The sequence below is a fragment of the Melopsittacus undulatus genome, chromosome 2 (genome assembly GCF_012275295.1).
Source record: "Melopsittacus undulatus isolate bMelUnd1 chromosome 2, bMelUnd1.mat.Z, whole genome shotgun sequence".
Taxonomy (NCBI): Eukaryota; Metazoa; Chordata; class Aves; order Psittaciformes; family Psittaculidae; genus Melopsittacus; species Melopsittacus undulatus.
The window spans coordinates 15,086,125-15,374,482 of NC_047528.1; the positions used below are offsets into that span (position 1 = coordinate 15,086,125).

General features: G+C 39.6%; 1 protein-coding gene across 1 annotated transcript; it reads right to left on the bottom strand.

Moving 5' to 3' along the window:
- Positions 1-61,918: 61,918 nt before the first annotated feature.
- On the bottom strand, positions 61,919-207,199 carry GUCY1A2 (guanylate cyclase 1 soluble subunit alpha 2). Its single transcript, XM_034074446.1, has 8 exons — positions 206,927-207,199; positions 193,166-193,227; positions 187,573-187,694; positions 172,506-173,224; positions 123,930-124,415; positions 106,444-106,587; positions 72,920-73,074; positions 61,919-63,412 (listed from the first exon to the last, which is right to left on the bottom strand). Exons 1-8 carry the CDS (start codon positions 207,197-207,199, stop codon positions 63,205-63,207), a joined length of 2,169 nt encoding a protein of 722 aa, XP_033930337.1. The 3' UTR covers positions 61,919-63,204.
- Between the last annotated feature and the right edge of the window lie 81,159 nt (positions 207,200-288,358).

Sequence of the window (288,358 nt, forward strand, 5' to 3'; positions counted from 1 at the left end):
GCAATAACTATCAGTGTCAGATCCCAGCCTGTTTGCATCTATGGAACTTCATAGATATGTACTACATATATGTACCATACCATGATTATAAGGTCAAACATTTCTTCCTCCAAACTTTTTCTAATCTATGTTGCAAGCATTTTTTTCCTTTCATGTTTGGGTTTTTTGTGATTTATGGATTTAAAAGTATGAAAAATCAGATATATATTTTTTTATCATAAATATTTTCCAGGAAATATATTTTAAGATATTAAAAAAATGCAGTGTACCATTAGTCTGTTTCTCTTTGTGCATTACAATTTTCTCATTCTAAGTGTACTTTCACACTGATTGAAGTTAATGATTGAATCTTCTGCTTTAATTACATGTGTCAGAAGTAATTTATCAACGGAGAAATAATTATTATGTGCATTAATAAGCAATACCTCCTGTGATCTGTAAAACAATTTTTAATCTGCTTTTCTGACCCTTGGAAATCCCAAGGATATTTTAAATGAAACTAAGTGAGAAATGCATTTTCTTAAGTTATCCATGATCAGCTGTTTTTAGCTGTAGCTTATTAAAAGAAATATGGTAGGAAAGCAAGGCATTTTGATAGAACTCATATATAGATTTCATTCATCCAAACACCAAAAAAGGGGTTTAAAACCTCTGAATACTCAGCTATTCCTCAGGTTTTCAGAAGAGCAATTTTATATATAAAACCACAAACAGCGCTGGTGTTATAGACATCTTTGTTCATAGAAGTGAAATAAGAAAGACAGCTGCTAAAATTTGAGAAGTCTGTTCCAAGCTATAGGTTGGTCCTATCTATTAAATAAGATTAATGATAATGTTGCATTGAAGATGTCAGTCACAAGGCTTTCAATGAAAGCCAGTAAAATTACAAAGTTTTGCATGATTACAACAAATAGGGCTTTGATATTGTAAAAGAGCAATAAATTAAGGATTGCTATAACACACGTATGCCTTTAAAATAGAATGGTATCCTGGTAGGAATTTCAATAGGGCTACCTAATAATTAACTGCAATGAATAAATAAGGAATAATGAGTAATATTCTGTTGCACAGCTCTGCAAAACAGAAAATGTATTTCTTAGAACAGCAGCCTACTTTTTTGCTTAAATATTTCAGTGTTATCTTAAAATAAAACCTTAGATCTGACTAAAGGGGTATTTTGACAAAGCATTTCTAACATTGAGAAAAACTATGTAATGTTGCTTTTGTCAAAATGTGATATTGAAATTTAAAGGGCACTCATTGACTGGACATCTGTAAAAGAAAGATGATGATGCTGGAAAGCAAGTTTGGAAATCATAGAATCATAGAATAGTGAGGTTTGGAAAGGACCTTAAGATTATCCAGTTCCACCCCCCCCCCCCCGCCATGGGCAGGGACACCACCCCACTAAACCTAGAATTATACCACCAGTTTGGTTCAGTTTTTCACACACTCTGAAAAGGAGAGAACATGTAACATGAAGAACAATATAAAGCTTCATGCATATTTAAGAAAAAGCAAGCAGTCCTTAGTTAAACTGTCCTCTCCCATTTACCGCCTATGGCTTTTGTACCGCAAGACTGCAAAATGCTGCTTTAGGGAAGATGACCACTCACCCTAGCCAGACTTAGATATAGTTAATTTGTGCCAGACTTTTACACATCCTTATATTATAAACTTGACTCAATTTTATGATACATTTTCCCTTTCAACAGAAATATAATTCAAAGTTGATTTAAAATACATGCAAACTGAACATCTTTTCAGCATACATATTCATGTATTTCCTTTATCTCTTCTTCTTTCCATGAGAATTTAATGGACTAAACATCTGAAGGCTTCTCACTGAGATTACGAGGAATACTACTTAAGGGAATGGTGTCTCTTTTTTTAAGCCAGAGGCTAACAGAAGAAAGAAAAACAGGTTGTGATGATAAAGACAGAATTACCACATGAAGACTAGAGAGAATAGAAAGAGAAACAGAGGACAAGAGGGACTGGGATCATGAACTGAGAGAGACCTTAGTAAGAAACAGAAGTAAAAAATGAGTTGGAAGGGGGACTTTAATTATCAGCTCAGATCCAAAGCTGCTGTGGAGCACAGGCAAATCAGGTTAACGAGTGAGATGGGAAGGGGGTAAAAGTAAGGTTTTCAGGTGTGGGAAGAAGGGAAGGAAAAGGACTAGGGGGAAGATTTAACATGTTGGAGGTGGAGAGGCATTCAGAGATGGCTGTGGGATGGCAGAAGAGGTAAGATTGGAATAAGAATCCTGAGATAGTGGAGGGACCAGGAAACACCTGGAGCAAGGGCAGAGGGGCAGGATGCATTGGTGGAGGGCTGCACAGCAAAAGTAATGAACTGGGAAGAGGTATGGGGCTGAAAAGAGCAATATTCAAACAGTGTAATGCAGGAGAGGGGTGATCAAATGTCATGGGTTCAGCAGTAGCAGTCATTTTTTCTCCTTCTTAGTAGCTGGTGCAGTGCTGTGTTTTTGACTTTCGGCCTGGGAACAGCACTGATAACAGCAATGCTTTTAGTTACAGCTCAAATATTTAGACTGACCAAGGACTTTGTGAGTCTCATGCTCTGCCAGGGAGGAGGTGGAGGCAGGAGGAAGCAGAGAGAGGACATCTGACCCAAACTAGCCAAAGAGATATTTCATACCACATCGTGTCATGTTCATGATGTAACTGAGAGTTACCCAGAAGGGCACGCTCTCTTCTGGGTCAGGCTCATTTTGGTGGGTGGTATTGTATTCTCTTCCCTTGTTATTTCTCTTATCATTATCATTATTGGTGTTAGCAGTAGTGGTTTGTGTTATACCTTAGTTACTGGACTGCTCTTATCTCAACCCGTGGGAGTTACATTTTTTCAATTCTCCTCCCCATCTCTCTGGGAGCAGTGAGGGGGGAGAAGGGAAGTAGAAACTGTGTGGGTGACAGGGTTCAAACCACGATATCAAGGCAGACATAAACATGTGTTTCATTAATACAAATTGCATTTGTACCCCTTCCAAAGAGTGTATGTTTGTATATTGTGGACGCTGCTTTTGTTCTTGTATTCTTTTTTATGCTCATTAAAATAAATTTTAAATTACACATAATTAATGAGAGAAAATAGCTCCACATTTTAGAAGATATGTTGTTTTATTAAAACAGAAAGAAATAAACAAGGACTATCTGTCTTGCAAAAACAGTATTTTGCAATCCAGAGCTGGTTGCTCTGGTAACTTTAAAAGATACTTTTTCCTCCGGGACTGAGAAACAAGCTGACTTCTAAAGCTGCTCAGCCAAGTAATTCAAGAAGATGGTGAGTGACCGCAGCAAACAGAGAAGTGAATGGATTATTGAAATTGCCTCAGTATTTGTGCTACAGCACCTATCTTCCAAGGGGTGTTTCTGAAGCACTTGTTTTATACCATTCAATTTTCCTCCTAAGTCTGCGAATTAGGTCAGAGAAAAAGGATCCTTCAACATCTTGAAACGGTCTTATCTCAAATATCTGACAGAATCACATGGAGACTTCTCTGCATGGTACAACCTCTTGTTTTCACATTTGTGAATACAGCAGAGAATTAGTTTTGCTCTGAGATTTGTAAAGCAGAACAGAATAGAATAGAATGAGTAGAATAGAGTGTTACATGTATTTTGAAGAAGATAGAAGGAGACAAGATGATTCCTTATGTAGCTCCAGTGTGTTCATATGAGTTGCATCAAGGAAGATGAATAGCGCCCAGTGCATTTTGTTTTCATGTTAATGAACATTAAAATCCTACAAAGGACAAAGCCAAATTGAAAAGAAAAAAAGTTTTGTATTTACAATTAAGGGAGGTGGAGATCTGTGAAAAAAAATGCTATTTCTACGATACTTATTTAATAAACATGCAGAAAAGATAGACCAATACATGTTCTTCTTTAGGTAATTCTCAGATTCCCCTTATGCCTTGGCATTCAGAGAGTTTTAATTTACACAGCTGCTGTAGTTTCCAGTGCATTTCTAAATGCTACATGAAGGGTGGTGAGAATGGTTAGTGCTTCATCTTCCCTTTCCATTGTGTTGTCTCTTCCTGGGCATTATACGGAAGATCATGTATCAGAGAAGTAAATCAGTATTTCAGTTTCATGTGCTTGCATGAAACACTGATCTTTCTCTCAAACCTTATTCTATTGCTGTATTCGGTCTGGCTGAGATGGAGTTAGTTTTTCCCTCCCCACAGAAGCCCTCATAGCCCTGTGCTTTGTACAGGTAGTTGCAATGTGTTGGTACTGCACCAGTGCTTTGGCTACTGCTGAGCAGTGCTCACACAGCATCAAGGCTGTCCCTCCAACATTCCCCCTCACCAGTAAGCTGAGGGCAGATGAGATCTTGGGAGGGGATGCAGACAGGACAGCTGACCCAAACTGACCAAAGGGCTATTCCATACCGTATGATATCTGCTCAGCAATAAAAGCTAAGAGAAAGGAGGGGAGCATTTGTTATTGCAATGTTTGCCTTCCAAAGCAACCACTGTGCATCCTGAAGTCCTGCTTCCTTGGAAGTGGCTGAATATCAACCTGCTGATGGAAGTTATGAATAAATCTTTTGTTTTCCTTTGCTTTGATGCATGACTTTTGTTTTTACTTAACTAAATTGCCTTTATCTTGACCCACAACATTTTCTTCCATCTTATTTTCACCCCCTTCCTGTCCTGCTGAGGAGTGCAGTGATAGAGGGCTTCATGGGCACTTGATGTCAGCCCACGCCATCAGCAAAAAAGATCAGGAATGCAGAACGGGAAAATTCTTCATGTTATGCTTCCTCTGCTGGTACCTGTTTCTCTTTCTTCTTCATCACCAAACCACTACTTCTTCTGACTCAAGCATTCAAAAGCACAACAGTTATACCCGTATAAGTGGCAGTAGTTATGGCACCTCGGTAACCATAATAATAAATGAGACATTACTCTTAAGAATTTCTGATGGTCCCTGGATCAGAAGTGGTCTATCAACAGGCTGAAATGTACAATACTTTCTTTTACACATCAGATGCTTCCCTGTAGTGATTGACAGTTTTATTAACTGTTCCTCACTACAGGCAGTTGCAGGGGTTTTTCTGATGTTTATTTTATGCTCAGGCAGCTTCAGTTTTCTTGCATCTGACATTTACAGGTTTTGAGTTTATTCTTAAGATTCCTTTATGTCTGAAGTTTGCATTGGATTATCAAATTGAAAATGTACTCTTTGCTCTCTTGAAGAATATTACTCAGACTAAAAAGCTGCACAGACTACAGCTGGTGAGGAACATTTCCCTGGAAAAGAGGAATGACTTGCTTCTCACCTGTATCTACATTTCTCTTAGCTTGCAGTCATGGCTGTCATATGTGACTGATGATTTTAGTTCACATTTAACTTTTTCACCAGAAATGCTTTGAAGTGTTCTGATCATGCCAATGTGTTAGATAATTCACCTGCTGAAAATTCATCTCCTCTAGGTCACTCTAAGTAGGAGACTTCAAGGGAGCACTTCTGAAATACCATCTAACTTTGAGTATGTCTACAGTAGCACTGCAGTTGGGATCAGAAGTGTGGTCTGGAAGCAAGTAGACTTTTGTTCCCATTTTGGTTTGTGATCTTACAGCACACAGACTGATTCTTCCAGCTAAGGATAAACCAGAAGATGAGTCCACCTCTGTGCCATTGGTGAGCCCTGAACTCACATGGCCAGACCAGAGCAAGGTAGTCCAGGTGTAACTGCTTTGGAATCACAAAGATGGTATAGATTTTGGGTCCTCAAATATGTTTTTATTCCAAATGGTTCCCATTATGTTGCACGACTTCCTAGCCTTTACTTGGCTTTTGACAACTTCCAGAATCTTAAATAGCTTGAAGGAGTACTTCTTTTGGCAGGAAGGGTAAGAAAAGTTTAAAACCAAGAGCATAATCTTGCTGTTGAAGACTTATCCTAGTTTTGATTATTAGGTGCTTTCAGGCATGGTTCTCTGATGGCTAACTCGAATCTGAGAGAACCTGAATCATTTCTCAGCTCCAAGCTGTTTGCATGACTGGGAGCACCAGCACTGTAAGACACACACAACCTTTAGACACATTGTCTAAAAAGACGCAGCTTTGTGGACATGTATACATTTTCCACTGACACCAGCATATTAACATCACTACAGTCAACTTGATGGGCTAACCAAGTGTGAATGTGGAGTCAGTAGCTATTAGCTGTGTTTTGCACACCGGTATTTGGCATGTTGTTAAATACCAGCAGCAGTTCCATGTCAGTCTACTGAAGGAATTCAAACACTGTTAATGTCACTGGTGCTGCTCCAATGTCAGTGAGAACAGGGAACTTGACCTTAAATAAATGCTACCCCAAATACTCCTTGAGGATTTTCATAGTGCAATGCAATTTCTTAGCTAAGTGCAATCTGACTGTCACTATGGGATGTGTGACTCTTCCACGGACAGAACTGACCTGATGCAGACCTAGCTCAGGGAATTATCCTTTTTTCTGCAGAGGCCTGTGCTTTTCTGTGGACATCCCTCATTCCTGTTTCAGTCTTTGATGGAAATAAAAATAATGGTTGTTATCTTGTCAACTGTAAGGTCAACATTCAGAAGTGGTGTAAATTACACTGCTGTAAATCAGTCCAAGAGAGTGTCAGATGTGTTTTGATAAAAATTGCATGTTGGAGAAGCAAAAAGGTTGAAGTGAAGAAAAGGAATTGAGCATAGTAAGATAAGTGGGCTGTTATCCCAGAGAAGACCAGCGTATACATCCTTGAATAAAGACTACAACACGTAGCCATAAAATTGTCTCCTGAGCAATCACTGGATTATTAATGCAGAACTAGGTAGTCATTATTAAGTTGGACCTTTTGCCGTGCAACTTTTCTTCATATTCTCTTTTGAGGACAAAAGTCTAATTATGGAGTAAACATTTTATTAATCATTTCCTTCCATGCCACCACTGCTGACACCTCTATATTCAATTGTAACTCTCTAATCTTATTAAAAAAATAAATGCTGGCTTATCTCTGCTTTATCATATAACATTTTTCTATACAAAAGAGAACAATAAAATTCAGTTTTCTCAAAAATATATCAGAAGAGGAGTAGCTGGTATAGGTAGGTTAGCTCTGAAGAGTTTGTACTGGAGAAAAATTTTCATCCCAATTGCTCAGTAACATCAGGCTAAGCAGGACTGTGAGAGCTATTTGTACATCTTTCTCACTGTGTAGAATAATCAAAAAGTGCAGGCAAGAAAAGCAGAGGGAGTTGTAGATGTCACATTAGACTGAACAGTCAAATTCAAATCTGCACCACAGCTTTGTTTTTTGTTCTCTGAATCTTCCAAGTGGGAGCATTCTCTGGAGCAGGTTTAATTAAAATTTCAGAGCCACATGTGTGCACATTTGAATATGTCACTTAGATACCCAGATGTCGGCATATAGCACCCAGGGCTACCCGTGATGTTTGTGCTTTGAAAGGGAAAAAATCATCTTTACCATCTTACCACACATGTTTAGCTTAGCTCAGTACCCCAGACCTGCAGCATTGGATGTTTGTTTTCTCCAGTGGAATTCTGACAGATCCTGACAGAGTGAAATCCTGAGCAAAAGCATAAAAAAAATCTGAATGAAAATTTCACAGAATTTATAATTATTTTTTTCTGCACAGAGAGCTCACTGAAAGGTTAGTATATACACAGGGCAGAGCTGTATCACTGGGCTTCATTTCCTGTTCTAGGTCTTACAGTCGATTTGTCGAATGTAAATAGAAGAGATAGACACTATACAGGTTTACACTTTTTAATCACCTAAAAACAGAAGGAATAAATCTTGTCTGAATATTATTATATTTGTTGCATAAAATATATTATACATACTTAATTTTTGTTATTTAAAAAGTTTTGACTAAAATGGATGTCCATGATCATACTTAGCTGCAAATATTCAAGAAGGAAAATTGTTAGTACTTTACAAGTGGCTTTCCTAAAGATTTTTTGGTTTTGGAAGTAATTTTATTAATCAAAAAGCAGCATTGTGCAAGGAATTTCAATAGGAAAATTTCCTTGTTGGTCTCATTTATATTGCAAGCATACCTCATGCCTTTTACATATGCAGCATTTATTGACCTTATCAAACATCATGGCAAGCATCATTTTCTACTATTGTACTAATTCATGTCTGAGAAGTTTGCTACTGTTCCCACAGACACATTAATATAAAATTCATGTAGTGGCTATGCTTCCAATTTCCTCCAAACAATCAGAAAAAGACACAACATATTTTATACCCAGGCTGTATGGGCAATTTTGGAATCCCGGGTTTCATTATAAGCTTCTTGAGGTCCAAATGATTTTTATTTTACCTGTAAAGGTGCTGACAGGTTTGATTGTCTCACTTCACATCCTTACTGAAATGCTATTAGATAAGCTTCCTTTAATGCTTTAACTACGTATATGGACAGAAGGTGATAAAACTTCTACTGCGTTTAAACTCCTTTTGACTTGAGGGAAGTAGATGACCAAACAAATTTCTGGTCAGAATTTTTTTCCACTGTGGAGGGGTTTGTCATCCCTTCAGTCAGGGAACTGCTGCACTGGAGAACATCAGAGAACTGGAGATTAGAGGAGCTGTGAGGGAGCCTGGGGTCCTTTCATGGAAGAGTGTGTTGAGTGAAGAAGTCAGTTTGGCTCATCTTTGTTTTTATTTCTGAACATGCCTAGTAAGTTCAAGTGTCCACAATTAGAATTTTCCAGCCAGCAGGTGCTGGATGTTATACTGAAATGTACCAGAGTGGGGAGAAATTGCTCTAAAATTTGCTTTGAAGTTGCTAAAGAAACCATCTGCCTTCTATCATATTGGTTAAGTGTAGCTTTGTAATACAGCTTTAGTTGCCAGATGTCTGCACGATGGACTTCCAGTGTCAGGAGAACTGAGAAAAAAAAGAATAAAAGATTTACTTACCACCATCATATAAAGATGGTATTTTCTGGGTGAGTTCAAAGTCTGATTTGTGGTGTGAATCACCAGGCTCTACCAAGAGATTTGACACCTATCATTTGACCCATTCTTTTAGCTTCAGTTCACCCAGAAAGAGTTGTGAGCAGGAAGCTTGGAAGATCTAGTTTTGGCTTTGTGTTGGGTGTTTCTTTTCTCTCCTAGACAGCAAGGAGCTTTCTGTTTCAAAATACAGTAAATGTTCATTGTTTTAAAGTTCCACCTCTTGAAATTTCTGCCTGAAGTGTGGTAAGTGAAGATGATGGGTTAGCTTTCAGTCATTTGAATTTCTCTCCAAGAGAAAGGCAGGGAAAAGGAGACTTAAAGAATCATCTCATGCTCTGTTAATAAGCTACAAATGAGCTCATTCTGGCTGAAGACCTGGATCCTCCTTTGCAAGCATCTATACCAGACAGAAGAAAGCAGGCTTTTAGTTCACATGAAAAACTGAGGACTGGAAAAGTCAAATTTGTTTTCAGACTGGAGTAAAGGAGCATGCAAAGCCAAGAGCTTCTGGAAGTCTGACCTTACTACCAATGAATGTATTAAATAATGTAGTGATCTACAGATGACAAGAAGACATTTGTTCAGGAATGAGACAAGCACAGTCAGAGACGTGCCTCTGAGCAGAGCCTGGGGCTGCACCCTCACAGAAACAGGTCCTGCAATACCAGCTTCCTACATATCACAAACTACCTCCTACATATCCATGCTGATCCCTCAGATCTGGTCATATTAATCAGCATAAGGAAATAGTAATTTGTTTCCTATAGCAGACCTGCCTGGCATACTCATTACAGTGTGATCCAGGAGGGAAAAATGATTCACATGATGAATTTATTGTATGTAAAATATAACTCTATGTCTCAACTGGTGTTCAACAGCAGTGGGGGGAAAAAAAGCAAACATCCATAGCCTTTGTGGTTTATATACTGGTCTAACAGATGTTCACAACTTCTGTGCCTTTTTAATCCCACTTTAATTTCTGTACCACCACTTCATAATTTGTCATGGCATGTGTAGTCCAGTGGCTGGCCAAAATGAAATACTACCACTATTCAAGATTCCTAACTCCTATTATAAATAATACATGGTTATTTCTATTTTTAGTGATAGCTAGGACTCTTAAACAAGGACTACTGCACTACACAAACAAGATCTACTGCATTAAGACACCAGAGGAAAAAGCCACACTGGAAGTCCTGCTATCTATAGTGCTGGCAGGTGATAATGTCAGATAGATGAATAAATAGATAAATGTTAGTCAGAAGGTGGGAAGGTTTGCATAAATGAGTTGAAACAGTACAGATGTCACATTCTGCAGTAGTTCATTCCCTCTAGGAAATCATGCTTCTTCACATTGCCGAGTCCCATCTTTCAGTGGCACATATCTGCAGATTTACGGAAATGCTAAATGTAACTTCTGTATTATCTCACAACAGTTTTTCAGTTCTGAAGCACCTTCATTCATTAGAAATGTGCTGTATTTCATCCTTCTTTATATCCCACTCTCACACACAAAATCATTCTCATTTCTGCAGCTTTAGAGTACAAAGTTGACTCCATCCTAGCAAAGATGAGAATGTTTTCCCAAGACAATTTTTACTGCAAAACTGACAGAAGCAACAAAGAAATGTAAATGAGGAAGTGAGTACAGAAGTGCCCCCCAAGACCTCTGATCTTCTTTCCTGAAATCAAAGCAAAGAAACTAGAAGGTGAAGGCCATTCCTGACAACCCACAGCAGATACCATGATCTGAATTGTTACTGTCCAGCTACAGGAAAAATCAGTGACACAGGCACATGTGTGCTCTCAGTACAGCCTAGGATGAAGTCCAGAGGTGTTCAGCTGCAGTGGGGACAGAACATTTGCATTGTTACATGGCTGTCTGGCAAACATGACAATCCAGAGTCCTTTCTCATGTGGCCCTCGAGGTGTGTGCCGAAGGTTACCTGGGATTTGTAAATAGCTTGATCTTTATACACTTTGGTAAGGGAGTGATTAGTGATTTAAGTACCAAGGATTCATGGGTCTGTATGTGGGAGCATGCTAAGATATGGACCAAGTTCTGTCTGACCTGTGTTCCCAAGGGCAGTGCAGTGGTAGCATTGAAATTAGTTCCTCAATCAAATCAATTAGAGTTATATACTTTTCTTGAATGTGAATGGTTAAAACCAGCATTAAAGCAATAATTAAAAATTTGTAACTCAAATGCAGATATTAAGGCTGAGGGAGGCCACCTTTTATGTTTCCTGTGATTTGCCTCAGAGCCCACAATACCACCACACTGAGATTTTGTTAAATGAGTTTGACTAAAGCTCACTTTCTACACAAAAGACTTTGAGTGATATGAATCATCATCACTTAGCTTCTTTCATAACATTATGTTAAATTAAACAAAGAAGAACAATGAACTAGATTAGACTTCAGGGACCACTGAATCGAGTCTCCTACTTTTGCAGATGAGAGTTTAGATGAGCTGTTCTGTCTTAATATAAACTAGTGAGGAGGTAAGCTGCAAGTTCCAACAAAAAAGGAATATTATTGTACAAGAAAAAATCTCAGTGACTATAATAATGCAGTTGCAATTGTTATCTACATATTTCCATGTGTGTGTACAGCACCCCTTTTCCTGGTGCTATGGTCATGCTATGACAGCTCCTCTGACTCACATGTCAGCTTTGGTCTGGTGGGGAAGAAGAGTGGTGATGATTTCTCTTTATTTACTTGGGGTCATTTTCATATGATTTTTATCTCACCCACAAATTTTTTTTTTCTTCACTGGTCTACAATGCCATGTTACATGTAAATTTAATGTATATGTTGCATTTTACATATGGAAGGTTCTTGTTCTTTCTTACCCCTAAACTCAGTTTCATCCAGGTTTACATCTGAAATTCTATAACAATTGGTGACAGACTTCATTGCATGGTATCAACCATGGTGTCTCTAGTGCAATGCTTTTACTCCATCTCTTAGTCTCATGTTTACAGTCCTCTCTACTCCATTTGCAAACCTATTTTTCCAGGTGTGTGCTATCTGACAGACTGGAATTTCTACACACCACATTATTAAATTATAATCATAAAGATTTCATTCTACACATAATATCTATTTGGTACTACTATTTATGTAGAAATGAGAGTTGTACCATATACAGGTAAGCAACATAAAACCAAGTCAGACATGACTAGAAAAAATTGCTGTTGTGATTAAACGAAAACAAAGCTCTAGGCAAGAAAAGAAAAGTTCAGACAAAGCCTTGCCAACTCAGTACAAACTCTGTGGCCCCTAACTAGCAATGGCAGTATTGTATAACTAGGCTTCAGGTCTACAGATGAGAAAATCATAATGGAACTTCACGGTGGGTCTGGAGCTTTTATTCTTTTGCCATTTTGGATACTTGCACTGTTCTTCAGCTGTTAATTCTTTGGTTGCTTTTTTACATTGATCTAATTGTTGGTGTGGTATTGGGTTTTGTATTCTTTTCATAGCATTTCAGATATACATATGTAAAATGAATAGCTGAGTAATGGAAGGGTTTTTAAAGTGACCAAATGAATCCATTGCGAATGAAAGAGTTACACTAGTAAAGAATTTTGCTGCAGAGGTTTTAATTTCAGAATAAATTATTTTGTATTAAGTCCCACTAGAAATAATATTAAAATGAAAATGGAGTTATAGATCTTGTAGAAAGAACTAGGAGAGGAATAAAATTGAATTAAAAACGAATTAGTCAGTCCAGCTTCAATGAACACATGGATTTAATGTGATGAGTAAAGATCAGTGGGCTAATTCAGTGCTCTCATTTGAGAGTTAAAGAAAGGTTTCAAGCTACATTACATTCAAGTCAATCCAATCTGCATATGAAAAAAAGTATAAAAATGTTATCCCATTCTGTCTGTTTCCCTGAAGGAATAGATCTTGAAGCTGTTTAGTGTATATGTACACCTCAAGACTTAGAGAATGGAAAACGTGGATAAGCAATTTACCTGGGTATAGGTGGTTACGTATGTTATTTATATGAGGAGGAAGAAGAGAGAGGATGAGTAGAGATTTTTTGTCACTGCTTCTGAGACTTTGACCTGGAGGGGTGAAAGCCCACTCTTTGTGGGCATGTCAGGAGGAGATAGGCAGAGAAGCAGATCTGCTAGGTTGTTCCTAGCACCAACTGATAATCACCTCAGGGTTCAGTGTTTTCTATGACCTGCAATAAAAATGTTGGTATTCAAGCTATAGCAGCATACTTAGAAGTAAGCACAAAAGAACTCAGAAAGTTCCTATTTAAAAAAAAAAAAAAAAAGGACGTGGTATATCTTTATCAGATTGCCTCAGGTCATAGTGCAGATAGAGATTCTGTAATGAAAAACGGATGTGCTCCAAAACGTGACTCCTAATAGACAACAACCTCTTCAGCAGCCTCATCCTTATTCCGGTTGACATTTGTCCAAATAAATAATCAAAATCTCAGTTTTATTACTGCTGACAGAGTAGGCTGTGGTCTTGTATTATCATAGCCATCCACTGAACATGGAATCATTTTATTGTAGAAGGTACTCATACAGCCTTGGGTGGTATGGTTTAGTAGGAGGTGTCCCTGCCCATGGCAGGGTGGAACTAGATGATCTTAAGGTCCTTTCCAACTCTAACTGTTCTATGATTCTATATTAGTTAGGCATGGTTTAACCTTGGCAAATCCATGCTGACTGTTCCCAGTTATCTTCTTGTCCTCCATGTGCTCAGCAATGTCCCCCAGGGGGGCTTATTCTATGATTCTCTCATGGACTGAAGTGAGGCAGGCCAACCTGTAGTTCCTGAGATTGATCTGTTGGCCTGTTCTGCACATAAGTGCAACGTCTGCCTTCCTCTTGTCATTGAAAAACCTTTTCTTATCTCCGTGACCTTTCAGAGATGACAGAGAGCAGCCTTGCAAGGACTTTATCATCCATGTCAGCACCCTTGGATGCAGCCTATTGAATGCAATGGACCCATGTGAGTGAATTCCTTGCAAACATTCCCTGACTCAGTCTTCATCTGCTACTGATCATTCTCCTCTATGAAACCCTGCACAGTAAGCTTTGGAGAAACTGAGGCAGAGAAAACATTGAGTACTTCAGCTTTAATAAGATATTTAAAAGTCTACTGCAAGGTTGTTATGTGCTCCACTGCACACAATTCCTGTTAGTTGTGAGAACACTAAAGAGATCATCAGTAAACATCATCTTCTCAAGACAATCAACTTGTATGATGCTAGTTCATGCATAGAAATTGTATAGATTTTTCACTGCCTGGCAGAGGAATAGATAATGAGTTTGAAAGAAGCATTGCAAGGTAAAGTTACATCAGTCACTATTACCAATTTTCTTAGACACATATTTTACAACAAAAGAAATAAGAATCATAAAATCACAGAATGGCTGAAATTGAAAGGCCCCCCTAGCAATGATCTAGTCCAACAACTCTGCTCAAAATAAGGCCTCTTAACACAGGTTGCTCAGGGCTATGTCCAGTCACACTTTGAATGTGTGCTGTGATGGAGACTCCACAGCCTCTCTGGAAAGGCTGTTCCAGTATTTGTTCACCCTTGGGGTAAAAAAATTTTTTCTTATGTTCAGATGAAAAAATGAGGTTAAATTATCTTTAGTCTTATTTTATGGAATTCTTCATAGCTAATTTTACTCTGTGAGAGTTGAACATCAATGTAAGATATATTTGACCTACCATTGAATAAAATTAATCTTCTTTCAAATATCCTTATTTCCACTGATTATGGAGTATCACAGACTTTCAAAAATATAATTCAGATGACATGAATCCTATGAATGATAATTTTCCTCCATAGCACCGCACAAAGTCAAAAATGAAAAAAAATCTAATAACTATGACACCCAAATAAAAAAATACTCTGGATTGAAAAGGATGATTTCCAATAGTTAGGATTAAAAATATGTAGCTATTCTGCTTTGTTTCTTTGGTTTGTTATGCTATGGCCAGTCAGCGCACTGGTAATTCCAATTTAGCTATAGGACATGATAGTTTCTTGCCTTGAAAATGGAAAGCAGAGAGAGAGCACAGTGGTAAGGGAATGACATGGGTGTAAGGGGAATGAAAGAGATACTAGGCATGTGATAAACTAGATGGTATCACAGGTATTCAGGGAATACAGAGAACCTGGGGATACTGAAGAAGGAGAGGGTGGGCAAGAATGTAAGGCATAATATATGAGAAGTGAATTTCAGTAGCTCCACATTCATCCACACACTACCTACAGTTAGGAACTGAAATGCAATTGGCCAGGATTCAGCCTGACAGAAAATACCCTAATAGTCAGTTTCTGCTCTCAGTAATAGTGCTATAAAAGTGGAATAACTCTCCCATTTGTTATTTCGTTCCTAGTTATCACAAGGTGACCCATCTGTTTACAGTTTCTCATGCAAAGCATGGTTATGGCAAATTGAAATTCCCATCAAATCACAATACTTTGCATATACTTAGCAGCATCTAAGAAACCAGGAGTTTCACAATGTCATATTCCTACTTGTCAAATAGAAGACTACCATTTGATCAACATTTTAAGTGCCAGAGTTGCTTGGATGACGCATGCAGCAAGATGTGGAATAACTTCAGCCATATGCTTCAAAATACTATAAGAGAGAAAAGAGAATTAACCATAAGTAGGAACCTAATCTATGGCCAAAATAAACAGGGTAGGTATTTACATTTAGATTCTGAAATCTGTAACCAGCAACTTTCTCAAATTATTTTTGAGAAAACTGGCAAATACAGACTACACCAGGCCCTCACATCTGCAACTGTAATGCAACAAAAGCAACCTGATTTGGGATCAGAATTCTTTCTTGAATTAATTTGGCTGGGGCTGATACATGGAACCCCGGTGTAATCCCTATGCTTTTCATCAGACAAGAGAGAAAAGTGCTTCATCAATCTTTCCCTCTAACACGTCACCCATGCCACACAGCTTGGTGTCATCAGCAAACAAGTTGAGGGTGCATTCAATCCCTCAGCATGTTGCTGGCAAATAGGTTAAACAGTGACATCCCAATACTGAGCCCTGAGAAACATCCTGCCAATCTTTTTATCCACTGAGTTGTCTGTCCATCAAATCCATGCCTTTCCAGTTTAGAGTTAAGGATGTTGTACGGGACAGTGTCAAATGCTTTGCACAATTCCAGGTAGGCAACATCATTTGTTGTCCAGGTGGGCTTGGGCTTTCCTAAGCTTGTCCCTGCACTCTTGGGCTGTGTCTCTATGTCCCTTCTGTGTCACTTCTTCCCATTTCCATGTATTTCATGCTTTCATTTTTGCATTTGGGTTTTGTCAAGAGATATCTGTTCATTCACACAGTCCCAGGCCTAAGTGTTCTCTCCTTAAGGCCAGGGTTGTAATCCTGCTACTTAGTTTGTTTATTCATCTTGCAATCCTGAACTCCATCACTAATGCTAACTGAAGCCAAGGCTACCTCTGACCTTCATATTCCTGACCCACCCTGCCTTGTCTGTAAGCATGTGGTCCATCTCCTCTTATTAGATTCTCTACCACCTGTGTCAGGATGTTGTCATAAATGGTGTCCAGCAACTTCCCGGATTGTTTATTCCCTGCTGTGCTCTCCCTCCAGCAAATAACAGGGTGTTTAATGCCCCCCATGAGGACCAGGGTCTGCAAATATGAGGAACAGGGTCTGCAAATATGAGGCCCCAGCTACTTCTTGTTCAGGCAATCTGTAGTGGATTTCTACCACACCATAACCCATGTCACTCTACCCTTTAAACCTGACCTATGAGTTAGCGCATCATCTATCTCAGTCCATGTCTATTCTTCTAGTGCTGATGCATGGGAAGTACCTATAGGATAAAATGTGTTATTCCAATAAATTCAAATTTGTTTTCTGCTACAGAGTCAGTCAGAGATACTATGTGGATGAGAGATGGAAAGAAAAGCCATACAGGAGAGCAACCTCTACTTGAACAATATGATGAACGTACACGTATTTAAATTGCAATAAAAAGGGAGTAAGGTAGCAGATTAGGGTGCTGCTTTCAGTTCATATTCACTTAGGAGGGGACAAACCTGACCGCTACTTTATATCAAGTTCTTACTGTTATCTCAAATGACAGCACAGTATCATGTCCAAGGAACTATGTGGCCTCTCTCTGGGTTGATGGCTAAAATACTATCTCATAAATAACATCTGGCAGAATGACACAAGTTCCCTTCAGCCTCCTACACTTAGAGTGAGCAGACTACAAGTGCTCTCCAGACTTGCAAAGAGTTTAGCTAAAAAAACCTTCAAAAGACATCTTATAAAACATGGTCTATTGGTCATTTGCCTCATTTGCCTATGAAAAGGGCTACCGATTTTTCTATCAGTTTTGGGAAGAGATGGTTGTGACATAATCAGGAAAGGCTGAATCTGAAATATTTTGTAATAAAGAATTTAGCTAATTAAAGCTGAACCACTCACCAAGATAACTAAGGCTTTGTTAACTAAGGCTGTTTTAGCTAAGAATGTGGTAACATCCTTGGTCATAAGGACATAGTGAGGCAGGAAACTTGTCTCTGGAGTGTGTGTAAATATTAAGTTCATCACACTCTGAAGTCCAGTGACAGACTAAGGCCACAATAAAGTTTCCACCTTCTCTTTTCTTGACTGCCATCTCTGCTTGCATCTGTCAAATCTAAATCCAGCTCTGTTCACTGTTGATAAAAGGTGCACTGATTCAAGTGGGAAGACTCAAATGAAGAAGTCTGCTTGTATGAACAAAGGTTCAAAGAAGCAGATTTCCACTTATAAAACAGGGAGTATATAATTGTTTTCAGAAAAGTATTCTGTACATTTGTAATGCTTGACAAATTAGGCAATTTTGTTACCTGAACAGTGCTTCCCTCTTTGTTTCTTTAAATTTCAAATGTTTGTTTCATTTGAATCCAGCTTACTTTCACCTTGGAGACACTGCATCCAAGCTAGCTGAAGAGGAGCTAGATCTAGTTCAATGGCCAGCATAATGTCACACCCTTCAACATCTATTCCTCCTGCTAGAGAAATACACAGGGCTGCTGCCATTCTTCCTAGTAGTTACATGCAGCTAAGCAAGAAACTGAACTCAGGCATTCATTATTTCCTAGGGATTTAACAATCCAGTCATGTCTGATCAGGTTTGTTGAGCTCTTTGGAAAATAAATGCATAAATCTGATCACATACTCATGTAATACCTAGGAAAATGTTCCAGTGTTTCAGTGTTAGTCCAATAGCATATTTGACTGTTATTTCTGCAGATGTATAAGTGTGCTTTTTCAGGCATTTGAGCAATAATATCCATTACAGTGTTCTTCAGAGTTTTACAAGGTCACACATTTTCTTTCTGCTGTCATGTATTTAAGTGTCCTTAACAGTACTAGACATGTTGCACCATATTACCAATATTTCACATAATTATTTAATAAACTGCCAAAAAAGAAATGTCAGCAGGATGATTATACTTTCACATTTCACTGTGCCAGTGAGGAAGAATTACACTGCAATCCAATAAATAAAAAGTGCTGCAACAAGGAGCTGAAAATAAAAGGTGGCAGCCTAGGAAAAAAAATGTACTGCTTTTCTGCAGATAGTATAGAATCACAGAATCATTTGAGTTTGAAAATACTTTTAAGATCAAGTCCAACCTTTATCTTAGCATTTCTGTGTCCCTGATTGCCACATTTACACATTTTTTAAATACCTCAAAAGATGATGACTCCACCACTTCCATGGGCAGCCTCTTCCAGGGCTTCATAACCCTTTCAAAAAAAAAAAAAAGTCCTACTGTATAATCTAAATCTCTCCTGGTGAAACTTGAAGCCATTACCTCTTGTCCTATCACTCTTTACTTGGAAAAAGAGACCAATCAGCACCTCATTACAACCGCTTTTCAGGTAGTTGTAGAAAGTGACAAGGTATCCCCTCAGCATCCTTTTCTGCAGGGTGAACGATCCCAGTTCCCTCAAATGCTCCTCAGGTCTTATGCTCTAGGTCCTTCACCAGTTTTGTTGATCTTCTTTGGATGCTGTCAGGGTTGGAAATGACCTTAAGATCATCTAGTTCCAGCCCCCCTGCCATGGGCAGGGAAACCTCACACTAAATCATGTCACCCAAGGCTCTGTCCAACCCCGCTTTGCGCACTGCCAGGGATGGAGCATTCACAGCTTCCCTAGGCAACTCATTCCAGTGCCTCACTACCTTTACACTAAAGAACTTATTCCTTATATCCAATCTAAACTTCCCTTGTTTAATTTTGAAACAGTTACCCTTTGGCTATCAATACAGTCCCTAATGAAGAATCCCTTTCTGGGATCCTTATAAACCCCCTTCATATACTAGAAAGCTGCTATGAGCTCTCCACTCAGCCTTTCTTCTCTAGGCTGAACAGCCCGAACCCTTTCAGACAACAATGCAGATTTTGCTTATAAAAACACAGTGGAAATTTTTATTTTTCTAAAAAAATATAAAATTTTGTTGCATTACAGATCTGAAAGAGAGAGTCAAATCTGTAAGCGAAGTTCATCTTCAGGAAATAGCTGTTGACATTAAAACTGATATGCTTCTCTTCTTTGGGAGAACCAAAGTGAGCCCTGTGGGTAGATGGGAAAAAAAAAGAGCAAAGAACAGACCAGTAAGAATCAGGTTAAAAAAAAAACAAACAAAAAAAGTGTCTGAATGCCTTACAATTGGAAGGCAGAAAGAATGAAAATAGTAAAAGGGCAATTGAGGTCATAATTTATTCACCTGGGGAAGAACAGAGACAAAGCAAGACAATTTCACAAATGTTTGCATAAATGCAAGTGCAAAGAAACAATGGATTTTGCAATTATGAAAAAAACATCCAGGATTTGTTCCCCCTTTTTTTGTTGACTCTTCAGTTCTGTATATATACAGATCTACTTACAGCTCTGGTTCCTGTAGGTGATAACTCTCTGAAACTGGGACTCTCCTGTGTTACCAAAATCCTTTAGTCATGCTCAGGAAAAAATGGTGTATACTGCAGGGAAAAGTGCTTTTTATAATAATTTATGTCAGCATGTCTATTGCATAAATAAATGTCAAACACATTGCAGATGATTACCAAATTCAGGCAATTTATCTAAAGGTTTAGGTACCTAAATTTAGGTATCTGTACGAGCCAGAAATTTAACTTTTGATGGTAGCCAGTGGAGACCTGGCCAGTAAAGATACAGGGTCTGGAGAGCTATTTGTCTCCTTTAACAGCAAACACCTACATTTGGTCAGGTAAACAGCTCTCTATATTCTGTTGCCTGACTTGATTAAATCTCCCTTGATTATGATGGGAGCTTAGATACCTGGCTCAGAGGTTAATGTTGTTAATAGCAGTGTTCACATTATAATTAGAGAAGCCCTTGTATGCGGCGAACTGGAATATACTAAGTTGTTTTAACAGCTTTTCTAATATGGCCCCCAGCTGGACTGGCACATATCTGTAGATGTCTGAACCGTTATCTGAATACTACTCTTAACCACAGAAGTGAATGAGAACATTGCTCAATTCCTCATTTAAAAAAAAAAAGGGGGGGGGGGAATTTTTATCTTAGAATTTCAAAACCAAATAAAAAAATCACACCTCCAATCCATTATGATCATGACTAACAGTGAGGACTTCTGGCTAAAGGAGAAAGGGAAAGTGAAAGTAAACAGTGAAAAAGACTTTTGTAGAGCCAAGGCTATTATCAGACTTGGTAATGAAAAATCACCCTTCTGTGAGGATTTTGGTTATTTTTTTTTTTTTATTCACCGGTTGTATCCATTTTTTTATGTCTCCCCTAACCAGGACCTTATACGAAGCTTTCAGAACATAAGATGCTAATAACTGCCATAATTTCGTTAATTAGCTACAGGTATGCCTGACAGCATAGTCTGATTAGAGCTCAGCAAAGGCATACATGTAAACAAGACACAAAAAATACACACAATGCCAGCCCAGCTGCATATTACTTCAGAAAAGCTAGTAAAGCAACTCAGAACTGTTTGCCATGCTGTGAAGCATCTTCCTTAATTGTAATGCAAAGACTTCTGTTAATTTCTTTCCAGTTTCTCTGAGTCAACTGGAAATATTTTTAAAGTAATCTCTGCTTTAAAGTAACCTTTAATAAATTGCTATAATTATTTTCCTAGGTGAAACAATTAGTTAATAATTGAAAATTCCTTTTTGATGCCTTTCATCATTTCAATTATAAATTCATAAGTGCACTGTTAGTTCTGGCAGCTTATGGTTGGTTTTTTCCTCCTTTCTCCCTAAAATGGTTAGTGTTCCAATAGGCATTGCATGTTAGTCAGGTGTGAGCAACCAAGAATACCAATTTGTCAAAAAGTAGAATATTTGAGTATGGGGGGCTCTCAGTATTTACAAGTAGTGTGAAAAAACAAGGATCTAAGGATCTAAGGTAAGTCTTTTCCCTGGCTCATCACAAGCTAGGTGCTATTTGAGTCAGGCCCAGCTTCCTCAGAAGGCATTCTGGTCATCAGACTTTTGTCACTGCATGTCAAGCAGGCATATGAATAAAATCACAAGGTGGTGGTACCATCACAGCTGTGACATAACTTCTATCATGTCAAACTGAATACTAGCTATTATTTGAGGGAAAGGACCTTCTTGCATACGAAGCTAAATTTTCTCAAGTTGTTTTCACTACCCAGAATACTGTTTGCTTTCTTGTTCAAACAGATATATTAAGAAGTTTCAGAAAATTATTTCTAGCATGTTTTCAGAAAGAGAAGGTAGAGATAGGCAGGTAGGCAGATAGGCAGGTAGGTAGGTAGGTAGGTGGGTAGGTAGATGAGGCAGACATTCATCTGGGAAACAAGATTTCACTGACAGTTAAAATTAAGGAAAAAGTATGACACTTTTATACTTTGAATAAGCTTTCTAAATTCAGCCTTGTAACAACTCCGGTGTGGAACAATAATATAGGGGTTTTGATTTTAACAATGGGACTGTGAGATCTAGGTCCAGCTTGCATACCAGAATTCTCATAGTCAATATGACTGCAGAAATCCCTCTGCTCATAAATAAATCAGGGTATTGGAGCCTATGGTTTGCCACATCAGAGTTAAGAAAGTGCTCCCTGAACATACTTTCTTTCCTGGTTTCATGCAGCAAATCAGAGAGAATCAGAAACATTTGGACCTCCTGACCAATACTTCTGGATCTAAAGATACCTTACTTTGAAAGTCAGAGGAAATACTTTGAAAAAAAATCCATATCAAGCACAACTGCATTGAAGGCATAAATATTACAACAAGAATATCAATTCAAAGGGTATTTTATTGTGTCTCTTTATAAATGCCTGTCTTCTCTGTTCTCCCAATAGTGGAAGAACTCATAAAATTAAGAAAACTCTTTTCACACTCTTTATAAACAAGACACAACTAGAAAATACTAGGAATCAAAGGAAAAAGGTTCTCCTAGCTCAGCAGATGCATGTTTCAAATCACCAAGGATAAGCCCTCAGAAGACATCAAAATCTAAACCTAAATGGATATTGCCCAAGTTTCATGTTATTGAGCTATTGGTGCCTTTCTTTATCTTATCTTCAGAAAGACAAACCTTTTAGTGTTGTCATTTCCAGTTTTTTACTGAGTTCATAACCTTCTTGTCATAAAAAAAAACACATAGCCATAAAAAACTTACTCTTGTTACATATATATTTTAATATTTATTTCCCCACAGCTTTTCCAGTCTAGGTAAGGTCAATCTCAGCACTCAGCTTAAGCTAACGTAACCAACTCAGAGCAAATATTAAGTAAACAAATCAATGACAATTGTTAAAGAAAAGCTGGTGTAGCTGGTTCTATGACTTCCAATGTCCTTTCCACAACATGGAGCCTGACATTTTCAAAACAATCCATATATATTATTCTGGGGTAACCCTGTGGTCTGGTCAGCTGGCATTTCCCTCCCGAGTAACTCTCAGCCAGGCAGCCTCACAAGTGTGCAACTCATGTCTCCTGTGCAATGTAGGAGGCAGCTCCTTTACTGGTAGCCAATTCAAAAGATTCCTAAAGTGTGACTCATTAGTTCTTCTTTCCAAGTTTTATGGAATCAGATTGCCTTTCCATATGTACCAAATAGTACCTTCTTGTCCATGCTGCAAACATTCCTGTAGGCTGCTTGTTTGGTAGGGAGTCTTAGCAGGAGCTTAGAAGTAGCTGAAGAACAAAGAGCTACAAGAAAGGGGGCTGCAACTTTCTTTCTTCCATAAAAAGAGGGCTTCACCAATTTCCCTGCTGTTTTCAAGATACCCAAGAGAAAATAGGGCATAGTAGGACACCAAGGACAAGCTAGTTCAGAAGACATCATCAGAAGGCATTTGGAGGCGAATGCCTCCTTTCAGCCTCTTCCTCTGACCTATGGAAGACAGTTTTGGTTGATCAAAGAGATACTGTCTTGCAGAGGTGTATAGTGCTAATCAACACAGCTTGTTGTAAGGGCTGTCTTCTGATGTGAAGGCTATCCTTGTCAGCTCCACTTTGACTGGTACTTATTCCTCCTAGAAATTTTATTATGTGTCTGAGAATGGGCACAGTGCCACCCAACAGATGGTCATAAGTGTAGGCACGCTGGAAACCTAGTATGTACAGATCTAAAGCCAGATTTCTCCTCCAAATAGAAAAATTGTGTAGAGCTTCTACATTCTTCACTAGCTAAAGTCATCTCTACTTTAAATATCCCCAAATATTTTCCAGCTCAGTCAGAGTGACTTTTAGGCTCTAGTATAGAAGCATAAATTATTCCTGAGGGTGACGGATGTGTCTATGCAACAAAATGAACCCCTATATAATGTGCATTGTTAAGTGGAAAATAAAGATTTCTATAGTTTTAAAGTTCCTCTACAGGATAAGTATACATAGAGGGGACAAAGAGTCAAATTCAGTTATGTGAAAAATTTCACATTTATCTCAAGATTTCATCCTGTCATTATCATACATTCCACTACTCTCCTGCTTGCTATATGTCAGGAGGCTTTTTACTCTCAGAACAAGTTATGATATTAAACAGATTTTTGTTCTGCATAGCTCAGAAGCTGGTATCTAATTTATGCAACGCATACAAAAGAAAAAAATAGTTAGTTTTCAACCCAATAAAAACTATACACCATTTTTTTTCAATATGAACAGCCATTACAGGGCAGTTCATACATCTTCTCCACTGCTAACATTTTGATTAGAAAGAAACATTTTCTAGGAAACTAATCTAAACTCTTTCCTTCTTTCCCTGGACTTGGTTTCACTTTTTCCTCAGCAGCTTATAGCTCAGAAAGTGATTTTCCTGTTCACTGCTTACTGCCATCAGCCTTGGCTCTTTTATCGCTTTTTTTTATCTCCCTGCTTCAGTACCAGTATAACATAGCCGCTTCAGCAGCAATCACAGATTCTACATGCCTTACAGGTTTTGTTTTCAGTCAGAATGCCCTTTTTGTTCTGCTACCTGTCTACACTTCACAACACACACTGCCTTTTTCTCAGATGGAGCTCTGTGATTTTATTTCCTCTGCTTTGCCACTCATCTTTGTAGCTGGTCTAATCTAATGTCAGGCTCTCTTGGTGGAAAATTGATTTTGCCAAGCTGCTTTGTGGCTTTCAAGAGGCTCTGAAGAAATGAGCATGATCAAAAAGGGTAATAGAGGAAGTCAGCACTTCCAAACATTTGAATCCCAAATTGCTGGTTCATACCATTTTAAAGGAGAAGAGGTGGAGCTTCTGCCCTTACGGGAGGGTCAGATTTCCATGGTCAGGTTTTAATACTTGCTATTGAAAGTATGCTTTCAACTCTTGGCTGATCTACATAAATGAGAGCACAGCAAAGATACTTTCTTGTCTCATTCAAACATCATTCGCAGCTCCCTGACCTCTTCGGTGTCTGAAGCTTCTGAAGTGTGTGATTAAAAAGAAAGCAAAAGGTGTTCTTTAAAGGTACTTCTAGAAGGTGTTAAAAATCCTACCCTGAGTATCATCAGGTGAGGCTAGTAGCAGCCAATTTCAGCAGCAAGTCATCTGCCTGAGCAAACAGAGAAAGGTTTCTATCATTTAGCACAAAGAGAATCGTGTCCTGGAGCCTTGAAAATTAAGTTTCTTTCAGGCTGACTAATGGGCTCAGTCACCCAGTCCCTCTGAATCTGCAACTCTTGTGGGCTGGCAACTTCTTGGACAGACACAACTTCAAAATAGGAATGGTTGCACAGTTGCACGTGACATATAAAAAGATATAAAGTCATACAAAAAGGTAAAGCCCTCTTACCTCCTGCAGTGTATCCATGACTGGAAACTTTTTATAATGTCTCTACACAAAGGCCTGTGATACCTAGTACCAGGCATAGGGCACTCAGATGAAAAGTATAATATATGTAAGATTATGCCTTCTTTTTTTTTGTGGAAGAGGTTATGCATGGTGGTTTTGCATTTGAATATAATCACTGAGTGAACTGAAAATCGTGTAGATTGTGAAAACTATTCTATATTGGTAAGTATGTGACTGGTAGATGTCAAGTTTGTTGATGTTATGGAGAGGGACTCTGGTGGGCTTGACCATGGTTTTCTGACAGACCATCACCCAGCTGCTCTGTCACTCCTCAACAGGGCAGAAAGAGAAAATAGATGAAAAAAATCTTGTGAGTCAAAGACAAACAAGCAGAAATGGGGGAAATTAATTTAATTTCTTGTCAGTTACTGAAAGGTCCCAAGTCTTGCAGCAAACCTGCATCAGTGTGGGCTCCTCTCTCCATGGGGCCACAGGTCCTACCAGAAGCCTGCGCCAGCGTGGGCTTCCCATGTGGTCACAGCCTCCTTCAGGCATCCCCTGCTCCCACATGGGGTCCTTTGTGTGCTGCAGGTGGATATCTGCTTCACCGTGGACCTCCATGGGGTAATTTCAAAATCTTTCCACCATTTTTTCAAAAAAAAAACAACTGAATTTTTATGATCTTAAGATACTGCATAGTACTGCTTATAAAATTGTTATAACTGCAACAGCTGGTTCTAAATAAATGTCACTTTTCTTTCCTGTCTTCTCTTAATGCCACTCTGATGAGCTTCTGCTGTACCATGGATCAACAATTCAGAAAGTATAAACAGTTGAATATGGTGCTTGAAATATTTGCTGCACTGAGATCCTCAGACCTAACATTCGTTTGATATGGTTAGTAGGTCAAGAGAGGTTCTCCTCCCCCTCTACTCTACCTTGGTGGGGCCACATCTGGAATATTGTGTCCAGTTCTGGGCCCCTCAGTTCAAGAAGGACAGGGAATTGCTTGAAAGACTCCAGCGCAGAGCCACAAAGATGATTAAGGGAGTGGAACACCTCCCTTGTGAGGAGAGGCTGAGGGAGCCGGGTCTCTTTAGCTTGGAGAAGAGGAAACTGAGGGGTGACCTCATCAATGTTTACAAATATGTAAAGGGTGGGTGTCAGGATGATGGAGCTAGGCTTTTTTCAGTGATGTCCAGTGATAGGACAAGGGGCAATGGGTGTAAACTGGAGCATAGGAGGTTCCACGTTATCATCAGGAAGAACTTCTTTACTGTAAGAGTGACAGAGCACTGGAACAGGTTGCCCAGGGGGGTTGTGGAGTCTCCTATGTTGGAGATATTAAAGGCCCACCTGGACAAGTTCCTGTGTGATGTATTCTAGGTTACCCTGCTCTTGCAGGGGGTTGGACTAGATGATCTTTCGAGGTCCCTTCCAACCCTTGGGATTCTGTGACATTGCCTCGATTTTCAGGAAAGCATTGTAGCTCTACATCTACTTCAAACCTCCTTCTGTAGAGGGGACCATAGTGATGTTTTCTCCTGAAAGCTAGCTCTGCTATGCCTGCTAGAAGAGACACTATGGTACTTACTGGAGCAGGTCTGGGACATGCTGTATGTTTTCAAAGGGAACCCAGACTCCGCCAGTCTAGAGTTTCTGTTCTCAAGTTTTACAGTGATGTGCAGTGATGTCACCCAGTATCTTTTAGGTGTTATCCCTATACACACAAATTTAGATATGGGGAATGGTGGAGCCATGGTAGCATGATGTTTTTTTTATATGGTCCTGCTTCCCAGTCTGAGAGGAAGGCTGCACTGATGCCATTGTCCTGCTTTCAGCAATGAGCTAGTTCTATTATCAAAACAATACACTTCCACATCGCCATGTATTTCTTCTCCCATGAGTATTTTTACCTAAGAGCATGAGAGAAAGAAGAAATGTAAGTCTCTCACTAAGTCTTCTCCCATATTGCTAGGCATATAGAACAGGAGACCTCCACAACTAGCAGGTGAGTTCTTGTTTCTTTTTTTGTAAACTACAGATATCAATTAAAAATTTTTTTTTTCACTTTGTATGTTATACTTTAAAGTAATTAATGTCCCAGTGCGCTGGCAATGTCTTTGAATGGCTCCTCACTATTTTTCAGAATATTTATTTACACTAGAGGTAAAATTCTAGACTTTAAAAAGCTATATAAACTTCAATTTGGTCTTTGCTGGTTTTCTGTGGTAGGAGGGAAGCAGGAATGGAGAACAGATGCTTTTATAGACAAGTTCTGAATTGATGTATTCTGCATGATAAACTGAATATGCAAAGGACTGAGCTGGAAATCCATTTGATTCTTTTCTTTTATTCCTTTTCTTTCTCTGTCTGTGACTTGTATTATTTGTGAGTGAATCTGTGAAAAATAGGAATTTGGTAGGTCTGCTTGCTTTAGGAGGAATAAAACATTCCCAGCACAAGGAAACAAAATAGAAGTCTCACTAAGCATAAGAAAAATGCATAAGAGAGTGATTGTGTATCATCTCGTTCCATGTATTTGCATGGAACAAGAACAATACAAAAGAACTGGCAGAATTCTACCTAAAAAAACTGTTCACAAAATTTGAGATATGATAAAGTCATTTAGGCTATTCATAACATAAAAATAGAAAAACTTTAGACTGCAGAGCAGACAGTATTTGGACAGCTGAAATGTAAAGTTGGTATGCACAGAAAAACCCATAAAACTGCTTTTCCTTCAACAGTTGAATCAGAAGTCTGTTAGTTTTATCACCTAAGGAAAAGAACCTGCATATCGTTACAGATAGATTACTGGAACCTCTGCTTAATGCATCACAGTGATGGGAAAAAAAAAACAAATGATATGCCAGGCTACATAAAAAAATCAATGGGGAAGAACACAGTTGCGCAATTATGTTGCTAGTTCCACAATATCAGCCACCATTTTTTGAGAAAAATTGCACAGAATTATTGAAGGCTTGAGAGAAGGGCATAGTTACTAGGAACACAGAAGAACACAGATTGAAAAGAGTGGAATTGTTTCCTTTAGAAATGAGATGAATAAAAGGAGATGAGAAGTAACTATACTAAATAAAGAAATGTGGTAGGAAAGGTAAATGGGGAACTTGTGTTTCCTCTCTCTTGCAACGCAAGAACAAGAAGATATGCTAACAAAACTGAAAGCTACCAAAATAAAAACTGATAAAATCCATTCACCACAGCAGATAATTAGGCTGTGGAGCAAATACATTGATAGAGGTGTAGTTGGGGTCAAGGATTCTGCAAGGTTGAATGAAATTTGAATAGGTATATTAATTAATGCCAGTAGGAATATCTGAAAGAATATAAAGCCTCAGTTTTCAGGGCTAACCCCAGTTTGTAACTTCTAGCAACAGGTAGAGGGCTCTCAGTATCAGGCTTCATTTTTCATATGAACTGTATTTCTCACTGCTATTAGATTCCCATCGTACGGTCAGTAAAATTTCTCACATAAGCCTATTTTGCAGTGTTGCTTGGATTGCATTTTAGGTCTATTCACAGTAACATGACAGCATTGCAGATGGTGTAAAAGCCCATCTCCAAAAAACCAATCCAGTCATCACTTCCATTTCCAAAATCCAGAGATGAGTCATTCCCCTCCTACAGGTAAATGTATCTGTATGAACATCAAACTCTACAAACTTCTATGTATATCCTCAAACTGAAAAAAGCCCCAACAACCAAAGAGCAGAGTCCTTCTCTGTATTGATAAAACTCATATTTCAGCCCACTCTTAACCACTCTTCAGTTTAGCAAGTGCCCTGTCAAGTAGACATATCTGAGTATCAAAATGGGTACAACACTGCAACACTAGATCATGATAAAGGGAATATAAAAAGAAAAGGTTTGTAAGTAAATGAATTTAAAAAGGGTTCCTTGAAGGCAGATAGGAGCCATGCAGAGCGTAGCCACACTTCTTAGAGGACCACAGGATCACAAGGTGATTCAGGTAGCAAGGAAAATTATCAGTCTCTGGTCCAACCTGCTGCCCACATCAGGTCAGCTTTAAGGTCAGATGAGGCTGCTCAAGGCTTCATCCAGTTGGGACTTGGAGAAGATTCTCCTGGAAGGCATGCTAAGTCACATGAAAAACAAGGTGCTTGGTGACAGCCAACATGGCTTCACTAAGGAGAAATCCTGCCTGACCAATTTGGTGGCCTTCGATGATGGGGCTACGGAACTGATGGACAGGGGTAGAGCAGTTGATGTCACCTACCTGGACTTGTGCAAAGTGTTCGACACTGTCCAACATGACATCCTTGTCTCTAAATTGGAGAGACATCAATTTGATAGGTGGACCACTCGATGGATAAAGAACTGGCTGGATGGCCGCATGCAAAGAGTTGTGGTCAATGGCTCAATGTTCAGCTGGAGACCAGTAACAAGTGGTGCTTGACGTGCTTGTAAGGTCGGCTGATGCAAACCTTATGAAGTTTAACCATACCAAATTCAAGGTCCTACACCTGGGTCAGAGCAATTCCAGGCACAGCTACAGGCTGGACAGAGAAGAGATTCAGAGCAGCCCTGCAGAGAAGGACTTGGGGGTGTTGGTTGATGAGAAAATGAACATGAGCTGGCTTTAGTGTGTGCTCACAGCCCAGGAAGCCAACCGTGTGCTGGGCTGCATCAAGAGGAGCGTGACAAACAGGTCAAAGGAGGTGATCCTGCTCCTCTGCTCTGCTCTCGTCAGACCTCACTTGGAGCAGTGTGTGCAGTTCTGGTGCCCTCAACATAAAAAGGACATGGAACTGTTGGAACAAGTCCAGAGGAGGGCCATGAGGATGATCAGGGAACTGGCGCACCTCCCAGGTGAAGACAGGCTGAAAAAGTTGGGGCTGTTCATCCAAGAGAAGAGAAGGCTGCATGGAGACCTCGTAGCAGCTTTCTAGTACTTGAAGGGGGCCTACAGGGATGCCGGGGAGGGACTATTCATTAGGGACTGTAGTGATAGGACAAGGGATAATGGGCTAAAGCTTAAACAGGGGAAGTTTTGATTGGATATAAGAAAGAAATTCTTTACTGTTAGGGTGGTGAGGTACTGGAATGGGTTGCCCAGGGAAGTTGTGAATCCTCCATCTGTGGCTGTGTTCAAGGCCAGGTTGGATGAAGCCTTGGGTGCCATGGTTTAGTGTGAGTCGTTCCTCCCCATGGCAGGGGGATTGGAACTAGATGATCTTAAGGTCCTTTCCAACCCTAGCTATTCTATGATTCTATGACTTGAAAACCTCTGAGATCAGAGACTGCACAACCTCTCTGGGCAGCCCATGCAACTGACTAACTGTCATCACAGCGATGATGTCTTTTTATACTCAGTCTTCGACAGTGAACAGGAGATCTGTTTCACCTTAAGTCTGTTGTCCCTGCTATGTCTGTATGCTACTGTGAGGCTGGTGAGACACTGGCACAGGCTGCCCAGAGAAGCTGTGGCTACACCATTCCTGCAGTGTTCAAGGCCAGGTTGGACACAGACTTGGTGACATGGTTTAGTGTGAGGCAAACCTGCCCATGGTTAAAACTAGATGATCTTAAGGTCCTTTCCAATCCTAACTATTCAATGGTTCTATGATTAATAGTTAGACTTAGTAGGGAACTATGTCTGTGCTGTAAAACTCTACAGAATTATTTATTAGCCTGTGAGGAAGGAAAGTGACTACTATTGTTTACTAATACTTTTAAAATGAGCTATTTTAACATTATTATTGCATCTCTCAAAGGTATCGGCTATTTTTAGGGCTCTGCCATAAAGACTTTATTAATTTTTTATATGTGAAGATAAGGCTTTTGCCATAGTGGTTCAGACACTGACAGAGAATGTTTTTTACATAAACTGGTTTACTGAGATTTCTACATAGGATAAAACTCCCAAGGGAAATTGAATCTCTCACATGGGATGATGAGCTGCTGTCTGGTTGGTGATATGGGTCTGCAAGAGTCATTGCAGAAGCATCTTCAGCTAGGTTGAGTGAGACACTGCAAACTCTAGTCATGGGGATTTTTTATATTCAGCTGTGCTGCATGTTCACACCCACAAGCAAGATCCATTGCTACTAATTTTCTTCAACCATGTAAAGCTTTTCCTATCTTAAGTGTGTACAAAGGACTTTCCTATGTGACCATTCCAGATGTGACCATCTGCAGAACCAGTTCCTACTGACCATACAGGTGTCATTTGTGTACAGTTCGGTTGATTTTGTTGCAGGAACAACATCAGAGCATCTCTGGAAAGGACCGAGTCGCTACCTGAGATGTTACTCAGCATGCTGAGATGAAGCAGCTGTATCTATCAGTTGGTCTATGCACAACAGCAGCTGCCCAGGGGGAATCTGCAGATCTATTCAAAATCCCCCCTGGAGAGCAGCTGTCAAAATTTTTTGAATGCTTCATAGCAAAGCCAGTAGGAGCTCAGCTTAGCACTTTGTTGCACATCAGCTCATTGAACCAAGCCAGTCCCATGTCTCATATATGCAGAGACTGGCTGGGTTGTTCCTGGAACCCCCAGGGAATGAGTGACTGGGAAACGCACGCAAGCAAATCCATGCTATGACAGTTATAACTACAGGGCAAACTCCGATCTCATTTTTATATCAGACTAACAAGTTAAATTTCTTAACTTTTGCCACAGTGGATGTATTTGGTAACCAGAACTTCAAAGGAAGGACTGAGATCGATACTTGAGTCTTTTGTCAGATGCAATCTACTAAACTACTGATGCAAAGGAAAATCAAATAAATACCTTGCAGTTTTCATGACAATATAGGGTGCTGTTTATTTCCCTGCATAGTAAATCATTACTTCTTTTCTATTTTTATTTGCCTTGTTTCTTTTGTTCTACAGCTCTTGCATAATTTCACACCTGTGTAATTTCTGAAGAACTAGGATTTTGCTTATCAATTTAAACAATAAAGACAAACCACTCCAAGAAACACACAGACAGCCATTTCACAGGCTGAGCTAAAGGGGCCTGGTCTGTTTATGCCAGCAGAGATTTCCTTTTTGCAGCCTGCTGAGAAGCCTCGTACTCTTAATAATAATGTTGAAAGACTCACAAAGCTAAAATCAAGTGTATAAAACCCCAAAAGAGATAAGGGGAAAAATACAAAGAATTTAATTTGTTAGAGAAACACAAACTGTGAACAGATCCTGTGATGAATACCAGGCAGTTTGAAGCAAAGGGCTCTTCTAAGAAGTCCTTCAAGGGTATGTGTGATGCCTGTTTTCACGAGTCAAGTCTGCACACTGTATGGAGTTGGTGCCCAGTCAGACACAGCATGGGCTACATGCAGACCTTCATGATCAGATCCTACCAAGATATCCAGTAGCAGTCCTTTGGGAAAGCAGCCAATACACAGACATGGAAGACAAGCTTTCCCTGTGTCTCATGACACTGGCAAGCAAGTCCTGGTGCACATCCAGCAATGTTGATAGATGATAATAGATGGTTAGGAGATTCAAAGGAGAAGGATCGCTCACTCACAAAGAATGAACAATGGAGCCCTACAGTCTCTCCAAAGATTTAATATTACATAGAGTCAGACATGTGCTGTTACCTTCCCTTTATCAGAAATAGGGATTATGTTGCTAAAACAGGCGCTGTCCCAGACTGAATATAGGGTGCATCTGTCCACCTCAGCTCTGAAAACTTACATTTTGGGGAGGTACTAGGGAAAAGGGGTCTGAAGCAGGAAAGTGATACTAGGAAGCAGGGAAGAAAGGATGCTACAAAAAGCAGCTGTGCTCCCAGAGATCTGCTAACCTGACATTTGTCTAAACAGCTTGCTCATATTACATGCTGTGTGCAAGACCATGCTCTTCAGTTTCCAGCTGAGTATATTTGATGCCATGCTGTTTCTTCAAGGGCTCATGCCATCTCCAGGAACTGAGTTTACTCCCCCAGATTCAGGCTATTGCTAAAAGGTGTTAAACATCTAAGCATCTTTGGACAGAACAACATAGCCTTTCAGACACTCTCCTGTCTATCAATCTTGTAAAGCCGTCTAGACTGTCCCGGGAGAGGGGGTGGAAGTGTAAATCAGATATATGTATAAATCTAGAAGTGTAAATCAGATTCTATAAGCATGCCTATGCAATGTGACGTAGGGAAAAAAATCACACAACTTTACCAAGACAAAACCCCAACATCCCTCTTGGAGCTGCAATACAAAGTTATTCTTTCTTTCCTTGGAACTCAATAAATGACTGAAATCTAGGATCTGTGTTCAACAGTTCTGTGTCTTTGATACAGTGCAGCTTATACCATGCTGAAGTAGCAGCACAGCTCACCACATGAGGATAGGTCACGCTATTGCAAAGTAATTTATGTAAGGAGAAGCACTGGCTGGTACCATGGGGGTAATAATGTTTATTACGTGTGAGCCCATGGTGGCAGCAAATGTGCACTGCAATAGCTGTATCTCACCAACACAGGAGTCACCCACACTGCTGACACAGTCATGGTCATTTTAGGAATTACAGCAAAGTAATATCAGAGAAAGTCATAAAACATGTTCATGTAACAGTACCTGGTGCAGGTTTTAATATTCCATTATTTATTATTTTATTTTCTAGCAATAAAAAGCCTGAAACATCATTTCCCTACCAAGGTTCAGCTGTGCTTGGCTTTACTGTGGTCCTGCAAGGGAGGACAATTAAACCTTCCAGTTTCACACTTGACTGATTCAAGTGCTGTTCCCTGTGTTGAAACCACAGACTGGCTGCATTTTTTTTATTGTATTTTGGACTTTTTTCAGAGATCCAGTGTCATCTTGCAGTTCAGACAGTGCAGAAATTAGCCAGATGGACTACAGCTTTGGGATTATTGTGGTTAAGTCAGTGCTTTCTAGAAAAATGCAGTTGAACCTGCAGAGCTCCATGCCAATGACTTTAAACCAAGCCTAGTTTACTGTAAGGGGCTTTCTACTGAGAAGAGAAATATGATCCTGATGAAAAAATTATTAGATAAGTTTTTTTTTTTTACAGTTATGAAGGTCAGAATAAGTGATATGTATTCCCCTGGAGCAAGAATGAGGATGTAAAAGCATGTGCTGTTTTGGGGCTGCGTTCACATCTCCTGCTGCTGCAGCCACCCACCAGGCAGGGCTGCTTCTCAGCCTCCTGGCAAAGAGCAGGCAGTAAACAGGCAGGGTAAGGCATTACAAAGAGCCCAGATATGGTTCCAGAGAAGATAACTTCCCTGCTGGTCTAATGACAATGCCAGAGGTACAAATGAGTCTATTCCTAAGGCATCAAAACCTGTGATGCCTCTTGTTACACATTAGAAAGCGAATGTGTGTCCGGGACCTTATTTTGTTTAAGATATTTTCCCATTATGCAATTCAGATCTTCAGACAAGATTTCATGAAGCACTGCATCAAACTCCATATCATATGCAAGGCCTTTAAATCAATAGCCCGTTTGGCACCACCAGACTTGAAATACTATTTTGAAGGCAATCAGTTGTGATGGAATTCTGTTTTCCTTTTTTTTTTGTCTTCACATAGTGATGTGGTTTGCTCTTCATTGCTCAGTTATCTGTGGGGTTTTATGTTATATGGCTCTTATAATTTTCACTGGCAGAAGCCATATCTGTTTGGCTCTTATTCTCTACTTCTTTTTCACTTCATCCAAATACTTCCCCTGTATCTCTTTCTTTCAGACTCTGAGTATGCCAAGAAATTAACCTTTATGTTTTACCTCTGTGAAAACAAGTTATATATGGCAAACTTCCTTTGTAGCAGAAATGGCCACCAAATGTGTCAAACTAAAATATGGTACTCATAAGCCATTAAAAAAATATCAAGAATGCTCTTGGTCTGATTGTTCGGTAAATAATCAAGAACATCTAAATAATAATAATGAAAATAATGTATATATCTGGTGGAAGTTGCTTCAGAGAAATCTGAAGAAAATTCAGCTCAACCCAATCAGGATCATACAAAGAAAAGAATTTAAAAAAGGGAGCTAAATTACAAACTGTGTTTTTCTGTACGAAATGGCAAGTGAAGCTGCATTAAAAAAGAATGAATTTACACAGAAGATAGGAGCACATTTCCTTCCACTAAAAAGGCAGCCTTCCCTGTCTTTGTTTCATCCTCGCCATTACTTTTTTTCAGGCTGATGTGACAATGAGCTAGCGTCAACATGGAATAAGCTTTTCCTCACTGACTGCACTTCTCCCTGTCACTTGTTGCTTTCCTGACCCCTGTAGTAGATGCTATTAAAATAGTTCTAAACAGTTCTGTACACTTTAACCTTGGTTAACTGGATCCCTCTTTCTTCTTTTTTCCACAAATGTTTTGCTTTCTTAGCCTTTACAGAAATATTTACTTCTTATTGCATTTCTCCACCACATTTTTCCTTCAAAGAACATTTTCTTCTAGGTCTATTTCTCCATTTACACCATACCATCTACTGAAGGTGTGTGGGGAGGGTGGAGGCATTCACAAGCATGCCCGAAGTGCAATCAATGAATCATTTCACTCGTCTATTAATTTATGAGTGAGATCCCACATTTTTCAAAATTGAGTATGTTGGAGCCTAATTAAGGAATTAAGTTCTTAACTGTATGAAGTGACATTGAAAATTGTGGCACACAAATTAAAGAAGGAATGCATTTTCATGGCATTAATTATTTACATAAGGAAAGAAAAGAGCTAGGGTACTGCTATGATTAAGGCAGAGTTCTCACTGGGCGTGAGATGGGTAGTGAAATCCACCACTGTTATTTCACAGTGACCTCTGAGTAGTAGCTCCTTGAATCATCTTTAATCAAACAAATTCTGTAGCATTAATCATTTATTAGAGAGGAGGAAAGTGGAACAAAAAGTGGTTTTCAGGAAGAAAAGATCTGGTTTTGTCTCAGCGATTATTTTCAGCGACTGTTTGTACCCAGAAGGAGCAGCACAGCACAGTGCTGCCTGGGAGCAAGGAAGCAAGCCATCATATTGCCTCTGCTTCACCTCCATTACTCACCTGTCCTACTGGTTTGTGTTGCAATGTCTTCGAGGTCCTTCTAAAGCTCTAACAGGTCTCTGGGGCCTGTGGGGCTTGTGACTCTGCTGGTCACTCTGGACAGGCACATATAAACAGCTTTTCTGAGACAGCCTGAAGGTTTGTGTGGAAAGTACTCTGCCCAGAGACATGCCATGTACCCAGCTGTGGTGAGTTGACCTCGGCCAGACACGAGATAGCCACCAAAGCTGCTCTGTCACTGCCCTCCTCAGCTGGACAGGAGAAAGAAATAACTCATGGGTCAAGATAAAGTCAGTTAAATTAAACAAAATCAAAGATTGTGCTTCGAAGCAAAGGAAAACACAAGTTTTATTCTCTACTTCCACTCAGCAGGCAATGTCCAGCCACTTACCAGGAAGCACAGTTTCAGTACACATAGTGCTTGCTCTGGAAGGCAAACATTGTGATAGCAAATGCTCCTCTCCTTAGCTGTCATACAGTGTGCAATATCACTTTGATCAGTTTGGGTGAGCTGTCCTGGCTGTGTCCCCTCCCAAGATCTCACCCACCCCCAGCCTACTGGTAGGGGGAAAGTTGGAAGGACAGCCTTGATGCTGTGTGAGCACTGCTCAGCAGTAGCCAAAGCACTGGTGCGGTACCAACACATTGTAACTACCTGTACAAAGCACAGGGCTATGAGGGCTTCTGTGGGGAGGGAAAAATTAACTCCATCTCAGCCAGACCCAATACAGCAACAGAAGAAGGTTTGAGAGAAAGATCAGTGTTTCATGAAAGCACATGCCTATACCGATTTACTTCTGTGATACATGATCTTCCATGTAACGGCAGAGACATCAAAATGGAAAGGGAAGATGAAGCAGTAACCAGTCTCACTACCCTTCATGTACCATTTAGAAATGCACTTGAAATCACTGCAGCTGTGTTAATCAAAACTCTCTTAATGGAAGTATGAATCTTATTTTTTAAATGAATTGGTGTTAGTACTACTATCCCAGTTTGAACATCATAAATTCTCTCTTCTGTGGCTGCCCCACACCTCAAAAAACCTGTAAAGAGGCCTAAACCAGACAAATACAGAATAAACAGATAACTCCAGCTGACGTTTCTTCCTGATGGAGAAGCTAATACTAGTGATGGAGAAGCTAATGCTAGTCACAGCCCGCCACTGAAACAGAGGGATGAGAGCAGGAGTGGGCACCGCCACAGCCTGCTACCTAGCCCCTCTCTGGGGCAAAACTATAACCACTTTGTTGGCTTTGACATTCCACAGGACATTTAGCAGTGTTGACACTGATCATTCACCTTCTCAAAATAATGACCACCTTCCCCATGCTTCACAGCGAAGCCTGCCATTGCCATGTAAATGTATGGCAATGCACAATGAAGCCACACATCCATCACCAGGTGAACACCATGTGTGGCTGTTATCAAAGGCTGCAGCTGGTGATTAGCTGGTCATTTTAACATTCCAACAGGCATTTTCTCTTGCAGGCTTTGTTCTGCAAAGAAGTTGCAATGTCCTCAGGAATGAGGATATTGATCAGTATCACCAGGGTTTCTGCCATATTAACACTTAGAGCATGGTGGCTCGTGGGTCTGACAAAAAAATCCTTACAAAGTCTGCAGCACGGGAAAATCCCTAGTGGATTTTTCTAATGATTTGCAGACAATGAATTTATCAATGAACTAGTTAAGTTTTTATAAATTATGCTAAAGCTAAATATGCCATCCTTCCCTGACTACTATATATTTGCCTCAAGAAACTGTAATTAAGATGATATTGATTTACACTTCTAGCATCACAGATCAGTTACACCACTGACATTTACACAAGCTCCTTTTGAGCTGAAGCATTCAGTAAATACTCAGACAAGTGTCACAGATGATCTATATTACACTTCCTGCAGGTAGTGATCTGATATATGCAATTAAAATTTATTAGGTCTTGATTTTCCAGAGTATCTGAGAAATTCATAGCTTTTTCTGAGACTGTGAGAATTTTCCCTGATTACAATATAAAACAAATCTGAGCCTAAAGTGAAGAGTAATCCTTCCCTTTTAGGCCAATAATCTTCTATTTACTGGCAGAAAAAAAATTGTCTTCCTTCCTTGAATGCCAGCAAAGACATCAAGATATAATTATTTTCTCCTTCTAAACTATAGTCTCCAATATTCAATCTTATTTTAAACCCCCACTTATCCTGGGATTCAAGGTTATTATTACTGCTATTGATGGGTTTTCAGCAGCATATTTGTGTAATGGGCTGCAATATTATTCTTTCATGATTTAAACAGAATCCCAGCACCAACAAGTAGAATCATAGAATCATAGAATAGTTAGGGTTGGAAAGGACCTCAAGATCATCAAGTTCCAATCCCCCTGCCATGGGCAGGGACACCTCACACTAAACAGTATCACCCAAGGCTTCATCCAACCTGGCCTTGAACACTGCCATGGATGGAGCATTCACAACCTCCCTGGGCAACCCATTCCAGTGCCTCACCACCCTCACAGTAAAGAATTTCTTCCTTATATCCAGTCTAAACTTCTGCTGTTTAAGTTTCAACCCATTACCCCTTGCCCTATCACTACAGTCCCTAATGAATAGTCCCTCACCAGCAACCCTGTAGGCCCCCTTCAAATACTGGAAGGCTGCTATGAGGTCTCCATGCAGCCTTCTCTTCTCCAGGCTGATCAGCCCCAACTTTCTCAGCCTGTCTTCATATGGGAGGTGCTCCAGTCCCCTGATCATCCTCGTGGCCCTCCTCTGGACTTGTTCTAACAGTTCCATGTCCTTTTTATGTTGAGGACACCAGAACTGCACACAATACTCCAAGTGAGGTCTCACAAGAGCAGAGTAGAGGGGCAGGATCACCTCCTTTGACCTGCTGGTCACTCTCCTTTTGATGCAGCTCAGGATACGGTTGGCTTTGTGGGCTGTAAGCACACACTGCCAGCTCATGTTCATTTTCTCATCTTTGCGGCCTCCTCTGAACATGCTCCAACAGGCCCATGTTCTTCTTATGTTGAGGATCCCAGAGCTGGATGCAGAACTGGAGGTAGGATCACAAGAGCAGACTAGAGAGGGAGAATCACCTCCTCCCACTCGCTGGCTGTGCAGTTTTTGATGCAACCCAGCACATGGTTGGTTTCTGGGCTGCAAGCGCACACTGCTGGGTCACATTGAGCTTCTCATCAGTCAATATACCCATGTCCTTCTCCTCAGGACTGCTCTCAATCTGTTCTCTGCCCAGCCTGTATTTGTGCTTGGGATTGCCCCAACTCATGTGTGGCACCTTGCACTTAGCCCTTTTGAACTTCATGAGGTTTGCACTGGCCCGCATCTTGAGCCTACTGGGGTCCTTCTGGAAGTCAATCCTTCCTTCTAGCACGTCACCCGTGTTGCACAGCTTGGTGTCATGTCAAACATGCTGAGGGTGCACTCAATCCCACTGTCTGTGTCACTGACATATATGTTAAACAGCACTAGTCCAAGTACCCAGCCCTGAGGATCACCACTCACCACTGGTCTCCACTTAGATATCGACCCATTAACCACAACTCCTTGAGTGCCACCATCCAGCCAATTCATTATACACCAAGTGGTCTATCTGGCACATCCATGCCTCTCTCTTTTAGAGACAAGGATGTCATGCTTAGCAGTGTCAGTGCCTTGCACAAGTCCAAGTAGTCTTTGAAACATGATACATGATACATTTAATGCACCATTCTTGGAAGACACCATTACTCGGCCATGTACTGCTTTGTACATAGACATACTGAGCAATAAATCAAGCCTTGTATGTAATACAGCACACAGACATGCAAATTTAAATTTGACATATATGCATGTTTGCACTGCATAACAAAGATTTACTGTGTAGGCTTCTCAAAGACTTCATCCATCCCAGTGTTTTCTAAAGTCATTTGAAATTGAGATATTTGGTATTTGTACTGCCTATGGCTTCAGTATACTTAAGTTTTATAAATGAAGACATAAAACTCTTCTATGGGGAACTTACTCTATATGTACTACTTGTAAGAATATCTCATTTGGAAAAAATGATGTTGAAACAATACAGAATAAGAGCAAAATACAGCTCAGTTAGGCAATATGCTTATAAAAACAAAGGCTTATCACAACACATAAAAATACAAGTGTTCATGTCATCCAAAACAGGACAGTTGCTGTTTTGAACACATAAGCAAGGATTTTAATGGGAAGTCTTGTCCATCATAATAGCCAGGTGCAATATATGAAGCTCTTATGAAACATCCTTTACAAACCCTGACAGCTGACCACATGTTTGCAATGAAGGAGGCAAATCATAGTATGGAAGGGGGGATCAGCCTGCAATCTGAAAAGGTATTAATGTGAGACAAAGACGTGGCTCTGACTCCAATCTGGGTTCTCTCACATCACATGGTGATGTTTCTACTGTCGGAGAAGAAGCAGTGTTAAATTTCAGAGCTTTTTCCCAAGGTATTGAGCATTTTTGACTGTTTATGTGTGTTAGTGAGACAGCTGGAGAAGCCCTGAATCCATCTGGGGGAAGAATTATTAGAGTTTGGGATATCTAGCACAAGATGTTTTGTTGGTATCCTGATAACAGAGTGCTTAGTAATGTAAACAGAAAATCAGCTTCTCTAACACTGCTGTCTTCAGACCTGAAATAACTGGACAGGTCAGACACTGTACATGCATCTGGCACTCAGGAAAGAGAGGTGAGAAATGAAGCTAAGCACTTAGCATTTCCCAAGGCAAATACTTGAGAGGAAACAAAAATAAAAGAAAGAAAGATATATGTAGTATTCTGTCCCAAAACTGGGAAGAAGTATTTATAGGTGTATTGGAACAAATAATATCAGTAACAACCTGTATGGCCAGTCCTGTAATAACTCTGGTGTGTGACAACAGGTCTACTTCTTACCTGACACATTGACAGGCTGCTGTCACTACTGAGGGACTATCTAAGGTTTAAGAAACTCAAAGCTGAGCAGACACACACTGCCAAACACAGGGCTTTGTGAGAGGGAATTGAAGATTGCCAATAATGTAACCAAAAGTCTTTTTGTCTGAAGAGCCTTGCCTTCATCTTCTCACATTGCTGCAAGGGTGTCTGAATACCACCATTGTCATGCACAGTATAATAGACTCTGACAGCTCCAGACAGACAACTCAAAGGCAGTATCTGTTCTTTCACCGTCACCATGGGGCAAGTGGTCTATCGAGATCTGTGTACTGTAGGATTACATTGATTTTCTGAAAGCAATTACAATTAAGCATGTTATACAATAAATAACAGCTAGAGCAATATTAGCAGAAATGAGATAGGAGGAAGAGATGAAAATTATATAATCTTAATGGACTTAAAGAAACATTTTCAGGGTCAAATGAAATAAATCACAGTTCTGTTTTACTTGCTCATACAAGTCCTCAATTCATTATATTACCATGTTCAGTATATTATTAAAACTCCTTTTAATATTTCTCTGGACCATATTCAAAGCTTTATTTCATCATTTGTGGCTGAACTTTAGTAAAAGTCATCTTGTATGCTGATTGAATGAAGAACTCTGATATTGGTCTAGTTAGTTAGTTTTCCCTTCAAACAATGGGATGGGTGGGTTGTTTTTTTTCTTGGAAATCAATGATAACCTCAGCATGACGTAATTAATGCAGTTGCCTGAATTCAATGTCACTTTAAAGCATCTAAGAGATTGATGTGGCATCAGTGAATATAGTCCAGGACTCACAGAAGTGCTTCAGCATTGAGGACCTAGAGGCCAAACAGTGTGATCTAGGCATCTCAAATTCCTGTATTTGGGAAACTGAATCAACACCCCTTGCACAAATATCAATATGTAACTTTCATTCCTATTGCTCATTATAACTACCTGAAAGGAGGATGGAACGAGGTGCAGGCTGGTCCCTTTTCTCAAGTAACATGTGATAGAATAAGAGGGAATGGTCTCAAGTTGTACCAAGGGAGATTTAGATTAGAGATTAGGGAAAAATTATTCATCAAAACAGTCGTTGAGCATTGGAACAGGCTGCCCAGGGAAGTGGTGGAGTCACCATCCCTGGAGGTATTTAAAAGATGTGTAGATGTGGCACTTAGGGACATGGTTTAGTGGCAGACTTGGCGGTACTGAGTTAACCGTTGGACCCAATGTTCTTAAGTCTTTTACAACATAAATGATTGCATGATTCTCATATTTTAAGTAAAGTACTGGAGACAGCTGAAGGTCCTTCACTTGGTGACTCTATCATCACATAAAACAGGAAAAGTACAGAGAATCACAACCTGAATCTGTCAAAAGATACACTAGATGGCAACTCAGCCTTTTGCATCTCCTGGCTGTATTCTTAAGCCGCATCACATTCTATCTCCTTAGTCTAACAAAGCAGCAAGAAATATGAGCACTTTGAAAATTTGATTATGCTATATTCATCACTCAAAGAAATATTATTGCATCCGACACACTTCAAAGGTTTTTTATATGCTTTTTAAAATATGCATGGTCTGCTGTAAAAGAAACAGGTTAATTAAATAATTATATTTTCCTTAGACTTTACTTTGCTGTCAGTCAAGGAATACACTAATTTCCTGAATACAAATAATCAGAATTATATACAGTATTCCAGATTTGATCCCATGAGTACCTTATACAATGACATTGATATCTCCACGTGCCTATCACAAGCATCTCTCTTGTGGTTATATTTGATTTTTTCATATGATATTAGTAGCTATAATCATAGACTTCTCAGACAGTACTCTTCCATTTCTCTTTCTTCTTCTGTCATTTCTAAACTATGAGCTTCCAGTTATTACCAGCATACCTGCAATTAATCCTGGCACACATTACTTATCTTTTCATCCTACTTCTGTTTTATGTGGTCTGAAGATCACTCCATTCTTCTCTTATTTCATTTGGCTCTTGCTGCAGTTCTGTGCCATTAGCAGATACCACTTCTTCACCTCTGCCCTAAGGTCTCTATTGAAAACATGCAATCAAAATGGTCCTCAACTGCAGTTTCTGTTCCACTTTGTCTGCATCTCACACATGCTTACATCTTAGGAAGTTAGTAAAGTAGAATTGAAGTATGTGAAATGTTCATATACAGAGTTGGAAAAATAACTGGGCTGTGTAGACCTACAGAACTAGCTCCTTTATTCAGTACTATTATCTAATTTTCTCTTCTCTGCACTGAAAGGAGAAATATTGCATGTTAGAAAACTTAATACTTTTTGCTTAAAGCTGTCACTGACAACATCACAGACTTAATCCTGCAATAGCTATGTTCCAAGTACTCAGGTAGAGTCAACACAACATACAAGGGACTGTTTTCCCCATCAAGGTAATGAAAGACACACAAGTCTTTCTTGTAATACCAATTTTGGCCCATTGCTGGGTCTTCATTTATTTCCTTGGTCCACATGTTTGTTTTTTTTCCCTAGGAATGGGGAAAATTCTGCGAAAGATTAAACTTGTTTGTGCTGAGACATTTCAGCAGAAATCTACTTTTTTTATTTGTCCCCTGGTGAAGAATCACTAGACGGCCTTTCCTGCTCTGGCCAGTATCCTTTTCAGTCTAAAATCCTTACCATGTGTGCTTGCACCTGGAAGGCAGCCAACCTCTTTCACGCCTGAGCAACTGATGTCCAGCCTATTTCCAGTGCATTACACTATCTCCTGATTCTTCCCTCACCCGTCAGATTGTCCTGGAATCTCTTCTTCCTGTGTCTCCCATACAAGCCTATAGACCCAGACCTTTTCTGGAAAGATCCATGTATCCCAACACCTCGTCTGCAACAATATCCATAGTGAATACTATGCAGAGGAGAACACAAAAAGAGTGCTAAGAGACCTCTGGCTAGTACATTCTCTCAGACTCCGGCAGCAAAGGGTCGGTGATTTTCTCAGCTGACAACAGCATGCAGTTCAACATGTTTAAAATCAGCTGATAAATCTCCCCTCCATCAGCTTTTCTAATTGCTTCTATTTTAGTCTCTGAAATGTTCTGTTGGCACTGAGAACCACAATTTGACTACACACTCTATAAAAAAAAGAACATACTTTCTCTTGCATTACTTGTTTTTAATCTGCTGCCTGTAACTTCATTACATACCCTTAATTCTGCCATTGTAAGAAGCACAAAATAATAATTTTCTATCCCCTTTCACTGTGGTATTCAGAGATCATTATCATAGCAATGTAATTTCAAATCTGGCAGTTCTTGTCTATTTATTTTCTGGAAGATATGCAATGGTTTTCATAATTGTTTCCTATTTCATAATTGTTTCATAATTGTTATCCTTCTATGTACCTTCTTTTATTCCTACTGTATCTTTCTGTGCTTGAATTATCTGAACTGCATATGGGTGTTAAGCTGAAGGCATTCCTTCAGTCACATAAATAATCTTTATTGGGCAAAGTGAGATCTCAGAATGCAATGTTGAAGAAGTACTCTCCCAGCTCAGGAGACTCCAAGAAGACAGGAATAGACAAAATATCAATCTCTTGCTTGGAAAGTGTTCACCAGGCTGAAAGCCAGTTTGGGAAGGGCAAAAATCCCCCAAATTTTAGGATAGGCTAGACTTTGCTTGGATTTAGCTTTAACCACTTAAAAGGCAAGCACATTCTGTACTGAAATGCCAGAATCAACCTACCAGCATTCTGAATTAATTGAAATTCCATTTTCTCCCAGTAACACATTCCACAGAAAAATACTGCAACCAATTCTAGTTAATGGGCTTCTGCAAAAAATAGCAGAGCAGAATGAGTCATGTTCTCAGTTGGGGATATAGAAAAGATGAGGAAGGCAAGAAAAAATGGGCAACACAAGCAGCATTTGTAAGGCTGACAACGTTACAGCATGCCAGCTGCTTTTGTTCTTGCGTTGGTAGCAATGAGCTAGTATTGAAATTTTATTGTAATGTCATCCGTTTTGTAACTCTGTTCTCCAGGACCGAAATCTGGTTCTGCTCTGTTGTTCTACAGAACCAAGAACTGAACAATCACTAGAAGGAACTGGCCATTATAGTATCATTGAAAGCAGACATTTTCTTTCCAACAATATGTTCAATTTAAGAAGCTTTGCCTCAAAACTCCAAAAGTTGAATCAAGAACAAAGGCTTTAGTAAGGCTTTTTTACATGGCAACAGCTATGAAAACCAAAGCTTACAGATTAAGGGATATATACACAATGCGTATTTAAGCATGTAGCATTTTGTTGTAACATATCTTACTAGTTTATTTTTAACAATACTTTTGGATTTGTGGTATAAGTTGACATTTGAGAGCTAGGAGTGAAAAAAAAGCTCTTCTCCACAAAGAACTTCACTGACTTTCTGGAATGTTTCACTAAATGGGGTTTTAGTATATTTTGATTCAGTTATCCGTAGGTAAATTGTCCACAGAAAAATAAGAAATTTAAATTATTTATCATGAGTTTTAATAGATTTTTGCATGATTTATTGATCCAAATATACTGGAAATAACTGGTTGGACATTAAAAGGCAAATGAATTGTTTTTTCTTTAACAGACAATTTGGAAATGAACGGTATAAATAGAAGATAATCATCACCACTTCTTTGTATGTCACTCCAATATACTGTCAATTTCTTTTCATATATTATTTCAACTTTTTTTGTAATCTTGAATACCTAGAAATCTTGTAGAATGAAATATGTTATTTACACTGTATGGCTCACAAATAATTACAAAGTATACAAAAGGATTAAAATGTATCATTACATGAAAAACAAGGAAGATATAGTAGATGTTCTGATTAACTATAAATGCTTACATATTTGTACATATATTTCTAATCTGAAATTGATAGATGATATATCCAGTGATTTTGATCAGGAATACTAGTTCTTATGCCTGTACTACTGGAGAGGAAGCAATATTTTCAGACATAATGAGTCACTTATTGAAGAAACATTTATGAAACTGCATAGGGTGAAATGTAGTCCTTTCAGAAAACAAAAATAAAATATTTAACATTGTAAAATATAAGCAATTTAGTTCATGCCATACAGGTACATCGTATATTAAACCAATACTGTAAGATGGCATTGCAAATAAACCATATCAGAGCGATAACTTTTAAAAAATAAGCAATTCACATGGCATTTGTTTCATAAAATAGCAGATGTACAGTATTATTTACATTGCAAACTGAAGAGATAATAACCCCATAAAACTGCAGCAAACAAATTGTTCAAAACATTGATCACAGACCTGATTCATAAAATATGTAGGAATGAGTGTAGAATGTGTGGAAAAATAAGTCCTTAGAAATCTGCAATGCTGCATTAGATACTGGGTGTGCAACTCCCATCTAAAACCACCTGATGAGGTATGGCCACAGTCCCACCACCTTTGCTCACATTTGCAGAAGGCCTGCCCAATGCACACTTTGTGTGATGCCCCTGTACCTTTTAAATTACCTGTTCGCCAGACCACACGGAGGACTGCAGCCTAATGGCCCATGTTACTAAGCTTTAAATCCAAATACAGGTCAGGGGAAAGTGCTGTCTCTTTCCTACTTGTTATACATCAATGTGCCAGACTATGGTTCTGTTTACAGACTGAGCATTACCCAGCAAATAGAACTCTTGCAGAATCATATCACAGATGGTTTTGTATAGCAGGGAGTGTAGGATATGGTTTTGATGCTCTCTGAAGACTTCTGGCCCAAACAAGGACTCTTATTAGGTATAATAGGAGTCACACTGTTTCACTTTGCAAGGATTATCAAGAGATAGGAAGCTTGTAACTGTTCAGAACAGTGTTTCTGTCATAGCAGTACCAAGGTTTTGGCTGCGCTGCAAAAGTCTACTTTATTTGTGAAGGCTTAGGACTGCCACTGATCATTCGTGATTCACAAGAACATTCAAAGTTCCTACCACAGAACCTTGCTGGAAAGTGAAATTTACTTGCCAAGTCCCAACAGAGTATTTGGATATTGACCATTTCAGCAACAAATCTTTAAACAATGGTTATTAAAAAGGACAGTCATCTCCTGCCCATGGCAGTATTATGGCTACTCAGAATTAAATTTACCTATGAACCCCTATGAGACAGATGATAAGTGTTGACCACTGTAACTGAATGGTGCTAGTTCCATACATGACTACGGCAAAGAAGGATTAAGAGAACATTAAATTTGATAAATGAATTCTATCTCACAATCCCCCTCATTAATCTTTATTTTTCTTGTTTCTTCTTTTCTTACACTTCAGGTAGTTTTCATGACATGAGAGAGTAGGTGGTACAAATCATGTACTCCTGCTAACATCTGAAATTCCAAATGCTGCAACTTCCATGTTTTCCTCAGAATTTGCCAGACTGAAATGCATGACCATGTGTCTGCATCGCTGAGCAATGTGTCAACATATGTTGTGCCCACACACATCAACTCTTCAGCACTTAGATGAGTCCAGTGCACTTGTAAAGCTGGTCTGCACCTACCAGTAAACCAAACATACCCATAGGAAACTTCTCACCTGAAATACAGAATTATTCTGTACATGTTCAGTGTGGCTTTTTATCCAGGTTTTTCAGACATTGTGCAGCCCACTTGAAGCTACCGACATGGCTGAAGACATGTTAAAATATTCCAGACAGACAAATAAAGGTATCATGAAAGGATAAAACAGCTATTCCTTTATGGGAAAACAAGTCTGCAACACGCTACCAGATGCAGTCTTCGCATAGGAGAACTCAAATAATGCAAAGATGCAGACTTAACCTATTTTTTTTTTATATTTTTAAATGAGGAAGAAGAGTAATAAATACAGTCTGAATGGTATCTTCAGCACCCAGGAGTGTAATTGAACTGGTACATTTCATGTCATGCAGTGCTTAGAAACACAAGACCTACCAGTGACTCTCAGTGACTTAGTTAAATTAGTGAAAGTCTGGACAGATTTGGCAGCTGGAATGTATTTACTAAGTAATCCATTGAAATAAAGCAGGGAACATTTTTTCTTTGAAGCTGTATTGGTTTCAAGTGAGAGAATGTGAGGGAAGAAATAAGTATTTTTTGAGAAACTGTTACATATATAAGCACAGTTTAATGAGAGAAAACCCCCAAAACTTAATTAATTCCTTGTTGTATATTTTTTTAACCAAATAAATATATTTATCATGTGTAAAATTTCTGAATTTGTCTTCATATTCAGTCTTTTTTTATCACTTCTTCAGTGAATTAGCTCTGAAGTAGAGTTATCCTGGACACAATCAGGGACAAAATGTTCTTCAGTGAAATTTTTTCTGAGGAAATATTTTTTCTGAGTATTGTGTTAATAATATGACAAAATTTAATTGATGTGAGTTACCTACCAGACGACTTCATTGAATAAAGAACTGTTTTGAAGGGAATCTGTAAGACTATTATAATTTTTAATCCAGATAATTTCTTCATTACAAGTAGACTTCCAGATAAAATGGGAAGCAAAAATTAGAACAATTTTTTGATGAAGGCTCATGCCAGTGTCTATGCAAAAGCTTCATTAAATAAGTCTATTACAATGACTCCAGAAACTTTGTGAAACTGAATAAGCAATGCAAGATCTTCAGAACTAACTCAGCTGAACCTCAAAGAGGTTTTGTTGTTTTGCTGATCACTAATAACTCATAAGTGATATTTTGGATATATTTATCTTTATGAATCAGGTACTGCACAAAGGTCATGAACTGAAATAGCTCATTACTTTTCCCTTTCAAATGCATTAATGGGGAATCAGAGTATGATGGATCCCACCACACAGTAACTAGAAGCATGAGCAAAGATTGTTTGTTGAATATAAATGTTACTGTTAGTATTTAGACAACTGTTAGTATTTAGACAAGGCAAAACTTCTTTGCTTGGTCTTGTGAAGAACAATAAAACCAGTATTTTGATTATAAACATTTATATGAATACTAGCCTAAAACTAGAGGCATTGACATAGAAGATGCTGAGTATATTGTATATTGCTTTTCTTATAGAGTGTACCTTATGTTTCTAATATGGTGACAAACAAAATCTTTAAGGACAAACTAAAAGGACATCATTGTAACAAACACCACTAGAGCAGGTTGCACTATGAAAGCAAGATGTTAAGTCACAATGCAATTCAGGCATACCATTAAAAGATAATTTGGAGTACTCTTAAGAAGGTGGGTTTATCCTTCTGCTATCTGTTAACAGCATGCCTGTATGGGTTTTGTAAAGTTTTTTCTTCTTGTTTGAGGCTTCCAGTGGCTTTAAAATAGACAAACTATTTGACTGCAGTTACACTTTGCAAGAGTCATATCACCAAAATCTACTCAAAAGGAGGCAGAAATGGAGAATTAACAAATATTAATAAAAGCTGGACAGAACAAGGATATTTAACAAATGATTTCTTTCTTCTAAAGGTGGCCCAGGCTATTGGTGTTGTTTGCATTTGCTAAAAAGAGGAAGCAGCTTAGCAGGAGGAGATTCAGTAAAGGGTTTCACTGATCTCTCCAGCCTGCAAGATTTACAGATGGCATCTGCTTTTGCATTTCCCAGCAACGCATGGAGAAAGACCCCTTGCTGTATGGAGGCCTTTGTAAACAGTAATTCACAAAACAGTGACTTTAAAACAAGAAGAATAAACTTTAGATTTTTTTTTCCCAGAAGCTCATAGGGTCACAGCTATCAAGATACACATTCTGTTATAAGAAGAGCAGTACAAATGTTAAAAGCTTTTAAAACTGCACGTTTTTCACTGCACACACAATTTTCCCATGGCCTACACATATGGCACATCAATTTATTACATAGACTCATGTTCCCATATAGGGATTAATACTGAATTTTGCTGTGTTATACTGGTGCTGCAGCCTTGAATAACTTGCTCAATGACAAAACACAGGCCTGGTTAGTACACATATTATGCATTTCAACTGCTTGCAGTCAGAGACATAAATAACAGAACCAAACTTTACTGTTTTGTTTTCAAGTAAGTAAATCTTTGGTTAATAATAAGCTCAGTTGGCTTAGGGAAGCAATCATAACTAAAATAGTACTTTTCAATCAGAGGTACTTACTGCAACTTCCAGACCACTAAGACTGCCAAATGAATCCCCAATTAAAAAAATCAAAATGCACCATGTGATAGTTTGTACGGACTTTGCTTCTGTTGCCAGGTGGATTCCTCTGCTGAATAGCTAGGACAAGTAACCAGACTTTATTTTGCAATTACTCCCTTGGTTTAGGTATGGGAAGACGTTAGTTTATATACTTTGCTGAGCTTTTTTGTTCATGATCGCTCACGATAAAACTGTAACATGCAACTACCCTTCTCAGTAGGTTGCAAGCTGATGTTTAAAATAATGTTCAGATTTACATAGCACTAAAATTAATCTCTTAACCATTATGCTCACAGAAATACCTAGGCACACCACCTTCCCTCTTCAGTGAATTACTAAAATGAAGATTAATTATCCTTGTATCTGCAAGAAATTTTATATTAACTGCTTCAGTTCACCAATATGATAGCGCTCCAAACCCTGATAGAGCTCTAGTATTATTTAATGGCAACCAATATTATTTTAATACTAAGCATTCTTTGTTGATAATACAAGGCTCTAATCTTATTACTTAGTGCAGAATGTTTGTACAAGTCTCTTCAGAGAAGATTTACAGGACACATTATAAGAGTACTACAGAATTACACAAACAGCATTTTCACCCAGGAGTGATAGATTGGTCCACTTCCACAGGAGTGCAGGCTTTAAGGTGGTCAATATTCATATTTTAGAAATAGCAAAGATTTTTATCCAACTTGCAAACAGAGAAGTTTGGAACAAGACACTCAGGAATTCTCAGCATTCATAAGGCTGAATTTAAAACTGTACTGCACTGAACTGCTCCTACTCTTTGTTCTGCTCTCAATAAATGACAGACCACCGGTATGGGCTCGTAATTCCTACTAAAAATTACCACTACTAAAACCAAGCAGCATGAACTCAGGTGAACATCCATCTTCCTACAATAATGTATGTTTTTCACTCATACCTGACATTTACCCTCACGTATGTCTGACCCCATTATTGCAGCTCCTTTGTCACCATCTTAGACAGGAATTAGACCTCAGATTTTACATTGGCAACACTGAAATCAGAGGGAAAACTCCAAATATACAACATGTAGGCATCGAAGATTAATCATTGTCTACACTTCTTTGCAGAGGAAATTAAGATGATCTGAATAAATTGCCAGTTAGATTACCAATTTCAGAATTGCAACAGGCTCTTGGAAGAAAGTGTTAAACAAGCATCAGCACTATGAGATTTTCCATTCATAGTTTCATGAATTTCATGGGGTTTCCACTGGATGGGAGGGTCAGGATCACAGTGACAGACAGCTGGATAATTGTTACCAGTTCTAGGCGAGATACTGCATGCAAAGATCAGTTTGTTCAAGAAGGCTTTGGGAAGAGACTGAACTATGACTTGATAAGCTCAGGCTGTGAAGTTCATGCCAATAAAACTAGCTTGGTTTGCAAAAGTTTCTCCTAATAATGAATTTATCCCACTGAAACAAATATAAATGACCAGAATATTTTTAGTAACATTTGGTTCCTTTTTAAAGTTGGACATAGGCAGAGCAAAGCGGCATAGAGAATAAGGGCATTATTTGTGGCTGTGAAATGTGCTGGACTTTCTGGGACTGTGGTCTGAAACAGCTTAACATATGTGTGTTGTAGCAGTGGATTGCGAAGACTACACATAGCCTCTTCAAAATACTGTGGAAACCTGCAAAGATGAATTGCAGAATTCTAGTAAACTGGGAAAGGTTAAAATCAAATCAAGAAGAATATGAAGTAAATCCTAGCAGTGGAGCCCTGGGTTCTAATATAATTGAGTTGTAGTGACTAAAGAGATAATGATGATCATGCCTCTCACTGAAGCAAGGATGGATGCCAAAGATGCATGATTTGGTTCAGTGCAATCCCAAGAATAGGTGACAATATATCCGTAATACCTCATGACAGCTATCAAACACAGCAGTGTCCACAGATTTGGAATTTTTTATTCCTAACTATTTTTCTACATATTGTACCAGTCATATTATGTTCTATAGATGTATGCCATGAAACGTACATAATGTGTAGGATGTGCAAAGCAGATAAATGCTAGTGCTGCTTATCCTGACATTCCTATTTCACAAATGAACCTTAACACTGTAGTAATAATAGCACATGGTGAATGACAGACAAATGGTATTGCTGCAAATTAAATCCCAAAATCAAGATTACTGCTGACCTTTCTTGCAATGATAACCAAAAGCTTCTGCAAGAACTGAATATGTAAAAAAGGACTCTAAAAGACATCTGAAAGACAACGAGCATAAATAGTTTACAAATGTTTTTCACAGTGATTAGATTTGTTGACAGTTATTATTTACACTCTACACTTGTCAATGCCTCAGATCTGAAATGCAGAGACTTTATGAAAGATGCACAGAAAAGTCACACACTTTAGAAAGAAATTCTAAAGAAAATGGTGAAGTTTATTCCTGAGTGACACATAGGTCTGTTTCTGAATATAAAAGTAAAAAGATTACTTAAGTCATAGTACAAACTGCATCCAACAACTGTCTTCAGCTTGCAAAACTATTCACCACACAGGCTGAGGCTCCCTGTCTGCAGCAGAGTGCTGCTCCTTCAGGGTCATACACAGTACAGTGGAATTGCTCTGCTATGGAAAATAAGTAGCTGAAGAATAAGAATAAAGAAGTGTTCTGTGTTTTTCTTTTTTTTTTAAGTCTAAGCAAGTACTAATACAAATCCATAAAAGGATGGCATAAGAGGGAATTCTTTAAAATGTAGATGCTTGGTGTAATGAAAACTAATTACCCACTTCTTAGTAAACATATTCTGAGTCTGGAAACTTGTTTTTTGCTGTAACTCTGTTACTAGATTTGGTCTTTGGGAATTTAGTTTTTATTTTTCAGTTGAATAAGTTTAGCAATTATCCCTCTCCCTCCACTCCCCCGCTTGCAAAGAAGATTAAAACGTTAAGCCAAAGACTCTAATTTTTCAGTATTAAGATAATGGCTTTAAAACAATGGCTTTCACTGCCTAACTAGAGGTACATGACTTTGAAAAGAACTGTGGCCAAACTGATTCAGTAAATAAAGCAACAACTTCAAGGTGGATCTGAAAGGCAAATAGAACCAAGACTAAACCCTGTCATTCTTCCAGTTGGTGATTCAGATTATTTTTTAATGTAATTTTACGGGTAGCTTGCTTTGAGTTGAGCATTTTTTGTTGCTTTTTCACCAGATATTATGTTATTTTGATATACCTCCACCTCTGTTACTGAATTAATCCTTCCTGACAAGTGCGTAATGGCTATTTTTATCTCTATGAGCTACTAATCCATTTTCTCTAACAACTGCAATTTGTTGGAAGAAATGACTAGTGTTACATTGTCTCAGAGCCATGAGCCTGTTTAAGAAATTAACTTTTTAGCTGACCTTTAAAGCAAGGGACAATAATGTGCCTGTGATTCCTCAGGGGTTGGATTTCTTTATCACAGCAGTGTGTGTGAGATGGGATGCCCCTGCTGCACAACTTTGTCTCTCTGTTTTGTTTTCCTGGTAATTATAGAAACTGTTTACTCTACATGGAAAATCTGCAAGTTTTCTCAGCTCTTGAGGACAATACTGTTTATAATTCCTTTTCTCTGGAGAGAGTGACAGTTCACAGTGTGGAAGGACTGCATACTATTGCTTCTTCCCAAGAAGAACTTTCCCACGGCCTTCCTAACCATGACTGTGGGGAAAAACACCACAGATGTCTAAGGATCAGAATGGCAATTGCAAACACAACAGAGAAGAATGGGAGCAGTGTAGCAGAGTGGCTGCCCTCATCCTTTTTGGTTCAGAGCCCAACACAAGATTCTGTAGGAGAATCTGGGTACTCTGAGTAACAACACAAGTATGATTTAGGACAGGTCAGACAGAAGCTGCAGTTACTATGATTAGAGTGAGAGAATATTTAGCCAGCATCTCCCCTTCTGTTCCCCTGTTCTTTCCCAAGTAATTGCAGAGACCAACCTACACACTATTACAGACAAAAAAAAAAGAAAGAGGTGAGAGAAAGCAATCATGTCACTGTTAAGAAAACCAGATATCCATTCTTGAGAGGTATGGACTCCTCATGTAGCTTGCTAACTGCCACTATTCTGAGAAGAAATGAAATGTGAGTTAGATATGCTCAGATATGGTGAGATGGCTTTTGGTAGATCCTATAGGAGTAGCACACGAGTATTACCTTAGATCAGAAGTGGGGAGCTTGAAACAATCACAGATTGTTAGCTTTTAGTTGAAAGGAATATTCTTTTAATTAGGAAGACACATTAGGAAGAGCATTTAAGGCCTTGCTTTGAGATGCAGTTTATCTCTTCATACAATCTAAAACAGCTGAGTTAAATCCATGGCTTACCTAACACAATCTGTTTGGCATTTTTACAGAAGGTGCTTGGTGCAATACTGCTCTCCCTGAAATTAACTGTAAACAACTGCTGGTTGAATATGCTTTGAAAACTCCATATATAGGACTGTATGAACTGTAGGTTGTATCATAGACTTAGTATCTTTTTGTTGTTATACAACAGTCTTCTAAGATTTCTTTCAGTTTAGGCATTTCTCAACAATATTTACTCACAAAACAGAAGATTTTTTTTTAAAGTGCTAACATTTAAGTGCTGCATCCCTAAATACTTTTTAAAAGGCATTCTTACTATCTATCCTCCAAAATTCAACCAGCTGGCAGTGCCTCACTTGCACTGTTTCACATCTAATTTTGTATTGAGTATCAAAATTCCAGAAAAGTAAAATGATAAAAAAGTGTGACATTCTTCTTTGCATTTTGCATTTAGAATTTTTAGACTTTCTCCCCCTTTACCGAATTTTTCTCCATAACTAGACATTCAACTTTAATTTAATATATAAAGCTTTCCCTCCTCTGAAAATAATGCATTCTCACACAGTTCCACTAAAACTCTAAGGGTTATGGCTTCTAAAGTTCATCCTAATGCCTTGAGAGTTCATGACAATACCTACAGTGCTTTCTCGCATTTTGTGTCATACTCAGAATACTCTCTGGGTCATCCAACTTTTAAATACATGAAAGCTGAGAATCAGCAGCATATCTGTGTACAGCAGCTCTCTCCTTCACACATACTTCACTTTCTTCAGATGCTTTCTCTCTGTTGGGTTCTTAGATGTAATGTAAAGAAAGTAAAACTTAGATTCAGTTTGAGGCTCCCTCAGTAGGTGACCTAATATGGATGGAGGTATCTGGACAGTGCTTTCTCACTTAGGATACCCCAGAACATTATAAAGGCGGCCAACGAGTCTCATTCCTATTGAAGACCAGAACATTTATATGTTCACAGCAATGCATCCGGGACAATCACCTTGGAAAAAGGTGTAAAAACCTGCATGAATTAGATACAATTCCACATTTCATCATCCATCACAGGTTAGCACTGTGAAAACGCACCTTTGTTGCTGGCTGGATATTTAGAATTCACTTTCATACAGCTTTTCAAGGAAATATAAGTAATACACACTATAACCCACACTTCCAAAAATTATTTAGGCATGCAGAACCTCAGGATCATCCTGCAGTTAGGTTCAAATCTCAGAAAGAAGTTGTGTTTAAGCAGAGAAAATGGGATTAAGATGTCCCTTATTTTGAAAATTCTACCTCCTCCTTCATAGCAAACACAAATAACTGAACCAGGCAGCTGTGAGCTTTAAATGTACAGTTTCAGAATGATTTCAAACAATCAGAAATGCCATATAAACTTCTAAATTAAATATATTTGTCCATACCTCTTTCCTTTTTTTGCTATATGGTGTTGTTTCAAGCAATGACTCATTTTTAAAAGAACTCTCCATAATTATTTATCCATAACCATATTCTTCTGCAATAACTTCAGAAACTCTGATATTTATTTAGTAGAATGTTCCAGTCCCATTAGGGAAGAAAAACCAAGTCTCTTAGAGGTATACTGGTAATAAACAAATGCCAGAATGGATTAAACAGTATTCCTCATTACTGAGTATCAGTTACTTTTACCCTATATTTACTATTGTGTATAAAGCAGAAGTTAACCTTATGTATATCTGCCTGTTTTATGCCTCCTATTTATCTTACATACATTACTGGTACTGCTGTTTCTAGCATGCTACTTTTACCGCTGCTTCCAGCTTTACTCAGTGGGCAGCCTTTGAAATACCCTGCTTATAACTAAAACTCTTTACTAATTCTGATCTACAGTTCTGATTTTGCTCTTCATTATTTAAGTCAGTAGCAACATATATTTTTAGAAAACTAACAGAAACACAACACCTCACAAAATCAAATTATTGCACTACATACTCTTCTCCCTACAGGGAACAGGATGGAAGGACTAACAATACATGACAGGGTCTTATTCTGCCATTTAATTTTCTGCTAAAAGGTGGTTTGTTAAGGTGACAGGTGTTTTACAACAATCTACACAGAACAGATTAGCATGATTTGTAGCTTCAAGAGTCGTCAATTAATGAGTATTGCTATGGAATAATTATCTAGAAAACAAGCAGCTCAATGTGAGATTTCCTGCTAGTTGAAAGTTAATTTTGGGCTTGCAAATTCACAAAAGTACAAAAATGTATTTTAATGATAACCTGGCAACTATCTCTTTGCTCTTTAGAATTTATGTATTTTATTATCATCTTTGCTACAGGATAGCAAGGTTTATGTAGGCATTTCAGCATATAGTTCAGGTGAAGGCAGCACACAGGTTTTGCATAACTGGGCTAGGAGCTCTAAGCTCAAAAGCTTTTATAAATCCTAATGTCCTAATGGCATCCAGGAGTTATGAGGAAGAGGTTTCCAGAAGGAAGAGATTTCCAGAACTGCATCTGCCCCTGTTCCCAACAGTCCCCACAGCAACTCTATAAAACCTTTATTTATTTTGGAATACACTTGTCTATCCCTGTGCCACTTAGTTTGACTCAACTTATTTTGACCAATGCAAAACTGAAAAGCAGCAAGACTAGAAGATCTGAAACACAGCACTTGGGCTGTTAGGAACTTAATTCAGTGGGATCAATCTCATTTATCTTGGTCAGCTTGAAAAAAAATATCTAATCTAATCCTTCCATCCTGTTCCCCTATCTAATCTAAGTTTGCCATCTGTGGTCACAGAGGAAGTTAAACAGTCAGAGATTTAGGCAGCCTCTTGCTATGTCTAGAGCAGAAGAGACAAGTGCCTGAAGCACTTACCTGTCCCTGTTTTCAAATGAAACTTGGTTCTTGAAATGCTTAAGCCAAAGTGAGCCAGAGAGCAGAAGGCAGAAGCAAGAACTGCTGCAGCCAAGGCAACCAGTGTGTCCCTCTTGATGCCCTTTCACTCCACTGCCTCCCTGATGGTCATATAGCAGGGAAAACACTTGTTTCTCTGAAATCCATAAGAAGGACATGGAGCTGTTGGAACAACGACGAGGGCCACAAGGATGATCAGGGGGCTGAAGCACCTCCCATATGAAGATAGGCTGAGAAAGTTGGAGCTGTTCAGCCTGGAGAAGAAAAGGCTGCGTGGAAACCTCACAGCAGCCTTCCAGTATCTGAAGGGGGCCTAAAAGGATGCTGGAGGTGGACTCGTCATTAGGGACTGTAGCGATAGGACAAGGGGGAATGGGTTTAAACTTAAACAGGGGAAGTTCAGGTTAGATATGAGGAAGAAGTTCTTTACTGTAAGGGTGGTGAGGCACTGGAACAGATTTCCCAAAGAAGTGATAAATGCTCCATCCCTGGCAGTGTTCAAGGACAGGTGGGACAGAGCCTTGGGTGACATGGTCTAGTGTGAGGGGTCCCTGCCCATAGCAGGGGGATTGGAACTGGATGATCTTAAGGTCCTTTCCAACCCTAACTGTTCTATGATTCTATGATTTCTTTTTTTGTCTAAAATAAAAAACATTCAGCTTCACCCTTGAAGACTAAAATCCTAGGAGCAAACAGCTGGTTTAACATCTGCCTCCTTTGATCCTTTTGTTAAGGCTGCCAGCACAGATGCCACTTCTCATCACTAACTGTATTGGCCTCTCTAATGTGAACCCCATCCCAGAAGGAAGCAGACTGAGACACCTCATGCAGTTTTTCAGAGGCCATTTTGTTGCTATAGTAACACAGTGATACTAACCTAGACCACAGATAACTGGAGGTGAACCCTTCCAAGCCACAGGAACAAGTGTCTGCAGAGGTGAGCGATCTGTTGCTTGTGACTGAGATGTTGTATTCCCTAGTTTCACTGTTCTGCTTGCTTTCTTGCATGATTAACAGCAAAGCCACAAAAGATCAATCCTGTAGAGGAGGTTAAAGAGTTTACAGATTTTTGTTATAAGGCTGCTCATGCATTGCAAATTAGTAATATGGTTAAGGAGTAACTCCTAGCTGTACAGATGAATCTAGTGCTTGGGAAAGTTAAAAAAACATGCCACGGACTATTATTTTACTGACTTCTCCACACAAACCCACCCGTGAAAACTTGCATTATGGTCTTCTTCTCTAAGGATGTGTGTGCCTGCCATGTCATTGAAACAGTTTTGTCTGTGCTGCAAAGAGAAAGATCAGCCCTTTAATCCCTGTTATTCTTTAGATATAAGCAGCCATGTCAACCACAAATGCTAGTAAGAACAATAACTGGAATTACTGTCTATGTCAATACAGGATGCTAAGGGTAGGAAAGTGGACGTCTTTTGAAGAGCAGCAGCTTGACCTAGAGCAGGAAATAGAAGGCAACACTAGCAGGGGACAACCAGCTCCTGCCTGACAAGTCTTCTGCACACTCAGAATCCTCAGTCTTTCCACAGCCTCCACTGTCACTGGCACCCTCAATCCAACTAAGGTACTATGGATAATGTATTATCCATTGAAGGAAGGGAACCAAATGTTTTTGAGATTGACAACCTATTTTATGCTTCTTTTATTGTTAGCATGTAACTACTTCTAACACTACACATGGGTAATTTTGCAAAAGCTAACCAGAACTTCAAACAGAATCCAGAAGCTCCAACATTGCATTAGGATACAGAATTAGCTCTCCTCAGTGAGCTCTGAGCACTCAGCTGAGGTGAGGTAGTGGCCAGGGACTGGAACAAGAAAATCCAGAAAATGACAAAAATTCATGATGCTGCTTTTGAATTACAGACTTTGTGACAGGACAGTTTTCATGCAGTCAGTGCCAGCTGAAGAATCTGAAAGCCATTCATCAGCTAAACATGCCCCAACAAATGGTGCAGGTTTCATACTAATTTGTAATTCAACCCACCAGTTCTGGGTGTTTGGGTTTTTTTCATTTATTTTAAATCATCTGGAAGAAGGATCTATTCAGTGGAAAAAATATACAATGTGAAATTGATTAGCACCAGTTGAGTCTGAGCCTCAGCGCAGTGCTGATATTTTCAAATGCACGCAACATGTCATAGTTCTGCACTGCTTGCTTTATACAGAAAAAAAATAAAGAGGGACGTTAATGGAAAACAGATAAAAGGTAGTTATGCATCTCATACTGCTGTTGGGCTTCTTAGGTAACACCGTATGCACAGGAGGAGACAGCATTGTGAAACGGCATATGCACACACATGAACTGCAGTAGGACTGGCTAATGACTCAAGTACAAAGATTTCTTTTTTGGAATATGCAATTTCCATGCAAGATTTCCAAGGGTTTAAAAGCTTTAGCTTGCTATTTGCAGAGGCATGTTTCCAGGCTCCAAAATGCCTTTACAAAGAGACTCAGTTCTGAAACTGGATGTGGGAATGAATAGTGAAGCCAAAACCACAACCACAGTTAATGACTATTATCTCTTTGGAATTAAGAAATAAATATCCTGTGGGATCCTGCAAGAAAACCACACTTCGACAGTCCTGCTAGCAGCAATTCTCCCATGCATATGCTTTTGTCTTTGAATGGTAGATATTACCAGAGTGATGCAGAACAAGATTTATCTACCACTCTACCACTTCCATCACTATTTCCTTCTTGCTCTGGGTTCCCATCCTCTAGGCACTGCATCACAGAAGGGCCTGCGTGATGGGGAATTCAAGCAGATGGAAAAATGTGCTGGGGTGGGGAGGAGGTGGGGGAAGACAGGGGAAATGACTGGTGCCTCTGCTTACTTAGGCATTATGACTTCTGTATGAGAAGTTGGCCACTGGGTCTACATCTGTGATCAGTCCATGGTGTCTAGACCCTGCGAGCCTGTAGCAGAGGGAAGCTGCACAGAAAAAGTTTGCAGCAAAGAGACTGATGACCCCAGGTAGGATCCTCACATCGTACTTCCTTTGCCTTGTACAGGTAATATGCAGATCTCCTTCCTCTATCTTCAGAGAGGGTAGATTTGTTTTGTACAGAAACTCAAGACAGCAGATGCTGCTACTTGCAGATATGTGAAGAAACAGAGGAGTGTAAATTCTACATCAGAGGAACAAATGTGTTACTCCCCTTGCAGTGGTGAAACATGAACTTTGCTCCATTTATGATTCTTGCATTGTCTCACTGATGTTCCCAGGAAAAAAATACATGCTACATCCTGTGTAAATACAAACTAGTGGCTATAGGCTAAGATGTGTCATCCTACACAGAAAATTCTCAGATCAGTAGTTTGGATGGAAATTCTGCAAACACAAGCTCAAGCAGTTTTTGTGAAGTCATTTCTCAGATAGGCAGTAGAGTTGCAGATGTTGTTTATCAAGGCAGATAAAAGATTAATTCCTCCAAACCCAAGGAAGCACTAATATCAGTGGAAGAAATCTTTAACATCAGTGTTCCTTTAGAAAGTAAGGGAATCTCCATTCAAGTACATTCCTAGGCTAATTCCCATGCACCTACCCTCTTCAAGCAAGAAAAACACCACCCCTGCATAATACGTTAAGACGTCCTCTACATGCTGAGCTCTGTATAGGTTCAAGACAATGCTTTCTCGTCCAGAAAGTCTTCAAGGAAAGGAAGCCTGAAACATGTTCAGCACAGGCTAGTGGTGTCATTCTGACTTGTTTCCACTCTGAAACGGGCTACTGCTCAAAGGGAAGAAATACAGCACTGTCATTCCTTCCACAGAAAGGTATAATTGGATAATCTGGACATGTGGTACAACTAATTTACTTATTTTCAAAAGATGCCTCAAGTTATGACTACTATAACTTCTGTTCTGGATTACAGAAATGTAGATCTCATGCCTCCTAGTGCTGTTCAAAGTCTTACCTTAGATTTCAGTGAGCTTTGATCAGGTCCATGTAAAACTAAGACAATTTGGAATCACTGCACAAGTATCAGCTAACAGTCTGCAACAACAAAACTACATTGGCCCACATTAGAATGACTGTAAGGAAGGACGCCTGCAGAAGAAAGCTGGCTGCTATTAGTTTTGAAAAGGAACACCTGAGAAATAAAAAATGCCTGAAAATGTGCCTATTAGGGGACAGAGCCACAGCTTGTTTCAACTGAATTAATTGAAGAAAATAAAGTTATATTAATTTTAAGCAGCAACGAACTGGACTCTTTTTTTTTTTTTTTTTTTGATAATGGACTCATCTAAATCTTGAACTGCCATTTGGATGAAACCTTAGGAAGTACTGCCTTCCCCTTTTCATTATTTTTTTGGTCTACATTAGATAAAGTAGGGGACCTTTCAATCAATCCAGTAATAGAGGAAATTTCCAGATGAGCATTATTAATAAGAGATGGGATTTTCAATTCTTATTTTAATAGGAACACAAGTCCTATTAAAAAAAACATATATGGAAAAGCAGGATCCAGTGAGCTCCCAGTGTTTTCTGGAATTCCTCAGAATAATTTTTCAAAAGATCAGTTTTTTAAAAAGTCCAGGACTTTTACTAAAATTCAATTTGGCAGATAATTTCGTGGGAAACAAGCTCCACTGAGTAGAACTTCTCTGTTTGTCAACACATTGACCTTCTATATTTTGTTTGTGTTGTCCTAGAATGTCTGGACAGGCAGCACTGTAGGACAAATAAATACTGAACATTATTTTATATAAGCATGCCAATGCCCACCTAAAGCTTTTGCACAAGCATCAGGTGAAGAGACTTACCAAAGTGCTGTGGGGTTTTCTTTGTAAAATATTGGTATTTTTGTTGCTAAAATGTCAAAAAATTACTTCCCACTTGTATAACAATAAGGTTTGATAGGTAGAATGTATGAAATATACAGTAGCTTCTTCTGAAAGCTATCTAAGCTCACTAAGCCTACAATATGCAGAATGTAATTATCCAGAAAGTGAAATATGTATAAAAATAGGTAAAATTACTACAATATTTGTATTGAATTATAATTCCTCCTGACAGGAAGGTTACAACAGGTCTACAGTATATGTATGAAATGTTTGCTCAATAAAGTTAAAAAACATCATTACCTTACTGAAGAACACATTAAATGTAGGAATGCATAATCAGAACTGACTCTCAATTCTGCTTAGCTGGTGCAAATCTACAGAGAACCGACATCCTTTCTGCACAGAACAAAACCAACCTCTAATTTGAGAGTTGGGATTTTTCTCTGTTTTATTTGTTGTTTGCCATAGAGGGGCCAGACTGAAGTTTATGAAAGAAATTCCTCTGGAAGTGGAAGCATGTTGTTTAATTTCTTTTTCCCTATCTCCACTTTGTTACTGACAACAATCACCCACCTTTTTAAATGATTATTGCCTGACATTACATGGAGCTTTCACTGCTTGTTCAGAACATGGCAGTGAAACAGAAAGAACCTCCAACTCCCCTGTCATGACCCAGTTCTGGGCTTGTGCTTTTTTGACAAGTCTTTGATCTGCAGCAGGCCTCATAGGCTAGTCTCCCGGAGGAACATGGTGCCAATGTTGTAAGAAACTTTTCTCATTCTGGCAGATGAGATGGAGGGTTTTGGCGGCTTCTGACCACTTCTGACCTCGAGGAAGTAACAGATCCCAGGAATTTCCTTTGGAAAGTTTTCTGGAAGCTCTTCACGGGAACGAGGGATGAAAATAAAATTTTCTTCCTTTTTCAAAAGCCTGGAAAAAAAACAACCAGACAAAAGGACATAAAACCTGTAAACCACAGTAAAGAAACATCTCTCTGGAAGACTGATCCTATGCATTCCTAAATAAAAAATTACTTGAAAGTATTATGTTACACCTAAAAAAGCCTCAAGATCCTTGGCTGATACAGATTAACTTAGCATCATCAACTTCAAGGAGCTTTGTTGACTGAGATAAGCTAAGGATATGGTCCAAATAACCACACTCTCTGAAAATCAGTGTCAGGATTCAGAAAGTCGTATATCAGAAAAGGAATCAAATTCATAATTATTTTTATCCATAATGTGTCATTTGGCTCAGTTAAAACATGCCAGTCTTGGCTAGATGTGCAGAAATCAACATTTCAGGATGATGACTACCACCAGGACTCCTGTTGGAAAGAAGGTATGAAGGTGAGGGTCCTTGAAAGCTCTCACAGGGTGGTCACTTTGTGCCCTTCTTGTACTCAGTAGTATTGTATTTTATAAATTAGTTTCAAACACAGCAAATACAGTTTCAGTAAAACCGAGAATCAAATCTGACACTGTCCATCAGAGGTACTCAGGGGTTTAATCTGGGACTCCTGATTGGGGTCAAAAAGGGATACAGGTTCACAGGAGCCATGAAGCAATGAAGTATCTAGGTAGAGCTGAAAGTTTAGGGACTCTATCAAGTATATTCCCTGAAACTTGTTGAACTTGTAAAATAAAGAAAATAACTCTATACATTTTCTTTTTGTTTCCAGTAAATTGAGTAGGCATATTCAATCCCTTGCAGCATTGAAAAGAGCAGTTTTGAGGTAATGGTAAATTCTGAGCACAGTTGGATATACGAAAGTATTCTTCATACTTTCCATTCCCAAGACATTTATTCTTTCTCTCAAACAATTTGAAGATCAAAAACATCAGTGGGAAGATCTTTATTGGCTTCAGTGGATTTTGCAATAGGTTGCTTACTTAACGTCTCAAAAGATTACTTCTGGAAAATAAATGAATGAATAAATCCTGTTGCCAGGCAAATTTTCCAGGATTCTCAGTGCATCTAAAGGCACTTCTTTACTAAATGTTTTTCATGGGTTTTGGCTGAGATAATCTGTGTGAGCTCATTGAAATATAAAGTCATTTTCTTCCCAGCCTTTAAATAATCAGCTAGTTACAAATCCAACAATGTTTCCGCCTTTGAACCTCTGTGGCAGTCTTTGTTTAGCATGCAGTTTGAATGTCATAATCTATTTATGATGAAAATATTGTAATCTTTTCTAAATTGCATGAGAGTTTTGTACAGGCCTCTACAGAAAAGCTTCTCTGATTTCTTCTTTGCAATACTTGCAGTAAATATTTTGAGTTTTAAAACTACAGGCTTAATAAACTGAAATAACTCTTTGATGTTTCCCAAATTAATTTTCTGCAAGCAACAGTTGAGCTTTTACAACTTTCTGAGTTAAATCTGTAAGCTTTTGCTGTAGTCATTCTTCTTCAAACTGATTCTTTGCTCTGGAGCATCTGGCCTTGCTAAAAATCAATGGTTTCCTTTTCAGAGCCTAATATTACCTAATTGTAATGATAGTTACACAAGTCTGAAACCGTAAAATATAGATATATTCTTTGATTCAGTTCAGGGCTGGCACTGAGTTTAGTTGATATTTCACACTATTTTCCTCATGGAACAAAAGTGCAAGATATTAACTAAAGGTCTTATATTCACTTGTTTTGTGAATTGTAAGTTGGTTGCAATTAAATGCTCCAGGAGGGATGGGTGAGTAAGCAATTACTCCTTTGGAAATCCCTCCACTACTGTGACTTGCAATAGAATCCGCATTCCTATATTAGGTATATTGTTTGAATCAGCCTCATACTGTAAGAAATTGGCTAGTCAACCTTAACTGGGATAACAAGCTACCAAGCAAGCATGACAGGAAACGTTCTTTACCAAATGCTAATGGAGATACTTATGATCATACTCTGTCCTACTGACTTTAGTGTATAGTTTTAAGAAAAAAAAAAAAATAAAATTTGCCATCTCTTGTAATATTGCCATTAGAAAGACTTTAATCAGGACAAAAATGGCCTCTTGTTAACACTCTCCTAAAGAACAAGTTCTTCAGATTCCTTAAATATACTGATCCTGACATTTGGTTTCCTAGGTTGAGAAAGAGGTAATGATTCAGATTTCTTAGAGCTTTGTGTACAATAGAGCAATAAATCATCTGCTAATCCTCAGTGCATAGCAGTGAGGACATTTTTCTGCAGGAACCTTCCCTCCTAAATTTAGACCAATTGTTAGGTTAAAAAACAGAGTAGCAGTGAATGGACATGGCCCAGGTCAACAGCCCTTGTTAAGTTTCTTGTTGTCCTTTTCATGGGTACAAAGAACCACATAGACTTTTGCCAAGAAGTTGAATGAATAATGCACACTCTCAGTGAAGGCAAGGCTGAGTCACACAATCAATTTTATTATTACCCCTCTGGCTCAGGGGAAGAGCCAGTACAAAACCTTCTGATTTGGAAGGTTTTCTGGGTGGTGGCACCCTGTTCTGGCTGTTTGCCTCACCCTGTGGTCCATTATCAGAATATTCAGTTGTGATGAAGTTGGATTGCCTGTTTTGAAAGTCTGAGACCATAATCTATCCTTTACCTTGAGGAAATTTTATGGCAGCTTAAACTCTACATAATGTCCGCAGATTGTCCTATAGTTGTACAGCTTAAATCGTAGTTACACAACCTCCACAGTTCAACAATATGCATATAAAAACTATTTGGAAAATATTGCAATTTATATCAGCTGTATTTCCTGCATCAGTTCTGTGGATTTCCGTCATAGCACTATTGTAAAGGATATCCTTATAGTAGGTTATTCAAAGGCTTAAAATTCTGTGTTCCACTCAAGTGGCTGGATATACAATTTACAATTCAGAGCTTAAATTGTGAGGATCAGGATACCTAAGCATTCCTATAAATTGCCTGGAACTACATCTGCCCTCAGCTTGTCTTCTCTGTTGAAGTTTCAGGAGAAGAATTTCTTAAAGCCAATTTGTTGTTAACACCTTCCCTCCTAAGCCAAAATCTTCCAGAACCGTTTAAATTCTTGTTCTGTCCCTTCCCTGGTGGAAATACTGGAGCTTTTAGACAAAAAAAAAATGGTATCTAAGAATTATCTCACTTCTTTTATTATTTTCAGTTTGTTCATTAAAAAAAAGTGTTAGTACAGAAACAGAAAATGTGGTTATTTTCTAGTGGAAAAAAGAAGCATTTCAAAGTCAAGAGGTTTGTGTGTGAATGGAAATTGTGGGAATCTTGAAGAAGCTTTTAAAAGCTGTAGCTCATTTTTCATGGGTGGTATGATAGGTAATTTTATTTCAAACTATTTTGACAAGAAACAGTCACATCTACAACACTGAGTTCCTATATTCAGAAAATGAACTAAAAAAGACTTGTTACTGAAGAATAATTTATTCCAAGGACCTCTATGCTGAATACACGCTTTCCACATGATTCTTGCGCTGTCCATGCCCATTGGAAAGCAGTAGACCTCTTTATCTCTCCATCTCTCAGAGATGTCAGAACTTTGTACTTATCACTGGATGCTGTGAAGATTAACAAAAACTCAGACATAAAAAGTATCCTTAGAGTCAGAATTTATGAATTCCTTTGTGAAAGTGGGATAACTTGCTCCATCTTTTCCCAAAAAAGATGCAATTGCAAATTCAATCTGTTGAAAGGGAGAAATAAGACAACAAAAGAAGCAGCTACTTAGCCACCTGGAGAAGCAACTCCATTGGAAATACAAAAAAGACAATATAGTTTGAGAACCGTATTTTCATTGCTGAAGAATAAATGATTACCACATGTGTTAACTCAGTTCTAGCACCGGTGCTGAGGAAGTGTTCACCAAGCTTCAGCATGCTGCAATACCCTGAGTTACACCATGAGGGCTTCAAAGAACACGTTGCCTGAACAGTGCCTGGAAACCTTTGAAACCTCCTCCCCACTGCTGTGACTAGTGCTTGCTGGACATGGCTACCACAGGTTGCCACATGCCAGCAAACTCTAAATCCCAGCAAATGCCATCAGGTTTCTCTGGCTGCAGAAGCCCACCACAGTGCATAGTTTGCAGTGCTTAGGGGCCTGCCTTTTCTCTTGCCCTTAACACCAGGTTTGCTTTAAAGGCCACCTTCGGGTCACGCAGTAGGGCAAAATCTTTCCAGAATCAACAAATAGTAAGGAGGAAGCAACTGATTCCCGTGGTGATGCAGCCTGTCCTCAGTCAGGGTCCTCCTCTTGCTTGCCAACCTTGCCACTTGCTGTCACCTGACTGTAGGAGTAGTTCCGGAGCATCAGCTTCCCCAGAACAAAGTGAGGTATCTCCACCTGCACAGGTTGTTCCCTTCTGTCTTACTCAAGCCCTCTACAATGTGTACCTTCTACCACAGTTCCTAAGTGCCATAAACTGATACATATATATGTATTTAAAATATGTATTATATAATAAACTTTGAAACCATGTTCATATCTAATTAAATACGAGACATGACAATTACAGCATTTGCTGCTTCAATAAACTGTGTAAGGTGAATATTATATTCAAGTAAGGTTTTAACAACATCTAAATACTTACTCAGCTTTGTGTTTGCATATATATATTTTAACCTCTGTATAATGAAGTTCCACATACCTTAAATAATAGTCATGTTATGATGGGATTTGGCAATTTGCTGAATCTGAGTTAAAAAAGCACCCACTCAGAATTGAATTTCAATGCAAACTTCTTTCAGGAAAATTGTTTTTTATAGACAATTTGAAAAGTATTTCTGAAAGAAATACAATGCACTTCAATAAATGAGAGCGTGCACTGCCTTCCTTGTTATAGTGTACACCAAGAAAAGCAAACTGGCCAGGTCAATCTACTATAAGTATTACCTTTTACAGGGATAGTTATCAACAGAGAAAAGTTTCTTTCCACCCTAACTCTTAATGAACTGTGACAACTGTAGCTAACCATGTTCACATACACCTATTAACTGATAAAATTAGGAAAATTTAATGAATAGCTTCCCAGATGGGTTATACAAATTCTGTCTCCTGATGGACTGCTGAGCCCTTCCTCTGCGGCAACAAGCACTGGTCACTTCACCAGCTGGGCATCTGGTTTGATAGCAGACAGCAGCTCATTTCTTTCCATATGAATTCAGGTTATAATTATTATGGCATTCATTAGAAAAATTGATAGGCTGCTCACAAAATACACTGTATGAAGGTACAAATGTGCTACTGTAATGCCAAAAATCAGTGCACTTCTTTCTAAATCTACTAGCTTTGAATTTTTCCCTCAGTTTCAATACAAACTAGAAAGATTGGGAGACTGATAAAACCCTGACTATATCTCAATCTAATAAATATCAGATTGCACTTTACATTTTTTAAAGTATGGAAGGTCATATATTGGTGTTTTTCTTCATACACATCAACTGTAATAAGATTATGAAAGGACTAGGTATGATACTTTTATTGCAATGCATTGTATATCAAATGCAGCTCAGCACGGTGGATGTCAATCAGTGACTTTTAATACCTTTCTTAAAACTTCTTCCATACAACATTCTGTGAGATAACAGTTTAAAAACCTATTCAAAAATCTGCAGGTTTTAATCAATTTTAAAAGCTGAGGGGCAATTTTGGCAGATAAACCAGCAGTGACTTCACCCAGCTCAATAAGAAGGTACGCTTGGTTGCTTTCTCTCCCAAGTCACATAAGGATGTAGGAAATAGGCTGTTCATTGTTGCCTAAGCTCAGGACACAGGTTTATTGCCCAGAATGTAATAATGGAAAATATCTGCACCCAACACTTGCTGCCAGAAGCACCTTCTCCACAAGGGAAATACATGCTGGAAAAGACCGGAGATGGAAGGAAGAAGAAAAAGATAATTAATTTTAAATACAGTTACTTGACAAACAGCAACAATCGTGTTTACCTGCTTTTGATAACTGCTTAGAGATCCCAAGGCATTACATTGTAATGCTACTAGGGAAACAGGATGAATGTAGGTACATTAAATTAATATCTGATAAAAATCATAATTTAGGCTGAAACAAATATTTTCAAAATATTTAATCTCTCTTCTGTGCTAAAGAAGAGTCTCATGAATCTCACTGTCCTTACTTCCTCAGTATGGAAAATAGTGCAATTTTATTAAATTCAGATTAATTAAATAAACCTTGAGCTGGATTTGCCAGTTTGCCAAAGGAACAGAGAATGTTTTATTCTTGTATTATTTCTTCCCAGCCACATGTTTAAACTGGGACCACTCTGAGATCCTCCACTCCCTCTCCAGTTTCCACATGTTTCAGGGAAAGTTTTACCAGTGCTGTTCCAGTGCTTTCATTTTACAATGCTCAGTGATTCAAAGCAATTGGAGCTCTGTAATCCTTCAATCAAAGGACCTGTCTGAGTCAGGAGAACAAGATATTTTGAACCAAAGTCAGCTCCTATCCCCAACAGCTTCAAAGGCTACCTCTGTAAAAGGTACTGTTTCACATCACAGAGCTCTGCCCAGGCAGGTGTAACTAGAGCAAGGCTGCCCCAGGTTCACTGCTGCTGCTAGGCAACACCAAATCTTATATTTATAATTTTAGACTCTGATTCTTACATAGGCTGATTATGGGCTCAAGGGAAGTGTCTGAAACCAATAACAGGCATTCTGAAGCACCATTATAATTTGAATGCTGATGACGTTTTATAATGCATAATCTGTACTGTAAAATGAAAGCTGATAAGTATTAGATGTGTTCTCAGTATCTGCACGCTTTGTAAGCCTGAAACTTTATATCACAATTTGCACTGGGGGCATGGTAGACACAAACACATACTGATAAATGCCAATAAGTAATTGAAAATTCTGTCATTTCCATACTGATTGCAGAATTGTCTACTTTGGAAAACACTGCTTCTTAGATAATAAAAATGTTAACTGAGTACACAGCAGAACAGTATGATCAAATAGAAGCATTTGATTAAATATAAGGTCAACTATAAACACATCTAAGTTTGGAAGGAATCACTTTATTTATACACAGCAAATTATAGCCTCCTACAAATCATATTTAAGCAAAGTTATATATAGAAGCATGAGATCCTTGTTTATTTAGGTAGTACATGATGCTCAAACCCCCCAGATCACCTTCAGAAGCCCTGAATAATACCGCACAATAAAGCATTTTGTCATGCAGTCTCTCCTGACCACTATGTCAGCATGTCAGCAATGTCATTTCCTGACTTCTCTGTCTATTCCTATTCTTACAACTATGCCACGAGGTGCAGCTTGAAATAGCCTAAGTCTCCCTGTGCACATTTATTTTATTTTCTTATATAAATTTTGAAGCATGCAAAATAAACTTGTTCCTTGCATTTTCATCACTGCTTTTAGACATTCACAGAATCATAGAATGGTTTGGGTTTAAAGGGACCTTAAAGATCATCCAGTTCCAACCTCCCTGCCATAGGCAGGGTCACCTTCCTTGAGACCAGGTTGCTCAAAGTGCCGTCCAACCTGGCCCTGAAGGCTGCCAGGGTTGGAGCAGCCACAGCTTCTCTGGGCAACCTGTGCAGTGCCTCACCACCCTCATAGTGGAGGATTTCTTCTTTATATCTATATCTAAACTACTCTCTTTCAGTTTAAATCCATTCCCCCTAGTCCTGTCCTTACATGCTCTCATAAAAAGTCCCTCCCAGGATTTCTTGTCAGCCCCTTCAGGCACTGGAAGCTGCTCTAAGGTGTCCCTGGAGCTTTCTCTTCTCCACACCGAACAAGCCCAACTCTCTCAGCCTACCTCCAGAAGAGAGTGCTCCAGCCCTTAGATCACCTTCATGGACTCTTTGGACTCACTCCAACCAGCCCACATCCTTCTTAGGGCCTTCTTAGGCCCCGTAGGGGGCTACAGGGGTGCTGGGGAGGGACTCTTCATTTGGGACTGTAGTGATAGGACAAGGGGTAACGGGTTGAAACTTAAACAGCACAGGTTTAGATTGGATATAAGGAAGAAATTCTTTACTGTGAGGGTGGTGAGGTACTGGAATGGGTTGCCCAGGGAGGCTGTGAATGCTCCATCCCTGGCAGTGTTCAAGGCCAGGCTGGACAGAGCCTTGGGTGACATGGTTTAGTGTGAGGTGTCCCTGCCCATGGCAGGGGGATTGGAACTAGATGATCTTAAGGTCCTTTCCAACCCTAACTATTCTATGATTCTTGCTCCGGGGCCCCCATAGCTGGATGCAGAACTGCAGGTGGGGTCACAAAATCAGAGTAGAGGGGAAATCACCTCCCTTGACCTGCCCAATGCTGTGCTGGGTCTGTGTTTCTCTCACACGCTAACAGACAATTGTATCAATCTGCTTCTGCCCACTTCATGATTCAGTTTTCCTGCCTCTTGTTTAATTAGCTAGACTTGCTCCTTTCTGTAAACCTGACCTCAAGTGAATGGCCCTTTCAGAAGAATGTAATTTTATTCCCTAATTTGAATTACTTTTAACTTCTGTTTCATTTATATTTTAACATATCAGACATATCAGATACTTCAATTCTTGGATGAAGAAATTCCATTTTAAACTTTTATTTACATAGATAGGCATGGGGATAAAATAAATACCGAGATTCACAGTTCTGTATAAGAAAAAAAACATAAGGAAAAGAGGTATTGTCTGAGCAATTGCATGCAGATTAAGAGAAACAGTCCCGACACCTGAACAAAACCACAGATCAGAAAATTACTTCAGATACAGAACACTGGGAAAAAGAGTAAGATTGAGATCTCCTGCCAAAAAAGTGAGTAAATCAGTAACAATGCAAGCAGCAGAAATTCTAATAGTCAAGCTGTCAAATTTGAACAATAAGGAACACCTCTCTTTTATTTAGGAGGTATTCCTCATAACCAGATTTAATCAAGCCTTCTCTCTATTTGCATAATTTCTTCCAAGTTCTAGGGCTGGTGCTTTGCCATTTTCAGTCTTTTTTCCTACATTAAAAACATGCTTCTATCAAGTGTCTCTTTACAGTGCTACATCAGATATTTTGTTTTCAAGAATGCATAAAAACTCTGAAAGCTTGGCTTCACTGGCAAAATTAAAGACTTCTTCTGAGCCAATGGGAATATGCTTCCTTCCGTGAACTGTGCCTAGCAAGTGGAACTCAAATCATTAGGCTAAAGCTGTAATAGTGCATAAAATTACAGTGCCTTGAGAGACATCTCTCATTTCTTCCATTATATGTTATTTTAGGCAGAAATGATTTGCCTTCCTGTTATGTTTTCTTGCCTTCACTGCCTGACACCTTTGAGCATTCTGATGCAAACCTGCAAACTAAAGACTGACAGCCCCATGCGACACCTCTTTCCAGTTGTCCTGGTGCCATGATAACCTTCTATTGAATTTCATATGAAGAGGACAGGGCAAGTTACTAGATCTAACTCAAAGCAAGTTGAAATAAAGAGAATGTAAAGGCTAAGAGGACTTACTGGTATGTGGTTGGACTGACATTGATGCGGCGAGGGTGACTTCCTGACTCGAACTTGCTTGCAAGGGTGACATTGTTCCCAAAGAGACAGTAACGTGGCATTCTTACACCAACGACACCAGCCAGCACTGATCCTGAGTGAATGCCTATCCTCATCTGGAAAAACATGAGAAGCATGTCAGTCTGTTTCTCTTGTGCTGCTCAGGGTAATGTCATTAGCACTTATTGACAAGCCAGTTACAGCAATCCTTTCAAAGAAATAATAAACCAAAGAAGAAAGAGTGAAGGGGAAGAAAACATGCTCTCCCATTCCTCTAGCTTAAATCATATGCAGTTAAAAGAAGAACAAAAGATGGTTATCTTTTCACTAAAACTATTTCTTATTCTGTGCATGTTTGCTGAAAACAAACAAAACAGGAATCATAAACAGAATAGGATAGGGTCACCAAGAGTTACTGCAATATCAGCCATCAAATTACAGAAATAGATACATTATAGGAGGGCATTTTTGCCACCTCTTCTAACACAGGCTTTAAAGACCCAAATTTTCTCAAAATGGCAGAAAGAATAGCAAAGTAGAGTTAATGAATATGGTATTTATCTTCTTCATATTTTTTTCTTCCAAATTACTCAAGGTCTAGTGTCTTTCTCATTTTGTCAGACTGAGATAATGCAATGGGGTAAAGATGCTGAAGATTAGGTCACTAATTAATAAAATAATAGTATTGCCCTCAAAACAAGGAGGAATAGATCCCAGCAAATTTAAAAAAAAAAATAAAACACCCAAACAAACGAACAAAAAAACAACAAAATTCCAAATGTGACCATTTAGCAATTATCCACTGTAACTATCTGAGATGTGGTGATTACATAGATGTGTAAAGCTTGGAGTCAGCAACCAATTTTCTTCCCGAGTGAATAAACAGAATTATTCTGCATACATTTTAGTAACCAATTGTATTTGCCAAGAAAATAATTTTTACAAATAAGAAAGTCTGGGTTTTTTTATTAACTTTCTAACATTAAAAAAATGAAAGGAAAATATCTATACCTTCTGAGGATATTCTTACTCATAGAAACTGGACTGCTGCAAAATATGAAATAATGTAAGGAAAATAAATAGCAGCTACTAAAACAGAGGGTCTGAAGGGGTCTGAATGAGTGACTTAACTAATACTATACTCAATACTGTCATTTGACTTAATTCACAGTTATTGCACTGTGCTTTTGTCTTTCAACCCACATTTGTTAATAACACAATACATACTTACTCTAATACTATTTTTTCTTTTAAATGTTAAGACAAATGCGAGCATTTGATAACCTTGGTGTCCATAAAGTCCTATAAGCATGTGGGACTGCACATCATGCCACTGAATAGATTTCTTCCCATGTGTTCAAGGCTTTTACCATGCAGCTAAGCACCCTTTTCATTTTGTTCCTCTGTGTCACGAGTATAGCTCTGTATCTGCTATACACTAAGCCCATGTGTAACCTAAGAACATGTTCTGCATTCAGTGTGATACTACTTACAACATTCTCACAGGCAACATAAAATCTTTACAAAAATTCTGTTAATTACAGACTAGGATTTTCTTCCTTTTTTTTAATTTGTGAATAAATAACACTTGAATTTAATTGAACTTTCAAACCTTTACTACAATTTGGAAGGCAGCTACTGAAATCCTTCAAATACTCTATCCTATCAGACTGAGAAGCACTCAGAAACTTCCTTTGGCTGTGAACATCTGTGCACACGCATCACATCTACATTCTTTTGGTCATGTTTTGGGGCATGAAGATTTCCTGCTTTTGCTACAATGTACATTTACACTCCATTGTTCATTTCCAGTGAAAAAGGTGTTCCTGCAGTCAAGAAGTGATCAAGCAGCCCTTCTGGGTATTAGTGAGGTCAGTACTTGCCCTCAGCAAAAGATTACAAACAGAAGGCCTTGCTCACAGAAAAGCAAGTATGCTGTCAGCTTCTGATAAATAATAAAGAACTTATTTCCAATGCCTTGGCTTTGCAAGACTGGAGAACGATCAGTTATTTTGTACACAATTTTAAGAACAGAGTTAATGCTACCTATCTGTTCCACTAATACTGCACATTTATTTAGGAATCATTAAAAAATCACTTGTGATCTCTTCTAAGGCACATTCAACCACATGTGAAGGCCAGACTGAAACTATAAGAAAAAGCACTAGCTATGTTTTGCTGTTGGAACGGGGAAATGACACCATACATTAGAGTGGAAGGAAAATCTGCTATCAAAAACTGTACTATGAAATAAAATCTATTTTTGCCATATATGTGGTGAAAAGTAAAGTAGTTGCTTGTTTTTCTGCTTTCCTCCTGAAGTGCTTCTTTGTAAGTGTTTACATAGATTTTTATCATTCATTGTTTCAGTGACAGAGGACTTCCCAAGGATTTCCAAATCCATGAGTTTTTCCAAATTCTCTGTAGCAAAAGTTTAGGATCTCTTGAAGAACCCAAACCGCACTCACACAGTAAATACTTTCAAGACCTGTTCTCATGATTTTCTTAAAAAGACACTGGGGAAATGGCCTTTGTGGTTAAGACTTTTCAGGATGTGCCAAAGAAACCAAGGAATTACACTGTCAAACTTGCTAAAAAAATACAATTTGATTTACTACCCTAACGGAAAGTATTTTCCTTTGCAAGTTTAGGTGAATGAAGCTAAAGCCATGCCAACTGCCATGGAAAAACTGAGGCTAGGAGTAAAAATAAATGGATATTTAAAATTTCATTCAGGAGTACACAGAATCATAGGATGAACTAGGTTGGAAAAGACCTTTAAGTCCAACCATCTACATACATTAGGTCTTTTGTGAACTGAGTGACTTTCAGTAGGAACGAGAGAGCTTTTCTATTTAATATAGTGTGTATCTAAAGAGATATAAAAAATGGCTGAGTACAGAACATTTTGTGTTCTGTAGTTTTTGACTATTTTAAAAACAATTCTCCTACAATAAAAAATGCAGCTGTTCTCACAAACATAGGTTGAACTACGTGCTACATAGAGCTGTCAAAGAGCGTGTCAAAACCTGAAGTTTTCATTGAGTGCAAGAAAACTAATGTGGGTTTTCTCATTAAACCATAGTGATAAATGCCTTATACAAGACAAAATTACACCACAAATCGTCTGCAATAAAGCCTCACTTCTTCATTATATGGTTTGCTAAAAGAAAAAAGCCTGCAACAGTGGTGTTATTGTCATGAAGTATTCTGTAGTGCGTTTTCTTATATTGAGACTAACTATGATATTGGTCGTGTATTACTTTGTAGGGAAATATGCTTTTCATAAAAATGTCTTTTCAAGATTTCACTTCATCTGCAAATAAATTATTCTGGCTCCTTCCTCACTGAGTTGAAAAGTGTTGTGATAACAATTTAAGGCCTTTTTTTTATGAAGTGAGAAAATGTATGATCAAATTATTAACAAGACACTTACTGGGATACAACAATCTCTTATATTTACTTTGCAGCAAAAGAAATCTGCCTAGACAATTTGACTTAGAACAATAATAACTGTTATACATGTACGCTTACAGTTCCCAAGCTCTGTTGTATATGCAGCCTTATCAATGCTTTCACAGAAAAGTTTATTAGTTTAGATTATTAATTAAAGATTATTAAAATTACTAATAGCATATGAAATGCAAATTAGGTGGAACACTAGGGTGCATTCTTTGTCCATAATAACTATATTTATTCATTTATGTCCTTAAAATATGTGTAACACATTATGCATGTATTAACTATCTTAAATTGAGCAGTTTTAATAAAATTTATGCTCTTAACCTGTGACAATGGCTCCTTAATCTGCCCTTCATTATTTGGCAAAATATAAAAGGGCAGCATGTAACTGAGATGTGAAGTTCAGAGACATTATGCATGCAAATGAAAAGACAGCTCTTTGGAAACTATCACAAAGACAAGACTGCCATGACAAAAATAACAACCAACCAACCAACCAAACCTAAACCAAAAAAACCCAGAAAATATGAGCCCCCCATATTTACAGAAAAGTGAAGAGATGGACAAAGGCAAATGACATTTCTAGAGCAGAATATCAGAAGTCACAATGGGAAATAAATCATGAAGCCACATGAATGAAAGGCTTTATAGATAAAGAGGAACAACTTGACTTGGCTGCAATAGAAAGATTTAGAGTGGAAAATGACAGGGAGAATAGAGATTAATTAATTTTGTCTTTGCAGCAGCTGCAGTAATAGTAAGGTGGAGAAAAGTTGATGTGAGTGTCAGAGGCATAAAAGAAAAACAGCCTGCAATGATGAATGGAGGCTGAGAGGAAAGACATAGCTATGTGGAATGGAAAAGAAGCTTCCAAAAATTTTAAAGAAAATGTAGCACTATTTGGATGCTGCCTATAGATTAAGGCAGAGGGAGCAGAAATGGCTAAAACCTGGGTGACAGGAAGAATAGTGGTTTTGTATAATAGTAATACATAAAGAATGTTCATAGGGAAATATAAGGAACACTGGAGCTATGGTCATTCTCTGATGAAAACATGCCAGAAGCGGTATCAGTGAGAACTATAGTCCAGGCTGGGCTAAGAGAAAAGTCAGAATGCTCTGTTCTGTTTTTCTGATGTACTGAATCTTAGAAGAGTTGTGTGTAACCCCTTTACACCTTCTTATTGCCAAAGCATGATTTTTATGTTTTCTTAGTAGAAGTGTTGGGTTTGTTTTTGCTGTGCCCTTTCCATCACTTCCAATAGCCTCAATGGCTTCTTAGGCACGATACTGAAAACAGCACTCTTCCATCAAAATAAAGCCTAATCCAAGTGAGATGAAAGAAAATGCAATGTTGAAAACTCACAATCCATCTACACTCACTGTACAGTGAAGGTGCAAAAATATTATAAAAAGTAAAGGAGCAAAGTAGCGTGCCTGAAGTAAATTTCATCTTTGCTAATTTATTCCTCAACAGCTTTTTCTGTTAACCAGTATGCTCACAATAAGCAGATCCAGTAATTTGCTTTATCTTCAAAGCTCTTCAGCTTTTTTCTTTCGAAACCCTGTTGAAAAATGCATTCTCCTTTCCCTCTCCCCACATAATTTTCAAGGAAAAAAACTTTGACATTAAAATGCAAGTGGCAAGACACCATTCTGCAGTATGAGAAGTAGTACTTGTCTCTTCAAGAAAACTTCATAAAATCTCCTCAATTCTAAGATTTTGACCTAATGTCTGCATCCAACAGAACATATTGAACCTCTTATTTCTCTTCAGTCAAAACTGAGACATTGCATTACAAGACTTAAAAATCTTCCTCTATTAATTAGACCATAAAACAATGTTTCAAGCTGTTAAGAATTTCTGAAAGGAGAATTAACTGTTTTTTTAATTACTCTTCAAGATCCTTATGTACATTATGCTGTGCAAAAGTAACTGCAATCTTGTTCAAGGGCTTACAAACTGATTTTTAAAAGCATAACCTGTGTTTATTTCAGAGAAAGGACACATCAGAAACATCTTTCCTGGTAGGTGACAGCATGAAGAATTGGAAAAGTACATGATGATGAAGACTGATTTCTGAGCCAAAAAGGTTCTTTTTGGACAGTATTGAAAGGCAGAGTTGGAGAAAGGAGTCTGTGGGTACCTCTCTTTTTGTCTTCCACTAAAGAGTACCTGATGTTACAACATACAAGCAAACATTCCAATTCAAACCAAAGCTGTGTGCAACCTGTGGTCTGGTAAGCACAGGGCAAAAAATACATGCTCGTTTTCAAAATTATTTCTGTCTCTAGTAATTTTTAGTTCAGGGATTTCCTGAGCCAAAATAAATCCTTTTTGTAGAGGAAAGGTGTTTGTGATTCACAGCTCCTCCTGAAATATGAGCTATCGTACTATTTCATGGCAGTGGTAGCTGTACACACTCTTCACACTGCACACACAGAGAGAAGGACCTTAGTAAACAGCTCTCAGACTCTGAAAAAAATGCTCCCATGCGAGAAAGAGAAGTCTGATTGCTTCACAGGTTAACAGCATCCAGAAGGACTCAAAATTCATGATCACAGAAGTGCCTGCCTTACACAGATGTGAGCTGAAGAACTGAGGGCAGGCTGGGAATTAGGTGACACAGTTTGGAAAGCAATCATAGGCAGAAGTAATGCCCCACTCAGCCAGCCTGAATCTTTCCAAGCCTTAATAATGTGACTGACTGGCAGAAGGTCAAGTCTTTGTGCTGAGCTGATGGCAGAGCTCAGAGCTGACATGAAATAGCAGATGTATGAAACTACTTCAAGACACATGGATGTCCCAGCAAAACATTTAAATACAATAGGAAATGTTCTGCTGGATCAGGAATTTTGACATCAGTTTCAGTAATGTACATGAATATCTGTACACTACCATTTCTCAGATAAATGAAGCACTCCTCACTTTCTGCCATAACATACCCATGATGGTCTGTGTTTCAATAAGGACATTCTCTCTTCTGCCCTTGCAGTGTCCTTCAGAAAGGAAAAAGTCACCTCTCATGGCTGCCAGTCCATGACACACTGCCAGATCCTTTCAAAGAGAATGTGCCAAATTCTGCACGATGTTATCTGCTCTAATATTTTGTAGCCGCTTCTACAACAGTGCTATCTCTAAATCTCAGCATGCACAACACAGGGACATTTATTTGTAAAATTTATGAATGTAAAATAGACTCTGCAGAGCTTAGATGTCTGAAATCAGGGCCACACACTGGTGAGTCAATGTGCCTTTCTGCTCCTTCAAAGAACTGCAAGTAGACAGGACTGACAGCTTTGCCCTAACATATGCTTTAGTGTGTGGGTTATCTGTATTCTTAGATAGATTTATAAATATCACAGTGTCTTTCTGGAAGGGGACATATGACAGTACAGCTCACTACAGAATTGTTGCCAAGGAACAGACCTGCTCAGGGGAAAATATAGATCACTTTGAATTTCACAAGGTGTTCTATAGAACCAAACTACAGGATATATTTCTCCCATATTTTAACAACATCCAGAGAAATTAATATTTAACTTTTTTTAATGAGAATTTCCTAGATCTCTTACCTATAAACTTAGAATTATTCACCTTGCCTAAAGGAAAAGACTCTGCAAACTATAACAAGGTCAATGAGAAATACAGTAATAAACTAACAAACATTGAATTCCTTGTGACAGAGAAATAAATAAATAGTTATTGGGTAAAGCAATCATGTGGTTTGTGTAAAAGACATACAATTAAATCACACACAATGTGATGAACATTGCATATGTACATCCCTGGACTATAGCCTTGGCATGCAGTCATCTCTCCTGAATGTGGAACAAGGTGCTATGAAGCATTTCTACATAAAGAAGCCTCAAACTTGAAGGCGGAAATTCCTTTTCTCTTTCCATTTAAGGTCTTCCACTGTGATCTAAGTTAGCTTTGATTTGAATAGTCGTTGGATTAGATGACCTCCAAAGGTGTCTTGCAAATTCTTTTATTCTATGATTCTGTGATTTTATACTTCTGCGAGTCTTCATCAGCAAAAGGAGATAGAATTAGATGAAGAAAAAGTGAAAACCAAAGATTCAAACTAGTTTTCAATGTAATTTATATTGGGGCAAGGTTTTGTGAGCCAAATTCTGCCCTGAGGCATCACATGAATTCACTTTGGCACTGCTCAGGGTCTAGGTTAGAAGAGAACATATGTCATTTGTGAGAAAACATCTAACTTGAAGTGTTTTACTGGGGGGGGGTTTATAAACCATGTAAATAGGAATTTCTAGAGTTACTGAATAGAAGAATAAACCCTGCACCATTCCCCTAAGATTCCAGAGAACAGATATTAAAGTTAATGTTAATGTACTTCTTCATAAGGTTCTGCTCCTTCACCAATAAAATGTTGCATTTCGTTGCTGATGCAGCATTTAATCAAAACCATTTTTTATGGTTTTCTTTGAATTGTCATTTCCAAAGCAGGAACTGAATTACTGTGTGAGTCTGTGTGTTCAGGCACCTTAAAAAGAGCTAACCATTCAAGCAAACCCACATAGCAGTGGAGGATTTTTCCCAGCCTCCTCTCCACTGACACACAAAAAAGAAAAAAAAAATCAGAAAGTTCTGTTTGATCCTTAGTGTAGGAGGACATCTTTGTCTCACAGTGCCATCATATGACATATACTGAATGGATTGGGTGATACTTTAACAAGGATAAATGACACGTGCTCAAAATATTTAAGAGAACAGAAAAGCCGGATGCTAAAAAATAAGTTGGTCACAAGGGTTTTAACGCTAAGAAACAGTTTGCTATTTCAATCACTTAAGGTAGATTTCACCTAATTTCAACCACCCATAAGTTAAGCAGCTCATCAGAGCTGTTAGATTTCTAGACTCTTTTAGACCAAGAAGGTAAATAACATCAAGGCTGCAATTATTCACATTTCAAAATTTGCACCTAGGAAGGGCTGGATCAATCACTACCAAAGGTGTCTAGCCCTGCTGGTGGAACAGAGAGGGACATTTAATGGTAAGTTTAGCCTGGACACGTCATGCACAGACAGCTAAAGATAGGTGAGATTAATCCAACCATCAGACTGGCAAAGTTTACACACTTTTAACTTCCTGGCCTGAAAAGAGTGCGTAAATTATCAAAGAAACAGGTGTTGATGGATAGGACCTTGTCAGAGGATCATTCTATTTGTAGAACAGCAGAAATTTCTTCAGGTATTTTAATATAATGGTCTTTGAATCTAGCCTGCAAGCCTTGAAACTGTAAAATGAAATTACATTCTGATTGAAAAGTCATACTTCATCTTTTGATAATAGTACATGCTTTTGTATATAGATGAAATTCCTGTTGCTTTGCTTTGAGAAAAGCTTGGCACTAATCAACAAGGATCTTCTGCCTAACAGCTTTAATACCTACAGAAACTATTGACATACAAGAATCTTACAGTTTTACTATTAGAAGCAACCTCATCTAGCTTATATACAATAATGATATATCTGTACATATCTGTATACATACTATATCTGTATATATAATATATATAAGGAGACCTAAATTGTTGACTACGTCATTTAAATCTTTACCACTGCAAGATGCTTAATGCTTTTTTTGCACAGAGGAGATACATTTTAAGTGTGTAGTTTCTACTGGATGCCCCAACTTCCTGCAATCAACACCAAGGCAAACATAATCAAGATGAAAAATGGTTTAATCCCCCTTGTTCATATAGGCACAGTAGACATGACAAAACAATGGGCCAGATTTTGTAAATAGGCCTGTTCATAAGTTTGAAGAAGTGGAGAGACTAGTTCCTATCACATTTCTCATTCTAACCATCACTACCACAGAATCACAAAATCCCAAGGGTTGGAAGGGACCTCGAAAGATCATCTAGTCCAACCCCCCCTGCAAGACCAGGGTAACCTAGAGTACATCACACAGGAACTTGTCCAGGCAGGCCTTGAATATCTCCAACGTAGGAGACTCCACAACCCCCCTGGGCAACCTGTTCCAGTGCTCTGTCACTCTTACAGTAAAGAAGTTCTTCCTGATGTTAACGTGGAACCTCCTATGCTCCAGTTTACACCCATTGCCCCTTGTCCTGTCACTGGACATCACTGAAAAAAGCCTAGGTCCATCATCCTGACACCCACCCTTTACATACTGGTAAACACTAATGAGGTCACCCCTCAGTCTCCTCTTCTCCAAGCTAAAGAGACCCAGCTCCCTCAGTCTCTCCTCATATATCCAATTAAATATAGACAAATGCCAAAAACAAGTCAACATAGATCCCCTTTTGAAATATAGTAAATAAGGAATGACCACATGGAAAGATAAAAGGCTAAAAATATCACAATCTGTGCATAAGGAATGATTACTGTTGCAGTTTATGATAGGTAAAGAATAGTTTGCTTTCTTGTGAAGAAAGCTAGAGCACTACTCTCATCATAAAGATTTGAATACTAAATGTTCAACATAACCACTACTATTCTTTCTAATGTTTAGCTTAACTAAAGGACAAATTGCTTGTAAATTACAGAAAGTTTCCATATGACAGATGGGTGTGCAGATAATTTACACTATGAATGTTGCAATGTTTGAACAGCTCACAGTATTAGACTATCCTTATACATCTTACTCATCTCTAAAATAATGATGCCATGTTCCTTTGCTTGTTCATCACTTCATTTTTAAGAATTTCTATTTCTATAGACTGAACGTAAGGCTATATAAGAGCTAGATGATGACAATGATTTTAATAGAATTTACCCTCCTCTAGAGTACATCTCCCCAAATCTAGAGCAAGATAGTAGGCAATGGCAATTTCATACAAAGAGAAAAGCCTCTCTGTGATTGTATGGATCCTATAAGCAAGAGTGTAAGAAGACTTCAGCTCAGCTACAATAGGAAACAGGTTTATTGCCACTTCTAACTGGTTTTTGTACTTCACTGTCACAGAGCTCCAGATATATACAGGGAAAGTGAATTTCCTCCTCGGTGAAATTGGAAGTCTTTCAGACAATCAAATCTGACGAGTAGAGATAACCTACTTCATACAACAAAGTAAATGAGCATGAAGAGAAAGGGTGCTGTTTTGCGCCCTTTTTGAATTGTTAGAACTGATGATTTTAGCAAAGCATTAACAGACTTTCATGATTCATGTATAGCCAGCACTTCAGCAAGTCAATCAAACTTTCTTGACACCACAAAACAAGTATATCAAAAGCTAGCATCAGAACTCAAGAGTATTCTGTACAGTTCTGTTGCCTTCACCAAAAATCCAGGTTAAAAAAGGGATTTGTAAATAAAAGGATTAATGAAAAAGTCACTCCATAACTCACATAAAATGTAACATTTTCTTTCCCTGCAAAACTGCAAGGAGTATCTAATCATTATTGCATGTCAGATGTGCCATGAATGCAAATGAGATAGTATTTTACTGTTTGTTTGAACTGTTTCAGACAAAATTAACTGCATTGCAACTTTAAGAAGAATATTTAAGATGAACTTCAATGTTTCAGTGTTTTCATGACTAGAAAGATTTCAACCTTGTTTTCAAAGCAATTAGCAAATGAAGACCTGGTGATGTCAAGAATATGACAAAATCCAAAGAGATGGAGACAAATTGCTCTCAGATGAAGACGAATCACTTGTGGGAAGGGAAGAATACAATGTTGAGTCTGTCTACTTTCTTTCACTTCATTCAGTGACCTCTGCCTCTGTGTTTCCCAGTCATCCCCCTGTCAGAGACACATTGGTAAAGAGTAAAGCATGGGAAGAGATACATCTGTTTTTAGCTTGCGCATTTTGTAAAAAAAAAAAAAGCAAATATAATGTATATATTAATTATTTTTATATATATTACGCATTTTACAACCACAAAAATTCTAACATGTTAATAGGCTTACCTGAGATTCCTTTGCCCATCTTCACAAGCTTTTACCAGCTGATTTATTTTTCTATAATCCACAAGCATATACACATACAAATGAAAGCATACTTCTGCTTTTATTTGTGTGAGCAAGAAAGACCAAAAAAGAAAGACTTTAAGCCTCCATTACCCTTGCATGTTCTTTTGAAAATCACTAGACAAATTAAACACTAATTTAGCTTTGGATGAACTAGCCGATGACAGCATGGCATATCTGTAACTCGATTGTTTGTCACTGCTGCCCAGCCAACCTTTAATACTGCTAATTGGTTGGATTTGGCAGCTGAAAGACACAGATGTCTAGCCCTGGATTTTGCTTATCCAGCATTATCATTACTTGCTTCTTTCCTGCTGTTGTTCTTGTCCAATTGTGCTTTACTGAGAACTTGTCCAGTCAACTTCTTCACCTAAAGCCATCTCTCTTGGTTCAACCTTTGTTTACAGGAGCTCACAACTCCTTTACTTTTTAGTCTGATTCTTTACTCCTTTCCTCAGAAATGCACTTTCATGGGGAGAGTCCCTCTATTCTCTGGTGCACTGTATTTTTCATATCCTAGATACATGTCATATATGTAACTGATGTAACTTAAAACCAGGAGTAAAACACACAAATTCTTCTCCCCACAAATACAAAGAGCAACAAACTCAACAATCTTTTTCCCTTAAATTGCTAACAAAACCACCCACATATTTACCTTTAAAAATTAATTCAAATTTTATCAGATGATATATGATAAAGTCCATGTGACAAAAGCAGAAAGAAGCAGCAACCATTTGAAGCACCTGAAATAGTGTTTTCCCCACTGCAGAGAAACTGAGGGAAAAAGGTAAGGGGAAAGGGATCTTTACATTAATGGGCTTTTTAAAATGAACATTAAAATTTATGATACTAATATGGACTTTTTCTAAGATGGCTTTTATTTAGTAGGTCATCTGTGGAGAGTGTGAACCCAAGAAAAAAAACAAACAAATTAGCTACAAACCTTACTAATAAAACTATAGTTCATTTAAAATCAATAAATAAGAGAAATTACAAAGCTACATATATCTATGATTATCTACAGAGGGAAAACAATAATATTTTTGCTATAATTGTTTCAATGTCTATCTTGCAGCCTTGATAAATCAAGGGAAAACAGTTGGAGAGCAAGAAATCATTAGACACCATCAGAAACTCTGGCCATGGTTTTGTGAAGATTTAAATCATGTCAATTTAATAATTTTTATTTGCATTTAACTTGAAATAAAATTAAAGGATAAATGGAATAAAGTAGATTAAATATTCCTGAACTTCATTTCACCTGTACTTGTACTTAGTAAATAAAAATAAATTATACTGAATTTTATTTACTGTGCTTGTTAATGAGCTGCAATAAACAACAGACTAAAATAAACAGCAGCTGCAATAAAAAATAGACATTTCAAGTTAACTCATCACACAAACTGAATATATCTAGAAATACACTCCAAACTAAAAATACATGGTTCAAGAGAAAAAAATGGAAAATCCAACGTAAAGTAAGAATAAAGACCAAAATGAACTTGAGTTAACATGCAATCTGGTCACATGAAAAAAAAAAAAGCAATTTGGGGCTATGAACATCATATAACAGTCTAAGTCATTCCTTCTTACAGAATTCTACTTCAACTGCACCAAGAATATGAAGTTAAAATCTAGGTACTATCAACAGGAATGATTTCTGAAAAGGTAAATGATACATTCAGATCCTTGAGAAGATCTGTTTAAGGGGGAAAATAAAAAATCCAGTGCAAATATTCACAGCTTGGCTAAATATTACTCAGTAGGGAAAACATGATAATCTCCTACAAATATCTGCTAGTTGTCAAAGACGGAGATATGGCAGACGGAAACACAATTAGAAATAGTAAAATGGAAATAAAGACACAGGGGAACATCCAGCTTCCCTGGGCCTAAACAGACTATACTAATGTCAGCGACAGACTCCTGAGACAAGGTGCTAAGTTCTATCAGGAAAGTCTTTTCTTTAAGGCACTAGTAAAACACTTGAAAACATAAGGATGTTGACATAAAGATGGACAGGATGAATTAATACATGTATGTCTTTTTTAAGTCTAACATTTAAGGACAACTAATTAGAAAGTGGTAATACATTTGAGGGCTTCCAATGACTGCCAAAATGTCTGTATTCCTGTTATCCTTATTAACACATGGGACAGGTGAAACATTTTTTGAAGTTCTGAAACCACCTAAAGAAACAGAACTTTAAACTTCTGTATTTAATTTAGGAGGCCTATAAGGATGCTTGGGAGGGACTATTCACGGGCAACTGTAGTGACAGGACAAGGGGTAACGGGTTGAAACTTAAAGAGGAGAAGTTTAGATTGGATATAAGGAAGAAATTCTTTACTGTTAGGGTGGTGAGGCACTGCAATGGGTTGCCCAAGGAAGTTGTGAATGTTCCGTCCCTGATGGTGTTCAAGTTCGGGTTGGACAGAGCCTTGGGTGACATGGTTTGGTTTGAGGTGTCCCTGCCTATGGCAGGGGGTTGGAACTAGATGATCTTAAGGTCCTTTCCAACCCTAACTATTCTATGATTCTATGATGCTAAATTAAGTAAAACTTGGTTTTCATTTTCTTTAGAATTTTAGAAAATAAACTTGGGCTGAACTGGGTTTTAGCATTTTGAGAAGACATCCAAAAGAACTTTGGGAATCTGAATTATCTCCTTGAACAAATCTATACAACTGAAGTTGTACTCTGCACCTACTACAAGCAACACTCAAAAGTAATTCAAAACAGTCATTGAACTAACGATTTGTGTCCGATACTGGAATATATATTTTGCTGGCAATAGCAGGTGGGAGAAATAAATTTATAATTTTTTAGCAAAATACAGGTCAGAAGATATTAAGAAGTAATGGTTCAAGTATTTTGGAAAGCAGAGGAGACCAGGATCCCAAACTCAGAAGCTTCAGCAGAATGAGCCCTCACAAGCTTTATATCTTATTAGGTCCTCATTGGGCAAAAGGGACAGCATCTGAGCTGGGTCTAAGAACATGGGAGCACAGCAGGGAGACTGGAGGCCTAAAACTTTCTTGTATGAATGGGGATCTATAGGCGTCAGATCTAGTAGGTGAACTGAGGATGTTCAAAGGTTGTTAAATCCTAGAACTCATGTGGTACCCACTGGGCATCAAGCAAGCTGTCATTAGAGTTCTCGAAACCTGCATTTCTGGAAAACATCTTTGGTGTCATGGAGTCAGAGCCCTGTTTTGTCAAAAAGCTTCCAATCAGGGTATAAAATTAACCAACCTAGTTGCTACGTGTGAAAAATTAAGAGTAGAGCAATTATGTTGAATCAATTTTGCTTACAATATAAACTTGGACTTTTAACTTTTTTTTTACATAACATCACGATGATCTATGTCTAATGACATACTTTGCAGTATCAAGTACACCATGGATAGCAAATCAGTGCAATCTTCACAGGCAGAAAAATTATCTGATTTTTTTTAGATAGTCATCCCTTAGGACTGTGACTGTCAGTTCTGTTAATATACTGCAATCATAACTGAACTAGTCATTTTATTTTGGCATTGGTCTGTTCCTCACCACAGATGATCACAGCTAAGTTTCCTGTGGATAAGTATCAAAATAAACCCTTTCACAGGAAATACTTTGTCAGTTGTACATTCAACCTCCATGAGGATGAGCAAAAGGATCACTTCACTAAATGTGATCCAAAGTAAAAAGAGGTCATGCCCTACAGGGGGTTCAGAAACAGTGCAGTTTTGAAGCACATGCCCCAGTTGTCCCTACTTATTCTACATTGCTTCACTTTAAAAAGTGGGTTTGGTCTGCATGAACTAGACCCCTGTCAGAGGAAATTAAAGAAGTAGCTGTGCTCAAGATGTACACCAAAGTCAAGACAGATTCTTATCAGCATAACAAGATCCATATCAACGTTTGGTCTTTCAGGTCACATATGGTGGAAGCAATCAAGGTCAGTTCAAATGAAAGCCTCAGAATGCATTAGTGTAGATGCAAGGGGCTCAGAACAAACTCCATCAATCACAGAATCACAGAATCCCAAGGGTCGGAAGGGACCTCGAAAGATCATCTAGTCCAACCCCCCTGCAAGACCAGGGTAACCTAGAGTACATCACAAAGCAACTTGTCCAGGCGGGCCTTGAATATCTCCAATGTAGGAGACTCCACAACCCCCCTGGGCAACCTGTTCCAGTGCTCTGTCACTCTTACAGTAAAGAAGTTCTTCCTGATGATAACGTGGAACCTCCTATGCTCCAGTTTACACCCATTGCCCCTTGTCCTATCACTGGACATCACTGAAAAAAGCCTAGGTCCATCATCCTGACACCCAGCCTTTACATATTTGTAAACACTGATGAGGTCACCCCTCAGTCTCCTCTTCTCCAAGCTAAAGAGACCCAGCTCCCTCAGCCTCTCCTCATAAGGGAGGTGTTCCACTCCCTTCATCATCTTTGTGGCTCTGCGCTGGACTCTTTCAAGCAATTCTCTGTCCTGCTTGAACTGAGGGGCCCAGAACTGATCCTTTTCTGTTGCACTGATCTACTTCATGAGCAGGCACATCTATTGGATCATCAGTGACAGGCAGAAGAGAGCAAAACTGATTACCTAACATCAGTCAACCAAACCAACCAAAACTACTTTGTAAAATTCTAATCACAACTGATATTTTGTAACAATAAATTCATTACTAAGTAAAAATGTTATGGCTATACTAGGAATGTTCAGAACTGAAATGTAAAATAAAACAATGACATGTTTAATTAGAGTGGTAAGGCCCATAAAATTAAGAGATTCACTTACATAAAAATGCTGTAGATGAACCTTGAATGAAATTAGTCAAAACACATTTAAGATTTTTCATTGCAAAAATGTTTAATCCCAGAAGCTTCTCATATTAAGGTCTTGGCTTTCACACATTTCAAAGCTGTAGCACATTAAACTCCAACTACTTCATAAAAGGTAGGCAGTGCATGTACAAAAGGTACTTGCAACAATAGACTGCATTATGGTATGTCTCAAAGCTCATTATAAAGCAGCTACTACAGTGGACTGTGTCTGATAACTCACCACAATTTTTCTTTTTTTAGTCTTAGAAATTTATCTTGGTTTGTAAGCGAATTCCAAGACTCTTAATGTACTGCTAATAAACCCTATGGGAAAGATGAAAAATGCCCTGGCTACATGTTCTACAGATACAATTCCCCGTTTTAAAAATGTGGGCAGAATAATGAATACTCCTTTCCTCTTCTATGAAGTCAATTCATTATTTTCTATATAAATAAACAGAGGCTTTCTTCACATCAGCAAATTCACATAGCTGAACTTAAGCAAATTTGAGCAAAGGGAAGCAAATCTTTGTTAAAACATGCATTTAATTAATATTTGTCTATATAACAGAACAGTGTACCTCAAAAAACATGAAGATTATTTAAAAGTTATGCCTATATGTGAAGAACCTGTTAACAAAGTTCACTTTCATATTAATCATGTGGAAATGTTGCCGAGTGCAAGTTCTTTGTATCTCTAATACTTGCCAAATGAAGAAAGGCTATTGTTCTATTTTAAGTATCTTTAAAGCTATTACCTGCAGTGTCTCAGCGAGGCATATAGACTCCAAGATACATTAAGATGAGCTTGTCCAGATCTGACCCAATATAGCCACAGAAGTGCAGCACTGCTGTTGGGCCAGCCCAAGGGGCCATAAGAACTACTGTCCTGACTCAAACCATAGCAGTTGTCAACACCTATGAAAAATTATCAGAACATGACAAATATAGAGCGATACCTTTCCAGCTTTCCTTACTTCAGCCAGTTGTGACACTGGATTTTCTGAGGTGAAAGATGCTCAGCCCCATGCCCTGTTATGCCCCTACTAGACTGTTACGGCTGCTTGAACTAACTGGTGTGCACCTGATGCAGGTAACTCCCATATTTGCCTCTCCCTTAATTGTCAGCATATTTCTGGTCTCCTTTCTTTGCTAGATTTTTCAAAGCTATGCAGTGGGCAGATTCCTCAAAGATTCAATTGGACTGAAGAGCGGCTTTTGTTGTAACCCTCAGCACTAATTAATGACAGCTTACTTGACTGCAGCTCCTTTTCCCTCTGTCTGCCCTCCTAGCTATAAGATCAAGGTGATGATAAAACTGTCCTCTGTCTCAGCCACAAGAATCTCTGTTCTTCTCTACAAATCCTTGAGTTTATTTGAGCAAACAAATTCTTTAGAAAATTGGCATACAGTAGATTTTAAAATACTTTTCGTTGGAACAGAATGAGTTCTGCTTAGCCTGGAATGATACAAGATAAGCTACAGGCCTCTTTCAGGGCATTTTTGGGAAGGATGACAATGCTGTTTATCCATATTAGTCTGAGGGGATTTTAAATGCTGTCACTACAAAATCCTAAAGACTACAACCAATATGCCTGGGCATAATCACATGCAGTAAATGAGATTTTTACTTCTAGAAAATGCCTTAAAAGTGAAATTCCAATAAAAGACAAAACAAAGGAATGGGAAAGGAGGGACGTGGAGAGAGGGGACCAGTTTAAAATAAGTTTTGATAGTGAGATACACCAGCAACAAAGGTGCCTATCAGGTTTTCATGCACAATTAAGATTTCCAGATGTGTCGCAACAAACATGGGAGAACTGTAATTTCTGTAAGAGCAATGGGCTATAATGGTATCATCTTCTGTTACTCCAAAGTAATGACAGAACACATGAGTCATGTTCTCATTTTGGAACCCTATCCCACTAAATCGGCAATACGCTCAGGAAGTAGTTGCATCAGAATGTAAGGGCATTATTCCAAACATTGTCATTACTCTGCAAGACACATAAGGAGATGGACTTAGGAATGTTTGCAAGCAGAATTAATTAAAATGAATGCTTTATCTAGATAGCAAAATAAATTAGATTCACATCTGCATAACCCCTGCATCCTGCTGAGGAGACCACAAGTCCTGTTAAAGATTTGCTTTTTGCTGGTGTTCTTGGAAAGGAAGCAGAAGAAAAACTGGTATTTTCTCATGGAAATTTCCACAAATTTCAGTGCTTGTAAACCTGCTGTTTGGTTGTTAAGCACACAGATTTTCTGTTTATAGGTGCACTATCAGTTCTACCAATTTATCTCTATTGGCTTTTTTTTTCTTCTTTAATTTTTTTTGGGGAAGAAGAAAGGGATGATATGGAAAAGAACTTTTAGGAAGCTGTTAGTGTTCCATGTCATTTTCCTTTCTTCAGAAGACCAAACTAAAAGCAGTCATCTGTTGCAATTTGGTCATAGCTCCAGAAGCATTTATAAAGTAACTGGGGGGAGGGTCTACTAAATATAGACAAGGTCTAAAAAATGCATATATTTCTCAATTTCTAGCTTCTTTAAAAAAACTTTTTGCTTCTTCTTGCAAATGCTTGTGTAGAGCTTAGATTTCATTTTAATATTACTGTTATGTGGGCTGTGCATGGTGATGCTTATGGTAGCAAGAAAAGCATTCAGTTTTGTATAAACTGCAGGTTTTAAGCATCTTTTCTGTGAAACAAAACTGAGATCTTTCAAACTATGAAATGAGAAAATGATGAGAGGCTCAAGATAAGCCACTGAGCTATTCTGGGCTTAATGGTACTCACTCACCTGGAGCATGGGACATTCACCTTTGTCTAATGTAAACTACAGAGACTAACCAGGGTTTTCTACACTCCACTTAACTACTGGCTGCTCTTAATGCCTTTTTATCTTTCCAGAAATGCCATCCTAAACCATATAACATTTTTTCCTACTAAAAGGTCATTAAAACTAATGTATTTCACAAGAAGTCTTGGCTTAATATGTACAAAACATTTCACCAAAAGCAAAGAAAAAAGAAATCTCACATGGGTTTACTTACAAAACTGTCAAAACCAGCAAAAAGCAAGATATACCTGACACACATTTCTAAATCAGGTAAGTTGAGCAATATTCTTCCACTATCCAGGATGAAACAGTCAGCCTCATGGAAAACTACACTGGAAATTGCACTATCTTAGAGACTGCAATTTGTAGAATGTGGCTCCATAAGTTTGTGTAGACATAACTGGAGAGACAATTCTACTACAAGAATAACCTTTCTCTGTTTTGCGAAAGATACATTTGCAAACAACCATTTTGATTCTGAATGGTTGTTAATTTCTTTCTAGTCATGAACAATCAGACCAAAAAACTTACTGTGTTCAATGGGAAACAGATCATTGCAAAATTAACCTCATCTCCTGTAAACAATAACCTTCATGTATGAAAATGTGTAGGCTTTATTATTTAGCTATTTGCCATTCATTCTCATGCATTAAAAGCTTTTCTTCTGTCCAGGGAGCAAGAATGTCACATAAATTAGGTAACCAGTGCACACAACACAACATACGGCAATAATCAAGGAAGAGAAAAAGGGCTAAAAATCATTCAGCAAATGCTGAATTCAGAAATAAAGACAGCTCTGAGAACAGAAAAAGGATGTTCTGGTCTCCTCAATATGTTTGTAACTAACGAATTCACAAGCTTCCTCCAAGCTCATTGAGGAGGAAATGGCAGTGCATAAGCAAACCATGAGGACACAGCTTAATGGTGGATTTGGCAGTCCTGGGTTAATGGCTGGAGATCTTAAAGTTTTTTTCCCAACTTAACCAATCCTATGATTCTGTGATTCTCTTCTATAAAATGTTTTAGGGTAACCAGGCTGAAATAGATACTATGACCTCAGCCATAGCAGACACAATTTTTGCACTCTCTTAATTGTTCTTGTTATCTGAGCAATCCTAGCTATTAAATGTGCCATTCCCTAAGAAAAAGAAGTTTGACATTTAACTACAAAGGTCTGGGAATCAAACAGGCAAAAAATTAGACAGGAATGTAAGAACAACTGTCCCGTACCACACCAAAATGTGGGTACCACCCAGTACTGTGGCCCTGAAAGCAGACATACCCCTGGAACACAGAGGCGAATACACAAGGGATGGTACTCTATGTCATTGCTGCTGACGTAGATTAGTCAAAAATCAGAACAGACTACTTTAAGGTAAGGTTTAGTAACAGTCTGCTTCTTTTGAGTAAATCACATTGATGGTTCCAGCAGAAATGGTAACTCTAGTTCTGCAAAGTGTTGCTTGTGGCTTGTGGCTACAGAGTGGGACCACCCTGCAGGACCTCCCACCCTGCAGTAGTAGCAGTAGTAAAACAATAACGACAGCAGTTAGTTCCTTTCCCAAAGAACTTCAGAAGTTATTTGTAGCTAAAAATCTTCCTATTTTTTAGAATTCTTTTTCTTCTGGTAAAGGTTTTTATTACTCTTTTTCCATCCATTTACAAAATGTAGCACAAATAGACCTACTACAAAGTAAGCTGTCATAGAAAGAAAAACAAATATTCTACACAAAAATGACAGAAAAGAGACTTTTTTTAAAGGTACATAGGGATTTAATTACTCACTTTCCATTAAAATTAATGTAAGATGTGTTATGACTTTCACAGAAAACTGAAAATGTACTCTTTTGTAAAGAACATGTTGTGTCTCCCAGATGAACATCAAATATTAACAATACAAATATATCATCATATTACATGGGTCAGAATAACTAAAGAGCCTGGTGCAGTCTAGGATCTGTGTATCTGGGAAGCAGCCTTGCTGGCTGGAGTCCCAGTGGACAACAAGCTGTGCAGGGGTCAGCAGCATGCCACTGCAGCAACAAAGGCAAATCCAATGCTGAGCTGCATCTGCAGGGGCATCACTATCAGAGATAAGAGATGTTATCATCCCACTCAGTGCTTGTCAGGCCATGCCCACTTTTCAAGAAAGACATGAGCAAAATGGAGAGTGTCCGAAGGAGAGCCACGAAGATCATCAAGGGATTGGAGGACCTGCCCTGTGAGGAAAGGCTGAAGGAATTGTATTTCTTCTCCCTGGAGAAGAAAAAGTTGAGTGGGACCTCACCACAGTACTCCAGTACATAAAGGGTAGCGACAAAGAGGACAGAGGTTCCCTCTCTACAGGGAGACACATGGAGACAACAAGCAGCAACAGGTAAAATTTGCACTGAGAGAGGTTTCATGTTGATATAAGAAAGAATTTTTTTTTACACTGAGATCAATTAGTCACTGGAACAACCTCCCAGGGATGTGGTGGAGTCCCCACTGCTGAATGACTTTTACCCTGGTTTAAATTTAAAGGAGACATTTGAACACAAAAGGCTGTTGCAAATTCCTCTGAAGCACTGGCATTTTTTTTCCCCAGATACTCTATGTGTCATATGAAAGGAAGCTGAAATACCACTAAACATTTAGTTTATGGATTTATTTATGGCAGGAAATGCATTCTTCCTCAGGGAACTAAACTATTCTGAAACAGTTGAACAATGTTGCTGAACTTGTCAGCTTCAAACAGAAGGGCAAGTATAATCTTCCAGCATCCACCCCCTATCTGAACTGTTCACTCAAATATAGCACAGTGTAATGACTCACTGTTTAACACAGAATAATGACAACAGTTATGTGATAGAGTTTTTAAAGTGATACTTAAATCTGCAAACTTTGACTTTTCTTCTCAGAAGTGTGCATGTTGGAGGAAATGGGGAAGAAAAGTAGAGAACTGCCATTAAGAAGTATACTTTCTTCTTACTTTTGTGGAGGAGATGCTGGCAGCTGCTTCTAAAAATCCCATAACTGTGGATGCCAGAGTATGAAGCCAGATCTGCATAAAGGTTAATGTATCTACAAGATTACCCAGTAGGGCTGAGTAAGGCACTGTTGTCCATGAGACAACCCATAGGCAACTCTTCTCAAACTCTGTGCAAGACCCTGTTTGCATTCCAGCATCAGATAAAACAAGGCCTACTGAGGTGCACTTCCTTGGAAAATAAAACAGCTTTTGTGCCAAGGCACCTCTTTTCTCAAGTAAGAACAATCCACCCAGCAAAATTATATTAAAGGGACAATATAACTAACAGGTCACAGAGAGGAGAGCTATGCCCTTTAAATGTGTAACACAAGGCATGCAATAAAAAAAAAAGTGCATGCAGCTCAGGTCTGTGTTTTTTTATTTGTTTCTTGTTTTTTTTTTTTATTTCCAGTGTGCCTTACCTAAAACTATTCATGCAGAAAAAAACCAAGGAAGAGGGGAGAAGGAGGAGATGGCAATAAGCCCTTTCCTCAATCTTTCTCTCAAGCCTGCATCAGAGTGAAAGAAGAGGGAGCTCTGCTAGCACTGTCACCAAGCACATGAAAGTCCCAGCTGCATTATCTAGAAAGATCATAGAACCATAGAATAGTTAGGGTTGGAAAGAACCTTAAGATCATCTAGTTCCAACCCCCCTCCACACTGGAGGGCTCCTGAAGGCATACTGCTATTTCTTTCTTGTAGAGAAAAGTCAGATTAAAGGAGGAGGCAGATTTGCCCTATTTGCTGTCAAAAACTGCAATTTATGGAGTAATTATGCTCCCAGATAAAGTAAAATGTTTGGATTAGGAGACTTAACTGTTTGGACTCTTGGAAGTGAAAGAAAGAAAATGAAGGGACAGGACTGATGTAATGGTGGTTCTGAAATAAACATATTGCCCAATTTAGAAAAGAATGTCCATAACTGAGATTACAGTAATAAAATATCGCTAGCACTGGACAGAAGAGGCTTCATTTCAAAGCAAGCAGACTAAAAGGCAGGTGCAGACAGCTTGGTCCCTGAAGGGGAAGGCAGATGCTGTAGCAGTGAAGCACAGGGCAGCAGCTGCCTGACAGCATCTCAGCAGCTGGAAACAGATGCTCAGGTAGCAACCACATCTACAGCTGCAAAGGGCAAGGCATTTTTCCCTCTAAATCTCACTCAGAGGCTTCTGGGATCACCTGTGTTAATCAACTCAGTGAGGTGGCAATTCAAGCATAGCAGCATTTTCTGTTCATGCTTATGTGGTCAGACTGCATAAAAGTCAATAAAGCACTATTTTAATGCAAAATCTGTGCCTGTTTATCAGTGTATTACTGCTTAACTTCTGTGAGTTCTTGTTGGTTTGTGTATTACCTCATATCACTATTTTTATTGTTTTGTTCAATGTTTTCCATCTCTTCTGCATCGCAGGAGATATGAAAAAATAGTCTTGTAGTTGACAGAAGAAACCTGACTTTTAATTTTCATATGACAGGAAGACACACTGAGTGAAGAAGAAAACAGACATTTAAGACTTAGGAGAAATGTTCATCACTCAGCTACCTTGGTATCCCTAGCCTAATTCTTTAAATGTTCATGGATAACTTTAAAATATATGTCTTTATGTCCTTTTTATATAAATACATAACATCATTATACACATGGCAATTCTCACTTTCTAAAGATTTTACTCCATTGTTCCCTTTGCAAAGAGGTAACAATGTCAACCTCCTGGAGCGCCTGTGTACACCACATATTTAATTATTTATTCACCTGGTGAGCTGTGTTGCTGTTGCTCTTGTTATTATTGCTTTCTTTTTGTCTGAATGCAGAGTCAAGTTTAACAACAACAATAGAAAATTTCAGCTTCAGCATGGAAGCTCTCCGGTGACTGGAACAGTCAGAACCAGAATGTGAAGTTCTGGCAGCTGCACAAAGTGCCCCAACATAAGGAAGCCCTGAGGCAAAACAGGATCAGAGAATATCTTCTATCCCAGATAATTAAGAACACAGGGTTTGGCGGGTTTGTGTTTTGTTTTGTTGTTTTGTTGGGGTTTGGCGGGGGAGGGGGGGTCGTTTTGCTTTTGTTTCATTGTTTTGGTGTTTTTTTCATAAAGGACACAGCTTCAACACTTTTACTCTGTTTATTTTTTTTTCCTAGGTGGCTGCCCTAGCAACTAATATATTAACTATTCTGGAGCAGGCTTTTCTTTGATCAGAAATTTACCAAAATCTGGTAAAATTGCTTGATGACAATGTGGCAAGACATTTCTATGGAAGTTTTTGGGTTTGAACATTCAGTGTTCTCAGCCATAAAGCACTTTCCATGGAAAATTCCCAACCAGCTCTACTACTAGTCAGACATCTGGAGTATTACTTGGAGGCGACTGTGTCTGGAACAACTGCTGAATCGTGAGAATCAGACTAGGGAGACATATCACACCATGACCTTAAACCTAACCCCACAGTCCAGCTGCACATCCTGTGGCCAAAAATCCCATGCAGAAAATCGAGATCTTAAAACCCTTGCAACTTTTCCCTGTACATGTACATATATCACCTGAAGAAGCAAGTTAAAGTATCTGCTCACTGCAAGGAATTAGTACAAAGTTACATGCTAGGTGCTGCCATCATAGTAAGGTTATGTCTGCCTTAGGGAACAGCACATGACTGAATTACAGAGGTGTTTCTATACTCAGCTAAATCTAAACACTGTGAGTCATTAGGAGTTGTGATCGTGTAGTAGTCACTATGAACTATAAACAATAGAAGAGTCCACAGGGTGCCCTGGGTAACTACCCTGGTTTCTACAAACATGCTTTATCTTTGCCATAGAGACAAGTACAGATAGAAAGGTGCTTGTGCTTCTTACTTGCAGGACAGTGATTTCAGAGAAAGCACAGCAGGAGAGGAGAATGGCCAGGTCCAAATGGAAAACCTCTTCTCAGTAGTCCTCAGATTATTAATTAGTTCTCTCCTTGTCTTTCAGGTCTCTTGCTTCCAGGAGTCAGAAAAATAATATCTTCATAGTCTTCTAATTAATTCAAGTTGGGGCTTACAGTGGGTGGCCAATCTCAATATCAAGCCCCTGCCCTTCAATAGCATGCACAACAGGCTGACCCTTATGTTGTAACTGTTAACTTTGAAAATCTACCTTTATCATCTACTGCAGAATTTACCTGAACACCTGGCTAAAACAAGAAATGCGTGTTACCTGAAAGAACAACCAACCCTTTGGGAAACCTCCTTGTTTTCAGAATAAATATCAATCTAATTTTTCAGACCAGCCACTTACACAAAGCTGCAGTTGTGCACCCACTAGTCATATTAAACCCCAATTACCTTTGTTATTTTAGCATAAACACAGTAACACTGTCATACAGTGGGTGTAACATATAACTGGATAAGAAAAAGTCCTTTCAAAAGAACAGAAGTTGAGAATCATGGGTGTGGTTTTGTCTTTTTAAAGCAATTGCTAATTATTGAAATCACACAAAAGGAAGCACTTGAGTAAAATGACTGCAGTTCTGAAGAAAGTTAATTTTCGCTTAGGGTACTCAAAACCTGCAGTTTACCATATGCCTTGGAAGCTGGTCTTCAATACAGATCAGCTCCTCTCATTTTGCATTTTCAAAGGCACTGGGCTGAACTGAGGTATGAACTCTCCTCAAGTCCAGGGAGCCATCACCAAGGCTGACTTTATCTCACCACCTCCCAGGCATGCTCTCAAGAAAAAGTACCAAACTTCCTTCTGAGATGTGCAGCTCTGAATGCTCTCCAAAGACCTTGTGCTGTCCTAATATTGCCAATGAAACTAAGAACTCTTGCATTGGCTTGTTGGTAATTTTTAGTAAAAAGTCTATTAATGTTTTTCTTTTGTGGAACTGTTCCTGATCTTTTAACACCAGGAAATACGTAATTTGAAGTTATGCAGCCTGAAATACAATATTATATATATTCCAGAGTCTGATGTAGACATTAAGAACAAGGCAAAGTTGCTAGGAGACTACAAACGGAGCAAGGAGCATTGCAGTAACGTGACAGCTTTTCACACAGGACTGCATCCTTTCACAATTTAAAACAAAGCAGACAACCTTTTACTGCTTACATAAAGATGTACATTTGATGAGGACTACTAAATTGTTATAAAACCAACACACCACAGTCTGAATTAGAAGCAAGGCAAGAAACACTGATAAGGATTACAGAGACAACACTCGCTAAATCATTCTTCCTCACTGTATGTTCAGGAATGGCCCCTTCATTTCCAAACTAAAAAAGCCCACACATTCAAGCAAATTTGGGCACATTCATTCTACTTGTATTCTGGTCCCATGTGCCACATTACTGTAATACAAAGGGGAATACTTAATGAGTTGGCAGAAGATGCTACATGCACTAAAATTCATCAGCCATTTTCATGTTACTTAGAAAAGTGTGTCACTCTCATTGTGGACATGAGCCATCACAATCCACAGAGCCCTTTTGTCTCTTCTGTACCCTTACTCATGAGGCAGAGTCAATACTTATTAAAATTTACCACTTGGCAAGCAGAGTTTAGATGTTTATTAAACTCAGGCTTTCATTGTTGCAGTCATCATGACTGCAGTTATTTAAATAGACAAACTGAAACTAATTCAGCTGCACGGCTGTAAAGTCACACAGCTGAGACATGCTACAGAAAAGGTTCCATATGTAAAACATTATCATTTATATATGGGAAGTTGAAGCATAGAAAGTCTGGATAACATCTAAAATAAAAATGAAAAGGCTGTAACCGAGCAAAGATTTGAACCTGTATTTCAGTCCAGCTTCTTCCAGTAGGATCATCCATCTGAGAGTTTATGAGTCTGTTCACCCTTGAGGTAGGACTTATCTGGCAAATATTCATTCAAATATTTCATTATAAAGTAGACACTGAGAGCATGTCAGATGAATACAGACTAAAATAGCTTGACGCTCTAGATTTAAAGAGGGAGCTACAGTAACAGCTTTAGATGTAGCTGTTCACACTGTTAGTGTTTGAAATTAGATGAGGTTAATCCCTCACACGAAATGGTCCCTCTACCATGCTGTTCTTACTCTAGCTGATAGATGAAGACTGGCTCTTGTGTTGATAGCTCTAATATCAGATTACACTGTTTGAGTGTAGCTTATAAAGCCAATAATAAAATAAGTTTAGCAATGCACATTTGAAAGTTAGAAGCTGAAAGTGCATCAAGCACTCTATGTTGATAACAAAGAAACAACTGAGCTGAGGAGCAGACTATGTGCCTTGCAGACACATAGCCAAGGACTTCACAAGGTCCCATCTAACTCAGCTGAGAATAAATTAATTGAATGTATATCACCTAGGTACTCTGCACTACTGTTTAGATTATTTCATTACCTAGACATTAGCAGGTGAGCAAAAAGAAAGGTGAGGGTATGTATTTGCTTGAGTTTTTGATTACAGTATTTACAGGCCTAATTCTAATGTCATTGTAAAATAATAATTTAAAAGACGCAGGACATTTTTCTGCTGCAGATGAACATATTTTAAAGCATGCTTTGAATTACTGTGGTAGGGCTCAATCATTATGTTCTAGACAGGATCACATTTACACAACAAATCTACATAAGTGTTAATTTCAGCATCTTCATGTAAATTGTTTATTTTCCGCTGTGTATTCCCAACCCTGTATCATTTCACAACTATTAGGACACCTAAAAGTAAGCAGATAATCTTAAAGAACAACCTCTTGGGAAATCTCATTAGTCAAAATCAGGTATGTTCTGCCAGCAGAGCCCTTTTACTAATAAACTGAAAAAGAAGCCTTTCTGTTTCTTTGGAATATACACTGCACATTAATTAGACAAGATTTGAATCATGATAAAAAGTGATGCTGGCAATAATATCCTGTGGGTTTTAGCACATCAAATGAGATCTATATTTTGACCTTTATCTCTAAAGTTGAATGAGTTGTATGCTTTGGAGAATTCTTCTTACAGCATTATCTCTTGCTATTAAAATTAATGTACCTCCACTTTACCTAAAAAAAATTAGTAAAATTGGAAGCATATCCTAAATTCAAGTAACACTCACTTAAATGTAGGAGGTAATCTTAAATCAATATTTTCAAACTACAGGCATAGGGCAGAATGTATAATTATTTGTACGGAGCCTCGATCAAATGAGCGCCTCTGGACTAAAGAGTGTTTCACTGAAAATGTTGTCATAGAATCCTGGAATGCTTTGGGCTGGAAGGCACCTTAAAGCTCATCCAGTTCCAACCTCCTGCCACAGGCAGAGATACCTTCTACTAGACCAGGCTGCTCAAAACCCCATCCAACCTGGCCTTGAACAATGCCAGGGATGGAGTATTCACAGCTTCCTCAGGCAACCTGTGCCAATGTCTCACTACTCTCTCAGTAAAAAATTTCTTCCTTATATCTAACCTAAATCTCACCTGTTTAAGTTTGAACCCATTACCCCTTGTCCTATTGCTACAGTCCCTGATGAAGAGTCCTGTTCAGCATCCCTGTAGGTCTCTTCAGATAGTGAAAGGCTGCTATATATGTAAATGTATATAATATATATAAATGTACATCAAATTTTATTTGCACTGATGAGACACAAGCCCTCTTTTTGTACTGAGGCCTTAGCTCACGCCAAAGTAATGGGATTTTGCCTCAAATAGAACTGAGTTTTAAAACATTCCTACAGAAACCTGAAGATTTCTCCATCACTCACAGAGGAATGATCAGCTCATTATCTGTTACAAATATTTCTTTTGAAAAGAGCTGATTGATGAATTTGCGGAGGCTGCCATATACTATAGCTCGCTTTCTCTTTCTGCAAAACATTTTTTCAGCACCTTGCAAATCACAGGCTATTCACACAAGTATAATGAGTGTAGTCTCGGTCTCCATTGTGCTTATGCCTTTCTGCTGCCTTTAGCTCTGCTGGAAGTGTCAAATGACTGAGTACGTGTCAGATGCAGACCACGGTGCTCTCAACAGCACACCTTGATACTCAGGGGTATTACCTGGATATAAACCAAAACTGCTTCCTACACCTTGTTGCCATCCTGAGGTCCATCACTCTTCACTGGCCACACAAGCATGGCTCTAAGGAGCAGATTTTTCATTAGGTGCACATTGTTGTACAAACAAGGTACTTTCGTGATTTCTAATGAACACTTTCAAATGATAACTCTGTACCCAGATAAAAACCTTATTTTGATCCTCAGCATTTGCACTTGATAGGTGAAAACCTTATCCTAAATTCTTGGTTATGTGATATGGTACTTTTTAGTTCATTCATTTAAGTTTTCTTCCGAGCTTTCTGAGTCAGTCATTTAATAAGACGTACACTGCTATCACAGGGATGAACACATCAGTAACTACAAAAAGTAAATAACTGCATTGTGATGAATTTAGTCCTGAGATGAGAACAAAATATATCCTAAATCCTATCCTAAATCTGAAGTAATTTAGAAAACACATATATTCCATAAGCCGTAATCATAAAGCTAGATACATCTAATTGAACAATCGTCAAATACAAAACACTAAATTTCATATTTGCAGTTAGGTTTCCCTAGAGCTGAAGTCTGCAAGCAGGAAAACCCAGATTAATTATGACATTGTCTAAAAAAATGTTCCCCCTAAGTAATGATCCTCTTAAACATGCATTGTATCAGTCACACCTCAAAAACCTAGGGAATAGCACTGAACTCATGGTTTCCAGTGCTGACCTCAGAGAGCTTAAACAAGATATATGTCTCTGGAAAAGAAATCACCTGCATACACTAAGGAGAATTTAGCATGTTTGCTTCATGCTAGAAAACACAATCAGAAACAGAATAACTGTGCTGTAGCTATCAGCCTAATAACAGAAATCCAACTACAAATAATTGTGGTGTCATGTATTATATAAAATGGCTGATAATAATTTCTTCATATTTAATCAGGGCTTATCAGGGAGAGAATGAGTAGAAAACAGAGCCCACTTTTTCAGTCCTGAGATCAGAAAGTCCCTTATTTTCAGGAATCATGATTTGAAAAGTTGCCTCAGATTTACTGAAGTAAAAATAGCTACTAGACTATCCTGAAAAATAAAGTCAGAATTTAGTCACAGAAGCTCATGAATGCTGTCAAAGATATCAAAGCTTGGACATAAGGAAAATTGCCCTCTGATTTCAACTTCTTTTCAAATATTCAAATACTGATGTAGGGCTTTCAGTACAACAAAACAAAAGCTTTGTCAGCATTCTATATTCAACCCATTCAGCAAGGACTCAGGAAATATGACTTGTTTAACATGAATCACAGATAAGCATTAAGGTCAAAATACAGTCAAAATACTGTGCTTGTTTTGCCATCCATATCAACAGGACCAGCCCAAAGTAACCACATTATTGTACAATTTCATTGACTGTTTAGAAGTCAGGCCACTTATAAATGTCTTATAGTCTACACTGTGCATTTTGTGTCTAATGTTAATGAATATTTAAGTATTTTAATGGTAAGGTTTAATTATAAAATGTGTTGCACAGTAAGTTTCTCACTATTGGTTATGAGCTGAGTCCATAGTAACTGTTATACATATACAGGGGTTCCTTAAACTTCAGGTAATTTACAGAACCAAGTCCAACTCCTGACTTTATATAAGGCAACTCAAAAGTTAAATCATGTTTCTAAGAGCATTGCCCAAACACTTGAACACCAAGCTTAACTGACACAGCTTTGCAACATTCGTATACACACCAAATATTTGTTAATGTGAATCTATGGCACAAGGGGCATCTTCACATTTTTTTAAGGGAAAAACTGGCAGCTAACAAAAATAGGGATCACTGAAATCTGAGGTAAAGTCATGCCACCTCAATTTAGAAAAAATGCATATGTTTTGAACTGTGACGATCATTGACATAACCACTAAGAAAAGCTATGCATTCTTTGCCATTTGTAGGAGGACTCATCTGACAAAGTGTAGAAGCTTACACTGTAGACATCCACATTTAGGCTAATTCCATAAACTTGCCTTACAGACAACCGAGAAAACACATTTTTAGGGCGTGATTCATCTCATCCTAGGGTAGACACTTAAACTAGGACAAAATGAAGCAGATTTCTCCAAAAATTCCTTATTCCAATTGTTTTACTGGGCAGACATACATGTGAGAGGAATATTAGACTTAACAGATTTTAAATCTAATTCAAGATGCTGCTGTGAAAGACAAGCTTTTAAACACAATTCACTGGTCTAGGTACAAAAGCAACAACAGTCTACAATATCACTATCCCTTGTCCTGAAACCTATAGCACCTAAAACTGAAGACAGAACAACTAACACCCACTGAGGAGCTTCTCAGTACCTCTACTTTCAGCTTAAGTATGATGAACCGACTCTTTTTCTTCTAAATTCTAAAAGGAATTTATTAGTACTTTTGAAAATATTTGATTATTCCTAGCATTTTATTCTCTGCAAGCATTTTTCCTTTGCACTATCCTTATAGTCTTTTTTTATAGGGTTTCTTATGCAGCCACTGAAATCAGGAGAAAATTTCTGAAAAGTTTACAGTTGGTAATGAAAACAGTCACAAACTGTGACTCTCAGAGTAAACCATACACCTTCAAAATTTCCATATATTTGCAGCAATTACTCAAAAGAAAGTGAAAAGATGGAGAAGACCTGGAAGACAGCTCTCACAGAATGCGACAGTGTAGCTTGAATGTATTAATCAGCTAGACACTGAAAAAATAGAGAAATCATCAAGCAATCTAGAAGATCTATTTTAATAGGATTAAATTAATACAAGCTTGAAAAAATATGCCTTCTGTATCTTCAGACATTTGTCTTTTAATGCTTATTCTGTGTTTGATGAAAGTCCACATGAGGCTTTAAAAAAAGTTTCTTCAAGATCCATAGTCCCAGACATTTTTCAGTAAGTTATTCTTTTGAATATGTGGACATTTTTCAATAAGCAAGTAAGTATTTTATGTTGACAGTAAAAAAAAAAAAATCATTAGCAGCATTGATGTATAAAAAAAAAAATATATTTAATCCAGAAATCAATATATTTGCATTTGAATATGGAATTTCTAGCATGGTTGCCTTGCATCCACATTTTCCCTTCCTGGCAGAACAATTCATTTGGATTAAATATTTCTTAATTCACCATACATAAAGAGTTCAAGGAATATAGTTCAAGATATGACCTAACTAATAGAAAGAGTTGGAATGTAGAATCTGATTGTTCAAGGAGCATCATAGCAACATACCTGAATACATATTTAAAAATTTTACCTTCTTTCTGTCAAGTTTTAAACCTTCAAAATGGTCTTTCAGTATTTGGGAAAAAGAAAAAACAAAATCAGCAGCATCCTCATTTTTTAACAAACATGAGGAATAGTTTACAAAGTGCATTTCAACTATGGTGTAAATCATCCCATGGGAAATCTGTCCAGCCTTCTCATCCATGCTCATATGGCTTTTGTTACAGGCTTTAGACAGTGTTGAATAATTGTTCTACATAATACCCACATTTTCTTTTAAAACAAAAGGGAAAAACAATTTAACCACAAATAAGAGTGAGTACACTTAATTAAAACAATGTGTAAACTAACCCTTGAAAAAGAAAGGCATATATATTTCCCCATGGTTTTTCTTCCATGCTGAATCTCCATCTCCAACCTAAACATTACCAATTTTAAATACTAGAGGCTGCAAAGTTGATATAAGATTAATAAAAGCAGAACACCATTGGAACTTTAAAATGGTGGTACAAATGGACATGCTGTTTTCCACTTCCTGCTATCTCCTATACTAGACTAGGAGAAGGAATTGGAGTAGCATGGGAAGGAAGCACATTACAACTGAGAAAAAGCACCTCGTCTACACATTGTTCTTTTATACAAGTCAATAACTATTCAGAAAAGAGGCATGTTCTCCCTTAGAGCCACAAAACTCTGTGAGTGCCCCTACCTCAGTACTGAAGTTCAGATCAGGAGACTACTTCCAAACTGAATTTCCCTATTGTCATTGCATACTGTATTTTGGCTTGTAGCATGAGGCAGTCATGGATCATGTGAATTTTCTTCTCCCACTAAACTGAGTTGGAGGAAGAGCATCAGGAGTACATTTAATACCCTCCAGCCACAAACAGGCATTCAACACATTTGACAAAGTGACAGCTAGCCTGTGTGGTCTACTGTGCTTACTAAAGTAAGGCATATCTTATGTGGTTGCTGATGGGCACCAGTGAAATATATGTCCATAAAAAAAGACTGTGATATATTGATACAATTTAAATTCTCCCAGCAGTAAACAAATTTCAACTGACAGAACATGACAGAATTAATCAGGTCTATGTACCTCTGACTACCTAAGAATAAAGAGCAAAGCTGTTACCTTAATAGGGCTCCCATCTGGAGTAAGAACCTCTTCTGAAAGCTCCATCATCTTCAGTGCCATGAGGGCAATGGCTTTAGCGTGACTAAGGCTTTTCTTGTGGAGCCCTGCTGCAACACAGTACGCATCACCTATTGTTTCCACCTGCAGCAATCAGACAAATCAAATGTTCAAGTATGATAATGAGAAGAAAACCCTATCATTACTTACCTGCAATCAAATATCATTGCTTAAAATGTGTGAGCAAAACATCCATAAAATAAGCAATTAGACAACGGAGTATAATTACCTGAGTTTGCAAACAGGTGTAGTTAAAACCTGACATGTGATTGCATAGTGGTTCATCACCATTCATCACACATAACCAAAGATCATTACATCTAGAACAGGGTATGCCATCAGCTGAGAGATGACAACATTTTCCCATAGCAGTAATACAGAAAACTCTATTTTCCTAAATGAGAAACTACTTACAGCTTTGACACCATCCTGGCTGATTTTGCTGTTGAGTAAGAATAGCACCACATGATTATAATTTATAATTATTATTTGCTCTGCTTGAAAATTATATCAGGAAGAGAATTAGAAAAAGCAAAATATCACCATAAAAACCAGTGAAGAGTCTATAACTTCTCATTAGCAGGTAGCTTTTCCTGGTATAAGGATAATTTTCAAATAAATAGATGCTACTGCTACATACTTTTGACTGTACCTGTCTCTGTTATTTTCAAATAAGAATTGTGACCTCTCTCTACTACGCAGGCTACCTCACTGAATTTCCTACATTCAGGCATCAAGTTCAGCAGTATGATCCCTCTGGTCTTTTCAGACAGGCCTTATCTCTCTCTTATCCTTTATTTCCTTTGAAGAAAGCTGTCCCTCAGGACCAAGTGAAAGCAAAAGAAATTACAGAAGCCCACTGGATCTGGTTAAAGGCAGTCTGAGAAATACTGAAGCCCTCAAGTTCTGCAGCTTTATTATCAGCATTGTTTTGCACTCTGCTTGCCCACACAGTTGCAACATGCTCTGCACACAGTCCGTTAACACATGCCCAAGCAGACTCACAGATTCATTCGGGTTTAACGTGCAACTAATCTGGCTTTCACCCTGCCCACAACACTATAGGAATGACAGTAAAGGCTTCAGCAAAGACTTGAGTGAGAAGAAAGCTTGCACTGAGGAGGGAGCTGTTCAGGGAATAAATAGAGCTTCTTCTTCTTTCTGCAACAATTTTACTTATATTAGTAGAGAGAGTTTTTCTCAGATTAATTTCCAGAACTGCAAATAGTATCTCAAAAACTAAGCATTACAGGTAAATGTACCCAGAGCATGAATCTAGAGCAGCAGTATGAGCAAATATTTCACATCATCAAACCTACAGAACCTGCTACAAGTCCATTGCCAAGTTTGGCACCTTATCCTTTCCTGCTGACTGTGCAGGAGAATATATATAAGAAGCTGAGGGTTTCTCATGAGCTGAGAGCTGAGACAGCTGTTAGCACTCCCTCATCACTTTTGGAAGCTCCTCATAGTACTTGTATATAGAAAAAACATATAGGAGCAATCAATACTGCTGCCTGCCTCCTGTTTTATACATGCCATATCTCAGTATCTCTGTCCACAAGAAGTAGAGTTGCCAACTCCCTGCGGTTTAGGAGGTTGTCTTTCCAAAGACAAGTGGATGTGCAAGTATATTGCAATGGCTGGTGAAAAATGTAGAACTAGGGAAGAAAATACACAAACATAGTGAGAAAAGTATCAGAAGTTAAAAAGACACTCTGGATGACTAAGAAATAGGTGCTAAACATATCCCTAAATCAGAAGGAAGAGTACTAGAAATCCATTGTCATTCTTAAAAATTGCAGACAAATATAGCCAGTTTGAATAGAAATAAAGCAGTTAGTACAAAAAGAGCTGAATCTATGATGTGAAATACAAAAATTAAATACAAATGTTGAATAATTTAATTTCAGAATAACTTTTCCACTAGAGATAGCTGTATTACACCACTGTAAGCAAGTACAGATCTGAGAGCATATCATGTTCCTGAAATGCTCATGCGAAACAACTTATTTTCTTAGCTTATTCCCATTTGGAAATTTCCATAGCTGTGTAAACTAATTTAACGGCTAAATTGCATGCACTGAATAAGTAGCATGATTCAAGTTTCATTGTACGTATCTGTGTACTGCCAGAAAAATTGGACCTAAGCTGCCTCATGACCTTAAAGTGATTGTCCCTATGAAGTTCCTCTGACAGTAATATTGGAAACCAGGGGAATGGTTAGTATTGTTGAGACCAGCCTAGTAGCTGAAACTGGATGTGAAGACAACTGATACGGCTGTCTAATGATTTATTATTCTGTGGCCCTGTTTTCCGTCATTACTAAGATTTTTTCCAACTAAGCATTTAAGCTGAAATTTCCATGCTGAGTATCTACCAAACTTTAACTTTGCCTCAGTCCTCCTTTAAAATTAGATTTGACAAATTTTCCAATTTTTTCCACAACTACTTTTTGGGGTCTCTTTCTTCACTCTTCTTATAAACCCACTTTATGTATAGGAAGGCCACAATAAGTTCTTCCTGGAGCCTTCTCCATGTTTAACAATCCCAACCCTAAGCATTCCTTCATAAGAGAGGTGCTCCATCCTGCTGATCAATGCCGTGACTCTCCTCTGGACCTACTCTATCAGGTCCATGTCTTTCGTGTACTTCAGACCCAAGAGCTGGAAGCATCATTCCAAGTGGGGCTCCAGAGTACAGGGGGAGAATCACCTCCCTTAACCAGCTGGCCATATTTCTTTTTATGCAGTCCAAAATATGGTTGGCTTTCTGGGCTACAAGTGCACACTGCCAGCTCATGTCTATCAATATCCACAAGTCCTTCTTTGCAGGGCTACTCTTAACCCATTCATACCCAAATCTATATTAATTTGGGGATTACACTGACTGGGGTGCAGGACCTTGCACTTGGCCTTGTTGTACTTTATGAGGTTATATTAGGACATTAAAATAGAAACAGCAATGAGAGCAATACAGATTTTCATTGCACTTTAGAATTTCAGGATGGGCCTGTCAGTGAGTCAGATGTGCATGCAGAAGAAGGGTATTTCTCATCTCTTGGCTTAGGAGCAAGAATTGGACCAGAAAAACAGATCATTGCTGATAGCTCACACCCAGCTGCCTTCTGGGTAGATCTTGGAATCCCTCTGCACACCAGAGAGCAATTTACTCCATAAATATTCAAGTAAATGTCAACAGAATTAAGAGAAAAAGAACACACTAACCAAGGTGGTTAAAAACAGCAGCAGTCGGATTTGTTTGATGCTCTTCAAGATGATGATAGGCAGTAATGAAACTCCAGAGGAAATCTCTACCATGTGACAAACTAAATTTTGAGAGTTTGACATTGCAATGTGACTATTATAGTGCATTATTAGTAATATATTTGATTTTTATATCCTTCCTAGATACATATGCAGGAAAATGCATTTTGCACTGAGGCTGGAAAATATCCTGCTTCTTTTTAAAAATATATATTGCTTTGAATATTTCATCCATTTTTGTATATGATCAACAGTTTTAACTTTATTAAGATTTAGTACTTTTTTGTTCTAGTTAAATTATCATTTCTTACTGCTCTTAATTTTTCTAGCCACTCACTGATAGCCTGACATATTCTTACCTACTTTTCATCTCCTTTTGTTGATTTACCATGTCCAGGTTCACTGGAGCTTTCATTAACTGGGAATTAATACATGCACTGTTGAACAGAAGTGAGGATGAACATAGGTTTCAAAATTAGAATAATCTATTGAAAAACGTAGGCTGTAAGTTTCATTCTTCATTAACAAACAAGTCAGGAAACACTGCAGCTACTTACACTGCTATAGAAAGGCTTTCTCTAAAGCCTTCTATAAGCCCAGGTAAAGCCATTGGAAATGCCCAAAAGATTTTCAGTCAGGCCCTCAACAAATCAAATATTAAGATTCATAATCAATTGAAGTAGTTGTGTGTACTCTATAAATCAGAAAAAGCTTCTTGGTAGACATCCTGATGCTGCTGAGTACTGTAAAGTGGCAATGTTGAAGACTTGCAGCAGGAAGCAAACAAAAATATCTTCTACTTTTGGGAAGCCATTTTCTACATACCCAACTTCTGTTCATCCTCAGTAGATACTATAAATCTCTTTTAGACATGAACAGTACTTATTACAGAATTTTAAATCTAAAGTTATTGTATTATAGACACATTCTTATTTTATACCAATTTTAGGTGGAATATGATTTTCAGATTAATCTGGTAGTCAGAATGCAATTTCTCCATTTCCAATGTGTTTAGAAAACAGAGGTTAATAAACTTTCCCCTGGGCAGCTCCAACAGGTGTCTTCTAATTACCAGTAGCTAAACTTCGTGTTGTGCTATGTTACTTAACTGAGAAACTGGAAGTTGTAGCCCAATGATGCTCCCCGGGTACAAAGTCAGGGGGTTGACTCAGTGACAGTTTCAAAGAGAAAATGTGGTGTATCAAAATAGCATCACTGCTTCTTTACTCTTGCTTGTGAATGCATGAATATGCATCAGTCATTATGAATATGAACCTCTAGAAGTAATGAAGGAACTGAAGTATCACACTTCATTTCTCAGGGTTGCACACACATGGGGAAACACCATTTTGAAAGTGAAACCCGCAATGTCAAATGTAAAGATTTTTGTCGAAAATGTTCAGGAATCTTAGAAGTCTCAGGAATCTTCCTAGCAACTTTTTCAAAGCGCAACTTAGAAATAAACATAAAAAAATGTAACCATGGGGGTCACTCTTGTGGCAATTCTAATCTGAAATCCTACAGCAATAAGAAACATTACATCCACTGAAAGAAGTAGCTGGAGGGAGAACTGGCTCTAGTTTTAGCCCTGTCTCTGCCAGCAGGTTTCCTGTAAAAGCCTGATACGTAATTTGTGTTATAACTGTTACAGTAGAATACTCATTACTATTACTTTATTTTTCTTTTTTTTTCCACGTAAGAGCCATAAATGTGTTTATTTGATGAGTTGTTCCTTTTTTAATGGGTTAAATTATATTTATCTCAAGAAGGTTTCTTTGCTTATGATCAAAACTAAATACGTAAAAAAGGACTCCAAAGGGTTTAAAAGTTCAAAAAATTTATGTCTCCCTTCAGGGAGAAAATCCACCCTTAGCAGTATGTCCCTTGTAGATCTTTCCCCTTCCTCTGAAGATTACTTGTGTACTCTTGTTCCGATCTCCAGAATTCTCATGGCAGTGCATAGGTGTTTACTATCTTACTCCTAAAGATTATAATATTTAGTAACTATTCACCCTAAAATACTCCATGCCACTATCTCTATGGACTGTTAAATGCTTTTTCTGTAAAATAAATAAATCGGAAATAAAAAATTATGTTGTCTGCACTATAGAAATAAATACCATTAGAATATTGCCATGCATAAATAAGAGCCCTTAATGCAGGTTGCACTAGTGATTTTAGTTTGACTTGGCTGTCCCATTGAGATAAAATTAATGGCTAATGGAGCCCCTCTCAAGCCAAATCCATTCAAGGGTCATTCATCCTTCAGCACCTGCCTGATATATATATAAATATATATGTATTTGAAGGCCAGATTTTTCTTTGTTTTTTGACTCACAAAAGACAGGAAAAAAAATTACAGTGCAATTCTGAAGAACTACAGGACAGTCCTGTGTACCTTGATGTTATACAAGTGAATACAGGATTACTTTGGAAAGTAAATACATAAGTATTGCATAACCATCCTTTGCTCAAGGATGCTTTTCCTTTAGAAAAGAAAACCTTTCAGTGGTACATGTATGAGGAAAGACATTATGCTGTCCAAAGTTTATTTGGTTTATTCTATTAGCACTTATAGATTACCTATATCACACATACAGACTTCACATAACTAAACCCAGCTATTCTTCAGCCATATCTTGATTCCTTACCCTTCTTTTTATAGAGTAACAGATATTTCTTCAAATTCAGTTGATTTTCGACATGCATCAAATCCTGCTTGTGGTCTCAAATGCTTCTGTTATTCTAATCACCAGAAATATTTATTTCTGCTGAAGCAAGTACTGGTTAATAATCATTGTAATTTGAAGCTGGAAGGAAAACTTGGAGTATTAAACTGTTTCTTTATGCTCCACACCCTGTTCACAGCCCCAGTATACGAAGTGTATATGCTATATTTAGCTGAAGACAAGCTTATTACTTATTATTCTTATCAATTCTGAGGAATCTGCCAATAGCCTGAAACTCTGCTAGTTCTGGGAGATAGTCTATAAAATTTAATTTTATAGAACTGAAATAATAACAAACAGCAGTTGCAATGATACAAGTTTCCTCTTGAAACGCTTGAGACTGATAAAAAAATAGAAATAAGCAGTAGGGAAAAGAGCTTAGCTATCACGCTTCAGTGGTCTTCTTCCTTACTTAACTTTTCCCACTGAGAAAACTATTTTTCTGCTTTGGGTGTGGGTTTTTTCTCCACAAAGAGCATTATTCTCCATCTTTAAAATACCTGCCTCTCCTTTCACCTGTTGCCAATGCATGTTTCCCCTTTCCTCCTCAAATACAAACACTGTTCTAGGTGCATCCAATCTGTACTGATTGGTTAGCACCTTTCAAAATACAGTATGCAAGAAAACTATCTAGAATTCAACTGAGTAAGTATGTCTCCCTTTTCTAACAAAATCTATGTTTCTTTTCCTGATAATAACATTATTTGCATTCTGATCAAGCACTCAGTTGGTACCATACTGGGTGGGACAGTCTGTTTGCCATCCTAAGGGACATAAACAGACAGGATAAATTGGCCAGCTGGAAACCTAAGAAATTCAACAGGATATAACAGAGATTGATAAACTGGATCCAGCTCTATGGAGGACCATAAGGATGGTGGGAGCTGAAGCACCTGCTCTGTGATAAGAGGCTGGGGGAGCTGGGCTTGTTCAGCCTCTGGACAAGCAGAAACGGCTTCAGGGGAATCTAAGAGCAGTTCCAGTGACTGTAAGAGGTCTTTGAGACAACAAGGTGGGCTCTTAGTCCATAATCCTTATGGGTTAGGAAAGAGGGAAGCCTGTGAAACTTATTGACCATAAGGTCTCACTCAGATAAAAAGAACTTTCCCAGTTTTTAAAGAATAATCAAACATTTCTGCAGACAGCAAGGATTTTAATAGATGCTTCAGCAAATACAGTGATAAAGAACATAATCCTTGTATTTTAGGGCATAAATCTCAAAATGACAATGCTGGAACAAAGTCTGCCACATGTACCTGACATTTCATAAGTGGCTCATGGGGCTTTTTGTGCTTCTTCAAGTATCCATGCTCAATACAGTCAAACACAGACCCTTATAATGCACTAGCTATGGCAGTTTCTGCTGTAATCCAAACTTTAACTATTTGCTACACCCTGACTCCCAATATACCTATTAGCTTTACTGACATATTTTTTCTTTGTATTTTATTATAGACAACTTTACTGCTCAATTGAGTCACAGAGTTGCATTGTTTGGGGCTGCAACACTACAGTTTCCCTGGTGATCATCCAGCAGATTAGTATCTGCCAGAATGTCAGCCTTTCTTTATTGTTCTCCAGTGATCATCAGTAAAATTACCACCTCAGTTTCCTTGGTTGATGAAATGCTGTTAATATTTCTCTTCTTAGCTAAAAGTGAATAGAATCAGCAGTAATGTTAAGGACCCTTGAATACTCCATTGTGTCTTACAGTCAATCCTGCATGCTATTGATTGTTTCAATGGAAGGGAGTAATAAATAGTTTTTTGGACCACAATCATACCTATTTGCAGAAGTCATGGAAAGTCAAGCTTTGAATTAATCAGTAAAGTATTCTAAGGAACCCTACTGAGAAACAGCACAATATTCACGTTCTGTGATGATGGGAGTTATTCTAGTGCAAATATAACAAAAAGCAATGAAAATAGGAAAGAAATAACTTGGATTGATGCTGATTTTATGAGAGAAATTAAAATGCAGTGAAACTATTTTACTCAATCGAAATGCACTCTGCATTAAAAAACATAACATGGCATAAAACTATGTAATGTGATTAAATAACTAAAACTAAAGCATGCAAGAACTAGATGGCACAGGAAAGGAAAGAAGAAATATTTCAACCATATAGGCTGCAAGTTAATAAGATGTAGACTACATGGGTGAGATTCAGCTCACCTAACCAGAGACATCTCTAATATTGTAATCCGAATATGAATTATTCACTCTCAATTCTTTCCATAATCCATGAAATGAAATGAAATGAACTCTAGCAGTCATCTGACCTATGCCAAGCATCTCCTTCAGGAAAAGATGTATCTCAGACTAAAAATGATTCACACTTACCCTATAAAACCATACTTACCTCTGCTGACTGTGAGAACAGTCTAGATGACTACTTCTATGTTATAAATAGCATTGTTTCACCTCTGTCCCAGAACAGAAGGAGAGAAAGAATGAACAAGACCATGTGAAGAGACATAAGGCAGACTGAATATGGAAGTTCACTGAGGCAGGTAAATTTTAGAAGTAGGACAGTGCAAGTTCTGGGAAATCAAACAGTCCTTCTGGAAAATGGATTTTTAGATGGACAGATGAGCCTTTCCACACTCCATATGACAGTTTCCTTTCCACTCTTAGAGATTAATCCAGTCTCAGAACAGCATTTATTGGAGAACATGAAGTTTAAGTGATTCTTATGATTACATTATCAAGAAAATCAATGACTTCTAGCTTATTAATTTTGCTTTGAAGACCTGGAAATAGTTTCTTAAGCAACAAAGTCAGGGTATGTCCCTGGCTGTCTCTTGGAACAAGTGCCATCCATACTAGTCAACCTGGAAACCTGGACCTAGAAAGCATATTTTAGCTTCTTGTACACCTAGGTTGCATTTCCATGGAGCATATGAATATTTAAGGAGGTGGTTTCTTAAGTCTCATCCCAGAATGAAGCCAGGATTCAGGATGGGAATGCACTGGAACTGGAAGCCACAGACTGGGAAGGTTTAGTTTGTGAAACTCACAGAAGACTCCAAGTGAGCTGTTACCTTCTTATGCATGGCAGACCCTGTGATTTTGGAAGTTCAGTACAGAGTGCATGTGCATGGTCACATTAAGTAACCCTATATGAATAAAAAAGATTGAACGAGTGTGTTGACTGCTAGTGCTAAGATACTGCTTGTCAGCTCAACAGGAGGATTCTGTTTAGCTCAAAAAATCCTGTATCTTGGCATGCATATTTTGGCATGCAGGTCAGAGATGTTATTAATCACTAAGAGGAGGGAGGGCAGACGTGAACTATTTTGGGCAGCTTATGTTAGAAAGACTTGAACAAGTCACATAACCTAAAACACACATTCTAAGGAGAGAAATGTCAAAGAAACATGCTGGATAGAAACTAGGTAAGTTATTCCACTGAGAGATGAAGTGTGTGTGTCATTTCTCTGGAGGCAGTAGGTACAGTTCAGAAAAGCCTCCTCTGAGCACAGCCTAAGTATACTTGATCCTGAGGTAGCTTCAAGATCTACATTTATCTCTGTAACAAAGAGCAAATACTGAGTTTTTTCAAATTAATAAACATCTGGTTTTTGGTTTGTTTTTTTTTTTTGGGGGGGGGGGGTTACGTTGTATGAGTAGAAATTGAAGCTTAGTTCTGTTTGCATTTTGAAGTATTCTATATGTTTTTCCACTGCACAGATTTGGCAGAAAACCTTTGAAATAGTTGAATTGTGCAACACTTTAAAGCTTAACAACATCTGTCAGATTAAATTATTTACATTTTTCCCTGAAATTAATTCTACTTGGATATAATATTAATCACAGATTCCAAAAATCCCTGCAATACCTAAAAAAAACCTCATGGTTTTTAAAGGTTTTAAAAGTTTTACAGATATTATTTGAGAATAAGACTGTCTCCAAATGAATCAAAAAATCTCCTTCCATTTCTGCCTCACTATTTGATTATCTTAGCTTCTGCGTCTCAGTTTTTCAAAATTAACTCCTAAGCAGTGAAATAGTAAGCCTGAGTTTCAAGGCAACTCTGCAATACTTTTATGACACTACATTCTGCTTTTGGAAATAGTCCAATGTATGGAAAATCCCTCCCTTTTGAGCAGGAATGGATTCCAAGTGTCCACCTATGAAGTTCAGAAATCTGTTTATCTGGTAAAGCTTTTTTTTCAGAAGGAATGTCTTACTATAAACCTCAGCCCCTTTCCCAAGAGCCTAATTATGCAGCAATTGCTCTCACTAGGCCTCAGGGCATTTTATTTTTAGTGATTTTAATGATGTTATATGCTGGCAAATTCAGGAGAATTTTGCAGGAAGACCTGTGTTCAAACTCTTCCTGTAGCAACTACTTAGTCTGAAGCACAAACCTTTGAGTATCCAGTACACGGAGGACACATGTATGCTGTAATAATGTCAATGATTTTTCCTTTATGAAATGAAAAGAGACAAATGGTACTTGCTGCGTAAATTATTATCTAGTATTTTAAAAGGGCTTTTTACTAATTATAATAGAGGCATGTTATAAGACTTACAGTTCACATGATGTCAAATCAGGTTTGTTTCTAGTCAAAAGTCACAGTGCATAAACGATTTCTCTGTGCTGCAAGGAAATATGAAATTGGAAAAATCACACCAAATACAGCTGATGAACAGAAAATGTCCTGACTGGCATTCTTCCTTATGTGAGGTAGTTGCAAAACCAAGTAAAGAACTGTTTAACAAAATAGGTAAATCTTAAAACAAATATGCATAACTTAAAGACACGTTTGAGTTTAATGTGACTGCCCTTCTCCAGGTGTAAGATTGGTCTTAATTTGATGTAGGTATACCCACTATTAAAAGAACTACTGAAGAGCATCTTCCTCAAGGTTACATAAGTTTTAATATATCTGTCTTGAAATTCATACATTGTCTAATTTCTCTTAACTTTTCTAAGTATCCTCCATATTTATTTATCTCACATAAGAAATTAAAGTGCAGTCATGAATGCTATTTGAATGAATGAAAAAAAATGTTGCATCTTGGCATGCTCAGGTATATGAAGGACAGCCATATGCTGCCACAGTTGTGCTAGATCTGACACAGTACTGGACTGTTTAGATGGAAATAGATTAGGCGGATGGAAAGTAAGATCAATTTTCTCCAGTCCCTTAGAGATACTAAAATTTAGAACATACAAAACTTGACCCAAGAAAACAAAGGATTTAAGTATTAATGGTGGGTTTTACAAAACATAGCATGGGGGAGGTGTGTGTTCCCATTCAGCTGCTATGTCTGGGCTTGCTCCTCAATATGCAGCGGGAAGCCCCAGAGGAGGATCCCCTTCATGGTCCTGTTCAAATACAAAATCAAGATATAGCCAAGGTTCATTCACACATAACTGAGGACTTGGGAAGCACTCCCAGGACCTGCAAGTTGGAAATAGGCTCTAGGTCTCCCAGGCAGATTGAGGGAAATGGAGAGGTACTTTAAACAAATGCGTGCTCTTCAGGTAAGACAAAAGTCGAAGGAGAGAGACAAAAGAGAAAGAGGGAAAGAAATAGAGACAAGCATGGTATCCCTGAGGAAGAAATTATGTACAGAAGCAGAAGTCCTATACTCTTTAGAGGATTCTTAAGTGATGGATTGCCTAAAGCAGGGGAACACACACAGATATTTTAGTGCTTTCTGCAGGTCTGTATGCTTATGAAGAAAAGAACAACTCTTCTGGAGCCTGTGTGTCTGTTGACTTCATTTGCACATCTCACTAAAGATGAAAAATGTAAATCCTCCACAAGGCTGCAGAAAAATGAATGCTTAAAGTAATGGGAAGTCTTAAAATATCCTGGAGCTCTTGGGTGGTGATACAGCAGATCTGCAGGGAAAATCCAAGGAATCTTTTGCGGGTTTTGTTTGTTTGGCTGGGCTTTATTCTTTTAACTTAACTCAAAAATACTTCTGAGCTCCCCAAAAAAGATGGGTGCCCCGGCTGTCCCCTAACTTCATACTGCAGTGCAACACACTTACATGACAGCAAGTCCACACACAGCCAGAGAGGTTAAGGAGAAATCAGTATTATAGCCTGCTCAGAGCAAGAAAAGAGGAAGGTTCAGAAGCCCTCTATGGTGGGACTTCAAAAGAACAGCATGCTGAAGGCCAGTTCTATGAGGCTGGTGGCACCAGGGAGCAAGCAAGCTTCTATTACCCATTTTGTTCTATTACACATTCAAAACCCACTGACTTTAAATTAACAGGAAGAAACAACGCCTAGTACACTAGTAGTCTCTAAAACACCTGTTCATCTTAAATCAGGTATATTATGGTATTTTATGTACATGATATTGCTCATATAAGAGTACCAGAATGGTTTACATATTTTCATTGCATTTCATAATAAACTTCATAATAATGTTACAGATGCCTAAGCTGAAGCTAGAAGAATTTGAAAGCTTCTCAAAATGTTTATGTAGCTGCAGTGAACTTAAAAGGTTAAAACTGCAAAAGTGATGGAAAGAAGATAAAAATAGTGGCGATAGATTTTACATGAAAACTTGAAAACTGTGTTTTTTAACTGTTAAAACATACAGCCTGAAAACACTCAAAATAGCCTGAAGCTCATGACTCCTCTAACTGCAGTAATCTTTAGTCATTATAGCACTGATAGTAAGCTTAAGAGCATATATTTGAATATGTACAAATATCAGTTCTCAAGGAGGGATAGTCACAGCATTGAGAAAGTACTGGTATTTTCTGTAGAATGATACTGATTACTGAAACCTAAACTACCAGTGTAAAAATGTGAAGTAGTATTTTTAGAAAATGTGAATTTAATTAGGTTCCTAAAAGCATTATAGCACAAGCTCAGTATAAACAGTGTTTTTCAGAACTGGTGAGTATCAGTCTCCAGTGATTGCAGAGCAGTCCAGACTTCCCACTTTTTTTTAGTCTCAGGTTTCTAAAACAAGCAAATATAAGGCTGTAGCCAAAGTTAGGTGTATAAAATCAGAAAAAGAAGATCCGACAGGCTAGCTGTATCATTTAGGAAAAATAAAATATCATTCAGTGCAAAGTAAGTGAAATAATGTTGCCAGCAATAATAGCCAAAGAGAACTCCAAGGAAGGAATAAAGGGCTTCAAAGCATGTGGTGTGGCACCACTCAGGGAGTATCAATTTAGCCATATAATGAAACCAAAAGAAAGAAAGAAATTAATGTAACAAGTTTGTGAACTATAACCATAAAATTAACCTGTAGAATTATGTTGCCTTATTCAATAAATATTCAATAAACTTTCAATTAAAATTCTGACAACAAAGATGTATGGCAAAGACATTTTGGCAGTTCATTAACAAAAACATTTAGGCCTATCTGCTTAGACATGGAAAGTGGAACTCAGCAGAAAGTGAAGTTTACTGTTAAGAGAAAATGTGCAAATATCTTCAAAGACAAATGTTGCTCTGTCCAGAGAAAGGACAAAGAAACTAACATCTACACAAGCGAGCCCGGTTCTGCACTATTTGGCTTGACATTAACCATCCAGCACACACAGTCACCCAGCTAGTGCATTCATGGTCAAAAGAACAGCTGCCAAAAAAAGTACATGCTGCCTTTACTCTGTGCAATAGTGAACAGGTGATGGAGGGAAACTCGGCTGCTTCAGAAAGGAAAGTGAGGGGGAAAGAGCTAACAAAGCAGGCCTACACAGGCAAAAGGGTTCAACAAGAAAAAATACTTAAAATGATTCTATGTCAAAGACATATTACTTGGAAGGAGAAACAGAAGCTGCAGGAATCTTAAGTAAGGAAGATTTCAATCTGCATGGTTAAGTTTTAAGTGCCAGCAGCCATGGCTGAAGCATATCTAAATAGCTTATTTGATAAAAAGATGGTTTAGCTGAAGCATCGTTTTGCAGCACTTGGCTCACAAACAGGAACTCACATACACAGAAAAACAGGTCCAAACAAAGACATAAATAATCAGGCCAAACAGTATTTATTTGATGCAAAACAATTGCTTTCAAAATTTACTGACCTCTCTCTCCCATTACTTCTGCTCCTGGAATCCATGTTTCTATTTGCATGTCCGCAGACACTAGCTTACCAAGCATGTCCCCTGCATTACTCTGATTTGCACTCCCTGCTAAACAGAATCTTTTCTCCCATTCCCCAGTTCCAAGCCAAATATAATTAACTCAGATAGTCAGCAGCACCAGTTTCCAGATGCACTGCCAGGTCTCATTTCTCTCACATCCTCTCCCTGCTATGATTACCCCGAGATTTCTCTCTTGATCTTTCATCAAGGCTATATGTAAGCAATTTTTTTCCAAAGTTTCATTTTCCAAAACACAGATTCTTCCAAATCGCTCACACTGTCATCAGGCTGATATCATCATGCATATCATTTATGGCAATGTTCTACCTCAGCCTGGACAAATGTAACATGTCGTCTTTGATATCCATTCAAAATGTTGCCATGAAGTCAATTTTCTGAGCCCATTATCTCTATCTATCGTTCTTACCTATGCATTCTTCTGCTGGGCATGCTTTTCCTACCTCATCAGTTATAGCTACTTACTTTCCCTTCCAAAAATTTTCAAAATCTAATTCATTCCCCTTCAGCCCTCCAAGAATTTTTTATTCTGTATCCAACAGCTCATTATGTTTACCCTTTATGTTTGACTTGTTAAGTGCAAGGATCTTTGTTCTTCTTCCTGTGCCATACATCTCTGTAAACATCCCTGAATGAATAGTATGAGATAATTGAAAATACATCCATTGTCTGAGTCCAAGATTAGAAGCACTGAGGTTCTGAATTCAAAATGCTGTTAACAGCAAAGATGGGTGAATAATTTACAGCATGGAATTTATTTAATGAATTTTGCTTAATTTTCTGCTTACAAAATTGTGAATTTTGTCTTCAGAAGTACTTGTCAAATAATCTTTGCAAATTATTCTTGCTGTGTTGCTTAAAACCAAGAGAATTTGAAAATTAATCTGTTTTGATGTGTATATAGATCACATGATGAATTTCTGCAGCCTGGTTAAAGGAGTATATCTTAGAGGCAGGCTGGGGGTACAAATCCTGGTGATTATGTATCTAAAATTCACTGCCTGACAATAACTTCTATAATTATAGTTGTGGTGGTGGTGATCATTCCTAGCAATACACTTAACTTCGAGAATACCATATGAAACAAATGAAAAAGATATAAACACACAAGCTATTTTTGTTTTAAAAGTGCAAATGCTTTTCCAAAAGAATTGTCATTTTATTTTAAGTCTGATTCTCTAAGGAAAATGGTTCATTGCCTGAGTTTTGTCTTTCTGTAATGTTCAACTGAGTCATTTTCACGCAACCCCAGAGCAGCTTTTTTAGACTTCTGGCTAAAAAAAAGAATACAAAAAAAGATCTGGGGAGAGAAGAAAAGGTACATAAGCTCCAAATAGCCAGAGTGTACACTGCCTTCCTCAAGAGTGGGGGAGTGGAGGAAAGCAGAGGATATGTAGGGAGGCTGAGGTGACATGGGGGAGTAGGGAGATGGAGAAAAACCCAGGATAAAAGGATCTGGGAAATAACTGGCTATATTAAGGTAGTAACAGTGGAGAAAAGGTGTTAGAGGTGTAAGAAATTCTTCCATACAAGATTAGGTTTTGTTTATTCCTCTGCTCACAGAATTACTTGGGGGTCTTAAATTTCTGAAGTTCCTTTTCTGAATGCATAAATCTTACACTACCCATCTCAGCAGCCATTATCTAATTTCACAGGTCAGGACAGTACTTCAATACAGTTAACATCTTTCTATTATCTAAAGCAGCACAAAGCTAGGTGAAAAACAAAAGGCCACAGCCTGAATGATATAATATTCCTGACCTATGTATAAATATTCCTTCTTAGTGTTCTCACAGGACTCAACCAACCTTTCTTCCAAACAGGTCATAGAGTTTTACATACTTTATTTCCTATTCCCATGAAACCATGGTCTTCAACAAAGAATGTCCTGAATGCCTCAAAAAAGATGACTAAATTTATTCATCTGGGAAAGTACTAGCTACACCCATGTACTGGTTACAGCATGTGAAACAGGGTCACCAGATATCACTCTTGACTGTGGGTCAGAAGTTCCTCAAGTCCTGTTCTCACAGCTGGATTGAGATCAAGTGAAGCAACATCATATCAATACAAACTGAGATCAAACTTCCAATCATTTCTGACTATATCTCTGATAAAATTTTCAAACAAGGGTTAGTACCTTCCATTGCAGCCCTCTCCCAGCATGGCCTTTTGCTTCTGAACATTAGTAAAACAAACCCCTAGCCCAGGAGCATAAAACTTATATGCAGCTAGATCTTTTACTTTGCTCTACTGTCCTCCAACATATATCTACACCATGTTCAGTTCTATCTGTGGTATGCATTGAAACTTTACAGTTACAGTTGTTTTTAAGTGGGTAATCAATATTTTGGGGTGCTTTTTGAAGTGTAGTAGAGGCTAAAATTGGAAGATGAACCTTTTCTCTATAGCCTATCAACAAATACTATTTGAAACAGCTTGAAAACTGGTGATTTAGTCTGCAAGCATCAGACACAAAATGAAGTCAATATATAATTTTACAACTACATTTTTCCTTTGCCATATTCAGCTTTAAAAGGAAATTTGCTTTGCTTTTCTATACAAAAATAAAGGTATTCCATATACAAAATATATTCTCTGTAGATTTCACAGGATAATTACACAGATAATATCTTAACTGCATTTATTAAATTCTACCTGCCCACTCTTCTCTCAAACACATAATGGACTCCAAATCTATTGAAGAGAAGTGAAGGTGACAAGGTTGTTAACAGAACCAACCCTTGCAACATCTCCTTTTCTGAGGGTAGTAAAGGAGCATGACACTCCAGTGCCATGTCCCACTTGCTCCATTCACTATGAATGGACATCAGCTGCCCTCTTCAATTTTTCAGTGTAATTTAAATCTCATAACAATTTATTTTTAGCGAATGTTTTACTTTTTATAGAAAATTTGAATTCTTTCAGATAAAAGATACCTACCTAAACACTAAACCATTCAACTTTCAGCTGAAACAGAATGCCTTTCAGCATCACCCAGGAGCTGCAGCTTGGCTAGGATAATCACTGCACACTTCATCATCCTTAGGACATTGTGGCTGATGTGTCACCTAAAGGAAACTAGGCTATAATACAGAAGGAATGCCTATAGGAAAATAGGAATATGAGGTATATATGGAGGAACCATGATGACAGCTCAGCATCAAAGTATTTGATTTTCAATGTGTGACTTCAGATTTATTTTTTCCACACAAAACAAAAATATTGCCTTCGTGGTTTTATAGAGAAGGTCTGTGACTTAGAAAGATGGCTACTGGGATTTTTTTTCCCCCTTTAGTTTCAGTTAGATTTTGCTAACTTAGGACTTGAGCTATTACCTTGTAGATGTCCAGGAATCCACACTGATGGTCAAACCGTGTGTAGAGTTCATTCAGCATGCTGATGACCTGCATGGGCGTGCACTGCGCACAGATGGCAGTGAAGCCAACAATGTCCGAGAAGAGCATGGTAACATCATCAAACTTCCTGGCCTGAACCTGCTGCCCCTGCCACAGCTGCTGAGCCACTTCTTCAGGGAAAATAGAAATTAGGAGATCTACTGTTTTCTTCTTCTCCTCTTCCAGGGCTTGGTGTGTGCATTCTAGTGTTGCTTTCAGCTTATCCATTCGTTTTTTCAAGCCATCCTGGGCCTTTGCTTGCTCCCCAACCAATATGACATCGCGAGTAGCATCATGGATAGGTATGTCCGAAAGATGGAGGCCTCGGCCCATTAGTTCATCCAGCTTGTCCACACAGGGAGAACCCAGAAACAAAATTGAATTTGATTCTGGCACATGAATCATTTGTCCTTTAATTTCCATTACCTGAAAATCAAAAACAGAGATTAGAAAAGGAAAATTTAGCTGATAGAAGTGTATCTCCATTCCATTTTTCCCATCCTTCATCTTCAGCTAAAATTATAAATGTAAATTGTAGCCTTTTATACAGAAGCCTCTTACACTCACATGTTCAAGCAATGAGACTCACATAGTCTACTCACCAAGGTGTCAGAAAACAGCCTATACTGACACAAAAGTATTCTCAAATCAGATGCTAGATTCTATTTCAACCCAGTAAAATAAAGAAGCAATCACAGTAACATGTAATTCTCAGAATGGTGTCTAAATAATGCTTCTAAAATTTGCCCCTGGAATTTAACTAGTCTTAAAAGCAAATTCCAGAGTAGCTCATTCTCTTTAACTTAGCTATAAATTATGAAAAAGCACGAAATTAAAGGTAAATTATAACTATGACTGCAGGTTAGTGAAATGGTGAAATAGCTTCCATTCTTTTTCAACAAAACAACTACTAATTTAAATGTGGCCAAATAGGATAGGACAGAGTGTAGATTTAGATTAAAGATTAGGAAGAGGCTCTTTACTTCCTCTGTGAGACTGGTGAGACACTGGAACAGGTTGCCCAGAGAAGCTGTGCCTGCCCCATCCTGGGCAGTGCTCAGGTTGGACGGGGCTTGGAGGAACCTGGTCTAGTGGAAGGTGTCTCTGCCCATACCAATGGGGTTGGAACTAGATGATCTCTAAGGTAAGTGTGAATGGCATAGAAAAAGTTTATCAGTTCTCCTGTTTCCTATTTGCTTTCTCATACATGCAGCAGGGTTGAAGGCTGACATTCTGCTAGAGTCTGCAGACTTTGGTGATACAGATTCATGTAATTTGTATCTGCAGAATAGAAGAAAGAAGGTTAGGAAAGGAGTAGCAGGTGGTTCATTGTACTGGTTTATAGATCTTGCATTTGCCTGTTAAATGTCTTGAGAGCTATTCAGTGGTTGATACCACTGAGGCCCTGGCTTGTTATCTCTTGCTCCATGATGGTTATCAAGCACAAAATTATCAGACTGAAATAGACAGTCAAAACCCAATTGTAAAAATGTATCTGGTATTTGGGGCTACGTGCATTCTGATTTTTATTAATTTGAGTCACACAAAAATAACTCAAATACTGCAAAGGAATATTTCTCAGTTGAATATTGTACTAAAAAAACCTCAAACCAAACCAAAAACCAAACAAAAAAAAACCCAAGCCAACCAACCAAACAAGCAAAAAAACTAACCAAAAACCACACAAAACCCACAAAGAAACAGAAAACTAAGATGAACACATTTTGTTTAAGCAGAAGATAATTAAATCAGATAACCTTTGTAAATTCATCCTGCTGTAGCCTTTGCCATGAAAAACAATCATCTTTAATGCTTTTATTCCAGGACTGCACAAAGATCAGTGGTAGGTGATCTAAAAAACCACAGCCCTTACCCCAAGTTTCTCATAGTCAAACCAGGCACAACGCACAAACTCTGCACATGCAGGAGCAGTGTTAACCACTGTGGTGCCTTAAATCTGTATTTTTCCATTCCACACAATCCACTGAAATAAAAAGGCTCCTGCAGTCACCCTTTCTTTCACCATGTAGGCATTCACTCATTCTCACAAAGATTCACGTTATCATTTAATCCTTCTTCCATCTATAATCCTTCCAAGCAAAATAAGAAAACCTTAATCAGAGAATCCAGAGGTGTCTGTAATAATGATGTGATTTAAGCATTCAGAGGTCTGGAAGCCCTTACTGAGCTGACAACCACCCCTACATGGTTCCTTCCATGTCTCGGAGAGATGCTGGGAAGCTCCTGTTTCTATTAGGGTTTTTTTACATCAGATACTAAGCTATCATTACAGATCCTACTGTCAACGTGGGGACTTAGCTTATCCTGTCCCCATGCCCCTCTGCCTCTATACCCCACTCCACTAGCAACTCAACAGATGCAACTTCAGATGTCAGCCTGGGAACATAGCAAATGAAAGTCAATGAAAGCAACGAAAATTGTCAATCTTCCTAATGTATATTCCTGCACATATAATAATACATAAATTTCTAAGCCTTATTTCCTCAGCTTTGTTCTGGGAGAACCATCTCCATAAGAACGCTGGTCACCTACCTAAACGGGCAGATTTAATGCTCCAAGACTAATTGTTTTTTTTAATTTTCAGCACGTAAAGGCAATGCTTTCTTCATGCATGCAGCCTCACAGTTTCAAAGGCCACATAAGAAATTGTTTTAACTCTGAAGTACAAATTGCCAAATGTGGAATACATGGTATGGCATTTCTAAATTCTCTTCTTATTTTGTTCCTCTTTTCCAGACAGTTTGTTTTCTGTTCCTAGAACCTCACTGCTGTGCAAAGTAAATGTATCTCATAGGTGAAAATAGGGTGTCAGCTCAGGAGGGGAGTGTGACCACAGATCCTCCCTGAGTCAGCCTGACCTGGGGGGTACGCTGCTTGTAAGGCATGGCACCTGGCTCGGAGCCCTGTTTCTTCTGTTAACCTGCTGTGAGAATAGAAGGAAATTAATGCACCCCTCTGTGCTCCTGCTTTGCTTTTGGCAATTTGAGGTGTTAAACTCTTTGATATGATCTCTGCCCATGTGAATATATTGTGCCAACCCTCCCCCGGTGGATTCTTCTCAGGAAGCACTGATTGAGTGAATAACGCATTAAAGAGGCACTCTCAAGTCTTCCACTCTGCTTCAGGCAAATTATCAACTCTGTGTGCTTATCTGGCATTTCAGCACAGCAGGAACAACAATATTGACCACCCTACAACACACTTCGAGGCTGCTTTTTCTTTTTTTTTTTTTTTTAATTATATTCTTCCTAGGTAACTCCTTAATTTCCTAAAGTGTCAAAGGTTCAGTATCATTTTGGCTTTATCTGCTGAATATTATTATCATTTCCTCTGCTCAATGGGAACTGTTGATGTTCCCTATCAGTCCTTTCGCATTAGTGATTCTGATGTCCTGCTCAGTCTTGATGACTGAGGAGTGGCTTAGAAAATGGCCTAACATCCTCTTCAAGTTGTCACATCAGGAAAGTGGACAGCAGAAGCAAAGTTGCCTCAGGTTTCCTGGGGAAACAATAGAAGAGAAGAGCTAGGACTGCATAACTCTTCTCAGTCTTTGAAAAGCACTCTCCAAAGAAGTTTCTGAGAATATTTGGACTTTTTCTAGAGGACTTTGGTCTGCAGCTTGGATTAAGCATAACATCCATCCATTTCTTTGGACTCTTGCCTCTTAGATCCTTCTCTGTATCTTAAAGTATAACTAAATGGAACAGGACATCAAATTTGCATGAAGCTTGCCAAGCAAGTCACACTTCTGGGTACTTTCCCAGAGCTCAACTGCTTTTACACATGGAAAGTAAGCCTACATGCAATCCAGATAATGTAATCTATCTTTCTTATAAGCAGGGAAAGACCAAAATCACTTGTATTTTATTGCTGCTACATTCATTACTTTCTTCTTTCTTTAATTATATTTTCACCAAAGAAAATAATTCCACTGTTTTCAGAGGACTTTTTCCTGATCTACAGTGGTATAAGAGAACATTTTGAAACGAGCAATTACACCTCCTAATTTATGGGATTATGTTTCTGTGAAATGATGGTGCAGCCTAAATTGTTCTAGGGTAAAAAACAAAAAACCTACCACAGAATTTTACTTTCACTGCAAACCCACTGCAAAGAAAAGGGAGCAAACAGGAGGGGCCCTGCTTCTCAGGAGCTCTTTCAACCTCTCTCCCCAGAGACCCACCAAGAAATACTGACATTCTCTATTGCTGCTGTTTAAGAACATGAGAGAGTCTCCTACTGTGCTGTACACCAACAGCTACTTCATTAGGCACACAATATCCATCGCTCTGCATGCTCTGGATGCAAGCCATCCTAGGATTAAGTATGGATCAAAAGCTTATGAATCAAATACCAACTCCACTGTCTAGTCTAAGGAAAAGCATGGGCAAAAGCCTCATTTATTGAGCTGATGGAAAACAACACTTCTCTGTACAAATACAGGTTTATAAAAATCATAACAAAGCATCAGCTTCCATTACACTTATGCTTTACTAAAAAAAAAAAAAAAAACAAAACTGAGAAATATATATAATCTCCACAAAAATTAAAAAATGTATTTTTAATCAATACGTACTGGCACTAGTCATTGTTACTTCAACAAAACCCAGAATGCACTCAGGTTCTTGCAAAAGTATAACTCAGAGCATTTGCTTGTAAGTTTGGATTTCCAGCTCAATGCATTGTCAAAAGAACACTATTACACACAGTAGCAAAGTGACTGTTACAATTTTCTGGTTATTTATAGAAAACCCTGGGGTGTTACATAATATGCAACAGTCTCCAGACCAAAGAGACCAAATTTAACATTTTCTGTATGTCACATACTTCATGAGCATAGAATGTCAGCGTGAATATTTCAGGGAACCCACCAGGAATATTTTCATATTCTATAATGTGAAAGAGGGAAAATTATGACAGAATCATTAAAATACTTTGGTTTTAAACTTGGACTTCCAAAGTGATTTCTTGATGTCAAAAGTGTGTGATGCACTAAAAGCAAACAAAATAAGGTTAAATAGGACCTTCTTCACATGAAGCATAGGTATGCATGTCAAATCAAAGCATGCAGCCATCTGTAAGCAAATGTGCACAGAGAAGAAGCAAAGGACATGGCTCCATCCTTTGCACATTTGTTTGTCAAAGCAACTAGACAAAAGGAAATTATGGTTACACCTGAAAAGATGATGATGATTTATAATTTCTCTTTTGTTGCTTCAAGACACAGAAATTGCTTTTAGGATGGTACTCCAGACTGCTCCTTGTTAAGTCCAAGATAAGTCCTGAAGCATAAAAATCATGGGAAAAATGATTTCTTGGAAGGAATCTATCTTCACAAGGTAGCAAAGAGCCATAACTCTACCCTGTGTGTGCCTGAGTCATCTCCCTCATGGATGCTCCAAAGCAGAGGAGTGTATTAATTCAACATGACAGATGGGCAGAGGTGCTGGTGCCGGGCTGCATGGCATGGGGGTACAGAAGATAGTTGCTAAAACAAGAGGAAGAAACTCACTGGTTCCAAGATAATTTCAAAATCTCTTTTAACATCAATACATTGAGATTACATTGGATGTTTGGGGTTTTTTTTTCCCATTAATAATAACCTTTATACACTTAAAAATGATCTGTCAGGGTCCTGAAGGCACTATTGTCCTGACTGTCCTTGCCCAGCCCCACAGGACTCCCTGCACCCTGCCCATGGCCCAAGACCCCATGTCAGCCCCTGTCTCAGCAATACTGATGTGGGACTGATGTCCAGCTCTCACAACTGTCTGGATGATGCTCTTAATAACATGGTTTAGTTTTGGGTAGTGCTGTGAGGAGCAGGGAGTTGGACTCAGTGTTCCTTATGGATCCCTTTCAACTCAAGATATTCTACGGTTGTTTTTCCTTTCACTGCAAAATCTATTTAATCCCTTAAGACTGCTTTCAGGTTGCACACATTTATATTACTGTGGTAGATTTTTAGGTATTGATAATACTGTTCACTGCTGCTTTATTAAAAACCAGGATACCCTATGCAGATGTACAGCTACTCCAGAAGCACCGAGTTACAAATTTACAGCATCAGGGTTTAAAAAAACCTGTAGGGGCCTCATGGAACTTCTCTGTGAGATATGTATTCTTGACAAAAGTTTAAAATGGACAGCTCTGAGAAGCTGCAGATCCTGGTGACATTCCAGCTGACGGGATATTTCACCATTCTGTCACATAACTTTAATTCAGCCAAGAGCCTTTTTTTAAAAACTCTTGAAAACCAGAAGCCAGTTCCTGCTGTGTGACAGGAGCTGTCGGAATGGTGGTAGCAATAAACATGCTTCAAAAAGGAGGTCCCCAATCCACATATTTGTATCAATTTTCATTTCAATCAAAGCAAAATGCAAAATGTAATCATACCCACAGTTTGATTACAACAAATGAAAGTGTAAGGGAAACTTTCCATATTTAATACTCTGTGTTTATGAACAAATGGAAGAGAATTACCTTACATTTACAGAGAATGTATGTTTAACACTGCTTTTTTTAAGTCTTTCCTGGGAAAAAGAAATTGATTGTTTTAATTGCATTTTTATTTCTATTTTTTAAAAAGGAATGGGGAACGAGGAAACAAGAATGTAACATTTGAGAAAGTCAGTAAAGCTTTCTGAAAAGTTGGTTCTCCACTTCAAGCAAATCTCCATTAGGCTGACAAGGCAGCGAGGTGGAAGGTGACACAAATGCACATTCAGATTGCCAAATTCACAGAGGTAAAAATCATGCTTGCTGATTGTTAGCAATTAAGTTACCTGAAATAATTATGCCAAAATAATTATGCTAAACAGTAGGTATAGTCCCTAAAGAAAACATTTTTCATGTCTCTTTCTGCACCTGTTTATATTTTAGGAACATTTATATGCATTATCATTTATGATATCATTTATAACAGTTATTCCTTGGCTTCCAAAGGTTTCTTCTGTGCACAACTGTTACAATGTACTTAGTCAAAAGAAAATCCTGTAAAACCTTTAACAAAGTTATGAGCCTCAAAGCAACATGTCTTGCTTTTGGTTGGGTGGGAGCACAGGGAAGAAAGAATCTATGAAAAAATGAAACCATGGTTTCAGCTCTTGATTCCTGGAGAGAATGTGAAGAACCCACAGCTCCTGCCCAAAAGCAGATTCAAGGGTCTGTACCACAGCCCAGCCGCCAGCTAGATGAGTGTTTGTGGGGGTAAGCTCAACACAAGTAATGGTGAGTTTCTGGCTCACCACTGGTTTACTGATGCTCAGGTTGGTCCCTACACAGCCTGGGCATGGCCTTTACAGACAACTCGGAACATGCCAAACTACAAACTGAAAATTGCACTTCTGAATAGAAAATAAGGTACCGTCATTAAATACCTTTGTCTGCTCAGATGTTGCTTTGGAACCGTGTCCCTGTTTTGGGGAATTATCTTACAAAACAGAACAATGACCAGCACCCAGAGTAAGGTAATGTTCAGCTTGTTCCACCAGCCCAAATTTTACAAAAAGTCAAAGCATCTGCATGGAAATCTTTTCATTTAAATTAGTAAGAATAATTTAAGTTTGCTTTTAAGTTATGCCATTTTGTTGTTAAAAAAAAACATGTCATTTTATTTTTACTTTTTGTTTACATCACTCAAACCCAGTATCAGAGATTTCTGTTAATTTGAATAATTTAACAGCAAAAAAAAAAAATTGAGTTATGCAACAACAGTAGCAGCTGATTGAAGACACTGAAGGATGGGCTCAGTCCTCCTTATAGCTGAAAATCCATCCCGTTCCATTTTTTTGGGGGGCTGAGGTGTTTTGGTGCATCTGTGTGCAGTCATGCCAGGGCTAAAAAAAAAATACCCAGGCCTGAAACCTCCCCAGAGACAGTACCCTGAACTTGGTACCTTTTTCCTGCATGTTGTACAACCACACCAAATCACACTTTTGCTTTTCTACGGAGTTTGCACTGCAACATTTTCTACTTACTTAACACTCAGGACCATGACACAAGTGAAATCACCAAGACTATCTATCTGGTTAAAAACAGATGGATCAAATTTCTAGTTATCTCATGCCTGAAAAAAACTGTATCATTGACAAATATAATTCGTTCATTTGTTAAAGACATTGTTAAGGATATTTTTATTTATTTCCATCAATGTCAACCAAGCAAGATTACAGAGGAATGTGCCAGTACACAGAAGACTCCCATTTTCCACAGCAGTGTTACTTTTTGGATTAGTTCCTACTTTTTTCACCACAAGACTTGTGCAGATGCACGGATCCATCTTGCACCTAATCCTTCCACTAGCAGTATTCATCTCCTAGCAAAAGCTTGAACACAGTCTGTCCCAGCTGCTCAAGATGACCTGCTAGCAGAAAGTACTCTGTCATTCTGCGATACTTATTACTAAATATTTTTCTTTCTCAGCTCCAGGGTAGTTTGTTTCTTTGTGGAAACTGCTTTTATCAAAAGGTAACAGAATGGTTAACTGAGAGTACATTTATTCATGAGAACAGCAGGCAAAGAGCGGTAGCAGAAGCTTTCCCTTTTGATCTGTGCAGAACAGATATATACAGGAGTCATTAGGAAATGTGACATTTCATCACCAACCTAGGTATCTTAAAATTCCTGTGATTAAAAGCTCTCTTAGCCCATGCACTAACTAGCTTGAAGACATTTTTCTCCTTTAGGATTTACAGGCTTAAACTTTCATCTTAAGTATATAAATCTGCTCGAAATTCCTGCCAGCACCACAGCAAGGAAACTGATTAGATGTGGAGTCCTTTGTTGGTATTTTTCCTTTGTTTTTCTCTTTATTACCCCATATATCAAGTACTTTTGCAGCTTTGATAAAAGACTCTATCATTAGAATTTGATACTGAGATTAATCAATCCTGATCTCTTAGTGTAGTATAAATTTTCAAAGCACCGGGAGAAGAAATCTCTTTTCCCAGTCCAATCATTCTAAAGTTAGATATAATTAGAAAGAGCAATGCACCTCTCACCAAAGTAATTGTAAAGATATCCAGCCAGTATTAGTGGGAACTTTACCAGGTCTTTAAATTTAAATTTCCTGTATTTTTTAAAGGTTTAATTTCTTTCAGCATGCTCAACACAATACTTTATAGCACTAGGAGACATTTCATCCATAACTTTCTATTAGCTGCTATATTTGACATGTACAAGTAAAAGACAGTCTTTGGTTGGAGTCTCTTACAGGCCATGTTAAACATCAGAATTTTGGGAAGACTGCATTGACCTGGTTTAGTAGTTATCATTTTTAACAAATCCCACAATTATGTATTTTACAAGCTAGAAGAAATAAAAAGCAAAAAAAACCCCAAACATTAAAATGCCTTTAACTTAATTATAAACAGAACACATAGAACGTGAGAGGGAACAGTGATGTGTAGTAAATATTCACATTTCTATGTGCATAAAAATACCTGTTTAGCTTCCATTTTATTCACGGCAACTGATTACTTTCTTCTTGAAATTATAACAAAGGAAATTAGAAGAATAAGGTGGAACAAGGTATTTTGAAACCAAAATATGATCTCTGTTGTCTTGATCATTCTAGCACAGGTTGAAGACAACATTTAAAACAAGCAGCTTGAGTGATCCAGGTTGCAAGACAGAAATATGAAGTGGTCCCCAAAATCTTTGCTGCTGAGCATTGCTGCCTATTGCCTACCAAAGACTGGAGGGAGATGAGGAAAGTGTGATTGTGGATGCAAACAGGAGGTCCAGCTGTTATGGCAAAGAAGGACTCAGGAAGTAGTCAGTCTAAAACCGATTAGAACTGCTGCTTTAGGAAGCTGCCTACTCAGCTTGCAGATTTCTGTCCTCGGATACCTTAGTGGAGGTTTGCACTGCCCCTCTGTATTTGCTGGCGGTGGGCAGACCATGAGCCAGCCCTGCCCCAGAAATTACAGGACTGCTCTAGCACAGTGCTCTGCCTTCGCTGAAGCACCCTGCTGAGGAGCAGACAATATTTGCTCAGGCACAGCATGATGCTAACACAGCTACCTTGCTTTTGGATCAGGCCCAGATTACCCACAACAGGCTGAGAGACATAGCGGAGCTAATGAAATGCTGTCTGTACATACATGAGCAGGACCAGCTTCATCCAATTTATGCAAAGACTGACCTGCAGCTAATTTGGAGTTGTGAATTCCCACTTGATGGCTTCCCAATTTTCAGCAGTTTGACTCCTATGATTCTTTGAGTATTAAAGCTTTTAAACCTAAAATTCTGGTTTCAAAAATCAGTTTTAAGAAAAAGATCTGGATGCCTTTCAAAATTTCATGCTTTGTCTGCTCCCTTTGGAAAAGTCAGAAGCACTTCTCTTCCCATTCATGACTGCTGAGTTTCCTATACTATTAACTGGGAAGTTTTTCAACAGTTCCTAGGGTATTTTGTTGTAAATATACAAAAACAAGGAAAAACAAAACACAGAAAAAACCAAACCCAAAAACATTATAATATAATCCTGAGTCTAAGTTTGTGAAAAAATCAGAAAGGAATTCCTTCAGGAACTAAAGTCCTTCTGCTGCTGCCAAGAGCAAGGCACTGATTGCTGTTCCACATTCCCAGCCTCATTTCATATCCCATCTCAACAAAGGTGGCTAAACCCAAGTAACAGTCCTCTGTGCTTTCTGATCAAAATACAAAGCTGTGTGCTGTATTTGCAAAGGCAGTAGCTACACACCATGGATTAGACAAGAAGGGTCTTTGACAATAGTTTTCAAGACACACCTGGCTGCTGCTGAGCCTCCCACTCATTACATTGTTTGAAACTGACACCACATTTGTATTGGGTTTGTGTGGCAAGGTTTTGGTAGCAGGGGGCTACAGTAGTGGCTTCTGAGAGAAGCTGCTAGAAGCTCCCCTATGTACAACAAAGTCCATGCCACCTGGCTCCCAGATGGACCCACCACTGGCCAGGGATGAGCCCATAGGGATGGTGGTAGCGTCTCTGGATAACAGTCAGGAAGAGGGGGTAAAAAGTTGTGCAAAAGCAACTGCAGCCAAAGGAGTGAGAGTATGTGAGAGCAACAACTCTGCTGTAAAGAAGCAGGGGAGGAGTTGCTTCAGGCCCCACAGCAGAGATTCATCTCCTGATAGCCCATGGTGCAGACCATGGTGAGGCAGGCTGCTCACAGTGGTGCAGATTCCACCTGCAGCCCTTGGAGGACTCTGTGCTGGAGCCTAAAGGAGGCTGTGACCCTGTGGGAAGCTTGTGCTGGAGCAGGCTCATGGCAGGACCTGTGACTGCATGGAGAGGGGAACCCACACTGAAGCAGGTTTGTTGGCAGGACTTGTGATGCTGGCTTATGGGCCTAGCAATACACAGTGTTGTCTTCAGTTATTTTGCACCAATTCCAGACATTAATAAATTTTTGCCTAGAAATGGTGTCCTCTAGAATCTAATTTTTCATAATCTTTTAATAAAGTATTGAGTATATAGAGCTCTTTGAAGAATATTAAATGTTATTGCATTATCAGGGTGATGAATCTATGAAATAAAATTCTAACTCTCAAAACTGCACTGCTTGATTTGCTGGGAGTACAGAATATAGGACCTCAGCTTCTCATGTCTGCTCATATGATCTATTTGTAACATTTAAAATAAGTAAAAATAAGCCACTTCTCCCAAATAACCTGTTCTTGTACAGTATTCCATCAGAAGAATAATCACCCCCCCAAAAAGGACAGTAAAATTTAGCAGTTATTAATCACACTGCAGTATTCTTTAATTTAAATCAATGGGATTATTCGCACATCAGTTGATATCTTTAAAAGAATAAACTATTCTTGTATTCACTGAGGAAATGAAACAAAACTAAGATGATTACCCAGCTTCAGGTAAGAGGAAATGGAACAGAAAAGCAGACTGCTGACTGCCTATTTCTGTGTTAAGACACAAATTCTCTCACAATACAAGGTTATCTTTTGTTTAAAGAAGTTTTCCAACTGTATTAAAAATGCATGGCTCTCTGGGATGGATGCTGCTGAGCTGTAGAAATGGAAAGGCTTGATCTGAAATTGTATAAAGTTAATGGGGAGGCTGTTTCTGACAGCAGCACACCCCAGGACAGAGGGTCACAAAAATATACCTTCTTTTTCAAACGATCAGAATACATTAATCTTTTATTGGAGGAAACAAAAGATTCTAGGTTATACCTACCAACACATACTACAAGTATACCTTTTGTCAGTTTATTATAACAAATGGAAACAGTCTGGCATAAACAATTCTCTGATGACATTTGGTATCTCTCAGTCATAGCCAAACAGTGTAAGTAGCCATTTTCCCCCAATTTCTTCCCACACATTTGTGAAAGCAAATAACACCGTTTGCGCAACATTGTTTACTGAAACTCATTTTGATGTACCGTTGGCTTGTGAAAATATGGAAGAATTAAATTTCTTTCTTTCCTTTTTGCTTTGGTTTATGGCCCCTCGGTCAATCTAAAACACTTTTGTATTTCACACACAATGACCCAACTGAAATATCTTAAATGATGACAGATTACCAAGGCACTTCAGTTGTATTTAAATCCCTAGAATAAAAATCCTGACCTGGTGAAATAAATGGCTAAACAGCCAACTTTATATAGAGAACTCCACTGCAGCTTCTTTTCTATGTTATGAAATTATATATTATTTGAATATTGACAAGCGTATATAAAATACATTCACAACATTAAGAAATGCTTGTATTTCACAAAAGCAGCTAGCAACTGAAGTCAACAGAAAGGTTAAATCAAAGCTTATTCTGTGAAAGCTTTCCAGAGTGCAGCTTCTGTAAGCCCAGAGCTGTCTTGCTCACTTCTGATCATGAGAACTCTAAATTCTGCAGAGCTTGGTCAAGTTTCAGTTTCATGTGTGTAAATCATTGAAGTCAGGAGATTTGTCTCACATTCACACAATAAGAAATTTAAAAACAAAACCAACCAAAAACTGAAAAACCCATCCCTCAAACCCCCTGTATTTTCAGACATATCAATACTATCAGATTGAATTTAGGTTTATGTTTTAAAGCTCTCTCTTTGTAATACTTGAACCAATGAGAACAGAGCAGCATAAAGGAATTCCAGTCACTCTAGCCAGTAAGTTGGCTTCATCAGGGGTCTAACTGAAGTGCCTCTATGCAAATACACATAGCATGGGGAATAAACAAGCAGAGTTAAAACATGGGGACAACTACAGGGCTATGATATTGGCATTACAAAGATGTAGTGAACTAGCTCCTATGACTGGAATGTTGGTATGGAAGGATAAAGACTCTTCAGGAAGGACAGATGAGGAAATGGGGGGTTGTGGGGAGTGTCACCCTCTATGTGGTTTGGCAATCAGTATCACCTTTACACACTTTCTGATGAGCCATGCTGAATTCCTAACACAGAAATAATGATTTTCCTATGCTTGTTCATACATCAACCTTGGAATACAAAGAATCACAGAATCACAGAATGGTTTGGGTTGGAAGGGATCTGAAAGATCATGTAATATTCTTCTTAGAAAGCTGGCATTGTGATAGCACCACGATTACAGTATTAAATTTGCTGTATTAGACTAATCCATGGTCTTTCTACTCTCCCGTCCTCTGTCTGCTATTGACCAATACCAGACACCCCAGACGAAGTCACTAGGGCTGCTGATGTATTTTGTGGATGAGGAGAAGTGCTTGGTCTTAGGGGATGGGGAGGGGAGAGGGAATGAGGTGCAGAAGTGGTTGGGGTGAGGGGCATTTGGTTTTATTTTAATTTTGTTTTTGTCGGTTTTTTATTTTCAGTTTGGCATTTTTTTTCTGAAAGCTGTCTTGAGGAAGTCTAAAAAACGGCTGCTTGAGTTGAAGAGAACAAGATCAGGACTTTAAAATGACCTAGCTAGAAACCCAAAATTACAATGGGATGCTAACGACAAAGTCAAGCTGGGAACTCTGAGCCAGCAAAACCAGAATTTCTCTCCCAGTTAAGCAGATTTGCTGTAAAAGGTTTCCAGCCTTGCTTCAATGCAGCTAAATTTTGGTGGTTTGTAATCTGGTTCTGATTTAGACGCTACTTGCTTTCCTATTCTTATAAAACCAGTTAGAGAACTCTTAGTGGGATTACTGTTGTTAGCCTTTGTTCATCTGTGGGATTACAGGATTCCTAATGCCTTCAGGGAATCTAGTTTAGTCTCCTCGCTTACTGAATTCTCCAAATGATCTGAAGCCAATTTACAAATAACTCCTCTCTCATTATACTGGTAATCAACAGCAATCTGCTGTCTGTATCATCTGGCAAAAACATCTTTAATATGGAAAGGGAGCTTGCTTTTGTAACACTCTTCAGTCATCACCCTTGTCTCCAGCCTGCTATGATTCTGTTTTCCTTCTTTCATGTCATTCACAGTAATCATAAACACATCATCCTAATGAAATAAGACCAAGGACTAAATATGAGTAGCAATCCTAGTCTATTTACTGTAAGTTCCTGACATTTGATTTCAACATGATCTTCTTTTTTTTTTTGTCTTCTTCCTAAACTCTGTCTTTCCTCTTAATTCTGGCTAGTGACTTCAGAAAACATCATGTTCTCATTTTCAGTGGTACAAATTTAAAATAATGCCCACTGCAGTAAACTAACTTATTCCAAGTGTGCAGCAGTCTAATAAAGAAACACTTGATCTGTAGCTGCTTCCACAAATGGACTATGTTAACTACCACTAAACTTGATGCATTTTCATTTCTTCATGCAAAAGCCAAAAAGAAAAGCTTTTTTTTGACAAGTTTCAGTTTGATTTTCCTTAATCTTTCTTAATTTTAAGTGTTCCCATAAATGTACATGTATTTCAGAACTCTGACATTTTACAGGATTCTTCAACTTCTTTCTACTTCCAATCATGGAACATGGAAAGTCCTGTAATTTGATGGATCAGGAAATAAAATACACAAGATCTGTGCTTCTGTTTTTATTTACCCCACAAAAAAGTTTCATCTGCCTCCAGAAAAATAAAAACTTTCGAAAGAAAGGTGGTCACAAGAACGACAATGACCAAAAAAAAAAAAAAAAGAAGAAAAAAGTAAGAAAATTATCAAATTCTCAAATCAATTGCTTCTGGCCACAGAGAATTCAGGTTTTAAAGAGAAATAAAACATCATGGAATGAAAATTAGGACCTTTCAAATACTTCACATTGAGCATCTGCCATCACACCTGTATATGCTGGTTCTCATATCCACATTTTCTAACCTTATAAAAAATAACAGAGACCCACAATGTTGTGCCCCACTAGTAGACTGAAGCTTCCTCAAAGATACGAGTTTTTTAATGATGGATCGCATTTTGAAGTAATCACAGAATCCCAAGGGTTGGAAGGGACCTCGAAAGATCATCTAGTCCAACCCCCCTGCAAGAGCAGGGTAACCTAGAGTACATCACACAGGAACCATGTTACATTATCACAGTAAACTATTCTGGATGTGTATTTAACATTCATATTCTTTGTAGAATCTCATTTCATTAGCGAAATGTTCATAATAAGGTGTATGAAAACAAACATTAGAAATTAAGTTCACTTCATCCTTCCTTTTCAGGTGGAAAGACTGCCTTATTCATTTACAAAGAGAAGACAAAATTAATAAAATGAATTACTATTTCAAAAGAGTGAATAATGTAATGTTTTAACGTATATAACCTATAACATTATTTGAAGTCAGTCACACTTATTCATTTTCAGCAGCTCTGGGTGTTTTAATCTGTTTGCATGGAAGAAAAGCTGGTTCTACAAAGAGAAGAACATATATTACCTTTAAAAGAAATGGAAGTAAAAAAATTGATAAATAAAATAGAAGCTTCATCTTCGCATGGCTAGGAGTCCTTTCCTTTCAATACTGGATGATTTAAGACTATATTTAGTTTGTTTTCCTAATATTCTAGCGTAATTCCTCCTTTTCTGGAATTTGTGCAATATCAAGTGTAAACAGATACACTACTAAAATGCAGTTTCTGACGCACATGTACAACCACATAATCTAAACTTGGCTTGATCATCTTTTCTTGCCATATCTTTGCGTATCTTCCTAAAGCAGTCTCAGTAATTACTGACATCATGTGGCACAATTATGGACTTTGAATCAAAACAAAAAGCAGCAGATTGCAATAATTTTAGATGGTAATGAATCTAACATTAGATTACCAGAACCCTAATGAGAACGAAGGTGGTTTGAAATGGCATGCTCAAATCAGAATTAAATTTTATATTCCTTTTGTAAAGATGAATAATTTAAACTTCCTGAAAGTGCTATAAACGCTAAATAACAAGGTGCAATGACTCTTGCCTCACAAATAATTTATCTGACAGGAAATACACGCTTAATTTATGTTGCATGAATCCTTGGACCACGTGTATATAAATGTGAAACAGACAGCTAAATACATACATACAGAAATCTGCCAAAATATAAAAGAGGAGCCAAGTACAGAAATCAGTGCCACCTTTAGCTATTTTGCATATCAGAACTTACGAGAACAAAATTATCTTTTTCTATCTTTTATTATTTGAATATATTCCAGATTTCTACACACAGCACAACTGTGGTCCCTACTTGTTTGGAAGAACTGCAGCACAAATAAGTATGTCAAGGGTCATATAAAAAAATCCATGCCAAGTAAATTCTTGGCTCTAAAATGTAGTAACTCAGATTGCCTGAGAACTCCCAGATTGTCACAGCACCCACTCAAATTATTTTTCCACAAAGTTAAACAATATAAAGGGTCCTTTCAAGATCTCATATTAAGACAACCCCTCAGTTTAGAAAAGACCCTCTCCTTTCCTCTTCTTATGACTATCTAAGCTACAACGTTTTCAAGCTAAAATCCCAGCCTCAATGCAACTATAAGTATGTGAATTTTGCCAGAATTTTCCTTTCTTTCATCTGTTATCTTCATATTCTTCATTTTAATTATCCACAAGTTTTCTTAGATTCAAATTACATGTTTCTAGATTGTCTATCTATATCACTTTTTGAGTGCTACAAATCACAGAATCACAGAATGGTTGGGGTTGGAAGGGACCTCTGGAGATAATCTAGTCCAGACCCCTGCTAAAGTTGGCTTACCTAGAGCAGGTTGCACATGATCACATCCAAATGGCTCTTGAATATCTCCAAGGAAGGAGATTCCACAATCTCTTTGGGCATCCTGTTCTAGTGCCCAGTCACTCTCAAAGAAAATAAGTTCTTCCTCATATTCAGGTTGAACTCCCAGTTTTTCAGATTGTGTCCATTGCTCTTTATCCTGTTGCCGCACTCCACTGAAAAGAGTCTGCCCACATCCTCTTGACACCTGCCCTTACCATATTTGTACACATTGATAAATTTCCCTCTCAGCTGTCTCTTCTCCAGGCTAAACAAGCCCAACTGTCTCAGCCTTTCCTCTTAAGAGAGATGCTCCAAGCCCCAGGAGCATATATAAACAGCATAATAAACAGCACCTTCTGTGTTTTTTACTTCAGGATCCAACCCTTCAAACAGTTATGATTCTGTCAGCTGTCATGATGTCCAGGACAGTTAAGCAACAAAAAAGAGCAATGGATAGCAATAAATGTCATTTGTTGCTATTTTTAAATTTCAGGATAAAAGATTGAAAACTCCAACCAAATAAAACCATTTTTTCTGGGATACTGTACCTTTCATATCTATTAGAGTCTAAGATACATTCCATCTGTTTCCATACATATACTGAAAAAGAAGCTAATGCTGGGAAATTCTTATTAATAGAGCCAATTATATAGTACATTGCCTCACTAACAAGAAGCATGAATGCAACTGGGATAAATCCTTCTCTCATTTATACTGATCTCTACAAAAACAAGCACATCGAGTCAATGCAGTTAGACCAGCTTTACAGCACTGTGACTGAAAGCAGAGCTCTTCACTGTCTTGAATGAGTGAAAGAGGATTTGGCAGGAGAAAGGAAACAATCACAAAGCAAATTCCAACTCTCTTCCTACTAAAGAAGTCTCTCTAACCTCAATGGAAGTAGGATCAAGCCATTGTTCATGCTCGATCAAACAGCTCTTTTTATAATCTAGCAATTATTGTCACATTTTCTGGAAAAAAACATCTATTAAAAGATTACAAATGTTCAAAGGAAAATTATAAAATATAATCTCTGCAGCCATTGAAAAGGAACTATTAATTTTCCTCAAGTCTCTTTAAAAAAATGACTAACGAAGAAAAAGATCTGCAAATAACAAATACACTTTCTATCAGATGCTAATATTGTCAATATTTTTCCTCTTGGCTGAACTCTAAAGGTAAATTTGTACCTAGGAGACATAATAAAGAAAAATGAGGAATTATATCATTACTGTTAGCCAACTATGTCCGATTTCATACTAGTCTTCATCCAGCAGCAAGTGTGTGCCTCTTAAATTAAAAAAAATGAAGTTAATTTGGCACAGCCTGTAGCATGTCTTTTTCTCATAGGACAATGCTGAAACCATCAATTCCATTAGCTAGGAGGCTTAAATATCCAGAGACTGTTGCATTTGGAGTTCAAATTGAATAGCCAAATTAGGGAGTTAAAATGCATGACAACATGGAGAATGTCTTTTGGTAGCCTGACATTTATATTACAGAGTGCAAGAAGGGAATATATTAAAATATACATTCTGATTTTATCGTAATGTCCCTTAGTTGTTCTGTTGTCACCGATTTACAGAACTGAACCAGGAAGTTGGGTTTTATCAGCATACATTTTCTTTCCATTCTACAAAAAGCATAGCTTGAGAAGTGTTCCACACAAAATCGTTATCTCTGTTACCTCTATTATTATTGGTGATCATTCAGACAGAACCACGGGACAGCTCCAAAGAAAGAATTCGGACATCTAAAACAGGGCTTCAGCAGCCTTTTGGCACAGGTCTTCAACAGCAACCAAAAAGGCCGCACACAGCAGTGAGGAACACAGAAGCTCCCTGAGCATCACAGGTCCTAAAAACACTATAGGTTCCTGCATACATGCCCCAGAGGTGCTCCAGCTGGGCCCATTAGCAGCCAGCCACTTGCCTGAGATGTAACGGAAGACAATAAAGCACCAAAGCCCATATTCTTCCTACACAGTCTCACAGAGTGAGCGCTCTTCAACTGTCTGATGTCATGGACAGCACTGATTCCTCACTCACAGACTCAGCTGTCTTAAAAGGTTGCAGAGGCAGTTGTTATGCAGTGTTTTGCACAGTACTCTAGCTGTAAATACACTTGGGAGAAGAACAGATGTGGGCCCAAGCTCTCACTGGCCACTAGATATTAAACTGATATGTCTCTGGGAGCAGATTCTGTTTTTGCAATCCTACTGAGGCTCCACCTTTTCTCTTCCTTTATGCCTTTCTCTTCTTTATGCCTTTGTTTCCAGAAAGATGAGGCATTTCCAGTGATTCCCTTGCAGTCTGCATTTCCTGCAGCTTCACAGGAACAAAGGTCTCATTTTGGATCCCTGTCTCCTACCTCCTCCTGGGAGCCAAGGCATCTCTCCTAAGTCTGCTCTCAGTCACATTCAAGAAGAGAGGGATTCAGGCCTGGGTTTTTAGTCCTCTTCAGCAGCTCAGAGCAGGTCGGTGCTCTTCACTACCTGCCTGAGGGTGCAGCCAGCCTAATCCCATGACAGACACTGTAGGATGAGAGGGAACTCACTCTGGATGCTGGCTCTGCTCTCATGTGAGCATACAACTGAGGAAACATACCACATGTACAGGATACACAATACAACAGAGAGAGATCTGGGTCATTACATGTTCTTGGCAATGATATGCTCTTTTTAAACTCACTAATGATCTGGTTATCATTATCCCAGATGTGAGGTAAATAAATAAATGATACTTGTTCCTAGCTGATAGATCTGCTAATTCCTCATATAAATCAATCTGTAATGACTCCTGAGCACGTCAGTATCTTTTTATATTTGAGTCCCACCTAATTTTAATATTCATTTTTCCAGAGCTAACCAAGACAATTCATCAAACTGGGCTATTACAACAGGAAAATTAAAAACCCTGGTAATAGTGCTTTTATGGTACATTTAACAAATGTATTTCAGTTTATCTCCTCTGAAAGAAATATGATATTCCCACAGATAATAATAAGTATTCGTTATGACCTTTGCTATTCATATGAAGCCTAGATGGGTTCGTGATGGTATTATTGCAAAAATATATTTTTTAAACACCACCATTATTAGGATATGCTAATGGAAGCGGAAGTGAAGTATGCTGCAAATAAGTGTCTCATTCTATTTGCGCTTTCCAGATAATGAAACATGCCAGGCTGATGCTTTCCAAACATGCAGCACTATTTGATTCTGTCATTAATAACAATGATTGACTAGTGATTTGAGCCTATCATTTGTTACTCACAACAAAAATTGTATTATCTTTTCTGTAGGAAGTAATTTAAACATGTTCTGATCTGTCCAGTTGATGAAAGAGTCAACACACCTCCTTTCTGTACCAACTGTATATTTGGAGAAGAAATAATATTATCTGTGGTCAAACCCTTGAGTTTTGGTGCATTCATGACATTGCATCCCTTTTCAGGGAACCATTTAAGCATATCCAAGCTATATCACAATGCTACTGTGAAGAAGTAAGACAGTAAATTAGTAACTTAGTGAAAACAAATAAAGGAGAAGAAATTTCCCTAAAAACTAACAAACAACAACAATAAAACAAACAGAAGCACCCAAACATAAGCTAATGGTCATCAAAAGAGGATGAAAAAGGAGTAAGAAAAAGACACTTCAACAGTCACTAATATGACAAATCCCTGCTAACTACTCATTTGAATGCATGATGAACCATCATCACAAAGTATTATTTTATGCTAGAGTAAGAAATAAGTGCACCATCTTATTTCACAGTGGAGCACCAGTGTCTTCAGCATAGCTAATAGTATGAATTTTAGGGTTACACACAAATAAGGATTTATACATCTAATAAACATGGTGCCACAGAAAGTGAAACACAGGTATTAAATTCATCAGTTGACACTCTGGTATTAATAGAATTGAGGTGCTCTGTGGTACCACTCTCTGCTTCCTATTGCTGCTCCAAAAGAGCACAGGACTCCCACAACTGCCATCTCTTTTGTGAGGACCAGGTTTCTCTTGTGCTTTAGGGCATCTCTGTCATACCACATGATACAGTATAGACCACTGAATAGAGCCCTGGGTGCCCGTTTCCCTGTATGCTACACAGGGAGTTGTGCATGCCTCAAGAAGGCAATTGAAAAGCCTGTATGTTCAGAATGTAGCCAGACTGATAGAACAGTGATATATCTGAGATTTAAGATTTTTCCTATTTGCAGATACTCCAGCAAGGTATTTGCAGGATTTGAAACCAACTACTATTTCTTTAAAAATCAGGGTTCATTTGTACTAACTTACTACAACTTTCACATTGATATTGAAGCCTGCGCAGAAAGGAATGAAAGGTTTATACAGCTAGTCACACAATAATTAAGTGCAGAATGACTGAATCATTTAATTGTGTCATTGAAATAGTAGATTCAGATGAGACAGCATTAAAGTGTTGTAATTTGGATTGGAATCACCTTCAGAAGCAAAGCATGGCAGAGGAGCCTTTAAGAGCAGACTGCTCTTCAGGAGTTACCTGCTCAACTCTGTATTCCAAAGGGCAGCCAGCCACAGGACCAGACTAAAGCCTGTCCACAGTAAAACCAACAGAAATGCAAATAATGTAGGTGCTGAGTACTCAACAGTTATTGTTTTGCTCCCCAGACCTGTTCCTAGCACTCCACAATGCTAGTGTAGATACAGCCCTTGCTCATGCCTAGGTCTGTTTCTAAACCAATGTTTATATAAAGTAAAATTCATGAATAATCTTGGGAGCTAATTTTATGTCTGCCAATCTATCTGACATAACCTTTCTGGCATTCAATTTAGGGCTCCTGAGTTATGCCAGTTTAATTTTATGCCGACCCGCCAGCATATGTACCTAAACTTGGAAACAGCTTGGAAAAAGCTATGAAATTGTCGTGACCCCAATTCTTCCTTGCCTAGAAGCTCAGTCATCTCATTCAGTTGCTAAATGAATGCAGCACACTTCTGACAGACTGAACATCACTTTACACAGGTTTGAATGTCCATGAGTGACCTGCAGCAGCGGGGAATCAGGCCCTGCTGATTCCAAAACATTTCTGTTTGTCAAATAATCATGCTGTCAGTTGCAATTATCAAGTGCTGTTTATCACAAATATGTAACTGCTTTAGAAAACAATCTATTTCTATAATTAACAATTTCTATTTGTTTTGCAACATAGACTACAGGTAGAATGTTAAAAACTATAGATATTCTTTATGAGTACAAATCCTGTTAAACATCATTTTGATCCTGAAAATGCTGTTGCGTTGCTGTACATCATGTAGGTTTTGGTTCTTAACTCAAATAGCAGTTTGTCATACCATGTTCTGTCATTGTAAATAATAAAAGTAGTTGCAGTTATCTCCTCAAAGCCAGCTACTTCTGCAATTCCTGAATTATAATGAAGTCCATTATGAAACTGGTATTCAGTATTTAATGTTCCAGCCCTTCAGCAAGGCATTATGTTGAGACATAGCAAAATATTTTTTTCCAGATCACATACAGGTTTATATTTCAGTAATCTAAGTTTTAAAAAATATATTTTTAGAACAGAAGTTATAATTCATCATGAGTCCCATATGCTTTTTTGCATGGTTATGCAGACTTAAACCAAGACAGTCTAATTCTCACTGTGCCTTTCACTAAGGCAGAGTGAATATAAAATGCTCATGGCATTTTATGTGCACTTCTCAGTCCCTTTCATTAGTTTGTTTCGCATGTCATTAAGGATCTGCCACTTAATTTTGCCCAGTTCCCTGCTGCTAAAGACAATCACACCACATAGTTCATATTCCTAAGTGCATGAATTGCCATTTTTGAAGCAGATAGTTTTTTGAACACATGCTGCACGTCAGCCCCACGTGCTGCATCCCCACAGGACACCCAGGTGAGCACAGGCATGATAAGGATTCTCGCCACCATCAAACCAAGAGCCAGCTATGCCCATACCAGATGGCAGGCAGCTTTCCAAATCACCCAGGTTAGTTTCTTCATCCTCTCACACTTCTATATGTGGAAGGAGCAATGAATTCAGAGGTCTACCACACTGGCATGTGGTGTAAAACATATAAAACTCTTCACCAAGGAGAGTAAGGATATTTTCAGGAAGGTGAGGTGATGCCTTTGTAGTAATTTTCTTCACATAAGGAGTGCTGAGAAACTCTGATTAAAGAGGCACAGTCTGAGAAAGATATGTCAGAATATCTGGTACTAAAAAAGAAAAATGTGTGATTAAACAGCCACAGCCAGCAGCATCCTAAAGTCCTCAATCTGTACATTCTTAAGATACCAACTTTCAGCTGAGTTAATGAAGATATTGCATTATTTTTTTCCTTTGCTGTTAGCAGCTCAGTCAGCTAAAAAACTTTATGTTGACCACATGAATTCTAGGCAAGTAGAACTTTTACTCAATCCTAGCCTGTTCATCCATGATGGAGTGACTGAGATGATAGAATTATTGCACACCTTGAGAGGCATAATAGAAACTAAATAGGATGGCTTTTCCAAAAGAAAATTAAATCCTTTTGAAAGGAGCAGTTGGCAGAAGGTGAGAGCATGTATAACATTTAAAAAGCCCTTGGTAAAGTTTTTCATAAGAAGATAATAAAGAAATATAACTTCTGGATAGGATAATATTCTATCAGTTCAGAAGCAGGGTAAGGGAAGGAATGGAGAAGAGAGTGATCAGTTTTTCAAAGGAGGGCTGTTAAGATGAGGAAATTGAAAGGAACTGCATTTGGGTTTTCCTTGATGATCTGAAAGAAAACCACCAACCCAAAACAAACAAAAAGCCACCAAAAAAACCCACAGTGATACTGAGATGGCAGAACTTGTAACAGCTATAAAGTAAGCAGGCGGAAGGGCCAGTAGGCATCTGTAACAGGGACATTAAAGATATTGAGCTTGTAAGTTTAATGATATTGTCCCATAATGAAGGAGGAAGGCAACATTCAGTGCAAGAAGAAAGAGAATAAAAAGCAGGAGAGGGAATATGCTTTTTATTTAAAACTGAAAAAAATAACCCTGTTCAACTACTGAAAAGAGTCATTCAGGCAAAGGATTTAGTAAGAGTTATAAACCAATTAGTCCCTTTATAGGGATAATGAAGACATACAAAGTTAATTCATGAGAGATAGCCATCACACCTCACATCAGATAGAAAGTCAGAAAAAAATGCGCCACCAAATATGTTAGCGTGCATTCCACCTTTTAACTGTCTCCAGTTAAATTCTGCCAGGCACAGAGAGAAACAATATACTGGATTAAATCAGTCAGTCATATTGTACAGACAAATGATTGAGAAATACACCTCTTGCTGTTTTTCAGACCATTATATTTTGCTGAAAAATGGGTAGTACAACCTGAACATAAAAATGCCTGGTAATCTTTATATTCCAGTAACTCAGACATCTTCAAGCATCTTTGTAGTTAGAAGGCAGATTTATGGCAACTTTGTCATTACCCTCATTGGTAGGGGAGGAATCTCAAGAACCTCAGATTGGAAAGGACTGTCATGAATCTAGACCTCACAAACACAGACCTGTGTGACAGCTGCATGATTCAGAAAGGCCCAAAGAATGTGCATCCCACTTTACACTAGGCACTTCATAACATCGCTTAGCATTAGCCAACAGACTTAGGCCACCTTACACCTGTCCTGAAAACAACAATGTCACTGGAAGAGAGACAACAGTCATCACATTTGGCCTCAGCTTTTTTGCCTTCCTTTCTCCTCAGTATCTAAGCCATACTAAGCCAATATGTTCTAAGCCACCTTTCCCATCCCAAACAGACATTTTAAGCTAAGGTCAGAAGCACTGACAAAGCCACCATGGACTCAGGTATGGGGCTCACTAAGTAGCCTCAGAGAATTAAGGCATCCCAGTGAATGTAGCACATATATACACCTATGTCGGTTTGCCGGTGCCTTGTTATTTTTCAGGTGAGGAATTGTAAGTATGAATGTAGTCAGTAACACAAGCTATCAACACACAGTTATCCATGTCCTTACACCGTGAGGAAAGCATTTTTCTCATAAACATATGCAGATGGCAAAGGCCATAATCTATTTTATTAATTACACATGGAAAGAACCATTCACTGCCATAAACTAATACCGTCTGAGCATTTCAGTTACATTAAACTTCATATCCTGAGAAAATTTAAAAACACTGTGACTAGAAGCTGTTCCTTCTGCATCATAAGCAATATTGCAAGCCTCTTTCCCTAATAAAGGTGATAAACATTTCCCATTAACAGATCTCATTTTCCATTGCTCATAACTTTGTCATATTTGAGCCATTCAGGCTGAAATTTTCCATTTCCAGTGTCTCCCTCAGGCTATCATGGCATTAGAGAATTTACACCAAAATGGTTTGGGGCCATTTAAAAAACCAACCAACCAACCAAAGTCCTCATGGTTAAAGCAATTCAATCCCAAATAAAGTAGGAAATAACAACCCTTACATTGATAATTTCTAGTATTTTTGTGCGTAAGACCATGAATTTGAAACTTAGCATCTGTAGCAGGCATGTGGTTATGCCATTCTGTCAACTCATCCAAATTAACAAATGCAGATACCAGATAGAGATGTGTTTATCAGGCAGCTGGTAACATATTTCAGGGGATACATGCCTTGTGTGTGCTATAGTTCAGGGCTGAACAGACATCCTGCAATTCCAGACCCTGGGTACTACAACACACGGCTGGGTGAAAACACAGGAACTGAGATTGCTTACCTTGTGTCATCATTACCCACCTTTCAAGAGTGAATAAAGAGGCAAAGTGAAAACATAATCTGTTTTACCAGTATATAGATAAGATAAAATCTACTTTTTCCTAAAGAGATATTTTTAGCATATTTCTAACTTTAAGGGAACAATGACATCTTGGCTTCCCTCAACAGCAAACTACTGTTCTTACAAAATACAAATATTGTTTATATTTTTGGTAAGTAACAAAAGCTCTAGCTTTCAAATTTCTATCATGTCACAGACAAAATCACTCCATACCAGAAGCCTGACAACCTTTATAGGCAAAAGTATGCCAGACTTACTAGCAGTATAAAGTTAAAAATTAAGAACTATTAAGAATATTACTGAAGATGTAGTAAGGACCTATGTTACTTCTAAGCTTTTGCCTTCAATTTTTAACAAAGTTAGGTTAATGGACTTTATAGCAAAGATCCAGCTAAAAACGCCAAATCAATGACAGTCTGAGAATTTTGACAAGAGCCCTATATTTTTTGGAGATTTCCTCTATGTTACATACAGACAGTGAGCCTTTTTGTACTAAATTCTCACCCTAACCACAGAAATAACAAAAAATATCAGGTTTGCATTAATTGTGAAAGTGGCAATTATGTAGTGAGCTTGGAAGTCACCTTTTCCAATTATCTACAAAAGCCACTAGCAATTCAAAACTCCTAAAGCAGTATTTATGCAGAGCCTCTTCTTCCAAGTAGACCAGAATTTAACCACTGATTTCTATAATGCAAAGTCTGCACATTAAGATTTTTCTCCACATTTCATTTACTGTATTGAGTTTCAACAAACACACATACAAAAAAAAAACCTGAAAAAAATCCTTTAAATTGCAAATCAAGACAGATTCTTCACTAAAAATTAACTGTGTTGCACTTGAACTATTCTAAACCTGTTGCAGAGGAGTCAGTAGGAATAATGATTTGTTGATGAAAATAATATTTTCATCAACGACCTGGATGAGGGAACCGAGTGTACCCTCAGCAAGTTCAATGATGACACTAAATTGGGAGGAGTGGCTGACACACCAGAAGGTTGTGTTGCCATTCAGCGAGACCTGGACAGGCTGGAGAGTTGGGCGGGGAGAAACTTGATGAAATTCAGCAAGGGCAAGTGTAGAGTCTTGCATCTGGGGAAGAACAACCCCATGTACCAGTACCGGTTGGGGGTTGACCTGCTGGAAAGGAGTGAAGGGGAAAGGGACCTGGGGGTCCTGGTGGATAGGAGGATGACCATGAGCCAGCAATGTGCCCTTGTGGCTAAGAAGGCAAATGGCATCCTAGGGTGCATTAGAAAGGCTGTGGTTAGTAGGGCAAGAGAGGTTCTCCTCCCCCTCTACTCTGCCTTGGTGAGGCCACATCTGGAATATTGCGTCCATTTCTGGATCTCTCAGTTCAAGAAGGACAGGGAATTGCTTGAAAGAGTCCAACGCAGAGCCACAAAGATGATGAAGGGAGTGGAACACCTCCCTTATGAGGAGAGGCTGAGGGAGCTGGGTCTCTTTAGCTTGGAGGAGACTGAGGGGTGACCTCATCAGTGTTTACAAATATGTAAAGGGTGGGTGTCAGGATGATGGAGCTAGGCTTTTTTCAGTGATATCCAGTGGTAGGACAAGGGGCAATGGGTGTAAACTGGAGCATAGGAGGTTCCATGTGAACATCAGGAAGAACTTCTTTACTGTAAGAGTGACAGAGCACTGGAAGAGGTTGCCCAGGGGGGTTGTGGGGTCTCCTATGTTGGAGATATTCAAGGCCCACCTGGACAAGTTCCTGTGTGATGTACTCTAGGTTACCCTGGTCTTGCAGGGGGGTTGGACTGGATGATCCTTCGAAGTCCCTTCCAACCCTTGGGATTCTGTGATTCTGTAATGATTTACATGTGTAATGCTGTTAGAACCACAGTACATCTTCAGTAGTAATCATGTACAAAAACTGGATAAAGATCCTGCCAGAATATTTGCATTGAAAAGAACAAATGAAAAGAAAATGGAAAATCTCAAATTGGTATAAATACAGCAAAGATTAACTTTTCCATGACAGAAACCACAGTAGCTTGTGACACTTCACAGGGCTATGGCACACTTGTATTTAACAATCTATAGGTAGACAAAACTGACATGTAATTATCCTGCTGAAGGAATATTCATTCTCTCATATGGAGTCTCAGAAATAGTATATTCGGAGCCAAGTCAGATACATAGAAATGGCTACAGTAAATATGACCATGAAGAAAGCAGCTGACATGCCATAACCTATGCTGCAAGATGTGTTTTACCTTGAAGTTATTCCAAGGTATGACACTCAATAAAACTGTCCAAGCTACTTTACACTTCCCAAAGAGTAAGAATATGCAGGTGAACTGTTAGGCTGGCATAATGTATGCCCTATAAATAATACTGGCAGTCCTATGGAAGTATTTTCCTGAAGCTGATAGATCACACCATGTAGCTGATTCTTGTGCCTTTTTTTACCATGGTCTCTGAAGTAATAAATATGCATGAGTGCAACATTCACGAACAGGAAGGCATTTACTCAAATTGTAATAAAGCCTTGAAAGCACTTTAAAAGTCAAGAGCATGGCCATCTTCAGGAGGGTGCCCTTTGCATTAGAGGTGTCAGGTGCTGCAGGCAGAGAGCAGTTATGAAAGCAAGCTCTACAGAGAAAGAAGAAACATGGGCAATGAAATAGGAAGTGAATAAGAACTGAAAATTCATGCATACTGCTTTTAAACAAAGATCCTCAATAAATAAGAAATGTACTGAAAATGCTCTGTAAAACAAACATATGCTGTAAAATGTTGGTTTAGCCTTATAGAAGCAGTGTGGATGGGATGTCATGATACCACCTTTTCTTCTGAAGGCAAAGATGACAGAGGGCAATGCAAGGCACATGGAAAGGTATTTAGCAGTGTCACCATAGGAACCATTTTGCATAAGTGTGTAGGAGTAAAAGAGCCTGAGTGATGGAAACATTCAGAGAAAAAAAAAATCCCACCAAAACAAAGCCAGTAACAAACCCCTGAAATGTACAATCAGCTACAATGCACTATGACTGGAAGACAGCTGAATCCGTCTGGTGCCTGATACATGGGTAAATCAAGATTAGAAGGAAAGCGTGGCTCAATTCAATGCAAAGACGCTGCAGATGCAGAGTGAAATATTCAGTCATCACAGAAGGAAATTTTAAAGCAATCCAGAGGACTACACAGTGAGAAAAAAATACATATCTTCCACACATGGTGAAACCAACTGGCAGAGGAAGCAAGCTGTGTTTCCTTGGAAACATCAAAACAAAAGTTATGTGACTTTCAGTCAGCAATATTTTTGGAGACAGCAGTAGAACCTATATTAAAAGCTTGATCTCAGTATTATGTACCTTTTATTTAAACCAGAATAATTGCTCTGAAGTGAGCAGTTATTCTGGTATAAACTCAGTATAAAATAAAAAAAAAATTGTTCTTGAGATTGTAATTATGATGCATGGAATTTGTGTGAAAATTGTTTTGTATGGAATTAGTTTTGTCCACAAAGATTAATTTTTATTATTATTTGGGTCTGACAAATTCCGATCCTTAAATATTGTGGCTAATTATGTCACAAATCCAGTCTGGGATTTTCAGCATATACATACAGTATATCAAATCAAACCTTACTGCTTCTGAGTTACCCTGAATCTCATGGACTCAGAATGTTAGGGCAAAATGTTTAAGCTAATTCCTAGCAACACAAAACAAACAAACAAACAAACAAATACCAAACAAATACCAACCAAACTGCACATGGAATGTGGTTTTTAAAGAACACAGCAGTAGCAGCCAAAGAAACAACATAATCAGTCACACACTTAAAGCAAAGCGCCTAGAAAGGCGAACTCATGCAGCGAGCCTTAGCTTTCACATGCATCATCTCAAAGCTTTGAGCTTTGAACAGGCTTAATGGGTTGTGATATAAGACCAGTATAGACTAAGCTATGATTAAACAGAAGAGGAGAAAAAACTTTATCACTCCCATTGGTCTCACATGTAATTTGACAGTCTTTTACATTAATGAAATCTTCATCTGCCTAGGACCTAGATTACTGTGATTCAGGAATACATTCAATACTCTCTGCACAACAATAAATGCATGCAAGCTAGCAACAAATATATTTAAACAGGACATTAGAGAATGTCTCCAAATATCAGGGGAGTAAAGGGTTGTGAAAGTCTTGCAAATAAGAGAACTGGAGGCAAAATAAAATCTAACCGATTTAAAACAGCACTTGACCATGTTATAAAAAAGTTGCCTGCAATCACTGGAAATTGGGCTCCTTAGGGTCCTAAAAATCTGTGCTGTTACTGGGATTATAATGAAAAACAGTCAATATAAAATGAAAAATTAATTTTAGCAAAGTTAGAAGTACTGAGGAAACATTTGTTAAAGAAGATATGGGAAACAAAAATACCTAGAACAGTGGAGAAGGAGTATATTACAGATTGGTGTAATAAGAAGACTACATAAAAGTACTAAAATAGTTTAATATAGCCAAAAGGTGAAGAAATGAACTGAACGCAGTGCTACAGTCTTTTAGATATGTTACTTACCTCATAGCTGTGAGCAACTAATTTACTCTTTCAAAATTACTTCTTTGTTAAGCACAAATGGGACTAATGCCTATTTTACTAGACAGAGATGATGTGAAAAGTAGCTAATGTCTCTAATGTGTTCCATCAGTCTCTAATTTGCTACAGAGAGACTGTAACCCAAATCTCCAGATTTTAAAAGGAAGTTTCATTAGTTCTGAGGTTTTTTGAAAGCTGTTTTTTCCCCCAGAAAAAGAGAAATATGGTGACATTACTAAAACATTAAATACAATTTAAATCATAAAGATTTCCACAGAAAGGATCCTGAGTGTTCTGCCTCCTAGAAAGATGGCAAACACTAACTGCATCAACTGATATTACTAAGAGCAAGACAGTACTCAGAAAATGTGAGAGGATGAGCAGGAAAGCTAAGATATTTTTTAAATGTTGCCAGGCTGTATAGATCTGCAGATGGTGGCATCATTGAGACCTCTTAGCAGCCTTCCAGTATCTGAAAGGGGCCTACAGGGATGCTGGGGAGGGACTATTCATTAGGGACTGTAGTGACAGGACAAGGGGTAAAGATTTAAAACTTAAAAAGGGGAAGTTTAGATTGGATATAAGGAAGAAATTCTTTACTGTGAGGGTGGTGAGGTACTGGAATGGGTTGCCCAGGGAAGTTGTGAATGCTCCATCCCTGGCAGTGTTCAAGACCAGGTTGGATGAAGCCTTGGGTGATATGGTTTAGTGTGAGGTGTCCCTGCCCATGGCAGGGGGGTTGGAACTAGATGATCTTGAGGTCCTTTCCAAATCTAACTATTCTATGATTCTATAAACACTCTTCTGAAAATAGATTCAAATGCAGGTGCATGTGTGATAAAATGAAATCAGAATGGGTGCCTTAAACAGAATAGCAGGACCCTCATGGACAGTAAGAGTCAATAAGGCTCAATAACAGCTTCTTCACCCAGCAGCCCAGGATATTGCTTACTGATATCAGCAATCAAGAAACATTTGTGTTGCTAATATTAATGAATTTTGATATGATGATCAAAATTCTGAGGAACGGTCTATGGATGAAACCTTTGATTCTGGAAGAGATGTGGTTTTATCCATTAAGTTTATTTTTTTAAAGCTTTAGTGTGCCTAAGAAACTAGCTAATTAGACCAATACCTTGTTGTGCTATGTAACAGAGAAAAAAAGATGATCCTGCCTCAAAGAATATAAAGTACATATTAAGCTTAGGGTTTTTTCTCTGTCAAATACGAAGGTCGGTGTTTTATGTTAAATTCGTTTGCTCCTTCGTACTCTGTCTGAAATGGATCGTGATCCACGCATTCATTAATAATCATGCACAAATATTCTTTATTTCATTAAAAAATTTAACTTGAACAAAGAATTAAAGTACAGTTACAGCACTTTATACTTGCATGAAGTGCTATAAGCATGAAGTGCTATAAGCTTATATGAAGTAATAGCTATAAATAGAATGTGGTTTTGTGCCTTTAAGACTCAATTTCACTGTCAGAACACCCCAGACCCACCTGAGGGTTTGTATCTCAGCAGGTCCCCTCCCATAAAGCCTGCAAGGAGCTAGAATTAGTGACACCCTTTGCATCCTCAGTGTAATCTGAAAGGTGTGCTACTTTAACCCATGAGCAAAAAGTTACCTTCCGTGTCCTCATCTTCTTCACCCCCATCAAACAGTACAATAGTTAAAAAACTTGCAAGATACAGACAAGCTAAGCATGGGTAAGGTAATACTTTTATACTGCAGAAATGGTAAATCTATACAGTGGATTATGAGCTAAATTGTCAGAGGGGACAAAAAGAGATGCACATATGTGCCCCTCCACATATTCAGTGCCTCTCTTTAGAGCAAGAACACAGCACGGAATGCTGCTATGCTTTTCATAATTTTAGATGTCATTTATGGTTTTAAAGGATTGGTCTTGCAGACAAACCTGCAAACATAAAATACAAAGACCATTTCTTCTTCGAATTTCAGAAACATTAGATACAATTTTATGATACATTTTATCTAGCTTTATGCTGCTTTTTCTTTTGACAAATTCAGCTCTAAGGAATGACTCTGGACAGCTGCCACTGCTATGCTTACAGTTCAGAATGTGTATTCTGCCATTGCCATGTCTGGCTGGCTGAAATGCTTCTCTACACACTACTGATTTATACTTGTGCTTTCTAGTTCTAGCATTGTCTTACAACAGGTTGTGGGGTTTTTTCTAATGCTCGTTTGCCTTACAGATTAAAATAAATAAATAGATCTTACTGGGTTTAATCTTATAATATTGTCTTAGATAGTCTTAAAGGCTTTTTATTGGAAGGTCCTTCTACTGTCCCAGCAGAAGGATTCAGTTCAAAGCCTTTGTTGACTGCACCCAAGAAAAAACTATAAATGGTTTGGACTGTGAAAATCGTATCAGGACTGATGGCTTGGCCTTTTGTCAACACATAGCATGGCTTACCATGTGATGTTGTATTTAGCCAACAATTTCATACCAAAGCAAAGAAAACATTTTGTACTTATTGGATATCTGAAATGGCCAAACACATCAACTTGCTTGAACCCCAGCAACATATTTATTACTACAACTTATCTTCCTTGTGAAAGAGTCCATTAATAAACAAATAATACTTGGACAGTCACATCTTAACTGACAAAACACATAAAATGTCAAACATTATAACTTCACTCCAGTTATCGTTATATGAAAAAAAACTTTTAAAAATAATTTTTGTTTTTTTTCTTGTACCCTTCCTACTTACAGTGTCAATAAATGCTTTACTTAGAGTCAGTGAAACTTCAAATATATATAACACAACACATCAGCTTGTAGCAGACCTGTAATGTGGATACAAAGAAGCAAAAACATTTCACATTCAGCTTTCTAATTTGTGGTGCACTAGCAGGTGTCTGTAGCCATATAAACAGAAGTATCACTGAAATCTCAACAACTCGTCATACTTAACACCTTCCAGAACAGGGATCACCCAGAGGAACGTGGGTGCTGAGCTTCATGAGTCCAAAGGGCTAAAGCTCTTCTCGTTCTGAAGATGGCAAGATTGCCACTGGGAAGTATATAAAGGATTCAGGACTTGCTTTTCATACAACCAACATCTGTTAATACCTTGCTTTAGATTTCACGATAGCATTAGAATAGCTCTACTCAGAACTGAGCAGTGTCTAATATATACAGCCTCTTCACGATTTATGCATCATTCTATGAAGATTTTGAACTTTACAAGAAAATCACACACTACATGGAACTTATATGACTCAAGACACTTGTATTTCCAAAAATATCAGAGAAGAAAACAATTAAAATCTCTTGCTAAAATTAACTCGCACAAACATTAAGGAAACTGGACAGCCAATAATAACAGCATTACAAACTAGTTTCATCTGTCAGGTAACAATGGAACTTCCAGTACAATTTGACACTTCAAGGGTGCTTCCTCCAAGGCTTACTTTCCTGAACAAAAGCCTAAATTACTGGGAGGTAAAATCTTCTTTCATCTAAAGAACACTTCTAATACAGTGTAACTCAATTTGATCTTAAAGTTCTAAATGTATACAAAATAAGGTTTCATTCAGCAAGATGGGTTCAAGGAAAGGAACCTTTCATTTGACACTGACAGGTAGACACTTCAAAAGTAAAATCTTGCAAATGCTGAACAGGACACAGGTACACTACACATGCTTGCAATGTGAACTCCTAAAACCTATGTTTATTTTTTATTTATCAGTGCTTTTCCTAATACAAGTATATGGAAATAATAAGATATATGGTATCCAGTGTGCAGTATGTCCATGTCTTATCAGAATATTTACAGAAGGTGGACTGTGTTGTGATGTACATATTATGATTACCTAAAGAGCATCATATAATGATTACAGATATTACACTTTTCTAAAAGCTAACGTAACCATATGACATATTTTAGATCAATTAAGAGACCATTTTAAAATATTATTAATATTATTAATTAATTCAGAAGTTGGGAAATTCTGAATTTCCAAATATTCACAGTGGTATAATAAAAATATGTACTGATGACTTTATTGATGTATTTACCCTGCAGAAATCTTTGAAGTAGAAAATGAAAACATTTCAATGAGAAATAAAAAAATAAAATCAAGCAAACTAGTATTCTTAAAAGTACTTTGGTGGATTATCAACAGCATTACATTGCACAAGTAAAAAGATATTTCTTCACCTCTTCTTTTCAGACTTCTGTGCAAAGCAGATAAGAAAGTCTACCACATAACTTATTCGTTCTCTCTTAAACAAAATGCAAGATAACAGAAAACCAGACTTTCTGAATTACAATTTGATTTTAGTTATACAGGATGGTGCTTCTGTAATTCTAATAGGCTACTCAAAGGAATACATTTTTGTCTCTTTTCACCTTAGCTAAAATCCTGCCTCTTTTATGGAAATTTGCACAAATGCTGATGAATTTAGTGGAGAGAGGACTTCTCTTGCACTGTTAGCTAAATATCTGCGTACCAAGCTCTTGTGCATGCACAGCAAACATTCTGTCTACCTCAGCCTCTCACTTGTCTACATAAGAACTCATTTGTTTCCTATTGCATTTTAGTATTTCCCAAACCCCAGTGTTTTATAAAAACACATTTGCAACAAACATATTAGCAGTAAATGGATCCCAGTAACTAGGGCATTCAGGTAAACTTTTCAGGATGTTTCTGATCCAAGTTTAATACAATCTTTCCCCTGTCCTCTGGGAGAAGCTATTTTAAATCTAGATCAATTTAATGAACAAGAACAGAGTTATATCTATTAGGTTCTTCTCACAGATCTGCAATAGCAGATTGACAAATATCCCTTACTGATACATTTCTTTAAAGGGAATAAACCTACAAATTAAACTAATTTCTCAGTCTTACTTCTGCTAAAGGGAAGACAGGTTTACTCAAGTCCTTCATAATATGCTGTGGGATGTCAGTCTTGCTCAGCAGAATGCCTTTTTTCTGTTCATTTTCTCTAACTAAACTGGGAAAGCACCAGTCTTCACGTAGATTACTACCTACAAATATAAATGCTGGAAGGATTACACAGGGAAAGATCTGTTAAGCTTAAACTCCCAAGGCATTTTTTTTATGATTCATACAGCACTTCTTTCAAACAAGTAAGCTTCATGCTTTTTAATCTAAGCAGGGATCAGAAACTACCTCTTTTTTTTTAATTCCAGAACATGTTATCAGCTACTGATCATCTGCACAATTTTCACTCCAGCAGCCACAATTCATACACACAGATACCTTAAAAATGTTAGTAACTCTTCAGCTTGTTAGAAAATGGAATTGGTTTTTCCTTTGCATGTAATCCTTCTGCTTCCCCAGTCATGTGCAAAAGCTCTGTTTGAACAGCAGCCACTACTGCTTGCTGTATAATGCACCATAGAAAGCAATTAACACTTGAAAGCATAAGGCCATCTCTAACTTGGCAGCTAGCTATTTCTGACATAAATCAGAATATTGCATAGCCAGGAAAGTGTGACAATAAAGTCTCCTTTCAGAAAAGGACCCTAGGTAGGAAAACAGCATGCATCTGCTTACAGAGGCCTCCTGAGTGTCAGCCACTGTGAAAACTATTCATGGGGGTAAACATTTGCAGTGGTGTGTCCATTAATTTGGATGCTCACTGCCACAATGGTTTTCAAATACCAGGGCTAAAACAGCTAAAGGGTTGAGGCTTCTCAGTGGGCTCACCAAGCAAGTACCTGAAGACCCTGAATAACTACAACTGTGCTTTGTTCCAGGAGAAACAGATTGCCCACAGAAAGGGAAGGAGAAGTTTCCCCACTCCAAACTGCTCATGAAATGCAAACAAACTGAAGGAGATTATAGACAAAAGGATTAGAAGGTGGTCAAACAAAGAGAGAGGAGCATGTCCCAGCATATTTTATTCAAAAGCATCCAGTAGTCAGAAGTGATACCAAAAAGAAATTCCTTCTCTTGAGAAATTCTTATTTCTTTCTCAAGAAAATAAATTTCATGCATTTCTGTCACATCCTTGTTGAAGAAATTAAACTACAAACCCAGAGGACCTATGTCTTATAGGCCCCTTCAGGTAAGCACCAGGAAGCGAGATAGCTCAAATATAAGTTCTGGGGGTTTCTCTCATGGCCAAATTCAGGTAAAAATTACTCGGAAAGTAAGGACAGCGACATTCATTAAAACAAGATAACAGAGTAACAGAGCATATGTTATAAATTTAATGATAAATGGATATTTTATATACAGGATCCTAGCAAACTGGGCTTAAATTGCAAACTGAACATATATCATGACATACCAAGATGTTCTTTTTTTCCTACACAGTGCTTATCTGCTTAGATTCTGATCAATCCAATCTGGAGACTATGTCACCCTTCGTATCTGCATATGGACATGAAATATAGACCCTTTTGGGTAATGCTTAAGTATAAATATTAAAGGCAAACAGAAAAGATATGTAGGGGACTTTAGCTGGAGGACTATTTGGGCCTCTGCCAAGATCATGCCCACTTGCATTCACACTAAGGATCCTCCATTCAGACTGCAGTTTCAAACCAAAAACCTTATCTCACATGCTGTTTCCAGCACACAGTTTGTCAGAGACTAACTGATCAATTCCCAGAGAATACCGCAACTGATTTAATGGTGTTTCACTGCAGATTTAGAAAAGATATCAGGTACTGGATACAAAACAGGACAAAAGTCCACAAACAAATGCTTTATTCATTTTTCATTTTTTTAAGAATAAGTATAGTACTGTGATGGGAAAAAGGTGCTATGAAGTATAATGGACTTCTGTAACTGTGGATGAGAACCAGCACTCTCTGGCTGCAGGACAGGCTGCGAGGTGAGATGGTTAGGGAAGAAAGGAATTAGAATACGAAATGCACCATATAGGCATTTTCTTTGAGTGAAAATTCAATAGGAAGAGCTTTGGTGACAGGGTATTTTATACAGAACATTTTTATCTGTGCCACAAAAAAGCCAACAGATCAAACTTTCATGATCTCAGACACCTCGCTTGAGTGTTTCTTCCCTTGGCAGGCTGCAAGTTAATACCCTGTATATTATGACTCTGTAAAGCTATGTCTGCACTAGATAATATTAACATTCATTTTAAAATCTCTATGTTGATTAAAACATCTTAAGACAAAATTTTAGATCTGTCCTATCCTCTTAATTAAGTCATTTCTTGAGCAAAATCTCCTTGGTTTCACATAGAATTTATTTATACTGTTACCAAGCAGTTACCCAGACCAACATCCAACAACTTCATTGTAAGATCTGCTACTGAAAGGATCCTAGGGTTTGGCCTACAAATAGTCATTTGTATCTGAAAACAAACCCAGAAATAAACACTTGGGTAGGTGGTCGATCAGTTCTTTCAGCTCATCATTTTGTGGAGGTTCTACTTTGACATAGGTGGAAAACAACATGTTAGTCATTTCTTGTTATTAATTCACTAGTAATTTAGTGGACATTTCCCAAAATGGCTGCTACAATCTCTGCTTCTACAGTTGTTGCAGAAATGAGTCTTAAAATGTCAATCAAATTAACACATACAAAAAGATAAAGCTTATACAATTCTTTAAGTCACAATTTGTTGAACCATAAACTAATGAGGAAAAGGGATATTTTTTTCTAAAAAAAAGGAAGATAATTATTTATAATTGTGTCTCTTAAACTAAAAAAAAAAATACAGCAATACAATTGATGAAGTTAACGACTCCTATTTAGAAATAAAAGTCTAATTCCCTGAACATGCCATATGGACAGCTTCTGTTACCAGAAGAGTTTCATGCTTAAGACATTTGTAAGAGCAGTCACCAAATACTGCGTTTAATGTCAAATCAGAATCTATTTTGCTCTCCTTACTCAAAATAAGCACCTTCTCTCAAAGTAAACCTCTTGAAACTAGGTTGATGCTAACTGGTGAGGCAAATCAAGAATTAGCATCTTATTTACCCTGAGCAAAGGCACCAGGGTTTGGGATGATGACCCATCAGGATTTCATCCCACAGTATCAGGATGATATCCTTAATTTAGAACTGTAACTTGATTTATGTTATCAGTTAGGGGTCAGAAGATCCTGACCATATCTGCTGTGACCACATCTTGGCTTTTATACTCCCACACCTGACTACACCAATGCTCACACAGTGGATGTTTTTTAATTCTTACAGTTGTTGCACAGAATATTCTACTAAAAAACCCTGGAATTTCTGGACAATACAAGCAGTGGGCTGGTAGGACAGCCCTTCAAGTCCTGCTAGCCCAGTATAGTACCCTGATGTGCTCAACACATTCAGTAAGCCCATGTATGATTATATGACACCATGGGAAAAACAGAATGAGAGCAAATAAGTCAGTTATTTTTAAATACTGTCATGGATTTGTCAATGTTATTCCCATGTCCCTGGAATTCTCTGTGGAGTTCCCCATCACCCAAAATGGTTCTAAAAGCTTTTCAGGACCCCCTAATGCTGCTGAACATAGTTAGGAGACCTCTCAGATGTTTCTGCATTTTTGTTAACAGAAAAGTATCTCAACTATTTTATCCCCATATTCCCAGGAACAAATACCAGAAACTGCACATTCAAGACTCAGAACTTATCCAATAACTGAATTTGAAATCTTCCTGAACAAAGAGGAAACAGACTGAATCAGCAGTCCGCTGAGATGAGTGAGAAAATTCGATGCCCTTTTAATGGTATGTTCTTCCACCTGAAAATTAAACACTACCTGTCTGCACAGGACTCACATCATTGCTGTAGACAGTATTTTTATTGCATATTTTCCATTTAAAATTAAAAAGATAAATAAAATTCAATGAAGCTTAAGAATTAAAGATTTTTCAATATGAAGTATCTTCTTTAATATTTGCCAAGCACTGCTATTTTTCCCCTTGGGTTTCAATGGAGCTGAAATAAACATAGCCTTTTCTGTTTTTTTATTGGTAGCTCTCCTTTATCGGCATAACAGAACTTTGGGAATAGGGAGTCTCTTCATTCCTTTTGCCTGACTTTTACCAGGTGCAGTATCCATGAAGGCAGAAATGACTTTCACAGGGGAGTCATCCAAAAGCCCACACTGCTAGGGAGCCACAGCAAGCACAGCCGAGAATAATCCCCATGTTCTGTTAACCCTTTCAGACATTCCCTCTGCTGGATGCCTTGGAGGTACCAAAGCAGAAAATACCGAGGGTTGTACCAAAAAAAAAAAAAATCAATAACTCTTTTGCATTTAAGATCCATTAATTTAGAATTCACTGGGCATTCCCCACAAAATTTTATGCTGTAAGCTTGTATTTTATGAATTTTCAGAAGCAGCTTTGTAACATGTCAATGTTAGCCATCTTTTTTAAACACTTCAATGGTGTTATCTGTACTGTCTGAAGGAGGGTTCCCTAGACCTGTATTTTCAACAGAACAGATATTTTTCAAGGTACTAGTTCCACAGTTCAGGAGTGAAGTACTAGACTGAAGTACTGAGATGTGATATAATCAGACCCTATCAACTCATCACAACAGCAATCCCCTAAAGAATCTGCAGTATTCCTAGGAAGATGCTGTCAAAAAAGCATAGCAATTAATAGCTATAATACTTATTTAGACAGATCAAGCTATATGTTCACAGCAGAGTTGCACAAACCTGCTCTGATAGTAGTCCTAAGAAGAGAATCATTAATGAAAAAGCTGCTGTCCAGTGTGAGTGAAATCAGTTCCAGCTCTTAGAAAGAAGGAAGTAGAGTAACAAGGATGTAAAATATATAAAACTCACAAGGCAGATGGAAACTACATTGGTCAAAATGTTCAAAATAGTATTTAAATGTTTCTTCATCTAGGACTTAATTTTAGAATGTTTACCTCTTTCTGAGGTGTCAAAGTACAGGATGTTTATCACTCATTTGCAATCTGCAAACAGGAACAAGTTTATTCTGTTCTGAACAAATACAAGACAAAAATTACATGCTAGGATTATCTTAAATGCCTGTCCCACATCTGTGGAAAAATAACATCAATTTCTCTTTTCAGATACTTATTCTAAATTCTCACTTATAAAAGCCAAAGGTTAGTGACAGGAACAAATAATATAAATATTGTTTTATGGGTTATCTCATTTCACTTTATTTAATCCTAATGATACAAAGGGGGTGTTATACACTTTAAAAGGAAATGTATCATAAATAGATTTAACTGGAGAGAATGTGAATATATACAGTTATAAAAGGCATGTTAAAAAAGAACACCAAATAAGATTAACTACTTGAATTCAACTATCCCAAGAAAAATGGCTTTTATTCACATCATGCCTATTCAGACTGCAGGACTGTGATGCCATTAAAAGCACGGTCAGTTAAGATCTCACATAAGCAAACGAGGAAACGAATAAAAATGTATTTTAAATAACCAGTACTTAATTTAGTCACTAGAAGAGAGAGGTAGGAAAAAATGCTTCCCTGAAAATCAAAGTGAGACGTGCATGTAATGTAAAAATTAACAAAATGTACGGTTTTGTTCTGGTTGTGATGTGATTTAGAAATTCATTCAAAAGCTTTAAATCCAATAGAGAAAGTCAAGAGATTTTCATGTGCAAGCAGCTTCCTTATCATAAAAAAATATATAAATCATAAGAGGGGAGAGTTCAGCACGGAGTCAAATTGTTTTAATAACCACTTAACAAAATAATTTCCAAACTACTTCTTTGGTTTTCAGATAATGGAAAAGAGAAGAAAGTATTTTATCTTTAGACTGTTACACTTCTCAGTCCCATCTTTGAAAACATTTTAAAAATGGCATTTTCATTGGCCTGTCTTAAAGAAGAAATATTAAAAATTCTGGGCCACTTTCTCAGTGTTACTAAAGTTCTGTGAAGCACAACTGTTAGTGAGATAAGAAAGTCATGTCATATATTGTTTCTTATAACCCATCACAGCCTCTAGAAGCAGTCAAGCCAGCCAGACCAATTCATCTTGAAAATCATCAAAGTCCAAACACATTTTGACAAGCAAAAGGTAGATTATTAGCATCAGCGGAAGCAGAAGAAACACTTCTTTTGAGAGGTCCAGGAGCCTGCAAAGCAATGGGAGCTTAATGTCAAAAGCTGACTGACTGTGAATAACTCAGCTCTGGGGAAAATTAGAATTCCTTGATCATAAGTGACAGATGTCCCTCATGCTAGAATGACTTTCACGCCACTTCATTTGAATTTTATTAGAAAAGGACTAAAACCACAGTTACAGAGCAAAAGCAACCACTTCAAGATTGTGTGTGGTGGGTTTTAAATTAGTCTGCCAGTACCAGGGCTGCTCATTTCATTCAGCTGGTCCAAAATAAAAATAATTGTAGCAGATAAAGAATAGACTCTCAATACAGAAGAGGAGACAATGTACCTCCTGGATTTTAAAAAGTGTCATTTTTTATGCACTTTTTAATTTCCAGTGGTTAACAAACACAATGGGAAAGTGCTTTGCTGAAGCAATGGGTAAGCATGCTTCTTCACCAGCTGCTCCACCCTGCACACTATGTCCCCACAGAGCTGGCTGCAAGCGGCCACAAACCAGAGTTCTCATCTTCACAGTTTCTAGTAAACACTAGACCTCGTGTCCACAGGATGCCACAGAAGCCAACCTTCCCTGGTTCAAGAGGTGCTAGAGAAAATTATGGAGGAGTAGTCCTGGATGCAGCTATCAGGTGCCACATCCTGCATGCCACTGCAAGAGGATGTGCTTTCATCTTGGAAGAGGTAAAAGCTGGGAGGGTATATTACAGAAAAGAGCACTGCAGACTTAACTTTTTCTTATATTGTTTATTAAGCATTGTCTGTTGGACATTGTGAGAGTCAGCATGCTGGACTGGGTGGACTTTTGATCTGATCATATGTGCCAAAAACACAGTTGGGTTACTGAAAGCAAATACTTGACCCAGAGATGGCACTTCCTTATACCATGGAAGAGGAACTAGAGGAATAACTGCACCATAAAAACAATGGAAATGAAGAGAGGAAATTCACATCAGCTTCCACTGAATCAGCCTGCATTGTAAAATGAACAGTTGCTTATTACTCATCATTTAAAAAAATACTGCCATTTACTATGCTTCTATCTATACACTTTAGAATCTAACTTTCCAGATATAGTTGATTTTAAACTTGGCTCTGGACTGGTTTAATTTTACTTATTTTGCATTTATCTAAAACATACCCTGGGACAAATTCCTGCTGGTGCTGTCTAGCACATCTACCACAAACCTCTATTCCCCACTGACAAGATGAGGCACTGGCTCAGTATGCACAACCAGCAGAGCTATAAAAAGCTGACACTACCATTTTGCTGGACATTTTATCATTACAGAGTTGGTGTTTCTTGAAAAATATGCATTATATGTTGTATTTGGAAATTCTTACAATATAAAATTTTCAGAAGATTCTTTTTTTCAAACTCCATGTTTCATATTTATGTTACATTCTAGTCTATAATCAAAACTTTTTTTTCCCAATAGAAAGTGTTTTGTATCTAAAATTATTGAACAAAACTATTTAACGCAATAAAAGTAAATTATTTCCAGAACACATTTTGCCAAACTACTGCAGAATTTGTGGTTTTGATAAAATGGCATGTTCAAAGAGGATACATCCCAACAGAAAAGATCTGGCCACCTTCAGTAATGTAGTTTTAGGTGCCAGCTTTATTCTTAGACAAGTTCTCCAAATTAAAATGTGCACAGGACTAACAGTTAAGTCAAAGGCCAGTTAACATCCTTATAAAAACTGATTTATTTCAAAGGTGGGAAAGGGCTCTTAGTCTGAGTAGGAAAGTGGTAGTATAAGGAAAATACAGCTGCAGAGTATATGGCAGGGAACCAAATCATTTCTTTCATAATTCATTTTCAAATTTCTCGCTTACTGCTATGTCACAGTTTCAGAAAGGTACCACAAGCCAGTGCTGGCAGGGCTCTGTCAGTTGGGGTCCCTGCAAGAGCAGCCCTGTTTCCTCTAGATCTGCCTAGCACTGATGGTACAGGAGTGGCACTTAAGGAAGACATTAGCCAGGGAAAGAAAACCAGGGGAGGGTCAGTCCTTCTTCCTAATCCAAAAAGTAAAGCAGCTCTAGCCATCTTACTGTACTCTCAAGAAGGCAAGCATTTATACCATGTCACAGGTGGCTTTCTTCACTAATACAGTCAGAAAACACTGTTATTTGGAAAATCTAATTGCATTCAATTGAAGCTTTCCATTTAAACACAAAAATAGCCCTGAATAAAAACCCGTGTGAAATGTGAAAACAACAGAATGCTTGTAGAAGTAGAGCAACAGGGCCTAATACTCAGCATTTGAGTAGTATCATACTGTAAACAACAAACAATAACGAATTCAGCTTCACAGAAAAAATTGAAATCTCAAAAGCAGATCATATTCATCTTTTATGCATCTGAAGAGCTGTATGCATACCAGGAAACCTGATCTAAAGACAGTCATAATTGTGCATATAGACAACTCTGAACATGCAGAATAATCAAGAAAATAATGCAGAAAATAAAATGGAAGGACAGAAGGATGGAGGAAAGAAAAACTGGAAGCAAACCATCTCCTCCTGCTTTATTTTGGATTAGTTTGCACAATTTGGTTCTTATTCTCCACAGAATTACAGGTGTGCTTAGTTGCAAACTTCTGATAAATTCAGGTAACATCAGTGAGACTGCTTATCTAATAATTGTATCCAATTGTTGCTTATTATTTTGCAGAATAAATTCTTGCATTGTCCACACGTGTCCATTGCATAATGGAGGCTGAAATACCACCCAAGTTGTCATGGTTTAAACCCAACCACACAGTCTCTCTCTCCCCCTTCCCCCTCCCACCCATTCTTTCCTTTCCCCCCCTCTCCCCGCTCACGGAGGGATAGGGAGGAGAATCAAAAGAGTGTAACTCCCACAGGATAAGAACAGTCCAGTAACTAAGGTATAACAAAAACCACTGCTGCTACCACCAGTAATAATAATGATAAGGGAAATAACAAGGGAAGAGAATATGATACCACCCACTGAAAACGAGCCCGACCAAAAAGAGAGTGTGCACCTCCAGGTAACTCCCAGTTACCTTCTCGGGCATGATGTGTTGTGGTATGGAATACCTCCTTGGCTAGTTTGGGTCAGGTGTTCTGTCTCTGCTTCCTCCCGGCCTCCCCTCCTCCCTGGCAGAGCATGAGACTCACAAAGTCCTTGGTCAGAGTAAACATGACTTAGCAACAACTAAAAACATCAGTGTTATCAGCGCTGTTCCCAGGCTGAAAGTCAAAACACAGTGCTGCACCAGCTACTAAGAAGGCGAAAAATTGACTGCTACTGCTGAACCCAGGACACAAGTAAATATCAAAACAGTAGAATTATGATGCAGGAGTACAGATAGTGTCAAAAACTGAGATTAAAACTAAAGAGTCCCTGTTCTTTGGGTAGGGAGTTTTTTTGCCTGTTTGGCCCCTACAATAATGGGATCCTGTAAATGCTTAAAGTTTCAAGGTGACATTTCAAAATTAAGAAAATCTTTGCTGAGATATTTGTGCATTGTTGCGTGAAGCTGTTCTTCCATGAAGGTGTACATGCATATTTGCAGGAATTGCCACCTATCACCCAGTCCTCATAGGTCTTACATCAGAAATTAGGGATAGTGTTATAAAGCCAAGTCATTTACTCCAGTGATTCAAATCCCAGTAAATCAAAGCACACATGTGAGCCTGTGCATAAATGTGACAAGCACCGATCACCCTGAAAGTCAGGACAGATGGTTTTTATAATTTGCTTCTGGGTGCTGAGTTAAGGTAATACCATGATTTGTGACTTACTCTCATCCAAACACACAGCTGCTGTCAAGACTAAATGAAAACTGTTTTGTTATTCTTTCTCACTGCAAGCCTGAAAAATGATCTAATTTACATATTGAAGATAAAAGTGCTTTGAAGAGAGGCTGAAAGGTCCTCTGTTCATCTCAACACCTTTTAAAACATCTTTTATTTCTTGAGGAACCACTGAGATATTCAAACAGCTTCAGAACTGCAACAGAGTTGTCTGGGTTGCATCCCTTCAGCTGCCATTTAAAGCAAACAAGTCAGAAAAGTGTTGAGGTTATTGCAGAGTGAGAATTTGTTTTAAAAATAAATAGTTTTAAACAGGGTGTAATTCCAGTGTGAACTGAATAGAGGTGTGTGACAGAGAAACATGGAAATACCTAAGTCAGTTACCGCTGATTTTTAAGTAGGGTCGTGCTTATAGCCACTGACCTACCCGCCCATTTTACTTGTAAGCAAGTGCTGGCAAATAAAACAGAATTCAAAAATGAGCTACATGAGTGACATGAGCACTGGGAAAATAATACAGCATGCAGTTCCCAAGGCTCAATCTGTTTTTTTAATCCAAGAGATATTAAGGACTTGACCACAACGTAACAGTATTGCCTTGTTGCTCCTCTCAAAATCTATGTAAGCAAGACAACCACAACCTCTGAATCTGTGCAACCTTTCATTTTAGAAAAATAGAAAAAAAAGGAAATATCTAGCAAAATTCATCACATGCTGAGCTCCATTTAACTCCTCACAAAGCTTCCTTTAACTACTCATTAACTTCAGAAAGTGCTTATAAAAAGGGTGAGTCAGAAGAAAATACCTCTTCAGCTAAATTAACGTTCCCAAATGAATTCCCATGCCTGCAGCAGAACATTAACCTCAGGTCCCCTGCACCTCACCATCACCCTTTTATCTCTCATTAACACCCTACTGTTCAAAACAATTTTTCTTCTAACTGCTGTCAGACAAAGGATTTCCTTTACTTCCATTAGCTTTCATCTGCTTATCAAGAAATTCTGAATTGCTACTACAGTGCTAGTGCTGATACTTGTTCAGGGTCTGACTTTAGGAAAGACAGGGTCATTCTCCCATGTGAGAGTGATATGGGGCCACCACTGATACGAACCATTATGTATTGTAATGACACATGGAACAAACCACAGCAATAACACAAGGATGCACTCAGAGCTGCACAGCCTGGTGTTACAGAACAAGCTTCTGAAATTGGAGTTGCTTCCCAAGCTGGCTGTAAAACTTGCCTCTAGCAAGCTCTGCTCCCGGCCACTTCTCCTAAGAGCAAGCCACAAGCATATGAAACCTGCCCAGGTAAGATAACGTTTTGTTTGTTTAACTTGCAATTAAATAGGAAAAAGGTTTTAAAACCTTCCCATCAAAGCCTTCCTCTTCAGAGTGATTTACAGCAGATTCATGCAGAGCAGAATATGGTCAAAGGGCTGTGCATCTACCTCAGGACAGAGAAAGGTGCTCAAGATGGATGGGCAAGCTCCGAGAGAGGAAGCGTGGCACAAGCCTCTTTCAATGGAGGAATGATTGTGCTGAAAGGTAGCTGACAGTAAACACCTCCAAATTTTCACACATTTCCTTTTCATAATTAAAGGCTAGGGTGACTTTGGGGACAGATTCTGAAAAATAAACTCCCTTTGATTTTAAATGGGTTGAATTCTATCAATTCATACAAAATGAGAAGCAGTAGTTTCCTTCTTTGGGGGGAAAGTGCCATTTCCGGGGGGAAAGTGCCATTTCCAGGGGAAAATGCAGCAGAAACAAGTTTACTGGTGCCAAAGAGCAGTGCCCAATTAGGAGATGAAAACATTGCTGCTGTCAGAAATGGCTATATTTTGAATCATCATGGGATGATTTGGGTTGGAAGACACCTTAAAGATCATCTAATTCCAACCCCCCTGCCATGGGCAGGGACAACTTCGATAAGAGCAGGTTGCTCAAAGCCCCATTCAACCTGGCCTTCAGCCCTTCCAGGGATGTGGCAGCCACAATTTCTTGGGGCAATCTGTGCCAGTCTCTCACAACCCTCATAGTGAAGAGCTTCTTCCTAATATCTAATCTGAACCTACCCTCTTTCAGTTTAAGTCCATTCCCCCTTGTCCTGTCACCACATACCTGTGTAAAAAGTCCGTCTCCAGATTTATTTTATGCCCCTTTAGGTACTGGAAGATGCCCTAAGGTGTCCCTGGAGCTTTCTCTTCTCCAGGACAAACTCTCTCATCCTCTCTACATAGTTGAGGTGCTCCAGCCTTCTAAGCATTTTATGGCCCTCCTCTGGATTTCTCCTTCTTACACTGGGGGCCCCAGAGCTGTACACAGTACTCTGAGTCTCACAAGAGCAAAGTAGAGGGGGAGAATTACCTCCCTCAAAATGTTTCACACCAAAAAGCCTTCCCATAATTCAAGGATATGCAATGAAACAAACTCCATCCTTTACCATTGTAAAGGTCCACTCTAGAAGACATGTTCACACCCAACTCACCTGGTACACACTGAACTCCACATAGGGCTCACTGGTTAAGATAGATCTTTTCTAAAACGCTGAGGGAAGAGGCAGTGTAGGAGGACAAGTGCTTATTTAAGTGACTGGAAAGCACTGAAACTGGCATAAGCAATACTTAGTGCCACTTATAGCTCTGGTTCCCTTGAGTGCAGGGTGAGAGATAAGAAACACAGAGGAAAGTGACATTCTGAAATAGGGAAGGAGGCTATAATAAAGTGGCAATGTAAACCCTGCTGTGAGAGTCTTTCAGAAAACATACTGAAACCTATTTCCTATTAAATGGCTTAATAACTATTATTGTCATATTGTAATATAGCTGAAGTGAAATTAATGATTAGATATGGGCATTTTGTAAAATCCCTCACCTTTTTGATTTAAGCACTATTCAGCTCCACAGTGCAGAATTTTCTGAATGGCAATGTCACAATTGCTACATCACAGGCAAAGTTTATAAATAATTTAGGAAAATATTCACTTTGCTGGGCAATACGCTTAGCCCCTTTTCACAAGGCACAAGTGAGCTTTCCAGAGTACACAGGACTTTCTTCTCTCTGAGTAAATAACCATCTCCCATTGCACACACATACACACATCCCCTTCCAAATCAATGTTCTTACCTTATCTTTATTTTCAGAGCCAGAATCCTCAAGTTTGGTCCGAATGACAAACGGAGTAGATAATCTTAGGAGAACTCGTTCAAATGTGGCACTGATTTTAGGGGAAACTATGTCAAAGCAGTCTTGGAATTTCAGAGTTTTATGAGTGTCGCATCTGAGCTGCTTCCTAAGACCTTCTCCAAGCTGGAGAACCAGCATGTTTGGATCAAACATCAGGTGAAAGGGGAAAGCTCTGCAGAAGGTGCTGATGCTAATCCTCAGGTCTAAGGGGGAATGGGAAGTTCCTGGTGGAAGTGCTTTTGTGATATTTGCATTTTCATGTTCTTTGATAAGGAAAGTCAGACAACTGCAGTTACCTGTGTTTGTCCCCTCTGAACACAACTTATCATTTGTGACCTGTTCTACTTCAACTTCCAAGTGGTATATCTTCTTTGCTGCTGCCTTTATCATTCCCATCATTGCAAATCCCACAATCTGATGTGGATGAAAGTAATGAAGCATGAAATTTCCTTCAGGGAGCTCTTTGCATAGGAAAGACGGGGATTCCAGAGTGGCCTGTCTTCCAAATGAAGTTCTAATGTGCTCCAGCAAAGCATCAAAGCCATTGAAGAAATCTTGAAGGGTCCCACCTACAGCTCGAAGAACTCTTTCATTCTCATCAAAGCAGATATTGAAGAATTCCTCCCCAAACTTTTCTTGCATTTCCTCAAACTTCAAACCTATAGAACAATGAGACACTGACATTAACAACACAGTATGCTACTGTATCACATTTTCATAGAATCACAGAGTTGTAGAATGGTTTGCATTAGAAGGAACCTTAAAAATCATCTAGATTTTTAGATCCATGGACAGGGACACCTTCCACTAAACCAGGTTTCTCAGAGCCCTGTCCAACCTGGCCTTGAACATTTCCAGGAATGGGGCATTTTTCCTTTGTACTCTGCTTGCACAGTACTCTACCAAGTCAGTGAGAGTCACTTTTTACTGGATACCTACCCATAGGACTTCTGCTTTCTCTGATGGTTGGGATTAACCCTAGGAAGCCATTTTTGCCTGTTATTTGAAGTCCTCATGCTTTCAGTTTGCTGTTCTAGGTGACTGCTTGTGGGATTTACACTAGTCTGTCTCCCTTTCTCTGCGGAAAGCCAAGATACATTACAATTTCCCTGACTTCTGCATGCTACATGAATTCCACTGTGTGAAAAGGGGTGCATCCCCTGCATTGTTGACCTAGCCACAAACGAGACTTTGCTTTTATAGCCCTTCTGTTCACTGTGTCTGTGAAAGATCCAGCTATCCCCAGCCTGAAGAACAAGCTACTGAAACTCCAGCCTTTGGCTTTCAATAAGCAATGTAAAGCTTTGCAGTCAGATGACAATTTCATAGCTGGGGGAGGGGGGTGGTGTGTGGGTTTGGGGTTTGGGTTGGTTTTTTTCAAACAAAAAACTTTCCTCATTACAGATATTGGGCACTGTCAGAAGATACAAAAAAATAATTATTCTTTTGTTGTCTGTAAAAGAGAGCAAAGCCTTTCCATTTTAGGTTTCTACAATCACCCATCTTTTAAAAAAACCCTTCCACTTAGAGTGACCTACAATGCTAGTAGATGGGACAGCTCTGTGATATCTCACAATGCCACTTCGAGACTCCATCAGAGGCATTCAAAAGGTTTGATTTACAGAGGTGATAAGGCTTGTGCTGTTAAAGGCATGAAAAAATATCAGTGATGGAAGCCCTTGGATACAAAAGTGTATCAAATCCTATTCCAGTTTGTTATTTACCATTTTAAGGACAATCATAAAAAAATAATAATTTAGAAAAAATAATTTTGAGATGGCCGTTAAATGTTTTCTTCTGTCTTATTTTAAGGAAGACATGCTGTGTTAATTTTCATCTATATATAAACTGTATATCACATAGTAAAATTATAAAATTAATATTTGCATTGTTCTTAGCTGTAATAAAAAAAATATACGAATCAGTTGTACGTGAATGTGAATTACAGATATCCAACAAGAGTTTTCAAACAAAATTAATACAGGAATTTACAACACAGTTCCTGCAGTATATTGAAATCAAAACAAATAGCATTTCAGTCAAATAGTCAAACACCTTAAAAATCACCTTTAGTTCTATCAGACACAAAGGCAATTTCATTTTCTAAGTGCACAATAGGTCCTTTATTTTAATATGTGCTCAGCTTGCTTTATAACACTGATAACATTTCAGTGTATCACTGAACTTCTTATTGTTTGTTTAGATTGCTTGTACACCCTCAAATTTAGAACAGTGTGATTAGTGACTTTCATGCCCAAGAGGTATAACAAGGGATAGAAGAAGTCATGCATCTGTTGTCTGAAGACAATAACCTTTGATCATCTCAAGGCAGCATCTGATCTACCTGTGCACATGGGCATGGTTATAATGATTAATATTCAGAAGGAATCTGAGCATTCCACAGCTTTACAAACTATCTGCAATGATAATTTTGTTTGGACCTTGAATATGATTAATAGCAGATTAAAATGCATAAAATTACATCTATAAACAGCAAAACATGACAACATGACAAAGCATGTTTTATAAAAGAAGTAATAGTTATAATTTGGGAAAGTTCATTCAAATGCCATTACTCATAATCAAATTTGGGCACTAAACTAGGTTATTACAAAAATATTCCCAGGATCTTTTATGACCACAGATGGTCAGATCTGCGGTTAAGCCAAAAGAAAGTACCGCTGGTACACAATGCCCCCTAATACCCTGACTCAGAGGACAGTGTGCCAATTCCTGACTCATTACCTCTATGTCTACATAACATAGTATTGTAATATCTTCCATAAAAAATACTTACTATAGCCCAGAAAGAATCAAGTTCTAACCCATACCAATAACCATTATCCACCTAAGACAATAGTCATAGTTGGGTATCAATAGCAAGAAGGCAAGAAATTATCATATTTATATGTGTACAAAAACACATATACATAGTTTTATATCTCATTGCTCCATAGAGGGAACTGTGAGTAACTTTAGAAGCCTGTGTGTAAAAGTGAGCAGTCTAGCAAGGGCACCCAAGGCTGTAAGATTGCAGAGGCCCTGAAAGTACAGGAACTGGACAGTGTCAGAAATTCCTGGGCTGTTCATAGAAATGACCAAATACTGTTACAGAACTATGTAACACTCCACAAAGCTGCCCAAAATGATAGCGTAGACAAGTTGTCTTTAAAGTGCATTATAAAATTACAGTAAAGCAGTTAGTTGACCCAGAGCCACCAACTGAAAATAGGGTATGCAGAACTGATCACTTGTGCACTTTACTGCTACATATGTAAGCATTGTCTCACTATTGGTAATGAGAGCTGTATCTCAGTATTCAGCCTAAGATTTTGTGATTACCTTAGATAGGTCTCGCTGTCCACTCTGGAGGACTGGATGCTTGATGTGGACACAACACACTGACTCCAAGAAACATGAATTATACTACAAAATTCAGGTCAATGACCTGGGTCAAGGACATCCCACTACTTTTTAGCTTTGCATTGAGTTGCACACAGTACAAACAGAAAATCAAATTAGCTCAGAATGTAAAAATGAGTATGCTTAAACAAACTGCTGGTCCATCTTGCTGACAATTTTCTCTCTAATAATAGACACTATCAGATAATGATAAAACCAAGCAAAGTGAAACAACTTTCTAAAACAAACAAGTAAACATACCTATCAGGGAAGTTTCTTTCTAAGCCTCATCAATAAGATGTCAATGCTTGAAGCATGATGAGTTTTCTTTAAATCAAAAATCTTTATCACACAATTTTTCTGTATTTCCACAAAGCATTTGCTTTCAGTGACATGCATGTGTGAAGCTGCACAAAACACTTCATCTGTATTTTAACTGTCTTATTCCTGCCTTTCCTATTTCAAGATGATGAACAGAATCACATATTTATCTAACACTAACTTTATATATTTCACCATAACTTTTTCATTTACTGCCATATAAATGACTCCAATATTTTAATATCTTCTGTGGAGTTTCTTTATGCCCCTTTCTCTATGCTGATATCTGTTTAGCTTTCAAAAGACAACAGAAATAACCATCACCATCACATGGAGAGAAAACGTCAGACTGCATTACATTGCTGTTCAGAGGCTCTGAAATCTTGTCTCAGCAGTGACTGGTATCAGATACTTTAGAAAAACTGTAAAATCTGATGGAAAATCATGAAAACACACAGGTTTGAGAAAGTTTCTCACTAACTGTTTGGCTTATTCACTGAAATGGAAGGAAGTGCCAGATCAGGAGACAGTTTTACTACACGTAGAAAAACCTGCTTGTTACAAAAATTCCCAGAGTTCATTGTCTCTGCCGTGCATACTTTACTACATCTGGAGACCTTCACGAGCTATTTACTATCGTTAAAAATTACATTCAGTATGGTTTCAAATTCCAAGATATTCAGTATTCCCTTTGGGTTTTTTTCTTTTGAGAAAAGACCAATAACATCTTCAAAATAATCTTCTTATAGCCTTCAGGTTACACATATATATAAACAGTCTAATCTTTTCAATCTTGTCTCTTTCTCTATGTCATATTTCTTTTTTTGTTATTTTGATTTTGCAGTGGAATAATTCCAATTGAATAATTCCAATAATTCCAAATAATTCCAATTCACTGAAAATTTGAGTCAACTTTTAGTAATCAAATAAATGATTTGCTATTCCTTTCTGAAAAGCTGGAACTTCCATTCTTTTTTTCCCACTGTGGACACGTAATCAAAATTTGCCTTCAGTTGTCCATAAAAAAAATAGCATTTGAGATCTGTATGTGTGCCCCACACTTTCAAATGCAGAGGCCACGGTGCTCCTATATAGCCTCACGTGTGACTTCAACAACCATAGACAGGCTTCCTAATGGGCACTAACTTGCAATCAGTAAGTAGGAAAAGGTCCTCCTTATTTCATAGAATCATAGAATAGTTAGGGTTGGAAAGGACCTTAGGATCATCTAGTTACAAGCCCCTGCCATGGGCAGGGACACCTCACACTAAACCACGTCACCCAAGGTTCTGTCCAACCTGGCTTTGAACACCGCCAGGGATGGAGCATTCATAACTTTGTGGGCAACCCATTCCAGTGCCTCACCACCCTTACAGTAAAGAACTTGCTCCTTATAGCCAATCTAAACTTCCCCTGTTTAATTTTTAACCCGTTACCCCTTGTCCTATCACTACAGTCCCTAATGAAGACTCCCTTTCCAGTATCCTTGTCGATCCCTAGTTTCACCAAGACACTTCATTAAACAGTAGTGACACAAAATAAACCAAAAATGTATCCCAACACTCTTTGCTTTTGTCCAAGTGAAGTAATTTGTTATTTTGAGCTTCTGTTACTTACTGACCTTTTACTAATATAATGAATGAAATTCTAAAAATTCATCATTCTCCATTTGCTTTCTTCTTTGAAAGTGATCTATTGTGTTCTGACCACTTAATCAACCCCTTTGAGAAGACAAATCACATGTCTTAACTCTAGTAAGTTTGGGGTTTTTTCATAGTAGTTTATTTTTGTTGCTTATTCCTACAATGCTGTTTTTATTGTAGCCCGTACTGGACAGAAATTAAATATGTGCATTGTGGAAGGACATAGAGGCAAAGCAACCATCGAATGAAAATATTGTGATGGGCTTCCACTACAAAGCACTTTGGAATCTATGACAAAAGTGCTATGTAAGGATTGTTAATATTCTCTGAAAATGTGTCTCAATGACATTTAGAGAAGAGATCCTATACTTATGAGCCAGATCCAAAATTACCAAAGTCCTTAAGCATAGGCTCAAATTGAGTATTTCACTGAACCAGAGCAGAAATAGATTACTTCATTCTGTAATAACATGCTAGTAAAAGGTCTGCCTTCATCTTTTCAGCAGTCCCTGTAAACTGTAAATCCCCTACAAAATGTCAAGGAACTAATACAGTATTTCTAAGAATTTTGCACATTAGATAGGAATTTGTTCCCATAAAGAAAATCAGAATTCACAGGCTCTTCAGAAACAAACAGAAGATAAAATACATGATAAAAACATCAAAGCAAACCATTAACTTGCAGAGCATGCAGAAGCAGTTATGAGCTATCCAATTCTTCCTTCTAGTAAATCATGGAGGAGATGATTGCAGCATGGTCAGCATCTGATTCCTTTGGCATAGAAAAATACCTTTTTTTCTGGGATACCATTAAGTATCTGTAAATGTCAAACATTAAGGGGATGAGACAATTCAATATGCAATTCCAGAACTCATACTGTGGACGGAAGCAGAATTTGCCATCTTCAATTATAGCAAATATCTCTTAAACATTTTTGGACTATCAGATTTCTGGCGTGAATTAGCTCTTTTCCTTACACAGCCTTTTGAACAGAAAGGCAGGTGGTGGTTCAGAATTCCAAAGCATAGTTTAAGATGGCAGGGAAAGCAATGTTTATTCTCTCAATAAAAAAGGTTTTGATGAGCACAGGCTAATGCTGAAGGTACATTAGATGAATCATTTGGTTTGTAAGAAAGCCTAGTACCAGTATCTAATTACTGTATAAAAGACTTGGATCTTACTTCATTATGATGGTGAATTTATACCAACCTGAGAATATAGATAGTATTTTTGTATTACTCTTTTTAGTGTTTTTTATACACTTGCAATAGCATTATTTTATACCTTTACATATGGTTTTGACACAACTGTAAAATTTGTACTACGCCTCTCCTATAGTACCATACAGGGCCTCCATATATTTCAAGATTTCATAAAATAAACATGAGAATTACTGTTAAAAAGAATTCCTCACACTTGTTCACCTATAGTACTTGTTTTATTCAATTATAACAATGTGTTTTCTTTCCTTGTTAAAGTGAGGGTCTCCTCTAACAAATGATGCTTGGAAATATTGTAATTACTACCTCTTCATGAGGACCTGATCACTTCTGCTCAGCATACATGTAAAAGATTCTATTCCAAACTGCTGACACAGGAAACTCAGCTGAGATAGTAAGAAAAGGCAATGTTCTTTCATGCACACACACACACACACCCACACACCCCCACACCCCTTTCAACTCTTTTCATAGCAGCCAGTTCTTCAGGCAAAGCCAAGTTGTCTGAAGCAAGGCTATCATCATTTTATGTTGCACATCACATTTCTGGAACCTCACTTCTTAGCTTTGCATATGGTTTATTAAATAAAAACTGCAATAACTAGGTTGATGATTCTTAAAAATAAGGCAGACCCATTTTGTTTCATGTTCACTCTAGAGATCAAACAGCAATAAGAACAAGTTTTTTCATTTGCTTTTGTATTAAAATAAGCATATATGTCTTTGAATTGACATAGGGGGCAGAACTTCACTTTCTGGAAAGAATAAAATTGCAGTGAAATTTAGACACCTTTCCCATGAAATGCAGTATCATCTCTCATAATTCCTGATGTATATAAAGAGCTCAATTCAGCTAAGTATAAAAATCTAATCCTACTTGAGTCTTTGTAAGGCATCCAAGACATCTACAAAAGGACTAACAAATAGCTAAATTTGCCAAGATATGGGACACAAGGGAGACCTACACATTTGTGAAGGTTTGACAGAGGCCACACAAGATACCCCACAGCACCTAAATTAACGGCAAACACATTTACTCAAAGAATCATGACCAGAATGTCTACTGCTTTATAAATAGACTTCTACAAGATGTTATTGTACGTCGTAACTTCAAACTGGTGTCTATCTACTCATCTGCTTTCTAGCAATAAATAGCTCCAATATGGGAAGAGTGGATATCAAAGGCCACTTGATACAAACATTTGTCCTTTTCTAATTTAGATTTGAAATCACATGAATTATGTGATTTTTGTTTAGATTACTCTTATATTGACAGTGCACTGTAACGTCTGCTAAATAATAGGAGTCCTGTGTGTAGCTTAGATTCCCCAGGATAGTTTCAAGTATTATTAAAATGCATTAGTATTGCTAGTCCTCTGGGCCATGTAACATTTCCTTTTATGCCATTTGTAAACCAACAACTTTAATTACAAATCAGGCCATGTATCCTGAATTAGTTGTGTCCTAATGACAATCTGCAGTTGTTAGCTCAAAGGAAAAAGAAAGTGATAGTAATTTACATACCTTCAGTATATAAGCATTTATATAGGGTTTCAGACACTTGCTGTACAGTCAGAGTTCCAAACCGTTGTCCATCTTTTTCAGTTGTATCACCTGGTTTAATCTCACTGTAGTCTAAGATCTGTCCTGGCTTCTCCTTTTCAACATATATCCTGCCTCTTAAATTGTAGTATTTCTCATCAGTGATGTGGTGTTACCATTTAATACTTACTAGAAAGATCACAAATTTATTCCTCTTTAACTATATAATATGGGTAGAAGCTGAGATTTTCTTACTTTCATGACATGGAACATCCCTGCAAGATATATTCAGGCATGAAGTAATTTGCTCTATATGAAGTAGCCTACAGCATATAACTTCTTTGGTGGTGACAAGCAAATGTCACCCAGCTCAAGACGTCTCTAAACCTCTACACCAGTGATGGATCCCACCTTATCCTCAGTGTCTTGGGGAGGCCAAATCCAGAGACATGATTGATCTCCCTGACAGAACAGGGCTCTGGGCTGGGATCCCACATAACTTTTTACCAGGGTATTCAGGAATCCTCGTTACTGTGCCATATCATCCTTGAAATGGAAGATGACAAGAAAGATATTCACTTAGAAATGACAAAGAAGCAAAGTCCTCACACCACTCTCAGAAACAAAATCAAGAGGACTAGCACTATTATTAACTTGTAAGTTAAGAAAGCCTAACAGAAAAAATTCTTACAGTACATCTGACCCACAGGCAGAGCTGACTTAGCCACTGATGCACACTGTGCATTCTTAAGAAAAATGAGATGTGTAATAAGTTTTTAGGACCCAATATATTTACAACAGATGAAAAAGAATTCTGTTGTACAAGTTAATTTCTTGAGTAAAAAAATGGAAGAGAATGTTTTTCTGTATCTTAAGCAATGGAAAGTCAGGTAGGTGCAAAAATTTCTCCTCCTTGTCGTAACAACTATCTGGTATAAGAGCATTTGTAACTTTGGGCTATGTGCCCAACATTTTGCAAGTGTTATTTATGCAGTATATATAGCATGGCGCTGCAGTACATGCGATTTAGATATTGTAGTCTCATATACAAGTAAGCTTTCAAAGACAACATTTCTTCCATGTGGTTCAAGGTTACGTACGAGCACCTATCTCTGCTTTGCAAATTTTTCATAACAGATTTTTTTATAGACATTTATGAATTTAGGTGACTTTTCATAAGTTTTATTGTTAAAGTCATATCAGATTACAGAGTTCCCTAGAAAGATAATAGAGGTAACTCCCTTCATGAAACTCCCTTTCTTTTTTTCTGTGAAGGATTGCAAAACAGTGAAAAATATTTTGTGTCCACAAAGGATACATTAATTGTGTGCTGTGTTTTAAAAGAATATTTGGAGAAGTGAAGGCTGTACAGTTTTTATCTAGTTTGTGCATTTGGAGTGTGAGAAACAAAATTTAATGTATCACAAGTATCAGTGGGTTTGAAAAATGGAAACTGGGCACTTGAAGCAGTGGCAGATGAAGGAATAGATTGCTTCATAAAGCTCAGTAGCACAGACCTGCTTGGAATATCTGACTAAAAGATAAGCAAGAGACAGATCATGAAGGCTTTATGCCACAAAAAAATTCCTTAGAGTAGTTATTACTAACAGAAAGAGTTTGCATCCTTATTTTCCTCTTGCCAAAGTTTTAACTTGCAGCTAACTGGAAGTTTTCTCCTTTATTCTGACTAGCTGTAATTAAGTCTAATATTACTTGAAGTCAAATAATTTCAAATTATGGGGACAAAAGCAGTCCCAAACAGGATTTTCCTGTCATTGCTCAAAATGCTGAATGTACAAATGGTACAAAACCACCTACCCTTTGAGAAGGTTAAAATCTGAACACAACCGACATGTTTTAAAAGATTAAGAATAAAAAAAAATGTTATTTCCATGATGCGGATAGAAAATTGAGGAACACAAAGAATAAAAACTTCCCAAGGTCAAAGAAAAGTCTCTTCAGGTGCTCTCTTTCTCTCTAACATACTCCATTATAAATTTCTAATTATTTGGAGAAATAATTAACTTCATCGTAGGATGCTTTTTCTTATCATTATACCTAAATTCAGTTCAAACTAACACCAACAATCTGCTCTGAACACAGCTTAGTGAGCCAGCTAAAAGCAGTATATGTACCAACAGGATAAAACCAGCCAGCATTTAGTCTTTGAAATACTTTATTTCCAACTAGGAACTTTATAAAGACATATTTCTCTTTTCCCCAACTTCAGCATAATTTCATGTGCTTTTTCTTTGGATGATAGAACCAGGGATGTGATTGTCCCCCTGTACTCAGCACTGGCAAGGCCACACTTGGAATACTGTGTTCATTTCTGGGCCACTCACTCCAAGAAGGACATTGAAGTGCTGGAGCGGGTCCAGAGAAGGGCAATGAAGCTGGTGAAGGGTCTGGAGCACAAGTGTGATGAGGAACAGTGGAGGGAACTGGGGTTGTTTTGCCTGGAGAAAACAAGGTTCAGGGCGACCTTATCATTCTGTAAAACTAACTGAAAGGAGTTTGTAGCAAGGTGGGGGGTCAGTCTTTTCTCCCAGGTAACAAGCGATAGCAGGAGAGGAAACATCCTCAAGTTCACCAGGGAAAATTTAGATTGCATATTAGAAAAAAATTCTTCACCAAAAGGGTTGCCAAGCACTGGAACAGGCTTCCCAGGGAATTGGTTGAGTCACCATCCCTGAAGGTATTCAAAAAATGTGCAGATGTGGCACTTAGCGACATGGTTTAGTGGTGGACTTGGCACTGCTGGATCAACAGTTGGATTCAATGATCTTAAAGATACTTTCCAAACTAGAAAAATCCCATGATTCTATAAGCTTATGAAGGACATTGTAAAAGTGTGTATGCACCAATTAAAGAAAACTGAGTCCATTGTAAAGCTGCCTGGACTATTTTGGAAAGGATACAAAGTTAAATTAAATATTCTAGCCTCAGAAGCTGTCACTGCAAAGGAAAGCTGTGTTATTGATCTGGTATCAGACATGGTTTACGGCAGGTGAACATGATGAACGTGGCTCCCTTAATTACAGTGAATCAAAGCAGGAAGAATTCTGCTGGTGTCTAGACTTGTAGCAAGAGCAACTCAGTGGAGCAACTCAGCAAGGAGACAAGGGAATCAGGTCCTCCCACTTCAGGAAGATGGTGTCACACTTTAGTGATGACTTGACAGAGGAAAATTCCAGTATTCATACATGATAAATCACGTGCACTGAGTTGAGCGTACAGCTTGCAGTCAGCACTTTCCTGTGAGCAGTGTAAGCACCAGAACCATGCGGTGAAGCATCTGCTCATAATTTTCCAAGCTTACTAATGATCTCAGCATTTGCTGTCTTCAGATGAATAAGGAATGCCAAATAACTATTTTAGAGTCACTTAGAGGGTCAGGAGAGGTGAATCATGTTGGCATTATCTAAGGTAAGAGAGCAGGAAGTTGCTTCCAATCACCTTCAAGAAAACACTTTCTTCCAGTCGTAGACAGCAAGTCCCTGGTACCATTCATATAAATAAACCTGGGGGACAGATTTGGTTCAACAGTTTCTTTAGCCTCCATCACAGTCATATTCATTCCTCTCTCTTGTCTTAGCAGTGCCAGTCGCTCTGGGTATACAGCCGACTGGTTACATCCTTCTTGCATAGAAGCAGCTCCCACTAACTCATACAACCAGGAAAACAGCTGTGTATGGGAGAATTAATTACACAGCCTCCATTAATTATTTACCTGCTGTGACAGGAGGTGCAATTAAAATTAAGAAGCTGTTTTGACTGCTCATTCCTGTATGCTCTTTTCCCAGACAAGGAGAAGGAATAAAGTACTGTTTTTAAATTGTCTCAGTGTTTTGCTCACATTGATTTACTTTTTTTTGCTATGAACTAAAATTTCGTATTGAAAAGGTGAGCTTTCCCAAGAGTAAGTCTCTGCAAACTTATTTTCAGCAAAGTTGACTTTAATAATTCCCCAGTACAGTATCCTCCGGACATTATACCTACACTGTGATCCCAACAGTCTGGTCTGCCTGACACACATGCACTGCATGGATAACACTGAAAAAGGAGTCTCTATATTACTCAGCCATCCTATGGGGCCCAGACTAACGTATTGATTTAAAAGCACTCTGAAGATGAAAAAAATACTCATAATTCTAGGACACTTGTTTTGTATTATGGTGAAATAAATACTGAATAATTTATATTTTTGTATAATATTAGTATGCAAATGATGACATGAAATGTCTTTGCTTTCATGAGTCCTGCCTTATCAATCATAGCATTTTTTTCTGAGCATTATCATTAAATGATTTTAAAATGCAAACCAAAAAATATGGCAACTAATACTGGGCGTATTTATAATTTAATTTGTTCTAAATTCTCTCCATGACCAAATGTGCAAAGTGCCAAGTACTGTCTCTCCCCAGCAGCAGCTAAAGGCAATCAGAACCTCCCTGACAACACCTAGCATCTTGCAGAGCACAGCACCTGACACCAAAAAAAAAACCCAAAGAATTTTGAATGTCAGTGAAACACAGTGATCCCTCAACTAGAACGTGTTAGCTGTTTCACAGAGCGTACTAAGCCTGTTTAACAGTATGAGACAGAAAAGACAGACATGCAATACCTATACTTCCAGAAGGATTTTTAAGTCAGCAGGATACAATGGTCCAGACTGAAGAATATCACCTTACCATATTCCTCTGACATGGAAGGTAAATCATACCTTTAATTGTCATACAAGACCTGATATCAGAGCCGTGCCTCCTGTTGAAGAAAGTCTCTCTAACTGCATAATCCCACAAAAATATCACATTTATATTGTATACTACCAGCTGAAAGGAAACTTTTTTTGAATCAGAATGACGTATTTCATACCTTCCACACCAAATTCAGCAGCCTACCAAAAAAATGGAAGAGCAAAGAGGGGTTCAACATTACAAAAAATATAGCCCCAAATGTTATAAATGCTATAGAAAAGTTTAGAAAGAAAAGCCCAGTACTCAACTAGCAAAAAATGTCACTGTGGTATGAATGGCTGCTTCATGTGAGCTGAGCCAGAATCAGAGAGGCTTTCAAACTGAGTTGCCTGGTCATTCAAGCCAGATTGTTCATGGCTTTATCCAGTTGGGGTTCAAAACCTCCAAGGAGAGAGACCATGCAGAGGTTGCTTCTCTGGGCAAACTATGCCTCTCCCTGACTGTCCTTACGGGAAAAAAGACCCCATCTGAATGTCTGCTGTTTCAGCTTAGGGCTGCTCCCTCTCCTTGAGGACTGGGGACTGCTGGTAGGTCCTTTCAAAACCATTTCTGCTCCAAGCTGAACAAGCCCAGCTCCTCCAGGCTCTCCTCACAGGGCAGGTACACTAGTCCCTATCAGCTTGATGGTCTCAACCGAACTTCCTCTGGTTTATCAACTTCTCTATGGTTTTTGGGCTCCTAATATCAGATTCAGTAATCCAGATGTGGTCTATCAAGTACTGAGCAGAGGGGGTTAATGAGTCCCTTCAAACTGTATCTCTGCCACTGTCCATATAGCCCAGGCTTCTATTGCCACCTTTGCTACCAGGACTCACCTCTGACTCATGTCCCATTTGCTGGCCACCAGGACACTCAGGACCTTTCCCACAGAGAAACAACTGGAACAACTCTTCATTTGCAAACTCTATGAGAGCAGCAGACAGCAAATAACAGTGCTCCACAACGGACACTAGACAGCAGCGGGCACACATCTGAGCTAGTCCAGCCACTGTGCTGCAAGCAGTTGAGCTGTGGTTACCTGACCTCAGGACTGAGCCCAAACACACATAATACTGGTGTACTCAACCCACATGACCATGTTAGTATGACTTTCCTGTCAGTAGAAAGGCATAACTGCATACAATTAATATATGAGAACATTTCATATCTTAGACCTTACTTAAAGACTTATTGTCAACTGTTACAGCCCTGGAAGTAGAGCTGCGCAACATCAGCTTTGCTACTCTGCAAATGACTAAATCAGGAATTAACCCTTCTAAAAAATTATCTTTGAAAACAGTTACTGCTTTTCCTCCTCACAGTTCCCTGTAAAATATAGACAATTGCCCACTGGTTAAAGCTCAATGTATAAAGTTTACTCTAAACCAAAGTATATGATCAGTTTCATAGAAGTGAAATACTTAAAACAACCCAAATCAAAAATTCTCAGTGTCAAGCTATGCATTTATATTTTTTGTCTTTTTTTGGTAGATTTGTATCAGCAACACAGATTTGACTGAAAAGCAGTAAAGCTTACTAACACTTGGGAAGGAGAATAAGCTGGATAAACAATATGAACGGATGCAAATAGCCAACTATCTCATTTTGATACCTATTAAGACAGTTGCACTTCAATGGTGAATGACATCATTTCGAAATGCAACATTTGTAAAAGTTTACTGCAGCAAGTATTCTTTAACATGAATGTAAGCTTCCAGAATGTTTCATGTCTTAGGTACATGCTGCTCTGTGTTTCTCACACACTCTATCCTCCAGGAGGATAGCTGATAAGAGCATCTCTGGTTCTGTAGAACCCCTATAAAACCACTTCTGATAATTCCAAGACCAAGGCCTGCACAGATGCAAGTCTGTCACAGATGCAAGTATATTTGGACTCAAAGCCTTTGAAACTTCTGTAATCACTAGGTATTGCACAATAAATCTCCACTACAATATCAGGCCAGATTGTCTCAAAGGCACAAAATATAGATGTAGACAAATGTAGCAACAGTGCACAGTTATGTAGCTGCCTACATTCTGAATTCTATTTGTTGGAGCAAGAATTCCTTGGTTCATAAGGACGGTCACTAAACTTTCCTTTCAGCTAAAGGAAACAGAGTCCCTTGAAAGAGCACATACCAAGTACATTTGCTGTGCACTGGAGAATTCCTGAGACATCTTCAGTTTCTTCATTGCCAGAGCAGTCTGTATAGGAGCATCTGTTCGATATGTTGTGAAAGTTCTTCTCTGCATCCCTGTAACTAGTGAAAAGAAAAAGTCAAAAAGTTATAGTATCTCCTTATACAAATGCAGGGTCAACAAATGTCTTTCAGAAGCAGTGGTAAAGGATAACTTTAGCTTCCTTTCTCTCCTCCTTCCTTTTCTACCTTCCATTTCCTCCCTTCCATTCATGCATTATCACACACAGATGACACTGCATTAGTAGCCTGGGTACTTCAAGTATTATACTAGAATCTGGAATATCATCTGTAATGCAAATGAACACATTAGAATAGAATACTGCCAAAGGGCTAGCATATGAGGGAAGGGACCTGGATGAGGGAACCGAGTGTACCCTCAGCAAGTTCGATGATGACACTAAACTGGGAGGAGTGGCTGACACACCAGAAGGCTGTGTTGCCATTCAGCGAGACCTGGACAGGCTGGAGAGTTGGGCGGGGAGAAACTTGATGAAATTCAACAAGGGCAAGTGTAGAGTCTTGCATCTGGGGAAGAACAACCCCATGTACCAGTACAGGTTGGGGGTTGACCTGCTGGAAAGGAGTGAAGGGGAAAGGGACCTGGGGGTCCTGGTGGATAGGAGGATGACCATGAGCCAGCAATGTGCCCTTGTGGCCAAGAAGGCAAATGGCATCCTAGGGTGCATTAGAAAGGCTGTGGTTAGTAGGGCAAGAGAGGTTCTCCTTCCCCTCTACTCTGACTTGGTGAGGCCACATCTGGAATATTGCATTCAGTTCTGGATCCCTCTGTTCAAGAAGGACAGGGAATTGCTTGAAAGAGTCCAGCGCAGAGCCACAAAGATGATTAAGGGAGTGGAACACCTCCCTTATGAGGAGAGGCTGAGGGAGCTGGGTCTCTTTAGCTTGGAGGAGACTGAGGGGTGACCTCATCAGTGTTTACAAATATGTAAAGGGTGGGTGTCAGGATGATGGAGCTAGGCTTTTTTCAGTGATATCCAGTGATAGGACAAGGGGCAATGGGTGTAAACTGGAGCATAGGAGGTTCCATGTGAACATCAGGAAGAACTTCTTTACTGTAAGAGTGACAGAGCACTGGGACAGGTTGCCCAGGGGGATTGTGGAGTCTCCTACGTTGGAGATATTCAAGGCCTGCCTGGACAAGTTCCTGTGTGATGTACTCTAGGTTACCCTGGTCTTGCAGGGGGGTTGGACTAGATGATCTTTCGAGGTCCGTTCCAACCCTTGGGATTCTGTGATTCTCTGTCTGTCCTGTATATATCATTCTGTCTGGGGTTTTGTGTGTAACAAAGTTGTACAGTAAACTCTAAGCAAAACGTTTGTGAGGCAGTGGTGAGTATCTAATAAGAATAATAAATCCACCACACCACATTAGTTTAGCACTTCAAGTATAAAACTTAACTTTTGCCATGAATGAACTTCTGAAAAGATCTCAGCAGAATTAAGGACATCAAGCTGTAACTCAATATGCTATCAAGAATAAAGTTTGTATTATAGCCTCCTTGAGAAAAAGTTGAAAAGAATCCCACCAATGATGAAAGGCACAGAGCAATGGTCCAATCAGCAAGATAGCAGCTGACATCTAAATTATTCTATTTCACTTGATTTTTCTGGCTTGTTTTTCTTTAATTCAGCAGAAACAGAACAGAAGCTGAAACTATGTTTATTTATCATTATCACCTGCTTTATGCAGATGATAAAAAGGAGAGAAGAGGGAATACAAATGAAGAAAATATTACACCAGAGTGATAATGCACTAGGCAAAAGATACAACTGATTTAGCTCATTACACAGCGAAAAGCTTGACTAATAAGTATTTTATTAACATTTTTGTTATTCTTTCATACTTTGTTTATACTTTCTAAATCATGAATAGCAGTTTTAAGGATCTGGCTCTTTATCTGGTTAATGTGTGCATAATCTCAACACCTGCATTGCCAGCACCTGTGGGAAAGGACTAGAAAGGCTTAAGAGCTGAACATCACATTACCCCCAACAGGGAAAATGTTCCTCCATGGGGAGTAATGCCTATCGGGAAGAGTGGGCTCATATTAGACATGGAAAACCCAGTGGTAAGAGCTGGTGCACTCTGCAGTGAGCTGCATAGTCTGTTCTGCTTTCCAAGTCCCCAGTGATGCCAGACCACATACCCGACACACTGCCCAAACTGGCCCAGAGCCCAAAGTCATGGCACAGCCCCACCACCATGCCTCTTGGTCTCTTCAGCCAGTGTCACCGACTGTGAATGACACCATAGCCACTCCTCTCTTCTAATCTAGAGGTTCTGCAAGGCTCAGTGCTGTGTCCTGCACTTGGCTCACAACAATTGACCATGCAATGTTACAGACTTGAGGAAGAGTGGATGAAAAGCTACCCAGAGGAAAAGGACCTGGGGGTGCTGGCCAACAGCTGGAAGAACATGAGTCAGCTTGTGCCCAAGTGAAGGCCAACAGCATCCTCGCCACACCTCAAATCCTGTGTTCAGTTCTGGGTCCCCCACTACAAGAAAGACATTGAGGTGCTGGAGGGTGACCACAGAAGGAAAGCGAAGCTGGTGAAAGGTCTGGAGAACAAATGTCATGAAGAGCTCTCTACAACTGAGAGAGCTTTGCTCTCTACAACTGAGAGCTGAGCTCTCTACAACTACCTGGAAGGAGGCTGTAGCAAGGTGGGGGTCAGTCTCTTCTCCCAAGTAACAAGTAATAGGATGAGAGGAAATGCCCTCAAGTTGCACCAGGGAAAACTTAGATCAGATATTAGGAAAAAATTCTTCTCTGAAAGGGTTGCCAAACACTGGAACAGGCTCCTCAGGGAAGTGGTTGAGTCACCATCCCTGGAGGTATTAAAAAATGTGTAGATGTGGCACTTTGGGATATGGTTTAGTAGTGGATTTGGCAGTACTGGAATAACAAATGGACTCAATGATATCAAAGATCTTTTCAAGCTATGAAATCCCATGATTCTATGATTCTATGGTTATATCTTGACCAGGACAGACCTGATGAACACTTATGTGTTACCAGGTGTCAGTGCCCAGCTGCTGGCAGAGTAGCTGCAGGGGTCGCTGTGAGGAAATCCGTGGGCTGCCCCATGCTGAGCACAGTCAGTGCCAGCCACTGCCTCTGGGGAAATAAAGACAGGGCAAAATGCTTCATGGAGGTATGAGGTGTGAAAGAAACATCCCTGCAGAAAACCAGGTCACTGCAGAAGGAGAGGAGGTGCTCCAGGTGCTGGAGCAGAGATTCCTCTGCAGCCCATGGTGTAGCCCATGGTGAGGTAGGCTGTGCCACTACAGCACATAAAGATCCACAGTGGAGCAGGTGGATGTGCCCTGAAGGAAGCTACAGCCTTTGAAAAGACTGTGCTAGAGAAGGGGAAAAGCAGTTTTGTCTCTAAATTGGAGAGACATCAATTTGATAGGTGGACCACTCGGTGGATAAAGAATTTGTTGGCTGGCCACCTGCAAAGAGTTGTGGTCAACGGTTCAATGTCTGGCTGGAAACCAGTAACAAGTGGTGTCCCTCAGGGATCAGTGTTGGGAGAGGTCTTGTTTAACATCTTTGTCACTGACATGAAGAGTGGGATTGAATGTGCCCTCAGCAAGTTTGCTGATGACACCAAGCTGTGTGGTTCAGTTGATACGCTGCAGGGAAGGAATGCCATTCAGAGGGACCTTGACACACTTGTGAGGTGGGCTGATGCCAACCTCATGAAGTTTAACCATGACAAGTGCAAGGTCCTACACCTGGGTCAGAGCAATCCCAGGCACAGCTACAGGTTGGGCAGGGAAGAGATTCAGAGCAGCCCTGGAGGGAAGGACTTGGGGGTGTTGGTCAGTGAGAAAATGAACATGAGCCAGCTTCAGTGTGTGCTTACAGCCCAGAAAGCCAACCGTATTCTGGGCTGCATCAAAAGGAGCATGACCAGCAGGTCAAAGGAGGTGATCCTGCCCCCCTACTCTGCTCTTGTGAGACCTCACTTGGAGTATTGTGTGCAGTTCTGGTGTTCTCAACGTAAAAAGGACATGGAACTGTTAGAACAAGTCCAGAGGAGGGCCATAAGGATGATCAGGGTGCTGGAGTTCTTTACAGTGAGCATCAAGAGGCACTGGAAGAGGTTGCCCAAAGAAGTTGTAAATGCTCCATCCCTGGCAGTGTTCAAGGCCAGGCTGGACAGAGCTTTGTTTGACATGGTTTAGTGTGAGGTGTCCCTGCCCATAGCAGAGGGGTTGGAACTAGATGATCTTGAGGTCCTTTCCAACCCAAACTATTCTATAACAGCATGAGGAGTTTGGAGCAGCAGAGAGGAGTTCTTATGGATTGACCACAAGCCCCATCCACCTGCACCACTCAGGGCAGGAGTCAGGAATACTTTTATATCAACCCAAATGTTTTTTCATCTTATTATATAGGACATCCTCTAGAGACAGATGCTACTTTAACCAGCTCATACTGATGTTCACAAAACTCAGTCAGTGTGCTGTAAATCACAGGAATTCTAGGCTTTCAGTGTCCCAGTTTTAAAGTTTGTCCACTTAAAAAAATACATCTAAGCCACATGTGGCCATAAATAAAAAGCCGCATTGTTATTGCACACATGCTTCCCTCAAGGCACCGTATTATCCTCTGAAGTATCCAAATGTGACACTTGAAGCAATTTTTTTCAGCAACTGAAAACATTAGCAGCCAGAAGGCTTCTCCCCTGCCTTCTCCCATCACAGCTACCTGCCAAGACTGGCTCCCTCACTGCCCCCAGGTGCCACCAGACTGCTAATATCACAGATATCACCTCCAAGCTAGGGCTCCCTGAGAATTTTAACCAAACATTGAGAAACCAGAAAGGACACCTCCCTCCGGTGCACTGAGATCTGAAACTGTGTCAGAAATGCTAAAAAGACCCTCATTGTAGCTTGAAAATAAACCAAAAACCAAACAAACCACAAAACCTTACATCTGTGTATTTAAATACAGAGGACAGCATTCTTCATTTGTCATATGGCACAGTCATTGAATGGCTACAGACATACAGCCATTCTATTCTGTCTGTTAGCAAAAGCAAGTTATCTGTGGCAGTAAAGTATCGTGCAGGTAAGGAAAAGGTTGAAAGGAGAGTATTTTAATCTGTAAGGGAATTCCTTAGGTTTTTATGCTGATAGTTGCTATTACCTTCTTATCGCTCAGTCATCTATTAATTTTCTAAATGAACTCTTAGGAGGTAGCTTTAAGCCCTGTTTCTGCAAAAACCTGGAAATATGTAACAGCGTGTGTGTGACAAGCACTGACGCGGGTTTTTTAAAGATTTGGATCCTCAAGTCGTGGAATAAACAACATTCTCAGCCAGTTCTGTGAAAAGCAAATTGGTATAGATCTTTTACAAAAAAAAGATTCCCTATTTTCCTCATGTTCTGAGAATTTGAGAGAAAAAGTAGAAAGCTTGGCACGCGAGGCTGTGACTTGGGAAGTACAGAGCAAAACATTACCACACATCTTTCATTATCTCACATTAACACTTACCCAATAACTTGATGCTCAAAATACTGCAGTGTCCTTTGAAGAGTCTGCCGAATGGTCTGGGGCTATGGAAGAATAATACAAATTGTAAGACTAGGGAAGTATAGTACAGTTTAATTGACAGATATTTTAGCACACTATTTTTCTACAGTTTTACTCCTCTTCCATCTTCTACCTGCCAGAGGTCCATCACAATGATACTCATTTTCAAATTAAGTATTTTTAATTCTTTGCATGTTACTTCACCATTTAAATAGAATGAATTTTGCAATGTGACATAATTAATAGTGCTTACAAGACTAGTTGTGTGTAACAAAGGAGCTGCTTCACTATTAGCTCTCAAAAACGATCACCCACCAGTTATCTCAGTTATTAAAAATAATTATTTTTAAATAGTCTTCAAGAAAATGCTATTATTTTGTGATGAAAATATCACCAGGAAAAGGCATTCGGTTTTTAAACTTTGTATGCTCCCTAGGGCATTTTGTGCTAAAGAATATGTCATGGTTTAACCCCAGCCAGCAACTATGTACCACGCAGAAATGCGCTCAGTCCCCCTGCCCCTTCATGGGATGGGGAGGAGAATCATAAAAAGGTAAAACCCATGGGCTGAGATCAGAATGGTTTCACAAATTAAATACAATATAATTATAATTATTATTAAAACAAAGATAGCAAAATCAGAGAGGAATAAACCCCAATAAACACAAGCGATGCACAGCAACCACAATTGCTCACCACCCACTGACTGATACCCAGCCTGACCCAAGCAGTGATCTGGCCCTTCCAGGTGACTCCTCCAGTTTATATACTGGGCATGACGTGCTGTGGTATGGAATACCCCTTTGGTTAGTTTGGGTCAGGTGTCCTGTCTCTGCTCCCTCTTGGCTTCCTGTGCCCCACCTCATTGGCAGAGAATGAGACTGAAAAGTTCTTGATCCAGGTAAGCATTATTTAGCAACAACTAAAACAAACTCAGACTAAAGCCAAAACACAGCACTGCACCAGCTACTAGGAAGAAAATTAACTCTATCCCAGCCAAAACCAGGACAGAATATTATAAAGATGTGATTTATTTTGGCTTACATTCCTGACAAGCTGTGACTCTCCAGTAACATTTTAGATTATTTTATTTTATTTTCCTTACTACTACTGCTGAGGCTATACTTATTATTTTGAATTAATGCATGAGAGATCTCTGGGTAAATAAAGCAAATGTGAAATCCATGTAATTCTATTTTGAATTTTCCAAGTCACTTATGGCAAAAAAACATCATTTTTCAAAAAGACTAGTTAATACAATATCTGAGGTTTTTCACATGTCCATTTTGTTCTGGTGCCAGAGGTTAGACACAACTGGGATTTATAAGCCTTCCTTTTGTATCAGAGGCCCACAGGGATATTTTGATCAGGCCTGCAGCAGCAGACACTAAAATTCTGGAGATATTTGGTACTTCCCTGCTTTTTGGAAAGGACATCCAAAATGTCCCTGAAATAGACTAGAGGAATTTCATTCTAAAACTGCCATCAACTTTGAGAGTCTCAGATTTTGCTTACTGCTATACAAATTCTGTAGAGAGCTGTGTAGTTCAGGAGGTGAGCTTTCTACCTACTCTTGCAGGAGTTTGCAGGAGGAGGTATCTGTTTTGATGACAGCAGGAATGAAGAAAGGTACAGAAGGCTGCACTAGGCTTGTACAATAGTAATTTTATTTTTTTTAATACCAAGCTACAAGAACATGTCTTCCCTTTTGAATTCAAATGTGTAGCAAGGCATGCATTTAACAAGTGCATGAGTGGACTCAGAGAAAAAAATTAGGCCCTTTTTAGCATGGTCTGTAATGACAGGACAAAGGATAAGGGATTCTAAGCTAAAAGAGGGTAGATTTAGACTAGGTATAAGAAAGGAATTTTTCCCAATGAGGGTGCTGAGACACTGGCACAGGTTGCCCAGAGAAGTTGTGGCTGCCCCATCCCTGGCAGTGTTCAAGGCCAGGTTGGAGGGGGCTTTTTGAGCAACCTGCTCTCATGGAAGGTGTCCCTGCCTGTGCAAAGGGCTAGGACTAAATGAAATCTAAAGGTCCCTTCCAACCCAAACCATTCTATAATTATATGAACAAAAATATAAGAAAGAGTTACTGGTATTTTTTCTAATTCTGTATCAGATAAATACTTCTCTTCCCTGTGGGAGCTAAGTTTCATGTGCTAAAAGGCATTGAAAGTTACACATTCTCTTGGAAAACACACTGGAAACACCATATGACTGAAACCATCATGTCTATCCCCCTTCTCAGTGACTCAGCAGGTGCTGAAGTCCTCAGGCCTGATGGGCTACTAGAAGAGATTCAGCAGCTTTCCTGTTCTCAGCAGGCAGAAAACTCGAGTCTTCACATACAGAAAAGATGCCTTTTCCCTCACTAGCAATGAAAAAAATCCAAACGGCATTAAGCAAAGAGGTCCATAAAGCTGCCATCTTCCATCTCCATACAGCATTTTCCTCAGCTCCACTCTCAACACACAGGACATTAGCACTCCACCAGCAACTCCTCTGACATGAAATAGGTAATGGCAGAAATGTGTGATTGTTAAATTAAATCTCCCTTCTGGCTCTCCCTTTACAGCATGAGTATGGAAGGCAGCAATGCCTGCTACCACAGCAGAGAGTAAATAGCTTTTTATCTTCGCTGGAAGTTTTGGAGCTTACAATACCTGAGAAATCCTCCAAGGACTGTCTTTGCCTGACACACAGATGTTGTACTCCTTACGCAGGGAATAATCTATTTGATTACCTCAAGATTTGACCATACAAGCAACCCAAGCCCTGAGCTTACATCATCAGTAGACCTCCCTTCTCCTGCAGTGCTGAATGAAAGCATAAAAAATACTCCATGTTAACTCCCTCTTCTGAAAGTCAAATCAGCTGCCTAGCTGTTTTGAGACAATTTTACCCCATGAACTCATACCCCTTTTCACTGCCATCTCCTATCAGATCTTAGAAATTAAGTGCAGACAAAAAATAAGATTTATGATTAAAGCACTTGTCATAAACAGAGCTCTATGCAATGTGCTCCCAGCCAGTATGAAAACTGACCTGAGGAGTCACAAAGTCTCTCTTCACTTTTGACAAGAATTATGACAGCATGTCACTGTGCACGGTTCAAAAGCCACTGTGCTCACCTTCTCAGTTCGCTGTATTTCATCTGTGGTGAATATCATTTTGCTGTAGATGTAATTCTGTAACTATGGCCATGACTAACCAAAACCAAGATAAGAGATATACCTGGTCACAGCTGCATGCAAGGGTAGTTTGCTGTACTACTTCTCCCATTACTGACTATGCATTGCCAATGAGAGAGAAGGTAAGCAGGAAAACATTTCCACCTCTTTTCTTTATCCAGGGGCAAGACTGGATGGAGGAAAACAGCTAAACCTTTTCCTAGTAGCATGAAACACAGAATGTCTCCAAGAAGAATAACTCCGCTTTTCAGGGAGCTAAAAGATAGCTTATAACAACCTTCCCCACCGCTATATAAGTCTGTGCCGCACAGGTACTCAGTGGCACTTATTTGCTGAAGAGGTTTTAAAGCTTCATGACCACTTAAAATGAAAGACTTAATATAAATATAAGATAGCAACTGTTGCCTAAACCAGTAAATGTTACCAATTCATTTTGACTACAATGACTTACTAATATTTGGTATGCATTTCAAAAGGAATAGTCACATCAGCTCAATGTTTCTAAAGGCATATCAAATTGTGACATGCCAGTATTGCTATTGTTAACTGTAAATTAACCCAAGAATTGCTACATCAAATCATGTCCAAACTCCATCTGCAATGATGATATACAAGGTACAAGGGAACACTGGAGATATTCAGACTGATCTCTTGCATGGCAGAGGCCATAGGACTTCCCTGAATTAATTCAGAAGCCAGACATTATGCCATGGCTAACCCTAATGTATCATAATAAATAGTTATACGTCACCAAATCAATGAATCATACAGGTTTGATGGAACTTCTGGAAGTCCTTCCTGCTCAGTGTAATTTTGCACCCCTGTGAAAAGATTAGGTGGGTGTAGATTACATTAAGATACCCCCAAAACTGTGTTTTCTTGAAGGCTGAACAAACACAGCACCCCCAGCCTCTCCTCAGATGTCAGGTGCTCCATCCCCTGACCATCTTGGTCATTTCTGCTGGCACCTGTAACAATCTCTGAGGCATATGCAGAGGTAACTCAACTAGTTCAACTTCGTGACTGATGGCCACCTTTTGAGCCATCAGGTCTAGTTAATATTCTGCACACTTATCACACCCTTAAGCAGGCCATATCTCACCAGTCTGGCTCTAATGACACTATGGGAGACCACGTCAGACTTTTCTGGAGTCAGGGTAGACAACATCCCTCCATCCACTGAGCCAGTTATCTCAAGGTCTCCCCTGGCTGTATCACTGGTGCCCATAATACATGAGCAGCAGATGTCATAGTCCAAGAGACAAACAAGCTTTGGCAGCCTCTTCACAATGCAATGTCTGACCTCCTGGCAAGCAACAAACCTCCTGAGGCAGCAAGTCATGCTGGTGAATGAGTGCCTCTGTCTCTTTAGATGAGAACTTCTGATACCTACCACCCTCCTTTTCTTGAAGCCTCTAAGGGCTGAGGCGTAGATGGCTCTGATGCCTCATCACAAGGGAGGTCACTTCTCCCACTTATTTCCAGGTCAGTGTAACTGGTGAACAACTGGTGGAAAAGGGGCCTTAGCTGTGTTGCCAGAACTAACAAACTTCCAACCTTCTCCATCTCAGAAGTTTACACCCTTCAGCCTCAAGGGTTATCTCTATTTTCCCCTCCTTCCTTTCAACATGGGGATCAGGTTCTTGGCTCTGCAAGGCCTCTGGAAAGACCTGTCCACTCTCCCTGATGTGTATAGCCTGCTCACCGTCTACTACAGCTCTTCCACCTGGCACCTCAATGCTGTAACCAGAGCACGCTGCTGTTGCACACCAGCAGGCAGCATCCCTGATCATTGCAGCCCTGCCATGGCAGTCACTGTTATTCCATCAGCCACTGCTGTTTGCAGGATGCACTCATGGAGAAATCTGCCCTTCTTGTTGGATCTTACTCTCTTCTCCAGTAGTGAGAAACTGGCTTCAAGACCTGAAGCTAGAGGAATAATAGCTCTTCAAAAGCACCTTTATGACTAATTGGAGAAAATCTTTATGAAGATACTTGTCTAAATGAACTTGAAATATTCCTTTTTTCTTTTTTTATTCAGACACCTTCCTGTGAAAACAGATTCCAGTTTAAACACTGTAAAATTTGGGGGATTTGTTTTGTTTTGTTTTTTAGTTTAATTTTCCCTTCTTTTATCTTCATTGCTGCCAGTTTTAGAGACAAAGGGAAGGGGACTTCCACTTTAATTGCATCCTTTGTTATAAATGTCTTTCCTAGGCAATCAAAAGTAAGCTTTCCAATCTTCTCAAAGGACAGAGATTTAAGCCTATTCCCTAGCCATTCTCTGTTGTCTGTGAAATGTCTTTCATTTGATTGCAACACCTTCAGAAATAAATGGTAGGGCTCCTCTGCCCAACTAAAGGCACCCAAAGTGATTCATTTCATCCTAAGACTGGTATCTAATATATGTCTGAGGACTCAGTCTTTAGAAACACCTGTTTCTTTCTTTTGTCTAGAAAACATGTTGAGTGATTACATTAGACTTAGACATCTTTTAAATGTTTAAGTAAAGACAGACAAACCCCATTCAGAGGTCACAGACCCATACACAGTGTCCTAGATGACTCAGTCTATATTTACATGCATGGAGTTTCAAATTTTCCATCCCATTCCTTCTGCATCCTAAGGTAACCAAATAGCATTAAAAAGCAAAGGAACTGTACAGAACAGGAAGGTCTGAGCCAAGAGAGCAGCCAGGTACACAGACCACTTCTCCTTAACCCTAACAAGACTTCAAAGACCTTCAAAGAAAGCTAAGTGGCTCCTAGCTGAGCCTCAGAAGTGCTTCAGCAGTCAGGCTAGAGAAAAATCTAATACTTAAAATGTTAAACATGGAAGTTGAAGCACTGAAGAGCGTAACAGGCTCAGCAAGAAACCACTTTGCTTCTGTCACAATTCCTTTGCAGAAGTTCGTTGGGTCAGGGGTCTCCTCCAGACTCTTGTGCCCTGGGGAGCGGCAAAGTCCTTCCTAGAAGAACCCACACTTCTGCATGTGGCAGACGCACATTACCAAATACCTCAGCCAAATCAGCACTTTGATGCTGAAAGGTTTACATGCTTCAAATCTGTAGTGTTCAATCATTAACTCGGCAGATGTGCAAGACTTTAATTGCCAGCTTCACTGCTGGTGATCATTCACTAATAAGAAACATTTCTTTTTTCATATTGCAGAACCAATTTTAGTCAAGTCTTTCTGCACAGGTGACTACAGATCTCTACGCACACATGAGTTGGCGTGCACCTGGCTGATCCAGAAGAGATAACTTGCAAAAATAGTCATTTTCACATCCAGTCAGGGTTTTTTTAATATTTACCCCATGATCATGAAAGCAGTAGAAAACTGTTCTTCCCCTGTCCTTCTGGTCACCAAAATAATGGTTTTAATGGCTGTAAACAAAGGCTCCAGCTGAAGGCAAACAGTTATGCCATTCCCACATGCCAGGAGTAGGGAGATAAGCACTGAAATTGATAAAACTAGGGAAAACAAGAACTGAAAAGAAAAGAAGGCTCCTTTGGCATCTGAGAATTTTCTGATGGTGGAGAAAGAAAGAAGGCTCCCTAGCAGGTCCTTGCAGATCCTGCACAGTCAGGATCCCTCCCTGTCCCTTTCCCAATAGCTGAAGAATGATATGAAAAGGGACAGACATAAATCAGAAATGCAGAAGCAGACCCCCAAAATAATAAAATTAAAATTACAAAAATCTTTTAAAAAACCTCTTTTGGGTTTTAATAGTGCTTTTGATAATGTCAGGAAAATAAATATTTTTACTCTCTAGTTTCTGAACCTTTAGGGTGCAATCCTTTTTTTCTCTGCAACTGTATAAGCTAAAAGTGTATTTTTCTTCATGTAAACCAGCTTCCTGATTCCAGAAGTTTGTGCTTTAGATAAAAGCACCAACTGCTTGCAGACCATGACTAGTGCCAGATTTGGGTGAGATGCAGAAGAAGATGCAGAATCCCCAGGAGGAGACTGTCTGGGGATCCGGAGCAGGATGACTGACATCTGGAGGCAAAACAGGCTGCCCTGCAACAGCTCACAATGATCCAGACAGGTCCAGGCAAGGGCTTAGCACCTGAGCTCAGAACCACCTAAACCTGAAACCATTTTGCTCCTCAGTTTAAGTAAACTGGGGTACTCCTCAGAGTATATACTTGTGCACATCACAGAAAATGCCTTAATTTATTAAATAACATTAAAACTAAGAATTTTACCCCATATTATTTTATGGCTAGAACAATGCAAACACTCTGAAGAAATAAAACAGACCTAGATACTAATTAGAAATTGTAACTCCTGCATCCCCAGCTGCCTTTCAATGAGAAGAATCAGACATTGTGGATGGAAACTGACTATTACATCATCTAGTCTAACTCATTGACAGCAAAGGATAAATATCCATTATAATACTGGCTGAGATCACTTTGTTCATCTTTGAATTTCACCATATCTAAAATGGATAGAAGATCTTGTCCGCACTGCAGAAAGAATCTATTCAGTAGGTGAGAATATCATAGAAGATTTATTGCTAATGCTACCTGTTCATGTTTTAATGCAACCCACATCTACTACATAAAATCATCGGTGCTACTCTAGCAGACAGATAGGAAATGAAAGGCTTTACACGTCAGTCCTTCTCAAGGAATTTATTCTTCTGGGATAGAAAATAACCAATTTCCTCAGTATGACTGAACCTAATTTCATATGCAGAGCTGCAAAGTTGCTTATCCCTTGAGACCTACAGACAAACCACAGATTTTTTAATCTTCATTTTGAAACTTACAGTTTGAGAGTTAGCAAGCAGACATGTCTAGAAAGAATTTGAATATGAGATGGAACAATTTTGTTTACTCAAAGCATTTTATAACAGCCTTTAACATTAGCACAAGAGGTAGAAGGAAAGAGAAGGATTTTCTCTGTGTTAACATTACAGTTACCCCAGGAGTATACTGGACCGCTGCAAAGTGGAAACTGTCTCTGCTCAAGCAGCTGCAAATGAATGATATTAACCTTCACAGTGATGTAGCCATGACTGCATGCTGCTATTAGGGCATATACTGATAATTATAACATTCCCTCCTACTTTACAATGTCTTTCTCTACTATTTGTTCTAAGCACTAAATGTCAAATAAACTCACCCTAAATAAAATTCCATCAGGGTAAATATAATGGCTGCAGGCTGTTGGGTGCAGCTCAACTCATTGGTTTAATGTTTCATTTTCTGAGGTTAAATGAGATGTCAAACTACCAAACAAAACAAAGCCCACCACGGTGCTCATATTGATAACATTTTCCAGAATCTTCCTATTTAAGACACCTTAAACAGCTTTGTTCCAATGTATGAAACCACAGATTGACTGGCTGTGGGCTGCTTGTCTGACCTTGTGTATAAATGGTTTTTCTCTCTGCTAAGTTGAAAGATACTCAGCAAAATCTGATTTTATTATACTTTATCAGCAAGATAGCCAGAAGTTATTCCTACAATAGTAGAACTGAGATATACCTGATGGGTTGATGTGAGTCATAAGGAGCTCAGAATACTTGTGCAAAATGTTTTCAAAATCTCATGTAAAATCAATTTGTTACTTCTCCTGCTAGTGACAACAATTTGTTATCGCTACTAAAAAGAGTAGTTATCCCTCAAGAGTAAGTGGTAGAGGTTTATGATAGAGCCAAGTTCGATTTGAGATGCTATATTGCAACTCCTCTGCCAAAACTGCACCAGCACTCACTGGAGAATTCACTTGCAATTAAACAATTTAAAGTTGCAGCAGTCCTGTGACATAAACAATAGCCTACACGCTAACATAAATGACTGTCTTCAGGTTCGCTTTTCTTCCACTGTTAGCAAAAAGGTTGTATTCAGTAAGACAGTTCTTAAATTCAAACTATTTGGTAGCAGCCAGTAGCAGCTTCGTAAATTAAACAGGAAAAAAAAATGTTCTTACTTTAATTTATCTCCAACTGGGCCTTTAAAAAATAGCAGGAATAATTCTGAATGAACAGAAAAGTACATTACAAGCAATTTTCACTTAATGTTTCTAGTTCAAGCAATGAGCTACATAGGCCATTCACAAAATCAAACGGAAATGTAAGCCAGTTTAATGCTGTGTGATGTTGTAATTCTCTTTCCAGAATGATCAGTACAGCACTCGGGGGGACGCAGTCTCCTCTGAATGCATGCCCAGTCACTTGCAGCTCCTTCAGGGTAGTCCATGTCCCTTAGATGGGAGCAGAGTATTTGACTGTTCAAATAAGTGATTTTTTTTTTCTTTTCCCCTAATTTTGATTCTATTTTCAGCCTGGTATTGGATACAAGTCAAGATAGAACTGGAGCAAATGTGAAAATTGCTGCAAGACACTAAAGAATAAAACTGTGGCCATTGATGCCAGGATACCATTCCTATGCAGTGGAGCTCTTAAAAGCAGAAAAAAAAATATGCTGATAATGAATAGCATATACAGTCATCATCTTTAGTTATAATTAATCAAAATTTCTATCACTGTGGGTGTAAAACTCATCCTTTAAAGTGGAACACAACAACAAAGCTGGAATTAAAAGAAAAATTTATCATTAAATGTGCTTGTGATGTACATATAATTATTTCAGTATTTATCTCCAAAACCACTACACCCAGCCCAGTGAGAAGAGCACCTGTTGTTTTGACAGCAGCGGGATCTAGCTCCAGATTTATTTGATTGAGAACATAACCAAAGACTCTTTGATGGTCTTTCAGATGAAGGAGGACAGAAGGGACATCTGTGCCCAGTCAGGAACATGATTTAGGAACATGTTAGAGTGGATAGGAGCTGCCTATGTACTTACAGGCTCAGCTTTGTGGGAACACCACAGGGATGAAGGGCTGTGAGAATGCAGAGACAGACATGGTCAATAAGCACAGAGCACCATTGTCCGTGATCTTGTGAGCTAAAGGATTCACAAGAACTGAGTGTGTGCAATGCCGGAATTATGGCACTGAGTAACTAAGTTTGGTGCCACAAAACATCATCACACTCAGATGCCAAGCACATCATGGCTTGGCACAGTATCCCAGACACTTTGGACAGCAGCACCTGGCTATGCCCTGTTGTTGGGAGATGCTCAACCCTCCTGCTACCAGTGCTCCTGCTTATTCAGCAAAATGGTACTTCAGGGGGCAACAGGGCAGCAGCTTGATGTGATGTTCAGCATACACATGGTTAGTTTGTTGAGTGCGGCTGTGACCAAGAGTTGCCTCTCTTCTTGCATCACCACTGCTCTGCCTCCCAGCATAGCACACCCTGCTTCCCTGACCCCCCCCCCCCACACACAAAAATGCCAGCTGTAGGGTATATGTGGAGATCTGCTCACCCTTCTCATCACCACATGCTTTTCCGCAGAATATGGGGCTGTTTGGGTGGGAGTTGAGCCCTATAGGAACTAGCCTTCTAGTTCTGGCTGTTAAAAAAGAGAAGGTTTGGGCTAAGCAAGCTCCAGATGAACAGTGTCCAACCTTCAATCATTCAGGCACATCAAGGAACATTTACAAACCCACAGGAACATAAAATGATCCTGTGCTGATTGAGGATCAGGGCCCGACATCCTCTAATATAACAACTGCAGGAAAAATCTCTGAAGAGGTATTTAAGAGAAAAGTGGGAAAATCATGTGTCCTGGAAAGTGCTAGAAGCTGTTCTCTTGCAAGTAAGCAGGAGGGGTTGGATTCAATGCTGCAACACAGCAAGGTTCACTTTTCAGGTTTTTTCCACAGTTCCAGAAAAAGTAATATTTGTGCAAAATACAAAATGCAGTAACTTCACTGTTTCAGTATAAGACACCTCAAATACTGCATTACTGTATATTACTCTACAGAATTACTTTCCATTGACGATTAGTACAGTCGTACTAACTCATTAATGCATCATGCTGAAGATATTAATATTTTCACACACATTTGTGTACTACCACTCCTCAGGCCTTGCCTGCTTGCACAGCTTTCTTGCCATTCTGCCCCATGGACGCCTCTCTTGCTCAGTTTCTTCACGCTTTGGGTGCTCCTGCTCAGTTCACAGCTCCCCACATCCCCAGAGCAGCTCTCAGTAGCCCCTGCTACTGCCACACTGAAACACCACCAGCCCAGAGATCTCTCTGCATGCCACAGTAGTGTTAAACACACACACAGACATTTTCCTTGGTGAAAACACACAAAAAGTATTTTCGTCAGTATTTCAATCCTAGCTGTTGCTGAAGGAAAGCACAAAATTAAGGCTAAAGAACCTGTAGCATCCTTCAACTTTGAAAGTGTTCAGCACCGGGGTGGGGACAAATTGCTGCTGCATTCCTGCTGGAAAGGAAAACATCAAGCCATTGCAGGCAATATAGGTAGTATATACATCTACATACACTCTTATGTACATATATGCATGGTTATATTGTTACTGGAGACCCATATCTATAGCATCATTGAATGAAGATATAATTAGAGCTTTTTGTTCAGAGGGAAGATGTCAATGCAACCTTCAGGCTTGCCTTTCAATTTCACAAATGATGGAAATGAGTCCCACTTGACACTAATTTTATAGGCAAAGTATTTTTTTTACTTCCTTTTAAAGTTATTTCTAATTTGTATTAGCAGAGATGCAAAAAATATCAAAGCACTAGACATATGGTAACTTGACTTGTTGCAAGAAGGCATCTATTCCATATCACAGAACATATTCTTAGTAAAAAAAGGATGCACCAAAATAACAATGCACCTGAGCAGTGATTTCTCAGAGTGAAAAATGAAAAGACAGCAGACTGATTCTCTTTGTGTACCAAGACTGTGACAACATGACTTTTAGACTTAATCACATTAATTTATGCCAAAATGTGTAAGATGAGAGTGAAGCAGCAGTTACGATGTCAAGATAAAAAGGGAAATTTTAAGCAATATGTATCACATTAAAATTTAAAACGAACACAGTTGTTCAGCAATAAGGATTGCTATAATTAGCTCCCAAGGAAACCATGGAAGCTATTGTTTGGGATATCAAAACCAGGATGGATTAAATTTTTGCATTCTTAAGTGAAATTTCTCTGAGAACAGGGAAGAAAGAGAACTCTAAGATCTACCAAAGTTTTCCTTGTCTTTTAATTCAAAGAGCATGCTTATTTTGAAAACACATTCAACAATCCATCAAAGCTAGAAAACTGCAATTGTCTTTTATAGCAACTTAATACAGGTGGTAATAGTCAAAGCTGAGAAAATACAAATACTGAGGTTATCTAAAAATACTGCACTGAGCTACTCCAGAATAATTCTAATATTTTCGGTAACACATGCTCTAATTATACTGTTGCATTATTATAAAATTAAATAGCTTCTTTTTTTCTTTTGTACTAAAACAAGATGGGTCACCTGAGATATCATCTATTAATACTAGCATTACAAGACCAGATTCCCAGTGGTGAGGGAAAAAAATCTATGGGAAAGAAAAGTCCTCATGGAAGCTGGACTGCCATTAGCTATGTAATGCTCTGCTAATTTCTCCCGTTAAACAGCTTGTCTACTCCCACCCAAACAGGTCAAGAAACACCCAAAAAAAGAGTGCCTTAAAACTAAAGCAAAGTGACAGCTGATAGTGAGGAGACTTAATTTCCAAAGCTGGACAACACCAGGCAAAAAGATGATCCAATGCCACAATAGCAACTGGTTTACAGATCAAGACTACTTGTTGCCATTAATGCTTTATACCTAAACACATTAAAATATCTCAGAGACCAAAGAAACATTCAGGTGCAGCTGAAACTTTATGAGGAAAATGTAGTGATGGTCACAGAGGCATTTACACAGGTGTAGCACAATCATAACAGAAAGGCTGGAGAAAGACCTCCTGTTTCACATTAATCTACCAAAACTCCTGAGCTACTCATTTCAGCCATAGAGTGATATAAGAGTACATTACGGGTCCTACCCAAATTCACTACTTTCAGCATACACAGTGCTTCACTGATTCTCAAATACAGGTATAGCTACCCAGATAATCCTTAAGTCATAGGTTTCAAACTACGTCGTGGATACACTGATCTCTCAGAATGTCAGCACATCTGAGAGGCACAGAGAAATCTGTTGCTGAAATATTTCTGAACACAAAGTCGAAACTTTTATTTCTCCCCAATTGAGTATAGAAAAACCCTCCAAATGCAAGAAGTTGACATCTCCCCTACGCTGAAGGAAGAATGTGCATGCCATGTATCACAGAGAGGTAACTTTTTTATACGAAAATGTTGCTAGCACCAGATAGAGATAAGCACTTCATGCTTTTACTGCTGTAATTTAGAGACTCGACGGAAACCACAAACCCAGCTAAACCGCCAGCGCGCGCATTTGTGCCTCCCGACCCGATTTCCAGCACCGGGCTGCCGAGATCGTCACTCCCGCAGGTTTGCGGGGCCGGCCGGCAGGAGGGCGCGGGCATCGCCGCTTCTGCCCCGACACACACCCGACCCCCGGAGCTGCCGCCGGCAGCAGGGGAGAACGGGAGGGAGCCGGGAGCTGGGCACTCACCGCGGGGGCCGTTAGCCGGCGGATGCTCTCGCCCAGCGAGTCCAGGTTGACCCGCCGCCGGCGGAGAGCGCGGCGAGCCCCGGCGCTGGCCGCGGCGGCAGCGGCGGCTGTGGCGGCGGCGGCGAAGGGGGTGTCGGCGTGGCCGGGGGGGCTGCGGCTGCCGTTCCAGCAGAGGCGGGACAGGGGACACTCGCCCTCCTCCTCAGGGCTGGTCTCCGGGCAGTCCGAGCCCAGCGAGCTGAAGGACTCCGAGGAGATCTTGCGCCCGGACATGGTGCCTTGGGGCGGCGGCGGCTATGCTCAGCGCGGGGCGGCGGGCAGCCGCGGCGGGCAGCGCCGAGCCCTGCGGCCGCAGGGACGGCCGCCTCGCATGGCCGCGGGTGCCCCTGTGCGGGAGGCACAGCCCGAGCCGCTGCCCGGCTCCGCGCTTCGCCGGGCCGGGGGAGCAGCGGGTGCTGCGCGGCGCCGCGCCGGGAGGATTTAAAGCGGCGGCGGAGACTGCTGCCCTCCTCTGCCTCGGCCGCCCGCCCTCGCTTCCCCTCCCCCGGCTCCCTCGCTGCTCCGCGGGGATCACGTGTTGTTCGGAGCCCTTTCCCCCTCCTCCTCCTCCCTCCGCCTCCCCCCGCCCCGCTCGCCGCCTGCCACGCTCAGCCCCGCTCGCGGCCCGCAGCAGCCTCCGGGCCCCGCTTCCCGGCCCCGGAGAAAAGCGGCCCCCGGCAGCACTGCCCGGGAGGGCCGGCGGCCGAAGCCGGTTGTGGGGAGGGAGGGCAGAGCGCTCCGCTCCCCTCTCTGAGCTTTGGAGCCAGGGGAAGGGAGCGGGGAACGGGGCAGATATCCCCTCACTGCTCCGCGGGGAGCGGTGGTGCCTGCGCAGTGCTGGGGCACCCGGCGGTCCCCGAGGTACGGCAGCCCCGGCTGCCGGTGCGCGCTGCCGCCGCCCGTCCCGCGGGGTGCTGGACAGCTCCCTGCGCCTGACGCCGGGAGAAGCCGGTGCTGGTTTCCCGGGCAGCTGTTGCCGCCAGCGAACTTTCCCGACTAGCTTTCGGAAACTTAAGCTTAGGAAAGAGCTGGTTTTTAAAGCTGGAAAGTCATGGTGCTGCCATCGGTTTTCAGAGGAAAAGTTCTTATCCTTGTGAGAGCACTGCTCCCACGAAGTCATGTCCAAAAAAGAAACATGGGCATGCGGGTCATGTCCTAAAAGAGGAAACTGATTTCCTTCCCCTGTAGCAGCCCTGTACTACAGCCTTGCAGAAGAAGAAAGGAGGGGGGTAGAGGACACACAGCAGAGGAGCTTGGATACAGGATGGCACCCTTGAAGACAATGAAAAATGTCTCTGTCCCAACTTTCCCTATCAATGGAGGATGTTTAAAGACACCTGGGGAGTTTCATGGCAATAATGGAAACCCCACATAGTCCTTTCTCAGCAGAAAGGCTGACAGAAAACGTGATTATAGCTGTAGTGGCTTGTCCTACCTTCAGGAAAGACAGCTTGCCACTACCTTTCTTCAAACAAACCTTATTTTAAAGGGCAGCGAATTTAAGATAGCTTTTACTATACCAATCCCCTGTATTATGACATATGTTTTACAACCTTATCCTGTTAAATGTCTAAACAAGAACCCACTGGAGAGACTGGGAAGATTTGCACAGGTAGGAAGGAGCTTTTGAGCCCGGCCCTAGGCAGTCCAAACCATGTGTCTCCTTTCAAGAAGGGGTCTGCGTCTAAGCATGCTGGTTTTAACAAGGGCGCAACATCCCTTTGCCAGGGTATTGCTTTCAGTGTTGCCATCCTTGTTTCTCTTTACTCACCCAGTTTCTATTTCTTTTCTTTTTTCTTTTTTTTTTTTATAGAAATATATATGGCCTAAGATAAGCAATGAATCTCTTTTCGTCTTGCCATACTTTCTAGGGCTTGAAGACTTTGGCTTGAAAAGATGTATAATAAAGCCAGAGTGGTCCATGCTACTTTTTGTTGCTTTATTAAATATTATGCCTGGATACAGAGACTTTCTTTCTACAGTCCTGGTGATGCCCTCAGCAGCTCTAGGACAGGAACCAGACATGACTTCACCTGAAAGTTAATTCACACATGAGCTTCCAGATCCAGTGTCCTTCTCTGTCTTTCCTCTTTTAGGGAATAAACAATATTCATCAGTGCCTGAGTGCAGAGAAATTAAACAGTTACTCTGCCTTTTCCTTCTTCCCTCTGAAGAAATCATCATTTTAACAGGTTCTTTGAGACCTGTGCCATAAGCCCCTGCCTGCTCTTCAGCCAAGCTCCTGCTATTGAGGGGATTCAGGAATTAAGGGGTCTGGAAGGTGTCCTTTGGTGTTGAACACTTTCCTTAGCACAGGATACTCTGTGTTAAGGTGTTATCTCTCTTCACACACTTCAGTTTCCATTAAACTCTCTTCCTTTGCATTGATCATGTTGTACAGTTCTCAGTGAAGCAAACTTCAACTGGTTTCCTCACTGATGCAGTGACAATGACAACTGGGTAAGAGCTACATAGCTTAGCATTGAAAATGCAAATACATATTTATAAGTCTAAACTGCTAAACTACCAAAGTGTCAACTGGTTCCATGTGCAGTACTTCAGCTGTAGGGTAAGCAACTCGCCTGTGGGCATATTTGCATTTTATTCAGCACTAGGGAAAAATGGTTTCAAGATTACAAAACTGACACTTTTTAAGTTTTCAGTTTCCTCTTTACCTTAAAGTAGCACTTTCCAATGTAAGTTATCATGAACGTTTGACAGAGCTCTTGAGTTACCCTTGCAAAATTAAAAATTCATGCCCCCATGGTTGTATTCATTTTATGTCTGTAATGTATATCCCTGAAATAAGATGGGAAGTTCTTTGCCTCAGTAACTTTCTTGGGTCAGGATCATTATAACTGAATGCACTCATATAGCAAACTAACTCTTTTCAAGAATGTAAAAGACATTTTCCTTCAGCATGCAGATGGTGAAGTTCACTGTGCAGAGTAAAAACCACAATTAAGGCTTCAAGTCTTCTATTGCCTCAGCTGAAGCAGCACTCCAAGTAAACCCAGGCACAGTGTCACTGTTCACTGGCTATCCTGCCCAGCTACAATCTTTAAAATTTGCAGAAGCAAACATGATACCTGCCTGATCTGGTTACAAAGATGCCAGTAGTCTGCATACTGCAACTCTGTTTGGGATTCATAGAATCATAGAACAGTTAGGGTTGGAAAGGACCTCAAGATCATCTAGTTCCAACCCTTCTGCCATGGCCAGGGACACCTCACACTAAACCGTGTCACCCAAGGATTCATCCAACCTGGCTTTGAACACTGCCAGGGATGGAGCATTCACAACCTCCCTGGGCAACCCATTCCAGTACCTCACTACCCTAACAGTAAAGAATTTCTTCCTTATATCCAATCTAAACTTCCCCTTTTTAAGTTTTAAATCTTTACCCCTTGTCCTGTCACTACAGTCCCTAATGAGTAGTCCCTCCCCAGCATCCCTGTAGCCCCCCTTCAGATACTGGAAGGCTGCTATGAGATCTCCACGCAGCCTTCTCTTCTCCAGGCTGAACAGCCCCAACTTTCTCAGCCTGTCTTCATATGGGAGGTGCTCCAGTCCCCTGATCATCCTCGTGGCCCTCCTCTGGACTTGTTCTATAAAATACCCAGAAGTGGATAGAGACACTAGCTGGAAAAGTACCAAACACCTTCACAAAATGTCTTGAGCTAAATACGAATGGACAGCAGAAGATCCAAGATGATGCAGGTCTGGCGGCCAGTCTGGTGAGCCAACAAGTCATTCAGACCCTGGTTAATTATTCTAATTTTGTTCCTCCTGATCTAGATACAGCCTTAGCTAAAGCTAAATACCACAGAGGGTTGGCTGCTTCCTCTGACAGTCACATGCCTTTGACAGCACATAGACATAGGCAGTTATAGCACATAAGAGAACAAATGTTCTTCTTTCATATATGTCTCATCAGCCCCATTTTTTAGTTGGCACATTACTGGATGAATAGTAGTGTCTGCAAAATGTATAAGGTTCACCAAAATGGTGCCTATGTAGCCTTTCAATCATTACAACAGAACACAATGTGTGCATGTATATGCATACTTTTAATTCTTTTATGATCTCTAATGCATAATTGCTCTTCTAAGAAAATTATTTTGAAATACACAGAAGTTTAGACTGGATATAAGGAAGAAATTCTTTACCATAAGGGTGGTGAGGCACTGGAATGGGTTGCCCAGGGAAGCTCTGAATGCTCCATCCCTGGCAGTGTTCAAGGCCAGGTTGGACAGCGCCTTGGGTGACATGGTTTAATGTGAGGTGTCCCTGCCCCTGGCAGGGGGGTTGGAACTAGATGATCTTAAGGTCCTTTCCAACCCTAACTATTCTGTGATTCTATACATTTTATCTGTTTCCAAAACTTTGTCTTGGCTCTAGTAAGCAAAATTCCCAATACTGAGCTCAGGCAGAAAATGCACAGTCTTTACTCGCCATTATTATATTATTATGTTATTACTTTTATTTACAAATCCTTTTTTTTCTGCAGTCCATAGAGCCTTGGAAGATTAAAATAACAAAAACAACTTCATCATAGTGCACTGCATTGTCCTATCTGCATGTGTTGAGAAAATGTTAGTTGCGGAGCTGCCAGAAGAAACTATTTTAATTAATCCCTCTTAGGAATTAGTTGCATATATCTCATACATCACATATATATTTCATATTATTTCACCTATTACATGGCATGGCTTTTTATAATGATCTTTTTATAGTATTGCTGAACCTATAAGTACTTAATTTTCCTTTAATAGAAAAGATGGTTGTCCCGGGATCAATGTCTCCCACAGAGAAAGTAAACATCTGTTTTGCAAAGCATTTCTAAAGCAGCAGGAGACCATTATCCTGTGACAACATTCTATTACAATTACTTTATTGCAGTCAGGCAAAAAGAGTGATGTGTAGCAAATTTATTCTTTTTTCGCATTCTGCCAAACATTCCTGTTCTTTATCCAATGACTTCCATCTGGAGTATTGTCTGGAAGGATGGCTGGGGCATTCTGCCATTTGTCATTAATGTTTTGTTGAATTATGATTGGCTTAAAGAGCAGCTCAATTTTGTGTTTCATCTGCTCAGACATAAAGTTTATGTGCAAGATGCAGCAGCTTCACATAGCCCAACGTTGATGTTCCAGTAATCAGGTTATGTTTGAGTCCATCGTGTTGTATGGTGTATTACTGGAGGAGTGATGAATCTGTTTTGCACTGCAATATATTACCTAATGAAGGCAGCAGAATCTGGGTCTTAATGCTCAAAAAATCTCTTAAATTTGTGACCCTCAGCACACTTTTTAAAGTTTGGTTCTGGTGGATGAGAAAAGCAAAGCAGTGGTGATTGATACCACGAGTCTCACATTACACAGCAGATCAATAGCAGCATCAAGAATGCCTTGCTGCCTAATATAAGTTCAAGAGAGCTTTATTCAGAATCAGTTGTCTTGAAACATGAATGGCCAGCATCCAATCCATTCATAATTCCAGGGATTTCACTGTATCAGCTTCTCAAAGAACAATTGAAATGAGATGTCAAAGCTGTGGAAGGAGATATGTTGTCTTGACATCATCACTATTTCACAAAAGACAAACAAACAAGAATAGGTGGAGGAAGCTTTGCTGATGGAGTGAAAAAACAATAAATTAAAAACACCCAAATACCAGTGCTTTGACTCAGATGATTAGGCCAGTTTGAGACTGCAAATCTCACGAGAACTTCTGACTGCACACAGCTTCAATTAATTGTCTAGAAGGAACAAACAGCTGGCTAAACATTCAGACTTAAACTTCTTGTTTCCGTTTCACTTGCACAGAGAGGCAGATTTACTGAATTCAGCACTGGGTGAGGTAGATTGAACCTTTTCTTGATGAGCATTTGTTCTGTGTCCTGAGTATTTTACACTGAGGCAGCAGGTGATGGAAGCCCCAGGTAACAGAAGTGTCATGAGGTCTGCCTCAGCTACTTAGAAACCCCACCCAAATCCATTTAAAACCAAAACAAAAATATGTTGACGGGCATCTTATATGGTCTAAATCTACCACACCACAGCACTCTTTGCAACTTAGGCAAGCCACTGTGTATAGAAAAACAGCTCTCTACAGAAGCTCCTTTGTTTTCACTCTAGCAATCATATATATCCCAGATAGACTTCCCATCTATGAGCAGTTTCTACAAGGATATTGATGTCACCAATAAGGTTAATCCAAAGAAAATACACTGGTAGCTACATAGAGGACTCAAGTAAATTTCCTTTTAAGCATTCTCTGTTTTCTCTAGACTTCTGTAGGAGCTTGCTGCACTCTTTATACATCACAAGAATCCAAGATAGCAAGGACTTTAAGAGCATCTTATGTCCTGCACAGGAGGCTGAATTAAACCAGGACCCTTACATTTCAGAAATGGCTTCTAGGACTGCCTCCTGTCCCAAGGTGAAGCAGATCTGATGCCCATGGGGCAGAATGCTCCTCATGTCCCTGTGCTCTGGCTTGCTTGTAGAAATTCTACATGGTGCTCTCCCAGATAGTGTATAGTGATTTCTAGGCCGCCCTGTGATGTTCACTGGGCTGGGAATGGGCCAGGAAATCATAGAGCAGCACCTAAAATGAAGTCAAGGAGTTAGCAGGTAAGTCCTGGGAAAATTAGGTAATCATGACGTACTGACCAGGTTTTACCAGGTTTGCACCTGACCTTATGGAAGAACAGTTTTCAAGGCAAGCAGTGCAGCACAGCATCTGGGAGATGACCAGCCTGCAGCAGAGCTTGTATAAGGAGGGTTTTTTCAACCAGCTCATTCAGGACCTATCTGGGAGTGGGATAGCAGGTTTTACCATAGGAGGCCAAACCAGTGTGTGTAGTACATAGTGTTGTACTGCATCTTCTTCAGTGTCATCTGAGCAAGCTGGTATTTTCCACAAATATACTTTTACAACAGTTGATCTCTTCACAAATTGACACCTTCCACCCAATGTTTTCCAACTTAAAAAGTTCAAAATTTAAATCATTGTCATTAATGTATTTTTGCCAACTGACCTAAGATTAACTCACACTGGCATCTTCTCTGATTAACTTTTTCTTCTTTTTTTTTATTCTTAATGACAGGAAATCCCACAGTATTTTACCCAGACTTGTTTAAAAGTAAGACCTCATATTAAAGTGGAACATTTTCTTTTAGAAGCTTCTTTGCATCCTATAATGGATGCACTAATTAATAAATTGTCTGCAATGACTTGCTCCTGTGAAGCATTAAAAGGAATAAAGAGGCTTTACTTATATATAGTTTCAGAAACAAGAGGGAGAGAGAACATGCTCATACCTATGGATGAAGATAATAAGAAACCATTAAGATAGTACTTGAGCAGATAAAAAATATCTACATCTACCTACAGGATATTATTCATAGAACACAGTCAGACAAAATGTTGTCCAAATGAAAGATTCTATTGAGCTTCTAGATAAAATCAATTGTAATAAAATCTACTCTATTTCACCCAAAGATGGCAAATGATCATGTTGCAAAAACGATTCCTGCAAGCAGGAGAATATATTGTACATAGCTCCTACAATGCTGGTACAACTGTCCTAGCCTCTTTCACTAGTTATACCTTCAAGTGAACTTCAGTCTGTCTCTGCTTAGTAGTGCATAGCAGTTCTAAGTATTTAGCAGTGTTCGGGAACCTTCCCAGATGTTCAGCTATCTAACCTACTGATGTTGTGGCTACTTGTGTAAAAAGAATTCTAATATTCTAGAGAAATTTTTACAAGATTTGCAAAAAATGGTGACTTTAATTTTTTGCATCAGTTCAGAATTCACTTTTCTGTTTCTTCCATTTTTCTGTTGTGTCTTTATTCCTTGAAAACTTCACTGCTCTTTTTACCTCATTCTTCACTTTCACTTGGCTCCTTATTCCAAGGCTACAGGAAATAACAAAGGTAATTTTTTTCCATTATTTAGTTCTTGTCACTTTGCTTTGGTAAAGGAATACAAATTTCAAATATGAGCACTTGTGCTACTCAGAGTACTATTACTCTTGCTGATGTTACTTATCACTACTATTTCACATTCCAAGGTTTCTCGTGTTCTTTGCAAAACAGATCATTGGTTCACAGAGGAATATATCTATGCAGAGTGTAGTGTGAATGTTAATGGGAAATCTGTGCACTGGAAGTGTTTAAATAAGTATACTTTATAACGGTAACACAACTGGAAACAAACAAACAAATCTAAATACGTGTATGTAATTTCAGCTTCAGAATTTGAGTTGGACCCTGTGTACAAAGTTCTGTTGAGGGAGAGTGGGAGGAGGCAAACATACAAAATGGAAAATATAAGGAGGAAAAGCACAATCCTTTTCTTTTTGAAAAACTCCTGGTTGATTCTCAAGTGCACTTTCATGTCCAGCAAAGGTAAGTTACTGTGAGGGAAGCATGTATCTGGAGAGGGCTGCAGTGTGTTCGCCGTAACATTAATATTTCACTTTTGTTGCATGTTTCATTCCAAACTTTTCAAGGCTATTTGCAGGTAATTGCAGAACAAATGTCTGTAAGTGAATAAGCTTGAACAAACAACCACATTTTCATGGTGGACTTAAAAGCACTATGGGTCAAATCCAGTAGGTTTTGTGCCTAATGATAGTGGCTGAGGTGCTTGTCACCTTACAGGAATTCCTCAGGACATCTCTGATTCAGGCCCTCAGTGAATCAGTCTCAAAATCCTTTACAAGACAATCCACAGGAAAGGTACATAATGCTGTAGCAGGAATTCAACTGCTGTAGCAACACAAAAATAAATTCTAGATACCAACAACATTTGCTGTTAAAGGAATAATGTTTGAAAACTGGTCTCTAGATAAATAAAACAGATACGCAATGTATTTTTACAGAAAAGTACCATTAAGAACCTGAAACAATGGAACTAAGTCTTAAGAGAATGGTATTTAACACAAGCTGGTAGATAAACCATATTTTGGTAATATTTCTCTTCAAAGACAAGGTAGATCTAAGCTATCACTGCAGTGGTGCAGCCTGGTTTGCAAAGGAAGTGAACATTGCAGTTCAGGTCACTAGTAAAGTATTTTATAAAGTGAGTTTTTCACTTCATTCTTCATTTAGCAAAAGCTAAACAACAGAAGTGAAAAATACGTTCTGTAAAGCAGTAAAAATTTTATTTCAAAGAGGTGAAAGTGTTCATATAATTGGTTTGAACTATTTTTAGTATAATCTGTGCACAGTATAAAGTTCCTTTAAAATATCATGCCCTGTTTTTACCATGAACTGAAATGCGTGCCTGCTGTATCATCTCAAACTCTTTTTCCTTCATTCAAGTGGGTCATCTTCAAATAATGTCATAATTTTCATCCACTCACAATAGTTTAATGCTTTACACGATTAAAAATGAACAAGTTGTCAAAAATGTTAAAAAAGTTCTTCGTTGGTTGGATACAAATCAAATGCATGAAAATGCATTCCAGCAGAAAGAAGCAGGTTAATATTGAAAACATCCATACTACCACACTTTCCCAGATTCTGAGAAGCACCTTGAACTCATTGCAGGTGAAAAGTAGGAAGGAGCTCATGACATTGCAGAATTAACCTATGCAGTTCATCATAAAGCAGAATAATTTTCCTTACAACAAAAAAATATAAAATGGCTTAATGCACACAAGATTTGAAAATGAAAGAGAAATATGTGAAACCATATTCAGACAAATGAGAGAGACATGAATAAGATACACTGATTTTATTGCAAATTATGTGAAAAACAAGAATCTGGGTTGTTCCAAAACTCATATAACCCACAAGTGCCTAAATAAACAACTTTTTTAGAGAAATCCAGAAATAAATAACAGAGGCACTGTCCTATTGTCCGTGGTAGCTTCCTCCCTGTCCATCTTTTCCTATTCTGTTCTGCTCCCCCTTATTTATAAAAAGAAAATCAACATATAGGTCATTAAATATTGGAAACAATAACATTTCTATTCAAGCAGACCTGTATAAGTGTACAGATATATAAAATAGAGGCAAAAGCTATTATTCTACTATTAGTAAGGCAAGTGTACCTGTTATTATCAAGCAAAGCAATTTCATCATAATTTGAACACTTGAGATATATATAAATTTTCAGGGTAATTGGGTTTCAAATAAAGTGTAGGGTCTTGTGAGGAATGTCTATACTGAATGAAGTTTCAGCTTAGGTGGAATAGAAATACAGGTGTTAGAGACAAGCAGAGAGACAGATCTGATGTTACAAGGGACATGTTAGAATTGGAGAGGTAACTATAGATGTAAAACTTATCAAAGGAGAAAGTTCTGCCAATTAAAGCTTGCCAGTCTTGAGTGAACTTCTCACGTCTTCTGTATTTTATTGGAAGATGCAAGATTCTGACTTTGCATAAAACAAGAAGCTACTCCAAGGAAATCCCTACTTCCTGTAAAAAGCCCATCATCTTTTATGGGCCTGACCAGAAGCTGAGTAGCTGTTGTAATTCCACATCATGAAATCTACCAGTAGAAAACTTAACTTTGCTAGCAAATTCTGGGAAAGTACTAGGACACGGTAAACTTTGATGAGCATTGCAACTCTCAAGCTCTCCTTAATTTCTTTGACTTAAAAAGAGAAATTGACTTAGAAAGGGCCACAAGATTTGTGTTCTTCATTTCTTCTTCTGAAATATTTTGGATTCTTTTAAAGCTGTTGATGGGAGAGCAATGTGCATAATGCATGCATAAGACTATATTGAAGACAACACTAATAATAGAATTTCATTATTTTGGAGGACTGGAATTTATGAGCTAGGAGTGGGTTTTTTCTGGATAAGAAAATGAAGGTGACTAACAGAAGGAAGCCAGGCTCTACTGGGAACAGCTGAACCATTAACATGAAAGAAACAGGATTTTAAAAGATGAGGTGATAAACATTTTAATGCTATGGAGGTTTTCATAATCTTGGTGGAAATGAGAAGAGCAACAAGCCACAGTGCTTGCAAGGAAAAAGTCAGAGGCAGCAATATTCATCTTCAGTCCTGGAGAAGTAAAGTTGGTGGATAAAGGAGAGCTTTATGCTCAGCTCAGCATCACAGCCCAGGGCTGGGGATACAGTTTGGAGACAGGTCTCAGAAGGAGAGGTAAGGCTGTTCCTGCTTTATGTGGCTCCTGGGATGCAAACCCACTCATGACTACCACAGCACCCAGCACCTTCCAGCTACCCACCCAGCACCCTTACAGGTGCTGCAGCCTCAGATGTCCTGTTGTATGTTTCACACTGCCAGGCTCTGTGCAGCAGAGAGAAAGGAGAGATACCACTGCAATTCTAGGGGAGGTAGGGAAAACATCAGGGCTCCTCCCCATTCCTGCTCATCAGCTCTTCTACACCTTTGTGGCTCTCAGAAGATTTCGCACCCTGTACATTGTATGGCTCTCCCAGGAGGGCTGCACATCAGTGTGAAACCCACGGTCTTCATGTCTGTATATGATCCTATAATGATAGTATTACTGATTTCAACAGAGAAAGACATCTTTTCAGACCTCACCTTTCTTTCTGAGAAGAGAAAGAGATTGAAAGCTATATAAGTAAAATGGACCTGCGCTGGCTGGGGGAGGGTGAGGCCCAGCTGTGGTACACCCTGGCACACACACATCTATGAAATACATTCCAGCTAAATCCCCTTCCCTCTGCTGTCTCCCTTGCCCTATTGTATTTAGCACATAGACAAGAGCCCTCAGTAGAGAGGAAAAGGACAGCACAAGACATAATGAGGCCCATACACATAACATTTAAAAGCATATGCCTCTCTAAGCAGGTAGCAGCTAAAATCTAGGTCCAGAGTCAGCTCCTAGGTGTTTCAGCAAGGCCAGGATGTAACTTCATCAGTCTTCAGGGAAATGAAGATACCCAGACTATAGCAACTGTAAAAACACTGGAGTAAAATGTGATGTTCTACAATTGACAATATTGACCTTATTGAGCAAACATGCCAGGCAGCTCTTCTCTGGGATACATTTATGTGAACATATATCACATTTAGTGTAATGTACAGGACTCATTCAGGTTCTGAACAGTTTAAGCTTTTGTTTTACAATGCATATTTCCATCTCTCCTGGCTGTGAAGATAACCTTCAAGTCTAGCCAACACAGGAGTTCCGAGAGTTATGAGCTCCCCCACTTCCCAGTACTCCTACCGGCATACTGTCTTCAAAGTCTCAGCGATATTTTAAGAACTTGTATCAATAATTTCATTGAATAAAATTTCAGTAAATAAAAGACTAGAAATTGCTGCAGAGAAAAGGAAGAGGCATACACCTATGGGAAAGAGAAAAGAGAAGCAGAAAATGAAGACATGAAAGGCAAAGATGAAATGGGCAGAAACAGCAGTCCTTGGTGTGAGCATCTTTGTGCCCCAGACCCACACACTATAACGTAATGGTCTGAGCCAGTAACAGGTAAAGATAAAATCTAAATATCCACTGACTCATTTGGCCAAAAGCAAAAGCCCGCAATGTAGGCATTTACCCTTCCGCTGGTGCCTTCCCTGCTCTTTACAGTGAATGCACAGAAATAGGCACTTCTGGGGGAAGGGGATCATGTAATCCTGAAATAGATGGCTACAAATAGGTCAAGTGAATCACTTCTTGAAAATACATACATCTCTTGATCAACTCTGAAAGAGACCTAGGGTGATTTGTTTCATCGTATATGCTTATACCAAAGATGGCTGTAATTGGATGAAATTATCCTGCCTACAACCACTATGCAAAGACAAGATCCTTCATCTTTATATGCAGCCTTCATGAGGACAGTGGAAGTTCCTTTGTGGATTTTTATTGCAGGTCACAGACTGTATTTTGATCCCCTCCACCAAATAAACAGCATTAAGAATATTTATTAGGTAATAAAAAATTATATTTACTGCAGTCAGATACTAAATTAGAATCTAGAAAATAATATAATGCCTGAGAAGATGTCTTAGATCAATGCAAATATAAGTACCCAAGCCTCCATGGTTCACATATGGTTAGTTTAATGTAAGCATGACAAACACACAGAGAAATATTGTGGTCGGTACTGAGAGAGAATAAGGTTTGGGGCACAATTGTATTTAAAATCAGTCTGTGGATGGAAATACTGACATTTTGTAAGAAAACCAAACATTTGACCATTGGTAGATGTTACATTTTGACAGTGACACTCAAACACAGAGACTGATAAACAGTATGAAAGAGAAGGCTGCTGGGGTGCTCCTACTCCCATTAAGTACATTTTGTGCTTATGAAGTGTTGAGTCCTCAAATAGCAACAGCCCTGCTGTTTTCTGCTGTTCTAGCAATTACTGGGAGAGGGGAAGTTGTGTCCAACTACTGCCACTTGGTAAGGACAATACTGCCCATCATTTAAAGCAGATCAGTAACAGTTTTGAAGCTGCTTTGTCATTAGATAACATATGGTGGCAAGCAGCATCTCTGAAGCAAAATATCACCATCCCATTCAGCCTTGCAGCCTGGCCTCCACACAGCTTGTTTTGGAAAGATCAGCATGCAACAGCCAGTTGCCAGAAGCTTTTCTGCTGTCTTCTGCTGATTTCATGTGCTCTGAAAAGACACAGCACAAGTTCCTTCTTGCAGCAAAAAGGAGCTTCCAGGGAGCCTGAGACATCCAACATCCACATCATGTTGGTGCTGCTGCCCCTGGCAGCTGCCCAGGGCAGGTGGGCAGGAGGATTGAGAGTTACTAGGAGCTGCACTTGGCCAGAATCCTACTGAGGTACATGCACTGGAGACACTGGGGACAGCCAGCTGAGGCTAGGATAGCCCCCAGCCCCGTGACCACCACAACCTGGCAGAAGTGTCCCATCATCCTACTCTTCTCCCAGGTGTCTCCACGCTGATCTCTGATGTGACGATGTTCTTTGTTAAATTTTCCCCTACGCTGATAAAGAGCCATTTACTGTTCTGTCCTAGTGACAGAGCATATATCAGGTAATATCAAGTAAGGATACAAGCAAAGGACCAGCAGGCAAAAAGGAGGGAAAAAAAAGTATGCCTCTTTCTTCAGTGCAGGTAGATGCCAGCAGCTGAGAGGAGGTGCAGTGTCAGGGAACAGCCATTTTCCTTGACTCACATTAACCTTCCTGCCAGCTACTTCCCCACACATGAGGGACCTGCAGAAAAAGAAACAAAGAAGTGAGTCACAGTTCTTCAACAGCCTTCATGTTAGTGGGAACAAGGGAATACTTGCAGGCAAGGCAAGACAAGGTTTGTGAGCAAGAGGACAACAGCTGACTATGGGAGTATTTGGCTGCATGACAAACTGTGTAAAATTAAATGGATGGAAATGGGTGGCAGGGGGAGGAGAAAAAGAGGGTAAGAATCCCTAGGAAACAGGAACACTATTCCTCAGTAGGAAAGAGAGGTCTTAGTTTCCAAACCAGTGTCAGGGAAGAATCAGAAGTGAAAATACAGCTTCTGATGGACTGTAATACTTTTAATTTCACAGAGTTACAAGTGAACTGGAAAGGGGAAATATAATTTCCTGGGTTTTTTTCCTATAATTTTCTTTTAGGATACCTATTGCAATTCCCACCGTCATGCCAAGTAAAGTCCCAAAAAGGCTTTATTGCCTTGGTACTTTATTGTACCATTACACTTAGGATGACATAAGCACATGATACAAAATCTTTTCAGCTCTAAATTCATTATACGCTGGGTCACCTCAGATAAAAGCTCGATCATAAATTTATCCAAAGCAAAGATTCCCATAGATTTGAATGGTCTTCTGGATCAGAGTCCATGTATATACACTGAGCTGGGGAAAACAAAGGAATGACAGAGATTATAAGCATGTTTTCAAAAGGAATTTCATCACAGGACTGTTGGCAGCATGAAGGCTGAGCAATGGAATGATCTTGTGTTATAACTGAAGAGCCACAGGGAAGCAAAGAGGGGAGGGACATGACGGAGAGGGAGCCACAGGTTTTCTTTTCTCCTCCCACAATCCAGTAAGAGGTTTAAAACCTGAGATTTCTGCAGTGTTCATGAAAAAGGAACTAGAATAAGTAAATGTTTTGCACCCGTGTATCATGTCTTTCCATTTAAGGTTTCAAGATCAATCTTAGAGCTTCAGATAGAGCTGTGAGTATTGCAGGCTAGTTAAAACCAAACCAAAAAGCCTAAATTTCAGCTCTTATTAAAGTAACTAATAAATTATAATGCCATTGTCCAAATGTGCCATGAGAAGGACAGAAAGGTACTCAGAGTTTGTTCAGACTGTCATTCCAGCATCACAGGGCACCGTGCAAGTTCCTTCGAGGACAACCAGGGCAAATGGCACAATATCCATATTAATAAATGTGTTTCCTACTAGATGGAATTCCCAGCTACAACTCAAATGTGCTAGGGCCAGACCTGCTTCTATGATTGTATTGGAGCCACTACATGTTCTGTCATCTTCCTGGGTTAGAGAGCTGCTGGTGTAAGACGCACCAGGTCATGCCATGCAGTCATAGTGGTGAAAGTTCTTGAGAACTGGTCCCTACCAAGCAGATTATGTCTTTAGTGTTGGGACATACTAAAGCAATATGACTTTTGCAGGATTCAGATGACAGCAGCCCGTTAACTCCAACCCCTTGGGCATAGATGTCTCACCTTTCCACAAGTGTCAATGGCGGCAATCTGTAACAGTATGCTTGCTCTTGTACAATAACAGTGTTAAGAGCAAATTAAGCCTATTACACCTATGTTAAAAGGAAGTCAAATTGAGTTTTACACTGTAGGATTATGGTGTAAAAAACTAAAAATGTTTTGATAAAGTTTGTAGGTGTTGTAAAAATGAAGGGTTATTTTTAACTTCATAAAGTCCTGCAACTGAGACAGAAATTTAATTTGTTCTAGTCAGCTGAGATTTCCTTGAGGAAATAGGAGTTATTGTTCACATGTGCCAAAAACCTGCTGCGTTTTCCCCCATGCCTTAGTCAGGCAGATAACACATGCTGGTCTTCAAGAAATGCTCATATATTTGGTACCTCTTTGGGCAGAGAAGTGCTCCAAAATGCAAGTGATGTCATGCTTGTGGATGTCTGTGGCTGACAGAGATATGCCAGACTGCAATTGCATGGAAAATGTGGATACTGTGATATTTGCCTTTCTAGTTAGGCAGTTCCATTCTGTACTGCATCACACACCCCCATCTGGCACACCATAAATTGCCATCATCTGTTTGTCCCTGGGTGAGTGTCCCCTGCCTTTGTGACTGACAGAGCACAGAATACCAACAATGAAACAAACACCTAAAACAGATTGATCTTGCTTTTGCCTGCAGCAGTTAAAAATCAGCAGAGAGCTCTGAGCCCAGCAGCAGCACAATGAATAACAGTGAAGTTCCTTGCCGCTGGGAGGAGATGCAGCTTTTCCCCATTTTGTGCTTGGCTGCTTTTTGCGTGGAAGTTTTCACCTGTATCTGTTTTTTTTTTGTCACGGAATTACTAAAACACAGCCAACCACCCAGGACCAGCAGTCAGCAAACTACACTGGCAATGATCTAAGGGCAAACGTACAATATTGAGGGAGATGTTAATATTGAAGGAGACCTGCTGCAGCTCACAACCATGCATTAGGCTGATGCCACGTTTTTTGAGAAAGGGTATGCAGGTGAAAGCAGAGCTCTTCACCATGTGGTGCATACAGCTGAGTGTGAAAAGCCCCCAGGTAACCTTTAACTATCCACTGGCTTGCTCTGAACATTAAAATACCGTTTGACAGTGTATGAGACCAAATCAGGGCAGCTAGCTGGGGGTCACTGCCCTGCCTCAGGCTGGGTCAGCCCTGCTGGCCACTGAGCATGAGATGTTCCTCATTACACTTGCTCCAGTTTGTGCTGCAGGAATTATTCTTGCCTGAGCAAAAATTGATGAAGTGTTCTCTCCACCTTGGTTTTACCTTCCAGCTGTTCGCTTTTCCCTCCTCTTCACAGTCGGATCCTACCAGGCTCCTCTGTGCTCATTTGCTGTTACCCTCACACCTGTCCCTTCCCTTCCCACCTTAGACTCCTCCTGCAGTGAGACACTGCTGCTGCCTGCCCAAAATCCTGCTGTCACTCCCCTACCCACTTGCCATCACCCCAGGCTCTTCTCTGCTGCTCATCAAAGCAGAGAGCCTGGTGTGAGGGAGGAAGGAAAGCTCCTTCCACAGGAGCCACAGGCTGCAAGGAGGATGGAAAGCCCCCACACCATCAAAAGTACTGACAACCACAGTGAAACAAAGTAATGCCAGTTCCCTTCTTCAGCTAATGGCTTTGGCAAACATCCCTCCAGAAGACCGTCAGATGGAAAATGTCTTTTGTGAGTGTCAGAGTGGCACCAGGCATCCAAACCCCAGCACTCACCTCTTTTTTATGGAGCCACAGCCATGGACTAGCCTCTAGAATGTCACCTTTCTCTTGTCTCTAGGTGTTTTAAGTACCCAAACATCTGTTGGTATATGACTTTTGTGCTGACACATCAGCAAAACATGGATTACAAGGGGGACACACTTCCTCTGCTGAAGGAGAAGCCTCAAATGGGACTACAGGGCTGTGGCTGATATGAGCTCTGGTACCAGTGAGGAAACTGCTCTGCAGCTAATTCAGCCTGCAACAACATTTTATAAAGCAAGTCTTGGGACAGGAGGTTCTTAGAGAGAGGAGTGAAGAAAGCACAGTCCATACGGGTGGTGCAATAGAATGTTACCTGCCCACATGAACTATGGATCTTCAAGGGGATTAATTAAATCAGACTAGAAGGCAAATCCTGTGGATTTCTAAGTGATGCTGGGGAGGGACTATTCATTAGGGACTGTAGTGATAGGGCAAGGTGTAACAGGTTGAAACTTAAACAGCAGGGGTTTAGACTGGATATAAAGAAGAAATCCTTTCCTGTAAGGGTGGTGAGGTACTGGAATGGGTTGCCCAGGGAGGTAGTGAATGCTCCATCCGTGACAGTGTTCAAGACCAGGTTGGATGAATCCTTGGGTGATATGGTTTAGTGTGAGGTGTCCCTGCCCATGGCAGCAGAGGGGTTGGAACTAGATGATCTTAAGGTCCTTTCCAATCCTAACTATTCTATGATTCTATGATATATATCAGCTGCTAGTTATATATAACTGAAAAATGTCTTAAACCCTGATTTGCTGTTTGCTACTTCTGCAAAAACAGGAAAATTGTTTCCAAGCACATTACTTGGCCAAGAGAGAATTTCATTTGGCTTTCCTGAGACCAAAAGTCCCAACACATCAAAAGTTCATGCCCTGAGCTGTGTTTGAACTAGATGGAAGACTGAGCAGAGGTGGTATGGTGGCTAGTCTCTCCTTCCAAGTAAATCTTAATGGGAAGCAGGTGGTAATCCACAGCAAAACACATTGAGAGCAATGAGCTGCCCAGGCATCTCTCACCTTGGGAAACAGACCATGCTGCTGAAATCATTCATTTGAGCACTAAGGAAGAAACAGCCATCAGCTAGAATCTTACCTCTGGAAACCCATCTGAGAGCTTTGCTTGTTACAGCAGTAGCACTTTGTTAGCCTGATTTTCAAGTAAGGTATGTCATATACTATTGCACTGTCTGCCTGAGAGTGTGAACCTCCCTATGTCTCCCAGTAACTGCTGAACCCAGTGGCCAATTTTTGACAGATAGGAAATGGAAAGGACACAAAGATGTCATGATAAAAGCAATTCAGCAGAGGAGGGAGACTTTGCTGGTGCCCTGAGCAAAGCAATGGGAGCTCTAGAGCTCACGAATTACTAGTCACCACAGATTTATAAGTCAGCCTTCCTCTGTCCTTCTGCTCAGACTATTACTTGTTTTGATTCTGTGGCTAATTGTAATACACAGTCTATGCCAAAATGCTGCATTCTCTAATCACCCTTCAAGGCTTTAGTCAACTTTCTGGTCAAGTTGTACTGATATGTTAAATGTATTATATCTAATCAGCATGTTTAGATGATGTCCCTTACAAGCATAAAGTTACTTGTAATGCTGATGTAAGAGCCGGGAATAGCCACATGCTAGGAATATATGGAGACTTATAAGAAGCATGCATGAAGACAGCATGGTAGAACAAACTTCGAACATTATGCATGATCTCATGGAAATGGGCTTTTTGCAGAAATATAACTTTCGTGCTCATGAGGGCTGCATAACGCCCCTGGAGCTCCTGTCCTGTGTCAGGACAGCTAAATGGTCTGGGGGTAAAGGATGACTTTCATTCTTAGGCAGGGTGGCCTAAGACACCAGACAAGGCCTGCTTGTTTGGAGTTAAAGTTATCCATGCACTACCCCTTGCTACAAGGATAAGGTGAACCTGTCAGCATCATATGGGTGTTTCTGATACCTGAAGTTGTCTAAATTGTCTACATTTAAGGAATGGAATCACAACCCAAATAACTCTGTGTCATTTAATTCATCCAAATAAAGGCACATAGTACCAGGTGAGATGCATTTAGATGCTTTTATCTGAAAAATAATCCATTTTTGAGTGTCTAACCTTACAGCTGTGGTCTAGACTGCTCTCTCCATGCTCACCAGCATCAGTGCATAGCCACAGAGCCCTTCTAACAGCAATCCCACTTCCCTGAGCTGTCAAAAGCAGACCAGGCAAACACATATGAGGCTACCACATTACTGCAACCTCAGCCTACCTGACCAGCTGGCTCAGCATCTTCCAGGCACTTCCTCATCCCACAAAAGTGTAAGCTCCAGAGTCAAGCAGGAAAAGGCATCAGCACAGGGGATAGGGGACTTGCAGGAAGCCAGCTGAGATACATTTAAAATTGTCTTTTTTCATATCCCATTAAAGGATTATTTTCAAGATACAGTCTGAACTGCTGTTCCTGGGCCATTAGCTAAAAGCAGACAAGGCAAACACTCTGCTGTAGGCACTGCTTCTCCAATTGCTTACATAGACCTTTCCAAACTTTCTTCATTTTGTTTACAAAGTGGGAATAAAAGTAAGTGCAGGCTGTAATGGACAGGTCCCGTTACTGAAAGAACTGAAATATTACTGTTCTACATTAACGTTGTCTTACTTACTTTGTGCATTAGTTATAGAGACTCAACTGCCAAGAAACTGTAGTTTAAATTCAACAGCAGCAGTTTAATAGCTATTTTGCTCCTTTAACTGATTGGCTCCTCTCTACAGGCCTTCACTGCTCTCCTGAGGTGCAGAAAGGCAAGCAGAGCTTGGCTGGCTTCTTCATTAGAGATTGATAGAGCGGCTTGGCAAAGGGAGAGTCCCTCCTGTAATTTTAGTAAATGAAGCTTGCTACTGTGGAAGATCTGCAAATGAAACCTGGTTTGACCTGAATGCACAAACTCTTCAACTAAATCCCACCAGATTTGCATACACCACCCTATGTGAGCCTCATTCTGAAAGAGTGGTAATGCAACATCATAAGGAGTTGTCTTCCCTCTTGATTGGTTCTGGTGTCCTCAATATAAAAAGGACATGGAACTGTTAGAACAAGTCCAGAGGAGGGCCACGAGGATGATCAGGGGACTGGAGCACCTCCTATATGAAGACGGGCTGAGAAAGTTGTGTCTGTTCAGCCTGGAGAAGAGAAGGCTGCGTGGAGAACTTATAGCAGCCTTCCAGTATCTGAAGGGGGCCTACAGGGATGCTGAAGAGGGACTACTCATTAGGGACTGTAGTGATAGGGCAAGGTGTAACAGGTTGAAACTTAAACAGCAGGGGTTTAGACTGGATATAAAGAAGAAATCCTTTCCTGTAAGGGTGGTGAGGTACTGGAATGGGTTGCCCAGGGAGGTTGTGAATGCTCCATCCGTGACAGTGTTCAAGGGCAGGTTGGATGAAGCCTTGGGTGATATGGTTTAGTGTGAGGTGTCCCTGCCCATGGCAGGGGGGCTGGAACTAGATGATCTTAAGGTCCTTTCCGACCCTAACTATTCTATGATTCTATGATTCTGTTTATTCACACTTTGAATGCATAAAGGTTCATGGAAATAGAATACATAGACCATTTCCAAATTAATCTCTAGACCCCCATTAGCCTTTAACTTCAGTTCAAATAATTGATCAACACTATCCAACTAATGCAGTTAAAGTATTCCTCATTCCTAATTCATGCCATTGCATCTTTGTAAATTCATGATGATGTTCCTAGTAAGAACTTTAATACTGCCATCTAAACATGAATAGAAAAAATGTGTTTTTAGGAAAATCCAAGTGTATTTGTTAAGAATTACTGTTAGTTCATTCTGATAAATGGTGACACGCCTTGTGCCAGAATCAGACTTACTCTCTTCAGTAAATTAAAAATTTCTGCACTACTAAAAATCACCAATAAGAAGAGTGATGGAGAGTGTTGAAGAGAAACACACAAGGTACACTAGATTCAATTCTCACCTCAGCTGAATATAAGTAACCTTGGAACACCCCTGTGGGAACCAGCTAGGTTATGACAAGGCTGTTTCTGCAGTCTCCAGGCTTCATCTGTAGGGTGAATCAAGCAAGGAATGATATGCAACATCAGGCTTTGCTCTGCCAGCTTCATTCTCTCTTGTTCTTTTCCTGCAGCCAAGAGCAATTCTGAAGAATCTCTCATGAGACACATGGCTCGCCATTGTTGGGTGGAGGGCTGTAAGCCAAGCCAACATCCTTACAGTACTGTGTTCAGTACCTGTATCAGACTTTGGATTTGCAGCTAATAATTAGCCTGCCTGCTCTTGGCAGATGACTTCAGTGGAAGTCCTGCAAACTGGAAGTTAAGTATTCATGCATAACTTGAGTGAAGTTCTTAAGTTGACCTCTATTGAGTTGTTCACAGAGACAAGGTGAAACTTGTGCTGCAGCAGCTACACTTCAGTGGTTGCAGGATTTGGGACCATGTGAAATCAGAAATTGGTTCAATATTTTCACAGCGCTTCATATTTTTACACACACACACAGACGTACATATGCAACCACTATCAACTTCAGAGGTTTTAATAGTGGTTTTTTTGTCATGGTTATTGGCAAGATAATAACTATAATATAAAAATACCAATATAATTATAACACAAAAACTACAAATTGCAGTAGACTTTTTTGTCAAACTTTCTTACAACCCTGCATGTTTTATTTGCATTAAATGTGAAACTTAATTAGCAATCAGAATTCTAGGTCCTTCTTTTTAATTCTAAACCTTCAGTACAAAATATTTTTAATATCTTTTGTTTCCTTCTTTCCATCGTGCAAAATGAGCCATTGAAAATTCAAGCTTATACTTGATAGATCTTTCTTAAAAATATGTTGAGAAGCCTATAATTATTTAGATTTTAGTTCATAAGTATTTAAATTACTGAGACATAAAAGAACGCAAACCTAATTAATCATATTTTGACTAATAAAATACTGTAAAAGGTGATTTATGAAGTCTGCATATAAATGGATACACTGGTAATTTAGAATAAGTGAATGGCTTGCTATAAGAATCAGGTTTAAGAACAATAAGCAGCTGAGAAAAGGAAAAATGTTAACACTCTGCAATCACCAAAAAGCCCTGCATTAGTCAGGTCTGCAACAAGGGTAGTTCAGCCCATGGGAGTGTTCTTGTACCTGCATATTGTTTCCATGCAAATGCAGAAACAACAGCACCACAGTTAATAACAGTGTCAGTGTGACCCAATGTGAGCAGCTACTCACAAGCTGGAAATCACATCGAGTTCATGACTACATTAGGGTAAAAATATGTTCTAACCTGTAGAAATTCTTGCCTTTCACTTTCCTTAGTTACCATTCACTTGTGCTTGAATGAGGTGACAGTGATCATGGCAGCTAAGCAGTTCTTTTGGAGTACTCATTTGTTCAGAGAGGAAGATTAGAACACTTTTAAGTGTCATTTTAAAATACTTATTTACATTCTTGTGTCACAAAGCAATGGCTTGTCAGGGAGATCCAGGGCTGGGGGACTGCACCAAGGGCTGTTCCAATGTACCTGGGGGAGATGGATAAACCTTTTTGCTCAAGCAAGGCAAGAAACACCTAACTCAAGTTGTGCACTGGAATAGGCTGTCTACAGAGTTTCCAGTGTCTCCCATCAGGAAAGGTTTTTAAGGGTAGGTTGGAAGTCCAGCAGCCACTCAGGGTTTAGGAACAACTAGACATGCACTGGGGATGGAGGCTGGAGAAGATGACCTCTTAGCTTTCCTTAGAACAATATTTTTTTCTGTGTCCCAGTGCTGCTGCCCAGAAAACGTGAGAGGTGTTGCATCCCACTCAGAAATATCATACACAGATGCCTGGAGCTCTGCAGGCCCTCGAGGGAACATGAGCAGAAGAGCATCCCTGTGAAATAACAGAAAGGGCTGCTAATAAAATCAGTTGCAACCCTACCTGTAGAAAACCACAGAATCATAGAATGGTTTAGGTTGGAAAGAACCTTAAAGATCATTAAATTCCACCTCTCCCTGCCATGTACAGGGACACCTTCCACTAGAGCAGGTTGCTTCAAGTCCCATACAACCTTGCCTTGAACACTGCCAGGGATGGGGCAGCCACAGCTTCTCTGGCCAGCCTGTACCAGCACCTCACCACCCTCACAATAAAGAGCTTCCTCCAATACCTAAAGGGGGTCTAGAAGAAATCTGGAGAGGAACCTTTTACAAGGGCATGTGGTGAGCGGGCAAAGGGGAATGGCTTTAAACTGAAAGAGGGTAGATTTAGATTAGATGTTCGGAAGAAATTCCTTAGTATGAGGGACAGTGAGGAATGATTGCTTCCCACCCAACTTCTATTGCATTTACTAAGAGTTAACATGTTAATATCAGCCTTTATCACTGGGTTCCTCTGATATCAAAATTGCCTCTTTTTTGTCCTTTTCTTTGGAGGGTACTTGGTCCTCTGCTTAGGCCAAAGGTGTCCCAAACAATTCATATTGTCCTCCAGACATCCTTCTTGTCTCCACCTGCCTTCCCACGTAGAGCAGACGTTATGCCACCCTTTCTGCTGGTAAGATTCATGTTCCCCAGGCACCATCCTCATTCCAGCACTGACACTCCTCACTCCTAACCCACTTTCCTCATAGGCACAACTACAACCAGTGAGTGCACAAAGCCAATTCCCCTCTGTCAGAGCAGTAACATAAAACACATTTGTGTGAGAAACAATATAAAAGACTGAGCAGCCTATCCAGGTGATGTTTTGTACTTTTGTGTTCTTGTCCTCATAGGGTTAAATGCCTGGGGGGAAAAAAATCTGTTGCTGCTGCTACTGACAAATGATTAATAGTCATTTCCCCAGTGCTCCTCACAATTGTACTTTAAAAGAGAGATAATGAAAATTCTCCATTAGCTTAAGTGCTGGGGCTGCTCTTATGGGATCTGAAGAAACATTGGTCAACTCCATCTCAGCAAAGACAAGTTCTTTGTAAAGAAACTCACAAAAGAAAGCTTGAAGACAAGAGTAACCTATTCAGCACTGAATGCAAGTCATGTCATTATTTTTAGGTCTAGTTTGGCATTCTGGTTATGATCTTCTAACATTATAAGCTTGTGCAATTCTTTAGCTTTCAGGGGAGGGGTGGAAAGGAGGAGGGCTATAAATAAACTACTTAGCAAAATTGCAGTTTTGTGGTTTCATCAACATAGAATTATATGAAAACTGAGGGTTGTGTGGAATTTTCTTCACATTCTCCTCCTCTGCATGCATTCTTTTCCCGCAAAAGAGGGAAAATGTTTTGAAAATGTCTATATTTTGGAAATGGCATTTTTAAAATTAAACATTTCAGGTTTCCAGGGGTGTGTAAGTAACTGAACACTATTTGAGATTTAATACCTTTCTTTTGCGGGGGGAGGGGAGGGAGGGAAAAGGTTGGGGAGGAGGAGGAAGGTTTGGGATGGGGGACAAAATTCCTTTTATAATCCCTTTCACAAACAGCCTCACATTTCAGGACCTTTGGAATTTAGAATACATGGGAAGTTTGGCATATAATTATGTAAATACCACACATAACTGATCCAATTCTTTTTTGTTAGCTGAGATTAACACCGGAACTCTTCCTTCATGAATTGTAAGAAGCAGCTGGGGTGAAAATCAACGTTATGAAGACAGATGTTTTGGGATCTTCAACCACAGATGCTATGGGATGTTCTAAATTGTATATAGATAAATGCCTTAGAAAACAGCGTGAACACAAATTATTTTCTTTCCCACTGTCTGAGTGCCTTATCTATGAAGTTTAGTGAGCTGGATATTCTGGTTTGTTCTCTGGTCCCAGAAACATGAAAGTACTGAGGTGAATTGGAACAGTTTCACCAGGACACATGACAAAAATCCATCCCTAGTTCTGACATCAAAAACTTTTCTAAAGGATGTGGTTGACCTACACTGCAACTGTGTTCTGGCTCAAACAGAAAGGAGTCTTGAGCTCAGGTTTCCTCACTCAAAGCCATGGCCATCCTTGTCATATCAGGGCACTTTGTTCTTACATGATGTATGTTTAAGTTTCGTTTCTAAATGTTATTTCCATGACTCCAAGACTTCATAGTATTTAATCTAAGACTGGACGGATGTGAGTGTTGGTCTTTGCACCAGGGAGTTCTTAGTTTATATTACGTAATTATGCATTTACCCAGTTATGCATAAATAGTAACAAATAACCAGTTACTGGGTGAATTGCACAAACATGCCTTAGTGCAAAAAAAAATTACTCAAGACTTCTCTCTATGTTAATGATGCAACTATTTAGCAATAAAATCATCCTTATTTTCATACTCTAAGATTTTGATCCAATTAAGCTTCAGTGCTCTCCTATAGAGATGTACACATCTGCAGGGAGAAATGGAAAGTACTTTTCGTAACTGAGCTTGTAGTCTGGTAGTTGGAGTAGTTGCCTGTAAAGGGGAAAAGGCAGATTGGAGCCCTCTCAGGCATATCCATTCTGCCTCTCCCACCATGAGCAATAGATCTATGCAGAAAGCAACGGCTTAAGTGAAAGCTATTCATAGATCCAGAAAGAAATAGTGACTGCTGGTGAATTTTATACAGGATGCAATTCTGATGATGTTCATAGACATGATAGACTCTTCATTAGGGACTGTAGTGATTGGACAAGGGGTAATGGGTTAAAACTTAAACAGCAGAGGTTTAGATTGGATATAAGGAAGAAATTCTTTACTGTGAGGGTGGTGAGGTACTGGAATGGGTTGCCCAGGGAGGTTGTGAATGCTCCACTCGTGACAGTGTTCAAGGGCAGGTTGGATGAAGCCTTGGGTGATATGGTTTAGTGTGAGGTGTCCCTGCCCATGGCAGGGGGGCTGGAACTAGATGATCTTAAGGTTCTTTCCAACCCTAACTATTCTATGATCTATGATCTGTAACAACATGGTCTGAAAATCTTGATAAACCAAGAGTCTTAGGGAAGTCAAGCTAATGATTTTCTGTATCACTCAGCCTGTGCCATTGCTGTACTCATGTTTAGATTCAAGTTTACTCAGGCACTTGGCTTGACTTACTCTCCTCTAGCCCATAGCAGATGGGTCTCTACCACTTTTTGATAGGAATAAAGTTGGCTTCTGCAGCTCTTCCAGCTACCTTTCTACATCACTTTGACAAGCTGTTCCACTTTGCTGTCTACAGCCCAACACAGTACATATTTCCCCCTCAGCACACTTTATACAACAGGCTCCAACTCAGTGAGATGACTGGGAGATTTCAGTATCAAGGCTTACCAAGCCTAGCAAATAGAGATAATCAGGAGAAATGACTGGCATTTTAAACAGTCACTGAAAAGTCAAGAGAGAAGGTCCATGTGTTTGGACTTCTTACAGAGGTCAAGATAATCACACTAAAGACTGCCATCACACAAGACGTCTGTTTCTAAACATCATGCTCACACTATAATCAAAAAAGATAAAGGCCTAAACATAGGTGCCTGCTAGCATTGTAGATGTCTCAGGATAGGCTGGCACATATATTGTAGGTCCTGTGGAACACACATCCTGCTGAACTGTCACGTGGAGGCCAAGAAGGTTTGCTTAGGGTATTTCTAATGGTGTTAGACATCTATGGTGCTCAGCTGCACTCAAACTATAGAAAATTGGTGGTCATTCTTCTCCCTTGACAGTAAATTCAATCTATTCCTCAGACTTAGATATGCACTCCTGTCCTGTAGAAGTGAACCTCTGATAGATGAACTCCACCTAATATATGGGTTGCCAAGAAAAATAAAACATTTAGATCTCTCTTTCCTTACAATTGTCAGATTACATGCCAAGAAGCCAAGAAAAAGTTACAGTCCAAAATCAAAACAATATAGTTAAGCAGCTTCTCTCTGATCTATCCCATATACCATCAGGAAGAAAATACACTGCTTAAGAGTGCTTGTGTTTGCCTGTAGTAAAGAGAACAAGATGACTGATAAATTTCAAACATATAAAGTATTTGGGTGACATTTCAGGCAGTATAATGCCACACTGCTAGGCAAGACAAAACTGAGACCTTTTATGTACTTTAGAACACTCTTTTAATATGAAAAGGCTCTTTTGAAACTCTTTTTGCAGTGCTTTTAAGAAAGCTCCATTAAAAGAAAGGTGCCACTCTGCTGGATGAAAGGACATGTTTTCATGCTGAGTCAAAAGCAAACCTCACAGACCTTACTACCAGGCAGTCAGATTTTTTCATTCAACAAAGATAGACATAAATGTATAGCAAGTATCTCATGGTTAGACAGTCTCTCAGAAAGAGGCATGAAAGAAAAAGTGTAAAGGTAGAAGTATCAGAAAGTACATATAATTGTGGAATCGCTTCCACTGTCTGCATGGCTGCTCACATTATGCAGGCTGACAAGCAACATTTCAGTTTTTCAATATCTATTTCCCATTTATCATCTTCTGTCAGCATTCTACTATAAACTTAAAAAGCATCAAAAAGTAAAAGACCAAACATGAGAGAATATATACAACTTCATCAGGTTTTATAGCAATAAGAGGGTATTTTTAATTTAACCTTATACTCTGTTCTGATTTTACACTTTGTCACATATTAAGCCAAGCTGTTCAACCCAAAGGAACTGATCTTGGTCTTTATTATTAAAAAGATCACACATAAAAGGTGCTAGAATTGCTAATCAAGTAGAAATGTAGCTTGTAGGTACTCACAAAGGGGGTAAGAAAGTTATATCTCCCTGTTCTTCGTTTTCTATTTTGGAAATTTTCAGCCCAGCTTGTACCAATACCTGCTTCAGAAAGTGGGATGCTAATTAAGAGAGCTCTTCCTTCTCGCTGCTATGTATGCAATGCAACACACTCCCAGTAGTTCAAATACGCCACCCTGTACCAGCACAGTGTGAGTCAAGGACTGTGATTTCTCTTTCCTTAGGGATCAGTAAGATTCCCCAGACTGAACAGACTGACAATCAGACTGATAACATCTACTCTATTTTGCTTGTTTTAAATAATTTCCCACTCAATACTACTCTCTATGGGGGAAGAAATCATACACCAATTCATTCACTGCTGAGCTTCCGCAATCACCTTAAAATGTTCCCCAAATCTAACATTTGGTGGCACAGAGACTCTCAAATGCTTGCATGCCATGACTCCACCCATATTTGTTTTTAATTACTCATCTTTTTGATAATCAATTAGTTTTCCTAGGGCTTTGTAGATTCTTGACACTGTAAGTTGGCAAATATCCTTGAGACAGGTACCTGGTACTTCTCCAACACACAATGAGGACTAACTCCAGGATGTGGTGTGCAGTGTGGAAGAGCAAATAAAGCTAAACTTGAACTCACCCCTTTTCCGGCACCTGATCTGACTTGAAAAAAGAAGCAGTTTCTGTTGCCTCACTGTACATCATTTCTATGTGCTTGTGTCTGTGTAATTACCTGTGTGTAAAGTTTTCAATGAAAACAAAGTCATCATGAGAACATGCCCAAAACTGAACTTATTTCATAACTTGCACCAGTTTATTTTGTAAAAAGCCACATCTCTTTTCACTTGACACAATAATAAGTGGTCAAGTAAGGGATAAATATGACTCCTGTTGGTGATGCCAGAGAGTCTCTTAAACTCAGCTGGTGGACCTTAGTATTTCTAGCAGTGGCCTGAAAGTCTTTAGTTTTGTAAGCATAAATTAACAAAAGAGGAATTCAGAGACATGTCTGAAGCCCAAACTTCCCTTACTGTTTTCTCTACTTCCCTTAATTTTATATGTGTGTGTATATATATATATAGAGAGAGAGAGAGATTAGTCTTACAGAAAGTAAGCCACGTAAAAGGATCTCTTCATACCAATATGTTGCTTGGATAGCTTTCTTGCTACAGTTTTCACTGTTATACGTGCCAATGCCAACTCAGGATCCTCCAAGGACTAGTCTGGTTCCTGCAGTTTTTACCATGGGTAAAACTTTAACTCCAGACTGCAGTTCTCCAAGAGTACATACTATCTGTTTACACATTATTGTACAACAAATGGTACAGATGGGATTTCATTCATAGAGGGTACACTTTCATTTTTGAAAGTAAGTAGTATACTAACCAATTTTTTATTAAAAAAATCCTTTCACTATTGACATAATTTCCATATTTTTATGGCTAATAAATTACATATGTTTTCCTATGTCATTCAATGCCTGCACATCACTCTTAAGGAACCCTTTTATTAAGGTCCCAGATCTTTCTTCCTTCCACTTTCAACTTATGTTCAGTTTTTTTCTCCTTTCAGGATAGGAATGTCCTCATCACAACCTAGGAAGGTTAAAGGATTAAAGGAAGATTCTTAAAAATGCACAGGTGGATTAAATCATTGCTCTCTTGAAAATCCTTGTTATCCTTGTAAACTTAACACTTAAAGTTTGAAGCTCTTGGTTTACAGTTTCTTGGTAATGTTAAATGAAGTTTCAGGTCCTAAAAGAGAAAGGAAAGAGAGGCAATTCTTATGTTGTCTCTTAATTATCATCAAGTAGAAATTTTGATTCTGTAGGTGGCACTATGAACAAATGCTTCCACACAACATTGGCTACAGTGCCACACAAGAGACCATCCTTCAGAAGAGATGCATGGATGAGGTCCTGACAACTTTGTGGGTATCAGTAGTCTCAAAGCACTTGCTGCAAGAAGGGAGTTGTTTATACGGGTAAATTCTCCAAAGTGAATCAGCTGGTATCCACTGGCAGATATCCAAGGGAGTCCAAGCCTCTTGTTCATTTTTTATTGGGTGAACCATAATCCCTCACATTTTTCTCAGAGCTGAATATGACAAGAACAAGATACAGATTACACCCCTTCATTCACTTTTTACATTATGCAGATACTAACAAAACAAGATTTATAAATGTACAGATAAAGAAAAAAATTAGTTGGTAAAGAAAATAAGTTTCTTTTTTCTGGTATCTTAAAGACCCAGTGGTTGCTCTTTCCTATATCTGGAATAGATACTTAGCGATATACTCTGTTCCCTCGGAGAAGATCAAGAAACAAGCTCTTGCAGAGAGAAGGTTTCTGATTTCTTTGAGTACTGCTTTTGGTTTTTCTATGACAGGAAAAATCTATAGGGAATATCAAAGGTTATTGGGGCACCTGTCTGAAATAGTTCTGGCAGTTGACTTTGGGAAAAAAAAAAGGCAAGGAAGCCTGTGTGGTATGAAAAAGGTAAGATTGCCGAGGAATGTCACCTATTCCCATGCTGCTTGCTTTTCCACGCATTTTTCTATTTTATTTATTTATTTAGCTGCTTGCCTAAGAATGAGGCTGATACATGGAAGAATTATGCCTGTTTAGTAAAAGAAACTGTTATTTTGTCAGGATTTTAAAGCAAATTCAGACACATTAACCTGGTGTTTACTAAACAAGTAGATATTTTATAACCAAGCTTTCCAGTGGGAAGGTGCAAGAGTGTCATTTGGCCAGACATTTCCTTTTGCAGAGTAATGCTCAGCAGTCATGTGCAAATCAAGGATGTTAGAGCAGTTGGTCCTGTTACAGGTAAATAAACAGAAAAAGATGCTGTATCAAACACAGCCTGAGCTGCTCTTGGCATGTGTCTACTAGAAAAGTGAAGGCAAATTTAGGAGAAGTCAAAACATATTCACACTGGTTTCACTCAGAACTGTCACAGAATTGAAAATTGAAAACTGCTGCTGTTCTCTTCAGAAAGACCAAGCATGAAAGAAACTGATGCTCCATTCTCAAAGGACTGTGTCTCAATCGGCTGCTTAAAACACATTAAAAGTGTACACATGCAGCACTAAGGTTACCAAAACTGAAGAATTTTCTTAATTCTTGTTATTTTATGTTGTTGCATTTTCAGGGGGTGCTGTGTGTTCTCCATGGGGCACTTCACACAGAGGCAATCCCCAGAGAAGTGCTGGCATCTGGCTAGGACCAGCAGAGAAGGGCCAGTGAGCTTTGGAGACTGTCCATTTAAGGGGCATTTCCTTAGGCAAATAAACAGGCTATAGTTCAGGGTACAATTTGCTAAGGGCTGGCTTTTCACTAAGTACTCACTGACTGTTCTATTAGGTAGCTGGTCACTTGACAGACAAATTAAAGGAGTCCCCAACAAATGGTAACTGAGAGGGTCTTCAAGTCACTAAGGAAGCTCAAGCAGGAGCGAAGAGCTGAGGGATCCCCTTTTACAGAAATAGGGTCATTTTTAATGTGGAAGCAGATCAAAAGGGAGGAGATGGGCTAAAAAAGACATACGTGTGACTTGAAGAAGAAACCATGTGCAGAAATGCATTATCTTTCCCAGAGGACTCATGAACAAGGAGAGAAATGGGGCATTGAATTGTATACAGGTGTTTTACAGCTCAGTCTCCATCTGCACAACTCTGAGTTAAAAGTGGGGCTGTTTGTTTGAAAGAGCTTACCACAAAGCTTGAGCATAGTTTGTTCTTATGCAGCTGTCCCTGGAGAGAAAATTGTAAATTCAGACTGCTCATGGTGCAATCTCTTGGAAAAAAGTGCATTTAAACTTCTGGCAATCTGAAGAGATAGCTTCAATACAGGTGTGTCTGGGGTACCTGGGCTGCAAACCCTCATCTCATGAGGAGAAAGGCAAAAAGCTTATTCTGGGCAGAGAAGCCAAAAGGAGCAGGTGAGCCACAGTCCAATAAAATGAGGAAAAACTAAAAATATGGATCCAGTCTGCTGTGACCCAAATGCAGCAGCTGAGGAAGATTTCCCCAGGCACAATGATTTTAAAATGAAAAAAAATCCAGCTGATTTTTCAACACCAATAAGTTAAATGTTCCTAATGAATCTGGGCCTTATCTCAGCAGTTTTGCAAAGCAATCCATATAATCCATTACTCCTGAGTAATTTTTAACTGGCTGATCGTCTGCAATGCATGCCAATGTATTTTTGGACTCTGGTTGACCATATAGAGCAGGTGATGCCAGCTGTGCTCTCTGCATGACCCAAGGAGAGGAGAGCAGTGAATAATGACTAATGGATACAAAAAGTAAATATTATTGTTCAAAAATAGATTTTCTTATTTTCATACAATGTACAAAGGACATATGCAGATATGCTCTTTCAAAGTACACTACAGCAATTTCTTATTTCTATTTCATGGAAGGGTATAAAGACATAACAGCTTGGACATAATCTGCAAAACTACAATAAAACTCCCCACAGTTATTGTTCTGTTCAATGCAGCTTTATATTAAATAAAAATACAAGAACTTCCACAGTAGGTCAGGTCAAAGTTCCTCCAAGGCAGGTCTAACTAACATGGCAGAAATATTGATAACCAGCCAGTGACCCTTATATACTCTTTTGGCTTTCTGCAGGAACAGGCTGAAGTATTTCTCTTCTGTCTGACAAGTAGTAAACAAAGTATTGTCTTTTGCTGCTAATGAGAATTTTTCACTAAAAGTTTTTATTGGAGAAAGAAAAAGGATGCTGAAGGAAAATATCTCTGCTTGGAATAACTTTGACTTTTATTTAGTTCTGAAGAGCCAGACAGCCCATAAATGGTGAGATAAATATTCTAGAATTACAAGACGTGCAAAGTAAAACCTGGAACTTTCTGTTCTGCTTTACTGTTAGAAGTCTTCTTAGAAATTTCAGGTGTCAGTGTCTGTTTTCTTGTCATGGGCCATATTCTGCAGGTCTTTAAATGTCTAATTCTACTGCTTGAAAGGTAAAGGAAGTGCTCAAGAATATTTATTTTTTTGCTGTTTCCAAAGAGGATAATACAACTATACAGACAACACACTTCATTTAAATGCAATGGAAAGAACCTGAAAGTTTTATTGTACGAAACCTGCAGTGCCTAAAATAGAATAACTTCTTAATTCAGGCCTGTCAAATCTTTACAAGTGATCTCATTTACAACAGACACACACTCACCACATTCACCTGCTTTTGATAATCAGCCCCAGTGTACACCACAGTTCTAGGGTACATGAGACAGGCTGTTTCTAATTAATCAGTTCAACACAGACTCCTTTTAGCTTTTCATTGAGAAGACCTTGGGCGAGTCAGAAATGTGAACAGTACTAGAAAACACTTTTCAAAGAGAAACAAAGAGAGACAAAGAGAGTCACCTTTCAAAGAGAGACAGGCGTCATGGTTTAAACCCTGTCATTAAGTTAGCCATGCAGTCTCTCTCTCACCCCCCCCTTCTTCCCCTCCTGCTCCCGGATGGATGGGGAGGAGAATCAAAAGAATGCAGCTCCCATGGGTTGAGATAAGAACAGTCCAGTAACTAAGGTATAACACAAACCACATCAGCAATAATAATGATAAGGGAAATAACAAGGGAAGAGAATACAACTGCTCACCACTCGCCAACCGATAATTCGCTCCCCCTGCCCCCCCCCCCCTCCCCCCCCCCCCGACCGACCGAGCACTGGCCAATACCTAGTCCAACCCAACAGTGCACTAGCCCTTCTAGGTAACTCTCAGTTACATCCTGGGCATGAAGTGCTCTGGTATGGAATACTTCTTTGGTTAGTTTGGGTCAGGTGTCCTGTCTCTGCTTCCTCCCAGCTTTCCCTCCTCCCTGACAGAGCATGAGCTCAGAAAGTCCTTGGTCAGAGTAAACATTACTGAGCAACAACTAAAAACATCAGTGTTATCAGAGCTGTTCCCAGGCCTAAAGTAAAAAACACAGTGCTGCACCAGCTACTAAGGAGAAAAAATGACTGCTGCTGAACCCAGGACAACAGGGAATGAGAGTTTCATGTATTGATGTTAACTGTCTAGATTAAAAAGTAATTTTCATAGAACTATAAGGGCAAGCAAATCAAATGTTGGATGGCACTCAAAGGAAAGATCTTCCTGTTGAAAACCTTTTTGTAGCTGGTCATTAGGAGAAAAAAATTGACATCCACAGATGAAACCTGCTCTATTTATGTTGTATAATCTAAAAATCTGGTCTGCATTCCCTTTGTTTCATGTTAACTAAGACACAGTCCATCATCATCCTTAAACTTCAGAGCTCTGTTTTGTTATGCAATCAAATTCTACAATTCCAGCTTTTTTAAGCAAAAAAGCACACAACACAAATGGTTCAGCTGTCAGGGTTTGCTGTAATCTGCCTTAGCAGTTCTATCCAAAGGTGTTTATCAGACTTGCCAGTGTGCACAACAGACACATTTTAATGCAAGAATGGTTTAATCCTGCGTGTCATTGGCCACTTGTTCACTTGTGTTCTTCTATTTTCATCTCTTGAGCAGTTGCCTGTCTCTCAAATAAATGACCTAATAAAAGATCAAAAAAGACATTTCAAACCCAAGATTAAATAACTATGGGACAGATTTTGTTCATTCACAGCACTAAACTACCATTTTACTCCCCAGGGCTACAGAGTTGAACACAAGAGGAGAATTTAGTGTTAGGTCAGCAATTATAATTACCATTAATTAAGGATTTATTATCACTAATAATTGTATTAAGTGAGAATATACTTACTATTTGGGGGGGGGGGGTAAGTACAATTTAATATTGTTGCTGAAATGTTCTCTATATACAGAGCAAATGCTGTTTAAGAAACATAACTGGCACGCTGTTTGCACATCTCAAATCCCTTACAACATTCCTCTGGATGGCGAAACATTGCCAGGTCTGTTTTACAGGAGGAACTTGATGTCACCTTTCTGCTGGGTACACAGCTGCCTCATTCCCTGGTTTTAAGCTGAAGGCGATAGAAAAGGCTGGTGCTCAAAGCAATTACCAAGGGAGGGGAAGGCACAAATCCGAGCTCTCTTGCCAACAGAGTACCCAAGCCCTGAGATGACATCAGGGTTGCCACATCACTTTTTCACTCCTCTTGATGACCTCTGTCCTCTTGATTGCCTGGACAGATTTGAAGAACCTAAAAGTAAATTAACAAAGAGGAGCCCTTGCAGTCCATACAGAGAGAAACCTGGATTTCAAAACCTTATTCTTGAGATGCTTACCTGGTTTTACCTTAAGCTATCAGCAAGTGAAATACAAAATTTGATGTTGGGAACAGTCAAGCATCAAGCTCTGTATCTAACAGTAAGAGATGCAGCTTCATAGTTTCTGAAACACAAGGGATGAGGAATCAAAGAGCACAAGCTGGAGATCAGGGTGGTCTTGATGGGGATGGCAGCAGCAGCACAGAGAAGCAAGCAGCAGCAGCACAGAGAAGCAGGCAGCAGCCGGCAGCTCAGATCACTCCTGCTCGCAGAAATTCCTACTGGAATTATTTGCTCAACTCAAGGATCCGACAAATAATCAGAGATTTTTTTTAAAAAAAATATTAATTAAAATAATTTGAGGGTTAGGGAGAATACTTCACAAAGCTTAAAGCACTCATTGGTTCCTGTATCAAAGAGGAGGCTTGAGGGTGACCTAACTGCAGGGATCTTCAGTACCACATATCTTCATCTTGCACAGAGAAGAATGAGTTGCAGCAGATAGATACTGATTTCAGATGCATTTAAATTAGAAATAAGGCACACAATTATCGGAACAAAGATGGTTAACCAACAGAACAAATGACCCAGGAAAATGGTGCTCTCCCCCTTTGTAGTTTCATATGAAGATGACTTTTTTAACATTATTTGTGGCAAAATGTTAAGTCCTACTGTGATCAAACACAGACTACTGGATGCAAAGCAGGGTGATGTGTCCTGCAGCATGCAGAAGGTCATACTCAGTGTCAGCAGTATTTATTGAACAGCAACTACTGTTAAGTGCATATGCAATTAAATGTACATAAGAAGATAACCCCCACTGGCTTCCTTTGTGAGCAAACAGCACACAGCAAACAGCATACAGCATTGTGCCCTGCTGTTGAAGTCAGGCTTTCTTGGTATGAAAATCAGAGTGCAGGGGTGCCCTTCCCTTGCCTGGGATGTTAGGTGCAGTCCAGGCAGAGGCTAGTGTCTACCACCCTGGAAGCTTAAACATAAACACTGAAACTACAAATGTTCATGACACAGTGAATGAAGAGAGCTCAGGAGGCCCAGCCCTGATTATTTTTGTGTTTGAATATACCTCTTTGAAAACAAGGAGAAAAAACAAGAAGGTGTTTACACAGGGAATGGGGGCTCCTGTGGAATATTAAGCTCTACATTTGCTGATTCAGCTTTCATGTGGAAATGTCCTTTCTGTGGGTTGTGTTATGGTCAGTCAAGATACCTGTTAGCTAATCAGAAAAGATGTGCTGACAACAGCAATAGCGGGGAGAAGTGGTGCCTGAAAAGGGTAACGGTGGTGTGGCTGCAGTCCTCATCGATCCTAGCCACTTGGGACTATAGTGATAGGACAAGGGGTAACGGGTTGAAACTTACACAGCAGAGGTTTAGACTTGATATAAGGAAGAAATTCTTCACTGTTAGGGTGGTGAGGCACTGGAATGGGTTGCCCAGGGAGGTAGCGAATGCTCCATCCCTGGCAGTGTTCAAGACCAGGTTGGATGAAGCCTTGGGTGATATGGTTTAGTGTGAGGTGTCCCTGCCCACGGCATGGGGGTTGGAAATAGATGATCTTAAGGTCCTTTCCAACCCTAACTTTTCTATGATTCTATGATACCACAGAGAAACTGATACCGCTGTCTCTTGGGGTTGAGGAGGAGGAACAGGTTGAGGTTCAGGCCCAGTGTTGTACAGCAATGACTCTGGCAACAACACACTGCCAGAGCAATCTGAAGGACACGGGAATCCATTCTTATAGGCACTCATAGCACAGGGTACTGTGCAGCAGCTAGACCCTGAAACAAGTGTTCCAAGATTTATTATTGCGCATGTGAAGTGACATCAAAAATGGTGGCAGAACAAAGAAAACAAAAGATAGAAAAGCAATATCCCACATGGGTGTCTTAACAGCAAAAGCAGCACAAAGGAGCCCACTTTGGAGCCAAATGGTTATCCATGGCTGCCGTGTAAGAAATATAAGTTTTCCTTTGAGTATTTGTAACATTTTCTTTGGTTCTTACAAACTAAAAACAATCAGTACATGCAGAAGTTGCTAAAATATAATTCAAGCAATCCACGTGGCATATGCTGGCTTCTACCAGTGATATCTGTTGCTTCTCAGTAAGCAGGAAGAAATAACTTGTCATTATAATATTTACATCCCATTTTACAGTCTGTCTTTATGCTGGTTTCCAGAACCATAAAAAATCCTCAGGCTCTCAAGACAAAACTTCATATCATTACTCTAATTTGCCTTGTTGAGAAATATAATGATGTGTCAACACACTAACACAAATGTAATGCCTGCATTGCATACAAGATAGCTACTTAATGTCACTATCCACAGGGTTTTCTACGTAGTTTGAAAAGATAACTTTGCATCCGTGTTGGCAGCTGGTAGTTAAAGTTACGTACATGCTTAGTCTCAGGGGCACATTTTCATCCCACGCTGTACTAGATTAATGCATGTAATACAGACAAGAATATGATAGATAAAATCTACAGCACATACAGTCAGCTTGCAAAGAAAGGGAGGTATTTTTCCTGTGTGCTCAGGGAAGGAACTAATACAGCCAGCTGGTATTAGCCTCCTCCTGTGCAGGCTGTGCTGTGCTAAGGGATTCTGCTGTGGTGGCTGCAGTGTAATCTCTCACTGGGAACACACAGTGAGGATGGGAGAGGTGTCAGTAAACTGGGGAGGTCTGTCTGGCAGCACAGACCATTGGACTTCATTGTGTGTGCAGGACTTCATCTCAGACAGTGAAGCACAAGGGGTATGGGCCACTTCTCATCTGTTGCAGGTAAACGGAGCTTAAAGATATTTGAAACTCCTCTGTGCAAAAGTAAATGAGAAAGACTTAGGAAAAGGCTCAACCAACAGCTACAGAACAGACTGCCTGCTGTCACAGTTAGGTCAAGCTCGAGGCAATGAGAGCCCTATGGAAATGTGAGCAGCTTCTCAGCAAGCAAAAGAGAAATAGCAACCATTATCTCTAAATCTTTACATATCCTGGAAATGTCTGGTTATAGTATTCTCCTGAATGGAGCACGCAAAGAGAGATTACTATGTTTGTACTCAGCTACACAGAGAGAAACCAAGTGACCCAATATGCAAAAATCTCTCATTGAATATGAAAGTACCAGCTTGAGTCTCCACAGAGAAGGAAAACACACTAGTGAGGTCTTGTACAATCTCGTGTTTTATGTGCTCTGCAGTAGATGTGCCTCACAACAGCTAATGGCATGGTCACTCATGTCAGACCAGGATGTACCAGTGACCTTACACACTGCCTGTGAGCTCAGCTGTACCTGGCATGGACTATCTTCCCATTGGAGCTGAACAGCACAGGGAGGGATCTTTCACTCTTCCCATTCCCAGTGTCCTGCAGGTCATGGAGGCTGACAGCTGGCCAGCCACCCTGCAATGGGCTTCATTCCAAAGCATCACCACCTGAGTCACAGCTGGATTTCTGCTGTTTCTGGCACTTCTGACTTGCCCGGGCAATAGCACAGTTGAGCTGCAGGTCTAAGGATTTGCTCCCAACCAACACTTTCCATCAGATCTTCTGAGCATAATGTGTTATTTTGGGGGTAAATTAATCATGCTGCAGCAGGACAAAAAGAATGCAAAGACAGACCATCAGCCCCCAGATGGAGTTAGTTGAAATCCTCTGGCTTCAGCATAAGTTGAAACTATCAGTGGCTGATAGACTGCAACTGTCATCAAATCTACAGTCTGCATTTAGTGATGGGTTTTTTGTCTTTGCAGAGTTTGACCAGTGACTGCTCTGAAACAATGAGTGTGACTGAAGAAAGTCCCTGCTCAGCAACCCTTGGGTTTTTAATTAGGAAAAGCAAAACTTTTCTGGAATCATTTCATTTCCTTAAAAGCTCTTTTGTCAATATTATTCTCCTGCCTTTCTATCCTATAATAAATCAAATTGGTCCCCTGCATTTGATGCCTGTGCTGTCCAGGTAGTGAGACTAAAAACCTTTTCTGCATCCTGCACAACGAAGTGGATGAAAAAGCAAAAGAGGCAAACTCTCTCATGATGGTGCTTTGTGACACCTCTTATTCATGTCTTTGACCCTCACACAAAGCAGATCAAACCCTGTACTCACATAAGCTCATGTAAGTTTGACTATGCTTGACACTGTTCTCCAATGCATGATCATGGCTGAGCAATTACCCTACCTTGGAGGAACTGCTTCTATTTCTGTGGCAATGTTTTTTTTTTCCAGTCTAATAGCTAAGACTGCTTTTTGCCCCAGTGACAAACACTCTGTAAATAGGAAATAGAAGCATTTGTCCTCTTGAAATTGGAAAGAGAGGTCATATTAACTTAACAAGTTCTAAATAATGGCCTCAGAAAAGGTGTTAGCTGGAAATTAGTTTCCATTTCTACTGATTTGGGTGAATTTCAAAGCGCTAAGTTCTTCATAGCAGCCTCCATATGCTCACCCATAGCTTGAGCTATTCAGTCCCCTCTGAGCATTGATTTTTGGTTCTAGAATATTTCTGTTCCACACAAACATGTTATCCAGCAGCTGTTCAATACAGTGATCTTTTATTCTTGATTCAAATGCTGAATTTTGTAACAAGTATGGAAACATTTAAATCAGAGAGATGAACCCAGTATAATTGCAAATATCTCCCTTTATGTGGGTTTGGGGTTTTTTGCTATTTTTTAGGTTTCTTCCTCTTCCTGGTTTTCCTTAAGACAAGTGTTTCACATCTGAGCCTTGGCAGGTTTGTGGGCTATGCTAGTACAGTCAGGAACACTTTTTCTCCTTGAAATATAACAAGCAGGAAAGAAAATACTGCCAACAGCTATGGACCCCCAAAGGAGGCTTAAGTACCCTTGTGGGTAATTTTGCCTGGAGAAATTTATTGAGAAGCAAAGTCAATGCCTAAATATCATTTTATTTGTATGTTGCTCATTTGAATAACATCAGTGTAAACACCCCTTCTACTTCAGCTTCTTTGTCTCTGCTGAGAGACAAATGGGGATTTTGGGAGAGGCAGGGGGAGCACCATGTTGTGATACACTGTGCAACATTCAGGCACACCAAGAGACCTTTTTCTCTTGGCACAGTATGTAGCAAAAAAACATCACTATAATCATCATCGGGAAGTGAATAAGATAGAGCTGCCTTAGCCAGATCTTCAAAATCTGCATCCCCCACAATGGGCTAGTGGGAATCTCACAGCACAAGCAGTGTTTTCCTGAGCAGACTGCTGGTGCTGAGCACACAGCAGGAGAGCACTTTCTAGGCACAAAGCTGGGCTGCCGCAGTATACTTGATGCTTACGTCCATCAAAGCCTTTCCAGGCTGACATAAGAAGCAAATAGATTTGGAACAGTTTCCTTCTCTCTGTGAACCCAGTATCTTCAGCTATGCCTGGAATTTTCACACCCCCTGCCTTTTCCATTAAATCCCATGGAACACAGCATCTCTTTGCTCCTAGAAAGGCTGTTACCATGCAGGGGGCAAAACCCAACTGCTGCACTCATTCTTTGCCACTGTTAGCAGCAGCAATCATCTCCCACTGTAACCTTTTAATTTTTTCCAGATGCAAAAGGATCCCAATCCTGCAAGACAGCAAAGAGTGTCCTTAGAGGGCTTGAGCACTCCCATTACTCATCCAGCTCATCTAGAAAGATTTTTTTATATTTCACTAAAAAGAAAAAGTCAGTGACTGTCATTCAGCTGTGAGGATTCTCTCTGATGCTGGTGCAAATAATATGTTCAAACAAGGGCTTTCTCCCATACAGCCAGATTCTTATGATCTTACCTTGTAAAGAAATCGTAATCCTTTGTTACAATGACTGCTCTGCTGCCCTGGTATCTATAACAATGTGCATTTTACTCGTTAATAACAAAAAGCAGCCTTCAGTAAAGCTCAGAGGAGTAGAAGATGCCTCCACTGTTAGAGGAGGAAAAGACATGGCACAGACTCCTGCTCAGAGAGGTCACATTACTGCAGTATCTGTTTGACTTCGGAAGTTAAAGGATGAAAAGGACAAAGTTAGAGGGATTGGGAATTTGTCAGAGAAGAGGCTTTTTGGAAAAGAGGCTGTTTTTGTGTTGTGTAAATCATCATTATCTCTCAGCATAATAACTGTGAGATCATTAGTGCCATAGAAACCAGTAATGGGTAGTGCTCATGCTGCAGCTCATTAAATGCTCTTAAGGTGTGTCCACACCAGTGCTTTGTTTCCAACCAAGAACACACACTGCAGTTCCCCCTTTTCCTGCACTTTGCTTTACATCACAAAGTGGGTCTCAGTGGATGCGAACTGGAGCAAAATAAAGGATCACAGGCCGTGCCCCTTCTTTCCACCATTCCCAGTGCCTAAAAGACCAACACTCTCTTCTGAGAGCACCACCAGAGTCCCTAAATGTCCTTAGCCTGCCAATGGTAACAGAGAAGTGGAACTGCAATTGTATTTCTGCCCCACCTCAACTGGAATTAAGGGGTACTCCAATAAGCACACAGAGGGTGGGATTGTCCTTTGTCATAGGCCACAGTAGGGAAAGGTTTCTAAAGCTACTAACAAGTACCATGTCTGTATCAGGAAGAAACAAGTTACACATTCTTTTTCTGTCCTTGGACTATAGGACAAACCTATGGACTGGCTCACATATGAATACCTAAAACTAGGACAGATAATTTCTATCTTTTATGGCCAGATGCGCAGAGGCCAGAAGACAAACTGACTTGCCTTAATATTTAGCCACATCTATGAATAAAATATTTTCCTGGCAGAGAGCACAGGGACAACCACAGCCATGGAGCCAATGCAGCTGAAGGTGCTCAGGACCCCTGAAAACCTGGGGGTCCCTGAATCATAACATGGGTAATGCCCATAACAACCTCAGTCCTGACTTGGATGCTGTCTAAGAAGGTGTATGGGGTACTCCAGCTGCAGGCTGACAGTAACTATGAGCAGGAGGTTACTAGCAGGAACAGGCTTTAATGCACTGCAAACAAATTCTGTTGAATGGAAGGGGCAGATTGCTTCACAGCAGTTTTGAAAAGCATGCATTCCATGGTGAAGTTAAGTTAGCACTAACATTGTTAGCTGGGTTCTGTCTTGCCTCAAGTCATTAGGCAAAATAGGCTTGATTTAAAAAATAGCACTGTAGTTCAGCAAAACCTTTGTGCTACTGGGCAGAATGGGATCTTGTGTCAGGAAAATGACTGCTTTTCCAGGCTCTCAGTCAGTGCACCCTAGGAATGCTCCCTTAGAATTCTGTGTTAGTTAGGATGACATGTTTAAGTAGCAGAAAATAAAGTGTTTTTCATTCAAAGAAAGCTGTGAGCATCTGCCACAAACCCTCCCAGCAATGCAGCACCGCTCAGAAATTGAAAATTTACTTCTGGAGGTACTGGAGCAATTTTCTCTCCTTTCTGAATGCATTTGTTTCCAATGTGTTGCTGCTGGTCGAGGCTCACCTGCCCTACTACAAGTTGCACCCACGTGGGTGTCTCAGGCTTCCCTCCTGACTGAAGGACTGTGAGGAGAGGGAGGTTTGGGCAGCTGGAGTGGTGGCTGCCAGCGAGGCTGCCTGCATGGGGACAGGGCAGAGCATCTCTTCTGCCGTGGACAGCATTCACACGGTCGAGTGTATAAGACAGTCATTTATTTTTCACCTCATGCAACAGGCTTTCACGTACGTGGTTCAAGGTCACCGGTGTGCCGCTCCACCTGATTCTTGTCATCAGAGGAGAGAGCTGAGGAATTCTGCTGTGATTAATAACTGCATCTATCCCCCTGGGCTTAGATTTTTCCCTCCATTTTTAATTTTACGTTCTGCTTACCAGCTGTTCTTGTTCATTAAAAAAACAAACCTTCTCTAGTTCTCATTAGCACCATATGTCTTCTGGTTATTTGAGAAATGAATGCAAAATATATTTAAAGCATTAGTCAAATCATGATAGGCAAAAAGATTGAAAGGTAAAGCTGAGAAGATGCACATGAGACTGTACCTTCTCACTGCTACTCATTCTGTCCACATCTAAAGCCAAAACCACATCCTACCACAGTCCTCCCTCCCTGTTCCATCAGTGTCTCTACAGCTGCAATGAAATCACAGTGATGTCTCTGGCTCTCACCTGTTCGCCAGCAGAGATTTTTTTCTCCTCACTCCTTCTTCAGGCAAGTTACCGCTGACCTGAAAACAGCTTTCAAATGTGAGCCCAGAGTTAGAGCTAATTGGAGACAGTTGTTTCTAAAACACTTGCAGAGTTTCACAGGGCTGTTATGAACATTCAGAAACCTGTGCAGCACAAAACACAACAGGCTGCTCTTTAGCGCTTTCCTCCTTACAACCCTCAGCATGTGATGTTTGAAGCACATTTTTCCTGAAATCTCTCTATCATTCCACATCAAAACATAGTTATTTAATCTGTGAACACAGAAAATCACTTTTCTCTGGGACATAATAAGGCAAAATGTCTAACCTATTTCTTTTCTCCAAGAGCTTCTGTCATGCAGCAAATCCTATTCCAGTATTTATGTATTCAGTCCCTATCCTGACATCCTGATTGGTAAAGGAGAATATAAACAGCCCAGAATTTGGCTTAACGTCTCTGCACTTCTTCTGAGAGTGTGACATGTCATCTGACGTGCATTACCTCCAGCAGCACACAATCCCTTGGCAAAATGAACGTGTCCAGATTTCTTAGCCAATCTATTACCATCAGACCCAGAAGCAACAGAGATGCTGACTGACACTTACAGCACTGGTATTGAAATTCTTTAATGCAGTCTGCAAATGGCTACGCTGACACAAATGGAATTCTATATATTTATGTATCAATATATAGAGAAATTTTCACGTGAAAATCTATGTATTTCCTCTGATAACTGAACTTAGATTATTAACATCATTGTTGATGATGGTCCTTTGGTTTTTTGTTTGTTTGGTTTTTTTTCCATAGGGAAAGACTAGCAAGCCATTAATACTCTGAGAAGATATTTCCTGCCCAGAGGATACAGGGAACAGGAACGGCTCTAAGTGGATCTTCTGCAGCAGAAAATCTTGTTTAGAGTAATAACAAAAACTTACAGTTTCTCCTGAGAGGCTGAGCATATGCTGGAGGTGGGTTATTTTCATTTTCCCCTAAAGCACACCTGGAAAAAAAATGAAGCACATGAGTCACTAAAGATAATGCATGAAAATGTTGAAAAGGCAGGAAAAAATCCAATTCTTCTGATCACTCACTCAGCATGCAGCACAGAGGACTTCTTACAATCCACTACAGGAAATTTAAGCTATAGATGGATTGCAATAATTTAGAGGAGTGGACAAAAACAATAAGGTAGAAATGGCTTACAGTGGGTGCAGCGTGATTAATAAGGTGCTCATACTGGGCATGGGGGGAAATACATTACAATATTTGGATTTAATGGTTTATAGCATCAAATCTTCTAAAGATTCCCATAAAAGGTATTTAATAGCTGGCTTGTGAGGGACATGAGGGAAAGCTCCAAGTGCAATTTAATTGTATTCAAATTATTTCAGACCATAGAGTTCATTTCTGAGGCACATGATTTCTTCTTTATTGTTCTATTAGTCTCAGCAGAGTTTCACTACCCCTGCTCCAGCCCAAGGGTGTGGGTAGGGACCTGACTCCTGACTCCTGCAGCTGGCAATGTGTGCAGGAGCAGGAGCTGTATGGACTTAGATCTGCACCAGGCCTAATCCTCAACACTGCACCAGGGCCAGGTTTGCCTGGAGCAGGCCTGGGAAACAGCAAGTACCCCAGGGCTGTGCTGCACATCCAATCACTCACTCCTGCTCTTGCCTCCCTCTTGGGCCTGAGGCTCCCTGTGCATCCTGGGGAGCCAAATCCGCCTGAACATCAGGCTCACCAGTGTGAGCCCCAGCATCACCCATGGACACAGCACTGCTCTGTGCATGCTCTGGACTAGCTAATATTTTCATCTTAGCAGCAAGGACATGTGTACTTCGTTAAATTACTCCCCTTGCTAAAAGGATTGTTGCTTGCAGGAGGGACAGCAGCTGTACGTGGTGACGGTAATTGGTTTATTAAAATCAACACATTAGGGATTAAGTTGTAGAGATTTTAATTTGACCTATTTAGGGAGGAGTTGATAGATAATTTGAAGAATGTGCTGGATAACGACAGCATCAATAACAGATGTGGTTAACTTATGGAGATCTGCCTGCCCCCTGTTACTTTGAAAAGTTCATCTGATGGTTCCCCCTTGGGAAAACTGGTGCAAAAGGAAGTCTGAGTTCTAATTTTTTTGTTTCTCAAATTAGACTTTCAGGCCTGGATTCTCAAGGATGTCTAAGAATGACCAATTCCCTTCCAGATCAATATGGACAGGGACTTTGCATAGCCATGGCTCAGTGTTTTATGAGCAGTCTAAGTTCCTGAGCAGCTGTCAATTCGAGTGACTTCCTTTCCTTTCAGCTTCCCTTCCCCTCCCCTTCAGCTTCCCTTCCCTTCTCAAAGCATTTCCTACAGTACATTTATTCAGCATTTCCCAAAGCACAAAGTTGTTGAGATGAACATTTCACTCTCCCAGCAGAATGATGGTGCATTTCCAGACAGTCAAGGCTCAGATAAACTTTTCCATTGAATCTTTGAAAAAGGAAGGGTGGTTAGGATAAAAATAACAGTGAAAGGCACCAAGTGTACCAAAGCAGTCGAAATCTTATATCAGAACCATGATTAAATACCACTATTAGCACGTGTCAACAGATATTACAGGAGTTTGTAAATTAAGCTGCTGTAGCTGTAATTACTGCAGAACTGTTCTGTCTTAAAACATTCTTTCAAATTGACACAAACCCACTTGGAAATAAGATTCAATACCAAAATTCTGCATCACCACTGGCTGCTGTACTAAGAGGTAGTCTGGGGTCTTTGTTAAAAACCACCGTCCTCCCACATGCCAAGAGTGAGGATTTAGTGCAGATTTCTCCTGTGATTCTTACACAATTGCAAGCATCCAAGCAAGACTGCAAGATACTGTTGTGACTCGATTTGTAGGACACTGATAGAGGGCATTATCATATGAAATCATTCACTCTCTGTGTACTCTCTGTGTAACTGATGAGCAGAGTGCTTCTTGGCATCCATACCAATAGACCACTTAAGCACAACACTGACAGTTTATTTTCTGACCTTGTGCCTTGGGTCACCCAAAATCCTTGGTTGATTTTCTCTATAAAATAAGCAGAAAACTTAGCTTTACTCCACAGAATGCCAGCATCATTTGCATCAGCTGCATGCTAAAAACGTTGTATTCATGTCCCAGAGAATAGCTATTTACCTCTGATTAGTCTGCCTTATTTTCTTCAGCTGCCACTCAAACCATTTCTTGATACGAGCAGGTATTTGGTGGGTGAGTGTTTGTAAAAGGCACATGATGGTGATTTTTACTGGAAAATGGCAGCTCTGACAGCAAGTTTTCCTTCTGAAAAACTGGACCAGCCTGTCTATTGACACCTCAGTAGGACTCATTTAGCTTAATGACTAGATTTTGCATTTCTGTAACTCCTGTAGGGGTCCAGCTCAGTGCAGTGACAGACAGTGTATCTTATCAGCCTTTTTGTATGTCCCTCTCTTGATTCATATGTCTAAATTAGAGCGTTTCAAAAAAACAATCAATCACTGCTGCAAGATTAAATGAGATCCTAATCCTTCTGGTCATTGATCCAGAGAGTTTAAGCCCCTTAGGGAACAACAGGTTCCTTCACCTCTCCACAGGTTTCACAGCTACTACATGATATTCTTGTATTCATCCTTAAGCCTAACAAACTGTGCTTGACCAGAGAGAAGTGTCCTCCTGTTGCTGGGAGCCTGCCTCTTCCCTGATTGCCTACTCCAACAGCTAACCATGTCAAGTTCATATTAGCACCTCATTTTAATTCACTCAGATTTTCCATCTTCAGCATCCAGCTTTGGGTCTCATTATACCTTTCTCTGCCCTGAGCTTAATGAGCTGTTTGCTAACTGACATTTTCTTCCTGGCTTTCCAGGATATTTTCTTCCTCCAGGTCACTATCAGATGATGAATGCCAGTTCAGAGAGGGCCTTAAGCAATCTCATATCATGGGGGTTGTCTCTGCCCATGGCAGGGGGGTTGGAACTACATGATCTTAAAGTCCTTTCTAACCCTAACCATTCTATGATTCTATGAAATTTTATTTTTATTTCCAGTAGTATGAACATGCCAAAATCTTTGAAGCACACCAATTTCAGTGCTTACTCTAAATATTATGCCCTTTCTGTGGGTCTTTTCTGTGTCTTCAGCAGCCTTTCTACTTTAATAAAGTTCATGTTAGGATGCAATGTGTCACTCCCCAGAAACACCTCCAGTGACTCAAAGGAAAAGAGAGGCTGGCTCAGATGCTTCTAATCACCTGAATACTTTCCCTGAACCATTCCCAGGTCCTCAATGTGGTCCCCTAATGCCATGCATACAGAGAGAAAACCGTTGCCCAGTCTTACTTGTTAACCCACTTCTTCAGGCTCACAGAAAATGCCTTTTTTCTCAGTGTCAGGGGGGACTGACCCTGCACCCATGCTCACCATAACCTCAAGTTCCTTCTTTCTAGGGCACAGTCTCCCATCCTGTGTGTTTGATGTGAAAACCTTGGCCCCGCTCAGCTGACCAGTACTTGTATGCACCACTCATCTCCCTTCTTTTCTTCATAGACAACCCTAATAACAGTTAAATGCTGGTTGCCTGCAGATCCTCTCTTCTCCTGCTGCATCTCAGCAAAGGTTTCTTCTCAGTGGGACCTTGTGTGAAGAACACCCTTGGATGCTCGGCAGCATCTACATGACATTGCCTTTCTGCACACTTCACCATCCAGGAGGCAGACAGGACTCCAGACACAGTGAATGCTCTCCAGTCCTTCCCAAGATGCTCCAAGCATACACAGCTACCTCAGCCATGTGGGCTGGCTGTACTTTTGGCCAGCCTCAAAAGGCCAGTCCTGCACAGGACAAGGTATATCACTCTCTAGATTGCTCTGAATGGCTGCACAGCTCTCAGCTCTGCCTGATATTGCACCAGCATCCTCTGCAACTTTTCTATTATGAACAGTTTTAGACTTGCTTTGAGAACACTGGCAAAAACATTGTGGCATGCTGGGTGCAGCACGGATCCATGGAGCATCCCACCAGACACAGCCCACACCGTGACCACTCCCCATTCCCTGCTGCTCCCTGCAGCCTGCCAGTAAATTGGTACTTCATCTGTGTAACGCACACATTCTTCATGAACACTGCTTAACCTTCATGCTGCAGGCAGAATATCACAGATCCCTGAAATACTACATAAGAGTTTGCTATATACATGCAGTTAACTTTTTTTTGAGCCAAAGTTAGTTTAAAACAAGATGATATTTGCTTAATAGGAGAAATTAAACATTGAGCTGTTAAAGTCCACAGGTAAGTACATGCTCTTTCAATCTGTGGACAGGGTAATGGCTGGTAAAATACCCATGACTGAGAAGAAGAGATGCAAAATACAGGCAGAGCATCACAGAATATTTTGATTGCTCCACATATTAATCTCTGATATGGGGCCTTGATGTCCAATTGATAGCAGGGCTTTTCCTGTTGGTGTACAGGGAGGTCTGAGTAGAGCAAGTTGCGCAAAAGAGCAAAGGTGAAGAGTGACAGCTCTGCAGGTGGGTGACATTGCAGTGCGGCAAGAGTCTCCCACGGAGCAGCAGTGAGGTGCAGCAGTCAGAGCTTGCTGGAAGAGCGAGAGGAGCATGGGCATGGTTGTATGTTCAGTGGAGACTGATGACACATACCGAGTGTTAGCACAGTTCTCCCTTGCTAGGGTTTTCAGCTAGAATGACCAGAAGGGAAGCTGGATCTTCATTAAAGGGAGAAAGGGCTGTGAAGTGCAGCACAGAGCAGAGCACTCTGCATACAAATGAGAGGTAAGCCACAGTGTATTTTGAAGAGCTAGGCATAGACCATACTCTATAAAATCCTTGCTTAGTGCTAATCAGGCCTGATCATATCCTAATCAGGCATTTCCATACAATTTCCATTCCTTCAACCTTTTTGTTCCAGTTGTATCTTCCAGGCTCATTTCACATCATCACCCTTCTGCAAAGGAGCTCTGTATTGGTAGCCAGGCAGTGATAACGATTTGCAGCATGTCACCACTGATCAGAAGAGCTGCTGAATTGAACTGATGGTTTCATCAGTTAATGCCCTGTTTGCTTTCATGTTTCACCCTGGGCACACAGCTCTGTCCTGCATATGTTCTATTTTATTATGTCTTCTTGTTGTGACTGTACATTAGTGGCACTGGAGCTTCTTGGCAGGGTGGGGACAACACAGTCCAGACTCCTGCATCACTCAGACACCACGTAAAGAGCATATGGATACACAAAGAGAAATAAAAAGCTGCTGTTTGTTTTCACCTAATATGATAAACCCAACTAAAATACAAAAGAAATATCACCTAAGGGAGCATATCTGCATCATCTGAGAAGAGATGCTAGTGCATACTAAGACTGGCTTTTGGATGGGACAGAATTTACCAGTCCTCTAAATACAGACACATGAAATGACACTGCAGCTACCAGTCATATAAATCATGTTGGTAGTCAATATTCAGGAGAAATTGTTACAATGTTTCTTCAGTATTGTTGAACTAAGGAGCCTGGCAGGATCGCTGCTTGCAGGGGTTATGTTCCATGTAAATCGTTAGTGTCTGTTTTGCGCTTCATGCTCTCAGATAAACCAAAGACAAGGCAGAGATTTTGAAGCATGCTCTGTTTGTTCAGTGTTTGTACATCCTCTTTCAGGATCCCCTATAGCCAGCTGGAAGGAAAATAGAGAGGAGTCTCACTGTGGGCTGGGAAGTTGCTGGAAGATACTTGCTGCTTTTCTCCTGTCAATTTAAATAGCCAGTGTTCATACATTGACAAGGCAGCTCAAAGGTCACAACTGTGCTCCGGCAGTCAGAATCACTGCTGACAAATGAATCACAGCTGCCGGCATAAGGGATCCATTGCTCCTGTCTTCAAAATGCCAGTGCGTGGGGTGGAGGCAACAACCTGGCAGAATCAACACATCACACAGATGCTCCTGCAGATAAGGCTGATTTTCAGGAGGGTTTTTCCTCCTTCCCAGCAACACATTCTTCTTCCCAGCAATTGCATACAGAAAGTTTGGAGAGTTTTTGCCTTTGCAGTACGTGGGTGAATATACGTGTATCTTACAGCCCCTGTGCTCCATATGGTGACTAATGGCACACAGCAATCATCTTGATAACTCAGGGCTCTGAGGGAGAGTAAAGAGGGTACAGGGTGAGCCGATGGTTAGCATGTCTCAAACTCCAGCTATGGGCAAATGATTCCTTTTCTATGAGTGCTTAAAAGGACTGGGTATACAGTTAGAAGTGGTTCTTTTGTAGATCACCTGGCGGTGATTTTCAGCATCTACAGGAGAAAAATGTTATAGAAAAGCTCTGCTGAATTTGGCACAGGACTTGGTGACCTGGTGGTGATTGACAGAAAGAGCTCAAGGAGTCTGCTGAATAGATGTCCAGAGAAAGTATCCAAGCTTCAAATCTTCCCCAAACTAAGCTTTAATCCAAAGCTAGCACTTGTCTCACAGGCAGCCAGAGAGAGGCACTTGGTGCCGAATCAAAAGTTGGTCATAAAAGCAATATTCACTTCAAGCCACAACATGATAAATAGTCATCTAGGCTGCCTGTCTATAGCTCTGAACATGTCTTTCACAAGATATTGAACTTCTAGAGGCCTTTTTCCTTTAAATATAAATAGAGACTGGGCTTTTTTGTGCTTGTCATTGCAAAAGAGAAGGAAAGAATACATCCTTAGCACTCTGGAAGTACTTGATATGTGTGCCCCAGTGTCTACGGGGTTTTAAGGAAGCTGGAAAGTACTGCAGGCAGTGATGGGTCTGTTTTGATCTCAGCAGTTGGGACAGTAATTTTCCTTTCTAAGGTGGATCAAGAATTTCCCTTTTCACTTTTGAAGTTCCTGACCAGCACCTCTCACCAGATCTTGAAAGTCCTGTGATGGGAAAGCTGGTGGATGTGTCTCACCTCCAGATGAGATGAAATGTCAGCCAGTTTTGGCCATTTGGATCAGCTGAAGGATGGGATATGAACTACAGCTTACTCTGATTAATAGCTTTATCTCAGGAGGTAGTGCAAAAACTCAGGAGAGAGTCAGTGTCATTTGCATCTTGGCCTGCATGCCTCTGATCTTCAGCAAGGATTTAAGTGCTGCATATGGAGTTTGTTGATGTTTTTTTCCTTTCTTTCATATCCCAGGAGGTGGCATGTGCTTGCAGTGATGCTAGAGAAGCACTTTATTTCTGCTGAGCTTTCTGTTCCTTGTTTAATTTGGGTACCTATTCCACACGACAGTGGCTCCATTTATTTAATGCTGTGTAGCAGAAATTGAGGTAAAGGTTCATAAGGCCATGCCCTTGAAACATACTTTTTATCAGACATCTCACAAAGCAGTCACAGTCCCTGGCTGTGGCCTGCACTTAGCTGTGTTCAGAGAGGATGCTGGCAGGCAGTGCAGTTTCACCAGCCTGTTGCATGTGTCTAGGAGCAGCAGAGAGCCTGACTCTTCATCAATACCAGTTTGCTGCTGCTCCTGCAGAATCACTCCCAGTGTTGAAATCAAGGACACAGCTTTCAGGGCTAATGGAAACAGGACATCTATCATGTTTCCATATGATATACATATATTTTATATCATACTATATGATGTACTGTATACTTTTATGTAACATACTATATAAATTGCATCATTGTACTACTGTTCTTTATTCATCTCTTGAAGCTTAGTCCCTCAAAGGACAATCATAATACAGGCTGTGTTTTACAAATACCTATATGAAAAGAACTTAGGCTCTCCTTGAGAAATGCATGGGTAACCAAGGAGTTTAAATTATAGTTGCCTAGTTTGCCTTCAGGAGGATCCAGCTTTTATGCCATAATTTCTTCCTCCCATTTGCTGGATACCATCAAACAAAAGACCTCACTCCCATCACTGGTCCATGCTTTCCTGTATTGACTCTAAGCTATTAGAGATCATGACAGTTTCCAACAGTGGGAGCATCTATAATGATTCCTTCAAAGTTCCTGTAACTTACGAAGTTGGAGCCAGGCTAGCTTCATATTAGGGAAGTCCAGTGCTACTACGAGCAAAGCCACAGCAGCAGGAAGCTCACCAGAAGTGGCAAAAAACACTTTCAAAGCTCATGACACCTCAGACATGTTTCCCCTCAGCCTACCTCCAAAGCTGGGCAAACACTTGGCTCTCCAGCCTGTGCAAGAAGGAATATTGACTGCTGGGATATTTTGATACATCTACAGCTAGTTGGGCTAAAGCAGACTCAAGCTCAACTAAGACCTGCTCCACTAGGAGCTGCTCCACTTCTAGCACAAAGCAGTAGCTTTGGTATATGTATTCCAGTTCAGTGTCCGTGCCAAAATACTGCTTTGTCTGGGTGAAATATTTGTCAAATTCTGATCTAATGTCAGGATTTCTAATTGTCATTGACATTTTGAATAATCACATAAATTAGATGCTCTGAACATGATCTCAACAGGCATCAAGCTGCCATTGTGCAGTGGAGGTTGACTCATCACACACATTATGGGGCAATGTTTTTCTATGAGTACTTCACCCTTGTGAACTTCTTTGTCCTGTCAGTAGGACTGAGGCAACTTTAATTATTATTTTGCAACTGCATTTTACTTTTATATAAGGAAATGTTAAACCCAGGCCAGATACTTGATGGTGTCTGTTGGTGTTTGCCTATTTTCCTTTCATGGTTATTCCTTCAGCTGGAGGCAGGTAATATATTCATATTTATTATATCAAGGAAAAGAGTGATTGATAGCTCACCTACAGCTGTATTAAATATGGAAAACACTTTTTTTTTCTTCTTGCTATGGAGATTTATGTGGCTGTATTTTTTCCGCTCTTTCCTCTTCAATTAATTAATGAATTACTTGGTTTTTAAAAAGCCTAACTCTTCACTCTGTTGACCATAAAGGAAAGGAAACAGATCCTTTTTGTTCTTTGCCAAGACATCAATGGGAATTTTATATAAAAAAATATGTTGGAAAGCTGCCATAGGTTGCAAGGTAATGGAACACTTTGATGTAATAATACCAGCACGGACCTTGGAGTACATCAGCTTCTGCTTTGACTTGTGATGTGTTCAAGGGCTAATGACTTTGACTCACGCACTTGGAAACATTCAGATGCCTACCTTTCACCAACAGAAATACAATGGAGGAAGAAATGTGTGGGTGCTCCAGGCATGCCCACATGTCAGTTTGCAGAGCTTCTGACTATCACATGCTTGGAAGACAGCACTTAAGGGCTGTCTTTGACAGAGAGTGATTTCTGCATCCAGGCAGGCATGGGGTGGGGACAGGGAAGGAAGTCTGTCTGGCAGAGGACTAGCAGCATCACTAGACTAATTGGCTTAAATTCATTAAGGGCAGTTTTCAACTTCTGGCACTGATAGTCAAAAATGCTTATTGCTTGCCATCAAAAGCCAATTGTAGTGGCAAACCTTTGTATTATTGTCCAGATCTAATTCCCTTTCTTCCCCATTCAATATCATGACTGGCATTAAGGTAATTAATTGCTGGTATTGAATTCTCAGGCTGACCTTTAGAACAATGCTTCCACGTAATGAACGTGAAACCAATGAGATGGGTCAGCCATACCCCTCAGAGTTGTTAGATGATTTTGATAGGCAGCCTGGGAGTTAGGTAAAACTTGCTGTCTTTACAACCACAGTAGACATTTGTCACTCTCTCATTCTCTCTTTAACAGAAATCTATGGTTTTATTGCACCTGAACGTCATGTGTGACACATAAACATATTATACCAATCAGATAGATTTACAACTTGTAGTCTGCATGCACAACCATCTCCTTCCTCCTACCTCAACAAGATATTCACAGAAAACACAAACTTCTTCGGATCTGCATGTGAGTTCTGGGATGGATAATGGGGATTAAAATAGTGAAGTTCTTGAGCTGTTGCATGTCTGGAACATATTTTCTTGAGACGATGACTGTTGACATGGGAGTGACATCTCACAGTTACTGTCTGCAGCATCACTTTACTTTTGCCAGAACATATCAGTTGCAGTGACATAGAATCATAGAATAGGCAGGGACAACTCACATTAAACCATATCACCCAAGGCTTCATCCAACCTGGTCTTGAACATCCAAATGTTTTCTCCTTTAGCCTTACAAGCAATCCAGAAGCTTTGTAATTATTAACTATAGGTTATTCAGACTTAACCAGGGGAAGTTCAGGATAGATATAATAAAGAAATTCTTTACTATAAGGGTGGTGAGGCACTGGAACAGATTGCCCAAAGAAGTGATAAATGCTCCATTCCTGGCAGTGTTCAAGGCCAGGTTTGACAGAGCCTTGGATGACATGGTCTAGTGTGAGGCAACCTTGCCCATAGCAGGAGGGCTGGAACTTGATGATCTTTAGGTCCTTTCCAACCCAAACCATTCTACGACTCTGTGGTTCCTCATTCAGAATAAGAAATGCACATTTTGAGAAATAAGACTGAAGGGAAATATATTCTAGGCATTTCAGGGTAAAACTACCTATTAGTCTTAGCCCCTTCCCTTCCCTGTATTTTATAAGAACCACTGGGCTGGTTGCTCAAAAGGACCCTCTCCATCTTCCCGGGAGGTAATGTTTGTTTCCAGGCTCAACTTTTATGAGCCAGTTCATTAAGATTGGGAAAGTATTCTGAATTCATAAGATCATACTTCCAGCTCCTCTAGATTGGTATTGATAGGTATTGGCTACTGATGGGTATTACAGACTTTTTGAATGCACTGAACCGAGGTTAGTTTGTGCGCTTTAGGGTTGCTTAAAATAATGTTTAAAATATTGTAACTATTTTTACAATTTAAAGTCAAGAAAAATCAGTTCCACATAGTTCTTATGGCTTTATATCCAGAATAGTAAATCACAGAGCTACTTGAAGGAGTTAAATTTCTATTGGTAATAAAAGGAACAATAATAATAGACTGTGTATACCTACAAGGTGACAATATACATAGAAAACAACATACATAGTCTCAGAAGCAAGAGTTAGCTAAAGCCTCGAGAAAACAAGTAGTAGAAGAAAGCTAAACAAGGTAAAGTTGAGGTAAAATACAAGGGGTTTTGCTTTTCGTAAGTACAAATAAGCAGAAGAGCAAGTTTTCTGACAGCAGGTAAGAGTTCAGTCATAATGATAAAGGGTTATTTGCCCCCTAAGATTTTCATGACACTTGAAATACATTATGAGATGTCACTATAAAGAGGCAAGTCATCTTGTGTCTCTGAATTGGAGAGACATCAATTTGATAGGTGGACCACTCAGTGGATAAAGAACTGGCTGGATGGCCGCACACAAAGAGTTGTGGTCAATGGCTCAGTGTCCGGCTGGAGATCAGTAACAAGTAGTGTCCCTCAGGGATCGGTGTTGGGAGCGGTCTTGTTCAACATCTTTGCCGGTGAACAAGTGGGATTGAGTGTGCCCTCAGCAAGTTTGCCGATGACACCAAGCTGTGTGGTTCTGTTGATACACTGGAGGGAAGGAATGCCATTCAGAGGGACCTTAACACGCTTGTGAGGTGGGCTGATGCCAACCTCATGAAGTCTAACCATGCCAAGTGCAAGGTCCTACACCTGGGTCGGAACAATCCCAGGCACAGCTACAGGTTGAGCAGGGAAGAGATTCAGAGCAGCTCCGTGGAGAAAGACTTGGGGGTGTTGATCGATGAGAAAATGAACATGAGCCAGCTTCAGTGTGCGCTTACAGCCCAGAAAGCCAACCGTATTCTGGGCTGCATCAGAAGGAGCGTGACCAGCAGGTCGAAGGAGGTGATCCTGCCCCTCTACTCTGCTCTTGTGAGACCTCCCGTGGAGTATTGTGTGCAGTTCTGGTGTCCTCAACATAAAAAGCACATGGAACTGTTGGAACAAGTCCAGAGGAGGGCCACAAGGATGATCAGGGGACTGGATCACCTCCCACATGAAGACAGGCTGAGAAAGTTGGGGCTGTTAAGCCTGGAGAAGAGAAGGCTGCATGGAGACCTCATAGCAGCCTTCCAGTATCTGAAGTTGGCCTATAAGGATGCTAGCGAGGGACTGTTCATTAGGGATGGTACTGATAGGACAAGGGGTAACAAGTTAAAACTTAAACAGGGAAAGTTTAGATTGGATATAAGGAAGAAATTCTTTACTGTGAGGGTGGTGAGGTACTGAAAGGGGTTGGCCAAGGAAGTTGTGAATGCTCCACCCCTGGCAGTGTTCAAGGCCAGGTTGGATGAAGCCTTGGATGATATGGTTTAGTGTGAGGTGTCCCTGCCCATGGCAGGGGCGTTGGAACTAGATGATCTTAAGGTCCTTTCTAATCCTAACTATTCTATGATTCTATGATCTTTCCGTTGACTGAGAAGAGTAGGTTTTATTTAGGTAAGTGCCATGTTCACACTCTGTTTCTCATTGCAGTCCAAAGCTCGCTCTCCTGAAAGACCCCACATCCTCATTCCATGGCTCACCCAGCCATTAATGGACCCACTGGTGCCCACCTGCACTGCAGCTTCTGTGAAACAGCAACTACCTCGTGCAGCTTTTATTATACCCTACACAAAACTAATAGTACTTATTATATCAAGAATTACCAACATGATGAAGGCCTCAGTGACATGGTTTGGTGGTAGTCTTGACAGTCCTGGGGTAATGATTGTACTTGATGATCTTAAAGGTCTTTTACAACCTAGTTGATTCTATCACTCTATAGCAAACAATTAGTGTTCCCTAGGCACTGCTCTAGGGAGATAGCAGTAATGGAAAACATCTCATAGCTAGGCTCCTCATGGACATTCTAAAAAGTACAGGCTAATCCTGTCTCAGTTAAATGCTGTTCACAATTCACTTAATAAAAGAAGTCTGTTTTCAAATAAAAAGATGCTCATGTCTTCTTGTCATTGACTTCTAATGGGCCTGAGCACCCAGCCGAAGCAGTGCTCTTGCTCAAATTTGGGAATACCATAAACCTCCAGACTAGCAACGGCACGGTTACTACATGCTTCTGCAGACAGCATCAACTTCAACATTTATTGGCCTTACATATTTGCAGATGATCTGTGAAAACTCTGTTGGGTATGAACTCTGCAGCTGAAGCCTTCTCATGGTAGATTACTTACCTAGTAAGCAGGGATTCAATGAAAAACATACAGAAGTATAAGTAGGACGGGAAGACTTTATGACAAATGACTCAGGATCTCAAGGTTCAGACAAACTGCCTTGCTACATAAGATTCAAAATACATAAAATTAACTCTATCCCAGCCAAAACCAGCCCACAGGGAAATAGGATTCCAGAAAATGTTTGAATGCTGCAAGGCAATTCTGTAATGTTAGATTTAAACTTATTTTGCCCCACATGAGAAACTTGTCTGGGTGACAACTGTGGCATTCTTTTTGTCAGCATGAAAAATTATTTGATTATGCACCACATATTTTCCAGATCTGTGAAAGCCTTCGGGATTATGCTGGAGGAAAGATTTAGTTATGTTTCTCTGGAAACCATAACACTTATATAAAAGCCTGTTTAACAAGCAAGAGTGTGACACTGTATCTCATTCAAGGTGAGCCACCTCCAAGATAACTCATTGATAAACTTCCAACTGGGTTTTAAAGTCTGGGAGGACACCACTGGATTCCTTACACCTCTAATTAATAGGAGTGAGACTCAGCAGGTACTGCTGGGTAACTCTTAACACCATAGTATAGGTGTGACAATCTCACTTGGAAAGTTGCAGTCATTTGGCTAGACTTGAAAGGAAGTTTTTCGTCAGGTAGATCATACAATAATGATTTCATAAGTTTATGCCTTTCTCACTTACCCCCTATTTTATACATGTGTAACTTCACTGACTGCAATGTGACACCCGAAGAAGATACACAGTTATGGGTTTTTTTCATAAAACACTGAGGTGTTCCCGGCTGTTTGTTTGCAAACATCTAGAAATAGAAGTGGTATTTTCTTCACTCAGTTACTGCTCTTCCTGAGATGATAGTCTCCTTTGAAATTAAGAAGCGCTTTGTCCCCTCAACACTGCTCTTCCCAGGAAGCACACAGAAGCTGCTGTTGCAGTGAAGCACAAACTGTAGCAGGCAGTAGTCATAATTTATTTTTGTCTTTTCTCCTCAGAAAAAAGAAAAAAGTTCAAATCAACATTTAGAATTTATTTCATGTTTTCCCATTGGCAGCACTCCCAGTGATGCTGCGGATGCTATAGCAGTAAACTAGAAATAGCAGAGCGGGTCTTATTTGATAATCACAATATTGGCAAAAGCTGAGAAGGAAAGCTGTTTTCTACATTAGTTTTGGTTATCTCACCACAAAAAGTTCACTGATATGAAAACAGTGCTGGATTGAAGGGCATTCCAGATACAGCATCAGATTGCAGGATTAATTTTTTAATCTACTCCTACTATTTGAAAAAGTGCAATGGCTTAAAATACTTTTGGTAGCATTGAGAGACATTGTCCTTTAGGGCATGAGCGACTCTTCCTAGATTTCAACAAAGCCAGTCACATATATTTTTGTCAATGCATTGAGTTATTCATAAAACAGCTGCTTTTTCCCCTGAGAAAAGAGAACAGCAGGAACACAAAGGAGGTATCTCAGACCAGGGTCTGATTCTGAAAAGACTCCTGCAGTGATGGAACTTCTCATACTGTCAGGTACCTTCAGAAGCATTCTTTTCCAGAGATGAAGTTAATGAGATCATGCAAGCTTTCTTGCAGCACTTTCACTTGTTTTCTCAGCTACACAGCCACTAATGGGGCCACTGATGTCCATTGTGATAGTTTATGTTCTTCAAAAAATGCGCCAAACTACCACTGCTCCATTGCTGCCATTGAACTGGTTTTGAGGGATCCAACAGAAATGGTTATTTTGTGCTGGAGAGGCCCAGTGGTTAGTGCAGCCTAATGTCATCCAGCTAGCTGAACTGTGGCAGAAGCCACCTTAGCAAGCTGCACAGTCAGTCTGTGTTGTAATGTGCTATGAGGTGACAGAGGTTTACCAAGTTTTGCTCTGGCAGGATATAGAAAGCACAGGAAATACGCACCACAAGCAAAAGCCTCTAAGAAAGGCTACACATTATCTGCTCAGGAGAAGCATGGTTCCTACACATCTGGTCTGACCTGCCAAACAGCTCATTCATTCTCCCCAGGTTCCGCTGAGCCAGAGAGGTACTTTCTACCCCACTTCCTGCCAGGACAAGTTTCTAACACCACTTGCTAGAGCCCAGGCTACCTTGGGTAGGCTCCATTTCTGCAGAGACAGAGACGAAGCAGGCAGGTACGAACCATGCAACAACTTCTCAGAAAAAAAGTTAGGATTTAATCACAATACCGTAGATATGTAGTCCAGTGGGATAGGGGCTTGCCCACAGGCTCAGTGTTGTGGAGGAGGATGCAAGCCAAAATCCAGTCCTTAATGAATCACCTCTCCAAAGCCCTGCTGTTTTAATTTCCGTGACCCATAGGTTAATATTTTCTGCTGCTTACATTCTATTACAATGTTTCCAAATAATTATACTCAGAAAATTCTAAAATAGATATTTTGAGTTGTTTCCTCACTGGAAAACGTGCTAGTTCATTAGGGTTGGCTTTAAGGACTAGGAGATAACTGTGACAGATTGAGTATGAGCTGCAAGGTGCACATCTCCCTCACGTAAAGCATTTATAATCATATGTAGCTAAAGAATCCTCTGTGCCTCACAAAAACTAGTAACTTAAGCTTCAGAACACCTGTGATGGATGGAATCTTTGTTTTCCTCGTGCAGCAGGAGCAATGCAGCTATAAAGGCTAAGATTTCTTAGGTCAGCTTTCTAGAAGCAGTCTCAAAGCTTGGTTCACTGGGGCACCACTAACAGCAGGTTTGCTCTGGATCTCATTCAGCCTTATTCAATAGAATTGGCTTTTAAATGTCATTTCTGAAAAGTTACAGACCTGCTGCTTCTGTTGACCTCCCTGAGAGCTGTGTCACATGTACATGGATGGGTGGAAAACTCCTCTTTGCCTTCTCCAAGCCTACTCATACATCAGCCCCAAAATTGCCACATTATTGATAAGATGCAGGGATAATTCTAGCTTGGTCTTGCCAGTGGTCCCATTGTCATCCCAAAAAAGTGTCTGTCAGTTCTTTGGCAATGTGTTACTGACTTCTAGATGTGCCAGGGACACAAAGTGACTTTCTTGAAGTCATGTAGATGTAGCTACTCACACTTCCCAGCTGTGTGCAGTTTCAGCCACATCAGTTCCAGCATATGTCAGTGGTGCTTTTACACTTTTGCTTCAATTGAAAGTTTTGATTCCTCCACCCCGAGTGCAATAAATGCCTGAGTCCTTTTCAGGTCAAGGTTCTAAATGGCAGACCCACCTTTTCTGTATATGAGCCATGTTTTGCAAGTAGATCATCAAAGGAAGCCCAGACGGAGGTATTCCCTCAGTATTCAGACAACAAAAAACATCCCCATTTGATTATTAAGTTGCTGATAAATACACGAGAGAGTATGTGATGAGGAGGCAGTATTCTGTTTTCGGAACGTTACTTGGAACAGCTCCTGAATGTTTCTATTCACACACCAATACGAAGCTATGTTACACATGGCACAAGAGGGAAGCATAAAAGGTCAGTTCTTCTGATGATGTGAATAATTCTTCCCCAGTGCAGCCTCAAAATTTAACTGAATCATTCCTTTGCAGAGAAGCAGCATCTGTTCAGTCTTCCAGCCTGGCCTACCCTCTAGAGAAGAAATGTGCGGAAAGAAGTTCAAGTTTTTCGGTTGTCTAAGTACACACACACATACACATAAGAAAACAAACACTGTTTCTTGACTAAGTCACTCAAAAGGAATTAAATTCCTTCTTTTGGGCACTCCACCTCAGCAATAATGGCCATTCCAAGAATTAACTCTCTTAGAAACCAGCTGTACCTGGAGAACAGGGAAATCACCAAACCCCTTTCCCATGCATAGATGGCTGCATACATAGCTTAGATTCACACAGCTTACTCACATGCTGAGAAAAAAAACACACACAATGTCATGTCACTGCATTTTATGGTGACACTGATCATAAATATTGTAATATAAAATACTTGGTGATTTTTGCTTGTCCTACTTGCTCTGGTAGGAAGGTGACCAGGAGTTGGCCTTCTAAGCCTTTTGTGAAGTGGGTAGAGCTGCCTCAGCCTGAGTTATGTGATTCCCTGGGTTTTGCAAGATGAGGCAGATGATAACCTCACCATGATTCCTGTTCACTTTCACTGAATGAAGTCTGTTTTCCTTAGTTCAGTGCAGCTATTCTTATTTTTATGTCTTCAAATATCACCTCACTAATGATACTGAACAGTCAGTTTGCAAACTGAAACTATACCCACTTCATAAGAAAATGGAAGTCAAGCAACTAGATGCCAATAAAGTTATGTCCCTGTGGGGGTTTGAAAATACAGTCATCTTGGAAGGTAAATTTCAGTGTGGTCTTTTTCACCCCAGTTAACTGTGAGAGCATCAGAATTTAGTCTTAATTTTAGTTTATTTCTGCTTGTTAGAAAAAGGATACTACTGGGGTGGGGGGTGTAACTACGTAGTAGAGCTGAGGGATTTTAGTGTTTACAGAGAGCTGATGCTATGACAAATATGGATTTTTTTTCAAAACCTTCTAAATGGAGACAGAAGTTATAAAATGTTTCCTTGAAGCTAACAATCACTGCATTTCAAGAGCTAACTGGGCTGGTTTTGCTAAATAAGCATTATTTAAACAAAACCAAAACAGTTGCATGCTTGAAATGTCTGCATTCAAGAGGAAGGAAAGCAGTTAAAGGATCACTTAAAAATAAACCATTTAAAAAAAGAGGTTAAGAAATAAGTCAGATCCTGAGATTCAATAAAGCAGAGCTCTAGAAATTTTCAACAAAATGTCTGGCTGGAACATCTCACATTGGGGTTTTTTTAAATAAAATAATTAAATCCAAGAATCTTTCTAAGATTTCTTCTTGCACGACTGAGGCTTTGGTAAGTGCTTCACTGGAAGTAACTCTGAATGATGTAATTGGGGATGCATCAGTTTACCCCAGCTGTGCGTCAGGAAGCAGAAGATGGGAAGTAATACCCTCTGTTGTAGAGACAGACCCAAGAAAAATGGCTTTATCCTCTGTCAGGCTGCAGTTCTGACTTCTGTAGGGCTGGCTTCCCTACTTATCACTCACCACTGGGAAAATTCCTGTGTTGTCAAAAATGGGGACTGGGAGAAAAAATGACACAGGCATCATGGGAAATTGCTGTGTGCTCCAAAGGCCAGCACTAGAGAACGTTATCAAACACAAAACATCCAATGTTTGCTGTTGGCTTTGCTAATAAAATTCATACTCATCACTTCTCTGAATCATAGGAACTTTTATTGCATCAAGTGTTAGGTATTGAGCACCAAAGACAGCATACAGAGACAGACCAGTAATCTACTCAAAACCAAACCCATGTTTCTTTTATCAAAACCCTTTTATCTAAAGTACATATCATGTTTGTTCTATTCTTTTGCTTGCTAGATTCTATTTATCTTAGGAAGTAATACTTAGGAGATATTATTCAAGGTAAGTGACAGGAAGAAATTTTCACATGGATGAAAAGGCAGTGGTGATGACTGCTGTGTATGTGGCAAGCAGGGGACGAGAACTGGCAGAAGGAGCCTCCATCCATCAGCTCTGTGCTGCTCCATATGGCTGTCACCCAGGACATGACACCCCCACAGGCCAAACAGTGACCTAGAGAATGACAACACCATACCCCTACCTTGATTCAAGTATGTGAAGATGAAGAATTCATAGCTTTGAGGGAAAGGCAACAGCTATACTTCCTAAGAGGTGCTCAGAGAGGCACAATATTTCCCTAAATCAAGAGTACATTCTTTACATCTAGCACATCAGGACAACACAATAACTTTAAACGTATTCAGCAAATTGGATTATAAAAAAATGGATGAATGGCATGAAGTTTATTTTTAGTTTGGATCCTCCCCATTCTATTTAGGATATAAAGGTCAGAGGCAACAAACAAAAAGCAAGGCCTGCGAAAATGAGTTTTGCATTAACAGCTAGAAGAGCCAGTGGAGCACACTACAAAGAAGGAACAAAGGAGATTTAGGGTGCTACAGCCCACCCAGATGGCACCATAGGCACACTTAGGTGAATGCTCAGTGTAAGCATACATTCCAGCCATGTTTCCTAAGGCAGGAGCACAGGTATGAGATAAAAGATTGCTTGTAAAAAACACGTACAACACTTGAAGCAATTAAAATTAGAACTGGGAGATGATACCAAACCTTTGATGCTTTTTGTAAGTCCATTCAAATTTCCTTTTCATCCCATTTATTTCTCATTGATCATTTTCTTTTTGGTCAGAAATCTCAGGTAGACTCAGATTAACACCCATTCTTCCCTGTCTGCCATGTCAACAGGTTAAATATTGTTTCAAACACAAGAAACATGGGCAGAGCAAACCTGAAAGAAACTCACCAGTGGGAGAAAAAGGAAGTTGAGAAATCAGTTCCTCAGCTCTGAGCAGTTGTCAGAGATCAGAAATTTTCGGTTATCTGCCAGCAGTTAGGTGATGTGACGATTCTTGCGAACATAATACACTTTGGTAACTATGAGAAGGTATGCTAACATAGTGGTAGGTGTTAAAGGCATCATCATCTGAGGCATTAGCCAGCTCAGCAAGATGCAAGGAATCAAACATCACAGGTATGTCCCAGTGTAAAGCTAGAGCCAGGTTTACTAATGTTTCCTTAGCTGTGGGATATGGGATGTGTAGGCAGTGAAGATGAAGCGCTCATTTACAACAGAAAAACTTTGCATTCTTGGATACTGTGTCATTCTGCCACTCTGTGAGGGCTCTGCCTTGGTCTGCAAACCACCTATATTGCAGATTTTGCTCCATTTTCTAGGCTAAATTTTCCAGAAGACTCATATTTTTGTGTACAGAGTGCCACAGTCAGGAGGAGGAAAACCACTGCAGAAAGCCCTCAGACTCTGGACAAGACCATCCTGGGAGGTGGAGAGCTGTAGACCAGGGCACAGGGACAAGAAATTCTGGGAAATAGGGAGAATTTTACCTTCAGCTCCTTTGGCACAGACATAGCGACAAAATTGCTGACTCCCCTAGCTTGCCCCAGTGGCCTCCATTGTGCACCGTGAGGACAGAGGTGTGCTCCTGTTCCCCTGGTGCAGAGAGGAACAAGATGAGGGCAGCTGGCATGAGGAGCTTCATCTCTTGCACTCTGCATCTGCTGAAAGAGAGCTGGTATATAGACGGGAATTTATACCCTGCCAAGGCAGCTTGCCTTTCCCAGCAGTCCATTGACAAGCACCATAGGAACAGTGATTTCCACCCAGGCAGTGACACAGCACTTGCTGACCCACTCACAGTGCCCAAGAGGAGCTCCCCTGGGAGTTCAACAGCCGACATGAAGTACATGCTGTAGCTGCAGGCATATGCACCATTGCTAAAGTGCTATAGCAAGACCTAAGTGTTCCAAGCTGTGCTAATGGCAGAGACTTACTATAGATACCTGTGCAGTTACTTGGCCATGGGGATGTTTCTTATAATATGAAATCTTCTTTCTGAGCTAAAAAGAGAGAATTTGCATCTTAGATTGAAGTCCAGGGACTACATCTGCTCATAGACCATCTGTTAAGCTGCCAGCAGATCCTGTGGGCTGAAGAGGTGAAAGCAACTTCTGGTGAATTAATTTTCTCTACAAGTGAATAAAACCTGAAGAAAACTCAGGTGGATTGAAAACTGGATGAACATTTGAGCCCACAGAGTGGTGACCCGTCTCCAGGCCCAGAGATAAAGCTTAGTTGGAAGCATACAACCTGCAGTGTACCCAAAGAATCAATACTGGGTCCAGTCCTGCTCAATATTGTCTTTAATGACCTGGGTGATGTGTCAGAGTGTGCCTTCAGCAAGTTCACTGACAACACAAAACTGGGAGGAGTCCAGAGGATTGTGCTGCCATCCAGAGGGACCTCGACTGGCTGGAGAAATGGGCTGACAGGAGCTTCATGAAGTTCAACAAGGAGCAGTGTAAAATCCTGCACTGGGGAGGAGCAACTCCGGCCACCAACATATGTAGTGGGACAATCAGCCCAAATCAGCTTTACATGAAAGGACCTGGTGGTGCTGGTGGACACCAGCTTGATCATGAACCAGCAATGTGCCCTTGCAGCAAAGAAAGCAAACGGAATCCTGGGCTGCATCAGACAACACATTGCAGCAGGTCAGGAGAGGTGATCCTTCCCCTATACTCAGCACTGGTGAGGCCACACCTGGAGTGCTGTGTCCAGTTTAGGGCTTCTCAGTACAAGGGACATGGGCATCTGAGTACAAGGGACAAGGAACAGTCTGAAGGGAGTCCCATAAAGGGTCACGAAGATGATTAAGAGACTGGAACATCTCTTCTATGAGAAGAGCCCGAGAGCTGGGGCTGTTTAGCCTGGGAAAGAGAAGGGTCAGAGGGGTTATTATCAAAATCTATAAATACCAGAAGTCAGTCTGCAAAGAGCATGGAACTGCCCAGTGACAGGACCAGAGGCAATGGCACCAACTGACACACAGGAGCTTCCATCTAAACATCAGGAAACACTTTTTTTGCTATAAGGTTGACTGAGCAGTAGCACAGGTTCCAAGACACTGGGGATTCTCCATCCTTGGAGATATTCAAAAGCCATCTGGGCATGGTGCTGGACAATGGGCTCTAGGTAGCCCTGCTTAAGCAGGGTTGGACCAGACAATCTCTCTTCAACCTCAGATATTCTCTGACCCTTTGATTCTGTGAACTGGAAGAGAGAAGTCAAGAGAAACAACAAGGCAGAATAAATGCTCATAAAGATATTCTCAGTGATGTGTTTTGAGTGACCCATAGAAAAGTGGAAGGCAGCAAGTACCCTGAATTAAGTAGAGGTGTGGAGGTAGATGGCATCTAACAAAGAAGCTGAAAAGTACAGAGGGACAGTTTGGGCTGAATGACTGTTTCTGTATACTCCAAGCCATATTATACTACTCCCACTTTGTTATCAAGAGACTGGTTGCCACTGATCAGCTCTCAATAGCCATGCTCCTCAGCAGATCTAATGTCAAAACTGGCCATTACAATTAGGTGCAGAGCACACAGTCTGGCTTTGTCAAACCTCCCTCATCTCCAGGTTAGGATGAAGATGGGATGCTCACAGGTAACTGCTTCCTGTGAAAGAACTCACCATCTCATGAAAACAGTACATTGACCAACCCAGAAATTACACCTATGGCCAAAGAAACATGAAAGTGCATTAAATAATCTATTTTATTCTATAAAAGTACAAATAAGCAAAGGGTTGTATTATTTAGAAACAAGAGGTGTGATTCTTAATGACTATAGACATCTACTGCTCAGAGATCTTCATCTCAAATAATCACCATGGGCTCCCTTTATAGCTGCTGAGAGAGACAATATGACGACAATAGAGAGAAACAGACACCTTCACATGAACCTTTCCCTAAAAATACCCATTCAGCTCTGCTGACTACAAGGAGGCATGATCCCATCTGGACTAGTTTTATAACCTCAGTCTCTTTTTAGACTTTAGTAGGCTAAAAACAATAGTGCTGAATTAGAATCAGTGTTCAGTAATATGGGCAAATGTTTAAGAGAACATGAGTAATCCAATTATGTGCTGTCTGGTCCTCATTTTCTCATTTGCTAAATTGACTCAGATTAATAGAAAATAGAACAGGAGGAAAAATACAAGTGAGAGACGTCAGAAGTGAGACAAGACCCAGGATTTTCTAGATGCATGAGCAGAGAAAGAAGCTTTATAGCAGACAACAGACTAAGTATAGCTATTTCTCAGATGTAGGAGGAGACAGTTTCGCATTAGTGATGGCATATAAAGAAGACCCCACTCTGAGGTGGTGTTCTTCTTGTTGTGAACTTGTTTTACTTGTTTTCAGGCAGTTTCCTACTTGTCCATGACTTCCATCTTTCACATAAAACTTTTCCTCAGAAACATAGACAACTTAGTTATCTACTAAGCTTAGCATCATTATTGCTTTTCAACACATAAATCACAATCTTTATAGTTTCTTATGTTTTTATTTCTGTATTAACAATAGAACTTACTTTATCTAGGAATTATGCATGTCTTCTTTCTATAGCCTTATTCTTTATTTGCTCATTGTATTTTTTGTTTACAATGACTAATACTGTTTTAACACAGTCTTGCGAAAACCTAATTGCCCTGCAGTGGGAGTTTTCGGTTTCTTTTGGTCCTCAATTCCTGACTGGGAGTCAGCATGCCAAAACTCTTCATTTTTGCCAGGCAATGCCACAAACCAATCCTGTCTATAAATGAAGCCAAGACAGAGAACCTGAAGAAACGTAACAAGACAGCTCGTCCATGCGGGCAACCCTAAGGCAGGATCAGTCCACACCGAAGCATTCCTGAAGGATAAAAGGTAATTGTCCAACCTGTGCTTAAAAGCTTTCAGAGATGAACACATCACAGATCCTGAAGCAAGACAGTCTAGTGCTCAGCTGTCCTTACTATTGGACTGGCTCTCCTAACATATGCTGAAATGTAAGACTACTCTTTTTTCTTGCTCATAATAATATAGTTTATTCATGTCTTCCTTTCAAACCATTTACACACATGAAGACATCCCTCTTCAGTCTTGTCTACTACTAAATAATCCCAGTTCTTTCAGTCCTACTGCTTACATCATTTTGTAGTATGGTGTTTCTGGAGGTGGTCTGGGGATGTTATTTTGATCTTATCTATCTGCAGCTTCCTTGAATTTCATTGTCCAGAACCGTACCCAACATCCCAGCTAAGATAAACCAAAAATGCCAAGGTCTGAAAAAGGATTATTCAGCATGGTTGGACATTTCTTTTCAGACATTCCAATACAGCTCACATCATTTTTACAATAGAGATGCAGAGTTGTGTTATGATCTGCTACATTCAGAATTGTTACAGAGAACCCATACCCTTTTCCTTCATATTAAATTAATGTCAGAATTACTTGCTGTCCATCGCACCCACACAAGAATAGAAAACACAAGAGTCCACTTGTCATTAAGAGCTCATTGTGATTTCCACCTGCATCAGACGGTCAGCAAGTAGCTCAAATATCATTAAGAAACCTGTCAAGTGGAAAGAGGCAGAAACCACCGCCAGTAATGAAGAAATGGTTTTGCTCTTGTCTCATGGTTGTTTACACTCTGTGAATTGAGACATTCATTTCTTTTCCATTAAGGGCCAGAATCGGGAGGAAAGGAGGCTCACAAATCAGGATCAGAAAATAGTAACTAAAAAAGTAGGAACATCTGCTCCAGCAGGATTGTACAGTGGGAGCCAGGGATGGAGAGGGGTGCTGTCTGGCTACAGCCCAGGTATGCTCAAAGGAGTTGGAAGGAAGCTGCAAATAGAACAGCTGGGTCTTGTAGATAAAGCCAGAAGAGACAGCTCAGTCCATTTCTACCCAGGGTTCAGGATACCACTGGATGACAGAGAAACCGAGGCATTGTCTCCTTTGGCAATGACATTTGACTCTAAAGGCTTAATCCTGCATACACTGTTTTCTAGACCTCATCATTTCTGCTGATCTCATCTGGTCACACCTGCTTTGAACAGCATTTCAACAGAGACTTTACCATTGCAGCACAATACTTGAAAGGTGGAAGCTTTCTACTTGCTTAGTTAAAATGCCCCACTAGGTAGAAGGGAGGGATCAACATCTCTCTTCCTGTAGAGATGCTGCCTCACCAGTCACTATCTCTCTACTCTTTGAAGGTGGCTATTCTCATGTCAGTGTAACACTTTGCTTATTTTGAATTCTATCCCCATCTCCTGTGTCTTCAGCATCTCCCACGCTGATGCCATCTATAAATTTAATAAGCAAACTCTCTATAAATTTAATAAGCAAACTCTCTTCTGCTGTGAAGCCATTAATAAAAATATCGAGTAATTCCAGACCCGGAGTGGTCTCCTGTGGAACATGGCTCAATAAATGTTGCTACAACTGGGTCCAGCTTTGGAGATTTTTTACCATTGATTCAAATTGTTAATTATAAAAAATAAATACAGAAAGGAACAGACAGACCCTCCTGTAGTGCAGATTTACTGACAGCCAGAGACCAGATGTCAATTTACACCTACTGCAAATCCATGACTGTATCTTCAACTAAAGATCACTTCACACATGAAAACTCTAGCAACTTATTCTGAAAATACATTGGGAAAAGTTCTCAGGATTAGCTTTAACCTCAAAGCCTTATCTCAAAGGTGGGTGCCAGGAGGATGGTGCTAGACTTTTTTCAGTGGTGCTCAGTGACAGGAGGAGAAGCGATGGCTGTAAACTAAAGCACAAGAAGTTTTACCTCAAGATGAGGAAGAACTTCTTTACACTGAGGGTGCAGGGCACTGGAACAGGCTGCCCAGGGAGGCTGTGGAGTCTCCCTGTCTGAAGACATTCAAAACTTGCCTGGATATGTTCCTGTGTGACCTGCTCTAGGTGGCCCTGCCTTGGCAGGGGGGTTGGACTAGATGCTCTCCAGGTGTTCCTTCCAATCCTATCAATTCAGTGATTCTGTGATCCTAACATGAAGACTCATGGGACAGAATTCATGTTCTTAAAGGAAACCCACATGTGGAATTACAACCACTTTCCATTCTGGAATGGGGCAAAAATACTTCATGGTCATTAGGAATTACCATGGGGAGTTACTGCTGGCCACTGCAGTCTGAAGATTAGCACTGATGGGACAACTCAAACAAAAGACGTCTCTCAAGAGCTTTTCAAAGGCAGTCATGGTGATCCAGAGAATTTACTGTGAAACAGACTGTCACTGACAGCTATCCACCTCTGGAATTGATGCTGCAAGGTATATTGATCCAGCATAACCTTTAAGCACAGCATTAATCTCCTGGACTTCATTTATATTCTTAAAGTTCAGCAAGTGCTAAAGGGCTTTGCTGTACTTGAGCCTGCAGCACCTTAAAAGCTCATACCTTCAGTTAGCAGCCTTCAAGTCAAGGTCCCAAAGCCCTCACTGCACACCAGTGGACCACAGAGACGGGAGGCATTCCTGATCTTTACACTGCTTCAGTTCTCTTTTGTCATGAAAATGTGTGAACCATGATGGGCTGGACTCAAAAGGTTTTCTTGGGATCTGGACTCCCACCATATGGGAAGCTCTGGACTAACTGGAAGATAAATCATACATGATCAGCAACTTCCCTGATGAGTTACTCTGGAGTCTCTGTCAGGAGCAGACAACAGGGGAAATGCTGGTCAGGCTCAGATTAACCCAGATATCCTATACCTGGGTATAGTTTGAACTGAAAACTTTAAGGTATTCCTTCCAAGTTAATAATAGGCATTTTTTCCATGGTTTTAAACCTATCATCTGGTTCACTTCAACTTCTGCAAGCGCATTGGTCCAAAATTCCATCTCTTGCTTCACCTCTGTCATAAACATCAAGAGCAAGAATAGGTCACAACCTGCAAACAATGGTAGCTGTTTGGGGCATGATCTGCTTATTATTTGCACTCTGTTAAAACCCTAATCTGGAAAGGTCCAGTTATTTGCTTTGGGAGTTACCATACTGTTCTTCACTGAGAAGGGCTCCACAAATATTAGTTGCTCTTGAGAAACAATGGAATGACATTTCTCCATGTATTAGTCTAAGCACCAAAGTGCATGAAATGAAGACAAAAGAACCCATTCACTCTGAGTGACAGATTACCTTAACTAGATTTCAAGGTTTCAGGTGTTACATATGTAGTATATGTATGTATATATATATATATATATATGCAAAATAAATCCAATCAGAGCTACAACTGCTTGTGGAAAACTCTATTCCACAGCTGAGACCCTCATGCCTCAGAAAAAACAACTCAGAAAACAACCAATAATTAGGAAACCATCTATGAATGACTGAAGTGATCTTCCTTGAAGCACCAGAGACAGGACAGGGATGCCCTAGGCAGCATTCACATTCAGCCAGAGCTCAGGCTTCAGTCCCCAGGCTCTGTTTTACTGCTCCATCATCCCAGACCAATGGTATTCAGACCCTTGCCCCCTGCATGTGGTAAGATCCAGCCCCCCTTGCAACATTTTCTGCTTTTTCCCTTGCCCAAAGACTTGAAAATAAAAGGAAAAGAGGAACAATTACATCATTAAAAGGGTAGCACTAAATGGGGCCACTTCACAGAACATAATTTTCATATCTAGAATTCTCCCTGCAGGTCCAGTAATTTTGTGCAGCTCAAATATGGGTTTTATCCGTAGATAACCCCCCAGAAAATCTTTCACAAAAGTAGAGTAATCCTATCCATGAAGGCATGAACTCTCTAAACTTCCTATACAAATGCCCTAGCTGTCGTCTTTTCAAATGCTCTGTTCCCCTCATCTTTACTCACTCCTCAAAGTAGGATTGCACTTGGTCTTTGAAGTGCTTTGAACACTACAAATGGTAACTACACACGTAACTTAAGTAACATTTGCTTTGGGGAATTTCCTCAGTGTTTCGGTCCTTTTGTCACTTCCTCACCGTTGTCCAGGTATGGAAGGGCAAAGCCCTTGTTTCTTGAAATACATAGAATCATAGAAACACAGAATAGTTAGGATTGGAAAGGACCTCAAGATCATCTAGTTCCAACCTCCCTGCCATGGGCAGGGACACCTCACACTAAGTACAGGTCCAAATATATTGGCCATAATAGCTTTACCATTGAGGCTGAGGTGTTCTTCATTTTAACTGTGTGCCTACCTGAGATACAGTTATACAAGCCCAAAAAATATTAAAAGAAAAATAGATAAAAGGATTAAAAGACCTTTTTTTCTCCTCCAAATTGGAACAAGCCACTGTGGTAAAATACTCTATTAACAGCATGTGCCTCGTCTAAGGGCACATCTGCACAATTTTATCATGTAATTAGACCTTGGCTCCTGCCAATGAGGGACCTATTAGCTAAAAGCTCCTCAGACAAAGGGAAAGCTTAGTGCATAAATCAATGCAAATCAAGCCTGGGCTCTCCCCTCCCATGCAGCTTGGAGCTGTTACATTCTCTCTGTTGTTGCAAGAAGTGAATGTACTGCTGGCACCTGGGGACAACAAACTGATGAAAGCAGAGACAAGGGCAAGGTACCCCCCTCATTTTTTCCAGATGAGGTCCAGGACCTCAGCTTTGCAGCCTGGATGAGAAGGAAACGCTCAGGAAACAGATGGCTTTGTGGATGGGTGTTAAAACCATGGGGTTTGTGACAACTGAGGCAGGCAGCCAGGCAAGGCCTGGATTTTTAAAGAGAAACATGCAATCAAAACATACAGAATTTTATTGAACACCTGGATAACACTGAGGTGACATTTTCCTTTTCTTCACTCTCCTGTCACTACATCTTTACTTCCTCCCAGGTGGAGTCTGCCAAAAGCATAGCAGATGACACAGCCCTGAAAAGCACCCTTCTTTACTGTGCGGGTATCAAAGCCATTGAGCCATTGCTGTGGGTTGCAGTTTGTTTTCTTCCCTCCTTCCATGCAGCAGCTCAAGTCCAGTCATGGTCATGTACGTGTGAGTGGTGCACCTTCTCTGCAAGGGTGGACAACCTCTCCGGGGGAGAAACAAAGGTTGAGTTCTTCAGGAAAGCAGTGGGAGGAAAAGCAGGAGGAGAGTTTGCACCAGCAAAGAAGCAGGCTGGGTTACCAGGAGGACAAGAAAAGCACTTGGGGAGGGTGCTATAGGAGTGCAAGAGAGGAAAATGTACCTACTGTAGTTCTGTGCCCCTGGGCTAAGTGGTGTTTGCAAGGCAGTCTGCCTCCCCTCTCTTGTTTTCACCTCCAGCCCAAGAGATCTTACTCACACTACCAGGATTTATCTATGGAGGAGGTTTGTTGTCTCAACAAGCAGGACACAGCTGCCAATGCAGAGCTATCAATGCACCTGGCATTGGATGGGCCTCAGGGAAAATGATGTCTGCAGAGGTTTCACAGAGCATCTTTCCCAGGTGAGTAATGGCTGGCTAAGACCATGTCAGGAAAGTCTCATCTGAGATCATCCCATGGGATGGCTGAGGAGGAAAGGGAGGTGTAGGAGGAAAATCTGAGCCTTTAGCATCAACCACAGTATACTCTGTGCAGGGTATTTCAAGGCATTCAGTTTCACTTGGAGATAACACAGAACTCAAATGCTAGTTCCTGAAAATGCCTTCTTCAGCTATTTCAGGAATAATAAAAATGAGAGAAGAGGGAAGAAAGAAAGAATAAGTATAGTTACAGACAAAAATGAGAGAAGAGGGAAGAAAGAAAGAATAAGTATAGTTACAGACGTGCTTCAGATGCTTGGTCTGATACGTTAAAGAGCCTGGCTTCAGAAATCTTTCCCCAGGTGCTGGAAACATCTTTCCTAAACAAGTTGTGATAATAAACCATAATAATAAATCATCTTTGGGTTTTATCCGTTTTCAGGAAATCAACGTGCATTGATAAGACATATCAGAGATGGTTCAAATCTCTTCAGCAGCACAGCAAAGTTCAACTCTGAGACCCCAAGGAGGAGGATATAGTGTGCTTTGATGTTTACCATGGGAAAAGAAGACTAGCAGGAAGAGGCAGAGCTGGGAAAGAGAGGAATAGATGAAGGTTTGTTATTCTTGCTGGTGCAAGGGCAGATGGACACTTGGGAACATTGACAGGAGCCACACTTTTCCCCACAATAACTGCCACTTCCCCTTACCTTGCTGCTGGCAAAACATGACAGGATGGGATAGGCATGGGGCAATATGGTTCTCCATCTGCTGCCAGAGGAGATGAGACAGATGAAGGTAGTAACTGCAGAGAGAACTTTCCCCAGCAGCAGCCACCATCCAGGCATCCTACTCTTCCCTCTGCAACAACCACAGTGATCCCAGGCTGGGGCCACAACCATCTTTCCCATGATGGCTCTTGATGATGACTTATTCTACTTTTACCTGGAATGTCCAGCACCAAGTTTCTGTGCAGACAGCTGTGGGTGGCAAACTATCCAGTGTTCAAGGTACTAGCAGACCCTGTGTTCTTGCCTACAAGGTCTGAAGAAGCTTTTCCCCATTAGCTGTCTGGGTTAGAGCAGCCTCACCAAATAAGAGGTGAAAGTCCTTGCAGTGAGTGGCAGCACAAAGATTTCCCAGGAGGCTCAGTATTACTTGGCCCTTACATGGTCCGAACTGGAAAATCCACCACTTTATCAGAGGAGAGCAGTGGGGATGAGCTGCCATGACACTGGCTGTTACTGCTGCATTGCATGTTTGCTGCCCCTGCTCCCATGCTGGTTTTCACCGCTGCTGCACCACCAGGCACACAGAGTGGGGAGGCCTTCCAGGCACACAGAACCACTGCACAAAAGTGAACATTCTCCAGTTCACACAAACAGTGCAAGTCCTGCACCTTCATTTAATTATTGCAGATCTGGCAATGGCAGAGAAATTCAGCCCAAGTAAACCACTGTTTCTACTCTCTTTCCTTTTCCTGTTCTCCCTGAATGTCCTTTCACCTCCCATCCCTACCTTAGAAAAGAGCTGATGCCAGTCTGAGGGGGTGTTTCCTAATCACAGCCCAGGCCAGATCTGTGCCAGGGCTCAAGAAGGCACACGTGGGCTCACCCAACTGCATGAGCAATGCAGTAGCTGGAGGGAAGTGCCGCCTTTCCCTAGAAAATTGGCTCTGCAGTACTTCTTGCATGTCAGTGGTAGGCAGGATTTATTTCCTTGTTTGTTTTCTTCACTGTTGCTTGGGGAATATTTACCCTTTGCTAGGCTCACATTATTGGTCAAGAAAAGGACTCCCCAGGCAGCAGGAATTTGATGTCCAACAGTTTCTTATCTGCAACTCTCATCCAGCTTGTATTAATAAAAGTTCAAGATTATTTAGTACTTCCATTCTGCTGGCCAGTTGCAGAGGAGCTGGGAAATTTTATTCAGTACAGGCTTATAGTAACAGTAAAACATAAGGCGTGTAATAATATGTGATCTAATAAATGTTTGCATATCTTTAATCTAACAAATGCTGTAGTGTATATATGACCCTGGTTACTTACATTCCCCATCAACAGTTTGTGTAAACAGTTAGATCCCAGCTGTCCAACAGCCTTTGCTAGATTCTCCTTTTTTCCCCCAGTTTTACCCTGCAACTACAAAGAAAATAAACACATTATAGTGATGCTTTGAGCAGCAGCCTTCACCCATTTGCTGGTGTGAAGCTCCCACAAATGCCTGTCACTTGCCATTTCACACTCCTCTTTGTGGCACTGGTGGAGGCTGTGCTGCCTGGGAGCACAGCAGCGCAGGGGCTAAGGCAGGCAGCCAGGCAAGGCCCCAGAGAAAGCTGCCCCCAGCAAGCTTGCAGACAAATACCACTTGATCATGCATGGCTGAGGGGGAGAACTGGGATCTCCCTCCCACCCCAGTCCATTTGCTCACATCTCCAGCAACTGATGCTGAAGCCTCTCTCTGCAGAGTCCCTGTGGTGAGCATGGACAGCATGTTGGGTCAGGGAGCAGAGCTATGTCTAGGATAGCTTCTCTGCTCCCCACGGGGCTCTTCCCTCATGCTGTTCCCTTCTGGGTCCCATGGGCAGCCTGCAGAGGAGCAAGCAGCCAGTTCTGAGCCACTTGACTTGCACAAAAATCAGTCAGAACAAAGGGGTTTGGAAGGATGCTCAGGAGGTCTTGTAGTGCATTCCTACCCCAAAGCCATCATTGCACTCTAATCACCCCTGATGCACATTTCCTCAAACATCACCAGAAATCCTCAAGTGATGGAGATTTCACAACCTACCTAGGTATAACAATTATTATCAAGTGCACCCCAGTGTCCAATATCAGCCCGCTGCAATGTTCTTTATTGCATTGATCTTTGTCTCGGCCAGACAGAGAACGGGTCATTCGCTTCCTCTGTGCACCAATATTTTGTACTGTTGCAGGTTCTTATCCTGTGTCCCCCCCACAGTGACCAAGAGCTGTTTGTAATGACTGGCACAGGGACTTGCTGCTCTTCTCTGCAGACCCCAGGTGACAGCACTCGTACTGTGAGATGGTTTCTCAGTCCCTGAAGCAATGCCTACCTCCCCAACATACTCCTTACATCTCTTGTACAGGGGTTCCCATACAGCCATAGAGCCCTCCACCCCTATACTGACCTTCCTCAGCCCACCTTGGCACCAAGTCTGGTTCTACATGGCAGGGAGGCAGCCCAGTAAAGAAAGAGACAGGAAAACCTGAGATAGATTTTCTCCCACTGTTCCCTGCACTGCCCTTCACACATTCTCCCATAGTAACATTGGCTGCAGACCCCTAACTGAACTGCTCTTCCCATTACTCCCTTTCCCTAGTCCTCCCGTCTCCCGGTTATATGATCCCAACTCTCACGCTCATCCCTCACAGGTCACATTTTCCACACTGGTGACCATCTTTTTGCTTTCCATTGGACGCTGTCCAGCTGGGCCAGATCATTCTGGAAGTTCAGTGCCCTCAGCTGAGCAGAGCATCGCTGCCAGGGGCTCGCACATGCTGAGAACAAAATTCACTCCATTTGTCTTGCAGGCTGTAATTCAGTACATACATCTTGGCATGGAGACGACCTGATGCCGCTGACTCATGCTTTGCCTTTGATCCATTGTGACCCCCAGGCCCTGCTCTGCAGAGCAATGCTAATGCACGTTTTCCTCATGCACTGCTTATTTCTGCATAAGGTGGGAGCTCACACGTGTCCCTGCAGAACTGCATCCTATTTTTCTCAAATTGCTTCTCCAATTTGACAAGACCATTTGTCAAGCTCAGGCTGTGTCCTTCAAAGTACTTGCAGTCTATTCCAGCTTGCTGTGGTCTGCAAAGTTAATAAGCTTTTATTTATTTCATAGGTAGTCATTAATAATGACCTGGCCTGGCATTTCCAGGCTACTGACTTTCTCTCCAGAAACTACCTTGGTCATTCTTAATCAAGCTTTTCTGTAGAAATTAGACTTGGTCAGGGCAAGAGAATTCATGATAAGAACAGAACAATAAATGAGACAAAGCAAAGGATACAAGGAAACAAAGCCAAACTTGGGGTATTACTTGTTTCCCATGTGAGAACAAAAAAGCCCACTAACACGTAAGCTACCCAGCAGCTACCCTCTCAGTAGGCTCAAGATGAAGAGTTATCATGCAACCCTTCTGCAGCTGCCTCTGTCTGCTCTCCTTCTGTCCTGGTCAGGACAAAGGGGCTCAACAGCACAGCTCTGTCCCTGCTGTGCCCATGGAGGTTCCTGGGGCACAATACCCCCTGCAAGAGGGATTATGCATTGTTCCTTCTGTGGCTATACCAAGGGATTCACATTCATAGTAAAAAAGCTCTCCTTTTCCATGATCTCCTTTTTGCCCTTGTATTTTCAATATCCAGTCTCACAAGAAGAATTTCTTTGTGTTTGATGTATTTTCATTGTTGGTTTTGTTTTCTTCCGCTTGTTTGCAATCAGCAAACAGGCCCTTGTTGTGTATTAGCTTAAAGAATACCTAAAACTCAGATTTGAGACTGGAGGAATGTTATTAAAGAAGAACTTAGAGACTGCAGACAACACTTATGGGGTGTTAGTTCTTCAAATGTCCAAAGTTCCCAGACAAATATCAGAAGGAGGTGCAAATGAAGAGCTTAAAAGGATAAATCTGTGTAGTGTAAGGAAGGGAAGGGATGAGATAGCGTCTGGAAACTGATGCAAGCAGAGAAGTCACTGTGTAAACTGGAAGGAAGAGCATAAATCAGGAGAGAAATGTGTTCAGAATTAACTTAGAGGGCAAGTTGAGAGAAGAGTTTTGCCATCGCAGTTAGGTCAGTAACACTGTAATAGATCTAGTTTTATACCAGTTCAGTCCCAGACAACACCTCAGCAGGCAGCTTTTTCCTCAGAACCTGAGCATCCTGCTCAAAGGAGAGCCAACTTCAAAGAAAGATCAAGTTTCCCATGGTCATATCCAGGAAAGTTTTAAAAGATTTTTTCCCCAGGAAAAATACTTTCATCAAATTTGTTTGTTTTCAACTCTTCAAAGTGAGCAAGAGCTGGCAGCAATACATAGTGCCAGGATAGATATGGCTTTACTTGATATGAAATAACCAGCAAAACTCAGTTAGCCATGAAGTCCCCAGGGCTCACCACCTGCAAGGCATTTCTCAGCAGATTTTATACACAAAGAGAAGCACTTAATTCCCAGTTAATTTCAATTCACTTTGGCACCCTCCCTTCTCTTCAGATCTTCAGCTTTCTGTGGGGGCATCTCTCCCTGCCCAGCTGCAGCCAGGATTTCTGCTCATGGATCGGGTGGGAACAGCTGGGTAAGAGGCAGACAAGTCCCTGTTGACCTGTCTTCCTGCTTCCCCAGGCAGCAGCTGTAACTGTGTTATGATGTTCCTCAGTGGCATGTTATTTCTTAAAGATATTTTGAGTAGCCTAATAGAAAGTAGTAGAGGCCTTTGTTGACCCGAGGCAGGCTCACAGCTGCAGGATGCACATTGTCTCTGCCATCTCAGAGCTGAGGTGATGCTGCAGGTCTTGGTCACCAAGTCCTCAGGAGTGCTTGGAAGAGCTACTGGCTCTCTCTGTCCCTTGGCCACAAACAAACAATGGACACAGACCCTGCAGAGATCTTCTCCATTCTTCCTGACAAAAGGCAGTCTGCAAAGGAAACACTAGACTACAGGACCATACAGTTTATGAACAAGAACATGAGGAAGGGTAAAAGGAAATAGGCAGTGTTAAACCATAAGGTAACAGGAGACTGCAGAACACACTGAAAGCTGAAGTTGTGGCCAAATGGAAAAAAATAGAAATAACATATCTGGTGGCAGATTGCATGTACAAACACAGCAGGATAAAAAACACTTTGAGGAACAAATGGCAAAGGGAATTAACACTAATAATGTTTCTTCACATCAAAGATTCAGAAGCCTGTCAGAAAATCTGCAGGGCCATCTGACTGTACAAAACAATATCATAGCAGATGTGGCCATTTTAAAATTATTTATTTATATCAGTGCTCATAGTGGAATAAAATCTCTGCTCAGATGGTTCCAGCCGCTCTTGGGGGCTGGGAATCTTAGGAAAGGTCAGGTAAAAGTCAAAATTACTTTAGAAGAGACATGAAGAAAAAAACCAACAGAGTGTATTAGCAGTAAATAACTAGAACTGATAATAAGTATTCAAGAGGTCTAAGATATCTGTAAACTGGAAGTGCTGAGGTCATAGCAGTGATGGATAACATGCCATTTAAAGTTACTGGAAGACCATATTTCTGATTATCTTGAGCACCTGCACTGTTTTCAAAGACTTTTTATCATTGTCACTTGCAGTTCTTTTTTATCACAGTGAGGAGGATTCAGTTGTCAAAAAATTAAGAGATAATTCTTTTTTGTTTATGCATTTGCAGAAATACAGAACTGGTCTTTGTTCTAAACTGGCCATCTCGTCTTCACTTCTACTGCCAAGTCAAATGCTATCCTGCCTTCCATTAAAATATATGCCACATGACATGACCCTACAACTGGCTGTCAAAGCCAACCAGCTAAGAAGTTGCCAGACTCCCTGAGAAGTTCAAACTCCAACTTTCCAATCTAACATGATGAAAAACTCATTCTGGGTTTGCAAGCTGGTACCTTCCCTGCCTGACTGGAGGGCTGCATGTTAACAGAAGAGAAAAAAGAAGCAGGGGGTGAAGAGAGAGCTTTCAGAGATGAGAAAATGCTCATTAGCAAGGATGTTGGAGACATCACCGGATACTCAGGGAAGTTCAGCTTATGAGTGCATTTATGCAAAAGTACTCACTGGCCTTGCACCCCAGCAATACAAATTTAACTGCTGGTACTGATCCCAACATTTTTATTCCAGTCCATGTCTTAGTCCTAATGCTGGGAAGGTTTTCTTTGACTCAAGAAGGAGGTTCATCACTCCGGAAGGGTTAAAAGTTAATAAGAGTCAGGGGAGGGAAACATAAAGCTGAGATTAGTTCCTTGTTTGTTTTCTAGCTCCCCAGTCTGAAGTTACAGAAACACATAAGGCTTCTGCTTCCTCCCCCAGGCAGAGTTAATTACTAGTGTGAATTGTTTTCACTGTTTCCTGCTGGAATATCACCAGACCACTGACCTGGTGCCGCTGCCTCTGCTGCTGCATTCTCAGGCAGCCAAAAGGAAGCAACAAAAACATCAGCTGAACAGTGTTTTTTTGCAGCCAGGATCCACCTTCTCTTACCTGAGGTGTCAGGATATCTGGGGCTAGAGCTCAGACTGTTTGACAGAGAGGAAACAGGAGAAGCTGTGAATGTTCAAGACAGAGAACAGATCCAAGATTCAGCTCTGTGGATATAACTACACACTGTAAAGTATCAGCCAGTTTCATACCTCCTCCCCCTGCTACACCCTCTTCACTTCTATGATTGCTGCCACTCTTATGAGGAAATCCAGCTGACACCTCAAGCTTAGAAAGTCCTGTCTTACCAAGACTGGCCAGTTATCCATGAGCTATCCACTCTCCAGACCAGGAGACCACACAGCCCTTCATCCCTGTTGTATTCTTTCTACCAGGCTCCTGCTTCCTATGAGGTACAACAACACCTTTCTCCCCATTATCTCCTGTTGGGTGCTGTGGCTAACTGGGGATCTTGATAATTTTACCCAAGGAGTAACATCATTCCAGCTGAAAGCAACACTTCCTCCCTCACCTGCACCTGATTCAGTCAGAGAAGTGCCAATGGAGTTACACTGTAGTGAAGAAGTGCAACAGGGAATATCCTCAAGCTAAAATCTTTGTTGAGGGAACAGGTAGTGAAGGCAATTCAATGGTGCC

Bases quoted from the DNA above. Each gene is read 5' to 3' on its own strand.
- GUCY1A2 (XM_034074446.1), bottom strand. From the start codon at position 207,199: ATGTCCGGGCGCAAGATCTCCTCGGAGTCCTTCAGCTCGCTGGGCTCG. The intron at 173,225-187,572 runs GTATGTGCTCTT...ATTGTTCTATAG, and splicing joins GTGCACAGCAAATGTACTTG to GTTTGAAGTTTGAGGAAATG. The intron at 63,413-72,919 runs GTAAGTCCTCTT...TTTTTTTTCCAG, and splicing joins GTCAGTCCAACCACATACCA to GCTTTTGAAAAAGGAAGAAA.